Source organism: Bubalus kerabau, chromosome 4 (assembly GCF_029407905.1).
Source record: "Bubalus kerabau isolate K-KA32 ecotype Philippines breed swamp buffalo chromosome 4, PCC_UOA_SB_1v2, whole genome shotgun sequence".
In the NCBI taxonomy this organism is placed as follows: domain Eukaryota; kingdom Metazoa; phylum Chordata; class Mammalia; order Artiodactyla; family Bovidae; genus Bubalus; species Bubalus kerabau.
In genome coordinates this window covers 159,713,260-160,001,617 of record NC_073627.1, presented here as the reverse complement: position 1 = coordinate 160,001,617, position 288,358 = coordinate 159,713,260, and the positions used below count along the sequence as shown (strand labels likewise).

Sequence of the window (288,358 nt, the reverse complement as noted above, 5' to 3'; positions counted from 1 at the left end):
TTTTCCCCTGCCCTGTGGAAGTTCTATAATCAAATCCCCCTAGCCTCCAAAGTCAAATTCCCTGGGGATTTTCAGTCCCTTTGCCAGATCCCCAGGTTGGAAAATCTGTTGTGGGTCCTAGAACTTTCTTAACAATGCAAGAATTTCTTTGATATAATTGTTCTGCAATTTGTGGGTCATCTGCTTGGTGGCTCTGTGGTGGGGCCAATAGTGACCTCCTCTAAGAAGGCTTATGCCACACACTGCATGTCCCAGGTCTGCTGCAGGCAGGCCATTGCTGACCTGTACTACTGCAGGAGACACTCAAACACTCAAAGGTAGGTCTGGCTAAGTCTCTGTGGGTCTCTGGGTCCTGGTGCACACAAGATTTTGTTTGAGCCCTACAAACATCTCTGGTAGGTATGTGGTTTCATTCCAAATGCCATTTCATTCCTCCTACTGTCTTACTGGGGCTTCTCCTTTGCCCTTGCACATGAGGTTAGGAAGCAGAAAATGTAGTCAGAGATGTTAAACCTAAACACATAAAGACTAAAATAAACATTATTTAGCAAAACAATTTAATTTTTCATAGACAGAAGAAAATTATTATTGCATAAATCATAACTTTTTTTGTTTGTTTTTTATTTTTGTCTCCCTTCCCATTCTATTTAACCACGTGTTAGGATATCTTAAGACAGAAGAACCAAAAGGATATGTAGACATCCTAATGTCTTGGGTAGATTTTCATTTCTTTATTTCATTGGACTGATTCATACTATAACTATCCAGTTTTTTTTTTTCTACTTTTGAGCCTTCATCAGATCATGGCCTTTATACATTTTTTTAGAGATTTCATTTCCCATTTCCAATTTCTGCTTTAGTGCCATTATAATGTCAGCACTTTTCTCAACATTGATGATAGGTGCATGGATCCAGATGTCATTTAAGTCCATATTCCTATGATCTACTTAATAATTGCTGAACATAACAAGAGCATTGGGAAGATTTTACCAGAACAAAAGGTAAAGATGGGCTTATTAACTTCATCATATCTGATTAGTTTTTCTTTTCTACTTCCTTCTGATGCTCATCCCTCCCTACATCCATTCATCCTCTGTCCTCTCTGGTAAAGAGATGTAGATAATTTGAGGAATCATTATGAGGGAGATAAAACTGGCTTTCAAAAGTGTAGTCTGAAAAAGGTTTTATGAGTTAAAGACATAAAATACAAGTTTTGCTTAAGATACTAGTTTAAGATATTATTTGTAACCCCCAAGAAAATAGCTAATAAGATAGACTATAAAGGAAATGACAGGGAATCAAAAGTATACACTAAAAATTAGAAAAGAAGAAAACAATGGAAGTGAGTAACAAAAATAATGTAAGATATATAGAAAAACCATAAACAAAATGGCAGAAGAAAATGTAAGAGCGTATATACAGAGACTTGGAAAAGACCCTAATGCTGGGAAGGATTGGGGGCAGGAGGAGAAGGGGACGACAGAGGATGAGATGGCTGGATGGCATCACTGACTCGATGGATGTGAGTCTCAGTGAATTCCGGGAGATGGTGATGGACAGGGAGGCCTGGCGTGCTGCAATTCACGGGGCTGCAAAGATTCAGACACGACTGAGCGACTGAACTTAATTGAAGTGAACAGTGACTTGGGACAGAGAATGGAGTATAAAGATGTTTTACCTTTAAATTCCCTTTAATGTTTTATTTGTATGTTTTTATAATGAGCTAGATTCGGTTCATTTTCAGAATAGCATAGATTTATATAAATAAATAAAAATGTTGGTAGGCTAAATACTAGTCTTGGTATCATGTATAGATCTAAATGAGCAAAGTATTAAATTGTTTATTCCTTCTCCAACCATTAGAAAACAACATCCAGTAGAATTTTCTTTAATTTTTTTTTTTCCTAATTAAAGTTGACCATTGAACAACATGTGTTGAAGTTGTACAGGTCCACTTAAATGCAGAAATTGTTTTTTCCCAATAAATACTTACTATTGCTGTAGTGTTAGTCACTCAGTTATGTCTGAATCTTTGTGACCACATGAACTATATCCTGCCAGGCTCCTCAGTTTTCTCCAGGCAAGAACACTAGATTGGGTAGCCACTGCCTTCTTCAGGGTATCTTCCCAACACAGGGATCAAACCTGGTCTCCTGCATTGCAGGCAGATTTTTCACCTTCTCAGCCACAAGGGACGACCTAATACTTATTATAGTACTACTTAATATGAAATTGGTTGAATCTGTGAACTGGAACCAAAGATATGGAAGATTGTAAGTTATAGGTGGATTTTTTTTTACTACAGAGTAATAATTTTTATCCTAACCCTTATAATGTTCAAGGATTAGCTATAGTAAGTAAAAATAAATCTTGGTATAGAAATGAAATTGTATGCAAAGAAGCAAAACTAAAGCACATTAATATATCTTCTAAGAAAGGAAACTAAATCAGTTAGGTCTCAAAATACAAAGCTATTATTTTTCCAATGAAGACAGATTTAAGACGTTGATCACACTAAAACTGTATCAGTTGTTTATTGCTTTTACAAATTCTAGAACATTAGTAACATCTCTAATCATCTGCTAAGAAAATTTGTAAATAAAATTTAAATAATGCTTAGAATATAATGTACAAAACTCTTATTACAAAAGTGACTACAGTGTATTGTGTTTGTTTGTTAATAAGAAATATAATCATTTTCCAAAATTTGAATATCCATTATTAGGAAAGATTGAGATTCTGTTAAAATGAGAAAACTAACCAATATGTTTAAATATCAAAATGAATTTGCTGAGATCCAACAATACAGTGAGCTTCTCTTATCTGCTTTAGAGGTAAGCAGTACTGTGCTTATCTCATTCATAGATATGTTTTTTATTTGTGTACTTGTCAGTTCAGTTTAATTCAGTCGCTCAGTCGTGTCCGAGTCTTTGTGACCCTATGAATCGCAGCACACCAGGCCTCCTTGTCCATCACCAACTCCCAGAGTTCACTCAGACTCACGTCCATCGAGTCAGTGATACCATCCAGCCATCTCATCCTCTGTCATCCCCTTCTTCTCCTTCCCCCAATCCCTCCCAGCATCAGAGTCTTTTCCAATGAGTCAACTCTTCGCATGAGGTGGCCAAAGTACTGGAGTTTCAGCTTTAGCATCATTCCTTCCAAAGAAATCCCAGGGCAGATCTCCTTCAGAATGGACTGGTTGGATCTCCTTGCAGTCCAAGGGACTCGCAAGAGTCTTCTCCAACACCACAGTTCAAAAGCATCAGTTCTTCGGTGCTCAGCTTTCTTCACAATCCAACTCTCACATCCATACATGACCACAGGAAAAACCATAGCCTTGACTAGCCAGACCTTTGTTGGCAAAGTACTGTCTCTGCTTTTGAATATGCTATCTAGGTTGGTCATAAGTTTCCTTCCAAGGAATAAGCATAGTTCCCCATATTCAACAAATTATGCAAATGTAAGTTAGTGTATAGTTTTCTTCCCATTCCTAACTTAGACAAGTGGAAGAAAAATGTTCTCAAACTGGTTTGCATAATTCTCTCAAGCCATTCTTGTATTGTTGATAGTACTTCTAATGTTGTATTTACTTGGCCATATGTTAGTAACTGAGATGTTGTGTAATTCCTATGACTAAATATTCTGTGATTTGGAATCTAGCCCTTTACACTGGCCATCCCTTGTCTTCTCTGGGTCCCAGTCTTACATCTGACTTTATAGTATTGACTGACCCTAATAAGGTCAGTGAGATGATTATTATATAAAGACTTCGGAAACTGCATTCCTGTTTTACTATGATTTCTTAAAATTGTGGTAATAATGCCAATATGAGATCTGTACTCTTAACACATTTTTAAGGATATAATACAGTTTTGTTAACAATAGGTATAGTGTTGCACCAAAGACCTCTAGAAGTTATTTATTGTGTATAACTGAATATTTATACCTGTTGTATAACAACTTCCAATATGCTCTTCCCCCAGCCTCAAACAACTTCTACACTTCTACTTTCTGCTTCTATGAGCTTGACTATTTTAGATATTTCATACTGGTAGAATTATGCAGTATTCACCCTTCTATGACTGGCTTAATGTATTTGCCATAATGTCCTCAATGTTCATCCATATTGTCACATATGGCATAATTTCCTTATAAAGCTAGATAATAATCCATTGTAAGTATCTATAATATTTTCTTTATGCATTCAACTATCAGTGGAAATTTAGGTTGATTCTACATCTTGATTATTGCAAGTGGTGCTGCAGTGAACATGGGAGTGCACTCATTTCTTTGAGATCCTGATTTCAATTATTTTTTATAAATAAGTGAGATTGCTGGATCATATGGAAGCTTAATAGCAAACAAACAAATAGCCTGATTAAAAGTGAGCATATAATTTGAATACACATTTCTTCAAAGAATATATACAAGTGGCCAGCAGTATAAGAAAAGATGTACACCAACACTAATCACAGAAATACAAAAAAAAAAAAAAAAAAAAAAAAAACATGATGAGATGTCACCTTACCCCTTTTATTAATAGAATGACTGTTAGCAAAATGACAAAAGAGAACAAGGATGTGGAGAAAAGGGGATGCTTGTGTACAATTGGTGGGAATGTAAATTGGAATACCACTATGGAAGACAGTATGGAAAATCCTAAAAAAAACTTAAAAATAGAACTATCATATGATCCAACAGTCTCTCTTCTGGGTATATAGCCAAAGGAAGTAAAAGCAGGATCTCAAGTATCACCGCCTCATGTTCATAGCAGCATTATTCATAAGAGTCAAAATAAGGAAACAACTAAAGTGTCTATTGATGGATAAATGGATAATGAAAGTATCAAATACATATACAATGGAATATTATTCAACCATGAGAAAGAAAGAAACCCTGCCATATGCAACAACATTGGTGGACTTTAAGGACATCATACTGAATGAAAAAGATCAGAAAGAGAAAGTCTAATATTTATAATATGTTATATATGAAATCTAAAAAAAAAATAAATCATAGAAGTAAGGAGTAGAGGGATGGTTACCAATGGCTGGGGGATGGGAGAAATGGAGGAGATATTGGTCAAAGGGTACAAACTTCCAGTTATAAGATGAATAAGCATTAATTTACAGCATGATGACTATAGACAATGATACTGTATTTTGTATTTGAAAGTTATTAAGGGAGTAAACCTTAAATATTCACACCATAAAATTAAAGTTTTAATTATATGGCAAAAGAGGTCTGTATAGTCAAACCTATGTTTTTTTGTCCCAGTAGTCATGTATGGATGTGAAAGTTGGACCATAAAGAAGACTGAGTGCTCAAGAATTGATGCTTTGGAACTGTGGTATTGAAGAAGACTCTTGAAAGTCCTTTGAACTGCAAGGAAATCAAACCAGTCAATCCGAAAGGAAATCAACCCTGAATATTAATTGGAAGGACTGATGCTGTAGCTGAAGCTCCAATATTTTGGCTATCTGACGTGAAGAGCTGAATCATTAGAAAAGACCCTGATGCTGGGAAAGATTGAAGGCAAGAGGAGAAGGGGACAACAGAGGATGAGATGGTTGGATGGCATCACCAACTCAATGGACATGAGTTTGAGCAGGCTCCGGGAGATGATGAAGGACAGGGAAGCCTGGCATGCTGTAGTCCATGGGGTCACAAAGAGTTGGACACGACTGAGAGACCAAGCAACAACAGTTACATGACAGTGTGGAGGTGTTAGTCAATGCTATGATGATGATCATTTTGCAAAATATAAATGTATCAAATCTATACATTTGAGACCTTAAATGTACCCAATGTTGTATGTAAATTATATCTAAATAACCTGGGTAAAATGTGTACAATTCTAAGACCAGAGATGTTAAACTTTAAAAATTATGGTAATATTTAACTTAGATATGATTTTGTAGCTTATTTGATCGGAGTCATTGTAAGTTCTAATATGCAGAATAGAATATGATTTTAAATTGCAATATCACATTTTTTTTTAATTTAGTCAGAAGTAAGTTCAATTTGCTCTTGACAATGCATCACTTAAAATTTCTAAAATTTAATTAGTCCCAAGAAGCAATACACCACTGAAGCCCTGTAGAGGCACCTCTTTCTTTGAATTTGCCAACTTAAGAACAAGTGCAGAGGAATGTTTAAGGCCAAAGTTTTGTGTCATAATGAAGTTTTGGATAAAATATTAGATCTCATTCCTTTTACTCATCTCTATAATATATATAAAATCAGTAATTCTAGGTTGTGTTGAATGAGGTGACATATGGAAGGAATTTCATATAATCACTAAATTGTTATATGACTGGCACTGTCATTGAAATTTCTTTTAATGCTGAGGGAACCTTATAGCCAAAAGTTAAAACAATATCCATGCAAAACATTAATAGGATGATATTTTCATTCCAGTCTTGCTGTCACCTCTCCTTGTCAAATTTTTTTAGTGCCCCCTGAAAAATCTATGCTTGCTTTTCTCCTAAAAGTCTCAGTTCAAGTTGACTTGTGTAGCCTCTTTGCCCCTGAAACCAGAACAATTCACTGCCCTGTAATATAACAACTTAACTATCATCTTGATTGTCCTGTATCATGACACTAATATTACTTTATATATGTCACTCCTTTGTATTGGTGACTTCTTAAGGCAAGAACTATCCTGCTTATTTTTGCATATAGACATGAAATTCAGTGCAAATGCTAAAAAATTATATACGAGTATAATGCTTCACTACTAATATCAGTAAACATTTTAAGCACCTAGAGCTCCAGGTTGGAGAAGGCAATGGCACCCCACTCCAGTACTCTTCCCTGGAAAACCCCATGGAAGGAGGAGCCTGGAAGGCTACAGTCCATGGGGTCGCTGAGGGTCGGACATGCCTGAGCGACTTCACTTTCACTTTTCACTTTCATGCATTGGAGAAGGAAATGGCAACCCACTCCAGTGTTCTTGCCTGGAGAATCCCAGGGACGGTGGAGCCTCATGGGCTGCCGTCTATGGGGTCGCACAGAATCGGACATGACTGAAGCGACTTAGCAGCAGCAGCAGCAGCAGAGTTCCAGGTATTATTCTAGGTGCTGGGGTATAGTAATCTTCACAGGCATTCTTTCAAAGAGTTTTGCTTTCTTTAGTGGGAGGAAAATACTAAGCACAACAACACAGAAATACATTAGAATTAAATATATTTTCAAATCATATAAAAAGAAAATAAACCAGTATATATGTCCCTAAAATAGGTTGTTTAAAGAAAAATTCTCTGAGATGATATTTGAAATTAGTTCTAGATAATGAGAAAAAACCAACCAACCATTTGTAAGCTCTGGGATAACATGGTCTGAGGCAGAGACAACCACTAATGAAAAAGATTGAAATTTGAAATTATTTTTCAGATTTGGAGGAATTAATTTTTGAAAGGCTATTAAAATTATCTTTTGTTAAAAATTAATTAATTTTAATTCTCTAAATGAAATATTCATAAATGCACATCTTTAATAAGAGAGTGCATTAAGGAAGGGAAGTTCTCTTAAGGATACATTATACTTCTCATTGTCAAAAAGAATGTTAAATAGTAATTAACATACAGAGATTTGGCATTAATGATCTAAATTATGGTCGGTGGATCCAAAGACAGTAATAAAAAAATAGTGACAGTACATTTGAAGCAGTGATTCATTTAAAACTTAGAAACAAGTAGTTTAAAAAAAACCCTCAATTTGTTGTAATCTATGTAAAGTGACACAATAAAGCTGTGAAGAAGATAATGAAGAAAAGGGCATTCTTATAGATAATCAGAGATGTGCTATGGAGATAAGGTAAAATTTTAGAATAGGATACAGAATTAAAACTTCCAATTACTGCCTTAATAATGCAATAAATGTTCTGAATGTCACCCCTATTTGAATTTGAAGGATGAAGGGTGGCATTCATATTGGAAATATGCACCTGTCACAGGGGTTAGTTGCATACATAGCTTTTAAATATTTGTTTAGATTTCTGCCTCTATATGAAGTTTTATCTTTCTCTTTTAAGTTCCTGAGGTAATCAGTATCACTTTTAACACTATGCATTTCCCCCTTATGAATGCAAAGAATATATATCTGTGAACAGTTAAAATTTCCATAAAATCATGGAGATGAGGAAAAAGTTTAGTGCCTAGATGGCTCCTATAGTGAATAAACATTCCCTCAGTTATTCAAGAAATTTCATTTGATCGGAATACATGAATACTTGAGAACTGATGTAAGAATAAGAAAATATTTATCCCACAAGTTGCTGATAGGAGAAGGGAACAATGCTATAGGCTTTGTACTTTCTCTTTCCGGAATCAACTGTTTGTTTGGACACATACTTTTCAATTGGGTGTCATGTTTTTGTTAAATACACTATGACTGAATAGTCTCAATTTTTCTTAATCAGAAAGTAAATGAATTATTAACTTGACAAATGCTAACTCACTTGCACTTATAAAGTACTATCAGATTTGTAATGAGAGTGTTTTTATCACCATATCAAAATTTAAGTTCCAAACCAACTCTGTCTACATTGTGTCTACTATATATACTAGGAATACATTCTCAAGAACATGGGCCATTTGTATACTTACCCATATTCTAGTCTCTAAATGAGCTAGACTTTAGAAAGGCATTGACTCCACAATTAGTGAAAAAATTATTTGGTTAAAAAAGAAAGTTAAAGAGATGAGGTTGTTACAGATTTAAGAATCTGAAGTGGAAAGATTTTAAGCACATGAATAATAAAATATATTTAGAGATGGGATGAAGGTGACAGAAAGAAGGACATGGAGCTTACCTCCTCTCACAAATACCTCAAAAATTCATCTCCCTGTGGAACAGTTCTCACAGAATGCATACTGAGTCCTGGCAGATCTCATACTACAAAAGATGCAAGAAGCATCACCACAAACTGGGTAGGATGAAAGAAAATAAATGAATCAGGACTGGATTTGTATATCTGGGAGGGAGTTGTGACAGAGGAAACGTCCCCCCACCTTGGGAACTCCCTTCACAAGCTGGGAAATCTGCTTGGACAGATAAGGAGCTTCAGAAGTTCAGAGGAGAGTACAGAAGCCAGCTTTCAGAAGGAAAAATATAAAGACTACCACAGATAGTCCTGGCCCCCTTTCTGTACTCCCCAACCTAAGATGCTCTTTGCTGGTGTGTGAAGGGGTTGGGTGCTGAACTCAGGTTTCAACAGACAGATATGGAGAGAGGAATGGATTGGCTGCATGGAGACAGCCCAAAGGGACGAGATTTTAGTCTGGATGCATTCAAGGGTATGCACAGGAAAGAGCCTGGGTGCTCCATAGAAGCCTCATTGTTAAAGAATGTGAAGGACTGCTTTTACAGTGTCCCACAGGTTTTGGGTTGTTGTGTTTTCATTTTCATTCGTTTCTATGCAAATTTTGATTTCTTTTTTGATTTCTTCTGTGATTTGTTGGTTATTCAGCAGCGTGTTGTTCAGCCTCCATATGTTGGAATTTTTAATAGTTTTTCTCTTGTAATTGAGATCTAATCTTACTGCATTGTGGTCAGAAAGAATGCTTGGAATGATTTCTATTTTTTTGAATTTACCAAGGCTAGATTTATGGCCCAGGATGTGATCTATCCTGGAGAAGGTTCCATGTGCGCTTGAGAAAAAGGTGAAATTCATTGTTTTGGGATGAAATGTCCTATAGATATCAATTAGGTCTAACTGGTCTATTGTATCGTTTAAAGTTTGTGTTTCCTTGTTAATTTTCTGTTTAGTTGATCTATCCATAGGTGTGAGTGGGGTATTAAAGTCTCCCACTATTATTGTGTTATTGTTAATTTCTCCTTTCATACTTGTTAGCATTTGTCTTACATATTGTGGTGCTCCCGTGTTGGGTGCATATATATTTATAATTGTTATATCTTCTTCTTGGATTGATCCTTTGATCATTATGTAGTGACCATCTTTGTCTCTTTTCACTGTAAAAGCAGTCCTAAGGGGAAAGTTCATAGCAATACAGGCATACCTCAAGAAACAAGAAAAAAGTCAAATAAATAACCTAACTCTACACCTAAAGCAACTAGAAAAGGAAGAAATGAAGAACCCCAGGGTTAGTAGAAGGAAAGAAATCTTAAAACTTGGAGCAGAAATAAATGCAAAAGAAACAAAAGAGACCATAGCAAAAATCAACAAAGCCAAAAGCTGGTTCTTTGAAAGGATAAATAAAATTGACAAACCATTAGCCAGACTCATCAAGAAGCAAAGGGAGAAAAATCAAATCAATAAAATTAGAAATGAAAATGGAGAGATCACAACAGACAACACAGAAATACAAAGGATCATAAGAGACTACTATCAACAATTATATGCCAATAAGATGGACAACGTGAAAGAAATGGACAAATTCTTAGAAAAGTAGAACTTTCCAAAACTCGAACAGGAAGAAATAGAAAATTTTAACAGACCCATCACAAGCATGGAAATTGAAACTGTAATCAAAAATCTTCCAGCAAACAAAAGCCCAGGTCCAGACGGCTTCACAGCTGAATTCTACCAAAAATTTAGAGAGGAGCTAACACCTATCCTGCTCAAATTCTTCCAGAAATTGCAGAGGAAGGTAAACTTCCAAACTCATTCTATGAGGCCACCATCACCCTAATACCAAAACCTGACAAAGATGCCACAAAAAAAGAAAACTACAGGCCAATATCACTGATGAACATAGATGCAAAAATCCTTAACAAAATTCTAGCAATCAGAATCCAACAACACATTAAAAAGATCATACACCATGACCAAGTGGGCTTTATCCCAGGGATGCAAGGATTCTTCAATATCTGCAAATCAATCAATGTAATACACCACATTAACAAATGGAAAAATAAAAACCATATGATTATCTCAATAGATGGAGAGAAAGCCTTTGACAAAATTCAACATCCATTTATGATCAAAACTCTCCAGAAAGCAGGAATAGAAGGAACATACCTCAACATAATAAAAGCTATCTATGACAAACCCACAGCAAACATTATCCTCAATGGTGAAAAATTGAAAGCATTTCCTCTAAAGTCAAGGGTGCCCACTTTCACCATTACTATTCAACATAGTTTTGGAAGTTTTGGCCACAGGAATCAGAGCAGAAAAAGAAATAAAAGGAATCCAAATTGGAAAAGAAGAAGTAAAACTCTCACTGTTTGCAGATGACATGATCCTTTACATAGAAAACCCTAAAGACTCCACCATAAAATTACTAGAACTAATCAATGACTACAGTAAAGTTGCAGGATATAAAATCAACACTCAGAAATCCCTTGCATTCCTATACACTAATAATGAGAAAACAGAAAGAGAAATTAAGGAAACAATTCCATTCACCATTGCAACGGAAAGAATAAAATACTTAGGAATATATCTACCTAAAGAAACTAAAGACCTATATATAGAAAACTGTAAAACACTGGTGAAAGAAATCAAAGAGGACACTAATAGATGGAGAAATATATCATGTTCATGGATTGGGAGAATCAATATAGTGAAAATGAGTATACTACCCAAAGCAATTTATAGATTCAATGCAATCCCTATCAAGCTACCAATGGTATTCTTCACACAGCTAGAACAAATAATTTCCCAATTTGTGTGGAAATACAAAAAACCTTGAATAGCCAAAGCTATCTTGAGAAAGAAGAATGGAACTGGAGGAATCAACCTACCTGACTTCAGGCTCTACTACAAAGCCACAATTATCAAGACAGTATGGTACTGGCACAAAGACAGAAATATAGATCAATGGAACAAAATAGAAAGCCCAGAGATAAATCCACGCACATATGGACACCTTATCTTTGACAAAGGAGGCAAGAATATACAATGGATTAAAGACAATCTTTTTAACAAGTGGTGCTGGGAAATCTGGTCAACCACTTGTAAAAGAATGAAACTAGAACACTTTCTAACACCATACACAAAAATAAACTCAAAATGGATTAAAGATCTAAACGTAAGACCAGAAACTATAAAACTCCTAGAGGAGAACATAGGCAAAATACTCTCTGACATACATCACAGCAGGATCCTCTATGACCCACCTCCCAGAATATTGGAAATAAAAGCAAAAATAAACAAATGGGACCTAATTAAACTTAAAGGCTTCTGCACATCAAAGGAAACTATTAGCAAGGTGAAAAGACAGCCTTCAGAATGGAAGAAAATAATAGCAAATGAAGCAACTGACAAACAACTCATCTCAAGAATATACAAGCCACTCCTACAGCTCAACTCCAGAAAAATAAATGACCCAATCAAAAAATGGGCCAAAGAACTAAATAGACATTTCTCCAAAGAAGACATAAAGATGGCTAACAAACACATGAAAAGATGCTCAACATCACTCATTATCAGAGAAATGCAAATCAAAACCACTATGAGGTACCATTTCGCACCAGTCAGAATGGCTGTGATCCAAAAGTCTACAAGCAATAAATGCTGGAGAGGATGCGGAGAAAAAGGAACCCTCTTACACTGTTGGTGGGAATGCAAACTAGTACAGCCACTATGGAGAACAGTGTGGAGACTCCTTAAAAAACTGAAAATAGAAGTGCCTTATGATCCCGCAATCCCACTGCTGGGCATACACACTGAGGAAACCAGAAGGGAAAGAGTCACATGTACCCCAATGTTCATCACAGCACTGTTTATAATAGCCAGGACATGGAAGCAACCTAGATGCCCATCAGCAGATGAATGGATAATAAAGCCGTGGTACATATACACAATGGAGTACTACTCAGTCATTAAAAAGAATACATTTGAATCGGTTCTAATGAGGTGGATGAAACTGGAGCCTATTATACAGAGTGAAGTAAGCCAGAAAGAAAAACACCAATACAGTATACTAACGCATATATATGGAATTTAGAAAGATGGTAACAATAACCCTGTGTACGAGACAGCAAAAGAGACACTGATATATAGAACAGTCTTATGGACTCTATGGGAGTGGGAGAGGGTGGGAAGATTTGGGAGAATGGCATTGAAACATGTGTAATATCATGTATGAAACGAGTTGCCAGTCCAGGTTCAATGCACGATACTGGATGCTTGGGGTTGGTGCACTGGGAAGACCCAGAGGGATGGTGTTTGGAGGGAGGAGGGAGGAGGGTTCAGGATGGGGAACATATATACCTGTGGCGGATTCATTTTGATGTTTGGCAAAACTAATACAGTGTTTCAGGTTTAAAAATAAAATTAAAAAAAAATAAATACAAAATAAAAATATAACAAACCACAAAAAAATAAAATAAAACATTTGTAAAGTGCCAAAAAAAAAAAAAAAGAATGTGAAGGGATGGGTGGGTCTCACTATAGCAACCTCACAGCAGGTGAGTCTCCACCCCTACAAATTCTGCAAGTATTCAGGTACCAGCAGGTTGCTAACATAGAGGCAAGTTTGGAATCTGAGCCAATTGCCAAAGGGCTATGCAAGTTCAGCAGATTTACACCATTTGCATTTTGTGTGCATAGTGCCTGTGGGATATCTGAGTGGATTACTCGTGCTTCAGCGCCTGGAAGTGGGTCCAGTTTTAGCAGCAGTGGGCTTTATGTGCACAAATACATGGAGATGGGGCTGGAGTCTGGACTGATTCCTGTAGCTCCCATAGCATGTCCTGGTCCATGTCTGCAGTGAGTCTGGATGTTGGGCTTCAGCAAGATATCTTCTGTTGGCTTTGTGAGCAAGTGCCTGAGGTACCTCCAGGCCTATTGCCAGCATTTCCTAAGCTTAGGTGAGGCCAAGAACAGTGCCAATGACAGTGTAGTGTATGTACAACACAACAGGTGATTGGTAGTTAGCAATGTTACAGAGCACAGTTTCCATGTGGACAGCTTCTGCAAAAGAATATTCAGAGGCTCCTCTTCCACTGGGAGCAAGACAATCCTCCCTACCTCACCCTGCAGCTTAGAACTAAAGCCAGAGACTGCTACTCCAACAAACCAGGAGCAGACTTTGCCTCCAAACTGGACTGTAATAAACACAGAGTAACAAAGAGGCCTCACTCAACACTCACTATCTAGTGCAAGCTCTGATCACCACAACGCGATGAGATCCACTCCCTGTCAAGAATATAAAGGTCAGCACATGCAGGAAAACACACACAGTTTTCAAGTACACATGGAAGATTCTCTAGAAGAGACCACATTTTAGGACACAAAACATGCATCAACAAATTTAAGAGGATAGAAATTCTCTCAAGTATCTTTTCTGACCACAACAGCATTAAAGTAGAAATCAACCACAGAGACATAAACAAGAAAAATAAAAACAATTGCATGGAAATGAAACAATATACTACTTAAAAAAAAACAATAGGGAAAGAATGAAATCACAGAAGAAATTAAAATACTTTTAGACAAATGACAATGAAAACATAACTATACAAAATCTACGGGATGCAGCAAAAGCAGTCCTAAAAGGGAAGTTCATAGGTCTTTTTCAAAAAGCAAAAGAAAAATCTCAGATAAACAATTTTACCCATCATTTAAACAATGAGTAAAAAATAAAAATAAAAACAAAGTGTAAAGTCAGTAAAGGGCTTCCCAGATGGTGTAGTGGTAAAGAATCTAATTGCCATTGTAGGAGATGCAAGAGACTCAGGTTTGATCTCTGGGTCAGGAAGACTCCTAGAATAGGAAATGACAACCCACTTCAACATTCTAGCCCAGAAAATTCCATGGAGAAGCCTGGTGGGCTACAGTCCATGAGGTTGCAAAGAATCAGACATGCCTGAGTGCATGTGCGTACACACACACACACACACACAAGTCAGAAGAAAAAATAAAGATCTGAGAGGAAATAAACAAAAATAGAGATTAAAAAAGAATAGAAGAAATCAACAAAAACCAAGAGCTGTTTTTTTGAAAGGATAAACAGAATTGGCAGACCTCTGGCCAGACTAACCAATAAGAACAGAGAGATGATCCACATAAACAAAATAAGGGATGAAAGAGGAGAAATAATACCACAGAAATAATAACTAATAAAATAAAAATACGAAAATCCATAAGAGAATATTGCCAGCAAATTGATCAACCTAGAAGAAATGGATAAGTTTCTAGAAATGTACAGCCCACCAAAACTAAATTAAAAAAAAAAGATAATTAGAACAAGCCAATCACTAAAAGTAAAATATAATGTGTAATTAAAAAACAGCAACAGGTTCGATGCACGATACTGGATGCTTGGGGCTGGTGCACTGGGACGACTCAGAGGGATGGAATGGGGAGGGAGGAGGCAGGAGGGTTCAGGATGGGGAACACATGTATACCTGTGGTGGATTCATTTTGATATTTGGCAAAACTAATACAGTTATGTAAAGTTTAAAAATAAAATAAAATTAAAAAAAAACAAAAAAACAACAACAACAGAAATTCCCTGGACACTAAAATCAAGGACCAGATGGCTTCACTGGTGAGTTCTTCAAAACATACAAAAAGAACCTATGCCAATCCTTTTCTAATTTTTCCAAAAGATTGAAGAGAAGAGAACACGCCCAAAATTATTCTATGAAGCCACTATTGCCCTTATACCAAAGTTAGACAAAAATAAAAAATACATTGAAGTATCTTTAATGAATAATACACACAAATTCTTCAGCAAACTATTAACAAACAAAACACAAAAAGGATCATATGCAATGAACAAATTAGATTCATCACATAGTCACAAGGATGAATCAACAAACAATTAGTGGGATAAATCACATCAACAAAAGAAAAGCAAAAGCCACATAATGTTCTCAATAGATGCAGAAAAAGCATTCATGATAAAGTTCTCATCAAAGTGAGTGTAGAGGGAACATATCTAAGCATAATAAAAGCTATTTATGTCAAACCCACAGTGAACATTTTACTCAGTGGTAAAAAGTTGAAAGCCTTCCACTATAGTCTGGAATAAGATAAGGATGCTCACACTTACCACTTCTATTCAGTATAGTACTGGAAGTCCTAGCCAGAGCAATCAAAGAAAAAATAAATAAAAAGTATCCAAATCAGAAGGGAAGAGGTAAAATTGTCATTATACGCAAATGACATGGAACTATATAAAGAAAGCCCTAAGGACTCCAGAAAAATAAAACCCCCAAAAACTACCGGAACTGACAAATGAATTCAGTAAGGTAGGATTTAAGATTTACATACAGAAATCTCTTGCATTTCTTTACACTAACAATGAAATACCAGAAAGGGAAAGTAAAAACAAACAAACAAAAAAAACACTTTTAAAAGCATATCCAAATAACCCTAAAAAATTTAGAAATAAACCTGGTCAAGAAGGTAAAAAAATACATATGCCTACCAGAACTAGTAAATATTGACAAAGGAAATTGAAGATGATTTAAAAAGTGGAAAGATATCCCATGCTCTTGGATTGGAAGAATTAAATTTAAAATACTTATTTTTTATTAGCATATAGTGATTTACAATGTTGTATTAGTTTTTGTTACAAAGCAAAGTGGTTCAGATCTGAGCAAAACTGAGTGGTTCAGAAACAAGCAAAACACTGTAAATCACTATATTTTAATATAAAATAAATAAAATTAAATAAAGTATAGTTTTTTGCTCTTTTTGTCATTTTAACAAAAGATCTTTCTAAAATTGATGCAATCAAAACCTTTTGCATTTCTCTTTTGCAGTAAATATTTTGGACATTCTGTGGATGGTATTATGTTAAGCTACATTTTGCTATTATACTTAAAATTGTGTGTTTCTATGACAGTTCTGTGTCTTTAACAGCCTGTGTGTGTGTGTGTTCATGTATATGCAAGAATACAAGAAGTAAAACTTTATGAACCAAAAGACTGATGTTTTTTAAACAGGCCACCGACATTTTGATTTATGTTAAATTACGTTTTTGAGGCTAGAGCCGTTATGAAAATAAAACAAACTGAGAACCACAATAAAGACCTGTAAAGGAAACTTCAACTTTCAGAGAGACGTTTACTAGGGAGGGATAAAAACAATGTGAAATATTGAAACACATAATGTATTTTGAGTTTATGTAATTGAAATATTGTTGAAATGCATCAGTGAACTCATGCATTTATACATTACAGGATTGTTAGAAAAAGAGTTGTTTTTCTGAGTACATTTATCTTCTATTGTATGATTTGAGGAGCACAGATTCTGGAATCAACTGGCCGTGTATGAATCCCAATTCTATTACATGCCAGAATTGTTTCTTCAAAAATGTACAGAAATGTTCTGTGTCTGAATCACATCATCTCTTAAATGAAGCTGGTTAGTAAAATCTTTGTTGTTTTCAGTCACTCAGTCATGTCCGACTCTTTGAGATCCCATGGACTGCAGCACACCAGGATTCCGTGCCCTTTGCTATCTCCTGATGTTTGTTCAAACTTCTGTCCATTGAATCAGTGATGCTGTCCAACCATCTCATCCTCTTTTGCCCCTTTCTCCTCCTCCCCTCTATCTTCTCCAGCATCAAGGTCTTTCCCAAAGAGCTATCTCTTCACATCAGGTGACCAAGTGTTGGAGCTTCAGCTTTAGCATCAGTCCTTCCATTAACTACTCAGGACTGATTTCTTTAGGATTGTCTGGTTTGATCTCCTTGCTGACCAAGGGACTCTCAACAGTCTTCTTCAGCACCACAGTTTGAAAGTATCAATTTTTATATACTCAACCTTCTTTATGGTCCAACTGTCACATCCATACATGACTACTGGAAAAAATGTATATATGGCTATACAGACCTTTGTCAGCAAAGTGATGCTTGTGGTTTTTAATATGCTGTCTAAGTCCATCATAGCTTTTCTTCCAAGGGACAGGTGCCTTTTACTTTCATGGCTGCAGTCAGCATCTGCAGTGATTTTAGAACCCAAGTAAATAAAATCTATCACTATTTCTGTTTTTTTCCCCCATCTATTTGCCATGAAGTGATGGGACTGGATGCCATGATCTTTGTTTTCTGAATGTTGAGTTTTAAGATGACTTTTTCACTCTCTCCTCTCACCTTCATCATGAGGTTCTTTAATTCCTCTTTGCAAATATAGTTCATTGAATATTTTCTTGAATTCTTGGAATTCCTTAAAATAGAGCATAGCAATTGATAAGCAGTACTTTTGGTATTACTTTTTAATTATTTTCTGTATCAAGTATCTAAAATATATGTAACCTAGTAATTAAGGTAATTATAAATGTATTCCATTTAAGGACTCTATTTATGTACTCAATATTCTAAATTTGGAAGAGATGAAGCAAAGTGTCAGTCTCCTATATCTGAAGAGAATAGTTTTTAATATACTGCACATTAAGTGAGTAGTATGGCTAAAAGGGAGAATCTAATGCATAGGGTGTAAAAATTACAATTAGCTTTAAGAAATTTCTTTATGAAATAAGTGAACTAGGCAAATATGAACTACCAAATGTCACTCTCACTTTCACTCTATCAGATGCCATGAAATTTAAAGAACTATGTCAGTAATTATTTAATTCCATCTTCAAAAGGGTAGGGTTCCATTCAGTTCAGTTCAGTCTCTCAGTCGTGACCGACTCTTTGCGACCCCATGAGCCACAGGACGCCAGGCCTCCTTGTCCATCACCAACTCCCGGAGTCCACCCAAACCCATGTCCATTGAGTCGGTGATGCCATCCAACCATCTTATCTTCTGTCGTCCCCTTCTCCTCCTGCCCTCAATCTTTCCCAGCATCAGGTCTTTACCAATGAGTCAGCTCTTTGCATCAGGTGGCCAAAGTATTAGAGTTTCAGCTTCAACATCAGTCCTTCCAATGAACCCATAGTTTTTACCATATTAACATTATAATTCCATGAGCAGTAACTAAACTACAGTGATCTGATGCATATTATAAGGAACATAGACAGCAATATTTTGCTATAATTATGTAACATGCTACAATGGCCATCACATTCCAAATATAAATGTAAAGTAAAATAATAATAATAATAACAAAAAGAAAAAAAAATGTATCAAAGTAACATGTACATTTTAAATGTATATAATGTTTATTACATACAGTAAATTTAGTATATTTTAAATATATTTAGTAAAAGAGATAAAACAGGGAAAAAAGATAACATTATGATAAATATTTGAGTTCTATATTAGAGAATTTCTTTGAACCAGACAGAATTTATCAGTGGGTATATTGAACACCTATTGTTTGTATAATTTATTTTGTATAAATTATTGTGGAAAATTAATTACTGTATTCAAATATTGATTTATTAGACATCCTATTATTTCCATTGCTGTGAAAAAGATTCCTACCCTAGTTGTGGAGATGATGGGACACACGACAACCAGCACTCAACAGATGAGATTGACAGCAGTTTACTCGGCCAAATAATCAAGTTAAAGAAAGTTTCAGGCTATAGGATCAATACACAAAAATCAATTGTATTTATATAAACTTGCAATGAATAATCTGAAAGTGAAATTAAGAAAACTCCATGTACAGTAGCCTCAACATAAATAAAATATATCTGAATAAATCTATAAAATACAAAACTACTACTCTGAAAACTACAAGACATTGTTGGGATAATTTGAAGAAAATAAAGAATAACTAGAAACATACCCCATATTCATGAGTTGGAAGATTGAATATTTTTATGATGACAGTACTTCTTCAAAATGATCTGCAGATTCAGAGCAGTCCTTAGCCCAAGGTCAGCTGGCATCTCTGTAATTGATTCTTTAATCCAAATAGATTTGCAAGGAATCCAAAATAATGAAAACAATCTTGAAGAAGAAGAACAAAGTAGGAGGGCACACACTTAATTTCAAAACACACTACAAAGCAACAGTAACAAGACTAGCATGTGACTGGACATAATGAAATAGAATTGGGAGTCCAAAATAAACCCTGTGTTTGTGGCCACTAACATTAGACAAGATCAATCTTAAGCTGTAGTGTTTTCAAAAAATCATACTGGTTAAACTGGAGAGCCAGATACAAAAGAATGAAATTTGACCCTTACCTCATACCATATACAAAATTAAGGTGAGGCAAAGGTCAAAATACAGTAAGTAAAACTATAAAAAAAAATTTTAAGGGAGATTTGTGGGAATTTGCAACTAGAGCTGCTGAAGATCTTCTGAATCTTCCCAGGAGGCCAGGTGAGGATGGGGCCCAGGAGGCTTGGATAGCAATAAAATCAGCCTCTTGGCAAAAATTTAAAAAATAATAATAAAATAAAATAATTAAAGGTAAAACATAAGGTTAAAATGTCATGGCCTCAGATTTTGTACTGAAATTTTAGATATGACACCAAAAGTATGAACAACAAAAGAAAAAAAAAAACTTGGAAGATGTATGCTTATCAAAATTTAGAACTTTTCTGCTTGAAAGGATACTATCAAAAAAGATAAATATAACCCACAGAATGGGCAAAAATATTTGTAACTTATATCTGTAAAGAACTAATATCATGACTATAAAAATAATACTTATAATCCAACAAGAAAAAGACAATCCAATTAAAAATAAGTGATAGATTTGAAAAGATATCTCTTTGAAGAAGACATATGAATGGTGGTAAGCACAGTTAAAAAGCTGGTTTAAAGTGAACATTGGCAAAACTAATAGTTATGTAAAGTTTAAAAATAAAATAAAATTAAAAAAAAATAAAGTGAACATTCAGAAAACTAAAATTATGGCATCTAATCCCATCATTTCATGTCAAATAGAAGGGGGAAAACTAGAGGCAGTGACAGATTTTACTTTCTTGGGCTCCAAAATCACTGTGGACACTTACTGTACCCACAAAATTAAAAGACACTTGATCCTTGGGGAAAAAGTTATGACAAATCTAGACAGCATAATAAAAAGTAGAAACATCACTTTGCTGACAAAGATCTGTATAGTCAAATCTATGTTTTGTTTTGTTTTTCCCAGTAGTCATGTATGGATGTGAGAGTTGCCATAAAGAAGGCTGAAAGCCAAAGAATTGATGGTTTTGAACTCTGGTGCTGAAGAAGACTTTAGAGAGTCCCTTGGGCAACAAGGAGATAAAACCAGTCAATCCTAGAAAAAAATCAGTCCTGAATATTCATTGGAAGGACTGATGCTGAAGCAGAAACTCTAATACTTTGGCCACCTGATATGAAGAGTTGACTAATTGGAAAAGACCCTGATGCTGAGAAAGATTGAAGGAAAAAGGAGAAAGGGGATGACAGAGGATGAGATGGTTGGGTGGCATCACCAACTCAATGGAAATGAGTTTGAGCAAACTCTGGGGAATAGTGAAGAGCAGGTAGGACTTCCAAGAATATACAATGGATTAAAGACAATCTCTTTAACAAGAGGTGCTGGGAAATCTGCTCACCCACTTGTAAAAGAATGAAACTAGAACACTTTCTAACACCATACACAAAAATAAACTCAAAATGGATTACAGATCTAAACGTAAGACCAGAAACTATAAAACTCCTAGAGGAGAACATAGGCAAAACACTCTCCGACATACATCACAACAGGATCCTCTATGACCTACCTCCCAGAATATTGAAAATAAAAGCAAAAATAAACAAATGGGACCTAATTAACCTTAAAAGCTTCTGCATATCAAAGGAAACTATTAGCAAAGTGAAAAGACAGCCTTCAGAATGGGAGAAAATAATAGCAAATGAAGCAACTGACAAACAACTAATCTCGAGAATATACAAGCAACTCCTACAGCTCAACTCCAGAAAAATAAATGACCCAATCAAAAAATGGGCCAAAGAACTAAATAGACATTTCTCCAAAGAAGACATACAGATGGCTAACAAACACAAGAAAAGATGCTCAACATCACTCATTATCAGAGAAATGCAAATCAAAACCACTATGAGGTACCATTTCACGCCAGTCAGAATGGCTGTGATCCAAAAGTCTACAAGTAATAAATGCTGGAGAGGGTGTGGAGAAAAGGGAACCCTCTTACACTGTTGGTGGGAATGCAAACTAGTACAGCCACTATGCAGAACAGTGTGGAGATTTCTTAAAAATCTGGAAATAGAACTGCCTTATGATCCAGCAATCCCACTGCTGGGCATACACACTGAGGAAACCAGAAGGGAAAGAGACACGTGTACCCCAGTGTTCATCGCAGCACTGTTTATAATAGCCAGGACATGGAAGCAACCTAGATGTCCATCAGCAGATGAATGGATAATAAAGCCGTGGTACATATACACAATGGAGTATTACTCAGCCATTAAAAAGAATACATTTGAATCAGTTCTAATGAGATGGATGAAACTGGAGCCTATTATACAGAGTGAAGTAAGCCAGAAGGAAAAACACCAATATAGTATACTAACGCATATATATGGAATTTAGAAAGATGGTAACAATAACCCTGTGTATGAGACAGCAAAAGAGACACTGATATATAGAACAGTCTATGGACTCTGTGGGAGAGGGAGAGGGTGGGAAGATTTGGGAGAATGGCATTGAAACATGTAAAATATCATGTATGAAAGGAGTTGCCAGTCCAGGTTCGATGCACGATACTGGATGCTTGGGGCTAGTGCACTGGGACGACCCAGAGGGATGGTATGGGGAGGGAGGAGGGAGGAGGGTTCAGGATCGGGAACACATGTATACCTGTGGCGGATTCATTTTGATATTTGGCAAAACTAATGCAATTATGTAAAGTTTAAAAATAAAATAAAATTAAAAAGAATAAACAAAACAAAATAAAAAAGAAAATTGTAAGAATAAAAATAAACATAAATATTTTTTTAAAAATTTAAAAAAAATAATAAAATACAATTATACTGTGGTCAGTATTTCACATACCTGAAAGCAAACTAAAAAAAAAAAAAAAAAACAGCATTTACTCTGTTTATATGGGTGGATTGTTCATATATTGATTATACCTTCAAAAAAACTGTTAAAATGAACACGTGGAAATATGACAGGATCTAAATTCAATCTTGGAGAGATAAAAATTACAGTTTCTGAAACAAGAAGCACTATTTACAATAGCTGGAACATGGAAGAAATCTAGATATCCATCAACAGATGAATGAATAAAGAAGTTGTGGTGTTGTGGTACATACACACAATGGAATATTACTCAGTCATAAAAAGGAATGCATTCGAGTCAGTTCTCATAAGGTAGATGAACCTAGAGCTTATTTTACAGAGCAAATTAAGTCAGAAAGAGAAAGATAAATATCATATTCTAACACATATATAGGAAATATAGAAAAAATGATAATGAAGAATTTATTTACAGGGCAGCAATAGAGAAACAGACATAGAAAACAGACTTATGGACATTGGGAGAGGGGAGGCGAGGGTGAGATGTATGGAAAGAGTAAAATGGAAACTTACATACCATTTGTAAAATAGATAGCCCACTGGATTTTGCTGTATGGCTCAGTTTAGTTCAGTCGCTCAGTCGTGTCCGACTCTTTGCCACTCCACGAATCGCAGCACGCCAGGCCTCCCTGTCCATCACCAACTCCCAGAGTTCACTCAGACTCACGTCCATCGAGTCAGTGATGCCATTCAGCCATCTCATCCTCTGTCGTCCCCTTCTCCTCCTGCCCCCAATTCCTCCCAGCATCAGAGTCTTTTCCAATGAGTCAACTCTTCGCATGAGGTGGCCAAAGTACTGGAGTTTCAGCTTTCGCATCATTCCTTCCAAAGAAATCCCAGGGCTGATCTCCTTCAGAATGGACTGGTCGGATCTCCTTGCAGTCCAAGGGACTCTCAAGAGTCTTCTCCAACACCACAGTTCAAAAGCATCAATTCTTTGGTACTCAGCTTTCTTCACAGTCCAACTCTCACAACCATACATGACCACTGGGAAAACCATAGTCTTGACTAGACGGACCTTTGTTGGCAAAGTAATGTCTCTGCTTTTCAATATGCTATCTAGGTTGGTCATAACTTTTCTTCCAAGGAGTAAGTGTCTTTTAATTTCATGGCTGCAGTCACCACCTGCAGTGATTTTGGAGCCCAAAAAAATAAAGTCTGACACGTTTCCAGTTTCCCCATCTATTCCCATGAAGTGATGGGACCAGATGCCATGATCTTCATTTTCTGAATGTTCAGTTTTAAGTCAACTTTTTCATTCTTCTCTTTCAACTTCATCAAGAGGCTTTTTAGTTCCTCTTCACTTTCTGCCATAAGGGTGGTGTCATCTGAATATCTGAGGTTATTGATATTTCTCCCAGCAATCTTGATTCCAGCTTGTGCTTCTTCCAGCCCAGCATTTCTCATGATGTACTCTGCATATAAGTTAAATATGCAGGGTGACAATATACAGCCTTGACGTACTCCTTTTCCTATTTGAAACCAGTCTGTTGCTCCATGTCCAATTCTAACTGTTGCTTCCTGACCTGCATACAAATTTTTCAAGAGTCAGGTCAGGCGGTCTGGTATTCCTATCTCTTTCAGCAGGAAACTCAAATAGGGGCTCTGTATCAACTTAGAAGGGTGGGATGGGGAGGGAGGTGGAAGGGATGTTCAAAAGGGAGGGGATATATGTAAACCCATGGATGATTCTTGTTGAAGTTTTACAGAAAACAACAAAATTCTGTAAAGCAATCATCCTTCAAATAAAAAATAAATTAATTAAAGAATACTAATCAGAACATAAATAAATTTAAAAGAATAAAAAAAAAAGCAAGTAAGAAAGGAAGGAAGGAAGGACCCAATGAGGGATGGATATTAGAAATGATAAAAATGTAGTGATGCATCCATAAATAGATACATACATAATTGTATAAAAACATTTGTTGGATCAGAAAGCAAAAGGGTTCCATAACAAAAATCTACCTCTGTTTCACTGACTGTTCTAAAGCCTTTGTGTAAATCACAACAAACTTCAACAAACTGCCATGAAGAGATGTGAGAATAAAACCACCTTACCTATGTCCTGAGAAAACTGTATGTGGGTCAGGAAGGAACAGTTAGAACCAGACATGGAATAACAGACTGGTCCAAAATTGGGAAAGGAGTATTTCAAGGCTGGATATTGTCACCCTGTTTATTTAGTTTCTATGCAGATGACATCATGAGAAATGCTGGTCTAGATGAATCACAAGGTGTAATCAAGATTGCTGGGAGAAATATCAGTAACCTCAGATTTGCAGATGATACCACTCTAATATCAGAAATTGAAGAGCAACTAACGAGCCTTTGATGAGGATGAAAGAGGAGAGTGAAAAAAATGGCTTGAAACTCAACATGAAATAAACTAAGATCATGGGATCTGATCTATTGCATGGCAAATAGAAGGGGAAAAAGTGGAAACAGTGGCAGATTTTATTTTCTTGGACTTCAAAATCACTATGGATGGTGACTGGAGCCATGAAATTATGAGACACTTATTCCTTGAAAGGAAAGCTATGACAAACAAGACAGCATATTAGAAAGCAGAAACATCACTTTGCTTACAAAGGTCTGTATAGTCAAAGCTATTGTTTTTCTAGTAGTCATGTATAGATGTGAGAGTTGGGCTATAAAGAAGGCTGAAGACCAAAGAATTGATGTTTTCAAGTGGTGGTGCTGGAGAAGACTCTTGAGAGTCCCTTGGGCTGCAAGATCAAACCAGTCAAGCCTAAAGGAAATCAACTGTGAATATTCATTGGAAGGACCGATTCTGAAGCTGAAGCTCCAATACTTTGGCCGTCTGATGTAAAGAGCCAACTCATTACAAAAGACCCTGATGCTGGGAAAGATTGAAAGTAAAAGAAGGGGATGACAGAGGATGAGATGGTTAGATAGCATCACTGACTCAGTTGACATAAATTTGAGCAAACTCTGAGAAAATATGGAGGACAAAAGAGCTACAGTCCACGGGGTTGCAAAGAATCTGACACGATTTAGTGACTGAACAACAATATGAAAATAAGAGTAAATAAGTTGGCATGGGAGGAATGGAAATATAAGATTCTTATACATTTCCTGAAGTGATATAATATTACTAGCAAATAGATTAAAAAATTTTAAGGTATATACAATGTACCTTAAAAGAGTGAAAAAACTAAAGTAATAAAACAAAAAAAATATAGTGGATAAGCCAAAAAGGAAGTAAAAATTGAAACATAAATAACTATTAATTGAAAGAAGGCAGGAAATTGAAGAAAAGTGGAAGAAAAAAGTTGATAAGTAAAAAAGGAAAGCAAAATGGAAGATTTTAAATTCAATGGTACCATTGTTCAAAAGGAAAGCAGATAACCACATTTTGGATAATGTGACAGAATACACATAACATGTAACTTAATTTAAACTACTCTATTGTTTTTGTTCAGGATGTTTCATCTTGAAGTCCTGCATATTTTCAGAGCGAGTTAGAGATAAAATATGCTAACTGAAATTAGAATCTACTGTCATGTAGGAAAACGATCATTGTTGGTATGTCTCCAGAAGTGACAGTGTTTACATGTCATTGAATCAGGTATAGTCAGTTCAGTTCAGTTCAGTCGCTCAGTCATGTCCAACTCTTTGCGACCCCATGAATCGCAGAACGCCAGGCCTCCATGTCCTTGACGAACTCCCAGACTCTACTCAAACTCATGTCCATCGAGTCGGTGATGCCATCCAGTCATCTCATCCTCTGTCATCCCCTTCTGCTCCTGTCCTCAATCCTTCTCATCATCAGGGTCTTTTCCAATGAGTCAACTTTTCACGTGAGGTGGCCAAAGTATTGGAGTTTCAGATTTAGCATCAGTCCCTCCAATGAACGCCCAAGACTGATCTTTAGGATGGATTGGTTGGATCTCCTTGCAGTCCAAGGGACTCTCAAGAGTCTTCTCCAACACCACAGTTCAAAAGCATCAATTCTTCGGTGCTCAGCTTTCTTCACAGTCCAACTCTCACATCCATACATGACCACTGGAAAACCCATAGCCTTGACTAGACAGACCTTTGTTGGCAAAGTAATGTCTCTGCTTTTGAATATGCTATCTAGGTTGGTCATAACTTTCCTTCCAAGGAGTAAGCGTCTGTTAATTTCATGGCTGCAATCACCACCTGCAGTGATTTTGGAGGGCAGAAAAATAAAGTCTGCCACTCTTACCCCAACTATTTGCCATGAAGTGATGGGAACGGATGCCATGATCTTCGTTTTCTGAATGTTGAGCTTTAAGCCAACTTTTTCACTCTCCTCTTTCACTCTCATCAAGAGGCTCTTTAGTTCCTCTTCACTTTCTGCCATAAGGGTGGTGTCATTTGCATATCTGAGGTTATTGATATTTCTCCCAGCAATATTGATTCCAGCTTGTGCTTCTTCCAGCCCAGCATTTCTCATGATGTACTCTGCATATAAGTTAAATAAGCAGGGTGACAATATACAGCCTCGACGTACTCTTTTTCCTATTTGGAACCAGTCTGTTGTTCCATGTCCAATTCTAACTGTTGCTTCCTGACCTTCATATAGATTTCTCAAGAGGCAGGTCAGGTGGTCTGGTATTCCCAACTCTTTCAGAATTTTTCACAGTTTATTGTGATCCACACAGTCAAAGGCTTTGGCATAGTCAATAAAGCAGAAATAGATGTTTTTCTGGAACTTTCTTGCTTTTTCGATGATTCAGCAGATGTTGGCATTTTGATCTCCGGTTACTCTGCCTTTCCTAAAACCAGCTTGAACATCTGGAAGTTCATGGTTCACATATTGCTGAAGCCTGGCTTTGAGAATTTTGAGCATTACTTTACTAGCGTGTGAGATGAGTGCAATTGTCTGGTAGTTTGAGCATTCTTTAGCATTGCCTTTCTTTGGGATTGGAATGAAAACTGACCTTTTTCAGTCCTGTGGCCAGTGATGAGTTTTCCAAATTTGCTGGCATGTTGAGTGCAGCACTTTAACAGCATCATCTTTCAGGATTTGAAATAGCTCAACCGGAATTTCATCACGTCCACTAGCTTTGTTCATAGTGATACTTTCTAAGGCCCACTTGACTTCACATTCCAGGATGTCTGGCTCTAGGTCAGTGATCACACCATCATGATTATCTGGGTCATGAAGCTCTTTTTTGTACAGTTCTTCTGTGTATTCTTGCCACCTCTTCTAAATATCTTCTGCTTCTGTTAGGTCCATACTTTCCTTTATTGAGCCCATCTTTGCATGAAATATTCCCTTGGTATCTCTAATTTCTTGAAGAGATCTCTAGTCTTTCCCATTCTGTTGTTTTCCTCTATTTCTTTGCATTGATCCCTGAGGAAGGCTTTTTTATCTCTCCTTGTTATTCTTTGGAGCTCTGCATTCAGATGCTTATATCTTTCCTTTTCTCCTTTGCTTTCCACTTCTTTTCACAGCTATTTGTAAGGCTTCTTCAGACAGCCATTTTGTTTTTTTGCATTTCTTTTTCTTGAGGAAGGTCTTGATCCCTGTCTCCTGTACAATGTCACGAACCTCCATCCATAGTTCATCAGGTACTCTGTCTATCAGATATAGCCCCTTAAATCTATTTCTCACTTCCACTGTATAATCATAAGGGATTTGATTTAGGTCATACCTGAATGGTCTAGTGGTTTTCCCTACTTTCTTCAATTTAAGTCTGAATTTGGCAATAAGGAGTTCATGATCTGAGCCACAGTCAGCTCCCGGTCTTGTTTTTGCTGACTGTATAGAGCTTCTCCATCTTTGGCTACAAAGAATATAATCAATCTGATTTTGGTACTGACCATCTGGTGATGTCCATGTGTAGAATCTTCTCTTGTGTTGTTGGAAGAGGGTGTTTGCTATGACCAGTGCATTCTCCTGGAAAAACTCTATTAGCCTTTGGCTTGCTTCATTCTGTACTTCAAGGCCAAATTTGCCTATTACTCCAGGTGTTTCTTGACTTCCTACTTTTGCATTCCAGTCCCCTATAATGAAAAGGACATCTTTTGGGGGTATTAATTCTAAAAGGTCTTGTAGGTCTTCAAAGAACCATTCAACTTCAGCTTCTTCAGCATTACTTGTTGGGGCGTAGGCTTGGATTACTGTGATATTGAATGGTTTGCCTTGGAAACGAACAGAGATCATTCTGTCATTTTTGAGATTGCATCCAAGTACTGCATTTTGGACTCTTATTGACCAGGATGGCTACTGCATTTCTTCTAAGGGATTCTGCCCACAGTAGTAGATATAATGGTCAGCTGAGTTAAATTCATTTATTTTAACTCAGTCCATTTTAGTTAAATTTATTTAATTTAACTCAATCCATTTTAGTTAGCGGATTCCTAGAATGTCGACGTTCACTCTTGCCATCTCCTGTTTGATCACTTCCAATTTGCTTTGATTCATGGACCTAATATTCCAGGTTCCTGTGCAATATTGATCTTTACAGCATCAGACCTTGCTTCTGTCACCAGTCACATCCACAGCTGGGTATTGTTTTTGCTTTGGCTCCATCCCTTCATTCTTTCTGGAGTTATTTCTCCACTGATCTCCAGTAGCATATTGGGCACTTACCGACCTGGGGAGTGCCTCTCTCAGTATCCTATCATTTTTCCTTTTCATACTGTTCATGGGGTTCTCAAGGCAAGAATACTGAAGTGGTTTGCTATTCCCTTCTCCAGTGGACCACATTCTGTCAGACCTCTCCACCATGACCCGTCCATCTTTGGTGGCCCCACACAGCATGGCTTATTTTCATTGAGTTAGACAAGCTGTTGTCTGTGTGATCTGATTGGCTAGTTTTCTTTGATTAATTTCAGCGTGTCTGCCCTCTGATGCCCTCTTGCCACACCTACCGTCTTACTTGGGTTTCTCTTACCTTGGTCGTGGGGTATCTCTTCATGTCTGCTCCAGCAAAGCACAGCCACTGCTCTTTACCTTGGACAAGGGGTATCTCCTCAAGACTGCCCCTCCTGACCTTGAACGTGGAGTAGCTCCTCTAAGCCCTCCTGCATCCGTGCAGCAGCCCCTTTTTAGCTGTGGGGGTATGGTAGTATACCACCCCCCCCAGGTATAGTAGTGCTATGTAAATAGTTTCAGTGTGTCTTTCCTCATTGATTTTTTACTAGAAGTTGATTTTTAAAGTCTATTTATTTGATTATATGAATTAGTTGATACTCTTTAACAGTAGTGATTATTAATTGGTGAGATCAATAATTGTTATTTTAAAATCAAATGACACACATAGTTAATGCCTAGATAAAATTCTTGTTTTTTAGTTGCAAAGAGCAGAAATTTATTCTAGTTAACTTAAGCAGTAAAATTGTATAAAATACTTTGCTTTCTGAAGGTAGAACTAAATAATCATAAAAATAAACAATAATAAAAAAGACAATTCTTTCAGTTAATAGAAATAGGAGGAAAATATATGAGTAATGGAATCAAATGACTGGAAATGTTTCAGATGATGAGCTATTCAACTTCCATGTCTAGAATTTAAAAAGTAAAGGTCCAAGTAAGGGTACAACTATTAAACAGGGCTTTAAAGGAATAAAAGGTATTTTCTCTTGGCTAGAGAATAATCTGTGTAAGCCTTTAGATGATTAAAAAGTAGTTAACACAAAGGTTATAAATAAGTTTTTTCCTGACTGTAAAAAGAAACTGCATTTCTCTTCGATTCCCTGCTAGATTGTGTACTTGAACAGTTATACTGTTACTCACACCATTTGTTTATAAAAATGTCCATGTCTGCATAATACTCCAATATTAAGACTTAACTTTTTTGTTGTGGTTTTAATCTTTATCAGTCTGCTGAGTAAAAATTTTTATTTTAGCATATTTAATGCTGTCTGGATTTTTCACTTTGAGAATACTGTTTTCTTGTCCTTGACCCAGTTCCCTTTTAAAATAAGAATTTTATTTTATTGATGAGCTTGTTTATGTGTCCATAGTGAGATTAACTTCTTTTCAAAAAAAAAAATATATATATATAATATATACCTCACCCTCCAATATTTATTCACTCTCACCTGACTTTCCTCCCAAACTCCTTGGATATATAAGCATGCCTTCAAAAGTGTATTTGACATAACTGCATTAGTGTTAATCTGTCTTTGTTGAAGAGTGTCATGTCCTTCAAATATTTCCAGGATACTAATAGTTGAGTGATTTCTGTTTAACTTTAAATTTGCTTCTAAGCAAGCTGTGTACTAAAGTCAGTTATGCATTCTTTAAATTTGATAAAATTAACTCAATAGAAAGGCATCATGAAATTCTTTTTTTTTTTTTTTTTTTTTTTTTTTTTTGTTTCATTGCTTTAAGTTCATTAGTTCCACAAAAAGAATATTAAGAAGAGAAATTCTTAATATTCTTTTTGTGGAACTAATGAACTTAAAGCAATGAAACATGAAGTTCTGATAATTTAGCATTCTGTATTTCCTTTAGTCTATTTATGGATCATAATTCCATCTGGAAAGTAAAAGTTATACCATATCCATTTTTTTTTTCCTGAAAATGTAGAAATCCAGAGGATGATAATATCCTAAGATTTGGAATCTAGAAGAATTGGAGTTTCCACTAAACCTGTAAGTTTAAGTTACTTCTAAATTAGACTTTCTCAAAAAATAGCAGCAAAAGAAAAAAACCCCACTAAATTGGAATTTCAGCCCTGGCACAAGTTTAAGTAAGACTCTTCAAACATTATTATGTTTATTGCTCCTTATAGATATAGCTTCCCTGGGAACCCTTCAGGAGAAGTGATGATCAATAAAACAGCAATTGGACGTTCTTGAGTCTGTGTCTATCAAAATTCTGTCAACTTAATTTCCAAAAATATTCAATTAGGAAAGTATAGAATGATTCAAGTTCATAAATATTCCTTTATTTTAATTTAGAATAATCAGACTAGTTTAGACTTCTGGAGAAATATAAAAGTGGCAATCAGAATCTTACCTGTAGAACAGTTTCAAATGTTGGACTGGCTCTTGAATGAGGTACACAAACAATTGGAACTTATAGTACCCATATGTCTTTGTATAATTCAGACTAAGGCTGATTTAGCATCCATCTGCATAGTGCTTGGGGAAGTTCTGGAATGGGAAAAGCAGTCATATATACTGAGTGGATAAGAAACTTCTTGATCTATATTATGACTGCATAAATATCAGCCTTCAAGATAAATTCTATCAGTCCTTCCTGTTTTACTAATTTAATATCTCATTTATCTTATCTTGGAAATTCATTTCTTATTCATATTTTTCGTCAGTTTTGCACCAGTGTTCCTTTCCTAGCTGTCTAAAGTTTGGGTCTGTCATACCACACTTCTAATTCCAGCTTAAATCTGCCTATATTGGTTCTTGTTTCTCATGCCATAGTTGCCTGACTCCAAATTCTAGCTGTAGAGTTACCTTCTATGATGCTTGTCAGGAAATCTTGCATTTGAGAGACATTAATAGACTGAAATATGAATACTGGACAGAATTCACTGATACTCTTTTTTGAAAGTGATCCATTAAGACCTCATTCTGTTGGTCAGTCTTTCCCCAGCATTAAACTATGGAGATCTCTTTAATACTGTTTTATCATATATACTTTCCAACATGCCTTGGATGTATTTATTATATTGTTAGACTTATATATAAAGCATTTTTTCTGAGTTCCAGTCACAAAATTAAATGTATAGACAGCATTCTTGGGCTTCTCTGGTCGCTCAGCTGGTAAAGAATCTGCCTGCAATGCAGGAAACCTGGGTTCAATCCTTGGGTTGGGAAGATCCCCTGGAGAAGGGAACAGCTACCTACTCCAGTATTCTTGCCTGGAGAATTCCACGGACAGAAGAGCCTGGGGGGGTGGGGTGGAGTGGTTACAGTCCATGGGGTCACAAAGAGACAGGACTGAATGATTAAGATATTGTATATTAGAAATAGAAGGCTAAACTGAGTCTGAATAGTTTCTACTGGTTATAGTTGGTCACATTGTTTTTTAGTACGTTTTCCTTATTTATTCTCTAAACAACTATTTTCTTTATTAGGCTATGATTCAGTAGCATTAACTAGGATATCTGACATAATGTTAACCTCTGTTCTTATGAAATAAGTAGTACAAAATCTTAAACTTAATATATTTTATAAAATCAAGTCAGCCACATTCTTTTTTTTTTTAATAATCTACTTTTATTTACAAAGTATCTATTGTGTTATATTCCAGTAGAAAAATCTGTGGAGATTATTCTTAAGACATTGTCATGATTGACATAAAACATATCTTCTTTCTTAGAAAATTGTATGCATCACTCCATGGAAACATTCTTTACAAAAAAGTAGTCCTTACAATATTTTAACATCTATCTTGTAAAGTGTATAAAATAATAATAAATAATAAAATATTAAAGTTCCATTTAAATTAATTAAGGCTTAGCTTTTCAAATAAATATATTAGTGGCCATAAAATAATTGGCAGATTTTAAGAATATAATGATATTTTTCCTTCACCTATTGTTTTCAAAGTGGAAGACAAAGGAAAGTCATGTTCAGTATAGATGAACATTTTCTTATACTTCAGGTTTTGTCAGACCTTCCTTACCAGATTCTATCTTATCTGTCTTCATGAATGTTCTCCCCAGCTTTCTTTTCTTATTTTCCATAGCTGCCTTTTCATATATTTCAATTCAAATAAAATCTCCCTAAATCTTCATTATATTACATCATAACATCTAACTAATGTCTTTCCTAGGATTCCTCTGATGCTCTCATTATTTTATTTACCAGACTATTCATTTTTCCCTTATAGATTCAGATTCAGTGAAGTTACAAACTATGTCTTGTATATTACAAGTAATGTATAAGAGCTCATAATATATTTTGACTAAGTCCTTAGCCAAATATATGTATTAAAAGTCTCTTCTATCATCTTTTGGCTTGATTTTTTTTTTTTTTGACTCCCATGATAGTGTCTTGTAATGAATATATATGCTTAGTTTCAATGAAGGCTAATTAAATCAGTCTTTACTTTTATGGTTATTGTCTTTTATGACCATTTAATAAATTGCCCTTACCCTCAAAACATGATAATGTGTTTCTGCATTTTTTATAGAGAAAAATAAATGCTTTACCCTTAAGGTTTCAATCTGTAATCCATCTTGGATTAAGGTGTATTTATGGTACTTTGCAGATAGGTCTTCATAGAACTGTTCAACTTCAGTTTCTTCAGCATAACTGGTTGGGGCATAGACTTGGATTACTGTAATATTGAATGGTTTACTTTGGAAACAAACAGAGATCATTCTGTCATTTTGGGGATTGCATCCAAATGACTGTGTGGAACACAACAAACTACCGAAAATTCTTCAAAAGATGGGAATACCAGAACAACTTACCTGACTCCTGAGAAATCTGTATGCAGGTCAAGAAGCAACAATTAGAACTGGACATGGAAAAACAGACTGGTTCCAAATCGGAGAAGGAGTACGTCAAGGTGGTATATTGTCACCCTGCTTATTTAACTTATATGTGGAGTACATGATGAGAAATGCCAGGCTGAATGAAGCACAAGCTGGAATCAAGATTTCCAGGAGAAATATCAGTAAACTCAGATACACAGATGACACCACCTTCATCGCAGAAAGTGAAGAAAAAAGAGCATCTTGATGTAAGTGAAAGAGGAGAGTGAAAAGTTGGCTTAAAACTCAAAATTCAGAAAACTAAGATCATGGCATCCAGTCCCATCACTTCATGGCAAATAGATGGGGAAACAATGGAAACAGTGAAAGACTATTTTGGGGGGCTCCAAGATCACTGCAGATGTTGACTGCAGCTTGAAATTAAAAGATGGTTGCTCTTTGGAAGAAAAGTTATGAAGAACCTAGACAGCATATTAAAAGCAGAGACGTTGCTTTGCAACAAAGATCTGTCTAGTTAAAGCTATGGTTTTTCCAGAAATCATGTATGGATATGCGAGGTGGACTATAAAGAAAACTGAGCTCTGAAGAATTGATGCTTTTGAACTATGGTATTGGAGATGACTCTTGACAGTCCCTTGGACTGCAAGCAGACCAAACCAGTCCATCCTAAAGGAAATCAGTCCTGAATATTCATTGGAAGGACTGATGCTGAAACTCCAAATACTTTGGCCACCTGATGCAAAGAACTGACTCATTTGAAAAGACTGTGACCTTGAGAAAGAAGAATGGAACTGGAGGAATCAACCTACCTGACTTCAGGCTCTACTGCAAAGCCAGAGTCATCAAAGACAGTATGGTACTGGCACAAAGACAGAAATATAGATCAATGGAACAAAACAGAAAGCCCAGAGATAAACCCACGCACATATGGACACCTTATCTTTGACAAAGGAGGAAAGAATATACAATGGAGAAAAGACAATCTCTTTAACAAGTGGTGCTGGGAAAACTGGTCAACCACTTGTAAAAGAATGAAACTAGAACACTTTCTAACACCATTCACAAAAATAAACTCAAAATGGATTAAAGATCTAAACGTAAGACCAGAAACTGTAAAACTCTTAGAGGAGAACATAGGCAAAACACTCTCTGACATACATCACAGCAGGATCCTCTATGACCCACCTCCCAGAATATTGGAAATAAAAGCAAAAGTAAACAAATGGGATCTAATTCAAATTAAAAGCTTCTGCACAACAAAAGAAGCTATATGCAAGGTGAAAAGACAGCCTTCAGAATGGAAGAAAATAATAGCAAATGAAGCAACTGACAAACAACTAATCTCAAAAATATACAAGCAAATCCTACAGCTCAATTCCAGAAAAATAAACAACCCAATCAAAAAATGGGCCAAAGAACTAAATAGACATTTCTCCAAAGAAGACATGCAGATGGCTAACAAACACATGAAAAGATGCTCAACATCACTCATTATCAGAGAAATGCAAATCAAAACCACAATTAGGTACCATTTCACTCCAGTCAGAATGGCTGCGATCCAAAAGTCTACAAGCAATAAATGCTGGAGAGGGTGTGGAGAAAAGGGAACCGTCTTACACTGTTGGTGGGAATGCAAACTAGTACAGCCACTATGGAGAACAGTGTGGAGATTCCTTAAAAAACTGGAAATAGAACTGCCATAAGACCCAGCAATCCCACTGCTGGGCATACACACCGAGGAAACCAGAATTGAAAGAGTCACGTGCACCCCAATGTTCATTGCAGCACTGTTTATAACAGCCAGGACATGGAAGCAACCTAGATGTCCATCAGCAGATGAATGGATAAGCAAGCTGTGGTACATATACACAGTGGAATATTACTCAGCCATTAAAAAGAATACATTTGAATCAGTTCTAATGAGGTGAATGAAACTGGAGCCTATTATACAGTGAAGTAAGCCAGAAAGAAAAACATCAATACAGCATACTAAACCATATATATGGAATTTAGAAAGATGGTAATGATAACCCTGTATGCGAGACAGCAAAAGAGACGCTGATGTATAGAACAGTCTTTTGGACTCTGTGGGAGAGGGAGTTGGGGGATGATTTGGGAGAATGGCATTAAAATATGTATAATATCATATAAGAAACGAGTTGCCAGTCCAGGTTTGAAGCAGGATACAGGAAGCTTGGGGGTGGTGTACTGGGATGACCCAGAGGGAAGGTATGGGGAGAGAGGTGGGAGGGGGGTTCAGGATTGGGAACACGTGTACACCCATGGCTGATTCATGTTGATGTATGGAAAAACCAATACAATATTGTAAAGTAAAAATAAATAAAGAAAGAAAGACTGTGATGCTGGCAAAGTTTGAAGGCAGGAAGAGAAGGGGATGACAGAGGATGAGATGGTTGGATGGCATCACTGACTTGATGGATATGAGTTTGAACAAACTCCTGGAGTTGGTGAAGGTCAGGAAAGACTGGTCTGCTGCAGTCCATGGAGTCGCTGAGTCGGACATGACTAAGTGACTGAATTGAACTGATTTTCTATTTAATGATGTCCCTTTTTGAAATGCTTAGAAACGTTTATTTAGTTCTGGTATTTCTTCTTGCAATGGGAAGATTCTTCATTCTTTATTATGTTCATTTTATAAATAAGTAGTAGGTTTTATATTTCTTCTGTGTTTTGATAATGTGTAACTTCTATGGATTTTTTCAGTTTACTTAAAATGAATGTTTGACATAAAATTGTTTTAAATATCTTTTAATTGTTTATATCTCCATTATCTACTTTTTCTTTTACTTTAATCGATCTTGCTATGAATTTATCAATGTATTTGTCTTTTTAAAAAACATCTTATGGTCCTGTTGGGTTTCCTTAGTGGCTAGATAGTAAAGAATCTGCCTGCAATGCAAGAGACATGGGTTCAATCCCTGGCTGGGACAATCCCCTGCAGAAGGAAATGGCTACCCACTCCAGTATTCTTGCCTGGAGAATTCCAAAGACAGAGTAGCTTAGTGGGCTGCAGTCCATAGGGTCGCAAAGAGTCGGACATAACATGGTGACTGAACAACAGCATATACCAGAGGTGTTCTGCACACCATAACTGATACTCAAATGAAACAGTTATAGTAATTGAAAACAAGCATTTAGAAACTTTCATAACTACTATAGTTCACCCATGGACATAATGAATGTGTATGTTACCATAAACAGTATGTAGACATGTTTGTGTAGTGGTCTGCTCTCATGATAAATTGCAAGTAGGGGATTTTGTGAACCCGTCTTTATAATATGTAGTATATTGAGATTGTTTATCAGCAGTATCCCCAAAGTTTATTAAAATCTGAGAAAGTAAAAACTTGTGTCTATTTTTACAACTAAATATAGATATTTAGCTCTTTCCTTGTTGTATTACTTAAAAAATAAAATTCAGTTGCAATCAAGCCAGTTTTGTGGTTTATAATTATATATTATTACTCAAATTTGGTACATAATGATTTTAATCTTTATTCTCAGTCTTACTTTGCTAATCATGAAACAAAATTACCTGTCCTTTATGTTAAAAGCAGACTTGCACACTGGCTTTTCTGAATGCAGCTATGCTAGTTAAACAATGATGATACAAATAATTTGGAATCAATGGCATTCACTATAGTTTGTACTGGTTGTACATAGAAGTATATTCCCTCGTATACAAAATTTTGTTTTGCAGCCATATTTAATAGTGAAGTATTCAAATCACAGCATGTTATTTGTGGAGATGTATTGGTTAATTAAACAAAGCCATCAACTATTAAGCAGCAACATTTATATATAAAATCTAAAGTTACAAATTCAAATAAAAAGAATTCTTTGGAAAAAAGTATACTGCCTTAATTGCAAGAAGATGTTCAGAATTTAGCATAGAAATATGGAAGCAGTTTTGTGAGGTTCTTATATAAAGTATAACTTTTGGTTGCTAGAACCAAGAAAATTTAAAAATAAGTAAAATAAAAATAGGATTTGTAATAAATAAACAAAAATAAATAAATGTTTGATCTTTTGTTAGGCTGAAGAAAAATATGAATATAAAATATGAATAATCCCATCTAGTACCTATGGGGTCACACAGAGTAGGACACAACTGAAGCAACTTAGCAGCAGCAGCAGCAGTACTAAACAACATAAATTTTTATGTCTTGAATTCATTTGTTTATATACATTTAGAATTTAGACTTTAATATTTAGTAGGAACAAGAGGTGTTTTGGTTGTGAGGGACTGATTAAAGATAAAGTAAGAACTTCTTGCATTAAATTGTAGATTTTGAAGTATTATGTTTAAATCCTACAAACTTCGCTCAATTACTTCACCACAGTGAAAACAGAAAGTTAAAGTGCTATGAGAGTTTGAAGCAATAGGAAATCATTTGAAATTTAGAGCTCTTATAATGCTTGTGAAAGTATTTCTCTTAAGGTCAGGTACACCTACCCCACTCCCAAGGTGTTTCCTATTTTCATACACTAAATGAAATTTTCCTGCTCTGTTATACTTTGGGAAACATTTTGGACTTAGAAATCTTGGGTTGATTTCTGATCATCCTAAAAATCTATTAAGCTCTTATTTACTTATTGGGTACTCTAGTATATTGTGAATGAAAACAGATTTCATTACTTTGTTCATTAGTCAGAGTATAAAATAATATAAATAATTATGTTACTTTTGATATATATATATATATATTTTCTCTTTAGAATTTAATAATCACTGCTTTTGAAGAAATTTATGCAAATATTTTTATATTTACATTCCTAAAGACATGGATTGTGGTTACCTATAAAATGATCTATTCGCTAGTCATGAAATCTCTGTCTGGACGTTAGCTGAGACTTTTTAAAAGTAATAAGTACTTAACAATGTAACAGCAAAGCCAAGTACATATTTAATTTTAACTGTGATCAGTTATTCATAATCACAGTAAAACCATAAGTTAATTGTAAATACCTAAAAGTTGGATGGACACTATTTTTTTCAAAGTCCTCATTATTCATAGGTTATAAATTCAACTTTTGTTATATTCTGTCATCTAATTCTCAGTGCTTCATCTTATTTTCCCTGCTCCCTACATATTTTTTCTGTGATATTGTCTTAAAGAGATTCTCAGCTCTTTAAGTATTTCCATGTGGAAATGTTCACTGCCTGTGTGATTGCTTCATTATTTTGAGTATTTCTCTAGCTCTGGATTTCTCTATTTGAAAGAGGTGCATCTCTGTTTGAAAGAGGTGCATAACCTTTATGCTTATGAAGAGCTTTACCTTTCTGCACACAAGTTAATCATATAAAGTTTTATCTCATTTAGCTACTAATGGAAGTATCACTAATTCAAGATAAGGGCCATTTACAGAATCTGTTAGTATATGTTGTTTCTGAAGATATGTTCAAAATCATTTCTGGAAGTTTCAGAAACCCAAAGACCCTGCCAAATTTGCAGTTGACAGAGCATGAGAACAAGCAGTCCCATGCCCATAACCCAAATATAGGAATCAGAGCTTTCTCTGATGCTGTTAATAGCATGCAAAATTATATTGTGTATAGTATATGGGTGGGCTACCTCATGGCTGATGAAAAACTCTATTTGTAGTTGATCTTCTTATCACATAAAGTTCAAAAGTGTAAATTCTAGAACACAACTAATAAACATTAATGTGAGAAATTCTGGAATATTTAGATAGATATTTTTTGACTTTTCACTTGAAGCAGAAGCAAAGTTTTAGGCGTTGCTCTGGAGAACAGGCTAGTATAGTCACTGATCAAAATCTAACTTTTCATCATTGCTAAGGAAATTTATTCTAAAATTTCATTCAGATCAGATCAGTCTCTCAGTCGTGTCCGACTCTTGGCGCCCCCATGAATCGCAGCACGCCAGGCCTCCGTGTCCATCACCAACTCCGGAGTTCACACAGACTCACATCCATTGAGTCAGTGATGCCATCCAGCCATCTCATCCTCTGTCATCCCCTTCTCCTCCTGCCCCCAATCCCTCCCAGCATCAGAGTCTTTTCCAATGAGTCAACTCTTCACATGAGGTGGCCAAAGTACTGGAGTTTCAGCTTTAGCATCATTCCTTCCAAAGAAATCCCAGGGTAGATCTCCTTCAGAATGGACTGGTTGGATCTCCTTGCAGTCCAAGGGACTCTCAAGAGTCTTCTCCAACACCACAGTTCAAAAGTATCAATTCTTCGGCGCTCAGCCTTCTTCACAGTCCAACTCTCACATCCATACATGACCACTTACACCCATAGAAATATGTAACAAATAAAATAGAAAACCTGACACTGGTGCTGTAAACAACAGATGAGAGAAACATATATTTCAAAATATAAGCTCATAAGTTGGAAGGAATGTGAAATGGTGTAGTCACTATGAAAAACAGAAAAAAATATTAAAAATAGAGTTACCATATGATATGGTAGAGAAATGCCTCCTCTGTATATATATATAAAAAAAAAATTAAAAGCAATGTCTCCAGGGGATATTTGTATACCCATGTTTGTAGCAGCATTGATCTCAATAACCAAGAGGTGGAAGTTACTAAAGTGTTCCTTAGCAGATGACTGAATGAGTACAATGTGGCATATATATATATATATATATATATATATATATATATATATATAACATTATTCAGACTTAAAAAGAAAGGAAATTTTGATACATGCTACAACATGGATGAAACTAGCTTGAAGATATTGCACTAAAGGAAATAAGCCAGTCACAAAAAGACAATTACTATAAGATTACATTTATATGAGGTCTGTATAATAGTCAAATTCATAGAAAAAGAAGGTAGAATGATGATTTCCAAGGGCTGGGGGGGAGAAGGGAATGGAGAGTTGTTTAATGAGCATAGACTTTCAGCTCTGCAAGATGAAAAAGTTCTGGAGATTCTTTGTACAACAATCTAAATATATTTAATGGTATACTTAAAAATGGGTAAGATGATAAATATTATGTGTATTCTGCCACAACAAAGAAAGTATAGATGCACTCCTACTAATAACATTTTTGACAGTAATAGAAAAAGAAGTATATCCTTGAACTAAAAATATGTAAAAAAAAATTATCTGAACCAGTATTTGAGAAGTAGCTTCAAATAAGTGTAAAAATACAGACTTATTCTCAATTTGTAGGTATAACTATAGGATATAAATGATAAGAAAAGCAGAAGCTCATTCCTCTCAAGTATGGAAACAATTTTCTGAGACAAAATCCTGACTCTAGATCTTATTAGTTAGTCTTTTTCTCTATGGCTGTTCTGAGATTTCAAAGCCAGGAATGTAACAGAATAGGTAGCATTTGGAGGGGGGAGAAAAAGTGGATCTCTATGCAGTGTTTGGAAGAATATTTAGACATTTTATCTAAATATTTTGACATTTTATCTAAACTATTACAAAATTTACTTTGAAGGTATTTGATCTCTTATGTAGACTAACAGTCATTATTTAAATTTGGGGAAAATTGGGATAAACTTAGGTAAACTCATCATAAGTTAAAACAGTACTCTATCAGTGTGGTTTATAATTTAAATTTAAAACATGATCAAATTCCCCTCATTGAATAACTCCAGTTTTTTTCTTGATGCTTTAGATTATTTTATAATTCACATGAAATACTTTAGATGAAAATAACATGCAAATGCTGCTACCACATCATAATACTCTGGTTTTAGTTAAAATTTTAAAACATCTTATTTCATAGTATCCAGTAATAAAGTAACATAATTTTTTCCCAAATAGTTTGATAAGCTTCATTGAGCTTAAACTGCAAACTCAAATTCATAGGGCATTGTTAAAATGCCAAAGCTTACAATTTGATTCCATCCAAAAAACTACTTTCAACACTCCCCCTCCCCGCCGCCCCCCCCCCCCCCCCATAAATCAAAACCTGTGCTCTGAGGCACATTTGTAACTTTGGATCAGCCTGCACAGCTGAGCAAACACTTTATCTAATGCATGTCATTAAGAGTTCAAATCTGCATTAGAGATGAACTAAATGGAAAATGTAGCCCTCAAAGAAATAGGATTAGAGTGTTTGTTCTCTCTTAGTTTCTTCATGAAGCTTACTCTGTAGAGGATTTCCTGGGCAAAATTTCTTCTGGATTAAGGTTCAATCCAACTCTGCTCCACATTTATCCTGCAGCTCAAAATCTTAGAATGATGAAAGATTTCTAGAAAGGTATGCTAACTCAGAATTCAGAGGCCTGTGCATGGCTTCTTGCTTTCGGGACAAATGAGAGAGAGATCTAAAATCATACCTACCTCGATTATGATTTATGTTCTGATACTAGGTCTGAATATAGCCTTCCAATGACATTGAATTTATTCATTTAATAAATAACATAAACAGAATATTTTTTTGCCTTATCTTTGTTATATGTTTATATGCAGTTTGTTCACATTTTCTTTTATAATAATTTTAGATTTACAGAATTGTTTTAAATATAGCACAGAATTCCCATATAACCCACACCCAATTTCCCCTATCATTAGCACCTTACATTAGAATTTATCACAATTATGAACTAATATTCAGTTCAGTTCAGTCACTCAGTCGTGTCTGACTCTTTGCAACCCCATGAATCGCAGCACGCCAGGCCTCCCTGTCCATCAACAACTCCAGGAGTTCACTCAGACTCACATCCATCGAGTCAGTGATGCCATCCAGCCATCTCATCCTCTGTTGTCCCCTTCTCCTCTTGCCCCCAATTCCTCCCAGCATCAGAGTCTTTTCCAATGAGTCAACTCTTTGCATGAGGTGGCCAAAGTACTGGAGTTTCAGCTTTAGCATCATTCCCTCCAAAGAAATCCCAGGGCTTATCTCCTTCAGAATGGACTGGTTGGATCTCCTTGCAGTCCAAGGGACTCTCAAGAGTCTTCTCCAACACCACAGTTCAAAAGCATCAGTTCTTCGGCACTCAGCTTTCTTCACAGTCCAACTCGCACATCCATACATGACCACAGGAAAAACCATAGCCTTGACTAGACGAACCTTTGTTGACAAAGTAATGTCTCTGCTTTTGAATATGCTATCTATGTTGGTCATAACTTTCCTTCCAAAGAGTAAGTGTCTTTTAATTTCATGGCTGCAGTCACCAGCTGCAGTGATTTTGGAGCCCTCCCCCTAAAAAAGTCGGACACTGTTTCCACTGTTGCCCCATCTATTTCCCATGAAGTGATGGGACCAGATGCCATGATCTTTATTTTCTGATTGTTGAGCTTTAAGCCAACTTTTTCACTCTCCACTTCACTTTCATCAAGAGGCTCTTTAGTTCCTCTTCACTTTCTGCCATAAGGGTGGTGTCATCTGCATATCTGAGGTTATTGATATTTCTCCCAGCAATCTTGATTCCAGCTTGTGCTTCTTCCAGTCCAGCGTTTCTCATGATGTACTCTGCATAGAAGTTAAAGAAGCAGGGTGATAATATACAGCCTTGACGTACTCCTTTTCCTATTTGGAACCAGTCTGCTGTTCCATGTCCAGTTCTAACTGTTGCTTCCTGACCTGCATACAGATTTCTCAAGAGGCAGGTCAGGTGGTCTGGTATTCCCATCTCTTAAAGAATTTTCCACAGTTTATTGGGATCCAAACAGTCAAAGGCTTTGGCATAGTCAATAAAGCAGAAATAGATGGTTTTCTGGAACTCTCTTGCTTTTTCCATGATCCAGCAGATGTTTGCAATTTGATCTCTGGTTCCTCTGCCTTTTCTAAAACCAGCTTGAACATGTGGAAGTTCACGGTTCACAAATTGCTGAAGCCTGGCTTGGGGAATTTTGAGCATTACTTTACTAGCATGTGAGATGAGTGCAATTGTGTGGTAGTTTGAGCATTCTTTGGCATTGCCTTTCTTTGGGATTGGAATGAAAACTGACCTTTTCCAGTCCTGTGGCTACTGCTGAGTTTTCCAAATTTGCTGGCATATTGAGTGCAGCACTTTCAGAGCACCATCTTTCAGGATTTGAAATAGCTCAACTGGAATTCCATCACCTCCACTAGCTTTGTTCGTAGTGGTGCTTTCTAAGGCCCACTTGACTTCACATTCCAGGATGTCTCGCTCTAGGTCAGTGATCACACCATTGTGATTATCTGGGTCGTGAAGATCTTTTTTGTACAATTCTTCTGTGTATTCTTGCCACCTCTTCTTAATATCTTCTGCTTCTGTTAGGTCCATACCACTTCTGTCCTTTATCAAGCCCATCTTTGCATGAAATGTTCCCTTGGTATCTCTAATTTTCTTGAAGAATCTCTAGTCTTTCCCATTCTGTTGTTTTCCTCTATCTTTGCATTGTTTGCTGAGGATGGCTTTCTTATCTCTTCTTGCTACACTTTGGAACTCTACATTCAGATGCTTATATCTTTCCTTTTCTCCTTTGCTTTTGCTTGTCTTCTTTTCACAGCTATTTGTAGGCCTCCCCAGACAGCCATTTTGCTTTTTTGCATTTCTTTTCCATAGGGATGGTCTTGATCCCTGTCTCCTGTACAATGTCAGGAACCTCCATCCATAGTTCATCAGGCACTCTATCAGATCTAGGCCCTTAAATCTATTTCTCATTTCCACTGTATAATCATAAGGGATTTGATTTAGGTCATACCTGAATGGTCTATTGGTTTTCCCTACTTTCTTCAATTTAAGTTTGAATTTGGTAATTAAAATTCATACTTTTTCAGAGTTCTTAAATGTGTCCTTAATGTTCTTTTTTGATTTGAGGGTTGCACCCAAAATTTATCATATTTTTTTTAGTAGTCATGTCTCCTTAGAATCCTGATGGCTATGACAGTTTCTTAGACTTTTCTTGTTTTTGATAACCTTAATTTTTTAATTTAATTTAGTCAGGTATTTTGTAGACAGAACACTGTATAGATCATCCTCAATTTACAATGATTCAACTTATTTTTCAGCTTTAAGTTGATGTGAAACCATATGAATCCCAGAGAACACATACTTCCAATTTTTTTATATTTCTCTTTTCCCAGGCTAGTGATCCGTGGTGCTTCTTATACTCTCTCTCGGTGCAGGGCAGCGGCGGTCAGCTGCTGCTCCCAGTCAGGCACTTGATCACAGGGTAAACAATAGATACACTTACAAGCATACTTCCCTCATAGCTCAGTTGGTAAAGAATCTGCCTGCAACGCTGGAGACCTGGGTTTGTTTCCTGGGTCAGGAAGATCCCCTGGAGAAGGAAATGGCAACCCACTCCTGTATTCTTGCCTGGAGAATCCCGTGGACAAAGGAGCCTAGCAGGCTACAGTCCATGGATTTGCAAATCGTGCATGATTTAGCAACTAAACCATCACAAGCATTCTATACCTCTACAACCATAATATTTTTTCACTTTTACTGCAGCATTCAATAAATTACAAGACACAGTCAGTTCATTATAAAATAGACTTTGTATTAGTGGTTTTAAAGTCTTTGTTTTTAATCTTATTATACCTTTATCAGTCTGCTCTGAGCACTATCTGCTGGTGGAATATTCTGTAGTAATCTCCAGTAAACATAACAATATCATTTCCACCTTTTAATAGAATGTGATCTATCAAGTGACAGGAGATTTGGAGGCAAGGGTGGAGAGACAGAGGACTAAAGTGCTAAATTTTGTTTACATGCAAAGGGAACAATAACATCAAATGAGTTTTCTGAAAGCTTATATGAAGATGAACCTTTTGCCATAAGGAAATGAGTAAAAACAAAGAATCAAAATTTAATTAGGTAAAATAGCAGGTACTAAGAAACAAATTATTGGATATCAGAATTAAATGCAAATAAGAATCCTAATAAGATTCAAAAATTTGTCTGTGGTAGGTAATCTATGTAAACTAATATAATAATAAATGTCATACTGAAAATAAAAAGAGAATAAATAGAAAAAATTGAGTCCAAATTTAACCATCCCAAATTTAACCAAACAGCAACTTAATGCATGGAGAAGCATAGAATAAGAATGTGCGATTGTGACAATTTCTTAATTTTTCCAAAAAGAGGCAATAGAAAAAAAATACTAAATATGAAGAGTTAGAAAAGGATAGATTCAAATGTGAACATATAGCTTTATTTACATGTAATGAACAAAAGTAATGGAATACATGAATAGCAAATAAACAAAAATAATGACTTTTGTTGGCAAATATTTTATGTTTTTTAATGTAAAAAGTAACTAGGAATTAAAGAAGAAAGAGGAGGAAAAAAAAGACAAGAAAGAGGAAGGAGACAGAAGAAGCAGTAAAAAGAGAAGAATGTGGTATGAGGAAGAGAGGGAATGTGGAGGAGAAATATAAAAATATAACCAGAAAAAGTGGTTAGGACAAGTATATAACAGTTCAACTATTCCTTTGAAATTTATACTTATTTTAGAAACTAAAATTACCAAATATGCTCAGTTATATGTTTTCTTCTATTGGAAATTATAAAATAGACAGGTACTTAGCAATATTGGATATATAGACATTCCTGGATACCAAAATCAGTGGATGCTCATGTCTCATACATAAAATATTGACCTCTATATCCTCATTTCTCATCCCAAAACTCAGCCATCCATAGATTGATCCCTGGGAATCTATTCCCTGGAACTATTCCCTGGGAATCTATATTCTGGGGAACCTTTGAATATTCAGTTCAGTTCAGTCGCTCAGTCGTGTCTGACTCTTTGTGACCCTATGAACCGCAGCACGCCAGGCCTCCCTGTCCATCACCAACTCCCAGAGTCCACCCAAACCCACGTCCATTGAGTTAGTGATGCCATCCAACCATCTCATCCTCTGTTGTCCTCTTCTCCTCCTGCCCTCAATCTTTCCCAGCAGGGTCTTTTCCAATGAGTCAGCTCTTCACATCAGGTGGCCAAAGTATTGGAATTTTAGCTCCAGCATCAGTCCTTCCAGTGAATATTCAGGACTGATTTCCTTTAGGATGGACTGGTTTGATCTGCTTACAGTCCAATGGACTCTCAAGAGTCTTCTCCAACACCACAGTTCAAATCATCAATTCTTCTGCACTCAACTTTCTTTATGGTCCAACTCTCACATCCATACATGACTACTGGAAAAACCATAGCTTTGACTATACAGACTTTTGTCAGTAAAGCAGTGTCTCTGCTTTATCTAGAATGATCTTAGCAGTAGGAAATGGCAACCCACTCCAGTATTCTTACCTAGAGAATCCCATAGACAGGGAAGCCTGGCAGGCTACAATCCACGGGGTCACAAAGATTTGGACACAACTGAGTGGCTAAGCAAAGGATGATCTTTAATTAAGGTCTGCATATGTTCCAAAAGTGCTGGAGACATTATGTATATTTCATTGCAAAAGTATTAGGAAGCCTATATATTCCATTGTTTACTATTGCATTAACCTGCACAAAGTTTATGTAATTTTTCTGCATTTTTTGCTTCTTTTAAGTCAGGTGTTCTTGTGAGCTAACATTTCCTGAATGGTTTCTTGTCTCCTTCTTCTTTCCCTCCTTCCTCTTTTTCTCCTTTCTTTCTTTCATCTTTCCTTTTCTTTTCTCTTTCTAAACCTATTTTTAGGCATTTCAAATTCCTAAAGTGTGAACTATTGGGTAGTCTACCATTTGGCCCTAAAACAGCTCTGGCCTTTCATAGCCAAGTTTTATCTGTACTGTATGATTTTATTTCATTAGAACTTCATGTATTTGGATGGTAATAAGCAACACAAAGTCCATCTAGTCAAGGCTATGGTTTTTCCAGTGGTCATGTATGGATGTAAGAGTTGGACTGTGAAGAAAGCTGAGCACCAAAGAATTGATACTTTGTGTGTTTTTTTAAAATTTTTTTTTATTATTATTATTATTATTTTTTTACTTTACAATATTGTATTGGTTTTGCCATACATCAACATGCATCTGCCACGGGTGTACACATGTTCCCCATCTTGAACCCCCCTCCCACATCCCTCCCCATACCATCCCTCTGGGTCATCTCAGTGCACCACCCCCAAGCTTCCTGTATCCTGCATCGAACCTAGACTGGTGATTCATTTCTTATATGATATTATACATATTTTAATGCCATTCTCCCAAATCATCCCCCCCCCACAGAGTCTAAAAGACTGTTCAATACATCTGTGTCTCTTTTGCTGTCTCACATACAGTGTCGTCGTTACCATCTTTCTAAATTCCATATATATGTGTTAGTATACTGTATTGGTGTTTTTCTTTCTGGCTTACTTCATTCTGTATAATAGGCTCCAGTAAGCCAGAAAGAATTAATGCTTTTGAACTGTGGTGTTAGATAAGACTCTTGAGAGTCCCTTGGACTGCAAGGAGATCCAACCAGTCCATTCTGAAGGAGATCAGCCCTGGGATTTCTTTGGAAGGAATGATGCTAAAGCTGAAACTCCAGTACTTTGGCCACCTCATGCGAAGAGTTGACTCATTGGAAAAGACTCTGATGCTGGGAGGGATTGGGGGCAGGAGAAGGGGACGACAGAGGATGAGATGGCTGGATGGCATCACTACTTGATGGATGTGAGTCTGAGTGAACTCCGGGAGTTGGTGATGGACAGGGAGGCCTGGCATGCTGCAATTCATGGGGTCGCAAAGAGTCGGACATGACTGAGTGACTGAAGTTAACTGAACTGAAGCAACACAGAATCCAAAAAAAAAAAACAAAAAACAAAAAAACAAAAAAACAATAATCAAAACCAAAGCATCATATCAAGTCACATTTGTTGACTTTGCTTTGATGTGGTAAAATTAGTATTAGACCAAAATAGAGCGTGGAAAAGAAGGGTCAGACACAGAGTTGGATTTCTTTCGTAATTGAGATTCTGTATGATACTGTGTGATATCCCATTTTTCCAGGCCTAGTATCATAATAAGAAAAGAGATAAGTAGGCAAAGCAGAAACTTTTTGGTTATTGATTAAATTATAGAAATTCAAACTGTTTTTCCAGTTCATAAAATTGAACATAAGCAAAACAAATCTTATCACGTAAGCATGAATTGGCTTGAAATTATGGACCATAAAGGGGTCTGTGTTAAAGTTTATAGCAAGGCTATTCCCAGATGTCATCTGCATCAGTATTCTTTTTTATTTACTTATTTATTTTATTATTATTATTATTATTTTTTTGGCTGTGCTGGGTCTTCACTGCTATGTGGGCTTTTTCTCTGTTTTCAGAGAGTGGAGGCTACTCGCCAGTTGCCATGCATGGAGGCTTCTCATTATGGTGGCTACTTTTGCTGCAGAGGACTGGCTCTAGGGTGCAGGAGCTTCAGTAGTGGCATCATGTGGGCTCAGTAGTTGTAGCTCTGGGCTCTATAGCACAGGCTCATTAGTTGTGGTGCACAGGCTTAGTTGCTCTGTGGCATGTGGGTTCTTCCCTGATCAGGGATTAAAGCCTTGTTTCCTGAGTTGGCAAGCAGATTCTTTACCACTGAATCACCAGGGCAGGGCCTCCCTGGAAGGGCCTCCCTGGTAAAGAATCGTCCTCTAATGCAGGATACCTCAGTTCGATTCCTGGGTCTAAAAGATCCCCCTGAGGAGGGGATGACAATCTACTCCAGTATTCTTGCCTGGAGAATCCCCATGGACAGAGGAGCATGGAGGACTACAGTCCATGAAGTCTCAAAGATTGAAACACGACTGAGCGATTCAGCACAACGCAGCACAGCACTAGAACAACACTCATTATTCTTATTTATTTGTTTTACTTGAGTTTTAGTCGCTATAATTGCAAGGAAATTATATAAAGTGTAAGGATTAGAACATTTTTTTTTTCACTCTGCAGGTGATAGGACTATCTATATAAACAATCATATGATAATCTAATGAACAAATATCAAAAATATAAGTATTTCAATTAAGTGTTTTGTTATAAAATAAATATACAAATATCATAGATTTCTTTTTTTACTAGAGTGATAGTAAGGAGAACAACATGAAATAAAATATCTCATTCAGAGCAGTGAGAAAAATGTAAAAAAAATAAAATTAAAGAAAAATGTGAACTATGCAGTAGCTATGCTTTTTAAGACTCTAAACTCTACAGTAGAGATTTGCCATGAACTTGGGCTCAGGAGATTATATATTCTAGACCTACTGTTGCTGCTGCTACTCTAGAAGATCTTCCCAACCAAGGGATTGAACCCACCATGAAGATTCTTTACCACTAGTGCCACCTGGCAAGACCTTAGGCCTACTAAATCTCTCAAAATAAAATTCACTAAATATATGACTTTCCATTATAGAACCTAATTTACATAAAATTTAACAAAATGATTCTGTAGTACTTCTGAAAGAGTATACTTGCAAATACTCTGGAAGATTTCAAATGGAAGAGTAATGAAGGAATTTATCCTTTAGATGTCAAATGTATTTTAAAACCACAGGGTTCAGATTATACATCATAAAATTAAAGTAGGTTATAAACAACATGTGAAAAGGATAATTTCTTTCTGTGGTTGTTTTACTTCTAAAATATTTTTACGTGAGATTCTTTTAAATATTGACTTAAAATGTAATGGGAATTTTTGAAAAAGCTGTATGGTGAACTACAACAGAAGCATGTATTTATAGACAGGTTAAGTATTCATTTATTTACATTAAATTAATATATGAAAGTAATTTTTCTCTGTTTTTCTATTAGCTGATTAGATTTGTCATTATATCTTACTGCACAGTCAAAGTATACTAAAGGGCAATTAGTATAATCTGATTAAGATTAAAATAATCTGAATTTTTAATATTTAGCAACTTTATTAACTTATAAAAATAAAATTTATTTTATAGAATCTTCATACATGTTTACTTCTGGAATAACAATCGGTATATAGGATAGCTGCAAAGAAAATATCATGTGTTCTGATGTACCCCTTATTTAGTTTGTTTGACATTATAATAGTTTACCTTGACACTTCAACACTAATAAATCAACTTTGGTATATTGCTATTAACTCAGTTCCAGTCTGTATTCATATTCACTTTCACTAACTTTTCTATTGGTGTCCTTTTTATATTCCAGAATATCACATTGCACTTATTTGTCAAGTCTCTGGGTTAAACTCCCCTGTACTGTCTACTGTGCTTTAGTCATGTCTGACTCTACATGACCCTATGGGCCATGGCCCGCCAGGCTCCTCTGTCCGAGGAATTCTCCATGCATGAATACTAGAGTGGGTTGCCATCGCCTCCTCCAGGAGATCTTCCCAACTGAGGGATCAAACTCCTGTCTCTTATATCTCCTGCATTGGCAGGCGGGTTCTTTACCACTAGCACCACCTGGGATCTCCCTTGGTCTATGACAGTTTCCCAGTCAATTCCTTGTTTTTTATGTCTTTGAATGCTTTAAGGACTACTAGTCAATATTTTGTAGGTTTCTCAATTTGAGTTTGTCTGATGTTTTTCTAATGATTAGACTTGGTTGATTAGTTTTAGAGAAGAATATCATTGAGGTAAAGTACCTTTTTTCCCCCTTAGAGTTCGTATTATTTATATCATTTATAGGGTTGTTTGATATCCACATAACATCATTGGTAGTTTTAGCCTTGATCATTTGATCAAGGTAGTATCTGCCAGGTTTCTCCACTTTAAAATGCTTGTTTCCCCTTTTCAGTATCCTTTATTTGGAAGTAAGTCACTATGTCCTGCCCATAGTTAAGGGGCAAGTGTTTAAACTCTACTGCCTTGAGAAGAGAATATTTACATGTAATATTTGAATTTTTTTTTTCTGCTGGATGATTTGTCTCTTATTTACTTATTTATTTTATAATGTATAATAATATGACCTTGATATATATTTTATTTTTACCTTGCTAACTGAACTGAACTGAATATAATACTGTCATCTATTTTTGAATATTTTGCTCAGATTATTTCAATGGGACACTGTTTCCATTGGGAATCTTTCAGGTGGGGACACTGTTTCCATTGGGAAATCTTTCAGGTTGGTTCTTGTGCCACAATGACAATGTGGTTTTGGTTTTGAGTACTTTCTTTTCAGTACTGTAAAATGCATCTCAGTTCTCTTAGAGGCTAGAGCTGGGTAATATATGTATGATTAACTATTCATGCATATACACACATATCTATAATTGTTTATTATATATTTATCTGAATGTAGCCACACATACACACACATCAAAAAATGAGTTTATATGGATGTCTCTAACACAGGCTCTAGACTAGCTTTCCTTCTTGTCTATTTATAACTTCCATCTCTGACAGTGAAACACTTAGCTCCCAGTATTCTTGTTAATCCTTGCCACCAGGAAATATGAACGTACCAACCAGAGTGCATTGCTTATGTTGAGGAAATCCTTTTGTTTTTAACTTTAGAGTCTCCAGTCAAAACATCATTTCCCCAAATTATGTAAGATTCTGTATCCCCCCCCACCCTTTTAAGAGAGTAAAGTGATATATCTGTAATACACTTAGATTTATTTATAATAGTTGCATTCCATCCTAGTATTCTTCACCATTATTTACTTTTTTTTTTTTTTTTTGCATACATGAAAGATCACTCTTGGTAATAAGCGGTTCTATGGGTTTTGACAAATGCTTGGTCATGTATCTTCCCTCCCTAGTTCTCCACCATTCATTATACTCTGGTAACCACAGATGATCTACTTTTTTAATGCCTCTAATTTTACCTCTTTATTAAATAATAAAAAATATAACCTATTTTTATTTTCAGGTAAAGTTTAGGTTCCCTTTTTATTATGCTTCACGTCTCATCTCTCTGACTTCCCAGGAAAGAAGTAAGAGACGTTGGCATTTATTAGAAAACACAATCACCAAGGAAAAGGAGTGCATTAAGAAAAAGGAGTACTATTTGTAGGATGCAGATTGAAGCACTGAGAGTTGTCCAAGGATAGAATCTACGTGGAATGCTTTGTTTCAGTGTGTTGTTTCTCCTTGTTTAAATGTATGATAATTTAAGATCCAGTACTTTCACAAGGGTTTAGAATCACAGCAGGTCTTTTGACTGCATTGTTTTAGAATTGAAGACCTTAAGAATAGGGAAAAGAATTCTGAGCAGCGACCAGCACAGCTTACCAAAGCAGAACGTTGGGATTTCAAGCCAAAATTTTTTTATGTAAACCCTTTGCTCTGTACATCACTTACCTATTGCTGAGTAAAAAATTACACAAATCTTAACAGGTTCAGTCCACAGTGAATATTTATCTTTTCATAATTTCTGTGCAAGAATTTGATGTTGACCTAACTGATCAGATTTGATATTGGCATCAAGTGCTGAAAGCCTCAAAGTTGCACATTTATGGACCCTCAACCAGAGGTTAGTGAAATGAAGTGATGGTTTTAGCAGCCTAGTGCTAGCTTTTATTTCCTAATATGGATTAATTTGAAGAATAGACTGGCTAAAACTGGGATTTACATGATTGTTTCAATATAATGTATTTCTCTATGAAGGTGTATTGAGTTGTTTAGGACATCAGAAATTGTTTAAATCCCATGCCAAGTCTTTTACATGTAGCTGTTGAGTTTTCCCAGCACAATTTATTGAAGAGGCTGTCTTTGTCCTATTGTATATTCTTTGCTCCTTCGTAAAAAATGAGGTACCCAGAGGTACATGGGTTTATTTCTGGGCTTTCTGTCTTGTTCCATTTGTCTATATTTCCATTTTTTGTCCAGTAACATACTGCCCAGGCTTCCCTGATAGCTCAGTTGATAAAGAATCCACCTGCACTGCAGAAGACCCTCGTTCAATTCCTGGATCAGGAAAATCACCTGGAGAAGGGAAACAGTACCCACTCTAGTATTCTGGCCTGGAAAATTCCATGGACTATTCCATGGGGACACAAAGAGTCAGACATGACTGAGCGACTTTCACTTTCACCAAAAAATCTTGATGACTATAGCTTTGTAGTATAATCTGAAGTCAGAAAGGTTGATTCCTCTAGTCCCATTCTTCTTTCTCAAGACTGCTTTGGTTATTTGGGGTCTTTTGTGATACCATATGAATTGTGAAATTTTTTATTATAGTTCTGTGAAAAATGCCATTGGTAATTCGATAGGGATCACATTGAATCTGCAGATTGCATTTGATAGTATAGTCATTTTCACAATATTGATTCTTCCTACCCAGGAACATGTAATATCTCTCCTGTTTAAATCATCTTTGATTTCTTTCATCAGTGTCTTTTAATTTTCTGTGCACAGTTATTTTGTCTCCTTCAGTTCAGTTCAGTTCAGTTCAGTAGCTCAGTCGTGTCCGACTATTGGCAACCCCGTGAATCACAGCGCGCCAGGCCTCCCTGTCCATCACCAAATCCTGGAGTTCACTCAGACTCACGTCCATCGAGGCAGTGATGCCATCCAGCCACCTCATCCTCTGTCATCACCTTCTCCTCCTGCCCCCAATCCCTCCAAGCATCAGGGTCTTTTTCAGTGGGTCAAGTCTTCACATGAGGTGGCCAAAGTACTGGAGTTTCAGCTTTAGCATCATTCCCTCCAAAGAAATCCCAGGGCTGATCTCTTTCAGAATGGACTGGTTGGATCTTCTTGCAGTCAAGGGACTCTCAAGAGTCTTCTCCAACACCACAGTTCAAAAGCATTAATTCTTCGGTGCTCAGCCTTCTTCACAGTCCAACTCTCACGTCCATACATGACCACAGGAAAAACCATAGCCTTGACTAGACAGACCTTTGTTGCCAAAATAATGTCTCTGCTTTTGAATATGCTATCTAGGTTGGTCATAACTTTCCTTCCAAGGAGCAAGCGTCTGTTAATTTCATGGCTGCAGTCACCAGCTGCAGTGATTTTGGAGCCCCCCCCTAAAAAAGTCGGACACTGTTTCCCCTACTATTTCCCATGAAGTGATGGGACCGGATGCCATGATCTTCGTTTTCTGAATGTTGAGCTTTAAGCCAACTTTTTCACTCTCCTCTTTCACTCTCATCAAGAGGCTCTTTAGCTCTTCTTCACTTTCTGCCATAAGGGTGGTGTCATCTGCATATCTGAGGTTATTGATATTTCTCCCAGCAATCTTGATTCCAGCTTGTGCTTCTTCCAGTCCAGCGTTTCTCATGATGTACTCTGCATAGAAGTTAAAGAAGCAGGGCGATAATATACAGCCTTGACGTACTCCTTTTTCTATTTGGAACCAGTCTGTTGTTCCATGTCCAGTTCTAACTGTTGCTTCCTGACCTGCATACAGATTTCTCAAGAGGAGGTCAGGTGGTCTAGTATTCCCATTTCTTTCAGAATGTCCCACAGTTTATTGTGATCCACTAAGTCAAAGGCTTTGGCATAGTCAATAAAGCAGAAATAGATGTTTTTATGGAACTCTCTTGCTTTTTCCACGATCCAGCAGATGTTGGCTAGATCTCTGCTTCTTCTGACTTCTAAAACCAGCTTGAACATCAGGAAGTTCACGGTTCACGTAGTGCTGAAGTCTGGCTTGGAGAATTTTGAGCATTACTTTACTAGCGTGTGAGATGAGTGCAATTGTGTGGTAATTTGAGCATTCTTTGGCATTGCCTTTCTTTGGGATTGGAATGAAAACTTACCTTTTCCAGTCCTGTGGCCACTGCTGAGTTTTCCAAATTTGCTGGCATATTGAGTGCAGCACTTTCACAGCATCATCTTTCAGGATTTGAAATAGCTCAACCGGAATTCCATCACCTCCACTAGCTTTGTTCGTAGTGATGCTTTCTGAGGCCCACTTGACTTCACATTCCAAGATGTCTGGCTCTAGGTCAGTGATCACACCATCGTGATTATCTGGGTCGTGAAGATCATTTTGTACAGTTCTTCTGTGTATTCTTGCCACCTCTTCTTAATATCTTCTGCTTCTGTTAGTTCCATACCATTTCTGTCCTTTATTGAGCCCATCTTTGCATGAAATATTCCCTTGGTATCTCTAATTTTCTTGAAGAGATCTCTAGTCTTTCCCATTCTGTTGTTTTCCTCTATTTCTTTGCATTGTTCGCTGAGGAAGGCTTTCATATCTCTTCTTGCTATTCTTTGGAACTCTGCATTCAGATGCTTATATCTTTCCTTTTCTCCTTTGCTTTTCACTTCTCTTCTTTTCACAGATATTCTTAAGTGCCGGGAGCCGGCATATTGCATATTGAGTGAGGATCTGTAATAGCTCAACTGGAATTCTATCACTGCCTGGAGCCAGCGTGAGGAACTCCGCCCATGACAAAGGTCATGAGGAAGGAGGCTCGGCATACGCAAAGGCGGGATCGAGCCTCAGGTGTCCCCCTGGAAATTCTCGAGCATCTACCCCCAAAACCAGAGTCTGCCTACTTTCTGCTTTGTGCTTTCACCTACACCTCTGACTTTACGGGGGGCTGTCTCCCACTACCTCTCTCTGAAAAAAGAGTTAGCTTACAGCTCCAGTTAATAATTCTTGGATGTGACAGTGTTTAACCTACAAACTCCTTTGGAAATCCTCTAGCCTGCCTGAATGGGTTTTTCCGGCCACATGTGATTGTTCAGAGCCTCCCAACTGTGAGAGGCAGGAGATGTTCTAAACTGCCTAAACACAGATTCCTTTGAGTAGTTAAAAGATTGATTAGAAATTGTATTGGTGAAGGGTTTTTCACTTGTTGGGCCAATGTTTGCTGCTAAGTCTCCATACTCCTTACCTACTGTGTCCTTGGCAGTGTATTGATTGATATAATGGGTGTATAGAAATGTAAAATGCAGCTTTGTCCAGTGCTTTTTGGAAGGCTGGCGCCTGACTTTGGAATAATCACCTTTAGAGAAAGATAAGTTTCTTAAAATGTTAACAGGCCTCCGGGCCAGAAGATGATGTCTATCACCTGAACTTTTGCATATGATAAGTTTACAGGAAAAAAGCCTGGCTTGCTGCATGACTCTACCCCTTCCCCCATTATCCTCTATGCATAACTTAAGGTATAAAAACTACTTTGGAAAATAAAGTGCGGGCCTTGTTCACTGAAACTTGGTCTCCCCATGTCACTCTCTCTCCCAAATTCCAGCTGAGTGTCCATCTGGAGCGCGGATGTCCTCTGCGACCATTTATTTGCCTGGGCTTCTAAGACCCACTCGAGAAGGTGTCTAAGGTGGGGCACCTTCCGCTATTCGAGAGGGCACCTGCGGCCTCCGTGGTCAGAGCTAACCTGGTGTCACGGGTTATATTGATTTTCCGCGTAAACCAAGCCACTCAGCTTCTTTTCTCCACTGAATTTTCCTACTGAGCTATCCTTATTTCAGCCGCTTTTCTCCACTGAATTTCCTCACTGAGCTATCCTTATTCTATTACTCTTTATATCTTTGATGAATAAATAATTAAATAAGTCGCCGACGCCGTCCCCGCTTCGAATACCCTGGATCAGCCGGGGCTGGTCCCCGGCACTTAAGGCCTCCCTAGACAGCCATTTTGCCTTTTTGTGTTTCTTTTCCATGCAGGTGGTCTTGATCCCTAGCTCCTGTACAATGTCATGAACCTCATTCCATAGTTCATCAGGCACTCTATCTATCAGATCTAGGCCCTTAAATCTATTTCTCACTTCCACTGTATAATCATAAGGGATTTGATTTAGGTCATACCTGAATGGTCTAGTGGTTTTCCCTACTTTCTTCAATTTAAGTCTGAATTTGGTAATAAGGAGTTCATGATCTGAGCCACAGTCAGCCCCCAGTCTTGTTTTTGTTGACTGTATAGAGCTTCTCCATCTTTGGCTGCAAAGAATATAATCAATCTGTTTTCGGTGTTGACCATCTGGTGATGTCTATATGTAGAATCTTCTCTTGTGTTGTTGGAAGAGGGTGTTTGCTATGACCTGTGCATTTTCTTGGCAAAACTCTATTAGTCTTTTCCCTGCTTCGTTCCGTATTCCAAGGCCAAATTTGCCTGGTTCTCCAGGTGTTTCTTGACTTCCTACTTTTGCATTCCTGTCCCCTATAATGAAAAGGACATCTTTTTTGCGTGTTAGTTCTAAAAGGTCTTGTAAGTCTTCATAGAACCATTCAACATCAGCTTCTTCAGCGTTACTGGTTGGGGCATAGGCTTGGATTACTGTGCTATTGAATGGTTTGCCTTGGAAACGAACAGAGATCATTCTGTCGTTTCTGAGATTGCATCCAAGTACTGCATTTCAGACTTTTTTGTTGACCATAATGGCTACTCCATTTCTTCTAAGGGATTCCTGCCAACAGTAGTAGATATAATGATCATCTGAGTTAAATTCACCCATTCCAGTCCTTTTCAGTTCGCTGATTCCTAGAATGTCGACATTCACTCTTGCCATCTCTTGTTTGACCACTTCCAATTTGCCTTGATTCATGGACCTGACATTCCAGGTTCCTATGCAATATTGCTCTTTACAGCATCGAACCTTGCTTCTATCACCAGTCACATCCAGAGCTGGCTATTGTTTTTGCTTTGGCTCCATCCCTTCATTCTTTCTGGAGTTATTTCTCCACTGATCTCCAGTAGCGTATTGGGCACCTACTGACCTGGGGAGTTCCTCTTTCAGTATCCTATCATTTTGCCTTTTCATACTTAAGTAAGTTTATTTCCAGATATTTAACTCTCTTTGTTGTGATGGTGAAAGGTGTTGATTCCTTAATTGCTCTTCCTGATTTTTCATTGTTAGTATACAGAAATGCAAGTGATTTCTGTGTATTGATTTTGTATCCTGCAACTTTGCTAATTTCACTAATTAGCTCTAGCAATTTTCTGATACTATTTTTAGAGTTTTCTATGTATGGAATCATGTCATCTGCAAACAGTGAAAGCTTTAATTCTTTTCCAATATGGATTCCTTGTATTTCTTTTTCTTCTCTGATTCTGTAGCTAGGACTTCCAGAACTATGTTGAATAATAGTGGTGAAAGTGGACACCTTCGTCTTGTTACTGATCTTAGGGGAAATGCTTTCAGTTTTTCACCATTGAGAATAATGCTTGTTGTAGGCTTATCATATATAGCCTTTACTATATTGAGGTAGATTCCTTTTATGTTCATTTTTTGAAGAGTTTGAATCATAAATGGGTGCTGAAATTTGTCAAAGGCTTTTTCTGCATCTATTGAGATTATCATATGGTTTTTATCTTTCAATTTCTTAATGTGGTATATCACATTGTTTGGTTAGCATATATGGAAAATTCCTTGCATTCCTGAAATAAATCCAACTTGATCATGGTGTATGAGCTTTTTGATGTGTCGCTGAATTCTGTTTGCTAAAATTTTGTTAGAGATTTTTGCATCTGTGTTCATCAGTGATATTGGCCTGCCTTTTTCTTTTTTTGTGTTGTCTTTGTCTGGTTTTGGTATCAGGGTGATGGTGGCCTCATAGAATGAGTTTGGAAGTGTTTTAGAAGGATAGGCATTAGTTCTTCTCTAAATGTTTGATAGAATTCTCCTGTGAAGACATTTGGCCTTGGACTTTTGTATTTGGGAAATTTTTGATCACAGCTTCAATTTCAGTGCTTATAATTGGATTGGTCATAATTTCTATTTCTTCCAGGTTCAGTCTTGGCAGATTGAACTTTTCTAAGACTATGTTCATTTCTTCCAGGTTATCCATTTGAGTGCTAAATAGTTGTCCATGATAGTCTCTTATAATCCTTTGTATTTCTGCATTGCCTGTTGTAACCTCTTCTTTTTCATTTCTAATTTTGTTGATTTGATTCTTCTCTCTTTTTTCTTGATGAGTCTGGCTAAAAGTTTGTCAGTTTTGTTTATCTTCTCAAAGAACCAGATTTAGTTTTATTAATCTTCACTATTGTTTCTTTCATTTCTTTTTCATTTATTTCTCCTTGGATCTTTTTTTATTTCTTTCCTTCTACTAATTTTGTTTTTGTTGTTGTTGTTCTTCTTTTTCCAGTTGTTTAGGTATAAAATTAGGTTGTCTATTCAATGTTTTTTTTGTTTCTTCAGGTAAGATTGTATTGCTACAAACTACCCTCGTAGAACTGCTTTTGCGGCATCCCATAGGTTTTGAGTTATCATGTTTTCAATGTCATATTTTTATAGAAGTTTTCTGATTTCCCATTTGATTTCTTCAGTAACCTATTGGTCATTTAGAAACGTGTTGTTAGTCTCCATGTGTTTGTGTTTCTTACATTTGTTGTTGTTGTGATTAATATCTAATTTCATAGCATTGTGGTTGGAGAAGATGCTTGATATAATTTCAATTTTTTAAAATTTACTGAGACTTGATTTGTGACCCAAGATGTGATCTATCCTGGAGAATGTTCCATGTGCACTTGAAGAGGTGTATTCTTCTGCATTAACATGGAATGCCTTGAAGATGTCAATGAGATCCATGTCATCTAATGTATCATTTAAGATTCATGTTTCTTTATTAATACTCTGTTTTGATGATCTGTCCATTGGTGTAAGTGGGGGGTTAAAGTCTCCTACTATTATTGTGTTACTGTCAATTTCTCCTTTTATATCTGTTAGTGTTTGTCTTATGTATTGAGGTGTTTTTATGTTGGGTGCATAGTTATTTACAATTGTTATTTCTTCTTCTTGGATTGATCCCTTGATCATTATGTAGTGTCCTTCCTTATCTCTTTTAATCTTTATTTTAAGGTATTTTGTCTGATATGAGAATTGCTACTCCAGTTTTCATTTGCTTCCCATTTTCATGGAATATATTTTTTCTCTCACTTTCAGTCTATATGTGTTTTTAGGTCTGAAGCGGGTTTATTATAGACAGTATATATATGGGTCTTGTTTTTGTATCCATTCAGCCAGCCTGGGTCTTTTTATTGGAACATTTAATTCATTTACGTTTAAATTAATTATTGATATATATGTTCCTACTGCCATTTTCTTAATTGTTTCATGTAGATTTTGTAGATGTTTTTCTTCTCTTATATATCATGGCTATGTGAGTCCTTGTAACATTTATTATAAAGCTGGTTTGGTGGTACTGAATTCTCTTAACTTTTGCTTGTCTGAAAAGCTTTTTATTTTTCCATCAATTTTGAATGAGATCCTTGCTGGGTACTGTAATCTTGGTTGTAGATTTTTCCCTTCCAACACTCTAAATATATCCTGCCATTCCCTTCTGAGCTGCAGAGTTTCTGCTGAATGATCAGCCATTAAGTGTATGGGATTTCCCTTTTATGTTACTTGTTGCTTTTCCCTTACTGCTTTTGATACTCTTTTTTGTGTGTTTAGTCTTTGTTAGTTTGATTAGTATGTGCCTTAGCAAGTTTCTCCTTGGGTTTATCCTGTATGAGATTATTTGTGCCTCTTGGATTTCATTGACTATTTCCTTTTCCATGTTGGGGAAATTTTCAACTATAATACCTTCAAAAATTTTCTCATACCCCTTCTTTTCTCTTCTTATTCTTGGAGCTCTATAATTTGAAAGTTGGTGCATCTGATATTGTCCCAGAAGTCTCTAAGACTATCTTCAGTTCTTTTCATTCTACTTTATTCTGATCTTCAGAAGTTATTTCCATCATTTTATCTTTCAGTTTACTGATTCGTTCTTCTGCTTCATATATTCTGCTATTGATTCCTTCTAAAGTATTTTTTATTTCAGTAAGTGTGCTGTTTTTCTATGTATGTTTATTCTTCAATTCTTCTATATCACTGTTAATTGATTCATTTTCTCCATTTTGTTTTCAAGGTTTTTGATCATCTTTACTATCATTATTCTGAATTCTTTTTCCAGTAGTTTGCCTATCTCCTCTTCATCTATTTGGACTTCTGTGTTTCTAGTTTGTTCCTTCATTTGTGTATTTCTCTGCCTTTTCATTATTTTTTTTTTCAAAATATTGTGTATGAGGTTTCCTTTTCCCAGGCTTCAGGGTTGAATTCTTTTTTCCTTTTGGTTTCTTCCCTCCCAAGGTTGGTCCAGCGGTTTGTGTAGGCTTTGCATAGGGTGAAATTTATCCTGAGGTTTTGTTTATTTTTCCTCTGATGGGTAAGGCTGAGTGATGTGGTAATCTTGTCTGCTGATGATTAAGTTTGTATTTTTGTTTTTGTTGTTTAGATTAAGCATCCTGCACAACATGCTACTGGTGGTTGGGTGATGCTGGGTCTTATATTCAAGTGGTTTGCATTGTGTGAGTTCTCTCTGATACTCCCTAGGGTTAGTTCTCTGGTAGTCTAGGGTCTTGAAGTTGGCGCTCCCACTCCAAAGCCTCAGAACTTGATATCTTGAAGCCAGAGTGAATGCTGCATGCCCTGGATCCAGATAAGTTCCTTGGTACTAGGCTTCCTTCATATTTTCCTAGTTATCTGTGTTGGAGGAAAACTGTCTGAAGCAAGGTCCTGGAATGACAATCTCACTGAGTAGTGCCTTAACTTTTTAAAATTGTGAATCACTGTTTTGCACACCTGAAACTTGTATAGTAGTATAAATCAATTATACCTTAATTAAAAAATAAATCTCTAAAGAGAGATCTTGTGATGTAGAGGTTAACTGCATAGACTCTGTAATTGGAGAGTCATGATTCAATCCTGGCTGTCACACTTGTAATCAATGTGAAAGACTGCAAACCACCTTTCTGTCCCTTAATTTCCTTATCCATCTAATGATGGTATCTGCTTCAGAATAGTTTTATGGAATAAAAAATTGTCTCTTACACATTTAATGCTAAGTGTCTGAGATAATTTTTGTGCTAGTTAGTTTTTATCCTTTTCTCTCCAGCAGAAGGAGAATAGGAAATTCACATATCTGAGTTGAGTTCTTATACCTAGTGAATCAGCACAGTGGTTGGAACACCCCATTCTCATGGGTTATCCCTGGTTTGCACCATGGTGCACTTCTCCAATAGATCTCCCTTACTTAGTCACTCTTCACAAAATTATTGTTCAAGCCTGTATTTAATTTTTATTGACCATTGGGAGATATTTTATTGAAGAGTACTATATGCTATTGTTATTGTTTAGTCATTGAGTTGAGTCCAACTATTTTGCCACTCCATGGGCTGTATCCCACCAAGCTCCTCTGTTCATGAACTTTCCTAGGTAAGAATATTGGAGTGGGTTGCCATTTCCTTCCCTAAGGGATCTTCTCAACCCAGGGATAGAACCTGCTTCTCCTGTGTTGGCAGGTGGATTATTTGCCACTGAGCCACCAGGAAAGCCTTAATATATGCCATTACTATTCAACAAAAAGTTGTTCAAATGTCTCTGAGTAATTCTCACTAACCATCAATAATCATGATGTGTTAATTATATCATTTTCTGTCTTTGATTCCCCTCTCCCCCTTCTAAGGGCTCTATGTTTACTTTCCTTAGGTGGTCTTGGAAAATCTAAATTTCTCAATTAATTTTTAAAATTAAATTTTTTGTGTGTCAGTGTTTTTATTTCCAGGCCATGCCCTGTGTGATATATTTTAGGAGTTATTTAGCAACTCAATGTGCTTTACTGAGTTAATGATAGAAGATAATTGCTTTAGAGTAAAAAAGTAATTAAAATTTACTGAAAGTCTATAAATAGTTCATTTCAGATTTAAACAAATAAAAATAAGAAAAAAATGTGATATTTGGAAACCAGAATAAACATCTAAAAGGTGGTGGGTCCAAAATCAGGACACATACAGTTTATATATTGCACTATGTTGAAATCTCCCTTTATTACTTCCATACATATAACTTTTTTCTCAAATTATTCCTTTATGTTATATATATATATATATATATATATATATATATATATACACACATACATATATCTTACCTTCAGAGCTGTATTAAGTTTAACATGATAATACTGTGTATTGAAACCATTCAGGAGAAAAAAAGTATATAATCAATGGCTGTGGAGTGAATTTACCCCTCTGTGTTTCTCTTGTTTAATTTTAAATGTTGAAATGTGTGAGTGGCAGTGTGAGAAGGAGCTTCACTTACCTCAGAATAATTGGTATGGAGTGGTTCTTTGCTCATTCACTGGAGCATTCATTGTAATTCATTGGAGGCATGATTTACTATATAACGTGAGGGACCCAAGCCAAAAAAAAAAAAGCAAGGCTCTGGCTGGGGGCAAAACATAAGTTTCCTTTCCCTAGAGTCCACCACCCTGACACTTTCAGTGTCCCAAATGGATTACAATATCCATGAGGGTTGTACTAAGTGTCTAGATAGGGATTAGGTGAGAAGCCCTCATTAAGTCCCCCTGGAAAGTACCATGGAGCTGCCTGGATGAATCAAGGATGGACAGCAACTTACCTAGACCCAGATGCTGCAGGGTTCTCATTTAAATTTGACGCTTCCCACTCCCATTCTGCATTTTTTGATAGGATTCATTTATAAAACACACAAAGATAAAATTTCAAAACAATGACTACAGAATATTCAACTCCAAGCACAGCTAAACCCTAGCAAGTTCACTGGTCCATGAAGCCAAATTTGATGAGAAGAATTTATGGAGTTAAGCACTGTTCTTTTGGACCAATTATACTGCTATCCATAACTTACCCTGATTTCTGTTTATGAAAATAAAGAGAGCTCAACATTTCTCTAGTATACACCCACCTGGGGCCTTAAGCTCAGATTATAGGACTGGAAACTTGTTGTGAAGATAACTGCTTAAATAGGAACACTGGAGGATATTAAGAAAAAAAAAAAACAAAAAAAACACAGAAACAGTGAAAGAAAATGATATTCTAGGTCAAGTAAATAGCATGATATATACACTAAGAAAGGAAATATAAACCATATTTTGGGGGAAAAAAAGAACATTGACATATATTGTTGAGTTAAGGAAGAGAGGTAAAATAATAGTGGGAATCAGATTGAAAAAAATAAATTGCTTTGATTGTAAATCATTTTCACTCAATGTAAAGACTATTTGAAACTCAAAAGTGATCTACTAAAGGGAATTATATGGCCTGATATTAATTGGTTGATATAGATTTCAGTTTTATTGATAAAATTTTGTGTTTTGTTTTGTTTTCTCTCTTAGCCTATTAATAACTACCATTGTGGCTGGACTGACCTTATAGTTCTTATTATGATTTCAAGACACCGTTCAGCAATATCATCAAGAAACTTTGAAAAAATAAAGGTTGATTAATTATGATGAAAGTGAAAGTCATTCAGTTGTGTCTGACTCCTTGCAACATGAGCCCATCAGACTCCTCTGTCCATGGAATTCTCCAGGGAAGAATACTGGAGCATGTAGGCCATTTTCTTCTCCAGGGGATCTTCCCAACCTAGGGATTGAACTCAGGTTTTCCACATTTCAGGTAGATTCTTTGCCACTGAGCCACCAGGGAGCCCAAAATGTTAGTCAGTCAGTCATGTCCAACTCCTTGAAACCCCTTGGACTGTGGCCCACCAGGCTCCTCTATCCATGGAATTCTCCAGGAAAGAATAACAGAATGGGTAGCCCTTCCCTTCTCCAGGAATCTTCCCGACCCTGGAATCAAACCCAGGTCTCCCACATTGCAGGCAGACTCTTTACCATTGAGGCACCAAGGAAACCCTGATTAATTATAAGACCTAGAAATTGCACAGTGCAACTGGAGTCATACAGCAGGGAGTTGGGAATGGAAAATGTGGAGAGTGAAGGAGAATCAGAGCTAGAGTGGGTAAAAGAGTGCACTGGTCTGAGGTTCTGCTTTTATTGGGGATGAAGGTAATAGTCTAGAAGTTTTGTGGGCTCACTATTGCTGAATTTAAAACAAAAGTGGTAATTTGAAGTGTGGGGGAAAAATAAAAAGTGGCCCAAATTATCAGTTATGGAAATCAACCAGGATTTCTAAAAAAAATAAGCCTCAGTGTTGAGAGGTGGCCTGGTACTTTATCTAGTCAAGTTTCTGGGGATGTATTTATTCTAGATAGCTGACTTGGCAGTAGATAGTCCTTGAAGTGGTTGCCTCAGCAATCAAAGTTTAAGCTAGGCACTTGCATCAAAAGAAAAGAAAAGAAAATGTTCATTTTGGCAGTACGTATACTAAAATTGGAATGATACAGAGATTAGCATGGCCCCCGTTCTAGGATGAAGCACAAATTCATGAATCATTTAATATTTTTTCAAGGCAAGATCCTCTATGACCCCTCTCCTAGAGTAATGCAAATAAAAACAAAAGTAAATGAGTGGGACCTGAATTAAACTTAAACACTTTTGCACAGCAAAGGAAACTATAATGAAGTCACTCAGTCGTGTCCAGCTGTTTGTGATCCCATGGACTGTAGTCTACCAGGCTTCTCTGTCCATGGGATTTTCCAGGCAAGGGTACTGGAGTGGGTTGCCATTTCCTTCTCCAGGGGATCTTCCTGACCCAGGGATCGAACCCAGGTCTCCTGCATTGCAGGCATATGCTTTGCCCTCTGAGCCACCAGGGAAGCAAGGTGAAAAGACAGCCCTCAGAATGGGAGAAAATCATAGTAAATGAAACAACTGACAAAGGATTAATTTCCAAAATATATAAGCAGCTCATGCAACTCAATACCAGAAAAACAAACATCACTGACTTGATGGACGTGAGTCTGAGTGAACTCCGGGAGTTGGTGATGGACAGGGAGGCCTGGCATGCTGCAATTCATGGGGTCACAAAGAGTCAGACACGACTGAGCTACTGAACTGAACTGAATAATGGTTTGAGACTTCCCTGGTGGCTCAGATGATAAAGAATCTGCCTGCACTGCAGGAGACGTGGGTTTGATCCTTGGGTTGGAAAGATCCCCTAGAGAAGGAAATGGCAACCCACTCTAGTATTCTTGTCTGGGAAATCATATTGATATAGGAGCATGGTGGGCTACAGTCCATGTGATCACAAGGGATCAGACATTACTTAGGAACTAACACAACAACAAATGATAATTTTGAGTTAACTGTAAGGGTTACATGTCACAAAACTCATTAGCTAAATTTCAAACTGTAAGTTATGTGTTAGAGGGTAAACTATAAATTAAGAACCTGAGTACTAACATTTTGAGAAGGTGGGAATCCCTAAATTCCCAACTAGAAATAAGCCTTGTGGATGGGAATTTTGTGGAAGAATAAAAGTGTAAATTTTCAAATTTATGGGAACCAACACAAATTACATGAGGAAAAAAAATGAAAAATTTAGTGTTGAAATTAGAGAATGTGTTGAGAATAAAGTCAAATACATAACTGCAAAACTTGAAGGACATTTTGAAATTTCTGATACAGGAATCATATGGTGAAGAAGATCAGGATCCTTTCATATCTCAGTCTTGATGAGCAAATGCTGAAGGCAAAGTCAAGGTAGACCAGTAGGGGAAAAAAAAAAGAGAGAGAGAGAGAAATATAATTTTAAGTAAGACTGGTTTAATAGTTTGACAAAACAGAAGCCACATGCAACTGTGTGCTAGTTGTAAGTTTGGTCAGAACACACAGGAAAATAGGGAAATAGATGCACATAATACAGAGAGTAGATTTTTTTAAAATTGATATTTTCACCATTGTGGTCAGTATGTTCTTTCAAAATTTGAGCTGGCAAATCATCAAATGAGTGGGGTATTAGACTCTTCATGTGTGGTAGAACTTTCAATACATCTTCATGGCAGTCCTGAAATATAAGACCAGAATCTAGTAAGATACTAAAGTTTATCTCCAGGGACAACAATTTATACCAAAAGAATAAGTACAAATTCCTCTACTGCAGTTGTAAGTTCCAAACCTACTACCTTATGGATTTGAGTAATTAAAACTATAAAATGAGCTAGTCTTATATATGCACTTAAACTCATGTGTTGAAATCCCTGTCCCCAGTACTTCAGAATGTGGTTTGGAGATAGAGGACCTTAAATAGGTAATTATGGTTATATGAGGTCATTAAGGTGACCCCAATCCAATATGAATGATATTCCTATAAAAGGTTAGGATACACACACACACAGATGGAACACCATATGAAGAAATAGGAATAACAAGAATATCTACAAGCCAAAGAGAGATGACTCAGAAGAAATCAACTATGCACACACCTTGCTCTCAGACTTCTAGCTTCTGGAACTGTAGGAACATAAATTGATGTGACTAGGCTACCCAGTGTGTGATACTTTACTATGGAAGCCCTAGAAGACAAATATATCCTTCCTATATAAATTCTAAGAAAGATTTGTCAATTATATCTAGAAAAGCTAAAGGAGGGTCCAACTGATATTTGGTCATGCCAGTTTAGAAAAATACATGTTTTTAATATACTTCAATTCAGTTCAGTTCAGTTCAGTCGCTCAGTCATGTCCGACTCTTTGAGACCCCATGAACTGCAACATGCCAGGCCTTCCTGTCCATCACCAACTCCCAGAGTTCACCCAAACCATGTCCATCGAGTTGGTGATGCCATCCAGCCATCTCATCCTCTGTAGTCGCCTTCTCCTCCTGCCCCCACCCCCCAATCCTTCCCAGCATTAGGATTTTTTCCAATGAGTCAACTCTTCACATGAGGTGGCCAAAGTATTGGAGTTTCAGCTTCAACATCAGCCCTTCCAATAAATACCCAGGACTGATTTCCTTTAGGATGGACTGGTTGGAACTTCTTGCAGTCCATGGAACTCTCAAGACTCTTCTCCAACACCATAGTTCAAAAGCATCGATTCTTTAGCACTCAGCTTTCTTCACAGTCCAATTCTCACATATATACATGGCTACTGGAAAAACCATAGCCTTGACTAGATGGACCTTTGTTGGCAAAGTAATGTCTCTGCTTTTCAATATGCTATCTAGGTTGGTCATAACTTTCCTTCTAAGAAGTAAGTGTCTTTTAATTTCATGGCTGCAATCACCATCTGCAGTGATTTTGGAGCCCAGAAAAATGAAGTGTGACACTGTTTCCACTGTTTCCCCATCTATTTCCCATGAAGTGATGGGACCAGATGCCATGATCTTCGTTTTCTGAATGTTGAACTTTAAGCCAACTTTTTCATTCTCCTCCTTCACTTTCGTCAAGAGGCTTTGTAGTTCCTCTTCACTTTCTGCCATAATTGGAGGTGTCATCTGCATATCTGAGATTATTGATATTTCTCCCAGCACTCTTGATTCCAGCTTGTGCTTCTTCCAGCCCAGCGTTTCTCATGGTGTACTCGGCATATAAGTTAAATAAGCAGGGTGACAATATACAGCCTTCAGTTCAGTTTAGTTCAGTTCAGTTGCTTAGTCGTGTCTGACTCTTTGTGACCCCATGAATCGCAGCATGCCAGGCCTCCCTGTCCATCACCAACTCCCATAGTTCACTCAGACTCACGTCCATCGAGTCAGTGATGCCATCCAGCCATCTCATCCTCTGTCATCCCCTTCTCCTCCTGCCCCCAATCCCTCCCAACATCAGAGTCTTTTCCAGTGAGTCAACTCTTCGCATGAGGTGGCCAAAGTACTGGAGTTTCAGCTTTAGCATCATTCCTTCCAAATCCCAGGGCTGATATTCTTCAGAATGGACTGGTTGGATCTCCTTGCAGTCCAAGGAACTCTCAAGAGTCTTCTCCAACACCACAGTTCAAAAGCATCAATTATTCGGCACTTAGCTTTCTTCACAGTCCAACTCTCACATCCATACATGACCACTGGAAAAACCATAGCCTTGACGTACTCCTTTTCCTATTTGGAACCAGTCTGTTGTTCCATGTCCAGTTCTAACTGTTGCTTCCTGACCTGCATACAGGTTTCTTAAGAGACAGGTCAGATGGTCTGGTATTCCCATCTCTTTAAAAATTTTCCAGTTTATTGTGATCCACACAGTCAAAGGCTTTGGCATAGTCAATAAAGCACAAATAGATGTTTTTCTGGAACTCTCTTGCTTTTTTGAATATACTTACTTACATTCAAACATGTATAAATAGAGTAAAATGCCATGAAAGAGAAGTTTCTGAATAGATAAACAGAATATATAATTGATGACTATATTTTTTTCAGATCAATTCATTAGTTAAATTAGAGGCAACAGCTAAAGCATGCTTTCCTTGAAAATTAAACAACTCTTTATGAAATAAATATATTTCTGATGACACCAAACCTTAAGCAATCTGTCTATATCCTTTATGTCTAAATAAGAAACCTATAACTATAATCACATGAACCTTAAGATTTTCTAACTCTTTAATATTAGTTTGAATTTTGAGAGTTTTTCAGTATTAATAGGATGTATTTTAATAATTCATTTTTAAACTTGTTTCACAGCTGCTTCCCACTTTACATTTCATTTTAAATTTCTTTCTCTATTCTTATTATTTCCTAACATTTCATTTATTCTCCATAAATATCATTAAAACAAGTATAATGGTAGAAATGATTTTTATTGCAGATATGGGACAGCAGATGATGACAATAGATGTGGCAATAAAAAAAAAACATATACTAAACATGATTGTCTTAAAATTAGATCTTCATTACACATAAAGGGTAATTTAATATTTTTCCTGGTTTTCTTACGTCCTTTTTCGCTACTTTACCCTTGCCACTTAGGATAACTTTAGCACTAGCTGCCAGCTTCACTCTCTCCATCTCAATCAACAACAAGAACAATAATTTCCTTTTTATTTCTTATGTAGAGGAATTGACTTTTCTAATGTAAATATCTTTTATCTGGGCTATGCTTAGAAGACCTCATCTCTCATGCTTAATTATCTTATTATTCTATTTCAAGGTATTTTATTTAAGATAAAGAAAACTTTTCCTGTTAATTCAACTAAATCAATCAGCATGCAGCTTTTTTCACTTGATCACAAGAAAATAATTTACAATCAATAATTTAATGAGAAGCTGGGTGCATGCCAATTTGCTTCAGTCAGGTCTTTAACTGGAGATGGATAAGATAACAGAATAATCTAAACCAAAAAGAAAAGAAAGTCTTAAACTACCATGCAATGTCCTTAGAAGTAGTAAAAGCAGAAAGTATAACAATAATGGTGTTACTGGCTAGCACATACAAAAATTCTATTAAAATCGTGAAGGGAAGGATAAATGAATAGCATGAATAAGAATAATATAATTGATAAGTAAGAATGCACTGATTTAAGATTTAATGCACTTCACCCAGTTCATACAGTTCATGATAGGGCTCCTAATGGGTGGAGACTTTTCACGTAGTCATAGTATTGATTACCCTCTTTTGCTTCACTCCCAATATGTGGTTCAGGGAACCACACTCATTAAGAGCTGTTCTCCTAGCTGGCTTTTAATCCTCAAGGGATTAAAGGACAGGAGAAGAAGAATCATCCTACACCGATGCTACCAACACCTCACAGTAACTATGACATCGCTTTGCACCATTTTTCTGCTGAGAGAGAGCAGCAGCATGCAATGATCTTCCCATGGCAAAGCACTCAAGAGAAAAGCTGTCCCATTGTTTGACCTGGTTTCTACCCATGATGATGAATTTCTGCTTCCAGAGATTGCTGCTTTCCCTCAATCTTAGGCCACTCTCTTTGCCCAGTTTTGAGTTCTTTATCAGTTTTCATTTGATTTCCATTCACTCAGTCATTCACTTCTATCTCCAAAGCTGAGCTTGGACTGGGCCTGAGCAATTGAGATTTGTCTCTGTCTTTCCATTTTTTGTGGTTTAATGCATACTTAAATTTGAATGAATACAGTTATTTGGGGCAAAGCAAGAAGTGAAACTAGAAGGTTAGAATCTGCATAGGGAAAGTGTATAGCTAGATGTAGGGAGAATGTCTTCTAAAAGCCATAGATAGTCAGAGACAGAAATGCTGTATCCTGAAATCTAGTAATCCATATCACTTGACATGCTCACATAGATGCTCCAAGGAATACTTAAGAGATACATTTTAGAGATGATTCATGTTGAAAATATCTCAAGGATTATTATTCTAGATTTATCCTTAGATTTCCAAACATATTACATGGTACTTAATCTTGGTATGAATAAAATTACATCTTTACTTCTTTCTCTAAAAAATGTATTTCCATTGTTTATGTATGTTTTTGATTTAACATTCTTTATCCCAAAACTGTGTTGCACAATTCAGTGTTCTGTCACTATTACCCACTCACACACTCTGAAACTTATTTTATTTCTAACTGTAAGAACTGCAAGTGTAATTATCATGGATGCTATTTGTTTTTGCATTCAAGAACTTAGGAAATATAAAAATTATAGCATGTATTATAACTTTCTGAGAACCATAAAATGAATTCTTAAACAGATTCAGCACTACAAATAGATTTCCTGTTATTTGTCTCCCACTACCTCAATCTGGTAAGAAAACTAGAAGTCACTATCCAGATACCTTCCTCTTACATTTACTCATAGTAATATTTTTCATTCATAACATGCTATATGTGTTTCATATACTTGTTCTGTAACTGCCTATGGAAGCACTTTTTTTTTTATAGACAATTTCATTTTTATAATACACTAGGCTCCAGATTAGACTGAGTGCAGTTCTGTTTGAATCATTTAACAAGGAGAGTCTTGAAATCAGAGCTGTGTTTTCTTATAAATTATTAGATTTCTCCAGATACCATGTTCAATGATGACCAAAACCAGAATTCTTCCATCTGGTGTACTTGAAAGTGAAAGTGAGAGTGAAAGTCACTCAGTCATGTCCGACTCTTTGCAATCCCATGAACTATACAGTCCATGGAATTCTCCAGGCCAGCATACTGGAGTGGGTAGCCTTTCCCTTCTAGAGGGGGTCTTCCCAACCCAGGTATCAAATCCAGGTCTCCCACATTGTGGGTGGATTCTTTACAAGCTGAGCCACCAGGGAAGCCCAATAATTACTATCCCTTTTCCAGCAGATCTTCCTGACCCAGTAGTCAAACCAGGGTCTCCTGCATTGCAGGTGGATTCTTTACCAACTGAGCTATCAGGGAAGCCCATCTGGTATACTTACTAGTGAATTATTGTCCAATGAATAAATAAAATTGAAACAGCAAGGCATGATGCAAAAATACTAAAATAACTGAAAGCAGACCATAGAGATAGATGGCAGGTAGGTAGACAGGTAGGTGTATAAGTAGATAGGTATGCCAGTGGATGGATGGATGGGTAGATAGATAAATATATAGGTGGAAGGATATTCCTCACTAGTGACCTTTAGAGAAATTTGTTATAACAATGATTACCCCTCTCTCATTTTTGCAGAGATTGATCCAGATTTTAGCAAGTTATTCCTTTCCTACCTGAGAAAGGTATACATTGCAAAGGGATTTTGAATAATACCTTATTCAAAATTGCTTTCATACTTTCCCTGAACTATCACTTTCTTGATGAGGCCACATTTTGTGTAAAAAGAAAATTATGCATGCCCATAAAACCTTCATGTAAGTTTTGGATACTTATAGGTTTTATATTAATATCTTCTTCCTTGGAGGTAAACTTTATATGTATACTTCATGAAGAAAATTTAGAGACTTTATTGTTTTGTTCTTCTGGATGCTTGTCTTTACTCAGGGTGTGCTGGCCATTATCTCTTTGATAGAGGGTGTAGTTGGTGTTGATTTATCTGAAGCCTGTGCAGGATATGAGTCAGGGCTTCCTCTCTGTTATATATGCCAATGTCCTGTTGGGTGTGAAGTCTGCCCCCCAGTTGTTGGATAAGAAGCTCTGAGGGTCAAGTTCAACCAGGTTTTGTTGCCCATGAGTGTGCACTTTGCCCCAAAAGAGGGACTGATAATGCAGGTAAGGCCTGTGTGGTCACCCAGGACCAATGAATCATCTCTGTATGTATCCATGGTTCTGCTCAGAAGCAGTCCCCATCACAAACCTTTCTCTTTTATTTTCATCACAGATCTAGTTAGTGTAAAGCTGTTGTGTTTAGTAGTCTGGGCCTAGAGCTGGTGGTTTGGAGTTGTGGCTATGCAAGAATTGAGGCGACTGCACTGCTGCCTGAGATCTTGGCTGCCTCTGTGGCAGTCTTCTCCCAGGACCTGTCTGCCCCAGATTTAGCAAGTTTCAGTGTGGACTGAGCAGAACTGGAGTACTCTCTCTGGGAGACAAACCACTGTGTACTTCTGAGTGTGCCGACAATGACTGCCACCCTCCCACTGTAACAGCCCAGATCCTCCAGGCTGCCTCTGTGTAGCTAAATGAGTCCTATGCCAGGGGCTCTCTGCCCTAGATTCAGTGGTTAGCCTTTGCATACTGTTGGGTCACCAACTCCCTCTGCACACACTGACAAAGGCCAGTTTTGACTGTGTTGGAGCTTTTCTGCCAGTTTCCAGTTAGTTTTCCATGAGAATTATTCCACATGTGTGTGCATCATATGTGTGTGTGTATATATATATATATACATACATATATTACTATTGCTACATTGTGATGAAGCTAAATACAGGTATATTAGCAGTAGTGGTTTGGGCAGGACCTGATGGTAGTTTTTACTCTTAAGCATTACTGGAGATGAGATTTGAGGGCTACTAAAGAATAACCAGGACTTCCCCGGTGGCTCACATGGTAACGTGTCTGCCTACAATGCGGCAGACCCGGGTTCGATCCCTGGTTCAGGAAGATGCTCTGGAGAAGGAAATGGCAACCCACTCCAGTACTCTTGCCTAGAAAATCCCATAGATGGAGGAACCTGGTAGGCTACAGTCCATGGCGTTGCAGAGAGTCGGACACAACTGAGCGACTTCACTTCACTTAGGAATAACCATAGAACTTGAAATTGAGTTGTGTTGCAAAAGTAGTTGAGATATTGTACTTATTGTTGGAGTCTGAAGTTCAAATAATGTCTTAGAGTAAATGGTGATAGTTTCCTCATTAAGATATTATGACAGATGAATAATTTTTTTTTGCCCACTTGATTTAATGATTCATTTTCCTCTAAGGATTTTTTTTTCCAGTTTTATTGAGGTATAATTGACAAAAGTACACATCATGGTTATTTGATATACATATATATTGTGAAAGGATTCCTCCCATCTAACTAATTAACATATCCATATTTGTTAACACTGTATTGTTTAATGAAAATTACTAAGAGAACTGATATATTAACACCCCTCATTGTTCCAACATTGATGACTATGACCAAGCACTGACACTATTAAACACTGTCTTTCTTTAATATGTTTTGTATCTTATGGTTAATATCATGACTGATTTTGTGTATAACTGAGAAAAAAATATCATGTTTACTTGAAGCATGTAGCAGAATAACAAAGCTAATGCCCAAACTACTGTGCTTTTGAAGTTATCCCAGTTTTATTCATAACATTAATTGGAGAATTTGCCTGTTGACCAAAGATACCTCACATGCTGTGCATTTTGAAAGATCAAATCTGTGGAATAATTTATTAAAGAAATAACATTCAGTGATGGTATTAATAAAAATACTCTCTACTTTAAAGAGTATGGCACATACATGGCCCACATGCTGTCCCTCTGTTCTTCCATTTCCATCAAGATACAATATCCTACTAAGCCTTTTGAGAATCCTCCTCAACATAGCACTGTGCATCCAGTTAATCAGAGATGGTATGAGAGTTGGAATTCATTTGTCATCCCCATTTTGTGCATACCTGTCCAGTCGCTTCAGTTGGGTCTGACTCTTTGCTATCCCATGGACAGTAACCCACCAGGCTCTTCTGTCCATGGGATTGTCCTGATGAGTAGGTTGCCATTTCCTCCTCCAGGGGGATCTTCCCAACCCAGGAATTGAACCCACAGTCTCCTGTGGTTCCAGCACTGCAGGCAGATTCTTTACCACTGAGCCACCAGGGAAGCCCATTCCCATTTTAACAGTAAGTAAAGCCTTTGTTCCCCCCAAATAATCATTTTAAGTGTGTATCATCTAGGTTTTTCTCCCACCATAAGTATAGTTTTCTGGTTTTTGTCAACAAGATCTGCTGTCCCTTATCTTCTCAGCTCGTCTGAGCTCACAGACAGCTGTGGATGTTTCTAGCAAACTGACAGTCCTACCTTAAACACCAGAATCTCTTAGTCTCTGCTTCAGAACTTTCTCTGGCACTACAGGTTTCTCTTGATTAGGGACAACCCAGAATTGTGGGAAAGTGCAGTCTGCAATACTCAGTGAGGAGCAATCTATTTCCCCAAGTGGGAGAGAAGAATCAGAGGATAAATGTCCTGGCCTTGCCATTCCCTTATGGCTCAGCTGGTAAACAATCCCACTGCAATGTGGGAGACATGAGTGTAATCCCTAGGTTGGGAAGATCCCCTGGTGAAGGGAACAGCTATCCATTCCAGTAATCTGGCTTGGAGAATTCCATGGACTGCATAGTCCATGGGGTTGCAAAGAGTCTGCCACCGACTGAGTGTCTTTCACTTTCATTTTCACTTGCCATTCCACTGTAGGAAGGTCCCGGTATGTGTTCTCCATGGCTTATCAAAAGTTCCAGAGGGGGACTTAGTGATTATCTGCTCATTAGTGTTTCATTTCCCTGATTTTCTTTCTTCATTCTTCATTTGTGTTTCCTAGCATCACCCAAGTCCTCATGTCAGGGTCTGCTCTTAGAACTAAAGCTAAAATGGTGTCTTTTGTCTTCATGTTATGTAGAACATTTATTCACAAACCTCAGTCAGTGAACTTCCTGCTGATGATCCATAGACTGAGATGCAAGCTCTAACTCACCACTTCATAGAAAATCCAATAAAAACATCTTTTTTCCCTTCTATGGAAAGTCCCACAGGAGAATTATCTGATAGCACTATAGGTCAGAAATCCAACAGGGTTCTCACTGGCAAAAATCAACACGTCAGCACAGTAGCTTTCTTTTTTGGAGCCTCAGTTTCCTTGCCTTTTCTAGTTTTTGAAACTGTGCACATTTGCCATCACTGTCTCTATAGATGTATTTTTGATGTTGCATATTATGCGGAGGTGAGCTCTATGTCTTCCTACCCTGCCATCTTAATCCCCCTCCTTTTTACTATTGATTTTTATTCCTGTATTAGAATTATTGATAATAGTGATTTTAGTGAAATTGAAGGAAACTGGTAATATCTAAAATCTATTATTTCAGAAAATAAGTGGGTATTTTATATTGGGCATACTGTGATGTTTGTTTTCTCTTACATAAAACAAACAATTAAAGTCAATCAGTAATTTAATCTTAAATGATATTCACTTTTAACATTTGTATTTGCTCTCTAACATTGAAAAAATTACATAAACACAGACAGACACACATATACACACAGAGAAGAAAAAAATCTTCAAACCAGGAACACCTTGCAAATATTCATACCATTGCAAGTAATGAAGCATATTGTGGAGTATCTATAGAATTCTAAAATATCAAACATGACTAAAGAATGATTTATTGTACTACCTTAATTTTCCACACAAGGAGGCCAGAGAAATTATGTATTTTTTTCCAGACATATACATTGCTAAAGATAATATTTCCTTTTTCTTTTAAACAGTAACTGCTAATGTGATTTTAGTCATACTGAAAATCTTTAGCCATCACTGCAAGTCATCTCAATGATTTAATCATATATCCACTGATCACAAGCTTACAAAAGTAGCAATTCTTTAATATCTGGATTTCAATTTTACAGCTCTAAACTTTACTCAAGAAAAATTAACCAGTAAGAGAAGAAGACAATCTTCCCCTGCAAACTGTGTGATGAAAAGTCAAAATTGAGAATTGAATCATATGTCAAGATTATGGAGACGAATGTTGTCCTATACATGGAGTTCTCCATTTGAATTGATATCCCATCCTGTTTCACTTCCTGTTTGGCCTTAGTAGGAGACAAGGTCAATAAGGGTTACAGAAACAACCCATAGTTAAACAATCAATCATCTCTGCTGCTGCTTATTGTTAGAAATAAAGAAAAAGCAAATGACTAAAAGTTAGAAAACTGGATATATTTAGAAACAGGTATAATCTTCATTGATTGAAGAGTTTTCTTAATATATATTATATTTATTATGTTACTGGCCAAAAGCCTTTTTTGTATATGAATTACAGGTTTATTTTTTTATCATTTCCATATATTTCTAACAGAACTCATAGTCCACATTTGGCTCATAAAATATAGAATTAGGAAAAAACCAAGAGCCTCTGCTATAGATCAGAGTCTAAATTGATAAGTATAGTTGTTTTTAGGTGATACCAGTAGCCCTTGTAGAAGAATTAATTACATAGGTTAGAAATCAGAGCTACAAGTAATGACTCAAAAAATTGAACCTGTACTTTTTCTTCATACTACATTTGGAGGGGATATGATCCTTAATTGTTTCTATGTAGTGGAAACCTTTTTTTTTTTTTTTTTAATTCTAATCTATTTTGCCAGATCATAAACAGGAAGGGTGTGAAACTAGGTAACATAACTTCTAAGTTGAGCTAACCATTTGAGAGTGAATCCCATCACTTCATGGGAAATAGATGGGGAAACAGTGGAAACAGTGTCAGACTTTATTTTTCTGGGCTCCAAAATCACTACAGATGGTGACTGCAGCCATGATATTAAAAGACGCTTACTCATTGGAAGGAAAGTTATGACCAACCTAGATAGCATATTCAAAAGCAGAAACATTACTTTGCCAACAAAGGTCCGTCTAGTCAAGGCTATGGTTTTTCCTGTGGTCATGTATGGATGTGAGAGTTGGACTGTGGAGAAGGCTGAGCACCGAAGAATTAATGCTTTTGAACTATAGTGTTGGAGAAGACTCTTGCGAGTCCCTTGGACTGCAAGGAGATCCAACCAGTCCATTCTGAAGGAGATCAGCCCTGGGATTTCTTTGGAAGGAATGATGCTAAAGCTGAAACTCCAGTACTTTGGCCACCTCATGCAAAGAGTTGACTCATTGGATTGGGGTCAGGAGGAGAAGGGGATGACAGAGGATGAGATGGCTGGATGGCATCACTGACTCGATGGACATGAGTCTCGGTGAACTTCAGGAGTTGGTGATGGACAGGGAGGCCTGGCGTGCTGCGATTCATGGGGTCACAAAGAATCGGACACGACTGAGCAACTGATCTGATCTGATCTGATAGTCACATTGAGAGGAATCTTATCAAATGAGATTAGGCCATATCCTTGTGAGCTAAATAGCAATTGGAGAATTAGTTTGATTTTTCTAAGTCATAAGTTTCAGTTTAGGATCTTGGAGATGCCTACCCCAAGTAAGTAATTTCAAGTAGATACTCAAACTGACACATTCATTTACCAGACACATGGTTTGAGTGTATACTTCATGTACAGTGTAGTATACACTGTATACTACAGACAGCAGTAAATAAGTCCCATAATTTTCCTTCCCTGGTGAAGTTTTTATTCTTATCAAGAAAACAGGAAGAATGCAATAAATGATTTTGACTAGAGAGAGAAGTAGATAGATTAAAGATAAATTACATTGGAAAACAAATAAAATAGATTGATGGATATAGACAGACAACAGGTGGTTATATATGTTACACAGAAGAATATAGAATGTTAGAGGAGAGAAGTAGCTGGGTGACAGGGAAGTGAAGGACAAAAAGATCTACAGAGAAACATGTCTGGATCAAATGGATCACAGACCTAAATAGAAAATGTAAAACTCTAAAAGTCTTAGACTGTAAGAGAAAAACTAAATAATCTTGGGTTTGGTAATAACTTTTTAAATACAAAACCAAAGAAATTCATGAAAGAAAGAATTGATAAGCTAGACTTCATTAAAACAAATTTAAAAACTGTGCTTTATGTAAACATTGACTAGAGAATAGAAAGATAAGCCACAGAGTGGGAGAAAATATTTGAAAAAGATATATCTGATAAGTAATGTCTATCAAAAATATTCACAGAATTCTTGAAAATCAACAATAAGTAAACAGACAATCTGGTTAAAAAATGAGTCAAAACCTTGACCTCATCAAAGAAGATAGATTGCAAATAGCATATGAAAGGGTTCTCACCTGTGTGTCTTGGAAGACATGCAAATCAAAACAATGAGATACCACACCAATTAGAATGGCCAAAATCCAAAACACTGATGCTGCCAAATGCTAAGAAGTGTGTAGAGCAAGAGTAACTCTCATTCATTGCTGGTGGGAATGCAGAACTGTGAAGTTCACTATAAAAAGTAGTTTTCAAATTTCTTTTGTGTATGTGTGTATATGAGCATGTGTAATAAGTAAAGTACATATACATGCATGTGTGTCTGACTCAGTCGCTCAATTGTGTCCAACTCTTCACAACCTCATGGACTGTAGCTCGCCAGGTCCCTCTGTCTGTGGGATTTTACAAGCAAGAATACTGGAGTGGGTTGTCATTTCCTTCTCTGGGAGAGCTTCCCAACCCAGGGATTGAGCCTGTACATGTATATATCTGTATGTATACACATATATACATACACACATACCTTTTTGACTTACAAAAAGCTATAGATATTTAATGTAGACACCTTGATGACTTTATGAGTTTGGAGATAAATATATATCTTAGAAACCATCACACCAGTCTTCACTGTAAACATATTCATACCTCCAAAAGTTTCCTTTCACCTTCTTTATATATTGTTACCATTTTTAATATGATAAATACAGACCTAACCTTTTAGCAAATTTCTAAGTATATAATATAGTATTGTTACAAAACTAAACATTCTTATCATACAATCCATTAATTTGCTCCATGGTTTTTACCCAAAGTGGTAGAAAATTTATGCCTATAAAAATATCTACATATGCATGTTTATAGTAGCTTTATACATAATTGCTAACGTTTAGAATCAACTAATATATTTTCCAGTAGGTGGTGGTGGTGGTGGTTTAGTCGCTAAGCTGTATCCGACTCTTGCGACCTCATGGACTATAGCCTGCCAGGCTCCTCTGTTCATGGGATCCTCCAGGCAAGAATGCTAGAGTGGATTGTCATTTCTTTCTGCATTTCAGTAGGTAAATAGACAAATTGTGGTGTTTCTAGGTAATAGAATATTATTTAGCACTACAAAGAAATGAGCTATTAAGGCATTCAAAGACATGGAGGAATCTTAAATGCATATTACTAGATGAAAGAAGCCAGTCTAATAAAAGCTATTAATATTCCAACAATATGATATTCTTGAAAAGGAAAAACTCTGAAGACAGTAAAAAGATCATTGGTTGCTAGGGGTAGGGGGCAACAGTGAGATGAATCAACAGAGCACAGAAGAGTTTTAGGACAGTGAAACTATTATGTGTCATTATGCATTTTTAAAGACCCACAAAATGTACACCACCAATGGTAAACTACTGGTTTTATGTAATAATGATATATAAATATAGGTTCATCAGTAGTAACATGTGTTACTCTGGTGAGGGGTGTTGACAATGGAGAAAACTATGCATGCGTGGGTTCAGGGCATGCATGGGAAATCTCTGTACTCACAGATTAATTTTTTTGTAAACCTAAAACTGTTCTAAAAGTAAAATCTATTTTAAAACACTCAGGTAAAGTTTAAGCTGAAGACAATTAATTTGAAGATGTCAACAATGTGAAGTGTGTGGAGATTTGTGTTATAAGCAGAGGAAACAAGTGTGAAGCCTAAAAACCTTGCTGGTCTGTATAGTTAAATATAGAAAGAAATCCAGTATGAAAAGACCATTCTAGGCAATTTTGATACAAAAGGGCAGAGAAGTAGTGAGCAGTCAGATTATTAAAGACTTTATAACCTAGAGCAGAAGGAAAGTTTATGCTTAATGTGATGGTAATACACTCGGAAGTTTGAGTAATGGAGAAACATCATGACTTTTTGTTAAGAATGATTTACAGCATAGTGGTGAGACATGATAGAGGGGGCTTCCCCTACATTTAGGTGGAATTTGGGAGGTATCCAACAGAGTTATAATAGCTAATTGGACTTCTAGTATGAAAGTGATAGAAATGCAGTGAAAAGACCAATTCCATTATCTTGGAGGTAATCAGGAAGAATTTGTTAATTAATAAGTAGGATAAAAGGAAAAATTAATTATGAATGACCCATAAATTTTGGATTGAGTCAGCAGATTAGATACCACTGTCATTTACTGATTTGGTGAAATTTTGGAGAACCACAGGAGGGTTCTATTTGGGAAATGTTAATTTGAGAAAATGAAGAGCTCCTTGGAAGAATAGCTATGACAAATCACCTAGACAATGTATTAAAAAGTAGAAATACCAATTTGCCAAATATAGTCAAAGCTGTAGTTTTTCTAGTAATCATGTATGAATGTGAAAGTTGGGCCATAAAGAAGGCTGAGCGCTGAAGAACTGACATTTTCAAATGTGGTGCTGGACAAGACTCTTGAGAGTTCCTTGGACAGCAAGGAGATCAAACCAGTCAATCCTAAAGGAAATCAACCCTGAATATTCATTGGGAGGACTGATACTGAAGCTGAAACTCCAATATTTTGACCACCTGATGCAAAGAAGAGTCACATTAGGGGGAATGCTGGGGAAGATTGAGGGCAAGAGGAGAAAGGGGTGAGGATTTCATCTCAACCATTGAGGATGAGATGGTTGGGTGGCATCACTGACTCAATGGACATTTGAGCAAACTTAGGGAGATAATGAAGGACAGAGAAACCTGGCATGCTGCAGTTCACGGTGTCACAAAGAGTCAGACACAACTTAGTGACTGAACAACAAAAAAATTGAGATGCGCTTCCTGTACCATTCAGCAGTAAAGAATCTGCCTGTCAGTGGAGAATGTGCTGGTTCAGTCCCTGGGTTGGGATCCCCTGGAGAAGGAAATGGCAACCCACTCTAGTATTCTTGCCTGGGGAATCCCATGGACAGAAGAGCCTGGTGGGCTACAATCAATTGGTTGCAAAAGAGTCAGGCATGACTGAGAAACTAAGTGAAACAATTTTGAGTTGCCTGGAAGAGAGTGATGTAGATGCTTTAATTTAATATTTGGATATATTAATTTGGAGTTGAGTGGAGAAATCAATACTATGTTTAAAATGCAGGATTCAACAGTGTAAGAATGATCTATAAATCCCTTTGAATGGATAGGATAACTCAGGGAAATATACAGATAGAAAAGAGACAAGCTGTAAGGATAAAAATCTACCGCTGTTTGATTTGGCTATATGGAGGTTTCCTGATGACTTTGGTGCAGTTCAGTAGAATGGTAAAGGCAAATATTCAGATGTTCTTTCACTAGATATTAAATTTGAATCTAAAATTGACTTTTGAATATTATGTTAGAAAATTTTAAGGTATTTTTAGAGGTAAATGGGAGACTTTAAATGATTTCCTAAACTAATACAACATTGTAAATTAACTACACTTCAATAAATTTTGTTTTTAAAATGTTTTCCTAAATTTTCAGACTGATGCTAATATTTTCAGAAAGGGTTGAATATCTGAACACAGGATTTTACTATAAGCAGAGGGAGAATGAGGAGTTTCCTGGAAGGGGGAGAGGAGACCAACGGGGCAGGATTCAACTGTTTGCCATCACAATTGTTTCAGATCAGCAAGGTAAGACCACCTGGAAGACCATGAGCTACAACAGCCATTAACCCCTGAGTAGTTGATATATGGGGACAGAGGCCAATATTTTAAGAACAGGCAAAGAAACTATACTTCACTCTTAATAGAAAGTTAGCTTTTGAGTGCATATGGAATCGGAGACCCTTCCTTTAATATTAAAGGGGAAGCTTTATCTTAGATCTAGAGTTTATATTGGGAATAAGAAAGGGGAGAGAAGCAAGTTCTGCAACATTGTTGAGTTCATCTGAAAGAGTATGTTTTAAATCAAAAAAAGATTTAATTGACGCTAATTGGCAAGTCCAAGGTTTTGACTTTTGTTTTATATTGCTTCTTAATTTTTTCACATTAATAAGATTCATGGGATAGAAGAGAATTTAATATAGTTATAAAGTTAACTATTTGCACATGAAAATAATATCATGGCAGTATTTTCACTCTGCTAGTGAGTGAGTGAAGGTCACTCATTCATGTCTGATTCTTTGTGACCCCGTGGACTATACAGTCCATGGAATTCTCCAGGCCAGAATACTGGAATGGGTAGACTTTTCCTTCTCCAAGGGATCTTCCTGATCCAGGGATCGAACCCAGGTCTCCCGCGCTGCAAGAGGATTCTTTACTAGCTGAGCCACAATGGAAGCCCAAGAATACTGGGGTGGGTAGCCTATCACTTCGCCAGCAAGTCTTCCTAACCCAAGAATCAAACCAGGTCTCCTGCATTACAGGCGGATTATTTACCAACTGAGCTATCAGGGAAGCCCCTGCTAAACTCGGTTTAATTCTGGTTCATTTGTTTTTATATATGTATTTATCAGATTATCAAGAATCAATATCTCTCGTTTAAATTTACTCACATTTGTAATTTGGACAATTTTGATTTACGTCATTCCTTAAATGGAGAGAAATTGGCCACCATTTTCTGTTAAAACAATCAAATACATAAAATTTTTGGTAAGTACTTATGTTGTATATCATAAACCAGTCTCTTCTCCCTCACCTTAAATAATTCTGCTTCCCTTAACCTTTCGACTGGCACTTTAAAAACCTTCATTCATGTGGTGTCACCACTACATTCTTAAATATTTCTTATGAAAATGTTCAAACCTGATGAAAATCTAGTAAAAATCTAATCAGATTACAGAGATTTTATAAGAATTATAAATTTAAACTCAAACCTTTAAGCTAGTTCAATTGATTTTTAATCTTATTTTATTTAAAAGGAAGCAAAACTAACTTACCAAGTATGTTTATCTTGTCTTGGAAGCAGAGTATTCAATATCCATCAACTTGTTTGTGGCTGGTTATTCTTCAGAGATGGTATAGGCTCACAAAAAAGCAGTAATTTTTTTTTTCTTTTTCCTTTTTTTTTCTTTTCTTTTTTTTTTTTTTTTTTTTTAGGAATGCTGTATTTGTGCTTATTTGAAAGTAGATTTTATGAAATTTGTTTGACTTCCCCTCCGACTTCTACGATTCTTTATTTAAATCTGTGGGTATTAACTTCAAGTTGTTTAAATCTATGTATTCAACATCTGTATCCATGATTTTTTTTTACTCCTTTGTTGATTTTGTTTCTTCCTTGTATCCATAGATTCAACATCATTAACTTCTACTTTCTTATTTGAATATTCTTTTTGAATCTTTCTGGGGGTCTTTCTTTGAATCCTCATCTCCCCAAATATTTTGTAACTAACCTCCAAGCCCTTTTAATGTTTTTCCTTATTTTTTTTTAATGAAGCTTTTTTGAGTCCATCTTTTGAATTCTTCTTTCCCACATTTTACAAATTATGTCATTAATTCTTTGGATACAACTTCCACTCATAGATGCAGTTTCAGACTACTAAAATTGTTTCATCAAATATGCTTTTGAATTATCATCCAAGGCCTACTTTCCCTTTTTGGCATCCTTCTTGGCATCCTTCTTGGCATCCTTCTTGGCGTCCTTCTTGGCATCCTTCTTGGCTGAATCCTTTGGCTCACTTTCTGCCTCACCAGGCTTCTTCTCATCTTTCTTTTCTTTTTTACTGTCCTTCTTCTTTGCATCTTTTTTGTCCTTTGATTCATCACCTTTCTCACCTGCTTTCTTTGGATCTTTTTTCCCTTCCTTATCCTTTGAATCTTTCTTTTCGCCTTCTGGTTCTGTAGCAGACTCCTTGCCCTTCTTTGAACCTTTCTTATCTTTTTTGTCATCTTTCTTTGCATCTCCTTTTTCACCTTCTGATTCTGTAGCAGACTCTTTGCCCTTCTTTGAACCTTTTTTACCTTTTTTGTCATCTTTCTTTGCATCTCCTTTTTCACTTTCTGATTCTGTAGCAGACTCTTTGCCCTTCTTTGAACCTTTTTTACCTTTTTTGTCATCTTTCTTTGCATCTCCTTTTTCACCTTCTAATTCTGTAGCAGACTCCTTGCCCTTCTTTGAACCTTTCTTATCTTTTTTGTCATCTTTCTTTGCATCTCCTTTATCACCTTCTGCCTTTGAATCAGACTCCTTGACCTTCTTTGAACCTTTTTTACCTTTTTTGTCATCTTTCTTTGCATCTCCTTTTTCACCTTCTGATTCTGTAGCAGACTCTTTGCCCTTCTTTGAACCTTTTTTACCTTTTTTGTCATCTTTCTTTGCATCTCCTTTTTCACCTTCTGATTCTGTAGCAGACTCTTTGCCCTTCTTTGAACCTTTTTTACCTTTTTTGTCATCTTTCTTTGCATCTCCTTTTTCACCTTCTGATTCTGTAGCAGACTCCTTGCCCTTCTTTGAACCTTTTTTACCTTTTTTAGCACCTTTCTCTGCACCTGCTTTTTCATCTTCAGATTCTGTCGCTGATTCCTTGCCCTTCTTTGAATCTTTTCTTTCTTTTTTTAAATCTTTCTTTTCATCTGGTTTCTCTTCTTTAGCTTTTGAAAGTTTCCTGGGTTTTTCCTTTGAAACTATGGACTCTGCTTCTGAATCTGATTTGTCCTTGTCTTCTTTACTTTTCTTAACAATCGGAGATGAAGGTTTTGCTGCCTGTTTAGCATCCTCCTGGGAGGGAGGAGTTTCTTTCTGGGGATGCCGACTCCTGGCAGCTAAATAAACAGATGGTCTCTCAGAAATTCTCATTAAAGAACGGTGCATCCATAAAGGTTGTTTACGATCTCCCCTTAACTTCTCTGCATCATATTTCTGAAATATGGGTTAGAATAATGATGAACAACTTGTGTGTGAATTACACAGCCCTTTTTACCAGATATTGAATGCATTCAACTTTGACCATGAAAAGATTTTGGGAAAGGAAGAAAAGTCACTCAGTCGTGTCCAACTCTTTGCGACCCCATGGACTGTAGCCTACCAGGCTCTTCCCTCCATGGGATTCTCCAGGCAAGAGTACTGGAGTGGGTTGCCATTTCCTTCTCCAGGGGATCTTCCCAACCCAGGGATCAAACCTGGATCTGCTGCATTCCAGGCAGACACTTTAACCTCTGAGCCACCAAGGAAGCAGATAAGTGGTAGTTTGCACAGTTTATTGTGCTTTTTAAAAAATTTTGTTCCTTGTTGTACTAAAGGACAGCCATACCTCATCTTAGGGCTAATTTTAATTTAGAGGACCTTCATAATTCTCTCAAGATTTATGTTAAAATTCTCAGAGACATCCATTTTCTAATGACGTATCAGAAGCTCTCTTCACAATCATGAGAGACCTTTTTTTTTTTTTTTTTTGAACTCTGTGTTCTTAAAGCTTGTTGGAATATCTTACCCACTTTCCATTTCTATGCTAACTCAAGAACTAATTATTCTCTAATATCTAAGAGTTTCATGTTCAAGCATATCCTGGTCTCTATTGTCACATTCAAGGTCTCTGGAAGTTTGAATGCTACCTGTGGTTAAAATTAAAAGCCTGGTACTCTTCTCCTTGACAAGATATAATTTGAACATCAGCTAAGAACCTGCAATAATGAAAGCAATAACCTTTCATTGACAACTAGTTTCTGCAGAATGGTGTATTCTGTTTTCAACTCATAGTCAAATATTTTTAAAAACTTAATTGCAAAAATAACAAATTTTGGAAAGAATGTTAATGAATGATAAAACAAACAAGAAAGAAAGAAAGAAAAAGAACATGAAAAAACAGAAGAAATTGGGTTACATCAATAAGAGTTGAAGATACATCATTTTGTGAAAATTTTTCTTGAAATTTTTCATATTCCATGATGATCCCAGAAACATTGGGAAATATTAATCTTCTAATGCTCAGAATTCTGAATTATATATTTCTGGAAATGGGAAAGCATTGAAACTTTCTCAGTGTATGATGTAACTCCATGATTCTAATAAGGGGATATCTCCAGCTGATGAATATTTTCTGAATGTTCATACTAAATGTAACATTAGGATATACAGATTTCTATGTTTCTTGGATACATATTTTCTGTAATGTGGAATTGCTGAAGTAATATTTGATAGAAAATATGGGAATACTTTTTATACAGTGAAATGCAAATAAAATATATCTACTTTCTCCAAGTAGTAGAATTGAATTACCTTTAACTGTACTATTCATGAACTTCCCAGGTGGCATTAGTGGTAAACAATCTGCCTCCTAATTTAAGAGGCATAAGAGATGGAGGTTAGATCCCTGGGTTGGGAATATCCGCTGGAGAAGGGCATGGAAGTCCACTCTAGTATTCTTACCTGGAGAATCTCATGGACAGAGGAGTCCAGTGGGCTACAGTCCATAAGGTTGCAAAGAGTTAGACATGACTGAAGCAACTTAACACACATGTATGGTCCAGTATGCTATTTAAAAGCCTCATGTGAACTGAATCCAACTGAATTGTAAAATCCAATTGCACAGTTGGACTAGTCTCATTTCAAGTGTTCAGTAGCAATATTGGAATTAGAATGTAAAGATATAAAATACTTCCATCGTCACGGAAATTCCATTGGTCAACACTGATCTATAACATATTTAAAATATTCATAATTTGAAGATTGTTATGAGTAATATTATATAACTTTTTCAATACTCACAGGACTTGTATTTTCTTGTAGTAGGGAAGGTTTTGATCTCCTTTTTTTTCCTGGCCTTGGTGGTTTGGGAAATACCAGGGCAAAATGTTGCTGATTCCATGATTTTTTGCTTAATTCACTGACTGAAATAAAAAACAAAAAATAAGCATACATCTCAGAGTAAATAGAATTTTATCAGGTATAAAATGGCAGTAAGGTAATTATATGTAAATGAATAAATAAATGATTCAAATTATGGTTTCATGCATTTGGTAATATTTGAAAAATTTTATTATTAATATGAGGAAATTAAATTTGATCATTTTTAAATTTTGACCAGCTTTATGGTTAGCTATATAGTCACTGTGAAACTAATATAGTCTGTCATGTAAATAGAAAGAAGCAGTTTTACTGTTTCCTCTTAATCCTTCTATCTCTCCATTCTAGATTTTTTTTTTTTTAATACTCTTTTGGTTGGAATACAATTCTGCTGAGAACAGAAGATGTGGTAACTACTTCTGTAACTTCCAAAGCACTTAGCACATTTCTTGTTTAAAATAATCAGTAAATATATGATTGAGTCTAAGATTCTCTTAATTATTAATCATTTTCTAAGCTACAAGGATAAATGTTATATGCCCAAGAACTGCACTATTATAAGTGATATACTAATGAAGAAAATTGATAAGGAGTACCTACAGAATTATGATTATGATGGTTGAGTTACATAGAAACTATAATATAAACAGTTAAAAACATTAAGGTTACCAGTGAGACCAGTGAAAGAGATATGTTCACTCAATTTAAATATGTACAAAACATGCTATATATGAGACTTGTCATTCTAAAGACAGAATCAGGATCAATGAGAAAATATGCAAAATGAAAGATGTGTTTAAGTTCAATATATGAGTTAAAATTGATTACTTGATATAAGAGAAGAAGAAGGAAATGGCAACCCACTCCAGTATCTTTGCCTGGAAAATCTCATGGACAGAGAAGCCTGGTGGGCTGCAGTCCATGGGGTTGCAAAGAGTCAGGCACGATTAAGCAGCTAACACTTACTTACACTTCAACATCAGATTGATTGGCCTTGTCAAGTAATGAATTCTTTGTCAGTTATAAGTGTGGTACAGAGTATCAGGAATGTAGCAGAAGACATTTCTGACACAGATGAAAAGTTGTTTATCCATTCTTTACACTGCCTCTCATGTAAGATTTTCTGATTGTTTTGAGTTCTAACATGTAAATATGTCCTTTATGTTGCTAAACATATTTACTTAATTTTCTTTGAATTAAAGACAAAATATCTTTAGAAGGTATTTACTGAACCCATCATAAAAGTGCTTGAAAAATTAAAAGTTGATTTTTAATAATGCTCCTTAACAGCTGTTGTTTTATCACTTACCCCTAAAATTACTTATACATTTTTTTTTAAATGAACTCTTTCTTACCTGGAACGTAATTATCATATTCTCCAAAGTTTATTTTTTGGCTACTGAAATAAGAGGGAAAAGTTTTAATCAATTTATATAAAATCACTCTATTTAATGATCATTATTACACATAAACACTTGCCACTGCAAGCTAGAGAAATATTTTGCATTCTTAGATCTGTTTATTATGTAAGATTACTTCAACACAGAAAAATGGAGAGCAGTAGCACAAACTTCAACATAATTAAAATAAGGTGGGTAAAGATTTTTCAGAAAAAACTCAATTGACATATCTTAAATATTGACATTTATGATTTATTTTTAATGTGAAACCATGAGTGAAATTTTCCCCACTTTGTGTTCCAAAGACTCTTAAAATTGAACTGTAAGACATTGTAAGAATTATAAGATATAGTCTTAAAAAGACTATGCCTAGGTAAGGCCAGATCCTCAAAATAATCTCAGAATTTAACCAAATCCAAATTAATAAATGGCAAACATGTTTTTCCATGAGATGCATGTGTGTGTGTGTGTGTGTGTGTTGGTCAGTGGTTACCACAATTATTGATATGGATTTTGATGCTTTCAAGATAATTATATATATATATATATATATATATATATATATAACTGGTGTTATAAAGTAGTTTCTGTTTGTCTTAGCAGTATAAGCACGTTTATGCTCACAAAGAAACATTTTACATCTAATTCTTATTTTAACTAAGGCACATAATAAGATCTGTTAAAGGAATATATTTATATATTAGCCCATTATATTACAAAAATAAAGTCACTGATGATCATGAGTTTCAGTTTTACACACACACAAACACACACACACACAAACACACATATGCATACACCTAAAAACACACATGCCCACAAAGCATTTTACTTTTTTGACATTGCATAAATAATACTAATAAAATATAGTAAAAAAAAAAAAAGTATCTTGGAAGCTTCATTAAAATTTTAGTTCCCAGCAGAAAACCTGGCACACGTTTGCCACTCTACAAAAATTTGAATGAATTAATTGAATAAAATTTAAGATGTATTGACTATTAAGTTATCTGACCTAGTATTTCTTGACTGGGGATGTGTATTAAAATTACTTGTCCTACTATATCTAAATTTCTAGGCTTAGATCTTGCCAATGTACATTTATATACTGGTGAAATTTTTTTATTTTCAATCATGGTTATAAACTTTTTTTCTCTAAGTGCTCTGAAACAGAAAACACATTATTATATATGAGATTTTAAAGTGGTACATAAGCATGGTCCATGAAATTGTATGTAATCTCTGAGGAATATTCTTTGATCATAAAGCAATTGAATTAAAAGTCAATAACAAAATTACAGTTGACCCTTGAACAACAAGGATTTGAACTCATCAGTTCAGTTGCTCAGTCGTGTCCAACTCTTTGTGACCCCATTGACTCCAACATGCCAGGCTTCTCTTTCCATCACCAATTCCCAGCTTGCTCAAACTCATGTCTATTTAGTCAGTGATGCCATCTAACCATCTCATCCTCTGTTGTCCACTTATCCTCCTGCCTTCAGTCTTTCCCAGCATCAAGGTCTTTTCTAATGAGTCACATCTTCTCTCAGGTGTCCAAAGTATTGGAACTTCAGTTTCAGCATCAGTCCTTCCAATGAATATTCAGGACTGATTTCCTTTAGGATGGACTGGATTGATCTCCTTGCACTCCAAGGGACTCTGAAATCTTTTCCAACAATACAATTCAAAAGAATCAATTATTCAGCTCTCAGCCTTCTTTATGGTACAACTCTCACATCCATACATGACTACTGGCTACACGGACCTTGCTGGCAAAGTAATGTCTCTTCTTGTTAATATGCTGTCTAGGTTGGAAATAGCTTTTCTTTCAAGGAACAAGTGTCTTTTAATTTCATGGCTGCAGTCACCATCTGAAAATTTTTGGAGCACAAGAAAAAAAAGTCTGTCACTGTTTCCATTGTTTCCCCATCTACTTGCCATGAAATGATGGGACTGGATGCCATTATCTTTGTTTTTTGAATGTTGAATTTTAAGCCAGATTTTTCACACTCTTCTTTCACTTTCATCAAAAGGCTCTTTAGTTCCTCTTTGCTTTCTGCCATAAGGGTGATGTCATCTGTGTATTTGAGGTTATTGATATTTCTCCCAGCAATCTTGATACCAGCTTGGGCTTCCTCCAGCCCAGAATTTCACATGATGTACTCTGCATATAAGTTAAATAAGCAGGGTGACAATATACAGTCTTGACGTACTCCTTTCCCAATGTGGAACCAGTCCTGTTGTTCAGTGTCCAGTTCTAACTGTTGCTTCTTGACCTGCATACAGTTTTCACATGAGGCAGGTAAGGTGGTCTGGTATTCCCATCTCTTGAAGAATTTCCCACAGTTTGCTGTGATCCACACAGTTAAAAGCTTTAGTGTAGTCAATGAAGCAGAAATAGATGTTTTTCTGAAATTATCTTGCTTTTTCTATAATCCAACAGATGTTGGCAATTTAATATGTGCTTCCTCTGTCTTTCTAATCCAGCTTGAACATCTGGAAGTTCATGGTTCATGTATTGTTGAAGTCTGGCTTGGAGAATTTTGAGCATTACTTTGCTAGCATGTGAGATGGATGCAATTGTGCAGTAGTTTGAACAGTCCTTGGCATTGCCTTTATTTGGGACTGGAATGAAAACTGACATTTTCCAGTCCTCTGGCCACTGCTGAGTTTTCCAAATTTGCTGGTATATTGAGTGCAGCACTTTCACCACATCAGGATTTGAAATTAGGATTTGAAATAACTCAGCTGGAATTCCATTACTTCCACTAACTTTGTTCATAGTGATGCTTCCTAAAGCCCACTTGACTTTGCACTCCAGGATGTCTGGATCTAGGTGAGTGATCACACCATCATTGTTATCTGGGTCATTAAGATCTTTTTTGTATAGTTCTTCTTTGTATTCTTGCCACCTCTTAATATCTTCTGCTTCTGTTAGGTCCATACTGTTTCTCTCTTTTATTGAGCCCATCTTTGCATGAAATGTTCCCTTAGTGTGTCTAATTTTTGAAGAGATCTCTAGTCTTTCCCATTCTATTGTTCTCCTCTATTTCTTTGTACTGATCACTGAGGAAGGCTTTCTTATTTCTCCTTGCTATTCTTTGGAACTCTGCATGCAGATGGTGTATTTTTGCTTTTCTCCTTTGCCTTTTGCTTCCCTTCTTTTCTTAGCTATTTGCAAGGCCTCCTCAGACAACCATTTTGAATTTTTGCTTTCTTTTTCTTGGGGATGCACTTGATCACTGCCTCCTGTACTTTTAGAATTTACTTTTAGGATTTGAAAAAAGTGTTCACATAGTTACTTGATACTTACAGGGGAACTTAATTGATATTTGTAGAACATTCCATCATAAGCAGAAGAATGCATTTTTTTCCCAATGTACATGGAACATTCCTCAGGATTGATCATATTCTGGCTGTCAAAATGAGCCTTGATTAATTTAAGAAAGTTGAAATCAAGCATATTTTCTGACCACAAGTCTATGACATTAGTAATCAATTTTTTTAAAAAGCCTAAAAAACATAAACATGTAGAGACTAAAAAAAACTGCTACTAAACAATCAATTGATCATTGAAAAAATCAAAGAGAAAATTAAAAAATTCCTAGAGACAAATGACAATGAGAGCATCACAATTCAAAACCTAGGAGACAGAGCAAAAGCAGTTCTCAGAGGAAAGTTTATAGCAATACAATCTTACATGAGGCAACAAGAAAAATCTCTAATAAACAACCCAATCTTACCCTAAAGTAACTAAAGAAGTAACTAAACCCAAAATTAGTAGGACAAAAATCATAAAGATAACAGGATAAATAAATGAAATAGAGATGAAAATACAATATATAACATTAATGAAGCTAAAAGCTGGTTTTTTGAAAAGATAAACAAAATTGATAAACTGTTAGTGAGACTCATCAAGAGAAAAAGGAAGAGGGCCCAAATCAATAAAATAGCAAATGAAAAAGAAGTTAGAGCTGACATTAAAGAAATACAAAATATCATAATAGACTACTCATGGCATTATATACCAATAAAATGGACAAACTAGAAGAAATGGACAAATTCTTAGACAATTACAATCTCCCAAGACTGAACTAGGAAGAAATAGAAAATATGAACAGACCAATCACAAGTACTGAATTTGAAACTGTGATTTATAAATTCCCAACAAACAAAAGTCTGGGACCAGATGGTTTCACAGGCCAAGTCTCTCAAATGTTTAGAGAAGAGTTGGTGGGTTGTCATTTCCTTCTTCAGGAGATCTTTCTGACCCAGGGATTGAACCCCTATCACCTGCATTGGCAGGTGGATTCTTTGCCACTGAGTCACCAGAGAAACCATCCTTCTGAAACTATTCAAAAAAAAAAAAAAACACACAGAGGAAGGAACATTCCAAAATTCATTCAATGAGGCCACCATCACCATGATGCCAAAACCAAAGACACCACAAAAAATAGAAAATTACAGGCCAATAAACTGATGAATATAGATGCAAAAATTCTCAACAAAATACTAGCAAATGAAATCCCTTCAGTACATTAAAGGATCATCAGTTCAGTTCAGTTCAGTCACTCAGTCATGTCCAACTCTTTGCGACCCCATAAATTGCAGCACCCCAGGCCTCCCTGTCCATCTTCAACTTCCGGAGTTCACTCAAACTCACTTCCATCGAGTTGGTGATGCCATCCAGCCATCTCATCCTCTGTCGTCCCCTTCTCTTCCTGCCCCCAATCCCTCCCAGCATCAGAGTCTTTTCCAATGAGTCAACTCTTCGCATGAGGTGGCCAAAGTACTGGAGTTTCAGCTTTAGCATCATTCCTTCCAAAGAACACCCAGGGCTGATGTCCTTTAGAATGGATTGGTTGGATCTCCTTGCAATCCAAGGGACTCTCAAGAGTCTTCTCCAACACTGCAGTTCAAAAGCATCAATTTTTTGGTGTTCAGCTTTCTTCACAGTCCAACTCTCACATCCATACATGACCACTGGATCAACCATAGACTTGACTAGATGGACCTTTGTTGGCGAAGTAATGTCTCTGCTTAAAGGACATACACCACTTATTAAGTAGGATTTATCCCAAGAATACAAGCAGTTTTCTATATCCACAAATCAATTAGTGTGTTACATCACAATAACACATTGAAGACTAAAAACCATATGATTATCTCAATAGATGATAAAAAGCTTTTGATCAAATTCAACAAGCATTTATGATAAAAACTCTCCAGAAAGTGGGCAATGAGGGCACATGCCTCAACATAATAAAGGCTATTTGGAAGCAACCTAGATGTCCATCAACAGATGAATGGATAAGAAAGCTGTGGTACATATACACAATGGAGTATTACTCAGCCATTAAAAAGAATACATTTGAATCAGTTCTAATGAGGTGGATGAAACTGGAGCTTATTATACAGAGTGAATTAAACCAGAAAGAAAAACACCAATACAGTATACTAACACATATATATGGAATTTAGAAAGTAACAATATGGTAACAATAACCCTGTGTATGAGACAGCAAAAGAGACACTGATGTATAGAACAGTCTTATGGACTCTGTTGGAGAGGGAGAGGGTGGGAAGATTTGGGAGAATGGCATTGAAACATGTAGAATATCTTGTATGAAACGAGTTGCCAGACCGGGTTCGATGCACGATACTGGGTGCTTGGGGCTAGTGCACTGGGATGACCCAGAGGGATGGTATGGGGAGGGAGGAGGGAGGAGGGTTCAGGATGGGGAACACATGTATACCTGTGGCAGATTAATTTTGATATTTGGCAAAACTAATACAATTTTGAAAAGTTTAAAAATAAAATAAAATTTAAAATTAAAAAAAAAACATAATAAAGTCTACATATTTCAGAACTCCAATTAACATCATACTCAATGTTGAAAAGTTGAAAGCATTTCCTCTAATCTGTGATGAAGAACCAAGAATATGCAATGGAGAAGACACAGTCTTTTCAATAAATGATTCTGGGAGAACTGGACTGCTACATGTAAAAAAATGAAATTAAAACATCTGATCACACCATACACATGAACAAACTCAGAATGGATTAAAGACCTAAATCTGAGACTGGATATTATAAAACTCTTAGAAGAAAACATAAGTCCACAGTATATTACAATGCTTTTTGACATAAATTGCAGCAATATATTTTTGGTCCATCTCCTAGAATAATGGAAATAAAAATAAACAAATGTGACCTAATTATGCTCAAATATTTTTCACAGCAAAAGAAACCATAAACAAAAAGAAAAGAAAATCTACAGAATAGGAGAAAATATTTGCGAACAATGCATCCAAGAAGCCATTAATCTCCAAAATTTACAAACAGCTCACTCAGCTCAATGCCAAAAGAATGAATAACCCAATCTAAAAGTGAGCAGAAGACCTAAATAGACATTTATCTAAAGAAGACATAGAAATGTCCAAAAGACACGTGGAAAGATACTCACCTTCACTAATTATTAGATAAATGCAAGTGATAACTACAAATGAGATCACCTCATAGCAGTCAGAATGGCCATCATCAAAAAGTCTACAAACAATAAATGCTGGAGAGAATGTGGCAAAAAAGGAACCCACCTACACTGTTGGTGGAAATGTTAATTGGTATAGCCAGTATGGAGAACAGTATAAAGGTTCCTGAAACAAACTAAAAATAAAGCTATCATATGATTCCACAATCCCACTCCAGGGCATATATCTGAAGGAAAACATGGTTTCGAAGTGTACATGCACCCCATTGTTTATTGCAGCATTGTTTACAATAAGCAAGACATGGAAGCAGCCTAAATGTCAATTGATGAAGGAATGGATAAAAAAGATATGGTACACATATACAATGGAATATTAGTCATTAAAAAGAATGAAATAATGCCATTTGTTAACAACATGGATGGACCTGGATATTATCATATTAAGTATGTTAGATAATGATAAACATAATTACTTATATGTGGAATCTTAATAAAAAGATACAAATGAACTTATTTACAAAGCAGAAAGGAACTCACAGACTTAAAAACACACTTTAGTAGGGGGATGAATAAATTGGGTTCCTGGGTTGCCATATACATACTACTGTATTTAAAAGTAGATAACAAACAGGGACCTACACTATAGCACGAGAAACCTTGATCAATATTCTGAAATAACCTCAATGGGAAAAGTATTTGAAAAAGAGTTGGTTCATGTATATGTATAACTGAGTTACTTTGTTGTACGCCTGAAACCTGCAAATCAGCTATATTCCAATATAAAATGATAATTTTAAAAAATTAGAGCAAATATAAAAATCCAATGTTTGCTTTTTGAAAAGGTTATTAAAATATATTGACTTTTAAGAAGATTGATTAGAAAAAGAGAGAGAATACACAGATTACCAGTATCAGGACAGATGAAGGTTTTATAATTATATATATTTTTAAGGATAATGAGCTATATCAGTAATAATTTTATTACAGTAAATTGAACAACTTATGTGAAATAGATGAGCTCCTTGTAAAATTTGTTTATTTACCAATAAGTATGTTAGTCTCTCAGCCATGTCCAACACTTTGCGACCCCATGGACTATAGCCCACCAGGCTCCTCTATCCATAAAATTTTCCAGGCAAGGATACTGGAGTGAGTTCCCTTCTCCAGGATTGTTTACCAGTACTGACACTCAATGAAAAAATAAAATGGTGAATAGTCCAATAACTATTAAATAAATTTCATCTATTATCTTAAAGCTTCCCAGAAAGCAAAGCCCAGGCTCATAGCATTTTATTGATAAATCAAATTTAAAACTTAAGGCAAAAATACTAACTCTACACAATTTTTTCAGAAACAAGAAGGAGCAAAGGTTTATACCCATTCTTGAGACTGATATAAAGAACAGTCATCAAAATGTCTCAAGAACATTACTAGAAATGTATATTATAGACTAATACTATGCATTATTACAGACAAAATTCCTTAACGATTTCTTATTCTTGCTGAACAATATGTAATATACATAAAGTCTAATACATCATGATCATTGAGGTATACTCTCTCGAATGTAAATATGTTAGTTTAAGGTATATGAATTAATCAATGTAATTACCTCAAAAAATATAAGAAAATCCTCTTGATCATCTCAAAATATTTAGAAGTTTTGAAAAAAAGTAACATTCATTCATGATTAAAGAGTCTGAGAAAACAAAAAACAGAACACATCTTCCTCAAATTGATAAATGAGTCTAGACCATACTTACTATTAAAATTAAATTAATGGTGGAATATTGACTGTCTTTCCTCTAAAATCTGTAAACAAGTTATGGATATTCACTTCATTCCTGCATTGTAACCTAGACCCTGTTTTGTTCTATAAGGCACTAAAAACATAAGACTGGACAGGAAGCAAAATGGTCTTTATTCACAGAGCGCAAGATTGAGTAAATACTATATTGAATGACAGCTAAAATATAATTATTTAGAGATATTTAGTGAATGTAATAAGATCATATAAGCTCTAATTATATAAATTAATTATATATTTATAATTATAAAAGAATTTACATTTAAAGAAACAATAGAATATAACTTGTAATAAATTATTTTAAAACAATTTTATTGAAATATATGGACCTATGTAAAGAAACCAAAAAATAAATAAATAAATCCTCTGGGAAATGAAAGATGAAAAGGAAAAAATTATACATGTAAAAATATATATTTCTCTGATTAGAAATAAAAGAACCTTTTTCTCTGATTAAAAATAAAAGAACCATTTCAACCCACTAGAATAACTAAAGTTTTAAGGATTAATGACACCAGTCATCAGCTACAATATAGAGCATCTGACATGTTCATCATCAATGATGGATATACAAATAGTACTATCAATTTTGAATGTAATTTGATATTTTAAAATAAAGTTAAGCATACACATGTTTTATGGTTCAGTATTTTCACTAGTAGCTTACCCAAGAGAATTCTACCAAAAACTTGGGGAAAATATTTATAGCAGCTTTATTCATAAGAACCCAAAACTGAAGTACCCCATAATAATCAAAAACTAAAGCAATCAATTGGGGAATGGGTAAACTAAATACAGTATATCCATGTAATGGAATACTACTCAGCAATGTAGAGGAATGAATTACTAGTGTATGCAACATGGCAACATGGATGATTCAAAAAAATGCTATACTGAAAGAAAAAAAAATTCCAGAAGCCAAAAATTAAAGTGTATATATGTTATGATTTAATTTGTATGATTTTCAGGAATAGGAAAGATTTTCAATGATAACTTAGCAGCCATTTATGAAGAGGGGAGGAATGGACTGAGTATAAACTGGCAAAATGTAACTTAATGATATGGTTGAAATTCCTGTTTCTTAAGGTTGGCTAGGTTAGGGTTAATGACAATTCAATGCATTTAATTTTGTTTTTACTGAAGAGAATTTATAGGACCTGAAAATAGCAATGATCCAAATATCATAGTTCTCACTCACTATGTAAATGTACACACATCATAAGCAGTTAAATCAATTAACTATTTTAGGACTCAGTAGTTACCCTAAGTCTGGTTCTGCTAGTAATCGAATCTCTCTCCTTGCCTCTCTGTAACAGTCAAGAAATTTGTTTAGACCAGGATGTATTCATATTTAATTTTTGAAGTTTCTTATGAAAAAAAAAAAAAACAACCACAAACTGCCAGTATATGTTTTAATAGGTTTTATTTAAAAACCATTTTTATGTGACTATAAATTTATTTCTATCCTTCTTTAAAGAGGTCCCTCAAAAGTTTGGAAATGGTCTAATTTAATTACTTTACAAAGATGAAACATGATATTTAAGTCAAAAGGCTGTTATTTTGTGAAACGATTAGTGTTTGAATTAAGGTCTTTGAATATATATATATTAAGGTCTTTGGGCTTCCCTGGTTGCTCGGACAGTAAACAATCCACCTATAATGCGGGAGGTGCAAGTTCCATCTCAGGGTAGGGAAGATCTCCTGGAGGAGAGTATGGCAACCCACTCCAGTATTCTTGCCTGGAGAATCCCCATGGACAGAGAAGCCTGGTAGAGTCCTCCATAGGGTCACAAAGAGTTGGATACAACTGAAGCAACTTAGTGCACGTGTATGCACACTCACTCACTCACACACACACACACGATGTATTATACATACATACAGAGTAACTAATACTTCATCTTAACTAAGATTAAATGGAACACAGAAGCCACAAATTGATCTTTACTTCCAATCCACATATCTAATTGTTAGAAAAAAGTTTGAGTATCTGTGAAGCTTTTTTATGTGAAGAAGATAGACATTGTCAGCATTAGGGAATATAATATGTTCAGGACTTAACAAAGGGAAGCTAGCTTTAGATTTTCCTGAATAAAAGGTTGAGATCCCAAACTAGGAGATATGAAGAGATCATATGTTAAGAGAAAACTCTGTTTTTATATTACCACTGGAAATTGTACTTTATTAAAGGGTTACACATTCAACCAAGTTTGTAGGATTTAGTTTTGGTCTGGAAACTTAATATAAGAACAAAATACACCTGCTTTTACTTTTTCCTTTAATAGTATCTCTGTTTGGAAATAATTATAAAAATGAATAATAAATTCATAGGGTAAGGACTCTCAATAATGGGATATTGCCTCCAATTTCATTTTATTGAAGTCTTTTTATGTTATAGTAGATGTACAATTTTAAAGGTTATATTCCATTTCCATTTACACTTATTATAAAATATTGGCTATATTCACTATATTTTACAGTATATCATTGTAGCTTATTTATACTAGTTCGTGCAACTCTTATTGCCTCCCTCTTTATTGCCCCTCCTCACTTCCCTGTCCCCACTGGTAGCCACAGGTTTATCTTCTGTATTTCTGTTTCTTGTTTGTTATATTCACTAGTTTGTTTTATTTTTTTTAGGTTCTATGTGTGATATCATGCAGTATTTTTCTTTCTTTAACTTATTTTACTTAATAAAACATTCTTCAAGTCCATCTATTTTGTTAGAGTAGCACAATTTCATTCCTTTTTTATGGCTGAGCCATATTCTATTTCATATATATATATATGAAATACATATATGTGTGTATATACATAAATATATAAATGAGCACGAGTCAGACATGTGCTCAGTTGTGTCTGATTCTTTGCAGCCCATGGACTATAGTCCACCAGGCTCCCCTGTCTGTGGGATTCTCCAGGCAAGAACACTGGAGTTCTTCACCATTTCCTTCTCCTTATGTATAATAATATGTACATATATATATAGTGGCTTACCAAGTACCACGACAGTGGTAAAGAATCTGCCTGCCAATTGAGGAGACACAAGCGACACAGGTTTGATCTCTGGATCAGGAAGATCCCTTGGAGTAGGAAATAGCAACCCACTCCAGTATTCTTGCCTAGAAAATTTCAGGGACAGAGGAGCCTGGCAGGCTATAGTCCACTGGGTCACAAAAAATCATATGTGACAGAAATGTGGCATATATATCATCTTTATCCATTCATCTGTTGATGGATATTTACATTGCTTCCATATCTTGGTGCCTGCAGTTCCATTTGAAATGCCCATAGACAGCCTTTATGTGTGAATATCCCAATATATCCAGTCAACAGGTTTTGGATTTTGGGGTTCTGTATCAATTGCATAGTAAATAAGGGCACAGAAGACTTAGCAAAAAGTTTTCCCGGGACTGGCAGGGGCCTGAGTCAATCTTGTATTTGCAGAGGTGTCTCTAAATAAGGGCAAATGTCAAGAGCCACATGGGATTTTCTTGGTGAGGGATGGCTCTTAGTGCGCGCGCACACGCGCGCACACGCGCGCACACACACACACTTGCTGATACTGACATCTAGTGGGTAAGAATACTGCTACACATCTTACAATACACAGGACTTCCAGTCCTCCCTGCACCCCCCTACCCCATCTGCAACTCCAAAAAAAGAGTTATCCCTCCTAAAATGTCAACTGTACCAAGGTTGGTAAACCCTGTTCTATATATCAAGGTGAATCTCTAGGCCAAGAGAGTAAGAAAGAACTTATTAATGCAATGTATAGAAGAGAAAGATAAAATGCACAATGGATATGAGATGTGGAAGCTAACGCTGGAAGTTTTTGAAGTTCAGATTTTTAGATACCATATGTAATGCCAAATTTTGGGGAAAACCTCTCCACTTCCTTCATATGTCCTATATAGACTTAAAATTAGTAATGGAAGGGTAGAGTTGACTGACAAAACCTGCATTAGAGGCGAAAGCAAGATGAGGTAAAACTCTTCAGGTTCGGATGAATAAAGATACTAAAGAAGAATAAATGGGAGGAAGGCATAGTGAGCTCAATGAGGAGAATTTTATTTATCAGGGACAAAGCTGGTAGTCATGGAACAGAAATGTAAGCCTAATATTAAGTTCCTATCATTGCCAGACAAATTCAAAGGAACGACAAAGTAGAAATTTATTTTCTGCATTTCAAAATGAGAATGAGAACTTGCCACTTGAGACAGAAGGTATATGATAATTTTATTAAGGATTTTTGTATGTCATTGGCCAAAAATGAAGCTATTTGATTATGAATTGAACCATACTTTTATTCTATAATAGCACAAGTGTTTGGGGATTACAGTAGAAACCAACATTATAAAAATATTACTAAAACCAAAAATAAAGTTTTTAACCATTATGGTGAAATTCTTTGAAAGCTACACAATGCTCATGATAATAATAACATAAGTATTTTATTGCACTGAAACATTTTAAAGAAATTACAATATAATGTTATTCTGTCATGCTGTATACCTGAGCAGAGATTACTGTGAAATAGTCAGCAAGTCACCCAACATCTAAAAAGCAGTCATTACAATTATAAACATTTTGCCAAAGATTTTCCTTTAAAGTAGTGATTGTATTATAAAGAGGTAGGCACAGAGAAGCCTGTTTTATTTTCAAGATTTGTGTTTTATCTTTCCTTTAACAGTAGTGTCCAAAGAAAACCCAATTGCACTTTCCTTTATATTTCAGAGTTACATGCCTTTGCCTGTGTTCCATGTCTTCACAGTAAAAAAGAAAAAGCTTTAAATAATTGAAAAGTTTTATTTTTCTAGCTCATTTTAACACAAGATAATTTAAGGATAAGCATGCTATTATCATCCTAGGTCTGGATAATCTGCTTCTAATTGCAAAGTACTTTTGCACACTCAATATTTCTCAAGGAAATACATTTAGTGTTTAATTGTTCTTTATGTTGGGCTGTGCCACTTACTGCCAAAGTTTTCGCACCCTTGACCTATGTCCCCTAAATTTCAGTAACATTCCTTAGTCACTGTGACAAAGAATATGTTCCCATAAATTTCCAAATGGCCTCTAAGGAGATGATAGTTCTCTGAATATCAATCATGTATTCTTTCATTTTATATGATCCAAAATACAATATAATAAAAAATGAAGAATCACATTGAAAAAGAATTATCCATTGTCATATATATATATTACTTGAGTGAATGAACTAGTTAAGTCTTGGATCAAAACAATTTATGATGCTGCTTGAGAACATAAGTGTCTACTAAACACATGCTCTCTGTCACTGGAATAAAATAATATAGCAAACATCTCTTTACACTGAAGAGAATAAATGTAAAGTTAACTAGAGCATTTCAGTTACTTTAAAAGATAAAATTTGACAAGAGGACTTACAATCTTGGTACAGACATTTCCCCCACCTATGATTTTCCAGGACTTAAGCATTGTGAGTTCAAATTAGTGATGATGAGTGGTGACATCATAAAGAGCCAAGAACCCTGAGAGTTAAAGGAAAAAAAAAAAAAAAAAAAAAGGTGCTGGGAGCCGGCATATTGCATATTGAGTGAGGATCTGTAATAGCTCAACTGGAATTCTATCACTGCCGGGAGCCAGCGTGAGGCACTCCGCCCATGACAAAGGTCATGAGGAAGGAGGCTCGGCATACGCAAAGGCGGGATCGAGCCTCAGGAGTCCCCCTGGAAATTCTCGAGCATCTACCCCCAAAACCAGAGTCTGCCTACTTTCTGCTTTGTGCTTTCACCTACACCTCTGACTTTACGGGGGGCTGTCTCCCACTACCTCTCTCTGAAAAAAGAGTTAGCTTACAGCTCCAGTTAATAATTCTTGGATGTGACAGTGTTTCAACCTACAAACTCCTTTGGAAATCCTCTAGCCTGCCTGAATGGGTTTTTCCGGCCACATGTGATTGTTCAGAGCCTCCCAACTGTGAGAGGCAGGAGATGTTCTAAACTGCCTAAACACAGATTCCTTTGAGTAGTTAAAAGATTGATTAGAAATTGTATTGGTGAAGGGTTTTTCACTTGTTGGGCCAATGTTTGCTGCTAAGTCTCCATACTCCTTACCTACTGTGTCCTTGGCAGTGTATTGATTGATATAATGGGTGTATAGAAATGTAAAATGCAGCTTTGTCCAATGCTTTTTGGAGGGCTGGCGCCTGACTTTGGAATAATCACCTTTAGAGAAAAATAAGTTTCTTAAAATGTTAACAGGCCTCCGGGCCAGAAGATGATGTCAATCACCTGAACTTTTGCATATGATAAGTTTGCAGGAAGAAAGCCTGGCTTGCTGCATGACTCTACCCCTTCCCCCATTATCCTCTATGCATACCTTAAGGTATAAAAACTACTTTGGAAAATAAAGTGCGGGCCTTGTTCACTGAAACTTGGTCTCCCCATGTCATTCTTCTCTTTAACTTCTGGCTGAGCGTCCATCTGGAGCGTGGATGTCCTCTGCGACCATTTATTTGCCTGGGCTTCTAAGACCCACTCGAGAAGGTGTCTAAGGTGGGGCACCTTCCGCTATTCGAGAGGGCGCCTGCGGCCTCCGTGGTCAGAGCTAACCTGGTGTCACGGGTTATATTGATTTTCCGCATAAACCAAGCCACTCAGCTTCTTTTCTCCACTGAATTTTCCTACTGAGCTATCCTTATTTCAGCCGCTTTTCTCCACTGAATTTCCTCACTGAGCTATCCTCATTCTATTACTCTTTAAATCTTTGATGAATAAATAAATAGGTCGCCGACGCCGTCCCCGCTTCGAATACCCTGGATCAGCCGGGGCTGGACCCCGGCAAAAAGGAGCCACTTTTACTTGTGTTTTATGTTTTCTACTACTCAGTCTATTATTGGTGTTTACTTTCATAAACATTTACTGACTAAATGGTTTTAAAATAACCAATTGATTTACATCTTAATAAAAATTGTTGCAGTTTTTCATAAGGGTTAATTTATTGGGTGACATGACAGAAGTATGAATCTAAACATCTGTTAAGCTTGGTTGTAATCCTAACTTCCCTGACATTCATGTGTCTTTTGTTAAATCCTTTGCATAACCTTACATTGCCTTTTACTTTTGTAACCTTATTGGTTGCTCACGGATACAAGTTTTTAAAGAAGACTTGGGCTTATGCTTAGCTGCTCAGTCATGTCAGACTCTTTACGACCCTATGGACTACAGTCCATAAGGCTCCTCTGTCCATGCAGATTCCCCAGGCAAGAATACTGGAGTGGGTTGCTGTGCCCTCCTCTAAGGGATCTTCCCAACCCAGGGATCGAACCCAGGTCTTCCACCTCTCAGGCAGCTTCTTTACTGTCTGAGCCACCAGGGAAGACTTAAAGAAGTCTAGGTGCTTATTAACATTATCAACTTATTGATAGAGCTGAGTTAGAAAATTTTAGTTCTACCTACCAGTCCATCCAACTAATATATATGAATAAAAATACTACATAGAATATTATTTGCATATGTTGCCATTATTTAGCTCCTCAGGGAATTTCAGCTGACTTTCTTTCCCCCAAAATTATATACATATATATAATTTTTGAATCAATATTAAAATTATTTTGATTTCTGCTCTACAAGAAAGTAATTCACATTCTTTTACATTATGGATTATCACAGGATATTGGATAGTTTCCTAGTGCTATACAGTTGGGACCTTACTGTTTTATTCTCCATATACATAATAATTTGCATCTGCTAATCCCAAACTCCCAATCCTTCCCTACCCAACTCCCCACTCCCTTGGTGATGACAAGTCTGTTCTCCATGTCTGTGATTCTGTTTATGTTTCATAGATATGTTCATTTCTGGTATATTTTAGATTCCTTATATAAGTGATATCATATAGTATTTGTCTTTCTCTTTCTGACTCACTTTGATAAGTATGATAAGCTCTAGATTCATCCATGTTACTGCAAATGGCATTATTTTATTCTTTTATGGCTGAGTTATGTTCCATTATGTGTGTGTGTGTGTGTGTGTGTGTCACTTCTTTATCCATTATCTGTTGATGGACATTTAGGTTGCTTCTATGCCCTGGCTATGACTATGGTAAATAGTGTTGCTATGAACATAAAGATGCGTGTATGTTTTTGAATTATAGTTTTTTCTGGATATAAGCTCAAGAATGGAATTGCTAGGTCATATGGTAACTCCATTTTTAATTTTTTGAAGAAACTCCATATTTTTTTCCATAGTGACTGTACCAGTTTAAATACCCCCACCAGTATAGGAGGGTCCCCCTTAACTCCTCATTACCTTCAGCATCAGACCCTCAAGCCATACACAAAAATAAACTCAAATGTCTTAAAGACTTAAACACGAGACATGAAAACTCCTATAAGAGAACATAGGCAAAACATTCTCTGGCGTAAATTGTACCAATGTTTTCTTAGATTAGTCTTCCAAAGTAATAGAAATAAAACCAAAAATAAACAAATTAAACCTGATTAAATTTAGAAGATTTTTCATAGTAAAGCAAACCATAAACAAAACAAAATGACAGCCTATGAACTGGGAGAATATATTGTAAATGATGTGACTGCTAAGTGCTTAATTTTCAAAATATAGCACAGCTCCTACAATTCAATAACAACAACAACAAAAATAAATGACTCTGTTGAAAAATGGAAAGAAGACCTAAATAGACTTTTATCCAAAGAAGACACACAGCTAGCTAATAGCCACATGAGAAAAAAAAAAAAAAATCATCATTGCTAATAACTACAGAAATGCAAATCAAAACTACAGTGAGGTGCCACCACACACCAGCTGGAATGTTGTTGTTGAGTCACAAAGTCATGTCTGACTTTGATATATTGCTTTGCTGCTGCTGCTACTGCTGCTAAGTCGCTTCAGTTGTGTCTGACTCTGTGCGACCCCATAGATGGCAGCCCACTAGGCTCCCCCATCCCTGGGATTCTACAGGCAAGAACACTGGAGTGGGTTGCCATTTCCTTCTCCAATGCATGAAAGTGAAAAGTGAAAGTGAAGTCGCTCAGTCGTGTCCGACTCTTCGCGACCCCATGGACTGCAGCCTACCAGGCTCCTCCATCCATGGGATTTTCCAGGCAAGAGTACTGGAGTGGGGTGCCATTGCCTTCCCCGGATATATTGCTTTACTATCCACTAATTCAACACTATTAATGCTGATGTTTTCCTGCAAAGTGCTTATTTAGTAAGAAAAGTATGAATTTCTAAGCCCACAGTAAGTATTTTGTAGGCTAAAATTTTTATATTAGTTAATTCTTAAATAACACAGTAAAAAGGTAAGGCTAACTGGTCCTGGATATTAACAGTTATTTTCTAAGATTTTGCAAAATGTTGCTAATTGAAAATGTGGCACATAATTTTTCCCATAAAATATGTATATATAGATATATAGATATTAATACATAAAAGTGGTTCTGAAATAAAACAGGTTCTTCAAACTTGTGATGGTTTCAGTGATTCACCTATTTATGTGTATATGCCTGTAAAGATCTATATATGTATGATTTGTATATCTATCTATCCATCCATAGATGGACTATCAATTTGGTCATTTCCCTCTGTGTTGCAAAAAAGATTTCAGACACTAAACAATGGCACACAAAAGTAAAAATAAAATTACTAAGTGAATTCAAAGTGATTTTGTATAATAGCATGTATGTTTGTTATAAAAAGTGACCCTGTAATTGTGCAAGTATCTCAAGTTTTCATTCAGTTCAGTTCAGTTCAGTCGCTCAGTCATGTCCGACTCTTTGTGACCCCATGAATTGCAGCACGCCAGGCCTCCCTGTTGGCTTAAAGCTCAACATTCATAAAACTAAGACCATGGCATCTGGTCCAATCACTTCTTTGCAAATAGATGGGAAAAAATGGAAACAGTAAGAGACTTTATTTTTAGGGGCTCCAAAATGACTGCAGATGGTGACTGCAGCCATGAAATTAAAGGATGGTTTCTCCTTGGAAGAAAAGCTATGACCAACCTCAGTTCAGTTCAGTCACTCAGTCGTCTCCGACTGTTTGCAACCCCATGAATCACAGCACGCAAGGCCTCCCTGTCCATCACCAACTCCCAGAGTTCACTCAGACTCACGTCCATCCAGTCAGTGATGCCATCCAGCCATCTCATCCTCTGTCGTCCCCTTCTCCTCCTGCCCCCAATTCCTCCCAGCATCAGAGTCTTTTCCAATGAGTCAACTCTTTGCATGAGGTGGCCAAAGTACTGGAGTTTCAGCTTTAGCATCATTCCTTCCAAAGAAGTCCCAGGGCTGATCTCCTTCAGAATGGACTGGTTGGATCTCCTTGCAGTCCAAGGGACTCGCAAGAGTCTTCTCCAACACCACAGTTCAAAAGCATCAGTTCTTCGGTGCTCAGCTTTCTTCACAATCCAACTCTCACATCCATACATGACCACAGGAAAAACCATAGCCTTGACTAGACAGACCTTTGTTGGCAAAGGTGCCACCACACCTTTGCCAGAGAAGGCAAAGTAATGTCTCTATTGGCAAAGTAATGTCTCTGCTTTTTAATATGCTGTCTTGGTTGTTCATAGCTTTTCTTCCAAGGAGTAAGCGTCTTTTAATTTCATGGCTGCAATCACCATCTGCAGTGATTCTGGAGCCCAAGGAAATAAAGTTTGTCACTGTTTCCACTGTTTACCCATCTATTTGCCATGAAATGATGGGACCAGATGCCATGATTTTAGTTTTCTGAATGTTGAGTTTTAAGCCAACTTTTTCAGTCTCCTCTTTCACTTTCATCAAGAGGCTCTGGAGTTCTTCTTCACTTTCTGCCATAAGGGTGGTGTCATCTGTATATCGGAGGTTATTGATATTTCTCTTGGCAATCCTAATTCCAGTTTGTTCTTCATCCAGCCTGGCATTTCATATGATGTACTCTGCATATAAGTTAAATAAACAGGGTGACAATATACAGCCTTGACATACTCTTTTCCCAATTTGGATTCCAGTCTGTTCTTCCATTCCCAGTTCTAACTGTTGCTTCTTGACCTGCATACAGATTTCTCAGGAGGCAAGTCATGTGATCTGGTACTCCTATAACTTTAAGAATTTTCCACAGTTTGTTGTAATCAACACAATCAAAGGCTTTGGCATAGTCAATAAAGCAGACTTTCTTTTTTTCCGGAACTCTGACTTTTTCAATGACCCAAAGGATGTTGGCACTTTGATCTCTGGTTCCTCTGCCTTTTCTAAATCCAGCTTGAACATCTGGAAGTTCATGGTCCACATACTGTTGAAGCCTGGCTCAGAGAATTTTGAGTATTACTTTGCTAGCATGTGGGATGAGTGCAATTGTACAGTGATTTGAACACTCTTTGGCAATGCTCTTCTTGGGATGTGAATGAAAATTGCCTTTTTCCAGTCCTATGGCCACTGCTGAGTCTTCCAAATTTGCTGGCATATTGAGTATGGCACTTTCACAGGATCTTCTTCTAGGATTTGAAATAGCTCAACTAGAATTCCACCACCTCCACTAGCCTTACTCACAGTGATGCTTCCAAAGGCCCACTTGACTTCACATTCCAGGATGTCTGGTTCTAGGTGAGTGACCACACCATTGTGGTTATCTGGGTAATGAAGATCTTTTCTTTCTTTTTTTTTTAATGGGTCACAGTACAGACCACCCAACTCCTGGGCACCAGCAACTGGTGAGGATGCCTTGACTGCAGTCAGTCGGGAAACTTTATCATCAGTTATTTGCACAGTTGTACTCATCTCAGATGCTAGTAAAGTAATGCTCAAAATTCTCCAAGCCAGGCTTCAGCAATACGTGAACTGTGAACTTCCACATGTTCAAGCTGGTTTTAGAAAAGGCAGAGGAACCAGAGATCAAATTGCCAACATCTGCTGGATCATTGAAAAAGCAAGAGAGTTCCAGAAAAACATCTATTTCTGCTTTATTGACTATGCCAAAGCCTTTGACTGTGTGGGTCACAATAAACTTGGGAAAATTCTTCAATAGACGGGAATCCCAGACCACCTGACCTGCCTCTTGAGAAACTTATATGCAGGTCAGGAAGAAACAGTTAGAACTGGACATGGAACAAGTGACTGATTCCAAATAGGAAAAGGAGTACATCAAAGCTGTATATTGTCACCCTGCTTATTTAACTTATATGCAGAGTACATCATGAGAAAGGCTGGGCTGGAAGAAGCACAAACTGGAATCAAGATTTCTGGGAGAAATATCAATAACCTCAGATATGCAGATGACACCACCTTTATGACAGAAAGTGAGGAAGAACTAAAGAGCATCTTAATGAAAGTGAAAGAGGAGAGTGAAAAGGTTGGCTTAAAGCTGAACATTCAGAAAACGAAGATCATGGCATCTGGTCCCATCACTTCTTGGGAAATAGATTGGGAAACAGTGGAAACAATGTCAGACTTTATTTTGGGGGGCTCCAAAATCACTGCAGATTTGACTGCAGCCATGAAATTAAAAGACGCTTACTCCTTGGAAGAAAAGCTATTAACAACCAAGACAGCATATTAAAAAGCAGAGACATTACTTTGCCAACAAATTTTCATCTAGTCAAAGCTATGGTTTGTCCAGTAGTCATGTATGGATGTGAGAGTTGAACTATAAAGAAAGCTAAGCTCTGAATAACTGATGCTATTTTGAGATGATTGGATGGCATCACCGACTTAATGGAGATGAGTGAATAAGCTCCAGAAGTTGAAGATGGACAGGGAAACCTGGCATGCTGCAATCCATGGGGTTGCAAAGAGTTGGACATGTCTGAATGACTGAACTGAACTGATATATTTGCAGTTTTTTCATAATTTCTCTACATATAATTATTTGTATAATACAGGGTTTCCAGATGGCACTAGTGGTGAGTATCCACCTGTGAATGTAAGAGACCCAGGAGACTTGGGTTCGGCCCCTGGATTAGGAAAACCCCTGGAAGAGGACACAGCAACCTACTCCAGTACTCTTGCCAGAATAATCCCATGGACAGGGAAGCCTGCTGTGCTACAGCCCATTAGGTTGCAAAGAGCTGGACATGACTGAAGTGATTGAGTATACATACACACACACACACACACACACACCAACTCTACATTTAAGAAGCAAGGATATCCAACGCCCTTTGAGAAAATACGTTCTCATCGACTGTATGGATCATAGAAATTCAAGAAGTGGCCCTCACTGTAGCTCTCAAGAATTTCCTTTTTAAAGCTGAAGTCATCTCTTTATGAAGCATGAGGAGAGATCTGCCCCTTACCTAGTGCCTGGGCACAATGGAGTATTACTCAGCCATTAAAAAGAATACATTTGAATCAGTTCTAATAAGGTGGATGAAACTGGAACCTATTATACAGAGTGAAGTGGGCCAGAAAGAAAAACACCAATACAGTATACTAACACATATATATGGAATTTAGAAAGATGGTAACAATAACCCTGTGTATGAGACAGCAAAAGAGACACTGATGTATAGATCAGTCTTATGGACTCTGTGGGAGAGGGAGAGGGTGGGGAGATTTGGGAAAATGGCATTGAAACATGTATAATACCATGTATGAAACGAGTCGCCAGTCCAGGTTCGATGCACGATACTGGATGCTTGGGTCTGGTGCACTGGGCCGACCCAGAGGGAGGGTATGGGGAGGGAGGAGGGAGGAGGGCTCAGGATGGGGAGCACGGGTATACCTGTGGTGGATTCATTTCTATGTTGGGCAAAACTAATACAATATTGTAAAGTTTAAAAATAAAATAAAATTAATTTAAAAAATAAATAAATAAATAAATAAAAATTAAATATTCAGTAAACGTTTGTTGAGTAAGTTAATAAACTTGAAATTGGCTACACAATTGAATAAGAAATCAAATCAGTAAGTGTCAGAGTTTCCACCCACTGTCTTCCTGGAAACACAACATAGAATTTGAAAGAGGCAGTCAGTTCGGGCTTTACCACCCCCTTGTCCAAAGGTTTACAAAGTTGAATGTTAAACTAGTCTCATAAAGCTGATGTTTTAATAGCATCATTAGATTGTTTTCAGGCATTGAAAAATTTGACATATTGAAGAAATAAAAATGTTGCTGCATAACAAGCTATTTCCAAAATGTCGATTAACTTAAATCAGTATATAATAGATCTAACCATTACTGCCCTTGAATGCACCACCAAACAAGCTCTCCAACAAATACTAAAGGATATTCTCTAGACAGGAAACACAAAAACGGTGTATAAATTCGAACCCAAAAAAATAAAGTAAATGGCAATGGGATCATACTTATCAGTAATTACCTTAAACGTAAATGGGTTGAATGCTCCAACCAAAAGACAAAGACTGGCTGAATGGATACAAAAACAAGACCTCTACATATGTTGTCTACAAGAGACCCACCTCAAAACAGGGGACACATACAGACTGAAAGTGAAGGGCTGGAAAAAGGTTTTCCATGCAAATAGGGGCCAAAAGAAAGCAGGAGTAGCAATACTTATATCAGATAAAATAGACTTTAAAACAAAGGCTGTGAAAAGAGACAAAGATGGTCACTACATAATGATCAAAGGATCAATCCAAGAAGAAGATATAACAATTATAAATATATATGCACCCAACACGGGAGCACCGCAGTATGTAAGACAAATGCTAACAAGTATGAAAGAAGAAATTAACAATAACACAATAATAGTGGGAGACTTTAATACCCCACTCACACCTATGGATAGATCAACTAAACAGAAAATTAACAAGGAAACACAAACTTTAAATGATACAATAGACCAGTTAGACCTAATTGATATCTATAGGACATTTCATCCCAAAACAATGAATTTCACCTTTTTTCTCAAGCGCACATGGAACCTTCTCCAGGATAGATCACATCCTGGGCCATAAAGCTAGCCTTGGTAAATTCAAAAAAATAGAAATCATTCCAAGCATCTTTTCTGACCACAATGCAGTAAGATTAGATCTCAATTACAACAGAAAAACTATTAAAAATTCCAACATATGGAGGCTGAACAACACGCTGCTGAATAACCAACAAATCACAGAAGAAATAAAAAAAGAATCAAAATGTGCATAGAAACGAATGAAAATGAAAACACAACAACCCAAAACCTGTGGGACACGGTAAAAGCAGTCCTAAGGGGAAATTTCATAGCAATACAGGCACACCTCAAGAAACAAGAAAAAAGTCAAATAAATAACCTAACTCTACACCTAAAGCAAATAGAAAAGGAAGAAATGAAGAACCCCAGGGTTAGTAGAAGGAAAGAAATCTTAAAACTTAGAGCAGAAATAAATGCAAAAGAAACAAAAGAGATCATAGCAAAAATCAACAAAACCAAAAGCTGGTTTTTTGAAAGGATAAATAAAATTGACAAACCATTAGCCAGACTCATCAAGAAACAAAGGGAGAAAAATCAAATCAATAAAATTAGAAATGAAAATGGAGAGATCACAACAGACAACACAGAAATACAAAGGATCATAAGAGACTACTATCAACAATGATATGCCAATAAAATGGACAACGTGGACGAAATGGACAAATTCTTAGAAAAGTACAACTTTCCAAAACTTGACCAGGAAGAAATAGAAAATTTCAACAGACCCATCACAAGCATGGAAATTGAAACTGTAATCAAAAATCTTCCAGCAAACAAAAGCCCAGGTCCAGACGGCTTCACAGATGAATTCTACCAAAAATTTAGAGAAGAGCTAACACCTATCCTGCTCAAACTCTTCCAGAAAATTGCAGAGGATGGTAAACTTCCAAACTCATTCTATGAGGCCACCATCACCCTAATACCAAAACCTGACAAAGATCCCACAAAAAAAGAAAACTACAGGCCAATATCACTGATGAACATAGGTGCAAAAATCCTTAACAAAATTCTAGCAATTAGAGTCCAACAACACATTTAAAAGATCATACACCATGACCAAGTGGGCTTTATCCCAGGGATGCAAGGATTCTTCAATATCCGCAAATCAATCAATGTAATACACCACATTAACAAATGGAAAAATAAAAACCATATGATTATCTCAATAGATGCAGAGAAAGCCTTTGACAAAATTCAACATCCATTTATGATCAAAACTCTCCAGAAAGCAGGAATAGAAGGAACATACCTCAACATAATAAAAGCTATCTATGACAAACCCACAGCAAACATTATCCTCAATGGTGAAAAACTGAAAGCATGTCCTCTAAAGTCAGGAACAAGACAAGGGTGCCCACTTTCACCATTACTATTCAACATAGTTTTGGAAGTTTTGGCCACAGCAATCAGAACAGAAAAAGAAATAAAAGGAATCCAAATTGGAAAAGAAGAAGTAAAGCTCTCACTCTTTGCAGATGACATGATCCTCTACATAGAAAACCCTAAAGACTCCACCCGAAAATTACTAGAACTAATCAATGACTATAGTAAAGTTGCAGGATATAAAATCAACACACAGAAATCCCTTGCATTCCTATACACTAATAATGAGAAAACAGAAAGAGAAATTAAGGAAACAATTCCATTCACCATTGCAACGGAAAGAATAAAATACTTAGGAATGTATCTACCTAAAGAAACTAAAGACCTATATATAGAAAACTGTAAAACACTGGTGAAAGAAATCAAAGAGGACACTAACAGATGGAGAAATATACCATGTTCATGGATTGGAAGAATCAATATAGTGAAAATGAGTATACTACCCAAAGCAATCTATAGATTCAATGCAATCCCCATCAAGCTACCAACAGCATTCTTCACAGAGCTAGAACAAATAATTTCACAATTTGTATGGAAAAACAAAAAAGCTCGAATAGCCAAAGCGATCTTGAGAAAGAAGAATGGAACTGGAGGAATCAACCTACCTGACTTCAGGCTCTATTACAAAGCCACAGTTATCAAGACAGTATGGTACTGGCACAAAGAAAGAAATATACATCAATGGAACAAAATAGAAAGCCCAGAGATAAATCCACGCACATATGGACACCTTATCTTTGACAAAGGAGGCAAGAATTTACAATGGATTAAAGACAATCTCTTTAACAAGTGGTGCTGGGAAATCTGGTCAACCACTTGTAAAAGAATGAAACTAGAACACTTTCTAACACCATACACAAAAATAAACTCAAAATGGATTAAAGATCTAAACGTAAGACCAGAAACTATAAAACTCCTAGAGGAGAACATAGGCAAAACACTCTCTGACATACATCACAGCAGGATCCTCTATGACCCACCTCCCAGAATATTGGAAATAAAAGCAAAAATAAACAAATGGGACCTAATTAACCTTAAAAGCTTCTGCACATCAAAGGAAACTATTAGCAAGGTGAAAAGACAGCCTTCAGAATGGGAGAAGATAATAGCAAATGAAGCAACTGACAAACAACTAATCTCGAGAATATACAAGCAACTCCTACAGCTCAACTCCAGAAAAATAAATGACCCAATCAAAAAATGGGCCAAAGAACTAGATAGACATTTCTCCAAAGAAGACATCCAGATGGCTAACAAACACATGAAGATGCTCAACATCACTCATTATCAGAGAAATGCAAATCAAAACCACTATGAGGTACCATTTCACATCAGTCAGAATGGCTGCGATCCAAAAGTCTACAAGTAATAAATGCTGGAGAGGGTGTGGAGAAAAGGGAACCCTCTTACACTGTTGGTGGGAATGCAAACTAGTACAGCCACCATGGAGAACAGTGTGGAGATTCCTTAAAAAACTGGAAATAGAACTGCCTTATGATCCAGCAATCCCACTGCTGGGCATACACACTGAGGAAACCAGAAGGGAAAGAGACACGTGTACCCCAATGTTCATCGCAGCACTGTTTATAATAGCCAGGACCTGGAAGCAACCTAGATGTCCATCAGCAGATGAATGGATAAGCAAGCTGTGGTACATATACACAATGGAGTATTACTCAGCCATTAAAAAGAATACATCTGAATCAGTTCTAATGAGGTGGATGAAACTGGAGCCTATTATACAGAGTGAAGTAAGCCAGAAAGAAAAACACCAATACAGTATACTATCGCATATATATGGAATTTAGAAAGATGGTAACAATAACCCTGTGTACGAGACAGCAAAAGAGACACTGATGTATAGAACAGTCTTATGGACTCTGTTGGAGAGGGAGAGGGTGGGAAGATTGGGGAGAATGGCATTGAAACATGTAAAATATCATGTATGAAACGAGTTGCCAGTCCAGGTTCGATGCAGGATACTGGATGCTTGGGGGTGGGGCACTGGGACGACCCAGAGGGATGGAATGGGGAGGGAGGAGGGAGGAGGGTTCAGGGTGGGAAACACATGTATACCTGTGGTGGATTCATTTTGGTATTTGGCAAAACTAATACTAATACAATTATGTAAAGTTTAAAAATAAAATTAAATTAAAAAAAATAAACATAGACAAAATTAGTTATCTCTAAGAACTTTAGATGTTTAAAACAGTGATTTAGTGGGCCTCATTATACTCCAGTTTTTCCATATGTCAAATATATATCTACTCCCTTCCATTCAATTCTAGTATCAATATGCATCTTTTTATTAGAGAATGTGTCTTTTCTGTGTGTCAAAATCACTTGGAGGACTCATTAAATATTGACTGTTGGGACCCAGTGCTAAGAGTCTCTGATTTAATATTTCTCTGGAAGGGCTTGTGAATTTCCATATCTAACAAGGTCCCAGGTGAACTAATAAGTTCGCTGGTCAAGGGACCACACATTGAAAATTATTGCTTTAGACCTGTTGCTATAATTTGATAAATTTTAAAATAATTATTTAATCTTATAAGAGATAGATGGAGGAAACAGAGTCCTTTCAGTCCTCCCAACTATAAGAGATAGATGGAGGAAAGGAAAAAAATACATATTTTTTAATTTATGTAAAGATATATCAGTAATGACAAGTAACAATGTCTTTTTTAATTAAAAAAAAAGTTATACAGTTTTTCAAGGAGAAATTCCATGGACAGTTACTACAAAATATTGGCTACTTTCCCATGCTATATTATATATCCCTTTAGCTTATACATTTCAGAGTTTGAACCTCCCACTCCTGCAACCCTGTGGATCCCCTCTTATACTCCCCACTGGTAACCACTAGTTTTTTTCTATATTTGTTTTATTTGTTTGAGGATTATTCTCCAAGTGTAAATACATATCAAATCCAAGTATCTTTTGTACTAATAAATGTCAAAACATTGTACTCTGAACACGGTATTCTAAAAAATCCCAGCTGCTCAGTTTCCCAGATGTGTCTCAAGTGCACTGTTGTGCCGTGTGTCTCCTCTGGGGAGCTGATCTCAGCCTGTGACCCTCCTGGCAGATGTCAACCGTCCAGGATCACAGGAAAATGTGGTTAGCAATTGGGAGTCTGCTAACAGTTTGGTGGAAGATGCAGTCTCTGGGGCCAGGATCGCAGCCAGCCTCTTGCCTTCCAGCTCTGGCTATTGCAAGCCTGCCTCTCTACCTCCGGTGGAGGGGAGGGGCCTGTAGCAGCCAGCCAGCTCTCCTTTGGTATTTGCTCAATCCTGTGTTCTGTGCATGGGCCAGGCTGTGCATTAGAGCCTTTCATGGGAGCATTTTCTCTCTCTCTTTTTCTTTTTCCCTCTGGTGATCCCACAGTTTGTGTTGTTGTCTCATGTTAGCTCCCTCAGATTGCCCTCATGGCATTCAGGCCCAGTCCTTTCCCTAAACAATGATTATGCAGCCTGTGCCTCCCTGTTCAGCCCCTTCTTGCTGGTAGCAGACATGAGCATCTGGGCTTCTTCTCTGCTGGCAGTTGCAGTTAGGCAAGCTTATTCTGTATGTGTGTTTTGTTTTGTTTTGTTTCCGTTATGTTGTCCTCTGAGAGTCCAAAACTCCCCACAGACGCACCTGTGAGAGGGTTTCCTACTGTTTGGAAACTTCTCTTTCACAACTCCCTCCCCAGGATGGGTTTCCATCCCTAACTCTTTTGTCTCTCTTTTGTCTTGTATATTTTGTCCTACCTCCTTTTGGAGAGAATGGACTGCCTTTCTGGGTGTCTGGTGTCCTCCGCCAGCATTCAGAAGTTGTTTTGTGGAAGTTGCTCAGCATTCAAATGACCTTTTGATGAAGTGTGGGGGAGAAACTGGTCTCCTCTTCCTATTTCTCTGCTATCTTGGGACTGCCTTCCAATGATTAGGTTTTAAAAACTATAAGGAGGTTAGGAGATAGGCCATACTAAGTGACAGAAAATAAATATCTGCATGAAGACAGAAAACTCAAATGGATGAATCATAAGTGTAAGAATTTTATGGGAGGAGGGAAGAAACCTGCTTTAACAGGAAGGAATAGAGCATATCTATTGACAAAATTATTTGTTCTAACTTGTATGGAAGTTATCTAAAGGACTTACACACAACACTTGACTTTGACCCACACACAGTCGAAAACTGTGGACAAGTTTACTGTCAGCCTTCCATAGCTGCACTTCTGGCATTCACAGATTCAATCAATAACAGATCATGTAGCACTACAGTATTTATTGAAAAAAAAATCCATGTATAAGTCGACCTGTGCATCTCAAACTCTTGTTGTTTAAGGATCAACTGGACATCCTATTGGTTCTGTTTCTCTGAAGATCACTAATACGCCTGTGCTGTGCTGTGCTTCATTGCTCAGTCGTGTCTGACTCTGTGACCCCATGGACTGTAGCTTGCCAGGTTCCTCTGTCCACGGATTCTCCAGGCAAGAATACTGGAGTGGGATGCCTGTGCCCTCCTCAACTAATAAACCTACAGCCTATTAAACAAAGCAATAGCCTGACAAGCCAGAAATAGAAGACTCTAGCTAGCCCCACTTCCTCCTAGTTGAGCTTAACCCTTCCACTGAGGGGTAGTTGAGCCATGTTTAAGGTTGTGAGGTTTGGTGCCAGAATGTCTGGGTTCACAGCCTGGCTCTACTAATAACTAATCATAAAACCTTAGGTAAGTTATAAAACAACTCTGCTTTAGTTTTTTCATCTGTAAAATAGGAATAATGTGATATTAGTACCTGTATCACAGGGTCGATATGAGACAAATTATTTAATTCATATAGAACACTTAGAGTAGTGTTAAACTGACTAAAAGCTCTCAATAGTTATTAGCTATTATTATCTCCTGGTTACAGATTGAATTTCATAGGGATATTTTAATGGAAATTTGAAACTCTGAAGACAGCCTTATCTGAAAATAGGGTCTTTGTAAATGTAATTTAAGTAAAACTTAACATGAGATCATACTGGACTACAATGAGTCCTAAATCAAATGATAAAGTGTCCTTATAAGAGACAAAATAGAACATACAGAAACACAGGGGAGAAGATGATGTGAAAATGGTGCCAGAGACTGGCACCAAGAAAAGGCATGCTGGGAAGCCAGGAGAGCTACAAGAAAGGTATGAAACTCACTCTCTCAGCCTCCAGAAGGAACACTCTTTTGACACCTTGATTTTAAGCATCTGACTGTCAGAAATAAGATAGAATGCAGTTCTGTTGTTATGAACCACCAAATCTGTACTATTTTTTTTTATGGCAACCATTGGAAACCAGCATAGAATCCATTCCATAAACATTTACAGTATTGTTACCTTCCAAACACTGGTGTGTTATCTGAGCATGTTATATTCAATAAGACCCAGGCCTAGACATCAATTTGTTGTTTAATTACAATAAATTTGAGGAATAACAGCAATATAAATAGATACAAGTTGCTAAGTGATGGAGTTCAAGAAGTAGAGTAGTAAACAAGTTGCATTTTTTTTCTCTTTACAATTTACTACTTATTGCTTTGTTACGTTTACATTTTTTTTGCATTTCAGTGACACATCAGACCATTAAAATAGTGTCAGCTTCTTCTACAAATAACTGAAACCCCACTGTTCTCTCTATTGAAGGGTGAATGTAATACCTTGTGAGAATAGGTCTGTAGCTTTAAATAAAACAAGATTATATTCTCTCTTTCATTAGACAATATAATGGTAAGTGAGCAGTTATGAATAGAATAGAATAATGTAATCTGGTTGTGAAGGAAAATATATGTTTTTCCCTGTTAATTCAGTGTCAGCCAAGTAGAAAAAAATACATATTAAAAATGCAAACAAACTGCTGGACCTCAAAGATTTAACAGTGCTTCACAGCTTTGTAAGCTCAAGTAACATATGAAACATAAAACAAGTTTTTAATTTCTGGGAATATCAGACATAAAATTGATCATCTCGCATTTCATATATATCTATGCTAAGTCACTTCAGTCATGTCCAACTCTATGTGGCCCCACAGACGGCAGACCACCAGGCTCCCCCGTCCCTGGGATTCTCCAGGAAAGAACACTGGAGTAGGTTGCCATTTCCTTCTCCAATGCATGAAAGTGAAAAGTGAAAGGGAAGTTGCTCAGCTGTGTCGGACTCTTAGCGACCCCATGGACTGCAGCCTATCAGGCTCCTCTGCCCATGGGATTTTCCAGGCAAGACTACTGGAGTTGGGTGCCATTGCCTTCTCCCATATATATCTATATCTACCTATACACACACACACACATATGTACATATCTCAACTTTTTAAAAAATATAACATTTTCAAAAATTGTATTAAGTGTCAGTAGCATATGATTTATTTGTGTTTATACTTTCAGAAAAAATGCAAATTTTTTAACACAGTCTATTTGAGTTTTCCAGGTTGGAATTCAAATTTAGTTCTCTGTAAATCCCTTGTGCTCTAAGCGTGAAATCAAGTAAGTCAATATATTGCCCCTATAGTGTCCTCTCACTATTTTTTTCAGTATCTATAAATTTCTATTAAAAAAATAACATAAACTTTGGAACTACTCTAATCTGATGTAAGAAGAATAAAAATGTTCCTTATTATTGGAATAAAAAAGGTGGGATTGAAAAGAAATGTGCTTAAAAGCTAAAGGGAGGTCTTGCAATAAAATGCATTTTGGATTGTAGATACCCTGGAGAAGGGCATGGCAACCCACTCCAGTATTCTTGCCTGGAAAATCCCATGGACAAAGGAGTCTGACAGGATACAATCCATAGGGTCACAAAGAGTGGAACACAACTGAAGCGACTTAGAACAGCACAGCACAGCTTTCTCTAAAGAGAGATATTGGTCATTTTTCAATGAACAATTTGAATATTCACAATTAGGACAAAAATCTAGGAGAGAGGTACTGCGGCATGGACAAAGGGATTGATGGTGAGGATGGACTGGATGTAATCCTTTGAAAAAGAGACAAGGAAAACCTAGCTGGACTCAAAGTCACCAATGAATGGCAAATGGGGAAAGCCTCATTTGTTCTTTTCTTATCATTGAATTGTTATGGAGGGGCATTTGTTTTGATGAAAGTGACCTCAGGATAGTCATAGAAGTAACATCAATGAGGTTTGCTAAATATTTGGGCAATGAGAAAAGCAATTCAGTCATCACTGAATTATTCAGGAGATGATTATCTGAGTAACGGACTTTTTCAGAATTTTTTCCCTGTTTTCCATCTGTTGCTTACAATTGGCCATTTCACTGCTCATTAGTCTCCTTATCAGAGGAAAGGGAATTATTGTGAAATTCCAATGTCTTTTACTGCTGCATCTTGTTTGCATCATGATTAAGATTGTCTTTGCTTTTGGGTCTGTGGTTCCAGTAATCCATTTCATAGCATCAAGGAGCATTTTAGAGCAAGAATAGCTCTTTAAAATAATTTATTCAAATACTATCAGAGATGCTACATGAGTTGTCCCAAGTCACATAGCTGGAAGAGAAGTACAGAAATGGATCAAACCTTATTCCTTTCACTGAGGTCACTATCTGCTTTTGCTACATTATGATAATATTGAAAGTTAGCTTTAAAAAATAGGGACATTAGGGATTCTGTAGATATATCTATTGATATTTACTGCTTGGATCAATGTAACCCTGTCACAAAAGTTATTTCACATATCTTTATGTTATAATGCTGGCGTTAGGTGTCTCTTACGAGATTTTAATGGCAACCTACTCCAGTATTCTTGCCTGGAGAATCGCATGGACGGAGGAGCCTGGTGGGCTACAGTCCACGGGGTCGCAAAGAGTCGGACACAACTGAGCAACTTCACTTTCACTTTCACTTCACTACCAGATTTTATGTACCTTTTAAACTTGGCTTTGGATTTCCAAGCAAATTTCCACATTTCTTTCTCTTCTTTAGCTCCATCAAAATAAGCATACAAGTCCTTTACTTTGAAGATTATTTTTTAATTGTTTATGAATCATTATTACAGGAAAATAAGAAATTAGGGCAAATAATGTATTTAAAGATAAGATCTTTCTTGAGATGGTGGCTGGAGGTTTCTAAACTGGAGGTTTCACTGAAGTTTTACGCTCTCCATTTAGTTCTACACTTGAGACTCTCCTCTGGTTCTCTTCTTTCTAACCACACCATTTTCATTACTCCAGGATTCACTTGGGAAGAATGACAGGTGTCCTTTGCTTCTAGCACAACTGTCACATTGGGTGGCATATACTTATTTGGGAAAGTAAAGACTTAAATTTTAAAAAGCGGCAGAAAAGGGCAAGAAGATAACAGTAGCACTGTCATAAGTATTACATTTTCTTTGAAGGACAGTGCTGCATGGTGTGTGTATGTCTGTGGTTGTGGGTCTGTGTGTTTATAACCCAGTTTCTATTTTGCAATTGAAATGAAATTAGTCACGCCAGGAAAGTAGAGTACCCTATGTAGCATTTTACTAGACTGACATTCAGTAATTTGCCTACCTCATTGCACTAACATAAACATTTTGCAAAGAATAGAACCTGTTGCCATCTCATGAGTAATAACTGACACAATGAACTGGGGTAGAAATATATGTATCAAAATTCATTCATCAAACATTTATTGAAGTGTAACCATATTCCATTAATTTTTCTAATCACAATAATGTGATATTTCATTACACTTTCCTTTCAATTAACCCATACCTTTGCACAAAACTTTTTTTTTTTTTTTTTTATTAAGCCACTCAGTCATGTCTGACTGTTTGCGACCCCATGGACTGTACAGTCCACGGAATTCTCTAGGGTAGAATACTGGCGTGGTTAGCCTTTCCCTTCTCCAGGGGATCTTCCCAACCCAGGGATCAAACTCAGGTCTCCCGCATTGCAGGTGGATTCTTTACCAGCTGAGCCACAAGGGAAGTCCTTCACAAAACTAGCCAGTCTTCACTATTTCACAAACATATCCAGATCGAAAAGCCTGCCTTGTATTCTCAAAAGCCTTACCTTCACACTTTTGGGCTTCCAGGAATGAACTGTTTCTGCCTGTAAAAGCTGTATCTATTTAAAAATTTGATTTTTATTAACATTTTCTTCCTTGGAAACACTCTTTCTTCCATGCCGCTATATACATTCAAAGTAGAAAAGTGAACCCATATTAATCAAAGGCCAACCAAATGCCAAACTTCTAACATGTGCCATCATTATTAATCTTAACTGAAATGGGTACTTATAAATAATAAGTTAAATTTTCTTCCTTAAGCACAATTCATTTTTTCCATACTCTTTTTTTAAGTAATTTTTATTGGAGTATGTTTCACTTACAAAACTGTGTTAGTCTCTGCTGTTTAGCAATGTGAGTCAGTTATATATATATGTATATATATATATATATATATATATAAAGAGTGTGATATATATATATATATATATATCACACTCTTTTTTAGATTCTATTCCTATATTGATCATTACAGAGTATTGACTAGAGTTCCCATCGGTCATCCATTTTTTATATAGTAGTGTGCACATTCAATCCCAATCTCCTAATTTGTCCTTCCCCCTTCCTCCTTGATAACCATAAGTTTGTGCTCAAAATCTGTGACTCAATTTCTGTTTGTTAAATAGGTTAATTTAGACAATTATTTTTAGATTTAGCATATAAGAAATACCATATGATATTTGTCTTTGTCTGACTTAATTTGTCAGTATAACAAACTCTAGGTCTGCCCATGTCACTGCAAATGGCATTATTTTATTCTTTTTAGGACTAATATTCCATTGCATATATGCACCACATCCTCTTTATCCATTCCTCCCTCAATGGACATTTAGGTTGCATCCATGTTTTGGCTTGGAGAAGGCAATGGCAACCCACTCCAGTACTCTTGCCTGGAACATCCCATGGATGGAGGAGCCTGGTAGGCTTCAGTCCATGGGGTCGCACAGAGGTGGACACAACTGAAGCGACTTAGCAGCAGCAGCAGCAGCATGTCCTGGCTATTGTAAATAGTGCTACAATGAACACTGGAGTGTCTGTATGCTTTCAAATAATGCTGTCTACCCCCTACCCCAACCCCCGCCAGATATATGGCCAGTATGGGATTGCTTGATTATATGATAGCTGTAATTTTTATTTTTTTTAGGACTCTCCATATTGTTTTCCATAGTGGCTATACTATTTTACGTTCCCACCAGTGTAGGAAGGTTCCCTTTTCTCCACACCATCTCCAGAGTTTATTGTTTGTAGATTTTTTGATGACGACTAGTCTAAGTGGCAGAGAAGGCAATGGCACCCCACTCCAGTACTCTTGCCTGGAAAATCCATGAACGGAGGAGCCTGGTAGGCTGCAGTCCATGGGGTCGCGAAGAGTTGGACACGACTGAGCGACTTCACTTTTACTTTTTACTTTCATGCATTGGAGAAGGAAATGGAAACCCACTCCAGCGTTCTTGCCTGGAGAATCCCAGGGATGGGGAAGCCTGGTGGGCTGTCATCTCTGGGGTCGCACAGAGTCAAATACGACTGAAGCGACTTAGGAGCAGCAGCAGTCTAAGTGGTGTGATGTGATACCTCTTATAGTTCTGATTTGCATTCTTCTAATAATTAGTGATGCTGAGCATCTTTTTATGTGCTTTTTGGCCATTTATAGTCTTCTTTGGAGAAATGTCTGTTTGGATGCTTCATTTTTTTTTTTTTTTTTGGATTGGCTTGCTCATTTATGTGATATTGAGTTGCATGAGCTGTTGTATATTTTCGAGATCCATCCCTTGTGGATCTCTTTATTTGCAAATATGCTCTCCCATTTTGAGTTTTCTTTATATTTTGTTTACGGTCTCCATTCCTTGGAGGCTTAAATGGTAAAGTGTCTGCCTGCGATGTGGGAGACCCGGGTTTGATCCCTGGGTTGGGAAGATCCTCTGGAGAAGGAAATGGGAACCCATTCCAGTACCCTTGCCTGGAGTACCCCATGGATGAAGGAGACTGGTAGACTGCAGTCCATGGGTTGCAAAGAGTCAGACACAACTGAGTGACTTCACTTTCCTTTCCTTGCTGTGCAATATCTTTTAAGTTTAATTAAGTCTCATTTGTTTATTTTTGTTTATATTTTCACTACTTTCAGAGTTATTTCAAAAAAGTCTTCTTGTGATTTATGTCAGAGAGCATTCTGCCTATATATTTTTCTGAGCATTTTACAGTATCCAATCTCATGCTTAGGCCTTTAATCCCTTTTGAGTTTAATAAGTAAGTGTAAGTGTTAGTCACTCAGTCATGTCTGACTGTTTGTGATCTCATAGACTATAGCCTACAAGGCTCCTCTGTCATGAAATTCTTTAGGCAAGAACACTGGAGTGGGTTGCCGTTTCCTTCTCAGGAATGAATGGGAAGTGAAATATTTCCCATTTTTATTAGCTATATAACACCAAAACAAAAGAAACAGACAAATTCTGACAAGAACAGCACAGATTCCAACACTGATGCATACAAAGGAACCGATTCCTTGATAGAGTAAATAAATTTACCCTATAAAACAAATGAACTAGTTCCAACTACATTAACCACCCCCACAAGAACTGGCTCCCAAATGAACTCGTTCCAGTTGCTGACCAGTTGCTAAGTCAGATAAATACATTTACCTTACAAATGAGCTAATTCCAACTAGGGTGGGCTTGCCCCACAAGGACTAGTTCCCAATGAACTGGTTCAGGGTAGAGACCAACAATACTTCCTCTCTGCAAATGGATACCCAACCAAATTGGCTTATCCCATAAAGGAAAAGCCCAGATTGAGATGAAAAAATGTTCCCCATGTGCACATTGGAGTGACTTATCTACCAAAATTGAGCCCTTCAGCTAGTTTATTTTTGTTTATAGTGTTAAAGAATGTTCTAGTTTCATTCTTTTACATATAGCTGTCATGCTTTTCCAGCACCACTTATTGAAGTAATGGTACCAGATGCCGTGACCTTAGTTATTTGTTTGTTTGTTTTAATGTTAAATTTTAAGCCAGCTTTTCCACTCCCTTCTTTCACTTTCAACAAGAGGTCCTATCACTTCATGGCAAATAGATGGGGAAAAAGTGGAAGCAGTGACAAATTTTATTTTCTTCCAAAATCACTGCAGACAGTGACTGCAGCTGTGATAGTAACATATGCTTGCTTCTTGGATGGAAAGCTAAGAAAAAACCTAGAGAGCAGAGACATCACTTTGCCAACAAAAGTCCATCTAGTCAAAGCTATGCTTTTTGCAGTAGTTATATACAGATGTGACAGCTGGACAATTAAAAAGGTTGAGCACTGAAGAATTGATGTTTTCAAATTGTCATGCTGGAGAAGACTCTTGAGAGTCCCTTGGACTACAATGAGATCAAACCAGTCAATCCTAAAGGGAATAAACCCTGAATATTCTTTGGAAGGACTGTTGCTGAGGCTGAAGCTTCAGTATTTTGGCCAGCTGATCTGAAGAGCCAACTTACTGTAAAGACCCTATTGCTGGGAAAGATTGAAGGCAAAAGGAGAAGAGGGCAGCAGAGGATGTGATGGTTAGATAGCATCACCAACTCAATGGACATGAATTTGAGCAAAATCCAAATGATGGTGAAGGACAGGGAAACTTGGTGTGCTGAAGTTCATGGAGTTGCAAAGAGCTGGACATAATATAGCGACTGAACAACAACAACATATGTACAAGGGTGTTTTAAGTTGCTTGTCTCTTTCCCCCCTCAGGAGCTTCCTTTAGCATTTATTATAAAGCTGATTTGGTGGTGCTGAATTCTTTTAGCTATTGTTTCTCTGTAAAGCTTTTGATTTTTCTGTCAAATTTGAATGAGAGCCTTGCTAGGTAGAGTATTCTTGGTTGTAGCTTTTTCCCTTTCATTACTTAAAATATATTGTGCTATTCCCTTCAGGCACATTGAGAAATCAGCTGATAACCATGTGGGGATTCCTTTATATGCTATTTGTTGCTCTACCTTGTTGCTTTAAATATTTTTTCCTTTAATTTTTGTCAGTTTGATTAATATGTATCTTAGCATGTTCCTCCCTGGGTACATCGTGCATGGGATTCTCTACATTTTTGGACATGATTTAGTGTTTCTTATGTTATGGAAGTTTTCAACTGTAATATCTTCAAATATTTTCTCAGTTCTTATCTCTCTCTCTCTCTCTTTTTTTTTTTATGTATTTGTGAGATGCCTATAATGTGAATGTTGGTGCACATAATATTTACCCAGTGGTTTCAAAGACCATATTCATTTATTTACATTCTTCTCTCTCTTTTTCTCTCTCTTTTTTTTCTTTACTCTGTTCAGTGGTAGTGGTTTCCACCACTCTGTCTTAAAGATCACTTACTCATTCTTCTGCCTCATTTTACTCTACTATTGATTCCTTCTAATGTATGAAAAGTAGGAAGTCAAGAGATACCTGGAATAATAGGAAATTTAGGCTTGGAATTCAAAATGAAGCAAGGCAAAGGCTAACAGTTTTGCCAAGAGAATACACTGGTCATAGCAAACACCCTCTTCCAACAACACATGTATAGAGAATACTCTACACATGGACCTCACCAGATGGTCAATATCAACATGAGATTGATGCAACCAAAGATAGAGAAGCTCTATAAAGTCGGCAAAAACAAGACCAAGAGCTGCCTGTGGCTCAGACTTGGATTGAAGAAAGTAGGGAAAACTACTAGATCATTAAGATACAGCCTAAGTCAAATCAAAGGGGATGACAGAGGATGATATAGGTGGATGGCATCACTGACTCAAAGGACATGAGTTTGAGTAAACATTGGGAGTTGGTGATGGACAGGGAAGCTTGGCATGCTGCAGTCCATGGGGTCACAAACAGTTGGACATGATTGAGCGACTGAACTAAACTGAACTATGATCATACAGTGGAAGTGACAAATAGATTCAAAGGACTAGAACTGATAGACTGAGAGCCTGAAGAACTATGGATGGAGGTTTGTGACATTGTACAGGAGACAGTGATTAAGACTGTTCCCAAGAAAAAGAAATGGAAAAAGGCAAAATGGTTGTTTGAGGATGCCTCACAAATAGCTGAAAAAAGAAGACAAATGAAAGGAAAAGGAAAAAAGGAAAGATATACCCATATGAATGTCAAGTTCCAAAGAATAGCAGGAGAGATAAGAAAGCATTCCTCAGTGATCAACAAAAAGAAATAAAGGAAAACAATAGAATGGGAAAGACTAGAGATCTCTTCAAGAAAATTAGAGACACCAAGGGAATATTTCAGGCAAAGATGGGTACGATAAGGGGCAGAAATGGTATGGATCTAACAGAGGCAGAAGATACTAAGAAGATGTGGCAAGAATACACAGAAGAACTATACAGAAAAGATATTCATGACCCAGATAATCATGATGGTATGATCACTGGACTACAGCCAGATATCCTGGAATGTGAAGTAAAGTGGGTCTTAGGATGCATCACTATGAACAAAACTAGGGGAGGTGATGGAATTCCAGTTGAGCTATTTCAAATCCTAAAAGATGATGCTCTGAAGTATTGCACTCAATATATCAGCAAATTTGGAAAACTCAACAGAGGGCACAGGGCTGGAAAGGCCAGTTTTCATTCCAGTCCTAAAGAAAGCAATGCCAAAGAATGCCCTACTACCATACAATTGAATTCATCTCACATGCTAGCAAAGTAATGCTCAAAATTCTCCAAGACAGGCTTCATCAGTTCATGAATTGAGAACTTCCAGATGTTCAAGCTGGATTTAGAAATGGCAGAGGAACCAGAGAGCAAATTGTCAACATGTGTTGGATCATCAAAAAAGCAAGTGAGTTCCAGAAAAACACCTAATTCTGCTTTAGTGACTACACCAAAGACTTTGACTGTGTGAATCACAACAAACTGTGGAAAATAAAGAGATGGGTATGCCAGAACACCTTGCCTGCCTCTTGAGAAATTTGCATGCAGGTCAAAAAGCAACAGTTTGAACTGGACATGGAACAATGGAATGGATCCAAATTGGGAAAGTAGTACATCACCCTGCTTATTTAACTCATATGCAGTGTACATCATGCAAAATGCTGGGCTGGAAGAAGCACAAGCTCGACTCAAGATTGGTGGGAGAAATATCAATAACCTCAGTTTAGTAGATGACACCTCCCTTATGGCAGAAAGCAAAGAGCCTCTTGATGAAATTGAAAGAGGAGAGGGAAAATGTTGGCTTACATCTCAACAGTCAAAAATATAAGATCATGGCATTTGATCCCATCACTTCAAGGCAAATAAATTGGGAAACCATGGAAACAGTGACAGACTTTCTTTCTTTGGGCCCCAAAATCACTGTAGATGGTGACTACAGACATGAAATTAAAAGACACTTGCTCCTTGGAAGAAAAGATATTTCCAACATAGACAGCATATTAAAAAGCAGCCACACTACTTTGCTGACAAAGGCCCATCTTGTTTAAGCTATGGTTTTTCAAGTAGTCAAGTATGTATGTGAGAGTTGGACCATATGGAAAGCTGAGCACCAAAGAACTGTGGTGCTGAACACTCTTGAGAGTCCTTTGGACCGCAAGGAGAATAAACCAGTCAATCCTAAAGGAAATAAGCCCTGAATATTCATTAGAAGGACTGATGCTGACGGTAATGCTCCAATACTTTGGCCACCTGATGCAGAGAAGTGATTTATTGTAAGAGACCCTGATGTTAGGAAAGATTTAAAGCAGGAGAAGAAGGGGATGACAGAGAATGAGATTGTTAGATGGTATCACCAGCTCAATGGACATGACTTTGAGCAAGCTCTTGGAGTTGGTTATGGACAGGGAAGCCTGCCATGCTGTAGTCCAAGGGGTCAAAAAGAGTTGGACACCACTGAGCAACTGAACTGAATGTATTTTTCATTTCAGTTTACTTATGCTTGTTCTTCAAATTTTCTGTGTGCTCTGCTTAGTTTCTCAGTCATGTCTAACTCTTTGCCATCCCATGGACTGTATCCTGTCAAGCTCCTCTGTCCATGAGGATTCTCCAGGCTGGAATACTGGAATGGGTTGCCCTTCCCTCTTTTAACTATATATATATATATATATATATATACACACACACACACCACTGGATTTTTATCTATATGAGAGGAGAAACTATGAGTAATTTAAACATATATCTGAAAGTGACAGAATATTTTAACATATGTGGAATAAAATAAATGCTTATTGAATCAAGTTAAATTGAACTTCGGTTTGATCCTTCAGTCAGGAAGGCCCCCTAGAGAAGGGAAGGACAACCCACTCCAATATTCCTTCCTGGAGAATTCTATAGACAGAGGAGCCTGGCAGGCTACAGTCCAGGGGGTTGCAAAGAGTTGGACACAACTGAGGAACTAACACTCAGTCTTGCAAAAAAAAAAAAAAAAAAAAAGAGTTATACAGAAAAGCACACTGAAAAGCCTATTACAATAATGCATTAACAATTCTAAATCCTTAAGGGAGGGGAATGTGATTAATTTAAACATCTAATAAGTACCTTGAATTTAGGAGGGGGCAGAAATTCATTAAAGAGCAAAGCCTCAACGTAAGTGCTTACATAGTTTAATGAGAAATGCCATAGTGTCTGGAAATATTTCTTGGGGTACAAAGTCTGATTTTAGTTTAAAAGTACTATTGTAATGACTGATAGACTCACTTTAATCAACCTGGAAATTTTGCAATCAAAATCAGAGCATGGCAATAGGAACATATACAGTAATAATTACTTTAAATGTCAATGGATTAAATGCTCCAAGCAAAAGACAAAGATTGACTGAGTGGATACAAAAATAAGACCCATATATATGCTGTCTACAAGAAACCCATTTCAGACCTCAAGACACATATAGACTGAAAGTGAGAGAATGGAAAAATATATTCCATGCAAATGGGAAGCAAAAGAAAGCTGAAGTAGCAATCTTCATACCAGAAAAATATACCTTAAAATAAAGATTACAAGAGATAAGGAAGGACACTACATAATGATCAAGGGATCAATCCAAGAGGAAGAAATAACAATTGTGAATATCTATGTACCCAACATAGGAGCACCTCAATACATAAGACAAACAAATACAAATGGAGAAATTGACAGTAACACAATAATGGAGATTTTAACACCCCACTCACACCAATGGACAGATCATCAAAACAGAAAATTGATAAGGAAACACAAGCCTTAAAAAATACATTAGATGAGATAGATCTCATTGATATCTTCAGGACACTCCATCCAAATGCAGAAGAATACACTTTCTTCTCAAGGGATCATGGAACGTTCTCCAGGATAGACCACCCCTTTGGTCACAAATCAAGCCTCAGTAAATTTAAGAAAATTGAAATTGTATCAAGCATCTTCTCTGACTACAATGCTATGAGACTAGATATCAATTACAAGGAGAAAAAAAAAAAAAAACTGTAAGAAACACAAACACATGGAGATTAAACAACACGGTTCCCAATGATCAGTAGGTTACTGAAGGAATCAAAAGGGAAATTAAAAAAAAAAATCTGGAAACAAATGACAATGAAAACACAATAATTCAGAATTTATGTGATGCAGGGAAAGCAGTTGTAAGAGGGAAATTTATAGCAATACAATCCTACCTCAAGAAACAAGAAAAAACATCTAATAGGCAGCCTAACTTTACATATAAAAGCAACTGGAAAAAAAAAAGAAGAAGAAAAAAAAATACTAGAGGGAAAGAAATCTTAAAGATCTGAGCAGAAATAATTGAAAAAGGAATGAAAGAAACAATAGTAAAGACTAATAAAACTAAAAGCTGTTTCTTTGAGAAGATAAACAAAATTGACAAACCCTTAACCAGACTCATCAAGAAAAAAAAAAAAAAAAAAAAACGAAACAGAGAAGAATCAAATCAACAGAGTTAGAAATGAAAAAGGAGAGGTTACAATGGACAATGCAGAAATACAAAGGATTATAACATACTATTATGAAGAACTCTATAGCAATAAAATGGATAACCTGGAAGAAATGGACAGATTCTTAGAAAAGTTCAATTTTCCAAGACTGAACCAGGAAAAAATAGAAATTATGAACAACCCAATTACGAGCACTGAAATTGAAGCTGTGATAAAAAAAAATCTCCCCAAAAGCGAAAGCCCAGGACCAGATGGCTTCACAGGAGAATTCCATCAAACATTTAGAGAAGCACTAATGCCTAGCCTTCTAAAACTCTTTCAAAAATTGCAGAGGAAGGAACACTTCCAAACTCATTCTACGAGGCCACCATCACCATGATACCAAAACCAGACAAAGACAACACAAAAACAGAAAACTACACGCCAGTATCACTGTTGAACATAGGTGCAAAAATCCTCAACAAAGTTTTAGCAAACAAAATTCAGCAACACATCAAAAAGCTCATACACGGTGATCAAGTTGGGTTTATTCCAGGGATGCAAGGAGTCTTCAATGCACACAAATCAATCTATGTGATACACCAAATTAACAACTTGAAAGATAAAAACCATATGATCTTAATAGATGCAGAAAAAGACTTTGACAAAATTCATCACCGATTTATGACTAAAAGTCTTCAAAAAATGGGCATAGAAGCAACCTACTTCAACATAGTAAAGGCCATATATGATAAGCCTACAGCAAACATTATTCTCAATGGTGAAAAACTGAAAACATTCCCCCTAAGATCAGGAAAAAGACAAGGGTGTCCATGTTCACCACTGTTATTCAACATAGTTCTGGAAGTCCAAGCTACAGCCATCAGAGAAGAAAAAGAAAAGGTATCCAGATTGGAAAAGAAGTAAAGCTCTCACTGTTTGCAGATGACATGATACTCTACATAGAAAACCCTAAGAATAGTATCAGAAAATTACTATAGCTAATCAGTGAATTTAGCAAAGTTGCAGGATACAAAATCAATATACAGAAATCATTTACATTTCTATATACTAACAATGAAAAATCAGAAAGAGCAATTAAGGAATCAATCCCATTCACCATTGCAACAAAAAGAATTAAATATCTAGGAATAAACTTACCTAAGGGGATGAAAGCATTGTACACAGAAAAGTATAAGATACTAATGAAATAAATCAAAGATGATATAAACAGATGGAGAGATATTCCATGTTTCTGGGTAGGAAGAATCAATATTGTGAAAATGACTATACTATCAAATGCAACCTACAGATTTAATGCAATCCTTATCAAATTACAATGGCATTTTTCACAGAACTAGAACAAAAATGTTCACAATTCGTATGTAAACACAAAAGACCCTGAATAGCCAAAGCAGTCTTAAGAAAGAAGAATGGAGGTAGAGGAATCAAGCCTCCTGACTTCAGGTTATACTACAAAGCTACAGATATCAAGACAGTAAGGTACTGGCACAAAAACAGAAATATAGACCAATGGAACAAGACATAAAGCCCAGAAATAAACCCATGCGCCTATGGGTACCTTATTTTTGACAAAGGAGGCAAGAATATATAATGGGGCAAAGACAGCCTCTTCAATATATGGTGCTGAGAAAACTGTATAGCTGCAAATTAGAACACTTCCTGACACAATACAGAAGGATAAACTCGAAATGGATTAAAGACCTAAATGTAAGACCAGAAACTATAGAACTCTTAGAAGAAAACATAGGCAGAACATATGATGACATAAATCAAACTAAGATTCTTTATGACCCACCTCCTAGAATAATGCAGATAAAAACAAATGTAAATAAGTGGGACCTGATTAAACTTATAAGCTTTTGCACAGCAAAGAAACCTATAAGCAAGGTGAAAAGACAACCCTAGAATGGGAGAAAATAATAACAAATGAAACACCTGACAAAGGATTAATTTCCAAAATATACAAGCAGCTCATACAACTCAATACCAGAAAAACAAACAACCCAATCAAAAAGTGGGAAAAAGACCTAAACAGACATTTCTCTAAAGAAGATATACAGATATCTAACAAACAGATGAAAAGATGTTCAACATCGCTCATTATTAGAGAAATGCAAATCAAAGCTACAGTGAGACACCACCTCACACTGGTCAGAATGGCCATCATCAAAAGTCTACAAACAATAAATGCTGGAGAGGGTGTGGAGAAAAGGGAACACTCTTGCACTGTTGGTGGGAATGTAAATTGATGTGACCACTATGGAAAATGGTATGGAGATTCCTTAAAAAAAACTAGGGATAAAACCACCATATGACCCAGTAATCCTGCTCCTAGGCATATACTCTGAAGAAACCAAAATTGAAAAAGACACATGTATCCCATTGTTCACTGCAGCACTATTCACAATAGCTAGAACATAGAAGCATCCTAGATGTCCATTGATATGGATGGATAAAGTGGTGTCAAATATACATAATGAAATATTACTCAGCCATAAAAGGAGCACATTTGAGTTAGTTCTAATGAGGTGGATGAACATAGAACCTATTATACAGAGTGAAGTGAGTCAGAAAGAGGAAGATAAATAGCGTATTCTAGAACATATATACAAAATCTAGAAAAATGGTACTGAAGAACTTATTTACAAGGCAACAATTGAGAAACAGACATAGAGGATAGACTTATGGACCTGGGGAGAGGGGAAGACAGGGTGAGATGTATGGAAAGAGTTACACGGAAACTTACATTACCATATGTAAAATAGATAGCCAATGGGAATTTGCTGTATGGCTCAGAAAACTCAAACAGGGGCTCTGTATCAACCTAGAGAGGTAGGATAGGAGGGAGATGGGAGGGAGTTTCAAAAGGGAGGGTATATATGTATACCTATGGGTGATTCATGTTGAGGTTTGACAGAAAACAGCAAAATTCTGTAAAGCAATTATCCTTCCATAAAAAATAATTTAATTTTTAAAAATCAGAGCATGATACAGGGGAAACACTGTAGTGATTTCTAATAAAGGCAAATAGAAAGTGAAGTCACTCAGTCATGTCTGACTCTTTGTGACCCCCATGGACTGTAGCCCACCAGGCTCCTCTGTCCATGGTATTCTCCAGGCAAGAATACTGGAGTGGGTTGCCATTTCCTTCTCCAGGGGGATCTTCCCGACCCAGGGATTGAACCCAAGTTTCCTGCGTTGTAGGCAGATGCTTTAACCTCTGAGCCACCAGGGAAGCCCTTAAGGCAAATAGGATTCATTCAAATCCACTGATGCATTAGTTGTTTAAGAAGGATCTGGATTTTTTAACATTTCCACAAGTTATTTTTGTATGATACTTCTTTCATTTGAATCATTGATTTTTAGTGCCTGAGGTATATCAGTTCAGTTGAGTTTAAAGCAATTGATTACTCCTGGCAGCCTTCTAATATGTAAGTGTTAGTGTATTGCATGCCATAAGGAGAAGAATTTTACATTGGTTGGGAAAGGACTTATATGCAGGCTGGCTTTCTAACCCATAATAGCAATTGATGAATCAAGGGTTTCATACAGTATTGACCAATCTGTGATTCTCTGTTCTGATGCTATAGACTAAAAGTAGCATTCAGTAGATAGATGCCATAGGCCTCAAAGGTCAATAAGCACTGTTGAATTAGTAAAATCTTATATCTATCACTCAACAGCCACAGCTAAGCATATGTGTAATTGAGTGTTGATTGGTGATATATTCATTTTCCAGGAAAGATGATATCTTACTATAAATATTTCATAGAGAAAAATGTATAATCAAATGATCAGTTTTTGTGTCCTCAATTAGGGGTATATAAGTTTTTTCTGTAAAGGGCCAAATAATAAATACTTTAGGCTCTGTGGGCCATAAAGTATTTGCTGCAGCCATTCTAGCATGAAAGTAATGAAACCAATACATACACAAATGATGTGGTTGTGTTTGAACAAAAATTTACTCACAGAAACAAACAGGGTGCAGGACATGACCTACAGGCCACGTATGGACTTTGGGCCTTAATTTTCTGACTCCTATTCTAGACTCTGCATGTGATTTATCTCATTTAATTCTTACATTTACATGGGGTATACCTTATTATTTTTATTACTATTATCATTATTATTATTATTGCTTTAAAAGTGTAAGTTGAGGCACATAATGCTTAAATATATTGTCATTCAACTTAAAAGTTGAGCTATGATTTGGAACTATATTTTCTTGACCCATTTACTCTATTACTTGTTCTTTTATGTGTTATTATTTTAGTTAAGTGTTTGTAATAGTTAAGACTAATATCAGCTCTGAATAATCAAAAATATAAAATATTAATAGCTTAGTGAGGTGAAGTCAGTCGTGTCTGACTCTTTGTGACCCCATGGACTGTAGCCTACCAGGTTCCTCCGTGCATGAGATTTTCCAGGCAAGAATACTGGAGTGGATTGCCATATCCTTCTCCAGGAGATCTTCCCAACTCAGGGACTGAACCTGGGTTTCCCACATTGTAGGCAGACGCTCTACCATCTGAGCCACCAGGGAATTCATTAACAGCTTTATCAAGATAAAAGTTGATTTGTAATTTAAAATCAGATGCCTGGCCCAGGGTTGATATGAAAGCCACTTATGTCTAGAAATCCAGTTCTTTTAATCTTTTTTTTCTGTTATTTTCATTATGAACTTTACAACTTATGATTCAAGATGCCTGTTGTAGGCTCACTTAATATATCCATACTCCAAATAGCAAGTAAGAAAAAAAAATGAGGAGCAATGTCATTTGTCTTTAGGAAACTGCTATCCTTGTATATATAGTGCTTCTACTTTTTCTACATGATCACATTCAAGAAAGCTTGGAAACAGTCTTTAGTCTAGGCAACTACATATTCACATAGGATCACAGATTCCACTATTCTGGAAGAAGGAAGAATTGGAATAGAGCAATTGACAGGCTCCTATAAGAGTTATACTTTTCTCCACTTAATGGAAAGCAAGTAGAAATGTGGGGTGTCAGCTGAAATTTACCAGGTTAATATAAGGAAAGCACAGCATATAAGATTTAAATAGTCTCTACCATCTAGTCTTCATTACAGTCCAATGAAGAGTTCTTGGCATTAAATAACTCTCCCAGATCCTCAGAGATAGTGAATAGCAGGTTCAATAAGCGAGTTCAACTAAGTATAATCTCCAAGGCATACCTTTTCAATAAAATAGTTTTTGAAGACTTTAGGGAATTTCAAGCCAACTTAAGGATATGTCAAAAGCTAAAGTCAATAGAAAAAAATACCTGTACTACTAAAATATCTCTTAAATCTTCTAAAGGCAAAGAGCCAGTGAAACTAAAAAATAGAATATTGACAGCAATGATTCTCAGTGAAGGCATGAAACAAAGGATCACTTGATATTATTTGAGTTTAGATGAAAGGGAGAGAATTTTTTAATACTTATTTTTATTAGAGATAGATATGATTGTAAAAAACCCAATAAAAATAAAGGTGAGAAAAGTTGTCCCAGAAGAGTGTATAAAAAATCACCTTAGGAATCTTCATGAAAGTGTACATTTTAATGAAGGCCTACTCTGACTCAGAAGGCCTGGAGTGGAATCTGTGACTCTAGATTTCCATCTTTTCCTATGCTTTCATGTGATGGCAGGGAACTCAGGAGCTCTTGTGTGGTCTCTTTTATAAGAATATTAATCCTACCAGGAAAGTTATGATTTAAATATGACTTAAATTCATATTTAATTTGAGTTAAATGACTTAACTTATGACTTAAATAACTCCCAAAGGCCTCACCTGTTAATACCATCACATTGAGCATTAAGTATCGATGTATGAATTTGAGAGTACACAAATCTCAGTCCACAGAAGTCCCGAGAAAAGTCAAAACAACATTGAAAATGAAGAGCATATTGGAGGTCTCACAAATCCTGACTTCAAACTTAGTACAAAGTTATAGTAATCAAAATTCTATGTGATAGCAGCCTAAAGACAGATATACAAACCAGTGGAGTAGAATAGAAAACTGGATGAATATCCACATGCATTTATTGTAAAGCTGGTTTGGTGATGTTGAATTCTCTTAGCTGTTGCTTGCCTGTAAAGCTTTTGATTTCTCCATCAAATCTAAATGTGTGTGTATGTATATAATTACTTTAATTATACTGTATTTGATATTTATTTATCACATATAATGTATACAGACATGCCTCAGAGATATTGCAAGTTTAGTTCTAGGCCACAGCAATGAAGAATATATTGCAATGAAATGAGTCAAACAAATATTTTGGTTTCTCAGTGCCTATAAAATTTACTTTTACACTATAAAGCATAGTCTATTATCTGTGCAATAATACTGTCTAAAAAACAATGCTTATACCTTAATTAAAAAAATACTTCATTGCTATAATTTGCTAACCATCATCTGAGTCTTCAGTGAGTTATAATCTTTTTGTGATACTAACCTCAAAGATCACAGATCACCATAACAAATTTGATAATAATGAAAACATTTGACATATTGAGAGAATTACCAAACTGTAGCAAAAATACATAAAATAAGCAAATCCTGTTTGAAAAATGGTGCCACTAGTCTTACTCCATGCAAGGTTGCCACAAACCTTGGATTTGTTAAAAAAAAAAAAAGAAAACAAACAAACAAAATCAGCGTCAAGAAAGTACAATAAAGCAAAGTGCTATAAAATGAGATATGCTTGTACAATGGAGTATTATTCGGCCTTAAAAGTGAAAGGCACGTGCAATGTGGATGAACTTTGAGGACATAATGCTTTGTGAAATAAGCCTGTCACAAAAGGGCAAATACTGTGATTCCACTTAGTACTGAAATTCATTAAGATAGGAAAAGGAATGGTGGCTGCCAGAGAAGAGGAGAGGGGAGAATGAAGAGTTATTGCTTAATGGATACATAGTTTCAGTTTTGCAAAATGAAAGCAATTCTAGAATTAGAGAGTGGTGATGATTGTAGTAGGGGAAGTCAGGTGGGACTTAGGAGGCATCACTACGAACAAAGCTAGTGGAGGTGATGGAATTCCAGTTGAGCTATTTCAAATCCTGAAAGATGATGCTGGGAAAGTGCTGCACTCAATATGCTGGCAAATTTGGAAAACTCAGCAGTGGCCACAGGACTGGAAAAGGTCAGTTTTCATTCCAATCCCAAAGAAAGGCAATGCCAAAGAATGCTCAAACTACCACACACTTGCACTCATCTCACAGGCTAGTAAAGTAATGTTCAAAGTTCTCCAAGCCAGGCTTCAGCAATACGTGAACCGTGAACTTCCAGATGTTCAAGCTGGTTTTAGAAAAGGCAGAGGAACCAGAGATCAAATTGCCCACATCTGCTGGATCATCAAAAAAGCAAAAGAGTTCCAGAAAAACATCTATTTCTGCTTTATTGAATATGCCAAAGTCTTTGACTGTGTGGGTCACAATAAACTGTGGAAAATTCTGAAAGAGATGGAAATATCAGACCACCTTGCCTCTTTAGAAACCTGTATACAGGTCAGGAAGCAACAGTTAGAACTGGACATGGAACAACAGATTGGTTCCAAATAGGAAAAGGAGTACATCAAGGCTGTATATTGTCACCTTGCTTATTTAACTTCTATGCAGAGTACATCATGAGAAACGCTGGGCTGGAAGAAGCACAAGCTGGAATCAAGAGTGCTGGAGAAATATCAATAACCTCAGGTATGCAGATTACACCACCCTTATGGCAGAAAGTGAAGAAGAACTAAAGAGCCTCTTGATGAAAGTGAAAGAGGAGAATGAAAAAGTTGGCTTAAAGCTCAACATTCAGAAAACTAAATCATGACATCCAGTCCCATCACTTCATGGCAAATAGATGGGGAAACAGTGGAAACAGTGTCAGACTTTATTTTTCTGTGCTCCAAAATCACTGTGGATAGTGATTGCAGCCATGAAATTAACAGATGCTTGTTCCTTGGAAAGTTATGACCAAACTAGAGAGCATATTAAAAAGCAGAGACATTACTTTGCCAATGAAGGTCCATCTAGTCAAGTCTGGTTTTTCCAGTGGTCATGTATGGATGTGAGAGTTGGACTGTGAAGAAACCTGAGCGCCGAAAAATTGATGCTTTTGAACTGTGATGTTGGAGACGTCTCTTGAGAGTCCCTTGGACTGCAAGGAGATCCACCAGTCATCCTAAAGGAGATCAGTCCTGGGTGTTCATTGGAGGGTCTGATGTTGAAGCTGAAACTCCAATATTTTTGCCATCTGATGCAAAGAGCTGACTCATTTGAAAAGATGGTGATGCTGGGAAAGATTGAGGGCAGGAGGAGAAGGGGACGACAGAGGATAAGATGATTGGATGGCATCACTGACACAATGAACATGGGTTTTGGTGAACTCCAGGTGTTGGTGATGGACAGGGAGGCCTGGCGTGCTGAGGTTCATGGGATCACAAAGAGTGGGACACAACTGAGCAACTGAACTGAACTGAACTGATGGTTGTACAACATCATAATGTACCTAAAGTTCTGAATGTACTTAAAGCCATTGAACTGAATAGTTAGAATGGTTAAAATGGTAAATTTCATGTTAGATGTATTTTTCTACATTTTTTAAAAGCTTCTAGACCTCTGATCTCTAGTGGCAGTGCCTTGAGGATATATGGACTGCTTACTGATCTCTTGAACTGAACTGTGCTCCCGAAAATTCTCACAAATGTACATAATTTAAGAATATTACTTCAGAATTTATTACATCTTATTCCCTTGATGTTTTCTAGAAACTTCTACAATGGTCCAAAAATTACATTTTAGAGATGTATGCGTATCTGTGTGTGTGTGGCTATTTGGAGTGGGAGAGAATACCCTTCTTTCTACACTTCATATCCTTCTGATTATTCTTTAAAAAATTTTTAAGCAATTGAAGTTGACATGGGTGGGAAGAAACAGTTTCCCTCAAATCTCATAAGCTTCTGAATCAATTCTAACTCTGTTTTTTCTCAGTAATGTCCTTGAATAAAAAGCAGGTTAAATCCAAAATTGTTACACTTTCCCTAAGTAACAAGTTATTTAAATGGCATTCAGGGAAATGTGTGTGTAATTAATATTAGTCTATCTTTAAGAATATACATGCTAATAAGTTATTTGGCTTAAAATCTGAGTGTAATTATCTTGGTAACATTCTACTATATCCACTTTAAAGCTGGGTCACAACTTTTCATTGATACATGAAAACACTAGACCACTTCCTTTTCCTTCTTCTAAGATACAAATTAGTTAAGTCATTATTTTTTGACACTGGATAGAGAAAATTATGGAGATTTAAAGGTGAAAGCTCCCCCTGTACACAAGGGTTCCTCTTTTTCAGAAAAAGTTACAGTAGAATTATACAATATTGGAATTTCAAGGAGTCTTGAAGACTACCCAGTTTAACCATTCTCCTGAAGCATGAATTGGATATTTAATTATAGATTTACAATTGTGATTATTGTTATTTCAGAAAAAAATAGTTAAAGTTTTAGGATATATCCTCTGTATCATAAATGTTGAAGAAACTTATCAGAGAAGACTTTAAACTGTCAAGGCCAAGACAAGATCACAGCATTCCTTTTGCCTTTCAAATAATAGGGAAATATTACTCCACAAATAGAGACAATGCTAAAATGAGGAAGCCAAACATCTTAAAATGCAACTGCCACCCGAGTAAGAAGAAATGCTTTTGAAAATCTCAAAGTAAATATGTATTTTAAATAGCTTGGCTCTCAGTGACATTTGTTTATGATTTATTTATAAAATTGGTGGTGGCAATAGTAGAGGACAGGCTACAAAGACGTGGAAAACCAGGACACTTAAAAAATGGAGGCCAAAAAGGAATAAACAGGCTCTTTGCTCCTGATACATCATATGTGAGCAACTTTTCCTTTCTTCTTAGGAAATGAAATCTTGTAATAACTCAAAAAATATTGTGTCTATGGCCATGGGACATCTGAAAGAGAAATAAATGTATTTGGAAGGTGTTGAAAATATATCTGTTAAAATCCTGGTGGAGGAGGCAGGGAAGGGGGAGGTTTGAGTTGTACTCTGACTCCCTGTCCTCACATATCTGCTTCCTGCCTAGAGTACAGCTGCACATCTTAAATATAGGTCATATTCACCTTGAAGAATTTTTGGACAGTTCTTGTCATCTCTAGGATAGAATTCATAGGATAGAATTCATATTTTTTTCTGTTACTCTAAATGGTTGAAATATCTAGTACAAAACGTATTGTTATGTATGGTAGCTATTTATATATGAGTTGGGCCCCCTTAATGGATTGGTGAGTGTAGGAACCATTGCATGTTTTAAAGTATTTTAAAGTGAATACCTCCTTCACAGTTCAAGTATAATATCATATATGAAACGAGTCGCCAGTCCAGGTTTGATGCACAATACTGGATACTTGGGGCTGGTGCACTGGGATGACCCAGAGGAATGGTATGGGGAGGGAGGAGGGACGAGGGTTCAGGATGGGGAACACGTATATACCTGTGGCAGATTCATGTTGATATATGGCAAAACCAATACAATATTGTAAAGTTAAAAAATAAAAAAAAAGGAAAAAAAATGTAGCAAAACCACAGACCCGGTGTAAGCACTGAAAACTTCTTTTAAAAATCCCCGAAATTTGATTTTCAGATCTTTTCCAAAACATCTAAAGCAGTTGTGGATAAGGGAATTAGTGAGATTTAATTACACAGTATTCTGGTATCAAACTTTTACCTTAGCCATGCCTGCCATCAGAAGTTCCATTTAACGTACCAAGGAATTCCATTTGACACCTAGAGACTTATTCTGATGAAGCAGGTAATGTATTTGAGTTCAAGGGTGGAACTCACTTTATTTTCAGGGAAAATTGAAAACTAATGTTGAATTAAGTCTAGGTAAGGGATTTGCTTCATAAGTCACTATTATGAAAAACTTAAAGTGAGGACCTAAACAAAAGAGTGAAGTAATAAGCCTCATTTAAAGAACAGTAACAACAAATTACATAATAATTTTGGAAGGTGGAAGAGAGAAATGCTTCAAATCAGTTTATATCAAGAGAACGCAATACCAGGGTATTGAACGTTAAGCAATTTAAAACACAACTATACATTTTTGGAAGGGAATTGAGATTGCTGAGTCTGTTTAGGTATGACCCAATTCATACTTAGCTTGAATTATAAAAATTGCAGAACTAGTGAAAGAGGATCTTAAGCCAAGGTTTAGGTTTTGTGTTAAAGAAAAACAAAGGGAAATAAGGCAGGATTGACAAGTGTCTGACTCCTGACTGCTTCTTACACTCTCTTGAAATGATTGCGCAATTCATACCATTTCTGCTTGATAAATATCTTAACATTTCTCCACTTTGTAAAAAATATATTGTTATCAGGAATAGTAAATGAATGGTGATCCCTATTTAGCAGTAAGTAAAACATACATAGATAGCATATTCAAAAGCAGAGACATTACTTTGCCAACAAAGGTCCATCTAGTCAAGGCTATGGTTTTTCCAGTATTCATGTATGGGTGTGAGAGTTGGACTGTGAAGAAAGCTGAGCCCTGAAGAATTGATGCTTTTGAACTGTGGTGTTGGAGAAGACTCTTGAGAGTCCCTTGGACTGCAAGAAGATCCAACCAGTCCATTCTAAAGATCAGTCCTGGGTGTTCTTTGGAAGGAATGATGCTAAAGCTGAAAACTCCAGTACTTTGGCCACCTCATGCAACGAGCTGACTCATTGGAAAAGACTCTGATGCTGGGAGGGATTGGGGGCAGGAGGAGAAGGGGATGACAGAGGATGAGATGGCTGGATGGCATCACCGACTCGATGGATGTGAGTTTGAGTGAACTCCAGGAGTTGGTGATGGACAGGGAGGCCTGGCATACTGGGATTCATGGGGTCGCAAACAGTCAGACACAACTGAGCGACTGAACTGAACTGAAAGATACATTATTTTTGTGCAGAAATTATGTAATCATGCAATTTAGCTGCATTTAGAAAAGTGACATTTATGTATTAAAAGAAAAGCATACCCTGAGTGGGTATGGTGGGCTCTGGAAATTTCCCAGCTGTCGGATGCCAATAGAGAAGCCAGAGGGAAGAGTTTGTGATAGCAAGAATGGCCCAAGATTCAGGCTGCAAGAAAGAGCCCAAAGAAGTCAGCAGTCCATATGGCTGAAAGAGTATACTATGCTGTGCTGTGCTCAGTTTCTTCAGTCAAGTCCAACTTTTTGTGACCCTATGGACTGTAGCCCACCAAGCTCCTCTGTCCATGGGGTTCTCTAGGAAAGAATACCTGAGTGGGTTGCCATACCCTTCTCCAGGGGACCTTCCTGATTCAGAGATTGAACCTGCATCTCTTGTATCTCCTGCATTGCAGGCAGATTCTTTACCCACTGAGCCACTTGGGAAGTTCATTGAGAGAGGATACTATGTGCCCCAAATTGAGAGAGTGGGTGAGTTGGCAGAAAAAACAAATGGTGGTATAACCAAATCAGAGGAAAACCCATCCTCCTGAGGCCAGTATCTAAGGCCCACCAGAAAGGACTCTGCTGTGGGACATGCAGGTTCCTTCTAAAAGGAAAGTGAAGTGGGGGAGAGCATGGAGCTCTTTTTGATGACTCAGTCCCAGCAATAAAAGAAAGGAGCAAGAATAGCCTTGTTAGTAACAGATCCTGTCTTAATTCCAATCCCAGATGAAATTAGAACTAGCATAATGAATTCTAGAAGCTCAAGGGCTCATGTAACTTTGGGACCTGATTCTAGAAATACTTCTTCAATTTTAAGGATGGATAAAGTTCAGGACCTTCATATTTTATAAAATTTGAAAGTGAATTTTGAAAGTGATTAGATTTTGCATTCACAGAAAGGGAGAAAACCAATTCCATGTTTTAAAAAATCATCACCACTGCCCCCCACCCCCCCAACCAGGATTTCTTTTTTATCCTGCTAGAGGCTGTAGACTCCTCAACTGTTTCTCACCTCTCAGTATAGCCTTAATAAAATTTTATCAGAGTCCTGTAGGTTCCCCTTCCTCTATTATCACATGTTTTAATACAGTAGGAAATAAAATATGTCCAGCTCTGCTGTGTAGAGTCAGGGAGCAGGTAGAGAAGCTACTGAGGCTCCTCTCCACAGAGATACACAGGTTAATAGAAACATACCAAAGATGAAATAGTGCTGTAAACCAGTGTGATAATTTGAAGTCCATCTATAGGATGAGATACAGACAGTATGAGGATAATTGATTCCATGAATAGTGTCTTCCTTCTTTTAATATTCTAAGTTTTTGTGTCATGCTAGAATCAACATTAAGCAAGGGGAAAGAATGACCTGCCTTCATATCAGATTCGATAGCAGGGCTAAGACCTCTTATAAATGTGAAACAGGACATCTAGAGGGTACTAGGGTGTATGAGCCTACTTATGGAATACTTTCTGCCATTGTTCTCCTCAGCACAAACCCTGCGACCATATTGTGTCGTAAGGCAAGGACTAGTAAACTACTACTAAAAGAAGGTAATGTGAAAGGTTTAAGTCCCTGTAGTAGAGGAAAATAAGTCTTCCAGGAAATCTAGCCAGAGATGGGTCTGAGAAATGTAATCAATGTTCCCTTAAGTAATCATTAGATTATACGAATAATTATATCCTAAAAGAAAACATTATAACTTAAGAACTGACTTAGGTCACATTCTATATTTCCATATATGATCTCTCTATCCCCAAAAGTTATTCAACCAAGTATTCTGACTATCTGGTTTGAAGCAGGCAGAAGGTAAGGCATCTGACTAATTCTAAGTGAAACAGAATCATTTGCCATCATGGATTCAAAATAAAGGAATAGAAAAATTAGGATAACTCCTATTTACCAAAGAGCAAATCACTTATTATTATTAAAGAAACCAAATGTATAGACTGCATATTAAAAATTGTTCTATCAGATGTGTTAATTAACTAGATGGGGGAATCCTTTCAAAATATATGCATATAACATCATTATGTGCACTTTAAATATCTTACAATGTGTCAATAATTTAATAAACCTGAAGTTTAAAAAAAGAATGTTGTATCAGAAAATGATACATTTTTACTGAATCCTTACACCTACTGTTATTAATAATTCCATTTAATACTTGAAGTAACTGAACTTTGATTCTAAAAACCTTTGCACTAATTGTTATTCTTTACCATTAATGAGCTGAGCCTAAAATCTCAGAAGTAGCAATAGAGAAAGGTAGTATCTGGGAAATGTAGGTTTTAGTGAGATTTGGGTTTTTCTTAAAGGAAACAGTAAGCTATTAAAAAGTTCCAACCATAGAACTTTCAAAATCCAAATGACATTTTGAAAGGATCCCCTGGAAACTTAGAGGAGAATGGATTCTAAATTGGTAAGAATGATTCAAGAACATAGGTTAAGGAACTTATCTTTTGAAAAAGTCAGTGCAAACTGAAAATTGAATTCATGGGCCTGGTAGTGAGAAAGATGCAATAAAATGACACCAGATCTCTGAATGAGCAAATGGATGGATATTAGTAAGCTTTACTGAATTATAAAAGCATGGCAAAAAAAAGCACATGTTGTTTGTGTGTGGATATATTATACTTTTTGGGAGGAGTGGATTTCCTCTTCTATTCATATAATTAAGGGATTAGTGAGGGTTCACTGTGTTTATAATTTGCTTTCATAATATATGGATTACAAAGGATTCTAAGTTTCCAAATAGTTGTCTTCTCAACCCAGAACTTTATTATCTTCTTACAGGCAAAATTTGGTTCAATATAGACATTTAGGAAATATTGCTTTCTGCATGTTCTTCAGTAGGAATAGGAGTAATGTGATATTTGTTGGGATATATCTATGACTTTGATATTAGAATTATGCTCTTTCAATTTCTTTTTTCTTCAATAATATCATCTTCTGATCCACAGAACAAGATAATTTGAGCAAATAAATTCAAGTTATGATGACTAAGGTTATTTTCATGGACTCATCTCTTTTCAACTAAGCCTTTACCTCTTTTTTTACGTGTTTAAGATGTATATATTAACTGAGCAACCGTGACATAAAAGGAAGGATATCCTGATTGATTTTAGTGTATCCTGATTTTTTTTTTTTTATGTAGTACATTTGCTATGCAAGATTTTTTTCTAAGCTCATGTTTTAGGTAGAAATCATAGAAAACCATTCTTATTCCTTTGATCAGCTTTCTCAAATGAACAGAAATGATAAACAAATTTAAGAATTCTATTATTATTCCCATGGAAAACACATAAGTTATGAGAAAGGTTAGGAAGACTCACTGCTTATATTATCCAAAGCACAAATAATATAAGAAAGTGTATTTTTATCTCTAGTTTTATCTGTCTGTCATGTTTAATCTGTTTATGACAGGCAGATTTTAGTAAAATCTACTAAACTTAACATTCTCCACCTGGACATGCCATGCTTTTTCACACTCTAGCACTTAAGACATGTTGCTTGTTCTGCTAAAAACATCCTCTTAGATTTGGAAATCATCTCTCTGTAGAGCATATCTTTCTATCCAGGTTGTTGCTCAGTCGCTAAGTTGTGTCCAACTCTTTGCAACCCCATAGACTGCAGCACACCAGTCTTCCCTGTAGATGACCAAATCCTGGAGCTTACTCAAACTCATGTCCATCGAGTCAGTGATGCCATCCAACCATCTCATCCTCTCTCATCCCCTTCTCCTCCTGCCTTCAATATTTCCTAGAATCAGGGTCTTTTCAATTGAGTCAGTTCTTCCTATCAGGTGGCCAAAGGATTGGAGTTTCAGCTTCAGCATCAGTCCTTCCAATGAATATTCAGGACTGATCTCCTTTAGGATGACTGGCTGGATCTCCTTGCAGTCCAAGGGACTCTCAAGGGTCTTCTCCAACAACACATTTCAAAAGCATCAATTTTTCAGCACTCAGTTTTCTTTACAGTCCAACTCTCACATCCATACATGACCACTGTAAAAACCATAGCTTTGGCTAGATGGACTTTTGTTGGCAAAGTAATGTCTCTGCATTTTAATATGTTGTCTAGGTTGGTCATAGCTTTTCTTTCAAGGAGAAACCATCCTTTAATTTCATGGCTGCAGTCACCATCTGCAGTGATTTTGGATCCCCCAAAAATAAAGTCTCTCACTGTTTCCATTATTTCCCATCTATTTGCAAAGAAGTGATGGGACCAGATGCCATGATCTTAGTTTTCTGAATGTTGAGCTTTAAGCCAACTTTCTCACTCTCCTCTTTCACTTTCATCAAGAGGCTTTTTAGTTTCTCTCCACTTTCTGCATAAGGGTGGTGTCATCTGCATATCTGAGGTTATTGATATTTCTCCTGGCAATCTTGATTCCAGCTTGCGCTTCTTTCAGCCCAGCATTTCTCATGATGTACTCTGCATAGAAGTTAAATAAGCCGGGTGACAGTATACAGCCTTGACGTACTCCTTTTCCTATTTGGAACCAGTCTGTTGTTCCATGTCCAGTTCTAACTGTTGCTTCCTGACCTGCATACAAATTTCTCAAGAGGCAGATCAGGTGGTCTGGTATTCCCATCTCTTTAAGAATTTTCCACAGTTTGTGGTGATCCACACAGTCAAAGGCTTTGGCATAGACAATAAAGCAGAAGTAGATGTTTTTCTGGAACTCTCCTGTTTTTTTGATGTTCCAACAGATGTTGGTAATTTGATCTCTGGTTCCTCTGTCTCTTCTAAATCCAATTTGAACATCTGGAAGTTCACGGTTCACGTATTACTGAAGCCTGGCTTGGAGAATTTTGAGCATTACTTTGCTATCGTGTGAGATGATTGCAAGGTTATAGAAAGACTGTAGCATTGAATATATGGACCTTTGTTGGAAGAGTAGTGTCTCTGCTTTTCAACACTCTGTCAAGTTTTTTTCTTAGCTTTCCTGCCAAGAAGCAATCACCTTCTGATTTCATGGTTGCAGTACCGTCCGCAGTGATTTTAGAGCCCAAGAAGAGGAAATCTATTCCTATTTTCACATTTGTTCCTTCTATTTGCCATGAAGTAGGGCCCAGATGCTATGGTGTTAAGTGTTTTGTTTATTTGTTTGTTTGTTTGTTTGTTTTTTGATATTTAGTTTTAAGCTGACTCTTTCACTCTCCTCCTTCACCTTCATCAAGAGTCTCTTTAGTTCCTTTGACTTTCTGCCATTAAAATGGTATAATGTGCATTTCCTGCCTGTCTTAATTCCAACTTGTAACTCTAATCATTTTACACACACATATATTGCTTCTCTGTAAATTGTAGAGGACCATAACACCTGAATAATTAAAAATAAAATCATGGGCAGTCAGCTATAGACAGAAATTTAGCTTGCATTGCTATGCTAATAAACAAAGAAACAAAAAAGATTACAAGAATGATAAATTTCCCAGTGCTATTCCTTCATGTCCCTTTAAATACAGTCTTGTCCAATTAACTTCTTCTTGCATTATGTGTATTCTATCTCTCCCAGTTCTTTGGTAAGTTTTCAAGGGGCTATAGACGTCCTCAAATCATATCCTTAATGTGCTAATTTTGCATGAAACTTGAAGGTCCTCAAGTAAATGGCTTTATTTTATTCTTCTCTATACTTTCATAGATGGGCTTCCCAGGTGGTGCTAGTGGTGGAAAAAAAAAAAGCCCACCCGCCAATGCAAGAGACATAAAAGACATGGGTTTGATCCTTAGGTTGGGAAGATCCCATGGATGAGGGCAGGGCAATCCACTTCAGTATTCTTGCCTAGAGAATTCCCATGGACAGAGGAGCCTGGCAGGCTAAAGTTCATGAGGTCACAAAGAGCTGGATACAACTGAAGAGACTGAGCACTTACTGCAGCAGAGGCTTCCCTGGTGGCTCACTGGTAAAGAATCCACCTGCCAATGCAGGAGTCATGAGTTCAATCCCTGGTTTGGGAAGATCCCTCGGAGAAGGAGATGGCAACCCACTCCAGTATTCTTGCCTGGGAAATCACATGGACAGAGGAGCCTGGCAGGTTACAGTCATGGGGTTGTAAATGAGTCAGACACAACTTAGTGACTAAACAACAACAAATACTACCATATTTCTTGAAAGTGCTATATGCTAACTCACCATTGAGTTCAAGGAGTGCTATAATTTGAGTTCCTTTCCCACTGTCTGATAAATATATCTGCAATAGTCATTTTATCAGACAGTGGGAAAGGAAAGATGGGGAAACAGTGGAAACAGTGTCAGACTTTATTTTTCTGGGCTCCAAAATCACTGCAGATAGTGACTGCAGCCATGAAATTAAAAGACGCTTACTCCTTGGAAGGAAAGTTATGACCAACCTAGATAGCATATTCAAAAGCAAAGACATTACTTTGCCAACAAAGGTTCGTCTAGTCAAGGCTATGGTTTTTCCTGTGGTCATGTATGGATGTGAGAGTTGGACTGTGAAGAAGGCTGAGCACTGAAGAATTGATGCTTTTGAAGTGTGGTGTTGGAGAAGACTCCTGAGAGTCCCTTGGACTGCAAGGAGATCCAACCAGTCCATTCTGAAGGAGATCAGCCCTGGGATTTCTTTGGAAGGAATGATGCTAAAGCTGAAACTCCAGTACTTTGGCCACCTCATGCGAAGAGTTGACTCATTGGAAAAGACTCTGATGCTGGGAGGGATTGGGGGCAAGAGGAGAAGGGGATGACAGAGGATGAGATGGCTGGATGGCATCACTGACTCGATGGACGTGAGTCTCAGTGAACTCTGCAAGTTGGTGATGGACAGGGAGGCCTGGCGTGCTGCGATTCATGGGGTCACAAAGAGTCGGACACAACTGAGCGACTGATCTGATATGATCTGAGATATATATATATATGTATATATAATGTCTTGATCCAAATACATATTTTACATCCACAGCTTATTGAACTTTTCTATAGTGTTCAACTTTGTTATAGATTGTTTATTTTATTTCTATTTTAATTTACTTCATTTGGCAGTTGTTTATATTATCTCCAGTGGAAATTACAGTGATATTCCTGCTTTTACTAAAAGGTGAGCTAAATGCTTAGACCCAAAAGACAAATAGAACTGTAAACAAATAATTTGCTGAATAGATATTTTTAAATATCTGGCAAAAAGCTAAAGAATCCACAAACCCCCAAAATATAGTGAAACATAATCTTCAAGAAGTGAAATCTAAACCTTAATTATAGTTTTAGTCTTGTTAGCAAATTCTGAAGAACTTGAGTTTCTGTTTTTACACTTTTGAGAAATATGCAAGACAGGATATAAACACTCAAATTCACCAAAAGTGGTAATTTAACAGTGTACCTCTGCATAAACCCTCAAATTCTTGACTCTGATTTTAAGAGTGAATGCAAAAATAAACTCAGTAGGCTCACAGGAATAGGAAAGCATTCTCTCATGAATTTTTATTGTCTCTTCAATGGAAATAAAGTCACAAATAATATTTGATAACTACAAGTCAAATCTTGTGTAGATTTCAAATATTTCACCAAAATTCTAACTATATGCGTACTCTGAAAAAAACAAACAAACAAACAAAAACCTCAAAATTGAATTTAATGTGCTTTTTGTGTTCGATGTGCCAAAGAGCAAAAGTAAATGAGCACAAAAATATTAGAAGAAACACAAAGAAGATGAGTTTATACTCCACAGCGAAGTAAGAAGAGACACACTGTGAGCAGTATCCAGCAGATACAAGCATAAAGAAACTTCAGACAATAAGTTTGTTAAGGGCTCATTAAACATCTGATAACAGAATGATTTTTGGAATGTGACTTTTGCATATAATCTGTCTCATACTTGCATAGGGGAATCAAGTCTACATAATAGTTCTGACAGGCACTTTTCACTGTGGTATAACAAAATCTATAAGGTTACACCATTTAAAATACTGTGTCTGATTCAACCATGCAATGTGTTTGACCATAGGCACGTTCCTTTTCCCAACCAGACTCAATTCATCTATCTGTTAAAAAAGAACTTTGGATTAGAAGATGCATGCCTTTTCAGGTGTAACTTTCTGTTCCTTATGACTCTGAAAATCAGTAATTTGCTTATTCACTTCATCCTATTCACACATGTAAATGCTTGGTTCTGGTTAAGATGAGATAAGCAACAGGAAAATATGCTTATGGAAAAATAAAATCAATAACCCCAAACTGGATGCTTCAGAGATTGTGTCCTTTGTGTCTCCTCTGGAGGGCAAGGGCTTGCATGCGCTTATTTTTTCTCTTTCTTCCACATACATGGTTAACCTAAATTATATTCTATGCACAAAATGTACCCAGCTTTTCTCTCTCTCTCTCTTTTTTTTTTTTTTAGTGCATTCTCATGATACTCCCTCTCTATAGAATACCCTCTCTCTCTGGTTCCTCATCTTTGTTTCTAACTCATCAAACGCCTTCTTGTGTAAATAGCTTCCTTGACTCAACACTCTTAAAGGCTCGAATTCCCATCTCCAAATATCCATGATACATACTTTTATAGTGACAAGTCTGAAGCATTGCTCTTACTGTCTGTGCTATTTTATAGTACTAAAACTTAGATTCCTTTGGGGCATGGGATTTTTCTTTGCAAATCTTTATTTTCAGTGACTCATATATGCCAGGCACAGAGTAGGTGCTTGATAATTGAACAAAAACAGAGTATCATAGGCACAAACAGCCTTCCATTCATCTTAAATTATCTTTTTTTATCAGTGTGTTTTCTGTGGTCTCTTGCAATATTATGCAAATTAGTTTCTGAGTGTGCAGTTATAAGCACAATAGCTATCCCTGAAAGAGTTCCTTTTTATTGAAACATTAAAGATGACTGCTTTACAGAATAGAATTTTGGGTAATTTGGCAGTCTATAGAGATTGCCAGTTGTGGATGATTCTCTTTCTTGCTGAAATAGGCACTCCTTTGATAACCCTGCTTTCTAAAGTTATTACTAGGCACATAGGATTTCATAGATAGACCTAAACTGATATAATAGTACCATGAAAATCTGCCATGTGTAGGTTCCCAAGCTGATTGTCATTTGTATTATCTTACAGAAGAGGGAAATAAACCGCTCAAATAAAGCATTGTTCATGTATAGCATTCTTTTATAATGATGCAGAATTGCAAGAGGTCCAATTAGGTTTACATTATCTGTGGGAAAGAAAAGGAGAAAAAGCAAAACTACATGGTGCAATGAAGGTGGGACAATACCCTCTCAAATAATCTTAGCAACGCATATTCAAACTGTCCTATGCTGAAACAGATATAAACACATGAAAGATAATATCACTGCTAAAGCTATGGCTCATTGGGGTACATGTGTGCTAAGAAAAGAACCTCTCTATCATGTTTCCGTTACAGGGTCAAACTAGCTCTGGAGTAATGCTAACATCTTTCCATACAAGCTGATTTTTTTTTTTTTTTTTCAAAATGAAGAACAAACTAATCAGAAAGGTTTCCAGACTTACTCTGATACTAATATTCTTACACTGTTTCACAGATACTTCTTGTTCTGCAAGGGCAAATGCATTGAGATTGCCAGTTAAACAACAGTCTATCTAATATGGCCTATGTAACTTGAATTTTATGCATTTTTTGTCATATAGGAATTTAAGAGTCTTGAAAAATATTTATATTTTTGATTTTCTATTTTTGCTTATCGGCAACCGACTTAGAATAGACACACTATTCTTTTGAAGGATGGGTAGACACACAATAAAATATTCAACACACCTTTTCACACGTTTTTTGAAACTCTTGCTGTCAAGATAATGCCAATTCATAGCACTATTTTTGTATATTCTTTTTACGGAAAACTCTGCATGTTTGAGAGTGAGAAATTACAAAGACTGTTTAGGAAGGAACTGTTTAGGAAGCATTTCTAGACCACATGTCTTACTTCTGCTGCTGGAATGTGGCATCTTTTCATACTTCTGCTTATCCTCACTCTGAATCTAGTCAGTTGTTTATTTCTTTTTACGGCACAGACCACTCTGAATTGCATGATGGCTGTGCATATATGAAAGTATACTTGTCAGTAGGACACATGCCCCCACAGGCCCAGGGGGGCAATCCAGGAGACATGTTTCCATTTGGTTTATCCAGTATTTGACCCTGGTGACTGCATCCTTCCATTCTTCTCTTCTCAATATGTTTTGTGTATCTCTCAATCTTTCTGTCTCTGAGAGTGATACCATATTATTTCTGTTTTTACTCACTCCTTGCTAGCAGCCTCTTCTCACACTGTCTAGCTGGTGCTTTCTTCACACTTGCCTTTATTATAATATTCTAGAGTCCACTAGAACATGAATTCCATAAAAGTGAATAGTTTGACTAGTATTTTTCACTGCTTTATCACTGGTAAATAAAGAAATAATTCTATGTAGCAATGATGGTTGTGGTGGTGCTTTAGTCGCTAAATCACGTTCGACTCTTTGCGACCCCATGAACTGCAATGAAGCCTGCCTGACTCCTCTATCCTGGGATTTCCTGGGTAAGAAAACTTTAGTGGACTGCCGATTCCTTTTCCAGGGGCTCTTCACAACCCAGGGATCAAACCTGTGTCTCCTGCATGGCAGGTGAATTCTTTACTGACTGAGCCACCAGGGAATCCTATGTGCAATAGATGTTGCATAAATGATTATTGAATAATAAATGAATTAATGTCCAAGGTGGATCCTAGGCTTTTTCATCTGTGGAGCACTTCTCCCTGCCTATCACATTCAGTGACTGAGATACCATCTATAGGCTAGTGATTGTTTTTTCCACTTTGGGCCTTTATTTTCTTACACATCTTAGCTGTTCTAATAAATCTTATAAACACTAAAAAGTAATCTAAACCTTGAATCATGGATATCCTTAGCACAGCCTGTATATTCCAAAATTGTTTGCCCTTAACCTTTTGTGATAAAGATTTCATGTCACGCACCTCAAAGTATTTGCTGTGAACTATTTCCCCCTCCCTCTTTTTTTTTTTTTTTAGCAAAAATTCAGACTCAACTTTAAACTCTGAGGTCCTAGGCATCTCTTACTGAATTTGTCTTTACTTACCCCTTGGGTTCAATATAATATATTGACTTGGATTAGAATCTCAAATTAGCTCTTATGGAACATTATCTATTCATTAACAATCCAGCTGCTCATTTTCCTTGCTGCAAAGACTCATCCACCCCAGACTTAAAATAAAAATTAAAATAAAACAAAAAATATTCAATTTATTTTTTTCAGTTAAAGTATCTTTCTCTACCTATATGTACAAGAGGCTTAGGGCTTCCATGGTGACTCAGTGCTAAAGAATCTGCCTACCAATGCAGGAGACACAGATTCAATCCCTGGGTCTGAAAGGTCCCCCTGGAGAAAGAAATGGCAGCCCATTTTAGTATTCTTGCCTGAAATATCCCATGAACAGAGGAGCTTGGCTGCCTATAGTCCATGGGGTTTCAAAAGAGTTGGACACGACTTAGCTACCAAACAGCGATACTGTCATAAAATCTGATTGTGCATTGTACAATTCTGTACCATTACAGGTGAAACATTTAATTAAGTAGATGACAGAAAAAGCAGATTGAAGGAAAAATAAGATCTGCTACAGATAAATTAATTTTTTTTCCTGTGGATGTCTAGGGCTGCACCCTGTAGAGCTGCAAACCCTATAACTGCCCATCCTCAACACTGAAGGACTTGAAGACAGTGACAAAGACATCAATGATTTATTTTGATAATTGATCTTAAATGTCTGAGCCAAGTGGGTTCTGGAGAGACACCCAAATGTGGATGACAGACAGCAGGCCGGACAGGGCTTGCAGCAATCTTCACTAAGGTGGCAGAATGGGTTGGGAGTGTTGTCAGTTATAGGGGAAATTGACTCCTTCTTTGACTTATTGGTTATCAGGGAAACTATCACAAAGTATCTAAGTCTTGGTTAGTGTTAGTCGCTCAGTTTGTCTGACTCTTTGCGACACCAACCCAGTGGACTCTAGCTGGGGCTGGGGAGCAAGCCCCTAGGCAGTTACTGATTAGGCTTTAAGATTAAGTGCTGTGCTTAGTCGCTCAGTCATGTCTGACTCTTCGCAACCCCATAGACTATAGCCCGCCTGGCTCCACTGTCCTTGAGGATTCTCCTGGCAATAATACTGGAGTGCGTTGCCATGCCCTCCTCCAGGGGATCTCCCCAACCCAGGGATCGAATCCAGGTTTCCCACAATGCAGGCAGATTCTTTACCATCTGAGCCACCAGGGAAGCTCAAGAGTATTGAAGTGGGTAGCCTATCCCTTATCCAGCAGATCTTCATGAACCAGGAATCAAACCAGGGTCTCCTGCATTGCAGGCAAATTATTTACCAGCTGAGCTACCAGGGAAGCCATTTAAGATTAAAAAGGCAGGTCAATCATTGAGTAGGTTGTAGATTGAGACTGGTAGGCAGGGGCTGTACTGAGAACAAGAGAGCAACCTATCTTGTTCTGACCATACAATCAGGTATGTATTGTATGACCATACAATCAGACCATACAATCAGGTAAAAGTATAGAACATGGAATGCCTTGGAAAACAAAATACAGTTTTCATATATGAAGGACTATAAAATCATTCAACCAATAAATACCCATACACACACAATATGTATATGGTATAATTTTTGTTTTTTTCTAAATTGAAACATTGTTTTGAGATACTTTTTTTTTTCATTTAACAAGACATCTATCTTCTGTTTAATCTGTTTGCATATCTATATTTTTCATAGGATTTCATATTATGAGTGTAGCATAATTTAGCTCTTTATTAATCATATTTAAGAGCTTCTGTCAGAGTTTGAAATATTATGTTTAAGCAACATAATGACCTTGGTTTAGTCCCAACATTTATTTTTTTCTCGTATATTATTCTCACATGGGGTTTCCTTTGTCTGGAAATTTCTTTTCTTCCCCACATACCCCACTCTTTCTTTTCACATCTCAGATGAAATGTCACTTCCTTAAAGGATATTTCTATGACCTTACAGACTAAGATTCATCCTTTTTTTATTCCACCCTCAGTCTTAACCCCTACCATACTGCTAGCTATCCTTGAAATGTCAGCCTGAATGTAACTAATTCAGCAGTAGTCACCATAGTATACCTTAATATAAAAATTGTACTATCAAGCTTTCATGAAGAAGGGACGTGAAGTCGCTCAGTCGTGTCCGATTCTTTGCGACCCCATGGACTGTAGCCTATCAGGCTCCTCTGTCCATGGGATTTTCCAGGCAAGAATACTGGAGTGGGTTGCCATTTCCTTCTCCAGGGACCTTCTCCACCCAGGGATTGAACCTGGGTCTCCCACATTGTAAGCAGACGCTTTTACCACCTGAGCCACCAAGGAAGCCTCTATCAAGCTCTCATAGCATCTTGTATTTATTTCCATTCTACTTTCACAGTTTATATCTAACCATCTGTGTAAATGTTAATTATTTTTCTCTTGCTCACTAATCTCTAATCTTCAGGAAGGCATGTGTTAGAACTATTTTGCTTATTGCTTCATTCCAAGTGCATAGTGTAGTTCCTGACATATTGTAGGTGAAACTAACATTCAATGAATGAATGAATGATTCTAAGAATATTATTGAAAATATACATCTGCTTCCATTTGAAGGATTACTACAAAATATATTCTGTTTCCATTTGGGGGATTCCTACAGAATATAGTCCTAGACAAAGAATTGTTAACTGAAAGATTCTGCACATTTAAGTTTTGACAGAAAATACTAAATTTCCTAAAGAATTATGTGTTATGCACAGTAATTGTAGACCAGGAATTTAACCTGGACCCACTGCATTGGGATCCTGGAGTCTTTAGCCACTGGACCATGAAGGAAATCCCTATTGTTCTGTTTTCTAGTATGTCATTTCCTCATATTCTTTTTTCCACTTGTCAAACTTCTAGTTACTATTCCTCAACACTCAGTTTAGATATCACCTTACTTTGATATAGATTGTCCTTCTTTGTGAAAGTGAAATCGCTGAGTCGTGTCCAACTCTTTGCGACCCCATGGACTGTAGCCTATCAGGCTCCTCCATCTATGAGATTTTCCAGGCAGGCAAGAGTGCTGGAGTGGATTGCCATTTCCTTCTCCAGGGGATCTTCCCGACCCAGGAATCTAACCCAGGTCTCCCGCATTGCAGGCAGATGCTTTATTGTCTGAGCCACCATGGAAGCTTAGTCCCTAATAATATGTGACTATATTCCTAGTCACAGTTTCTAAATCATATAAAAGATTGCTATTTATATCATTATCTTCCTCAAATGTTGTTATAACGAGCCTGATAGCTAGTGTGAATGTTGGCAAGCACCTTTTTATGAAACTGGAAAGTAAAAGTGAAGTCGCTCATTCGTGTCCGACTCTTTGTGACCCCATGGACTGTGTAGCCTAGCAGGCTCCTCTGTCCATGGGATTTTCCAGGCAATAGTACTGGAGTGGATTGCCAAATAGCATGAATTACAAAGGAAATGTACATGTGAACATAAGTTAGAATCAGTGAGGAACTCTCCCTCTTCATTTTTTATACTGATCGTTTGAAAATTAAAGGGTTGGGCCCAGTTCAAAGTTCCCGATTCCGCTCTGACTGGCTTGGGCTCTGGTTTCACGAAGACGTCAATAATTGGGATACATTTCCGGGAGGAAAGGATGAAGGACTTGCCAGAGCAGAATTGGCCAGTTTCCCACACCTCCACCCCACCACACACCAACCTGAACTGATCATCTCAGGAAAACCAAGGACACAGCTTCATCCTAATATGGATACATTCCACTTGAAGCTCCTCCAGGCTTTGTGCAGCAGAAGTCCTTTCAGTGTGTGTAACCATAAACAGAGGGATTCTTGAAGTGGAGACTCTGAGGAATAAGGATGAGCATGTACAGAGAGAAAACATGGGCCTGAGAGTCAGTGGACTGGAATCCCTGACCTTACTCTGCCCCTCTCCAGCTGTGAGATCAGGGCAAGACCCTCTTCACTTCTCTCAGTCTTGGTCATCTCCTCTGCAACAGGACGACAGTGGATTTGATGATCTTAAACTTCCCCCCAGCTCTAAATACCCCATGGATTCTATCTTGAAATAGCACATGAGAAGTCTTTTGGAACTCTGCGAACCAACCACTCCTAAGAAACTAAATTCTCCCCCAAGCACTGCTTACACACGTGTTCAGATGATGTGCTAAAATGAGCACTGGATGGGGAACAGAGGATAAGGTCAGGGCCCAGCTCTGCCTTGCTGTTGTTTGGTCACTCACTTGAGTCTGACTCTATGCAATCCCATGGACTGCAGCATACCGGGCTTCCCTGTCCTTCACTATCTCCCGGAGCTTGCTCAAACTTGAACTGGTGTCATGTTCTTGAGAAAAACATGCTCCCTCTCTGCGCCTTCGTCTTCTCAGCTGTAATCTGAGGTTATATCCTCTCTTGATGGTACCTTTCAGGTTGGTCATACCAGGGATATTGGGTGTGCTGGTGGCTGAGAATTCACTTTGCAGTGACTGTGAAATTTATTTAAAAAAATTTTCATTGGGATATAGTTGCTTTACAATGCTGTGTTAATTTCTGCTGTACAGTAAAGTAAGTCAGCTATATGTATACATATATCCCCTCTTTTTTGGATTCCCTTCCCATTTAGGTCACCACAGAGCACTGAGTAGGGTTCTCTAAGCAATACTATAGGTTCTCATTCAATTCAGTTCAGTTCAGTTGCTCAGTAGTGTCTGACTCTTTGCGACCCCATGAATCACAGCACGCCAGCCCTCCCTGTCCATTACCAACTCCTGGATTTCACTCAAACTCATGTCCATCAAGTCGGTGATGCCACCCAGCCATCTCATCCTCTGTCATCCCCTTCTCCTCCTGCCCCCAATCCCTCCCAGCATCAGGGTCTTTTCCAGTGAGTCAACTCTTCCCATGAGGTGGCCAAAGCATTGGAGTTTCAGCTTCAGCATCAGTCTTTCCAATGAACACTCAGGACTGATCTCCTTTAGTTATGTATTTCATACATATCTATTTCATCCCCCTTTCCCCTCTTGGTATCCAAACATTTGTTCTATACGTCTGTGTCTCTGCTACTGTTTTGCAAATAAGTTCATCTATATCATTTTCTAGATTCCACATGTAAGTGATATTATACGATATTTGTTTTCCTCTTTCTGCCTTCATTCTGTATGACAGTCTCTAGGTTCATCCACATTTCTACAAATGATCCAATTTCATTATTTTTTATGTCTGAGTAATATTCCATTGTATATATGTATCACATTTTCTTTATCCACTCCTCTGTTGATGGACATTTAGGTTGCTTCCATGTCATAGCATGAAATTTAAACATAATACAACATTGAAAATGTGAAGGAGAGAGCATAATTAAAGTTGGAGAAGTCACCAGTTGTCCAGGACAAAGGGGTAAGCCAAGTTCAAATGTAAGCAAAAGGAAGGGACGGAGAGAAGGAGGCTAAGAGGAAGGCAAAGAATTCACAAATAAAGTGTAAGTTCTAGGTGTATTTTATCCAGCCTAGGAAAAAAAATAAAATAAAATAAAGTGCAAATGTAATGAAAATGTTAATCACTCAGTTTGTTTGACTCTTTGCGACTCTGTGGACTGTAGTCCAACAGGCTCCTCTGTCCATGGAATTCTCCAGTCAAGAATACTGGAGTGGGTTGTCATTCTTCTTCCAGGGGATCTTCCTGACCCAGGGATTGAACCCAGTCTCCCACATTGCAGACAGATTCTTTAACATCTGAGCCATCAAATCATACAAAAGATTGCTATTTATATCATTGTCTCCTTCAAATGTTCTTGTATTTAGCCTGATATCTAGCATGAATATTGACATATGCATTTTTGTAGAACTGAACTGGTATGAATTACAAAGGAAATGTACAGGTGAACATGACTTGGAATCAATAAAAATCTCTTATCTGTTCATTATTTGTATTGACAATTTAAGGCAACTTAATAGCTATAACTCATTCTAGACAGTAAAATTTTATTTTCTCACAGTTCTGGAGACTTGAAGTCCAAGAAAATTGCAGACAGAGTTGGTTTCTGGTGAGCCTTCTCTCCTTGACTTACAGGTGGCTTGTTTATCTTTCTGTCCTTATCTTGCCTTTTCTCTATGAACAGATACTTCTCATTTCCCATACTTTTCTTGTAATAATACTAGTTCTGTTGGATTAGGGCCCCACCCATACTACTTCATTTCAACTTAATTATCTCTTTAAAGACAGTCCCCCATTATAGCCACATTTTGAGATGTCTCATGTTAGAGCTTTAACGTACAAATTATAAAGAGGACACAATTCAGCCCAGAAGAACTGGTTTATAGCTGAAGTTGTTAACGTGAGCCTAGGATACTTGTTAGAAAGGTGGCGAATGACAGAGACAAGGAAAGGGAGATGAGGCAGGCCTGTTGAAGACAGTTACTTACTTCAAATTGATGGCAGACAAAACTCTCCTTGGATTCCCTGGAGTATTTATGAGTTATAAAGAGAGAAGTTAATAAGTTACATAAACCCTAAAACTAAACTATGTAAGACTTCTGGAAATGTATATGTGTATATATATATGTATATATATGCATCCTTATAAATACTAAATTAAAAATAAATATCCACACTATGAAACAAGTTAATAAGGAAAGTAAATTGACTATGTAAACTCAGTATCTCCACAAAATCAATGTAATAAAATAAGACATAAAGTTATTTTTTCCAAGGTTAATACTTAGAAAACAATCTAAGCTGTAATCTTGGGGAAAATGTTTCCAACTTTAATTCCAAAAGCATGTGTAAATGTAAAAGTATGACAAATTCACTTATATAAAAAATACGAAGACCTCATATTTTGCTCTTATTTACACAAATTAATAGACTAAAGAAGTTTGTGTACTTTTAAAATAAAGATTCTAGGCAATGGGTGATGGATTTTTAACAGTCCTCTCCAAGTAGTGACAGAGTTTGACATATGAAGCCTATTTGTCTTCATTATCTGAAAGCTGGAAGAATAGAAATTGAATTTAGACAAATATGTAGAAGTTGCCAACAGACATATGTAGAGAGGCACTGTGTGCCTTCATGAATTTAAAATGAAAATAAGTGATTTATTAATAAAGTAAGCCTTTCCTGAGGAACTCGAAGTCAGTATAACCTATTCTCTGACCATCCTCCCACTTCTGAACTGAAGTTTGCTAACCCCTTCCTTTACTTCATATATGAGGAAATCTATTTATTCTCCTTTATGATAGTCTTAGGTGACACTAATAGGCATATTATTTTATGTAAACATATCTATAATATTTATTAATGGACTTTCCTAACTAACTGACCGTTATTATCTTTCAATATTTTCATTGTCCAAATGTCATAGGTGTATAAAGGTGAAAATTATGTAGCAAAAACAAGAACAGAGGCAAGCTAATAGAAAATAAATGTGGGAATTTTGTATTCAAAATTACAAAAATTTTACTTTGTGGATCCAAGTTAGTGATGGAATCATAATACAAGAGAAATGTAGGAAAAAAATATATGTAGTTTAGTATGAATCTGTGCATAATACAAAAAGCCCCCAATAGAATTAAGAACAATGGAAACTCAAATGAGGTAGGTCAAGATGTCTTTATGTTTTCTCTTCCATGACTATTCCAAAGAAGTGGAAGATTAAAAATGAAAAGTGAAGGAGCAGGGTGTGTGAAACAGAAATGGGAAAGCAAGGGAGTAGAGAGGAGGAAAAAGGGAAAGACCAAGGACGAAGAAATATATGGTGCGTTCATTGCAGAAGAGATGATATAAAGTGAAAAAAAAAAAAAAAGAAGGAAGAAAGAAAAAGGAAGAGAAGTGGCAATAAAAAGAAGATCAAGATTTTAATGGAAAGAATAAGTATGATAGGAAGAGAAATAAAGAACGAAAAGAGATGAAAAGAAAGAAAATAGTAGAAAAAGGAAAAACAGAAGAAATAAAGAGGAAAAAATTATGAAAAGGAAGCAGAAAGAAAAGTATAAAAAAGTTGTAAAACAGTGATGATAATTTATAAGCTATTTCTTATTTTTAGTCTATGTTCAAAATATGAACCCATACAAAACCGTTATAAAATGAGATTCTTTAATCTTACTATTGTGATGAAATAAAAAATTTAAGAAAGATATTAGTATGTGGCATAGCCACTATTCAGATATATTGAAACACAGTCCTTGATTTATTTAGGATGGCAGTTTTGTTTTGCTTTTGGTATACCAAAATCTCAATACTGAAAATAACTTCTGCATAGCTTGCTCTGAGTATAAGCTTGTAACAAATAATTCCTATTTTGTAAAAACTCTAATAAGTGCTAAAGGAGAAATTTAAAACACACTATTAAAATTCTGCTAAGGGATCAATAGGTTTTTTCATTAGAAATAAGAATAATTTAAGCTGAACAAAAAAAAAAGCAATGTATTTTTAAAAATTAGTATTTGAAAATTATGGAGCTCCTCTGATATAAGGAACTGTTAATGAACATTAGAGAATTTGAGATTTTTGAAAACTTCCTGAGAGACAGACAAAAGAAAAAATATATGCTTTATGTTGTTGGTAAATAAGAAATACAAATTTTTCAATTGTGGAAAACATCTATAACTCCCATAATTTTGAACTCTGAAAACAAAATGGAAAAGAATGTGTTAAGTTTTATTTGTTATTCTTACTGACTGCTGATTGTCTTCTTCTTGATAACTACTTCTAAAATGATCTAATGGTCCTCTAGTAAGATATTTCTTCAGGATGAACCTACACAACCCACGTGGAAGCCAAAACTTGTCTCAACATGAATAATACTTTTCAATGTTACTGTCATAACATTTGACATGTTACATGTCATACAAGAAAAATTTAAGATTAAATAAAAACAAAACTAAAAAATATGCTTTGCAATCAAACAAAAGAATTAGATGATACCAAGTGTCAGATAGAAGGAAGAAGAGCATTTTGGCTATTCCATGGTTAGAGAATTCAACATCCAGGTATTTGGATCATATTGTATTGATCAACAATAGGTACAGAAAGCACAGGTTTGTTTTTTGAAAATTTCCATGTTTTTATGAAGCAGATGAACTGACAGGAGGGTGACATACATTTTGGTTGTTCGTTCATGATAAATAATTTACTGTAATGTTTTAAAAAATGAACAATTTAAATTTGAAGTATACATACTGATTTAAAGTTCCCCAACATCCCAATTAATCATATACCAGCATCACTATACCTGACTTAACTGTGATAATCTGCTACAGGCTAAGTTGTTTCAGTCATGTCCAACTTTTTCTAACCCTATGGACTGTAGCCCAGAAAAGTAATAATATACTTTTACTTTCAAGTTGTCCAGGTCAGATTTGTCTTTATCATCATGAAATTTTTCTTTAATTTGCTTTAAAAGGAATATATTTTCTTCTTTGATACAAATTCAGATTTTGAAAAATATATAATTATCATGGAAACATATTAAATGTTTATTGATATGACATTACCAATAACTAAATTGTAAAGAAACATAGTTTTATATGAAATAAGTAAAAGCACTACTTAAGTGAAAAAAATGAAAGAATATATATCATTTTTCAGTAGTCTCAGTTCAGTTCAGTTCAGTCGCTCAGTTGTGTCTGACTCTTTGCGACTTCATGAATCGCAGCATGCCAGGCCTCCCTGTCCATGACCAACTCCTGGAGTTCACCCAAATTCATGTGCATCGAGTCAGTGATGCCATCCAGCCATCTCATCCTCTGTCATCCCCTTCTCCTCCTGCCCCCAATCCCTCTCAGCATCAGGGTTTCAGTAGTCTAGACATTAATTAATAATGACTCAGTGACATAGCAAATGTCTTACTGGCTCTCAAACTTTTAAAATTATGTATATAACAAGATGCCCTGAGTTTAAACTAATTTCCATAAATATTTTTACCGTGGCAGATTTGATGCTGCTAACTTGACATCCTTAAAAACTGAATTGGAAAGAGTTGTGCATAATTGGCTCCAGTGAGCTAGTACAAGCTGGCTCCACTGCATCACTACTTACATCTCAGTAATCTTTGGAAGGCACACAAAAAATTGCAAATAATAAAAGTTAAATAAATGCTTATTAAGTCAAGCAAAATACTGTGGTTTCAAAATTATGTTACTTAATTACAATTATAGGTTTCAAAGTTGATCAATTAAGTTAATAACTCATTCTAATCTAATAGGTCCTCTAATATAATCACTTTATGTTTTGGTTAGTAAAACGCAATGCTTGCCAGTCTCCTTGAAGGAGTCTCTATTGTACCTAAATGAACTATTTTCAGTTTTGCAGTTTATTTTTTCTTTCTCAACTTTATATCAATCTATCTAAATAATCTGAATAGGTACACTTTTATTGTGGTTTTTTTATTGTCAATGTTTACAGATATTCCTAGTGTATATTAAATCTGTTTTTAATATATACTTAATATACGCCTATAGGAATTCTATATTAATGTCTGTATAGCTATATATACAGATGTATGCTGTATTGTGCTCATTCATACCCAACTCTTTATGACCCCATGGATTGCAGCCTTACAGGCTCCTCTGTCCATGGAATTTTCCAAGCAAGAGTACTGAACTGGGTTGCCATTTCCTACTCCAATACAGATGTTTATATCTGTGTTTATTTATTCCCATATCAGTATCCATAAAATCTGTTACTTCTTCCACTTTTCCCCCCATCTATTTACCATGAGATGATGAGACCAAAAGCCTTGATCTTAGATGTTTTTGATGTTGAGTTCAAGCCATTTTTCACTCTCCTCTTTCACCCTCATCAAGAGGCTCTTTAGATCCTCTTCACTTCCTGCCATTAGAGTGATATCATCTGCATATCTCAGGTTGTTGATATTTCTCCCAACACTCTTGATTCCAGCTTGTTATTTTTCTAGCCTGGCATTTTGTATGATGTATTCTGCATATGAGTTTAATAAGCAGGGTGACAATATACAGCCTTGTTGTACTCCTTTCCCAATTTTGAACCAGTCAGTTATTCTGGTACTAATTGTTGGTTCTTGTCCCACATACAGGTTTCTCAGGAGACAGGCAAGGGGGTCCAGTACTCCCATCTCATTAGGAATTTTTCGCACTTTGTTGTGATCTACAGAGTCAAAGGCTTTAACAAAGTCAATGAAGTAGAAGTAGATGTTTTGGGAGGAAATTATCTTACTGTTTCTATGATCTAAAGAATGTTGGCAATTTGATCTCTGGTTCCTCTGCCTCTTGAAAACCCACTTTGTACATCTGGAAGTTCTCAGTTCATGTACTGCTGAATCCTCATTTGAAGGATTTTGAGCATAACCTTGCTAACACATGAAATGAGCACAATTGTATGGTACTTTGAACATTATTTGGCAAAGCCACTTCATGGATCACAGCCTTGTCATGGTGAAGGGGTTTGCCTAATCCAGTGAAGCTATGAACCATGCCATGAAGGGCCACCCGAGATGGATGGGTCATAGTAAAGAATTCTGACAAAATGTGGTTCACCAGAAAAGGAAATGACAATGTACTCCAGTATTCCTACCTTGAGAGCTTCATGAGCACTATGAAAATGCAAAACGATATTACACCAGAAGATGAACCCCTTAGATTATAAGGTGTCTACTATACTACTGGGGGAGAGGGGAGGACAATTACTAGGTACAATTAATAGCTCCAGAATGTATGAATGGCTGGGCCAAAGCAGAAACAATACTCAGCTGTGGATGTGTTGGTGCTTAAAGTAAAGTTCAATGCTATAAAGAACAATATTGCATAGGAACTTGGAATGTTAGGTCCATCAGTAAAAGTAAATAGGATGTTATCAAGCAGGAAATGGCAAGATTGAACACTGACATCTTTAGGAATTAGTGAACTAAAGTGGACAGGAGTGGGCAAATGTAATTCAGATGACCATAATACCTAATACTGTGGGCAAGAATCCCTTAGAAAACATGGAGTAGCCTTCATAGTCGACAGAAGAGTCTGAAATGCAGTACTTGGATGTAGCCTCAAAAATGACAGAATGATCTTGGTTCTCTTCCAAGGCAAAAAATCAGTATCACAGTAATCGAAGGCTAGGTCCCAATTATTAATGTCAAAGAAGCTGAGGTTGACCAGTTCTATGAAGACCTACAACACATTATAGAACTAATATCAAAAAAAGATGTCCTTTCATCATAGAAGTTTGGAATGAAAACATAAGAAGTTAAGAGATACTTGGAATAACAGACAAGTTTTGCCTTGTAGTACAAAATGAAGCATGGCAAAAGCTAACAGAGTTTTATCAAGAGAACATACTGGTCATAGCAAATACCCCTTCCATCAACCCAAGAGACAACACTACACATGGACATTACCAGATGGTCAATACCAAAATCAGTTCTTTGCAACAGAAGATGGAGCTGTATATAGTCAGTGAAAACAAGACCTGGAGCTGAATGTGGCTTAGATCATGAGCTCCTTATTTAAAATTAAGGCTTAAATAAAGAAAATAGGGAAAATCACTAGTTTATTCAGGTATGACCTAAGTCAAATCCCTTATGATTATATAGTGGAGGTGAAAAATAGACTCAAGGGATTAGATCTGATAGAGTTCCTGAAGAACTATGGACAGAGATTCATAACATTGTACAGGAGGCTGTGACCAAAAACATCCCAAAGAAAAAGAAATGCACGAGTGCAAATTAGTTGCCTGAGGAAGCTTTACAAATAGCTGAAGAAAGAAAAGAAGTGAACGGCAAAGGAGAAAGGGAAAGAAAGAACTGAATCTAGTTTCAGAGTATATCAAGGGGAGCTAAGAAAGCCTTCTTAAATTAACAATTCAAAAAAAAAATAGAGTAAAACAATAGAATGGGAAAGACTAGAGATCTCTTTAAGAAAATCGGAGGAAGAGGAGCTAAAATGGCAGAGGAGTAGGACAGGGAGAACACTTTCTCCCCCACAAATTCATCAAAAGAACATTTAAACACCGAGTAAATTCCACAAAACAACTTCTGAATACCGGCAGAGGACATCAGGCACCCAGAAAAGCAACCCAAGTCTTCTAAAGGAGGTAGGAAAAAATATAAAAGACAAAAAAAGAGACAAAAGAGGGAGGGATGGAGTTCCATCCCGGGAAGGGAGACTTAAAAAGAGAGACGTTTCCAAATACCAGGAAACCTTCTCACTGCTGAATCTGCTGAGCCTTGGAAGCACAGAGGACAACATAACAGGAATGAAAAATAAATAAACAATTAAAACCCGCACATTGCGAGCCCTACGGTAACTCCCCCAGCGGAGAAGCAGTGCAGACACCTGCATCCGCCATTAGCAAGTGGGGGCTGGGCAGGGAGGCGCAGCGCGGGCTGCATCGCAAGGATCTGGCCTGAATACCCCCAGCGCTATCTGAGCGAAATAATTTGGGCTAACAAACCAGACTGTGGGATATCTACCACGCAAAAAGCCAACCCTAATCTAAGACACCGCCAGGCCCGCTCACGGAACAAAGGACTGAACAGAGATAGCTGGCAGCAGACCATCCCCCTCCGGAGATAGGCAGCCAGAGCTGGAAGGGGACAATCGCAGCCCCAGAGAGACATTATCTATAAAACTGTAAGCAGGCTTCTTTGCTAGCTAAAACTTCTTGGGGGTCTGGACGGTCAACATCTGCCTGAGAAGGTGCGCCGGCGCACACCTAGATAACCGAGCGGCGGGGAGGCGATAAGTTGCAGCAATCACGCGCGCCAAACACCTCATCACCTGAGCTGCTCGGATCTGGGAAGAGCACAAAACGCAGGCCCAACCGAGAGTCTGCGCCTCTGAGGACTACCCGAGTGCCTGAACCTGAGTGGCTTGGACCTGGGAAGTGCAGGCAGCCCAGGGCTGACCATGGATGATTCCCGGCAGAGCAACCTAGAGCCTGAGCAGCATGGGCAGGGAGGCTACACGGGCCGTGAACGGGGGGCAGACCCAGAGTGGCTGAGGCATTGCGAGTACACTCCAGTGTTATTTGTTTGCAGCATCCCTCCCTACCTCCCCTCAGTGCGACTGAACAAGTGAGCCTAAAAAAAAAAAAAAAAAAAAAGTGTCCTCCACCGTCCCCTTTGTGTCAGAGTGGAAACCAGACACTGAAGAGACCAGCAAACAGAAGAAGCTATAACAGAGGGAACCACTTGGAAGCTACAGGCAATAGATTAAAACCCTGTGGTTAGTACCAACTACATAGGAAGGGGCCTATAGATCTTGAGAAATATAAGTCGGACCAAGGAACTAGCCAAAAATGAACTGAACCCACAATACTCACAACAAAACCGGAGAAAGTCCTAGATATATTTTTACTATTTTTACAATCATTCTTTCTTTCCTTTTTTTATTATTTTTTAATTAAAAAAAATTTTAAGTCCTCTATTATTCCTTTAATTTTCACTTTTATAACCAATTACTTTGCAAAAAAAAAAAAGAAGAAGACCCTATTTTTTTAAAAGCAAACTTCATATACATATTTTTTATAATTTTTTTGACCTTGTTTTTTTTTTTTTTTCTTTTTTTCCCCTTCTTTTCTTTAACATTGTTTTTTTTGAATTCCAAACTCTACTCTAGATTTTTAATTTTAGCTTTTTGGTATTTGTTATCAATTTTGTACCTATAGTTTTGTTTTTGTTTTTTTTTTAATAATTTCTGTGACCCTTTTTTCTTTTTTCTTTTTCTTTTTCTCTGTTTCTTTCTCTTCTTCTTTTAAATAACATTGTATATCTGAAATTCCAAACTCTACTCTAGATTTTTAATTTATGCTTTTTGGTATTTGTTATCAATTTTGTACCTGTATTTTCTTTATAATTTATGCGACTTTGTTTGTTCTTTTTTTTTCCCTCTCTCTTTCTTTTTCTTCTTCTTTTTTTAACATTGTATTTTTGAAATTCCAAACTCTACTCTAGATTTTTAACTTTTGCTTTTTGGTATTAGTTATCAATTTTGTACCTATATTTTCTTTATAATTTTCGTGACCTTGTTTGTTTTTGTTGTTCATTTTTTCTCTCTTTCTTTTCCTTCTTCTTTTCTTTAACATCATATTTTTGAAATTCCAAACTCTACTCTAGATTTTTAATTTTTGCTTTTATGTATTTGTTACCAATTTTGTACCTTTAAGAACCCAATCTTCAGGAACCATTTTTCACTAGGGAGCGAGATTACTGGCTTGACTGCTCTCTCTCCCTTTGGACTCTCCTTTTTCTCCACCAGGTCGCCTGTGTCTCCTCCCTAACCCCTCTCTACTCTACCCAACTCTGTGAATTTCTGTGTGTTCCAAATGATGGAGAACACTTAGGGAACTGATTACTGGCTGGATCTGTCTCCCTCCTTTTCATTCCCCCCTTTTATCCTCCTGGCCACCTCTGTCACCTTCCTCCTTCTTCTGTTCTCTGTATAACTCCGTGAACAACTCTGAGCAGTCCAGTTGTGGAGTGCACATAAGGAAGAGATTACTGGATAGCCCACTCTCTCCTCTATTGATTACACCTCATCTCATTCGGGTCACCTCTAACACCCTCCTCCCTCTTCTCTTCTCCATATAACGCTGTGAACCTCTCTGGGTGACACTCACAGTAGAGAAACTTTTCATCTTTAATGTAGATGTTTTATCAATGGTGCTGTATAGAAGGAGAAACTTTGAAACTACTGTAAAAATAAGACCGATAACTGGAAGCCGGAGGCTTAAGTACAAACCCTGACTCCAGGGAGCTCCTAACTCCAAGGAACATTAATTGGCAGGAGCTCATCAAATGCCTCCATACCTGCACTGAAACCAAGCACTACACAAGGGCCAACAAGTTTCAGGGCAAGACATACCAAGCAAATTCTCCAGCAGCAAGGAACACAGCCCTGAGCTCCAAGATACAGTAAGCCCAAAGTCACCCCAAAACCATAGACATCCCATAACTCATTACTGGACATTTCATTGCACTCCAAAGAGAATAAATACAGTTCCACCCACCAGAACATCGAAACAAGCTTCCCTAACCAAGAAACCTTGACAAGCCACCTGTACAAACCCACACAGAGTGAGGAAACACCACAATAAAGAGAACTCCACAAACTGCCAGAATACAGAAAGGACACCCCAAACTCAGCAATTTAAACAAGATGAAGAGACAGAGGAATACCCAGCAGATAAAGGAACAGGATAAATGCCCATCAAACCAAACAAAAGAGGAAGAGATAGGGAATCTACCTGATAAAGAATTCCGAATGATGATAGTGAAATTGATCCAAAATCTTGAAATCAAAATGGAATCACAGATAAATAGCCTGGAGACAAAGATTGAGAAGATGCAAGAAAGGTTTAACAAGGACCTAGAAGAAATAAAAAAGAGTCAATATATAATGAATAATGCAATAAATGAAATTAAAAACACTCTGGAGGCAACAAATAGTAGAATAACAGAGGCAGAAGATAGGATTAGTGAATTAGAAGATAGAATGGTAGAAATAAATGAATCAGAGAGGATAAAAGAAAAACAAAAGAAATGAGGACAATCTCAGAGACCTCCAGGACAATATTAAACACTACAACATTTGAATCATAGGGGTCCCAGAAGAAGAAGACAAAAAGAAAGACCATGAGAAAATACTTGAAGAGATAATAGTTGAAAACTTCCCTAAAATGGGGAAGGAAATAATCACCCAAGTCCAAGAAACCCAGAGAGTCCCAAACAGGATAAACCCAAAGCGAAACACCCCAAGACACATATTAATCAAATTAACAAAGATCAAACACAAAGAACAAATATTAAAAGCAGCAAGGGAAAAACAACAAATAACACACAAGGGAACACCCATAAGGATAACAGCTGATCTTTCAATAGAAACTCTTCAAGCCAGGAGGGAATGGCAAGACATACTTAAAGTGATGAAAGAAAATAACCTACAGCCCAGATTATTGTACCCAGCAAGGATCTCATTCAAATATGAAGGAGAAATCGAAAGCTTTTCAGACAAGCAAAAGCTGAGAGAATTCTGCACCACCAAACCAGCTCTCCAACAAATACTAAAGGATATTCTCTAGACAGGAAACACAAAAACGGTGTATAAATTTGAACCCAAAACAATAAAGTAAATGGCAACGGGATCATACTTATCAGTAATTACCTTAAATGTAAATGGGTTGAATGCCCCAACCAAAAGACAAAGACTGGCTGAATGGATACAAAAACAAGACCCTACATATGTTGTCTACAAGAGACCCACCTCAAAACAGGGGACACATACAGACTGAAAGTGAAGGGCTGGAAAAAGATTTTCCATGCAAATAGGGACCAAAAGAAAGCAGGAGTAGCAATACTTATATCAGATAAAATAGACTTTAAAACAAAGGCTGTGAAAAGAGACAAAGATGGTCACTACATAATGATCAAAGGATCAATCCAAGAAGAAGATATAACAATTATAAATATATATGCACCCAACATGGGAGTGCTGCAATATGTAAGACAAATGCTAACAAGTATGAAAGGAGAAATTAACAATAACACAATAATAGTGGGAGACATTAATACCCCACTCACACCTATGGATAGATCAACTAAACAGAAAGTTAACAAGGAAACACAAACTTTAAATGACACAATAGACCAGTTAGACCTAATTGATATCTATAGGACATTTCATCCCAAAACAATGAATTTCACCTTTTTCTCAAGCACACATGGAACCTTCTCCAGGATAGATCACATCCTGGGCCATAAAACTAGCCTTGGTAAATTCAAAAAAATAGAAATCATTCCAAGCATCTTTTCTGACCACAATGCAGTAAGATTAGATCTCAATTACAGGAGAAAAACTATTAAAAATTCCAACATATGGAGGCTGAACAACACGCTGTTGAATAACCAACAAATCACAGAAGAAATCAAAAAAGAAATCAACATTTGCATAGAAACTAATGAAAATGAAAAAACACAACAACCCAAAACCTATGGGACACTTGAAAAGCAATCCTAAGGGGAAAGTTCATAGCAATACAGGCACACCTCAAGAAACAAGAAAAAAATCAAATAAATAACCTAACCCTACACCTAAAGCAACTAGAAAAGGAAGAAATGAAGAACCCCAGGGTTAGTAGAAGGAAAGAAATCTTAAAAATTAGGAAAGAAATAAATGCAAAAGGAACAAAAGAGACCATAGCAAAAATCAACAAAGCCAAAAGCTGGTTCTTTGAAAGGATAAATAAAATTGACAAACCATTAGCCAGACTCATCAAGAAACAGAGGGAGAAAAATCAAATCAATAAAATTAGAAATGAAAATGGAGAGATCACAACAGACAACACAGAAATACAAAGGATCATAAGAGACTACTATCAACAATTACATGCCAATAAAATGGACAACGTGGACGAAATGGACAAATTCTTAGAAAAGTACAACTTTCCAAAACTGGACCAGGAAGAAATAGAAAATCTTAACAGACCCATCACATCACAAGCACGGAAATTAAAACTGTAATAAAAAATCTTCCAGCAAACAAAAGCCCAGGTCCAGACGGCTTCACAGCTGAATTCTACCAAAAATTTAGAGAAGAGCTTACACCTATCTTGCTCAAACTCTTCCAGAAAATTGCAGAGGAAGGTAAATTTCCAAACTCATTCTATGAGGCCACCATCACCCTAATACCAAAACCTGACAAAGATCCCACAAAAAAAGAAAACTACAGGCCAATATCACTGATGAACATAGATGCAAAAATCCTTAACAAAATTCTAGCAATCAGAATCCAACAACACATTAAACAGATCATACACCATGACCAAGTGGGCTTTATCCCAGGGATGCAAGGATTCTTCAATATCCGCAAATCAATTAATGTAATACACCACATTAACAAATTGAAAAAATAAAAACCATATGACTATCTCAATAGATGCAGAGAAAGCCTTTGACAAAATTCAACATCCATTTATGATCAAAACTCTCCAGAAAGCAGGAATAGTAAGGAACATACCTCAACATAATAAAAGCTATCTATGACAAACCCACAGCAAACATTATCCTCAATGGTGAAAAATTGAAAGCATGTCCTCTAAAGTCAGGAACAAGACAAGGGTGTCCACTTTCACCATTACTATTCAACATAGTTTTGGAAGTTTTGGCCACAGCAATCAGAGCAGAAAAGGAAATAAAAGGAATCCAAATTGGAAAAGAAGAAGTAAAACTCTCACTGTTTGCAGATGACATGATCCTCTACATAGAAAACCCTAAAGACTCCACCCGAAAATTACTAGAACTAATCAATGACTATAGTAAAGTTGCAGGATATAAAATCAACACACAGAAATCCCTTGCATTCCTATACACTAATAATGAGAAAACAGAAAGAGAAATTAAGGAAACAATTCCATTCACCATTGCAATGGAAAGAATAAAATACTTAGGAATATATCTACCTAAAGAAACTAAAGACCTATATATAGAAAACTATAAAACACTGGTGAAAGAAATCAAAGAGGACACTAATAGATGGAGAAATATACCATGTTCATGGATTGGAAGAATCAATATAGTGAAAATGAGTATACTACCCAAAGCAATCTATAGATTCAATGCAATCCCTATCAAGCTACCAACGGTATTCTTCACAGAGCTGGAACAAATAATTTCACAATTTGTATGGAAATACAAAAAACCTCAAATAGCCAAAGCGATCTTGAGAAAGAAGAATGGAACTGGAGGAATCAACCTACCTGACTTCAGGCTCTATTACAAAGCCACAGTTATCAAGACAGTATGGTACTGGCACAAAGACAGAAATATTGATCAACGGGACAAAATAGAAAGCCCAGAGATAAATCCACACCTATGGACACCTTATCTTTGACAAAGGAGGCAAGAATATACAATAGATTAAAGACAATCTCTTTAACAAGTGGTGCTGGGAAAACTGGTCAACCACTTGTAAAAGAATGAAACTAGAACACTTTCTAACACCATACACAAAAATAAACTCAAAATGGATTAAAGATCTAAACGTAAGACCAGAAACTATAAAACTCCTATAGGAGAACATAGGCAAAACACTGTCTGACATACATCACAGCAGGATCCTCTATGACCCACCTCCCAGAATATTGGAAATAAAAGCAAAAATAAACAAATGGGACCTAATTAAACTTAAAAGCTTCTGCACAACAAAGGAAACTATTAGCAAGGTGAAAAGGCAGCCTTCAGAATGGGAGAAAATAATAGCAAATGAAGCAACTGACAAACAACTCATCTCAAAAATATACAAGCAACTCCTACAGCTCAATTCCAGAAAAATAAATGACCCAATCAAAAAATGGGCCAAAGAACTAAATAGACATTTCTCCAAAGAAGACATACAGATGGCTAACAAACACATGAAAAGATGCTCAACATCACTCATTATCAGAGAAATGCAAATCAAAACCACTATGAGGTACCATTTCACGCGAGTCAGAATGGCTGCAACCCACGAGCCTACAAGCAATAAATGCTGGAGAGGGTGTGGAGAAAAGGGAACCCTCTTACACTGTTGGTGGGAATGCAAACTAGTACAGCCACTATGGAGAACAGTGTAGAGATACCTTAAAAAACTGGAAATAGAACTGCCTTATGATCCAGCAATCCCACTGCTGGGCATACACACTGAGGAAACCAGAAGGGAAAGAGACACGGGTACCCCAATGTTCATCGCAGCACTGTTTATAATAGCCAGGACATGGAAGCAACCTAGATGTCCATCAGCAGATGAATGGATAAGCAAGCTGTGGTACATATACACAATGGAGTATTACTCAGCCATTAAAAAGAAATACATTTGAATCAGTTCTAATGAGGTGGATGAAACTGGAACCTATTATACAGAGTGAAGTAAGCCAGAAAGAAAAACACCAATACAGTATACTAAAGCATATATATGGAATTTAGAAAGATGGTAACAATAACCCTGTGTACGAGACAGCAAAAGAGACACTGATGTATAGATCAGTCTTATGGACTCTGTGGGAGAGGGAGAGGGTGGGGAGATTTGGGAGAATGGCATTGAAACATGTATAATATTATGTATGAAATGAGTCGCCAGTCCAGGTTCGATGCACGATACTGGATGCTTGGGGCTGGTGCACTGGGACAACCCAGAGGGATGATATGGGGAGGGAGGAGGAAGGAGGGTTCAGGATGGGGAACACAGGTATACCTGTGGCAGATTCATTTCGATATTTGGCAAAACTAATACAATATTGTAAATTTTAAAAATAAAATAAAATTAAAAAAAAGAAAAGAAAGAATTACAAAAAAAAATATGAAAGAAAATCGGAGATATTAAGGGAATATTTCATGGTAGAATGGGCATGCTAAGGGATGGAAACAGTAAGGACCCAACAGAAGCAGAAGATTAAGAAGAGGTGGCAAGAATATACAGAACTGTACAAAAAAAAAATCCTAGTAACCAGGATAACCACGATGTGGTCATGGTATGGTCACTCACCTACAGCCGGACATCCTGGAGTATGAAGTCAAGTGGGCCTTAGGAAGCATTACTATGAACAAACTTAGTGGAGGTGAAGAAATTCCAACTGAGCTCTTTAAAATCCTAAAAGATGATGCGTTAAAGCACTGCTCTCAATATGTCAGCAAATTTGGAAAACTCAGCAGTAGCCCAGGGATGGCAAAGTTCAGTTTTCATTCCTATCCCAAACAAGGGCAATGCCAAATAAAGTTAAAGCTATTTTGCAAATAGCTTGTACCAATTAATAAAACGTAGGAGGATTTTGAGAAATATGTGAGGTCCAGACAGAATTGACTCCACAAAGCATGATGAAATGCTGTCATCAATTTTAATCTTCAGGCATCTAACTTTATTTCTTCATGCTTCTTTGACTCTCTTCTTCCCACATAATTTAAATTTTTCTTCCTCTCCTACACCACTGAAATATTGCCTGAGCATTCTGTTCTTCAGTTGGATCAGTTTTCCTACTTTAAATATTGACCGTTGAGGAATCTGAACATGGTGGAAAGAGCACCGAACCTAGAGATCATTCTATACACTTTGTCCAATTAAAAAACATAATACATAGGAAGAATTTTAGTGAAAGAAAATCTCAGTTCATTTAGAAATTTATTGAAAAAAAAAACAACGCTGTAATGCTGGGTATGAGGGAAGGAAGAGAGAATACTCATTTTTTGGGCCGAGTGCATACCAAAAATATGCACATACTGCAAACCATTAACCAGAACACAGTATCATAGCTCTGCAGCGGACACCAGTGGATTCAACATTAAACAATTGTATAGTATTAGAATATGGGAACACTGAACCCAGGAACAGGTGGTACTGTGCAATACAAGTTAGCAGAAAGTCAGTGGCTCTAAGGAATTCTATCAGTATATATCAGACCTCTAGCCAACTCAATGAGTTCAAAGGAAGAACTTTGATTACTTACAAGAACAGTCAAATAATTGGCAAAGCTGTTCTAAAGTCAACAGAATGCCTGAAAGGTTCTCTAGATATGATGAGATCCAATAACTAATTAGGAAATGAGTTAATTAATTCATCCAGTTCAGTTCAGTCACTCAGTCGTGTCCGACTCTTTGCGACCCCATGAACCGCAGCACGCCAAGCCTTCCTGTCCATCACCAACTCCCGGAGTTTACCCAAACTCATGTCCATTATGTCGGTGATGTCATCCAACCATCTCATCCTTTGCCATCTTCTTCTCCTCCTGCCCTCAATATTTTGCAGCATCAAGGTCTTTTCAAATGATTCAGCTCTTTGCATCAGGTAGCCAAAGTATTGCGGTTTCAGCTTCAGCATCAGTCCCTCCAATGAACACCCAGGACTGATCTCTTTTAGGATGGACTGGTTGGATGTCCTGGCAGTCCAAGGGACTCTCAAGAGTCTTCTCCAACACCACAGTTCAAAAGCATCAATTCTTCAGCGCTCAGCTTTATAGTCCAACTCTCAAATCCATACATGACTACTGGAAAAACCATAGCCTTGACTAGACGGACCTTTGTTTGCAAAGTAATGTCTCTGCTTTTGAATATGCTATCTAGGTTGCTCATAAGTTTCCTTCAAGGAGTGATCGTCTTTTAATTTCATGGCTGCAATCACCATCTGCAGTGATTTTGGAGCCCCCCAAAATAAACTCAGCCACTATATCCACTGTTTCCCCATCTATTTGTCATGAAGTGGTGGGATTGAATGCCATGATCTTAGTTTTCTTTATGTTGAGCTTTAAGCCAACTTTTCACTCTCCTCTTTCACTTTCATCAAGAAGCTCTTTAGTTCCTCTTCACTTTCTGCCATAAGGGTGGTGTCATCTGCATATCTGAGGTTATTGATATTTCTCCCGGCAATCTTGATTCCAGCTTGTGCTTCTTCCAGCCCAGTGTTTCTCATGATGTACTCTGAATATAAGTTAAACAATCAGGGTGACGATATACAGCCTTGATGTATTCCTTTTTCTATTTGGAACCAGTCTGTTGTTCCATGTCCAGTTCTAACTATTGTTTCCTGACCTACATACAGGTTTCTCAAGAGGCAGGTCAGGTGGTCTGGTATTCCCAGCTCTTTCAGAATTTTCCATAGTTTATTGTGATTAAAAAATTTAAAAACCAACTTCAGGGATGAAGAGTCAGTTTGAGTCAGCAGTAAAAGCTTTTTAGTGCATGTCTTTAAAGTATAGAATAAAAGCTATTAAGTAGAAATCAAAAATAAAATACAAGACACTCTTTTAAATATGTTGTTTTTCAGGTGCTAAGTCATGTCCAACATTTAATGGCAGTAAAATATGAATTTGTGATAAATAATTAATAGTTGCAACATTGAGACATATTTATGCTTTAAAATTTATTGTTTATCTGACTCAATTTTAGATATCTTGTTTTTTTTTTTCCAAAATGTAATAATCCTAATTTCATCACAACTGCATGTGAAAAACTAGGCTTGTGTAACATACCACAATGAACCTGCAAGAGAGGATAACTTTAGAACCAATTTGAGGGAGAATAATGTAGATAGAGTTTGGGAATCAAGCAGTGCCAAGCATCTCTTTGACAAAACTCATGGGGGTGAAGCCAGTTTCCATAAACTATTGATTTTTTCCATCACTACTGGACAAACTAACCCCTTGATTTATGCACACCATTGCCATGTATAGAGCCTGCAATGGATTGCAACTGCTAGGCTGTATCACTAAGTGAAGGTTAATAACTTTTGAAATTTTTGAATCAGAAAGCAGGTAGATATTTTTAAAATGAATTTAGTTTGAACTTAAGTCCTACCTACAGCAATACATAATCATTTTGTGATGTCTATACTTTATTGTGAGCTTTTAATTCCTTGATTTACCTCAAAAGTATATTATGTTTACCCTGTGATCCAGAAATTAAGTTCCTAGATATATATTGAACTGATTTGAAAACTTAACTCCACTCAAAGAATTTGTATATGATTGTTTATAGCATTATCCTTAAAAATTTATGAAAACTGCAAAGTATCAATGTGTTCTTCAGTTTGTAAATAGAAAAAACAAAATTGTGGTACATCCATAAAGTAGAATATTCTTCATCAGTAAATATAAAAGAAACATGAAAATATATAAATTAATCATAAATGCAAATTTATAAACCAAAGAAACTAATCTGGAAGGGTTACATACTGTATAATTCCATTAATATGACATCCCAAAAAAGCAAAACTATGAAGATAGTTAAAAGCACAGTAGTTGCCATGTGCTGGAGGGGTATTTAAGTAGGTGAAGAATAGGGATTTTCTTAGATCGTTGAAAGTATTCAGTACAATACTGTAATAGTGGATATATAACACTATGCATTGGTCAAAACCAGTGGAACTTAATGACACAAAGAATACCTGTTTATATTCAAATAAAGAAAACCATTTAAGAAGCTGTTGGATCACAAATTGGAATGACGACTGTGACAAAAGAAACTGACTGCATTAAAAATGTGAAAAATAACCTCAATGAAAGTGGTGGTGGGACAGTATACTTATGTAAGTGCTTTGGAAATGAGTTGTTCAGTCGCTAAGTTGTGTCCAGCTCTTTGTGACACCACAGACTGCACCATACCAGGCTTCCCTGTCCTTCACTATATCTCTGTTGTTCAAACTCATGTCCATTGAGTCAGTGAAGCCATCCAAGCATCTCATTCCCTGCCACCCCCTTCTTCTCTTGCCCTCAATTTTTCCCAGCATCAAGGCCTTTACCAATGAGTCAGCTCTTCACCTCAGGTGGCAAAAATATTGGAGCCTCAGCTTCAGCATCAGTCCTTCCAATGAATATTCAGGATTGATTTCCTTTAGGGATTGACTTGTTTGATCTCCTTGCAGTCCAAGGGATTCTCAAGAGTCTTCTCCAGCATCACAGTTCAAAAGCATCAGTTCTTCAGTGCTCAACGTTCTTTATGATCCAACTCTCATGTCTGTTTATGACTACTGGATACGTCACAGCTTTGACTATATGGGCCTTTGTTGGCAAGGTGATGTCTCCACTTTCTAACACTGTCTCAGTTTTCCATGGCTTTTCTTCCAAGGAGCAAGTGTGTTTTAATTTCGTGGTTGCAGTCACTGCCCACAGTGATTTTGAAAACCAAGAAAATAGTATGTCACTGTTTTTACTTTCCCCCCATCGATTTGCCATGAAAGAATGGGGCCAGATGCTATGATCTTAGTATTTTTAATGTGGAGTTTTAGGCCAGCTTTTTCACTCTCCTCTTTCACCTTCATCAAGAGGGTCTTTGGTTCCTCTTTGCTTTCTTGTCATTAAAGTAGTATCATCTGCTTATCTGAAGTGTTGATATTTCTCCCAACAATCTTATTTCCAGCTTCTGATTCACAGAGCTCAGCATTTCTCATGACATACTCTGCATATAAGTTAAATGATCAGGCTGGCAATACAGCTTTAACATACTCCTTTCCCAATTTGGAACCAGTCCATTGTTCCATGTCCAGTTCTAACTGTTGCTTCTTGTCCATATGGAAGTTCTCAGTTCACATACTGTTGAAGCCTAACTTGAAGGATTTTGAGTATTACCTTGTAAGCATGTGAAATGGGTGCAATTGTGAGGTAGTTTGAACATTCTTTGACATTGCCCTTCTTTGGGATTGGAAGGAAAACTGACCTTTTCCAGTCCTGTGGCCAGTGCCTGTTAACTCCAGGTATTTCTTGACCTCCTACTTTTGCATTCCAGTCCCCTATGATGAAAAGGTCATCTTTTTTTTTTTTTTTCTTTTGGTGCTAGAAGGTCTTGTAGATCTTCATGGAAATGTTCATCTTCTTCAACATAAACAGTTGGGACATAGATTTGTATTACTCTAATGTTGAATGGTTTGCCTTGGAAATGAACTGAAACCATTCTGTCATTTTTGAGATTGCACCCAAGTACTGAATTTTGGACTCTTTTCTAAATTATGAGGGCTACTCCATTTCTTCCAATTGATTCTTGCCCACTGTAGTAGATATAATGATCATGTGAATTAAATTTGCCTGTTCCTATCCATTTTAGTTTACTGATTCCTAAGATGTCGATGTTTCCTCTTGCCATCTCCTGCTTGACCACTTCCAATTTAACTTGATTCATAGACCTAACATTCCAGGTTCCTATGCGATATTGTTCTTTATAGCACTGGACCTTACTTTCAGCACCAGGCACATCCACAACTGAGCAACGTTTCCGCTTTAGCTCATCCTCTTCATTATTTGTAAAGTTGTTCCTCTGCTCTTCCCTACCAGCATATTGGACTCCTACTGACCTGGGGGTCTCATCTTCTGGTGTCATATATTTTTGCCTTTTCATTGTGCTCATGGGGTTCTCAAGGCAAGAATACTGATGTGGTTTGCTATTCCCTTCTCTAGCAGACCAAATTTTGTCAGGCCCTGACTAACAAAGACATGCCCTTCAGCCTCACCACATAGCTGACAACATGTGCAGCTCCCTGGTTTTCCCAGTGCATATCCTCATTGAGAGTGTAAACCTTCACCAGCTGCTGGGTTTCGGTCAATGTGCTGCCTGGGGTCAGGGGCAAAGACCCTGCTGAAGTCCCAGAAAGGCATTCTGGGGAAGGCTCAAGCTGAGGTTAGAGGACACTCAGAAGCAGAGGGCTCCCCCACCTCTCTGCTGCTGCTCGCTACCCTGGGACCAATCTGCCACCTCAAATATATCAAATAACTCAATGAAGGTGTAGTGGGATAGTGTTCTTATGTAGGTGATTTTGGAAATGAGTAGACACATAAAAGTAAAGCTAAAAGGAACCATGCATATCACAGTCCTCTTTTGGGTAGAGTGTTTCTCATGGAGAACTGATTAATAGTTCTGAAACCACTCACTTCATGTATTTATTATGATAAACAATCATGTAAAAGAGCAGCAGATGGTGGGATCCATACTTCTCACTGTTGAAGTGATACAGTAGATAGAAATAAGAAGGGAAGGCTAGAAGTATCCATGTATTAACAGATTAGAGCTGGAGACATCAGTATAAATTCATGAACACCTAAATATAAAAGCAGATGCCTCAGTGGTAAAGAATACACTTGCCAATTCAGGAGCTAATGGAGATGCAGGTTCGATCCCTGGGTGGGGAAATTCCTCTAGAGGAAATGGCAACCCATTCTGGTATTCTTGTCAACGTAATCCCATGGACAGAGGAGTTTGACAGGCTACGGTCTGTAAGGTCACAAAGAGCTAGACACGAATGAGCATGTATGCATGACAACATATAAAAATAGGTAGTCAAATATAGAAATATGAGAATAGGCACAGGTTAGTATATACACATATATTACCCTATGCTGTCACCTGAAATGGATAAGAAGCAAGAAGATATTAGTAGTACAAGCATGCTTAGCATCCATAGTTTTAATATTATCTTCAATTAAAGGAACCATGGTCTTTGAAGTAATGGTTATTTCTAGGACAAGAGCATAAATAACAAAACAAGCCTGACCATCTTATAATACCAGAAATTAAGAAAATGATTTTAAAAAAGAATAAATAATGGAGTCTATAAAAAGGACACAGAAACCAACTGAAAAAGCTCCCAATGTCAAAGTGGAATTATGCTATATTCAAACATATGCAATATATAACATTTTGTATGAAAAGTTGAGATAAAATAAATTTATTGTGGAAAAGTAAGACAAAACTGATGCAGCCAATACATATAATGAAGTTCTATATACTTGGAAAAAAGGACATTAAAGTGAAGGCAATCTGAATAAAGCATGTATTTCGTTCATAACTATGTATCATATTGTCTCATTATTTGTGAAGAAAGTACAATACTAATATAAGATTTAAATAGTAAATGCAACAAAGTATGGGATATCTGTAAACTCCGTGCTACCTTCACAATTTGTGTGTAAAGCTAAAAGTTTCCTAAGATAAACCATTTATTTAAAGCATCTATATGTGATGAACAATGGCACCCCAAGCAGTACTCTTGCTTGGAAAATCCCATGGACGGAGGAGCCTGGTGGGCTGCAGTCCATGGGGTCGCAAACAGTTGGACACAACTGAAAGACTTCACTTTCACTTTTCACTTTCATGCATTGGAGAAGGAAATGGCAACCCACTCCAGTATTCTTGCCTGGAGAATCCCAGGGACGGGGGAGCCTGGTGGGCTGCCGGCTATGGGGTCGCACAGAGTTGGACATGACTGAAGCGACTTAGCAGCAGCAGCATATGTGACTAGTACACACACACATACAGAATCAGTATAGAATATGGATTTGAATATAGATCTTCCTTAACTTATGATAAAGTTACATCCCCTAAACCCATCATAAGTTTAAAAATGTCATAAGTCAGTTCAGTGCAGTCGCTCAGTCACATCCAACTCTTTGCAAACGCACGAATCACAGCAGGCCAGGCCTCCCTGTCCGTCACAAACTCCCGGAGTTCACTCAAACTCATGTCCATCAAGTTGGTGATGCCATCTCATCCTCTGTCATCGTCTTCTCCTCCTGCCCCCAAATCCTCCCAGCATCAGGGTTTTTCAAATGAGTCAAAACTTCACATGAGGTGGCCAAAGTATTGGAGTTTCAGCTTTAGCATCAGTCCTTCCAAAGAACACCAGGACTGATCTCCTTTAGAATGGACCAGTTGGATCTCCTTGCAGCTCAAGGGATTCTCAAGAGCCTTCTCCAACACCGCAGTTCAAAAGCATCAATTATTCGGTGTTCAGCTTTCTTCACAGTCCAAATCTCACATCCATACATGACCACAGGAAAAACCATAGCCTTGACTAGAGGGACCTTTGTTGGCAAAGTAATGTCTCTGCTTTTCAATATGCTATCTAGGTTGGTCATAACTTTCCTTCTAAGAAGTAAGTGTCTTTTAATTTCATGGCTGCAATCACCATCTGCAGTGACTTTTGAGCCCAAAAAAATAAAGTCTGACACTGTTTCCACTGTTTCCCCATCTATTTACCATGAAGTGATGGGATCAGATGCCATGATCTTCATTTTCTGAATGTTGAGCTTTAAGCCAACTTTTTCACTCTCCTCTTTTACTTTCTTCAAGAGGCTTTTTAGTTCCTCTTCACTTTCTGCCATATGGGTGGTGTCATCTGCATATCTGAGGTTATTGATATTTCTCCCAGAAATCTTGATTCCACCTTGTGCTTCTTCCTGCCCAGTGTTTCTCATGATGTACTTTGCATAGAAGTTAAATAAGCAGGGTGACAATATACAGCCCTGATGTACTCCTTTTCATATGTGGAACCAGTCTGTGGTTCCATGTCCAGTTCTAACTGTTGCTTCCTGACCTGCATATAAGTTTCTCAAGAGGCAGGTCAGGTGGTCTGGTATGCCCATCTCTTTCAGAATTTTCCACAGTTTATTGTGATCCACACAGTCAAAGACTTTGGCATAGTCAATAAAGCAGAAATAGATGCTTTTCTGGAACTCTCTTGCTTTATCCATGATCCAGTGGATGTTGGCAATATGGTCTCTGGTTCCTCTGCCTTTTCTAAAACCAGCTTGAACATCTGGAAGTTCAAGGTTCACGTATTGCTGAAGCCTGGCTTGGAGAATTTTGAGCATTACTTTACTAGCGTGTGAGATGAGTGCAATTGTGCAGTAGTTTGAGCATTCTTTGGCATTGCCTTTCTTTGGGATTGGAATGAAAACTGACCTGTTCCAGTCCTGTGGCCACTGCTGAGTTTTCCAAATTTGCTGGCATATTGAGTGCTGCACTTTCACAACATCATCATTCAGGATTTGGAATAACTCAACTGGAACTCCATTACCTCCACAAGCTTTGTTCATAGTGATGCTTTCTAAGGCCCACTTGACTTCCCATTCCAGGATGTCTGGCTCTAGGTGAGTGATCACACCATCGTGATTATCTTGGTCATGACTTCTGTTATGTTCATAACATTTCTGTCCTTTATGGAGCCCATCTTTGCATAAAATGTTCCCTTGGTATCTCTAATTTTCTAGAAGAGATCTCTAGTCTTTCCCATTCTGTTGTTTTCCTCTATTTCTTTGCATTGATCACTGAGGAAGGCTTTCTTATCTCTCCTTGGTATTCTTTGGAACTCTGCATTCAGATGCTAATATCTTTCCTTTTCTCATTTGCTTTTCCCTTCTCTTCTTTTCACAGAATTTCCTATTTGTCAGGCCTCCTCAGACAGCCATTTTGCTTTTTTGCATTTCTTTTCCATGGGGATGGTCTGGATCCCTGTCTCCTGTATAATGTCACCAACCTCTGTCCATAGTTAATCAGGCACTCTATCTATCATATCTAGTCCCTTAAATCTATCTCTCACTTCCACTGTATACTCAAAAGGGATTTGATTTAGGTCATACCTGAATGGTCTAGTGGTTTCCCCTCCTTTCTTCAATTTAAGTCTGAATTTGGCAATAAGGAGTTCATGATATGAGCCACAATCAGCTCCTGGTCTTGTTTTTGTTAACTGTAAACCTAGATAGCATATTGAAAAGCAGAGACATTACTTTGCCAATAAAGGTCCGTCTAGTCAAGGCTATGGTTTTTCCTGTGGTCATGTATGGGTGTGAAGTTGGACTGTGAAGAAAGCTGAGTACCGAAGAATTGATGCTTTTGAACTGTGGTGTTGGAGAAGACTCTTGAGAGTCCCTTGGACTGCAAGGAGATCCAACCGGTCCATTCTAAAGGAGATCAGCCCTGGGTTTTCTTTGGAAGGACTGATGCTAAAGCTGAAACTCCAGTACTTTGGCCACCTCATGTGAAGAGTTGACTCATTGGAAAAGACTCTGATATTGGGAGGGATCGGGGACAGGAGGAGAAGGTGATGGCAGAGGATGAGATGGCTGGATGGCATCACCAATTCTATGGACATGAGTTTGGGTGAACTCCAGGTGTTGGTGATGGAAAGGGAGGCCTGGCGTGCTGCGATTCACGGGGTTGCAAAGAGTCCGACACGACTGAGCGACTGAACTGAACTGAACTGATATAGCTTCTCCATTTTTGGCTGCAAAGAATAGAATCAATCTGATTTTGGTGTTGACCATCTGGTGATGTCCATGTGTAGAGTCTTCTCTTGTTTTGTTGGAAGAGGGTTTTTGCTATGACCAGTACATTCTCTTGGCAAACTCTATTAGCATTTGCCTGTTACCCCAGGTGTTTCTTGACTTCCTACTTTTGCATTCCAGTCCCCTATAATGAAAAGGACATCCTTTTGGGATGTTAGGTCTAAAAGGTCTTGTAGGTCTTCATAGAATCGTTCAACATCAGCTTCTTCAGCATTACTGGTTGGGGCATAGGCTTGGATTACTGCTATTGAATGGTTTGCCTTGGAAACGAACAGAGATCATTCTGTAGTTTTTGAGATTGTATCCAAGTACTGCATTTCAGAGTTTTTTGTTGACCATGATGGGTACTCCATTTCTTCTAAGGGATTCCTGCCCACAGTAGTAGATATAATGGTCATCTGATTTAAATTCACCCATTCCAGTCCATTTTAGTTCTCTGATTCCTAGAATGTTGATGTTCACTCTTGCCATCTCTTGTTTGACCACCTCCAATTTGCCTTGATTCATGGATCTGACATTCCAGGTCCCTATGCAATTTTGCTCTTTACAGCATTGGACTTGCTTCTATCACCAGTCACATCCAGAACTGGGTATTCTTTTTGCTTTGGCTCCATCCCTTCACTCTTCCTGGAGTTATTTCTCCACTGATCTCCAGTAGTATATTGGGCACCTACTGACCTGGGGAGTTCCTCTTTCAGTATCCTATCATTTTGCCTTTTCATACTGTTCATGGGGTTCTCAAGGCAAGAATACTGAAGTGGTTTGCTATCCCTTTCTCATAAGTCTAGACAGCTATAATCTTGAATGATTTCCCAAAAACATATCTAAGCAGCTCAGGTTTCTGGCTGTAGCATTTGTACTTTTGAACTCTGTTTCTGGTATATTCACAGTGATGACACACTGTGAAATGTCTTTTCTGTGAAGGATGAAGCATGCAATACATTCAGGAGTCATGTTTTAAGGTTTGACACAAACAACATACACCTCTGTCTGTTGTGATTCTTACATTCTATGTTTCATATATTCTTTGACTTCCAACAGGGTTATATCCTGATAAACCCATTTCAATATTGAAAATATTGTAAGCCAAAAGTACCTTTAATATACTTAAAATGCCAAACATCATAACTTAGCCTAGTCTACCTGAACTGTTCTCATAACACTTACATTGGCCTACATTTGGGCAAAATCCTGTAACACAAAGCCAACTTTTTAGTAGTCTCAAACATCTTTATGTAATTTATTGAATACTGCATTGAACGTGAAGACCAGAATGGTTTCCTTTTTGGGTACAGAATGGTTGCAAGTGTATCAGTTGTTTACTCTCATGATCCTGTGGCTGACTAGGAGCTGTGGCAAACTGCTGCTTATAATCAAAATTTGTTCAGTCGTGTTCAACTCTTTGTGACCCCATGGACTATATAGTCCATGGAATTCCCTAGGCCAGAATATTGGAGTGGGTAGCCTTTCCCTTCTCCAGGGAATCTTCCCAACCCAGGGATTGAACTCAGGTTTCCCACATTGCAGTTGGATTCTTTACCAGCTGAGTCACAAGGGAAGTTCAAGAATACTGGAGTGGGTAGCCTATCCCTTCTCCAGGGGATCTTCCTGACCCAGGAATTGAACCGGGGTCTCTTGCATTGCAGACAGATGTTTTACCATCTGAGCTATCAGGGAAGCTTGCTGCTTATCATTAGCCTTGGAAAAGATTGAAATTCAAAATGTGAAGCACAGCTTCTTCTGAATGAATATCACACCATCATAAAGTTTGAAGTATCACATAAGTTGAACCATCATAATCTGGGACTCTCTGTGCTTTCAAAAATTAAGTAAAGACATTATTTAGCACATATTATGATTCTTTTTTTTTTCAAGTTATTTTTGTTTGTTTAATTTATTTGTTTATTTTTACTTTACAATATTGTATTGGTTTTGCCATACATTGACATGAATTCTCCATGGGTGAACATGTGTTTCCCATCCTGAGCTCCCCTCCCACCAACCTCCCTATCCCATCCCTCTGAGTCATCCCAGTACACTAGCCGCGAGCACCCTGTATCATGCATTGAACCTGGACTGGCGATTTGTTTCACATATGATAATTTACATGTTTCAATGTCATTCTCCCATATCATCCTGCTCTTGCCCTCTCCCACAGAGTCCAAAAGATTGTTCTATACATCTGTGTCTCTTTTGCTGTCTCACATACAGGGTTATCATTACCATCTTTCTTGAAAATTTTGGCAAAAAAGAATTGTTTGACTCTACATGAATATATGTGGCTCTATTTCATTCATTTTAAATGAATGTAATTATAATTTATTTTTACCTATCAATTTATTTTTCCAAATGGCACCCCACTCCAGCATTCTTGCCTGGAAAATTCCATGGGCAGAGGAGCCTGGCAGGCTACAGTCAGTGGAGTTGCAAAGTCAGACACAACTGAATGACTGAGTGTTCAATATTGCTTTTAAATTTTTGCTATGCCTAATGGTGAAGCTATGAACAGTGAGAGAAGATTATTTCTAACATGCATAGCTACACATGACATTACTGTGTAATAGAGAATATCCCTAACTGCTGCTGCTGCTAAGTCGCTTCAGTCGTGTCCAACTCTGTGCGACCAAGAGACGGCAGTCCACCAGGCTCCCCTGTCCCTGGGATTCTCCAGGCAAGAACACTAGAGTGGGTTGCCATTTCCATCTCCAATGCATGAAAGTGAAAAGTGGAAGTGAAGTTGCTCAGCCGTGTCCGACTCCTAGCGACCCTATGGACTGCAGCCTACCAGGCTCCTCTGTCCATGGGATTTTCCAGGCAAGAGTACTGGAGTGGGGTGCCATTGCCTTCTCCATATCCCTAACTAGATATTACTAAATTGCCCTTCACTGTATGCTTTCACTAGAAGTATATGACTGGTAATATTTCTTAAAATAAGAATAATTAGAATAAGCTGAAGTTAAAATTGTCAGATTTTTTAAAATAATCATTTTAATGCATATATCATAGAATGTCATTTCTTATTAGTGAGATGGATTGCTAATTCATATATGCTGTATTTTGTCATATTTTAATATTTAACATTTATGTATTCTGGATTCTAATATTTATCAGTTACATATGCTGTGAATATACCTGTTGATTTTATTTTTATATTATTTACTCTGTTTCTATATTACTTTCGGGCTGGTGAGAAAAATTTCCTTAGAACAAAATCATTATGTTTGAAGAATTCAATCTACCTAGGATTTTGGCTGATATGATTAGTAATCAATCCCTCTTTTAATTAATAAAGGCCATTGTTTGCATATCTTTATTCTTATTGACTAGTATTTCCTCACTGGTTTATAGCTTGTCATAAATTAATTTCTCATAAATATATGGATTTCATTCTGAATCTTCTTCAATGTTTTATTGGCATCCTTGCCTATTTTGAGGTAAAATACCTACATTAGAGGTAAGTGACACCAAACTTGGAACTGTGGCTCTATAAACTGAATGTTTCAAATGGTCTTTGGAACATTCATTATCTGCTAAATGGTGAAGGTAGTAGTGTATTTATATTATAATTTAAAAGCAATTAAGTGAATATATATTAATAGAAAAACCTAATTTAGTGTCTACATCACTAGCTATTCAGTGTGATGTTTCCTCTTAACCCATTAGCCTTAGTACTCATGATTTGACTCTTCTTATTTCCTTCTCTTTTATATACATATTGAGAAATGGTATGAACCTAACAGAAGCAGAGGATATTAAGAAGAGGTGGCAAGAATACACAAAAGAACTGTACAAAAAAGATCTTCATGACCAAGATAATCACAATGGTGTGATCACTGACCTAGAGCCAGACATTCTGGAATGTGAAGCCCAGTGGGCCTTAGAAAGCATCACTATGAACGAAGCTAGTGGAGGTGATGGAATTCCAGTGGAGCTATTTCAAATCCTGAAAGATAATGCTGTAAAAGTGCTGCACTCAATATGCCAGCAAATTTGGAAAACTCAGCAGTGGCCACAGGACTGGAAAAGGTCAGTTTTCATTCCAATCCCAATTAGGCAATGCCAAAGAATGCTCAAACTACTGCACAATTGCACTCATCTCACACACTAGTAAAGTAATGCTCAAAATTCTCCTAGCCAGGCTTCGGCAGTACTTGAACCATGAACTTCCAGATGTTCAAGCTGGTTTTAGAAAAGGCAGAGGAACCAGAGATCAAATTGCCAACATTTGCTGGATCATGGGAAAAGCAAAAGAGTTCCAGAAAAGCATCTATTTCTGCTTTATTGACTATGCCAAAGCCTTTGACTGTGTGGATCACGATAAATTGTGGAAAATTCTGAAAGAGATGGGCATACCAGTCCACCTGACCTGCCTCTTGAGAAACCTATATGCAGGTCAGGAAGCAACAGTTAGAACTGGACATGGAACAACAGACTGGTTCCACATAGGAAAAGGAGTACATCAAGGCATTGTCACCCTGCTTATTTAACTTCTATGCAGAGTACATCATGAGAAACACTGGGCTGGAAGAAGCACAACCTGGAATCAAAATTGCCAGGAGAAATATCAATAACCTCAGATATGCAGATAACACCACCCTTATGGCAGAAAGTGAAGAGGAACTCAAAAGCCTCTTGATGAAAGTGAAAGTGGAGAGTGAAAAAGTTGGCTTAAAGCTCAACATTCAGAAAACAAAGATCATGGCATCCGGTCCCATCACTTCATGGGAAATAGATGGGGAAACAGTGTCAGACTTTATATTTTTGAGTTCTGAAATCACTGCAGATGGTGATTGCAGCCATGAAATTAAAAGACACTTACTCCTTGGAAGGAAAGTTATGATCAACCTAGATATCATATTGAAAAGCAGAGACATTACTTTGCCAACAAAGGTCCGTCTAGTCAAGCCTGTAGTTTTTCCTGTGGTCATGTATGGATGTGAGAGTTGGACTGTGAAGAAAGCTGAGCGCTGAAGAATTGATGCTTTTGAACTGTGGTGTTGGAGAAGACTCTTGAGAGTCCCTTGGGCTGCAAGGAGCTCCAACCAGTCCATTCTAAAGGAGATCAGTCCTGGGTGTTCTTTGGAAGGACTGATGCTAAAGCTGAAACTCCAATACTTTGGCCACCTCATGTGAAGAGTTGACTCATTGGAAAAGACTCTGATGCTGGGAGGGATTGTGGGCAAGAGGAGAAGGGGGCGACAGAGGATGAGATGACTGGATGGCATCACCGACTCGATGGACATGAGTTTGGCTAAACTCAGGGAGTTGGTGATGGACAGTAAGGCCTGGCGTGCTGCGATTCATGGGGTCGCAAAGAGTCGGAAACGACTCAGCAACTGAACTGAACTGAACTGATGACCTTCTTCAACTCTACATTTAACACTAAACTGTTGTGTCTTTTTAAAAAAATCTATATTGTCTGATGTTTGTATAGTAACACCAGTTTAGACAACATTGATACTGTTGACAGTACAGGCAAGAACAATTATCCCCACCCTTTTCCTGACCACCCCACACATATCATGCCTCATTAGCAGTTATGCAGTGTATTAAAAATGTTCTTGAATTATTTCCACTCTACTCTGCATTTCTAGAGAATTATTGTGTATTATTATTAATAATAATAATTTCAGAAGCCTAGATGCCTCTAACAGCCAGGAAACATGATTTTTCCTGTTAAGCTACCCATTTACAGACAGCTATTTATTTTCCATGGTACCTTGCACTCTAGTATGGCAATACTGTTGTTTTATGTCTGAAATTTTGTTATGTAATAATGTTGAAATGGCTGAAGGGAATTTTTTGTAGCAGTTTAATTCCCTCATATGGGAGGAAATAACAAAATAAATCAACAAAGCAAATGTGTACTAAAGCAAGTGCAAACAGCACTTATGAATGATGAAAATAATGACATTGGATTTAAAGCTACTAATCTTTATAATGACCTTTCTTATAGGAATTCTAACACCTCCCATTGAGCTTGAATGGTAGCAAAGTCATCCTTGAACAAAATTTCTTTTATTGGCATTTATGCCTATGATTTAGTCAGGTTCTTAGTTTTTGTGTGTATTTTTATATGTAAATTTTTTCTGAAAAATTTCCCTGTTTGTTTTATATTAAAAACATGAAATTATTTTATATTTCTAAAGGAATCAGAATCACATGTATCATAAAAAGATTTATTGAAGCTGTATTTTTCATTCCCAATATTGTTTGCACTATTACAATTGTGACTTATTTAAACAAAAGCTAGAGTATATCCATGTTTATTTTTACACTTATCAGTTATAATTGTTGGAGTGCACTTTATTTTTTAATTTTTATTCGCATGGAATTGATTTATAATTTTGTGTTAGTCTCATGTGTATAGCAAATTGAATCAGGTATGCATATATACAGGTCCATTCTTTTCCAGATTCTTTTCCCATATGTGTTATTGTAGAATATTGAGTAGAGTTCTCTATACTTTACAGTGTCTTCTCTGGTGGCTTAGTCAGTAAACAGTCTGCCTCCAATGCAGGAGACATGGGTTCAATTCCTGTGTTGGGAAGATCCCCTGGAGAAGGAAATGGCAACCCCCACCAGTATTCTTGCCTGGAGAATTGATCCTTATTATTATCTATTTTATATATAGTTGTGTGTGTGTGTGTATGTGTGTGTGTTAAGTTGCTTCAGATGTGTTTGACTCTTTGTGACCCTATGGACTGTAGCCCACTGGGCTCCTCTGTCCATGGGATTCTCCAGGCAAGAATCCTGGAATGGATTGCCATGCCTTCCTCCAGGAGATCTTCCTGACCCAGGGATTGAACCCACATCTCTTATGTCTCCTGCATTGGCAGGTGAGTTCTTTACCACTAGCACCACCTGGGAAGCTGTATATAGTAATGTGTATATGTTAATCTGAATTTCCTAATTTATAAATCCCCCCCATGTTTCCCCTTTGATAACCATAAGTTTGACTTCCACAAAGATCAGGTTATGTACATGCTTATTTTTACACTCCTCAGTCATAATTTGTTGAAATGCACATGCTACTTTAAATAAATATGTTTCATCTCCCAGAAGTGACTAAAAATTTTGCATGTAAATCAGAACACCATGTGCTAATTGAGTCCTTGGGTCCACATATGAAAACTAGAAGCAAGTTTTCCATGTAGATGTTTTTCAAAATATGTATGCATATATTATGTTCCTCAAATATACATGTGGCTTTCTTCCTCACTCATATATCATCTTAAGACTAACTCACTCACTGTCAAATAATTCACAACTTAAAGTTTCATGGACATCCCTAAACTTACTTCAGTTAATTTACCACTTGATCAACATTTCTTAGATTTTTAGCAAAGGCCTCATTTCATTATTTGACTGTATATTCTATAATATGTGAGAGGGGGTGAATTGTGGGAAGTTAAGATGATATTTTCAATTCTCAGTCCTATTCTGTAAAAATAGTATTCCTTAATATATGTTATAGACTTTATATTATTTTCCATATTTGAACTAATTTCTACACCTTCTCATTTAAATATTTCTGATCTTCTTCAGGTCAGTAGTCTGAGACAGTGGATATGGTAAAATAGTGAAATCCATACTATATTCTAAATAAATGTAATTATATTTTCTAGGTATCTACCATAACTAGCTTGGATGTTAGTTAGAACCACAATTTGCCCATGTATGTCACAGAAATAGTTATTTTGGAAGTTTCTGCTACTGAAAACATAAGTTCTTTACATAGGATGCTCTACATTTCTCACAGATACTGAAACCAGTTATGATATGCTTGTTATTTCCTCTCTTTATGCATCCATTGAATAACATATGTGTCCCTAGAAGTCAGATTTCTCTTTATAATAGTCTTTTGCCAACAAAGTAATGTTGTACTTCATTTTTAGTCAATCTATGACATCCATTTAGACATTCAGCAATTCTTTTAATAAACACATATCAAGTGTAAACTGTGTGCACAAAATGTTCACATATATATTACAGAGAAAATTAGTATTTCTACCTAATATTTACTAATACATGCCAAGTGGAATGAAAAATTATACAACTAATTGCAATATAGAGGTAAAATTTTTCAAATGCCTTCACCTTTGTGTAAGAACATTGATGATTTGGAGGTAAAGGTTGTACTAAATAATGGGATTCATAAAACATAGTTAGACTATATAGAATTAATACACAAATGCAAAAAGGATTTCCCATGTTACACAGTGGTAAAGAATCTGCCAGCCAATGCAGGAGACTCAAGAGACAAAGATTCAACCCCTGGGTCGGTTAAGAGCCCCTGGAGAAGAAAATGGCCACTTGCTCCAGTATTCTTGCCTGAAAAATTCCATGGGCAGAAGAGCCTGGTAGGCGGCTGTTCACAGAGTAACAAAGAGTTGGACATGACTGAGTGACTGAGCATGCACAAATAAATGCACCTTGCAAACAATTGAAGACAAGTGTAAATATTAAATTATGAGTGTTAATACATATTTAAGGGTCTGCATTGAAGGCAGATTCTTTACCAGTTAAGCCACCAGGGATGCCCAAGACTACTGGAGTGGGTAGCCTATCCCTTCTTCAACGGATCTTCCTGACCCAGGAATGGACCAGGGTTTCCTGCATTGCAGGCAGCTTCTTTACCATCTGAGATGCCAGGGAAGCCAAAGAACTACTTCTTATGCCCTAAGTAATCATATTTCTGTTGCAAGAGTCTCTTGATGTAGACCGTTACCAAAGAAACTGTGGTCCAAGACTTAGCTTGCAAGTAGAGTAAAATCCAAAACTCTTCAGAGTTCTTGATAGATCATTTGACTTTACTTTATGTATATGGAGAAGGAAATGGCAACCCTTTCCAGTATTCTTGCCTGGAGAATCCCATGGACGGAGGAGCCTGGTGGGCTACAGTCCATGGGGTCACAAAGAGTTGGACGTGACTGAGTGACTTCACTTCATTTCACTTCACTTTTTATGTATATGATCAGACAGATGGAAACTCAGACTTGAGGTTTACCAACTACACCTGTAAGTGCCATTTGTTCTAAATTTCCCATTTTGATATGTCTTTTTCAGTGTATGATGATAATTAGGATAACAGTTTATGCTTTTTAATGCTTAATATTCTTTGTAAGTGTATCCCATTTAGCAACACATTTATATGGCAAGATAACTCTATAGATTAGGAATTATATCTGCTTTACAAATGAAAAACTGAACTATTGAATGAGTTCTTCAAGGTCTCATAGTCAAATTAGAGCAAGGTTTGGAATCCAAGGGATTGACTAATATTTCTTCAATACATACAATCACCAACATTCTTCTTAGAGTGGTTCTCTTTCAATAGATTGACCTTTTCAACATTTGCCTTTGTCTCTAGGACATCACCATAAATTGAATTGGGGAATATGAATACCTAGAGCACTGATTAACTAGGAGTTAATGTTGGGTAATTAACATCTGACTTGTTAAATTCTGGAGGACAGAGACAGTGTTTTATTTTTTAAATTAGTAATTGCAACATAACAATAACAACTTGACTTACACTTGTTTTCGATTTATGCCTAAGTTTAAAGGAAGACTAAAAATGGAAGAATAGAAGGAAGGGAGGAAAGACAGAAAGAAGGGCAGAAAAGAAGAAAGGAAGGAAGAGAGGCTGGGAAAGAGGAAGGTGGAGACAAGGAAGGAGGAAAGTCAATGTTATTTATTAGTAACAGTTGTACAGAATAAATTCTAAGTGTAAAATACAATTGTTATCATTTTGAAAGTGTTCATAGCTTTGCAAAGAAATTGTGACTATTTATCTATTTGGGTGCATAAGTTTATGCATTGATTCTTAAGAATGAATGAATGAGTAATAGAAATCTAACTACTGAATAATGATTTTTTGTGAAACTTAACCAGTTGTATTTTTAAAAATGATTTTTAAGAAACCAATACACAATTACTAAATATATCAAACACTGTACAATGATGAATAAAAGAAGTAATGCAGTGAAAGACTGCACATAATTCTTCTAGAGAAGTCAGTCTTCCACTGAGGTACCTGGTGAACTTCGTTCTTCAATGATATATTTGGGATAAAGGTATTTTAAAAATAGAATACATATATATGTGTACCATAATTTAATAGAACTGTTATGTAGATTTTTTTCCTCTGAGTGGTGGTGTATAATGTTAAGACATTATCTTAAAGATCAAGAAATTTGGGGAGTTTATCACTAATTTACCATTCAGAGACAATGAATTTCCAGACTAGAAGAAGCATAAAGGAATATGGTGGTAGCAAACTTTTAGGTTATCTAAAACAAAGCCCCAGGATATAAAGACTAAATCTGTTTCTCATGAATGTACTCACCTCACCTGCCCATGCCTTTTAGCTTTTCCTTCACCCCACATCAAGCAGATGTTGGAAGAACTGTGGAAATTTTCTCCTTTTATTAAGCAGTGATTTTTTTGTCAATATTTCACTGGGATAAAAATAAATTTTGTCATAATAATATAGAAAGAGATGCAAGTTTATTTAGTATTAACATGTAATGATTTATATATGCACTCTGTAGGATAAAGAGATGCAGACTCAGGATACTGAAATTTTAGAACACAGTTGATCAATATGAATTCAAAGAGGGCTCAGCTCAGCTGTTGACAGAAGTACAGTGAGGAACATGTGATTCACTATATCAGAACGAGTTATGGCAACTTAAATTGGAGGCTGATCTGAATTGAAAAGAGTACTTCAGACCAAGAGATAGAAATGTAGGTTGAAAAAATGATATTGAGCAATTACTGACCCCTGGATCCTATCAAAACTTCTGAGTTTACAGGAAAAATTTTCTGACAAGAAGTTAGGATCTGGATTTGTGTTTTGCTTACCATTAATAACTGAACTGGGATTTTCTTCTAAAAAAAATATTAGCAGCCAATTTAAAATAGAGCATATTATGAATATTGGACATCATTTAAGAATTTTCTCTACTAGATATTTAACTTAATTTTGTGTATTTGAGAATGCTTGATGTTATTTTTTCATAACTTTTAGTGAATGAAATTTGTTTTTCATGACAAATTTTTCTGTGATCAAGCAAATACTACAAAATATAAGCTACACAAACATCACTCATTTTTTAAAAAATAAAATATTGTCTAAAATTAGACAGAATTCCCTCAAAAACAAAAAAAAGCTGTAGAGGCAGTTCCATTTACCAGAGTATACATATACAAAGAGTAGGGACAAATTTGGAAATGTAGAGTGAATTAAATAAAGATGCAATATATAAAACTGGATTCTAGTGAGCCTAGGCAATAAATATTGAAATAATTTTTTATGAAATGCTTACTTTTACTTTAAGTAATGAGAAATGCAAACTTTCTTAAAGTATTTTAATGCATATTGTGTGTGTATATATACATGTACGTGCATATATATGTAATACCTGTATATAATTAATTTTAAATGTATACAATTCCATTTCCTCCTAGAATGTAGAAAGATGAAAATAACATTTCAATAACTCTAGAAATAAGGGGGAGATAAGACAGATAATTAACTAAAAGAATATTTTTTTCTTTATCTCTTCAGAAAACAGGTTGGAAGGTAAGAGTAGCATAAAGTCCAAGAAAGGACAACATCCCTCCCCCACCAAAAACAGCTAGGTTACTTAGACTGTCTTGGCTGTCACAAAACATGGGAAGGAATTGAAACTGCAATACAAACAGGTTGGAAGACATCAGCTTAAAGTTCAGTCAACTGCTAAAGACAGATTTTGGGCTAGAGTAGTAGTATATACAACCCGTGAGAGGCACTGATGTAAGAGGGCTCAGCTACTCATATGGAATACCATGAATTTCTAATCAGGTGCTTTTTAAAAAGCATGTGGGTTATATGTGTCTCTTTCAATTCTGGTTTCCTCGGTGTGTATGCCCAGTAGTGGGATTGCTGGATCGTATGGCAGTTCCACTGCCAGTTTTTTAAGGAATCTTCACACAGTTCTCCATAGTGGCTGTACTAGTTTGCATTTCCACCAGTGTAAGAGGGTTCCATTTTCTCTGCACCCTCTCCAGCATTTATTGTTTATAGACACTTTGATAGCAGCCATTCTGACCAGCATGAAATGGTACCTCGTTGGGGTTTTGATTTGCATTTCTCTGATAATGAGTGATGTTGAGCATCTTTTCATGTGTTTGTTAGCCTTCTGTATGTCTTCTTTGGAGAAATGTCTGTTAAGTTCTTTGGCCCATTTTTTTGATTGGGTCGTTTATTTTTCTGGTATTGAGCTGCATGAGCTGCTTGTATATTTTTGAGATTAATTCTTTGTTAGTTGCTTCATTTGCTATTATTTTCTCCCATTCTGAAGGCTGTCTTTCCACCCTGCTTATAGTTTCCTAGATGGTAACGATGACCCTATATGCGAGACAGCAAAAGAGACACAGGTGTAAAGAACAGATTTTTGGACTCTGTGGGAGAAGGCAAGGGTGGGATGATTTAAGATAATAGCATTGAAACATGTATATTACTATATGTGAAATAGATTGCCAGTCCAGGTTTGATGCATGAGACAGGGCACTCAGGGCTGGTGCACTGGGATGACCCTGAGGGATGGGATGGGGAGGAAGGTGGGAGGGGGGTTCAGGATTAGGGACACGTGTACACCCATGGCTTATTCATGTGAATGTATGACAAAAACCACTACAAGATTGTAAAGTAATTAGCATCCAATTAAAATAAATAAATAAATTTACAAAAAAAAAAAAAAAAACACATGGGAGGTGCAAGAGACCGGAGACAGGCCCTTTTCCTAGTGCAGGTATTGCAGAAGGTAAGATGCATCCTGCAAAATAAAAGGCAAAAACCTTGCAACCCTTCCCAAATCTTTCTCAAAGCCTGAAGCCTCTTGGGGAGGGATAGAAAGGTGAGGTTTTCCTGGAAACAAAGACATGTGACTGCTAAAGGATGATTTTTTTTAAAAAGCCATATTACATCTAAGGAAAGGATGGGAAGCAGATTTGACTTTAGGCAGCTATTATTACAAGTCTCTTACCACTGGAAGAAGGTGGTGGTGGGGACTTTCTCCATCGCAAGACTCACTAGAGATTTAAGGCAGAGCCTCACTGACTTGGAACAGAGGGACAAGAATTCTGAGAAAGCTGCAGCCGTAAGATGCAATTACCCAGAACTCCTTAACTACAGGGACAGCAGGGAACATGCTAAAATAAGACACACATATGACAACTGTGCCTAGCAAGCACCAAGTAACAAGCAGGAATAGTCTACCATGAGGTGAGGGAGAAGACCATGGAGAGAGACATCCCTCATTAGGTGCAAGCTTAAAGAATCAGCTGAAACTTAAGGGGGAAGCTCTACTTTCAAGGATTATCCACCTCTGGTCCATTGTTGCTCAGTCACTCAGTCGTGTCTGACTCTTTGCGACCCCAAGGACTGCAGCACATCAGGTCTCCATGTTCTTCACCATCTCCCAGAGCCTTTTCAAACCCATGTTCATTGAGTTGGTGATGCCATCCAACCATCTCATCCTTTGTCATCCCCTTCTCCTCCTGCCTTCATTCTTTCCCAGCATCAGGGTCTTTTCTAATGAGTCAGCTCTTTTCATTGGCGGCCAAAGTATTGGAATTTCAGTCTCAGCATCAGTCTTTCCAAATGAATATTCTGGATTGATTTCCTTTAGGATTGACTGGTTTGATGTTTGGCATTTAGTTAAATGTTAGAGGCATTATAAAAGATCTATATCTAGCAATCTAGAGAATCAATTTGAGAGATGATGGACATTGGATACAAGGTCTTTAAAAAAAAAAAAACACTATAATTAAGATGTTAAAGCATTTGAGGGGAACAGCTAACAACATGTATGAACATAAAGGGAATTTCAGAAAAGAGATGGAAAATAGAAGGAAGTATGAAAATGAAATGCTGCCACTAAAAGCAGTCAGTCAGTCAGTTCAGTCACTCAGTCATGTCCGACTCTTTGCGACCCCTTGAATTGCAGCACACCAGGCCTCCCTGTCCATCACCAACGCCTGGAGTTCACTCAAACTCACGTCCATCTAGTTGGTGGTGCCATCCAGCCATCTCATCCTCTGTCGTCCCCTTCTCAGCCTGCCCCCAATCCTTCCCAGCAACTTTTCCAATGAGTCAACTCTTCGCATGAGGTTGCCAAAGTATTGGAGTTTCAGCTTCAGCATCATTCCTTCCAAAGAAATCCCAGGGCTGATCTCCTTCAGAATGGACTGGTTGGATCTCCTTGCAGTCCAAGGGACTCGCAACAGTCTTCTCCAACACCACAGCTCAAAAGCATCAATTCTTCAGCGCTCAGCCTTCTTCACAGTCCAACTCTCACATCCATATATTACCACTGGAAAAACCATAGCCTTGACTAGACAGACCTTTGTTGTCAAAGTAATGCCTCTGCTTTTGAATATGCTATCTAGGTTGGTCATAACTTTCCTTCCAAGGAGTAAGCGTCTTTTAATTTCATGGCTGCAGTCACCATCTGCAGTGATTTCGGAACCCAAAAAAATAAAGTCTGCCACTGCTTCCACTGTTTCCCCATCTATTTCCCATGAAGTGATGGGACCGGATGCCATGATCTTCGTTTTCTGAATGTTGAGCTTTAAGCCAACTTTTTCACTCTCCACTTTCACTTTCATCAAGAGGCTTTTGAGTTCCTCTTCACTTTCTGCCATAAGGGTGGTGTCATCTGCATATCTGAGGTTATTGATATTTCTCCCACAATCTTGATTCCAGGTTGTGCTTCTTCCAGCCCAGAGTTTCTCATGATGTACTCTGCATATAAGTTAAATAAGCAGGGTGACAATATACAGCCTTGACATACTTCTTTTCCAATTTGGAACCAGTCTGTTGTTCCATGTCCAGTTCTAACTGTTGCTTCCTGATCAAAAGCAGTCATGGTGGTATTTCCTTTGAAATTTTTATTCAATAGAGTTAACAGTGCTGAAGCAAAAGTTAAATAGATTGAATAGAGTTCAATCACTAACCTGAAACATAAAGAAAAAACAAAACAAAGGTGGAAAGAGAACAGATAAACTGGTCAAATAGTGCAGAATATATCAGTTTGGAATTTCAGAAGCAGAAGGAAAGAAGAGAAAATGTTTGAATTTATCACTGGCAAGCAAATTTAAAATATGATGAAATAAATCAAGTAATGAATCCAAAATGTGAAGGAAAGTAAAATAAAAATAAATATCTAAGACAGACACACTCATACACATATACACACATGCACTCACCAATAAACACAAATATGCCAAGACAAATAATATTCAGAAAGCTGAAAATCAGATGAAAGGAAGATCTTGAGGTCAGCCATATATCAAGAATCAGCAAATATAAGAAAAAACGACAATAACAGAGGAATTCTAATATGAAAACCTGAAAACCAGTACCCCAAAGTTCATTGGAACACTGTTTACAATAGCTAGGACATGGAAGCAACCTAGATGTCTATCAGCAGAAGAATGGATAAGAAAGTTGTGTTACATATGCACAATGGACTATTACCCAGCTATAAAAAAGAACACATTTGAGTCAGTTCTAATGAGGTGGATGAAACTGGAGCCTATTATACAGAGTGAAGTAAGTCAGAAAGAGAAATACCAATACAGTATATTAATGTATATATATGAAATTTAGAAAGATGATAACAATGACTCTATATGCAAGACAGCAAAAGAAACACAGGTGTAAAAACAGACTTTGGATTTTGTGGCAGAAGGTGAGAGTGGGATGATTTGAGAGAATAGCATTGAAACATGAATATTGCTGTATATGAAATAGATGACCAGTCCAAGTTCAATGCATGAAACAGGGCATTCAAAGCCAGGGCACTGAGATTACCCAGAGGGATGGGATGGGGAGGGAAGGGGGGAGCGGGGGGCACTCGGGATGGGGGGAAACATGTACACCCATGGCTGATTCATGTCAGTGTATGGCAAAAACCATTACAATATTGTAAATTAAAATAAATAAATTTTAAAAAGTAGGCAATGGTTTTATCTTGAAGTATTGGGAGGTTTGGTTCTTAAAAGTTATACTTTTGTATTGAATATAATTAACTTTACAGCCACAAGCAATATAAAGGCTTTCAGATAAGCAATAATTGAAAAAATAAATTGTTGCCAACATGAACTGTAACAAATGGTAAAGAAAATTTATACAGAAATTGTTGACAGAGAAAAACTTGTATTTACACAAATAAGTAGTTTCGGAAATGGGAAAAAGAAAAGTGGATACAAAAATTATTTATTATCTTAAACAAGATATAATATAGAGCATTGATTTATTATTATTTACAATTATCTACTTGTAAAGATAATTGACTGCCTAAAGCAAGAATGACAATGATTAATTATAGGTTTCTGCCATGTAAGTGAAAAATATAACAAAGGACACAAAGGAGGGGAAATAAATTAGAACTCCATTGTTGTAATAGTCACATAATATGTGCAAAAATATATATTTGTGGATCCTTTGTGATAAGTTAAAGATACATGCTGTAAATCTGAGAGCAGTTAATAAAACAGACAATGAAACATAACTAATAAATTTATAAAGAAGATAAAACTAAGTAATAAAAATCCACATTTAATTTAAAATTAGGCAGAAAAAAGTTGACTAAAAGGTAAAATGAAAAGAAACTAGCACAGTTATATATTTATACATCAGCCAGTCAGTTTAGTCGCTCGGTCATAAACACATCAATAATTGTATTAAGTGTAAATGATCTAAGCATCCTCATAAAAAGACTGATTCTAAGGTTGATAATGAAAACAAGACACTCTTATATACTTTCTCCAAGAATTTCATTTTAAATGTAACAGTAGATAAGCTAAAAGTAAAAGAGGAGCGGAAATGCAATAAAAACATTAATCAAAAGGAAACTGGAGAGGCTTCAGATCAAGGACTGTTACCAGAAAGAGGAGGGATATTTCAGAACTATTAAGGACTATATTCAGAAAAGAGACATAATATGCTTAATTGTTTAATGCATGTAAGAATAGAACTTCAAATTCCATGAAGAAAAACCTGAGAAATTTCTAGTAAATATCCTCCTATTTTGTGTTAGGTAACAATGAAAGAAGGAAAAATCAAAATCAAAACCATGCCCTTTTAGACAGAATCAGCAAAATGAACAGATGCATAGCCACAATAATTCCTTCTTTGTAGATACTAGAGTTGTACTTAAAATGTACTAGGATGAACCTGATACAGAGTTGTGATTTAATATTTCCATATTTTTATGAAATATAGAGTTGTACATTTTATTTTTTAAGTTGATTATTAAATCTATCATTAGATACTCTATGTGGAAGTTCTGAGCACCTTTCTTTTTAATAATTGTTTTGCAAATTTCTGTTGATGTTCTTCTAGTTGATCTGCTGTTAAACATTTCTTTCTATCTATTCAAGATCTCATATTTATATTTATGTCTATATTGGTAAAGTATCAGTTATGACAAAAATAATAATTTTCATTTGCAATTTATGGAGTGGTAATCATTACTTGGGCTTCCCTGATGACTCAGTGGTAAAGAATCTGCCTGCAACTCAGGAGATACAGGTTTAATCCCTGGATTTAGAAGATCCCATGAAGGAGGAAATGGCAATCCACTACAATAGTCTTGTCTGAAAAATTCCATGGGCAGAGAAGCCTGGCAGGTTACAGTCTAAACAGTTGCAAAGAATCCAACATGACTAAGCAACTGAACATGCATGCATGCAGTCATTACTTAAAATAATAGATTATATGAAGGTGAAAGTGGAAGTCCCTCAGTCATGTCTCACTCTTTGTAATCCCATGGACTGTAGCCCACAGGGCTCCTTTGTCCATGGGATTCTCCATGCAAGAATACTGGAGTGGTTTGTTATTTCCTATTACTTCATTATAATTGTTTCTCCATATAGACTGGTTGTAGTTTTCAAAAATTTTTATAGCAATGTCTAACCTAGTGGAAAAGGTCAGTTTTCATTCCAATCCCAAAGTAAGGCAATGCCAAAGAATGCCCAGACTACCACACAATTGCACTCATCTCACATGCTATTAAAGTAATGCTCAAAATTCTCCAAGCCAGGCTTCAGCAATATGTGAACTGTGAACTTCCTGATGTTCAAGCTGGTTTTAGAAAAGGCAGAGGAACCAGAGATCAAATTGCCAACATCCGCTGGATCATGGAAAAATCAAGAGAGTTCCAGAAAAATATCTATTTCTGCTTTATTGACTATGCCAAAGCCTTTGACTGCGTGTATCACAATAAACTGTGGAAAATTCTAAAAGAGATGGGAATACAAGACCACCTGACCTGCCTCTTGAGAAATTTGTATGCAGGTCAGGAAGCAACAGTTAGAACTGAACATGGAACAACAGACTGGTTCCAAATAGGAAAAGGAGTTCGTCAAGGCTGTATATTGTCACCCTGCTTATTTACCTTATATTCAGAGTACATCATGAGAAACGCTGGACGGGAAGAAATACAAGCTGGAATCAAGATTGCTGGGAGAAATATCAATAACCTCAGATATGCAGATGACACCACCCTTATGGCAGAAAGTGAAGAGGAACTAAAAAGCCTCTTGATGAAAGTGAAAGTGGAGAGTGAAAAAGTTGGCTTCAAGCTCAACATTCAGAAAACGAAGATCATGGCATCCGGTCCCATCACTTCATGGAAATAGATGGGGAAACAGTGGAAACAGTGGCAGACTTTATTTTTCTGGGCTCCAAAATCACTGCAGATGGTGACTGCAGCCATGAAATTAAAAGACGCTTACTCCTTGGAAGGAAAGTTATGACCAACCTAGATAGCATATTCAAAAGCAGAGACATTACTTTGCCAACAAAGGTTTGTGTAGTCAAGGCTATGGTTTTTCCTGTGGTCATGTATGAATGTGAGAGTTGGACTGTGAAGAAGGCTGAGCACTGAAGAATTGATGCTTTTGAACTGTGGTGTTGGAGAAGACACTTGAGAGTCCCTTGGCCTGCAAGGAGATCCAACCAGTCCATTCTGAAGGAGAGCAGCCCTGGGATTTCTTTGGAAGGAATGATGCTAAAGCTGAAACTCTAGTACTTTGGCCTCCTCATGTGAAGAGTTGACTCATTGGAAAAGACTCTGATGCTGGGAGGGATTGGGGGCAAGAGGAGAAGGGGACAACAGAGAATGAGATGGCTGGATGGCATCACTGACTCAATGGACGTGAGTCTGGATGAACTCTGGGAGTTGGTGATGGACAGGGAGGCCTGGCGTGCTGCGATTCAGGGGGTCGCAAAGAGTTGGACATGACTGAGCGACTGATCTGATATGAATGATGTATGGTATTGAGTATTCTTGCATAACTGTTTGAATTCTGTACGTCTTCTTTGCTGAAGTATCTTTTTAAGATCTTTTGCGCATTTGTTAATTGTATTGTTTATTTTTGTTGATGAACTTTAAAGACTCTGTGTGGATTTTGGATAACAGTTCTTTGTCACACAGGTTTTGAAAATTCCCTCAGTATGTGAATTGTATTTTCAGTCTCTTTAAAGTAGTTTCATCAGGAAAGATTTTTAAATTTTAATGAGGTCCAACTTATCAATGTTTTTGCTTCATATGACTTACTTTTGGTACTTTAACAGTCAAGATTATCTCTTATTAGCTTTTTGTCCTCAGTTATTGTGTTCATATTTTCTTAGTAAGAAAGATGTATTTTAGTTAAAAAATAAGATTATATCTCTGTTTTTAAAAAATCAGGAAAACCAAGATGTGGAAAGAGGAAAAAAATGCCTGGCAAATTCCAAGATCCAGATTAGTCTCAAAATTGCATTTTGACAAGATGAATCCTCTCCATACTTCCATTACTAACCTCAAGTTTCAAAATTCTTAGAGTGAAAGCATTTGTCTTGTCAAGCTTAGATTATAATTCTCTCTCTCCACTAATAAAGAAGATTATATCCGGATAGCTAATTTCAGAATGACAGTGAAAAATGATGAAGAATCCATTCCCTAACAACTAGTCAGAAAAAGTATGGAAAACTGCAGAGTATTCAGTACACAAAAAAGATCAAAACCCTGTAAAAATAGTAGTATTTTACCTCAAATAACATAACTGAGAATTCTTCAGAGACATTTTTTATTCTAGATTCCCATTCACTCTCTTGGATGATCTAAAATACACACTCTATTTTTTCTTCACATATCCCATTTGGAAAAATTGGACAAGCAATTCTAAAATTTATGGTCAGTGATTTTTATAAAACAGTCAAGGACTCGTTAAGAAGTGCTATTACGTTTAAATTTTTTAATTCTTAGGATAAATAAGAACAGGAAAAGAAAATATTAAAGGCAGATGCCATTTGTCTAAAGTATTTTTTATTCTACTCCAAGGCAAGTCTCTAATGACTAGCTATTAAAAATGGACTTTCTAGCTATTAGGTAGGTAATTGATAAAAGGGTGTTTGATTCATTGATTTGATTTTGTATTTATGCTCAATGGGGTTCATGAATTACTATCTTTTATCCATTGAGAATTCTAAAGCTAAATACTCTCCTCATCTCAGTCATGGGTGAATATGGCACTGGCCTTTTTAATTGACTGGAAAACTCTCATGCACCAAGATGAACAGAAACAGAACTTGGATTCTAAATCCTATTTCTCAATAATAATGCAGTTTCTACTGTTCTGATGAAAAATATTTACTAGCCTTAGAAAAAAGTATAGATCATCCTTTAAAAATAACCAACACATAATAGAAAATTCATTTTAACACCAGATGTTATATCTCAATTATTGTATATACTTTATCTTTTTGTAAGTGAAAAGCCATATGAAATACTATATTCTGTTGTCAAATATTATATGTCTTTGGGAATTTTTTTCACACTCGTCATTTGATAATGAACAAATTGGTAACATTCATTCCTTTAATACATTTTTATTTTATGCTTACAGTGCACCTAGTTTTTTTACATGTGAAAGTTACAAAAATAAACATAGTTCCACCTATCAAAAAGCCCACTTTTAGAAAAGAGAGGGAATCTAAGATTATGGAAACACGAAATGTCTACATAAAATTCTAAAGATGTGACCAAATCAAACAAAAATGGTGTGAAACTTCATCCTTATTCAAAGTGGGGAGTGGCCTCAAATGAACAAGCATACTAAGGTAATTTTCATAGATAAACCAGATGATTAAATAAAAGCTTGAAATAAATCGTGGAGGGATGATTCACAAGAAGAGGTATCTCCTTCCTTGCGTCTTTCTAGTTTCTTGTGATTTGCCAGGGGATCTTTGGCATTTCTTAGCTTTCAGCTGTAGCACCTGAATCTCTGTCCCCACTGTCACATGTCATTTTCCCTGTGTGTCTGTATTCAAACAGTGTTTTCCTTTTCTTATAAGAATCCAGTCATATTGAATTAAGACTCATCCTAATGACTTCATCTTAATTTGATTACATTTGCACATATTTTTCCAAATAAGGTCTCATTCATAACTACAGATATTAGGACAGCAAAATATCTTTCTGGGGTCACAATTTAACTATAAATAGAGAGTCTCCATCTTTATTGTAGACCTGTTCTGTTATATGAAAATATATTTCATTAAAAAGTAATCTCAACCTAATAATAGATAAGAGTGAATCTGTCACATGAAGTTGACGTTAGTGTGTATAATATTACATGGCTAGGGAAGCCTGGCATGCTACAGTCCATGGGGTCTCAGAGTCAGACACAACTGAGCAATTGAACTGAACTGACTGATCAATAAGAATTTTAATACTTACTTTAAGAGAGCATGCAGCATTTTTTAAATAAAAAAGTAGAAATTAATAATGATAAAAGCAGACATAGAAATATAATGATATAGAAAACCAAGAGAATACTGGAAAGGATAAATTAATGAAGAGCTGGTTCATGTGCTTGATGAAAAAAATAGAGACAAAGTAAAGCACCAAGGATTAGAAATGAAAACAGAGATTTACTCACAAATGCAGCTGCTGCTGGGGCTGCTAAGTCCCTTCAGTCGTGTCCAACTCTGTGTGACCCCATAGACGGCAGCCCACCAGGCTCCCCCGTCCCTGGGATTCTCTAGGAAAGAACACTGGAGTGGGTTGCCATTTCCTTCTCCAATGCATGAAAGTGAAAAGTGAAAGGGAAGTCGCTCAGTCATGTCTGACTCTTAGCGACCCCATGGACTGCAGCCTACCAGGCTTCTCCATCCATGGGATTTTCCAGGCAAGAGTACTGGAGTGGGGTGCCATTGCCTTCTCCGACAAATGCAGCAGAGTTAATATATTTTTTAGAGAGTATTACCTGTAAACTCTAGGGCAAGAAATTTCAAAATCTGAAGGAAATAGACAATTTCTTAGTGATAAACTTCCACTATTTATAAAATAAGGACAAAGACTTGATAAACCATTTATCATAGAATACATTATGAAGATAGTTGAAAATCTATTCTTTAAAAATATTTTTAGTTGAAGGCTAATTGCTTTACAATATTCTTTGATTTCTACATACATCAACATGAATCAGCCATAGAAATACATATGTCCTCTCCCTTTTAGACCTCTCTCCCACCTCCCACCTCTTCCCACCCCTCTAGGTTGTTACAGAGCCCTAGTTTAAGTTCCCTGAGTAATATATCAAATTGAAAATATACTCTTAAAAGTCACCATGACTAGATAATTTACAGATGGGTTCCACATATGATTTTAAAATAGTAATTAAATCCAGTATAATTGAAAACATTCAACTATAAAAAACATGAAATCTCCCTAGCTGGCTTCATTAACCAGAATATGTTTGATAACAAAGTAACAAATTTAAATTAGTAAAACTACTAGCTAGTATGATTATGAATGGGGGAAAAAAAGGAAAATCAAATGGAATTGACTTATCAATAGATTATTTCAATAGAAATAAGATTTCTTCTGAGTCTTCAAGGGTGAATCAACATTAGGAAATTTAACACTATATTAGATCAATATATTATAGAAGACACTATGTGGTGGTCTCCTTAAAGATACTAAATAAGAGTTCATAATATTCAACCAAGGTCAATCATTAAAAATCCAAGCTAAGTTTCATGATTGACTGCCTCACAATAACTTCCCCACACTGACAGCCGCTAGAAGTCTACTGCAGGCACTAGACTTTGCATTTTGCCACACTAAGTAGATGTTCATTTCCCACTGAGGCACGGTTAGAATCAAGATATATTTTTCACTATCATGGCTAGTATAGAGTTAGATTGATAGGAGCATTATGGATTTGTAAAATTTCCTGAATGCCTGGTATAAATCAACTAATATAAAAACATCCTCTGGGTCACCTCTAGAATTTAATAAGAGATTTGGTCAGTAGTGATAATGGAATTTTCACAGATGTGTGTGTGTGTATCCTGTGCCTTTACAATGCTATCTGATATAGATGAAGAACTACTGATGAGGACCTCACCTACTAATGTAAGAGACATAAGACGAACATTCAATCCCTGGGTCAGGAGGATCCCCTGGAGGAGGGCATGGCAACCCACTGCAGTATTCTTGCCTGGAGAATCCCATGGACAGAGGAGCATGGCGGGCTACGGTCCATGAGATCGCACAGAGTTGAACACAATTGAAGCGACTTAGCATGGCAGGGCATATATAAATGAAGTGGAAAAGACACATTCACTCCTGTGATAAACACTCATACCTGATTTTCAAATAAAAGCTCATTTCCATCAAAAGATAAGCTTTACCTCCCATGAAGACTCCTCTCATTCTTCAGGAAATTAATCCACCTGACTAATGGTTTAGTAGAAATGTTTTTATTATATTTATATTTTAAAATTATTATTATTATTATTTAGTAGAACTAATAATCATTTAGTAGAACTAATTATTTAGTATTCCAGTAGAACTATTCAAAACACTAAAGGATGATGCCATCAACATGTTGCATTCAATATGTCAGCAAATCTGGAAGATCCAGCAGTGGCCACAGGACTGGAAAAGGTCAATCTTCATCCCAATTCCCAAGAAGGGTAGTACCAAAGAATGTGCTAACTATCAAACAATTGCACTTATATCTCATACTAGTAAAGTCATGCTTAAAATCTTTCTTAAAATCTTGCACACTAGGCTTCAGCATTATGCAAACCAAAAACTTCCAGATGTCCAAACTGGGTTTAGAAAAAGAAGAGGAACCCGAGATCAAATTGCCAACATTCGCTGGATCATAGAGAAAGCTAGGGAATTCCAGAAAAACATCTACTTCTGTTTCATCGACCATGTCAAAGCCTTTGTGTGGATCATAATAAACTGTATAAAGCTCTTAAAGAGATGGGAATACCAGACCAGCTTACCTGTCTCTTGCAGGTCAAGAAGTAGCAATTAGAACCCTGTATGGAACAACTAATTGTTTCAAGATTGAGAAAGGAGTATGACAGAGCTGTCTGCTGTCATCTGGTTTGTTTAACCTATATGCTGAGCACATCATGAGAAATGCTGGTCTGGATGAGTTACAAACTGAAATCAACATAGGCAGGAGAAATGTCAACAACCTCAGATATGCAGATGATACCACTCTAATGGCAGAAAGCCAAGAGGAACTAAAGAGCCTTTTGATGAGGGTGAAAGAGAAAGTGAGAGTCGACTGAAAACGAAATATTATAAAAAAACTAAGATCATGGCATCTGGTCCCATTACTTCATAGCAAATAGAGAGGGGGAAAGGTGGAAGTCGTGACAGATTTCCTCTTCTTGGACTCTAAAATCACTGCAGATGGTGACTACAGCCATGAAATCAGAAGACATTTGCTTCCTGGCAGGAAAACTATGACAAAACTAGACAGTGTGTTTAAAAGCATAAACATTACTCTGCCAACAAAGGTCCATATAGTCAAGGCTATGATCTTCCCAGTGGTCATGTATGGCTGTAATAGCTGAACTGTAAAGAAGGCGGAGTGCAGAAGAATTGATGTCTTTGAACTGTGGTGCTAAAGAAGACTCCTGAGAGTCCCTTGGACTTCAAGGAGATCAAACCAGTCAATCTTAAGGGAAATCAACTCTGAACACTCATTGGAAGGATTGATGCTGAAGCTGGAACTCCAGTATTTTGGTCATCTCATGCAAACAGCTCTTAATGGAAAAGTCCCTGATGCTGGGAAAATTTGAGGGAAAAAGTAGATGAGTGTGTCAGAGGATGAAATGACTGAATGGCATCACCAATGCAACAGACATGAATTTGGGCAAACTTCAGGAGATGGTGAGGGACAGGGAGGCCTGGAACTGCAGAACCTGGGGTAGCAAAGAGTCAGACACGACTGCGAACTGAACCACAACAACTATTTAATGTTGTATCCATAAGTTCATTTTTACATGTGATACTCTAAACAGTAATACTTTGTTTATACATTTATCTTTCTTATCAGACAGTGAGCTCATTAAGATAAAATTAATGCATTGTGGAAGTTCAATACCTTATTATCGATGAAACTATTAACTGAGGAAATTAAATTGAGGAATTCACCTTCCTAGCACTGAATCAAACAGGCATTAACCTGTGTTATACAGAGACATTTCAAAGGACGGATGGATTTCTTTAGGAGAAATAAAGCAAAATATACCATAAGATTTGTAAATATATACTAACACATATATGGAATTTAGAAAGATGGTAACGACAACCCTGTATGCGAGACAGCAAAAGAGACACAGATGTATAGATCAGTCTTTTGGACTCTGTGGGAGAGGGAGAGGGGGATGATCAGGGAGAATGGCATTAAAACACGTATAATATCGTATAAGAAACAAATCACCAGTCCAGGTTTGATGCAGGATACAGGAAGCTTGGGGCTGGTGCACTGGGATGACCCAGAGGGATGGTATGGGGAGGGAGGTGGGAGGGGGGTTCAGGATGGGGAACATGTGTACACCCGTGGCAGATGCATGTTGATGTATGGCAAAACCAATACAATATCATAAAGTAAAATAATAATAATAATAAATTAAAGAAAAAAAAAGATCTGTAAATAAAATGTGAAAATTCCCCAACATAGCAGAACAATGGATAAGGGCACAAATTTTCACTCTGTAACTTTTAGGAACCAAAATGCTTAAACACTTGTCATAGACAAAATGAATCCTTAATCGACCTTTCAGTTTTCTGACAGAAAGAGTGCTGGCCATCATGTCATCTAGGAATTTCCCCATGTACTTTAGTCTATCAGCTGAAAAATATTCAATTGATTATGACAGATGGGAATGAAGTCTGTTCTGACGAACTGAGGAGGGAAAAGATTGATAAATGCTAAGAGACAGATTATATCTTGATGATTGTTTTTGCAAAGTTAATCATCTGTGTAGTGGGTGCTTATTATAATGTATCCTAGGAAAATTATCATTGCCTACTAATTGGTATACATTTAACTTCATTTTTTTAATTTAAAATGCCAAGGATAATTTTCTGCTGGAAATTATTATATATAGCAATAGAGAAACACACCTAACAAAATCAGCAACTTTATAATCTTCATTTTTAAAAAATGATGAATATTACAAATTTTATCTATGTCTTATTAAATCAATATTAGATGTATCTTAAATGGGGAAATAGTAAAACTATATGACCACATTATAACTATATCTAGTACTCTTGCCTGGAAAATCCCATAGATGGAGGAGCCTGGTAGGCTGCAGTCCATGGGGTCGCTAAGGGCACGACTGAGCGACTTCCCTTTCACTTTTCACTTTCATGCATTGGAGAAGGAAATGGCAACCCACTCCAGTATTCTTGCCTGGAGAATCTCAGGGACAGAGGAGCCTAGTGGTCTGCCGTCTATGGGGTCACACAGAGTCGGACACGACCGAAGTGACTTAGCAGCAGCAGCAGCAGCAGCAGCAGTCAACATTCTCTTAATATTTTATGTTAATCTAATAGCATACCTAACAATTATTTCCACAAAGCACCCATTTGAAAAACTTGGAAATTGCACCTATTTAATCTTATGTAATTCATAAATTGACTTTTTGAGCTAGAATGGTTAGATTGTACATGGTCAAGTCAAATATGAGGGCATGCAATTTTTATTTCATATCTTTTCCAATGCATGTAGCATACTAGGCTGGTTTTCTTCAAACAAGTGAAATAGGAAGGAGTATTATGTGGGAGCAATTCTGTCTTATATACTTCAATTTTTGTCATCATTACATCCTAGAAAATGCATCCCTTTTTACAGAATCCTTATTTTTCAAAATATGGTTTCTTTAGGTTTCTGGATACATCAAAGAGTTTGTTTGTTTGTTTTAATAGGGAATGCCCTTTTAAAATTTTTTGTCTTAAATTTATATGCTATGATGATCCAGAGTCAATTGCTCTCAGATCCCTTCCTCATCCTTCTTGCTCTTTTTGGTACGGTAGAGGACCTGATATTTGCCTCTTATGTTTCCTTGGTTCAGTTTCACTTGGCTTCCAACTTGTTTGGAGTTAATGAGAGGTACTAGTGGGAGATGGTAGACTAGTGGTTCTTCAAAAATTAAGAAATAGAACTCCCATATGATCCACTCAGTTTCACTCTGAGTATTTATCCAGAGGAAACAAAACACTAACTTGAAAAAATGTCCTCAGCCCCATGTTTCTTGTAGGATTGTTTATAATAGTCAAAATAGGGGAACAAACTAAGAGTCCCCTGATGGCTGAATGGATAAAGAGAAAGTGAGGTATGTATACATACCCACATACACAAAAGATATATATTTCAACCTTCATTTTCCTCATAAAACTTTCCAGCACTAGCTATAACTTCTAAGTAACAGGACACAGAACTCCTGCAGAGGGTCGTAGTGTTTTCCTGCCATTGTTAATCTCTAAGTATCCTCAGTTTTCCCTTTTATCTTCTTAGATTTCAATCACCTTTGTAATTAGCTCTCTATTAAATTGCCCATATTTTAACTACTTTGAGTACTTACGACCCTTACTCCACTCAGAACGGATTTTGAATGACGTACACTCCAACTAAAAATTAGTAGTAGCGCCCTTGAGTGTTGTGTTGCAGTGTATTTTAAGCTTACACTGTGGCTCTGATTCAGTGCTGGAATTAATTACAAATGCATGGCATGGAGAGGAAATTATATTTAACTTCTCACATGCCATATAACTGCTCTACTAACTACTTCTGAATTATACTTCGGTATTATGCTTGGTGACCACAAGATTACTTACTTTATTGTGTATATTCATAGAATAGTCTCTTCTCCAAAGACCATATATTTTCTTTAACAAGTCTTTATTAGAAAAATTTTTGAGACTTACATGCCTCGGTGCATTAAAGCTATTCTAAAACCCATACATTCTGGTTTCCACATACTGGCAAGTGTGGAAATGCGATGAACCTATGTCAGTGTCTTCTTGCTGCTGTAACACATTATCACAAACTTAATAGGTAAAAACAGCTCAAGTTTATCATGCTATAGTTCTGTCCATCTCAAGATCCTTCATCTTAATCATACTTCCAAAGTTCTTTTACCATATAAAGCAAGAAATTCACAGGTTGCAGGATTAAAATAATAGACTTAATTAATTAATTAATTAATTTTGGCAGCACAATGCAGCATGTGGGATCTTAGTTCCCCAATAAGAGACTGAATTCATGCTCCCTGGAGTAGAAGTGTGGAGTATTAATCACTGGACTGCCAGGGGAAGTCCCAGGATACAGGAATTTTTAGGCAGTGATTATCCTGCTTACCACAACTTTCATAAAGCAATGGTCAGAGCAGAGACTAGACTAGAAGTTTCACAATTCTTAGTCACATGTTGGTCCTATCACATTACAAATTATTTGAATCATCTAAAGAAGAGATCACTTTTAAAAATATGACTACATTTTAAAACTAGACATTACATTAAAGGAGAAAAAGTATTGTCCTTCTTACGAGCAAATAGCCACACAGTACCCTGTATTTATTTTAGTTAAAAAAATTTTAACATTATAGGTCCGCAGCTAAGATTGCTAGGGAAGGAATGAAAAATGAGAACACATTTGGAAGATCCATACAGGAAATGTGCAATAAGAGTGGAGTTCAGTGTAAGAGGGTTCCCTTTTCTCCACACCCTCTCCAGCATTTATTGCTTGTAGGCTCTTAGGTTGCAGCCATTCTGACTGGCGTGAAATGGTACCTCATAGTGATTTTGATTTGCATTTCTCTGATAATGAGTGATGTTGAGCATCTTTTCATGTGTTTGTTAGCCAACTGTATGTCTTCTTTGGAGAAATGTCTATTTAGTTCTTTGGCCCATTTTTTGATTGGGTCATTTATTTTTCTGGAATTGAGCTGTAGGAGTTGCTTGTATATTTTTGAGATGAGTTGTTTGTCAGTTGCTTCATTTGCTATTATTTTCTCCCATTCTGAAGGCTGTCTTTTCACCTTGCTAATAGTTTCCTTTGTTGTGCAGAAGCCTTTAAGTTTAATTAGGTCCCATTTGTTTATTTTTGCTTTTATTTCCAATATTCTGGGAGATGGGTCATAGAGGATCCTGCTGTGATGTGAGAGGGAGAGGGTGGGAAAATTTGGGAGAATGGCATTGAAACATGTATAATATCATGTATGAAATGAGTCACCAGTCCAGGTTCGATGCACGATACTGGATGCTTGCGGCTGGTGCAATGGGACGACCCAGAGGGATGATATGGGGAGGGAGGAAGGAGGAGGGTTCAGGATGGGGAACACATGTGTACCTTTGGCGGATTCATTTTGATATTTGGCAAAATAAATACAATATTGTAAAGTTTAAAAATAAAATAAAATTTAAAAAAATAATAAAATAATAAAATTTAAAAAAAAAAAGAGTGGAGTTCAGGAAACAGGAACCATAAACATAAGGATGCATCATATGGACAGTTGTCAACAGGACTCTCAGACTTTTTTAAGAAATATGATACCTGATAAATAATATTCAAAAGTTCAGCAACCTAATTACTCTTTCATCACTGATAGGAATTCATTAAAATTGTGCATAAAAACATTTTTAAATTATTATTTGCTTGATTTAGTTGAAGGATGGGGAAATTTCAAGATAAAGGGCATGCTTGAAACTGTTACCAAAGTGAAAGAACATAAACAGAGAAAGATAATTTAATAAAGGAAAGTAATGGAGCCACAGGTGGCTGCCTGATTATTTGTGTAAGAAGACACTATTCCTTACACAAGATATAAAATGAATATTCAAGCTAATCGTGTGTGTGTGTGTGTGTGTGTACATGTTAGTCACTCAGTCATGTTTGACTCTTTGCACCCCCATGGACTGTAGCCTACCAGGCTCCTCTGTCCATGGGATTCTCCAGGTAAAAATACAAAAATAGAGTGGGTTGCCATTTCCATCTCCAGGGGATCTACGAGACCCAAGGATTGAACTACGGTATCTTAGCATTGCAGGCAGGTTCATTACCATTTAAGTCACAAGGGAAGTCCCTCAAGTTGCTTTTGTCTGGATATTAAGGGAAAGAGTGATCCTAGCTGATAAGCTGAGTTACAAATTTTGTCCTTTTTCAACTTTGTGGCTAATACTAAATTTATATTCAAAAAATCTTAGTTGATATGTGAAAGAAAATATATTTCTCATCAACCTAATAACATCCATCGAAGAATTACTCCTCTCAAATTTAAAATTTACCTTAAAAATAATGTGATTATTTATTATAATTACAAATAAGCATAAATTTATCACAGCCTTGCCAGTTCTGTGCTTTACCAGTGTTTGTATGCTTTGACAATCTATATGATGATGAATGATATCTTGTGAATATTTTAATTTGTATTTCATTTTTATTGTGAGTAATTTTACAATGTATGGAATTAGATACTCTTAATCAGCTCAAACTACTGCACAATTGCATTCATCTCATACGCTAGTAAAGTAATGCTCAAAATTCTCCAAGCCAGGCTTCAGCAATACACAAACCGTAAACATCCAGATGTTCAAGCTGGTTTTAGAAAAGGCAGAGGAACCAGAGATCAAATTGCCAACGTCTGCTGGATCATGGAAAAAAGCAAGAGAGTTCCAGAAAAACATCTATTTCTGCTTTATTGACTATGCAAAAGCCTTTGACTGTGTGGATCACAATAAACTGTGGAAAATTCTGAAAGAGATGGGAATACCAGACCACCTGACCTGCCTCTTGAGAAACCTATATGCAGGTCAGAAAGCAACAGTTAGAACTGGACATGGAACAATAGACTGGTTCCAAATAGGAAAATGAGTACGTCAAGGCTGTATATTGTCACCCTGCTTATTTAATTTTTATGCAGAGTACATCATGAGAAACACTGGCCTGGAAGAAGCACAAGCTGGAATCAAGATTGCCGGGAGAAATACCAATAACCTCAGATATGCAGATGACACCACCCTTATGGCGGAAAGTGAAGGGGAACTAAAAAGCCTCTTGAAGAAAGTGAAAGAGGAGAGTGAAAACGTTGGCTTAAAGCTCAACATTCAGAAAACGAAGATCATGGCATTCGGTCCCATCACTTCATGGGAAATAGATGAGGAAACAGTGGAAACAGCGTCAAACTATTTTTGGGGGCTCCAAAATCACTGCAGATGGTGACTGCAGCCATGAAATTAAAAGATGCTTACTCCTTGGAAGAAAAGTTATGACCAACCTAGATAGAATATTGAAAAGCAGAGAGATTACTTTACCAACAAAGGTCCATCTAGTCAAGGCTATGGTTTTTCCTGTGGTCATGTATGGATGTGAGAGTTGGACTGTGAAGAAAGCTAAGCGCCAAAGAATTGATGCTTTTAAACTGTGGTGTTGGAGAAGACTCTTGAGAGTCCCTTGGACTGCAAGGAGATCCAACCAGTCCATTCTAAAGGAGATCAGCCCTGGGTGTTCTTTGGAAGGACTGATGCTCAAGCTGAAACTCCAGTACTTTGGCCACCTCATGCAAAGAGTTGATTCATTGGAAAAGACTCTGATGCTGGGAGGGATTGGGGGCAGGAGGAAAAGGGGACAACAGAGGATGAGATGGCTGGATGGCATCACTGACTCGATGGACGTGAGTTTGAGTGATCTCCGGGAGATGGTGATGAACAGGGAGGCCTGCTACTGCTCCTGCTAAGTCACTTCAGTCGTGTCCGACTCTGTGCGACCCCAGAGATGGCAGCCCACCAGGCTCCCCCATCCCTGGGATTCTCCAGGCAAGAACACTGGAATGGGTTGCCATTTCCTTCTCCAATGCATGAAAGTGAAAAGTGAGAGTGAAGTCGCTCAGTCGTGTCCAACTCCTAGCGACCGCATGGACCGTAGCCTACCAGGCTCCTCCATCCATGGGATTTTCCAGGCAACAGTACTGGAGTAGGTTGCCATTGCCTTCTCCGACAGGGAGGCCTGGCGTGCTGCAGTTCATGATGTCTCAAAGAGTCGGACACGACTGAGTGACTGAACTGAACTGAATCAGATTACTTTTCCTTTCACTAATCCACCTTTTTTCAATTCTGTTTTGTTCTGGGTATATAAAGATGAACTAAAAAGATATGTTCACCAGTGTCACAGAGCTTATGGTCTAATGAGCAAGACACAAAATAATCAAGTAAGAAAACCATGGTGTAAGTCTATAAAGGAAAACAGAGTGTAATTTGACAAAGGGATGTGAGGAGAGATTAGTAGAAGAATTACTTAAGAAACTTAAGAAAGTTTGCAAGGTCAGGTTTTAAAATTCCCTTCACATATTTGAAGCTGCAATATGACCCCTGGATATGTATGCTCCCTGGTGGCTCAGCAGTAAAAATCTGCCTGCAAAGCAGGAGAGTGGGTTCAATCCTTTGACCAGATGGGAGATGTAAGTTCAATCCCTGGGCCAGTGAAGATTCCCCAGAAAAGGAAATGGTAAGTCACGTCTCTATTCTTGCCTAGTAAATCCGATGGACAGAGGAGCTTGGTGGGCTACAGTTTGTGGGCTACAGTTTGTGGGGTCGCAAAGAGTTGAACACGACTTGGTGACTAAACAACAACACAAAAAAGGAGACATTTCTTGAAAGAAAAAAGGCAGAATTAGTTTTATTTCATTACCAGAATACTCTATGGCTGGCTCTATTTCTTATTTTGTTCTAAAGGCACTGTCTACTCAATACCATAATATGATAGTTATATAGACAACATGGATAAGAATATCCTCATTTAATACTACATATAAATGAAGCAAAGAATGTTTAACTGGTTTGTTAAGGTCAAATCCCAGCTTTGTTTTAAACCTTAGCCTCTATTCATTACAGGACCTTTGAGAGCACATGGTAATCTTTTTTCACTTGGTGGTTTATGATTGTCACTTGGCAAGCTATGAATACCAAGTACCTAAAAACTAATTTGATAAAAAAAATGGAAATACATTGTAACATAAAATTTATTATATTAAAATATGCAGCTCAGTTTACTATTGCTTATCTGCATATTTAAAGTTTGCATAATACATTCTCAAAAGTAAGAAAAAACATATCCTTTGAGACTTCTGCCTCAATTTGACAGAATTAAGGAGTGGGTTTTCCTATATCAAATCACCACTTTTGATTATTTCAAAGAAGAAAAGCAGAAAAGTGAAAAGGAGAATTGAAGAGAGAAGATGTGGAAAGGATGAGGAGAGAAACAGAACTATGAGAATAAAGATGGCAGGATAGAAGATAATGAACTGTACTCTCTTAGATGGGGAGCAAGGAGAAATTATTTTTAGAAAGATAAAAACGAGCTAGAACATAAGAACGATATTTCTTTATCTATAAACTACTCAATACTCAACTGTAGTAAGATGTGGCAGGGTAAGATGGGATCATAATATTTAATATATCTGTCTGGACCCCTTTTCCCTTATACTGCATGTCACTTCCCAAAGATTTAATTTATTTCATCAGATTGGTTGTCACATACTCCATTTACCTTATCCTCTAAACTGCTAATTTTTGTTCCTGAATATTCAGTAACAGATGTAATCACTAAGCATATAATCACATTCTGTAATTCCCTCATTTTAAGTTTTTATTCACATGATAATTTAGAGTTTTCTGAAAATAAAATAAGATTTAAAGATAACGCTTTTCTTGGAAGAGCATAGTCAAATAAAGTTATACCTAAAGAAACTAAAATTACATTTTCTAAGTTCATGCTTTTATTTCCGTTTTATTGGAACATATACAGTATCTCATAGAAACTGTATTCTTTTAGATTCCAAAGCAAAAAAGTCCACATGATTTTGTAATATAATTTATACAGTACTTATTTTTTTGTTTGGTTCTAAGACCATATTTAGTATCAAGTGTGAAAGGACTAATATACTAATTTATGTTTTATTTATTTTGCCACAAAAGAAAAACTAACTTGATTTTAATGTGGTATTTATTAGTTTTGTTACATATCATCAAGACTACATATCCATATGAATAACAAATTTAAAAGTGTACCTTTTAACTTTGAAATAAGTATGGTGTTAGGAACTCTATATGGGAATTCATGTTGGAAAAAAAGCACTTTAAAAGGATTACATTTGCATGGTGTTCAGAAAATGTGTCCTCTAGAGAAACCTTTCATTGTTATTTTAATAACTGTGTCAAGACATTCTCTATGGCAAAATTACATCTTCGAGACTGACAACTGACTTCAGCTGATGGCAGATGAAAACAAAGCACATACAAGAAAAACTGAACACTATTACACCTTCTGTTTACTGACGCAGCTGAAAGAAAGACAATCCCTAGGAATAAAATGCTCAAAAGATATCTTGGAAGTGATGTCTAATGATAGATGAAATTGCATGGTCTCCCCATGGCTCATAAAATTGGATATTATTTTATTCTAATTGGTTTTTTATTTAAAACTCCTCAGTTCAGTTCAGTTCAGTCATTCAGTCATGTCTGACTCTTTGCGACCCCATGGACTTCAGCACAACAGGCCTCGATGTTCATCACCAAATCTCAGAGCCTACTCAAACTCATGTCCATTCAGTTGGAGATGCCATCCAACCATCTCATCCTCTGTGGTCCCATTCTTCTCTGGCCTTCAATCATTCCCAGAATCAGGGTCTTTTCAAATGAATCAGGTCTTTGCATCAGATGGCCAAAGTATTGGAGTTTCAGCTTCAGCATCAGTCTTTCCAATGAATATTCAAGACTGATTTCCTTTAGGACAGACTGGTTGGATCTCCTTGCTGTCCAAGGGACTCTCAAGAGTCTTCTCCAACACCACAGTTCAGAAGCCTCAATTCTTTGGGACTCAGCTTTTTTATGGTCCAAATCTTACATCCATACATGACCACTGGAAAAACCAAAGCTTTGACTATATGGACATTTGTTGGCAAAGTAATGTATCTGATTTTTAATATGTTGTCTTTGTTGGTCATAGCTTTTCATCCAAGGAGCATGTGTCTTTTAATTTCATGGCTGCAGTCACCATCTGCACTGATTTTGGAGCCTAAAAAATTAAAGTCTGTCACTGCTTTCATTGTTTCCCCATGTATTTGCCATGAACAATGGGACCAAATGCCATGATTTTAGTTTTCTGAATGTTGAGCTTTAAGCCAACTTTTTCACTCTCCTCTTTCACTTTCATCAAGAGGCTCGTTCTTCTTTGCTTTCTGCCATAAGGGTGGTGTCATCTGCATATCTGAGGTTATTGATATCTCTCCCAGCAATCTTGATTCCAGCTTGTGCTTCATCCAGTCAAAAATTTCTCATGATGTACTCGACATATAAGTTAAATAAGCAAGGTGACGATATACAGCCTTGACATACTCCTTTCTGATTTGGAACCAGTCTTTTGTTCCATGTCCAGTTCTAAATGTTGCTTCTACCCCTGCACACAGATATCTCAAGAGGCATGTCAGGTGGTCTGGTATTCCCATCTATTTCATAATCTTCCACAGATTATTGTGATCCACACAGTCAAAGGCTTTGGCATAGTCAATAGAGCAGAAGTAGAAGTATTACTTTTTCAATGATCAAATGGATGTTGGCATTTTTAATCTGTGTTTCCTCTGCCTTTTCTAAATCGAGCTTGAACATCTGAAAGTTCATGGTTCATGTACTGCTGAAGCCTGACTTGGAGAATTTTGGGCATTACTTTACTAGCGTGTGAGATGAGTGCAATTGTGTGGTAGTTTGAGCATTGTTTGGCATTGCCTTTCTTTGGGATTGGAAAGAAAACTGACCTTTTCCAGTCCTGCAGCCACTGCTGAGTTTTCCAAATTTGCTGGCATATTGAGTGCAGCACTTTCACAGCATCATCTTTCAGGATTTGAAATAGCTCAACTGGAATTCCATCACCTCCACTATCCTTGCTCATAGTGGTGATTCCTAAGGCCCACTTGACTTCACATTCCAGGATGTCTGGCTCTAGGTGAGGGATCACACCATTGTGATTATCTGTGTCATGAAGATTTTTTATATAGTTCTACTGTATATCTTGCCTCCTCTTCTTAATATCTCCTGCTTCTGTTAGATCCATACCATTTCTGTCCTTTATTATGCCCATCCTTGCATGAAATGTTCCCTTTTCTTGAAGAGATCTCTATTCTTTCCCAGTCTATTGATTTCCTCTATTTCTTTGCATTGATCACTGAGGAAGTGTTTCTTATTTCTCCTTGCTTTTCCTTGGAACTCTGTAGTCAAATGGGTATATCTTTCCTTTACTCCTTTGCCTTTCTCTTCTCTTTTCACAGCTGTTTGTAAGGCTTCCTCAGAGAGCTATTTTTGCCTTTTACATTTTTGTTTTTTGGGGGGATCGTCTTGATCACTGCCTCCTGTACAATGTCATGAAATCCTGTCCATAGCTCTTCAGGCACTCTTTCTATCAGATATAATGCCTTGAATATATTTGTCACTCCCACTGTTAATCATAAGGTATTTGATTTAGGTCATACCTGAATGGTCTAGTGATTTTCCCTACTTTCTTCAATTTAAGTCTGAATTTGGCAATCAGGAGTTCATGATCTGATCCACAGACAGCTCCCAGTCTTGTTTTCACTGACTGTATAGAGCTTCTCCATCTTTGGCTGCAAATAATGTAGTCAATCTGATTTCGGTATTGACCATCTGGTGATGTCCATGTGTAGAGTCTTCTCTTGTGTTGTTGGAAGAGGGTGTTTGCTATGACCGGTGCGTTCTCTGGGCAAAACTTTATTAGCCTTTGACCTGCTTCATTCTGTACTCCAAGGCCAAATTCGCCTGTCACTCCAGGTGTTTCTTAATTTTGCATTCCAGTCCCCTATGATGAAAAGGACATCTTTTTTGCGTGTTAGTTTTAGAAGGTCTTGTAGCTCTTCATAGAACCACTTAACCTCACCTTTTTCAGCATTACTGGTCAGGGCATAAATTTGGATTACTGTGACATTGAATGGTTTGCCTTGGAAAGGAACAGAGACAATTATGTCTTTTTCTGACATTGCATCCAAGTACTGCATTTCAGATTTTTGTTGACCATGATGGCTACTCCATTTCTTCTAAGCGATTCTTGCCCACATTAGTATATTTAGCGGTCATCTGAGTTAAATTTACCCATTCCAGTTCATTTTCGTTCACTGATTACTAAAATGTCTATGTTCACTCTTGCTATCTCCTGGTTGACCACTTCCATTTTGCCTTAATTCATGAATCTGACTTTAAAGGTCCCTATGCAATATTGCTCTTTACAGCATCAGACTTCACTTCCATCACCAGTCACATCCACAGCTAGGTGTTGTTTTTGCTTTGGATTCGTCTCTTCAATCTTTCTGGAGTTATTGCTCCACTCTTCTCCAGTAGCATATTGGGCACCTGCCGACCTGGTGAGTTCATATTTCAGTGTCCTATTTTTTTTCATTTTCATACTGTTCATGGGGTTCTCAAGGCAAGAATACTGAAGTGGTTTGCCTTTCTTTTCTCCAGTGGACCACATTTTTTCAGAACTCTCCACCATGACCCATCCGTCTTGGGTGGCCCTATACAGCATGACTCATAGTTTCATTCAGTTAAACAAGGCTGTGGTCCTTATTATCAGATTGGTTAGTTTTCTGTTGTTTTCATTCTGCCTACCCGCTGATGGAGAAGCATAAGAGGCATATGGAAGTTTCCTGATGAGAGAGACTGACTGAAGGGGAATTGGGGCCTGTTCTGAATTGTGGGGCCATGCTTCAGTTCAGTTCAGTCGCTCAATCATGTCCGACTCTTCCCAACCCCATGAATCGCAGCACACCAGGCCTCCCTGTCCATCACCATCTCCCAGAGTTCACTCAGACTCACATCAATCGAGTCAGTGATGCCATCCAGCCATCTCATCCTCTGTCGTCCACTACTCCTCCTGCCCCCAATCCCTCCCAGCATTAGAGTCTTTTCCAATGAATCAACTCTTTGCATGAGGTGGCCAAAGTACTGGAGTTTCAGCTTTAGCATCATTCCTTCCAAAGAAATCTCAGGGCTGATCTCCTTTAGAATGGACTGGTTGGATCTCCTCACAGTCCAAGGGACTCTCAAGAGTATTCTCCAACACCACAGTTCAAAAGCATCAATTCTTCAGTGCTCAGCTTTCTTCACAGTCCAACTCTCACATCCATACATGACCACTGGAAAAACCATAGCCTTGACTAGACGGACCTTTGTTGGCAAAGTAATGTCTCTGCTTTTCGATATGCTATCTAGGTTGGTCCTAACTTTTTTTCCAAGGAGTAAGCATCTTTTAATTTCATGGCTTCAGTCACCATCTGCAGTGATTTTGGAGCCCAAAAAAATAAAGTCTGACACTGTTTCTCCATCTATTTCCCATGAAGTGATGGGACCAGATGCCATGATCTTAGTTTTCTGAATGTTGAGATTTAGGCCAACTTTTTCACTCTCCACTTTCACTTTCATCAAGAGGCTTTTTAGTTCCTCTTCACTTTCTGCCATAAGGATGGTGTCATCTGCATATCTGAGGTTATTGATATTTCTCCCAGCAATCTTCATTCCAGCTTGTGCTTCTTCCAGCCCAGTGTTTCTCATGATGTACTCTGCATAAAAATTAAATAAGCAGGGTGACAATATGCAGCCTTGACATACTACTTTTCCAATTTGGAACCAGTCTGTTGTTCCATGTCCAGTTCTAACTGTTGCTTCCCAACCTACATATAGGTTTCTCAAGAGGCAGGTCAGGTGGTCTGGTATTCCCATCTCTTTCAGAATTTTCTACAGTTTATTGTGATCCACACAGTCAAAGGCTTTGGCATAGTCAATAAAGCAGAACTAGATGTTTTTCTGGAACTCTCTTGCTTTTTTCCATGATCCAGCGGATGTTGGCAATTTGATCTCTGGTTCCTCTGCCTTTTCTAAAACCAGCTTGAACATCTGGAAGTTCACAGTTCACGTATTGCTGAAGCCTGCCTTGGAGAATTTTGAGCCTTACTTTACTAGCATGTCAGATGAGTGCAATTGGGCATTAGTTTCAGCATTCTTTGGCATTGCCTTTCTTTGGGATTGGAATGAAAACTGACCTTTTCTTGTCCTGTGGCCATGCTTAGTAAATCTTTAATCTAATTTAGTCTAATTTTCTGTGTATGGGCGGGGCTGTGTTCCCTCCCTGTTATTTGACCTGACCCCAAACTATGGTGGAGGTAATGAAGATAATGTTGACCTCCTTCAAAAGTACCCCTTGCATGCACTGCTGCACTCAGTGGCCCCAATCCTGCATCAGGCCACCACCAGCCCATGCCTGCACTGGAAACTCATGGACACTCATGGGCAAGTTGAGTCAGTTTCTTGTGGGGTCAATGCTCCTTTCTCCTGGGTCCTGGTGAAAACACAAGATTTTGTTTGTGGTCTCCAAGAGTCTGTTTCCCCTGTGCTGTGTAAGTTCTGGCAGCTCCATGGTGGGGTTAATGGTGACCTCTTCCAAGAGGGCTTATTCCATACCCAGGTCTACTGCACCCAAAGGCCCTGTTCCTGGAGCAGTCCACTGCTGACCCATACCTCTGCAGGAGACACTCAAACACATTTATGTCTCAGTCTCTGTAGGTCTTTGGGTACTGGTGTTTGTCCAAGGTTTGTTTGAACCCTCTGAGTGTCTCTGGCATGTATGGGGTTTGATTCTAAGAATGATTTTCCCCCTCATTCCATCTTTCTGGTGCTTTTCCTTTGCCACTGGATGCAAATAAAAATCTTAAAAGGAGAAGAAGCTTAAAAGGAAATTTGAGTATTATTTTTTTAATGAAGTTTGAGTTTAGTAGTTGTCTTTTGAACTATTTAATCATTTTATCATTATTGGAGAATTTTATACTGAATCTCTGAACTGAACATATTATAGGAAAATCATACAAATTACTTGCTCACCTAAGTCAATGTCAAAATAATATCTACATAAACTGACAGTCATTATGGCTGATAGTAACTGTCAGAGAGCAAAACTTGTTAACCATTCATCTATGTCTTCTAAATTTTCACTTTCTGATATTAGACTGTAAATGAAACACAGTAATATTTGTAGATGTACAATCTTACAATTACCCTTTTTAAAAAGACACTATTCACTTTGCTAGATTCCGTGCATTATAAGTCTTTTCAGTCATGTCTGACTCTGTGCAATACTATAGACTGCAGCCTGCCAGGCTACTTTGTCTATGATATTCTCCAGGCAAAAATACTGGAGTGGGTTGCCATGCCCTCTTCCAGGGTATCTTCCTGACCCAGGGATCAAACCTGCATCTCTTATGTCTCCTGCATTGGCAGTCAGGTCCTTTACCACTAGCGCCACCTGGGAGATTTCTGTAGATACTACAAAATGACAAGATCCTCAAAGGATGTATAACTGTGTATGACAAGTTTCGTGATTTGCCAGTCAAGGGAACTAAGGGTATGACATTTCTTCAGATGTTTTGTTCAATGTCAGGTATATAAAAATGGAATTAATTCAGATAAAAATGAAGAAGTAAAGAAGAATCTAAGGGAGTCTAAATTGACATATGATGGAAGGCAGCATGGCATTTTAAAATAGCAAACAGTGAGCTCACAAGGGAATTAGGTATATCTCTTCAGTATTTGAAAGCCTGTCATGAGCAAGGGGATTAATGTCTGTTTTAGATAAGTATTTCAAAAATAGATTTGTGTTTAAGTGAAGGCAGAGTTTTGTGCCAGAGGGATTCAACTATGTCTGCTACCTGAGATAATGAATACCCAGTTCCTATAGGTGTAAAAGCATTGATTCGACATACATTAAAGATGAATGGTTTGGAAGAAATTTAAGAGTCATGTAGGGAATATCTATTCAGTGCTTGGAATTAATTTGAGTTTTCTACTCAATTTGAGCAACTTGATGGCCCAAACATATAACATTGTCATATCTTGGTTGTGTGTATATTTATAATCCAGCCACTGCATCAACTGTGTTGATCAGATCAATGAGTTACAATGGAACTGGAAGAGTCAGTCTTAACAGATACACCATATAAGTTCAAATTTCCAAAGGAAATAAGCTGAACAGAGTATGAATCCTGTTAAAATCCAAATATTTTTGACAGAAATATTTGATGTCCTTAACACTCAATAGAAAATAAATATCAGGAATGTTAAACATAACAGAAAAATAATGGTGTTTTTTTTTTTAATTCAGCCATATCCAGGTTGTAGCTTCAGCTCTGACATTTTCCAGCTGTTGCCTATACCACTTAGATGGATTCTGAAGATGATATAAGTATGAAAATAAAGTTATGTGCAAAGGTTCTATTTCAATACATGAAACTATTATGGGCCCATATGTTAATTGTGTTTTATTTAATTTAAAGTGAAATTACTTTAAGTCCTAGAATTGAAAAAAAAATTATTAATAAGCTCCAACATGTAAGAATAAAATTTAAGTATGATTCATAAAATAATAACCACAAAACATCCATTTATTTACCCTAGACTCCAAACCCACCTCACATTCATCCATCCCATGGAGACAAGGTTAAACTTGTGGAAGTAAAAGTTGTTTATGACTTTTTACTACCCACTGTACAAATGAACTACCACACAATTGCACTCATCTCACACACTAGTAAAGTAATGCTCAAAATTCTCCAAGCCTGGTTTCAGCAATATGTGAACCGTGAACTTCCTGATGTTCAAGCTGGTTTTAGAAAAGGCAGAGGAACCAGAAATCAAGTTGCCAACATCCGTTGGATCATGGAAAAAGCAAGAGAGTTCCAGAAAAGCATCTATTTCTGCTTCACTGACTATGCCAAAGCCTTTGACTGTGCGTATCACAATAAACTGTGGAAAATTCTAAAAGAGATGGGAATACCAGACCACCTGATCTGCCTCTTGAGAAATTTGTATGCAGATCAGGAAGCAACAGTTAGAACTGGACATGGAACAACAGACTGTTTCCAAACAGGAAAAGGAGTTTGTCAAGGCTGTATACTGTCGCCCTGTTTATTTAACTTCTATGCAGAGTACATCATGAGAAACGCTGGACTGGAAGAAACACAAACTGGAATCAAGATTGCGGGGAGAAATACCAATAACCTAAGATATGCAGATGACACCACCCTTATGGCAGAAAGTGAAGAGGAACTTAAAAGCCTCTTGATGAAAGTGAAAGTGGAGAGTGGAAAAGTTGGCTTAAAGCTCAACATTCAGATCATGGCATCTGGTCCCACCACTTCATGGGAAATAGATGGTGAAACAGTGGAAACAGTGTCAGACTTTCTTTTTCTGGGCTCCAAAATCACTGCAGATGGTGACTGCAGCCATGAAATTAAAAGAAGCTTACGCCTTCGAAGGAAAGTTATGACCAACCTAGATAGCATATTCAAAAGCAGAGACATTACTTTGCCAACAAAGGTCCGTCTAGTCAAGGTTATCGTTTTTCCAGTGGTCATGTATGGATGTGAGAGTTGGACTGTGAAGAAGGCTGAGCACCGAAGAATTAATGCTTTTGAACTGTGGTGTTGGAGAAGACTGTTGCGAGTCCCTTGGACTGCAAGGAGTTCCAACCAGCCCATTCCGAAGGAGATCAGCCCTGGGATTTCTTTGGAAGGAATGATGCTAAAGCTGAAACTCCAGTATCTTGGCCACCTCATGCGAAGAGTTGACTCATTGGAAAAGACTCTGATAATGGGAGGGATTGGGGGCAGGAGGAGAAGGGGACGACAGAGGATGACATGGCTGGATGGCATCACTGACTCGATGGACATGAGTCTCAGTGAACTCCGGGAGTTGGTGATGGACAGGGAGGCCTGGCGTGCTGCGATTCATGGGGTCGCAAAGAGTCGGACAGGACTGAGCGACTGATCTGATCTGATCTGGTCTGTACAAAGTGATTCAGTTATACATATACATATATCACTGCTGGTTCAAATGATAAAGAGTCTGCCTTGGGAGACTCAGGTTCAATCCCTGGGTTAGGAAAATCTCCTGAAGAAGGAAATAGTAACTCACTCTAGTATTCTTGCCTGGAAAATTCCATGAATGAAAGAGCCTGGAGGGTTACTGTCCATGAAGTCACAAAGAATTGGACACGACTGAGCAACTAAAACACATATATGCACACACACACACACATTTTTCTTTTTCAAATTATTTTTCCATTTAGATTTTTACATAATATTAAGCAGAGTTCCCTGTGCTATACCACTATACTGTAGGTCTTTGTTGATTATCCATTTTAAATATGTGTGCACCTGCCAATCCCAAATTTCCTAACTATACCTTTTCCTCTACCTTTCCTGCTGGTAACCATAAGTTTGTTCACTAAGTCTGTAAGTCTGTTTATATTTTGTAAACAAGTTCGTTTGTATCATTTATTTTAAGGTTGCATATAAAAGGGATATCATATGATATTTCTGATGATATTTAATTTATACTATATAAATTATATATTTATATACTACATAAATCCTATGTTTATATAATATTATATGTATATATATAATTTATATAATATATTTCTTATGATTGACTTCACTCTGTAAGACCTTCTCTAGGTATATTGATGTCATTGCCAAGGCATTATTTTATTTTTTTTAATGGCTAAGCAATAGTCCATTGTATATATGTACCACATTTTCTTTACCCGTTGCTCTGTTGACGGACATGCTTACTATCACCAAAACAGACAAACAAGTTAAAAAATGGTCAGGAAATCTAAATAATAATTTCTTCAAGGTATACATACAGATGGCCAAGATGCCTGTGAAAACATGTTCAACGTTGCTAATTATTAGAGAAATGCAAACCAAAGCTACAGTGAGATAGCACCTCCGTTCGCTTCAATCACTCAGTTGTGTCTGACTCTTTGTGACCCCATGGCCTGCAGCACACCAGACCTCTCTGTCCATAACCAACTTCAGGAATCTACTCCTGGACTCCAGGACTCTCAAGAGTCTTCTCCAATGCCACAGTTCAGAAGCACCGACTCATGTCCATTGAGGCGGTGATGCCATCCAACCATCTCATCCTCTGTGATCCCCTTCTCCTCCTCAAACTTTCCCAGCATCAGGGTCTTTTCAAATGAGTCAGCTTTTCTCATCAGGTGGCCAAAGTATTGGACTCTTAGCTTCAACATCAGACCTCCCAGTGAACAATAAGGACAGATCTCCTTTAGGATGGACCGGTTGGACCTCCATGCAGTCCAAGGGACGCTCAAGAGTCTTCTCCAACACCACAGCTCAAAAACATCAATTCATCAGCGCTCAGCTTTCTTCACAGTCCAACTCTCACATCCATACATGACTACTGGAAAAACCATAGCCTTGATTAGATGGACTTTTGTTGTCAAAGTAATGCCTCTGCTCTTTAATATGCTTTCTAGATTGATCATAGTTTTCCTTCCAAGAAGTAAGCATCTTTTAATTTCATGGCTGCAGTCACCATCTGCAGTGATTTCGGAGCCCACAAATATAACATCAGCCACTGTTTCCCCATCTATTTGCCATGAAGTGATAGGATCAGAGGTCATGATCTTAGTTTTCTGAATGCTGAGCTTTAAGCCAACTTCTTCACTCTCCTCGTTCACTTTCATCAAGAGGCTCTTTAGTTCTTCATCACTTTCTGCCGTAAGTGTGGTATCATCTGCATATTTGAGATTATTGATATTTCTCCAAATAATCTTGATTCCAGCTAGGGCTTCATGCAGCCTAGGATTTCTCATGATGTATTCTTCATATAAGTTAAATAAGCCTGGTGACAATATACAGCCTTGAAGTACTCCATTTCCTATTTGGAACCAGTCTGTTGTTCCATGTCCAGTTCCAAATGTTGCTTCCTAACTTGCATACAGATTTCTAAAGAGACAGGTCAGGTGGTCTGGTATTCCCATCTCTTTCAGAATTATCCACAGTTTATTGTGATCCACACACTCAAAAGCATTCAGTTCAGTTCATTCGCTCAGTTGAGTCCGACTCTTTGCAACCCCATGAACCACAGCACTCCAGGCCTCCCTGTCCATCACCAACTCCCAGAGTTCACCCAAATTCACGTCCATTGATTCAGTGATGCCATCCAACCATCTCACCCTGCCCTCAACCTTTCCCAGCATCAGGGTCTTTTCAAATGAGTCGGCTCTTCATATCAGGTGGCCAAAGTATTGGAGTCTCAGCTTCAACATCAGTCCTTCCAATGAACACCCAGGACTGATCTCCTTTAGGATGGACTGGTTGGATCTCCTTGAAGTCCAAGGGACTCCCAAGAGTCTTCTCCAATGCCACAGTTCAAAAGCATCAATTCATCGGCATTCAGCTTTCTTTATAGTGCAACTCTCATATCCATACATGACTACTGGAAAAAACATAGCTTTGACTAGATGGAACTTTGTTGGCAAAGTAATGTCTCTGTTTTTTAATATGCTGTCTAATTTGGTCATAACTTTCCTTTCAAGGAGTAAGCATCTTTCAATTTCATGGCTGCAATCACCATCTGCAGTGATTTTGGAGCCCCCCAAAAAAGGTCAGCCACTGTTTCCCCATCTATTTTCCAAGATGTGTCAGGACCAGATGCCATGATCTTAGTTTTCTGAATGTTGAGCTTTAAGTCAACTTTTTCACTCTCCTCTTTCACTTCATCATTTCTTCTTCACTTTCTGCCATAAGGGTGGTATAATCAGCATATCTGAGGTTACTGATATTTCTCCTGGCAATCTTGATTCCAGCTTGTGCTTCTTCCAGCCCAGCGTTTCTCATGATGTACTCTGCATATGAGTTAAATAAGCAGAGTGACAGTATACAGCCTTGATGTACTCCTTTTCCTATTTGGAACCAATCTGTTGTTCCATGTCCAGTTCTAAATGTTGTTTCCTGACCTGCATGCAAATTTCTCAAGAGGCAGGTCAGGTGGTCTGATATTCCCATCTCTTGAAGAATCTTCCAGAGTTTATTAGTCTGTAAAGCAGATATAGATGTTTTTCTGGAACTCTCTTGCTTTTTCCATGATCCAGCAGATGTTGGCAATTTGATCTCTGGTTCCTCTGCCTTTTCTAAAACCAGCTTGAACATCAGGAAGTTCACAGTTCACATATTGCTGAAGCCTGGCTTGGAGAATTTTGAGCATTACTTTACTAGTGTGTGAGATGAGTGCAATTGTGAGGTCGTTTGAGCATTCTTTGGCATTGCCTTTTTTTGGGATTGGAATGAAAACTGATCTTTTCCAGTCCTGTGGCCACTGCTGAGTTTTCCAAATTTGCTGGCATATTGAGTGCAGCACTTTCACATAATCATCCTGCAATCCCACCCCTTGGGCATATATCTGGAGAAAAACATTTTCTGAAAGGATGTATGCACCCCAGAGTTCACTGCAGCACTGTTTACAATAGCTGAGAGGTGAAAAGTCCATTTCTTTTTAAACTTGAAAAATAAAGGAAACTGAGACTCATTCTTGCCAATCACAATGTAAAGGAGAGCAGCAAATGAAAAGAAAAACGTTTTTGGCATAGATAAATCTGAGTGCATGACTTCATTAATTAAGCTGTAGGGAGCATCTAACACATGAAGAAAGTTTCTTACCATTTTTTCAAGCATTCTCTTTTTGCAAACAGTTTCTCTGCTCTCGCACTTTCTTCTAGGGAGTTATTTATCTGTGATAGCACAGATGACATCCTCCTGGGGTGAATAATTCAAACTGGCTAATGGGGCCATTTGGAGCATAACTCTGAACTCAAATCAGTTAATAGAATAGATCTTTGACTTGCCAATTTGGCAAGAGAGTCAAGTTTTAGTTGGAGAAAATAGATGCTGATGGATCACTTTAAATTTTAAAAAATACGCACTACTGTTTAAAAAGGATTGTCAAACAACATCTTCAATAACCCTTCAGTATGGTAATCTAGAGCTTCCCTGGTGGCTCAGATGGCAAAGCATCTGCCTACAATGCCAGACACCCGGGTTTGCTCCCTGGGTTGGGAACATCCCCTGGAGAAAGAAATGGCAACCCTTCTCCAGTACACTTGCCTGGAAAATTCCATGCACAGAGGAGCCTGGTGGGCTACAGTCCATGGGGTCGCAAAGAGTTGGACACAACTGAGCGACTTCACTTTCACTGTAATCTATAAAATGGGAAGGTCTATCTTTACTAGAAAGCTGTTAGGATTTTTTTAAATGTTTCTTTTGTTTATCTTTTTAAAGTTTTACAGAATTTCAGTCGGTGTACAATAAACTGCATTTATATACATTCCAGTTGGTTTTGACATATGTATATGCCTATAAAACCATCACCACAATCAAGATAATAATCATACTCACATGCTTGGGAAGTCTTCTTGTGAAATGCAATTCTTTTCACTCATCCCTCATGTTCTCAGGAACTTCTGGTCAAGTTTCTGTTACTAGAGATCAGTTTGTATCTGTCTGGAATTTTATATTAATAGTATTATTTACTGTTTACTCTCTTTTAACTTAGCATAATTATTTTGAGATTCATCCACATTATAGCATGTATCAGCAATTTGTTCCCATCTATTGTTGACTTGTACCCCACTGTATAGATATAACATTGTTTGTTTATTATTTCACCTGTTGGTGGATATTTTTATTGTTTCTAGTTTTATGGCTACTACAGGCATGTTCGGAGAAGGCAATGGCACCCTATTCCAGTACTCTTGCCTGGAAACTCCCATGGACGAGGAGCCTGGTAGGCTGCAGTCCATGGGGTCGCTAAGAGTCGGTCACAACTGAGCGACTTCACTTTCACTTTTCACTTTCATGCATTGGAGAAGGAAATGGCAACCCACTCCAGTGTTCTTGCCTGGAGAATCCCAGGGACGGGGGAGCCTGGTGGGCTGCCGTCTCTGGGGTCGCACAGAGTCAGGCACGACTGAGGCGACTTAGCAACCACAGCATAGGCATGTTAGGGATTTTTAAGTGTGAACTATTATGTTGCCTATTTATTTCCTATGATCTACACCACAAATTGATATAGTTATGGTTGTCACTCTAATGTTTAATGATCTCATATATTAACTGCATAGCCATTCATAACTTTTTAACATAATATGACGAAACTAAGTCAATGTTGTGGGTCAATCTTGATTTCATATTTTGAAACCTTTCAAAATTATTGAAAATTTTTTTAAAAAGGCAAAGGTAATAAGTTATTGGGCATTTCCTCTTTTTTTTTTTTTTTTTTTTCCAATTTTACCTTTGCATCTGTTAACACATTAAAGGAAATGTTGCACCCTATGGCTGCATGAGTGCACAGTCGTGTCCGACTCTTTGTGCCCCCAAGGACTATAGCCCTTCAATCTCCTACATCTATGAGATTTTCCAGGCAAGAATACTACAGTGGGTTACCATTTCCTACTCCAGGGGATCTTCCTAACCTAGGGAATGAACTCATGTCTCTTACATCTCCTACATTGACAGGCAGATTCTTTACCACTGCACCACATGAGAAGCCCTATACATAACTGGAAAACCAAAGATATTATTTATATACTAGGGCAGTTATTCTGTTCAAGCTGGTTTTAGAAAAGGCAGAGGAACCAGAGATCAAATTGCCAACATTTGCTGGATCATGGAAAAAGCAAGAAAGTTCCAGAAAAACATCTAGTTCTGCTTTATTGACTATACCAAAGCCTTTGACTGTGTGGATCCCAATAAACTGTGGAAGATTCTTCAAGAGATGGGAATACCAGACCACCTGACTTGCCTCTTGAGAAACCTATATGCAGGTCAGGAAGCAACAGTTAGAAATGGACATGGAATAATAGACTGGTTCCAAATAGGAAAAGGAGTACATCAAGGCTGTATACTGTCACCCTGCTTATTTAACTTATATGCAGAGTACATCATGAGAAACACTGGCCTGGAAGAAGCACAAGCTGGAATCAAGATTTCCGGGAGAAATATCAATAACCTCAGATATGCAGATGACACCACCCTTATGGCAGAAAGTGAAGAGGAACTCAAAAGCCTCTTGATGAAAGTGAAAGTGGAGAGTAAAAAAGTTGACTTAAAGCTCAACATTCAGAAAACGAAGATCATGGCATCTAGTCCCATCACTTCATGGGAAATAGATGGGGAAACAGGGGAAACAGTGTCAGACTTTATTTTCTTGGGCTCCAAAATCACTGCAGATGGTGACTGCAGCCATGAAATTAAAAGATGCTTACTCCTTGGAAGGAAAGTTATGACCAACCTAGATAGCATATTCAAAAGCAGAGACATTACTTTGCCAACAAAGATCTGTCTAGTCAAGGCTATGGTTTTTCCAGTTGTCATGTATGGATGTGAGAATTGGACTGTGAAGAAAGCTGAGCACCAAAGAATTGATGCTCTTGAACTGTGGTGTTGGAGAAGACTGTTGAGAGTCCCTTGGACTGCAAGGAGATCCAACCAGTCCATTCTGAGGGAGATCAACCCTGGCTGTTCTTTGGAAGGAATGATGCTAAAGCTGAAACTCCAATACTTTGACTACCTCATGCGAAGAGTTGACTCATTGGAAAAGACTCTGATAATGGGAGGGATTGGGGGCAGGAGGAGAAGGGGACGACAGAGGATGACATGGCTGGATGGCATCACTGACTCGATGGACATGAGTCTCAGTGAACTCCGGGAGTTGGTGATGGACAGGGAGGCCTGGCGTGCTGCAATTCATGGGGTCGCAAAGAGTCCAACATGACTGAGTGACTGAACTGAACTGAACTAAACCTAGGAAAAATGAAGGTTTTTGTTTTTTTTTTTCCTAATATTTGCACGGCATGCAAATTTCGAGTTGATGATGATCACAGTAGATGCAATAGATGACTTCATTATTATTTGTTATTGTGACTACTGTAAAAATTATTTAAACATATTTTTATATAAGTAAGTATATAGCTTGTAATTTAATTTAGCAATATTAAGTTCACAGTAACCTTGACAAAAACGTATTATTTATATGTGTGTATTTATTCAGTTCAGTTAAGTTCAGTCACTAATTCATATCTGACTCTTTGTGACTCTATGGACTGCAGAATGCCATGCTTCCCTGTCGATCACCAACTCTTGGAGCCTACAACCTCATGTCCATTGCCTTGATCAGTCAGTCAGTTCAGTCGCTTAATCGTGTCCAACTCTTTGCAACCCCATGAACTGTAGCATGCCAGGCCTGCATGCCATCACCAACTCCCGGAGTTTACCCAGATTCATGTCCATTGAGTTGGTGATGCCATCCAACCATCTCATCCTCTGTTGTCCCCTTCTCCTCCTGCCTTCAATATTTTCTAGCATCAGGGTCTTTTCAAATGAGTCAGCTCTTCGCCTTAGGTGACCAAAATATTGGAGTTTCAGCTTCCACATCAGTCCTTCCAATGAACACCCAGGACTGATCTCTTTTTGGATGGACTGGTTGTATCTCCATGCAGTCCAAGGGACTCTCAAGAGTCTTCTCCAACACCATAGTTCAAAAGCATCAATTCTTCTCCCATACATTACTACTGGAAAAACCATAGTTTTGACTAGACAGACCTTCATTGGCAAAGTAATGCCTCTGCTTTTTAATATGCTATCTAGGTTGGTCATAGCTTTTCTTCCAAGGAGCAAGTGTTTTTTAATGTCATGGCTTCAGTCACCATCTGCAGTGATTTTTTAGCCCCCCCCAAAATAAAGTCTGTCATTGTTCCCTTTGTTCCCCAATCTATTTGCCATGAAATGATGAAACTAGATGCCATGATCTTAATTTTCTGAATGGTGAGTTTTAAGCCAACTTCTTCACTCTCTTCTTTGGCTTTCATCAAGAAGCTCTTTAGTTCTTCTTTACTTTCTGCTATAAGGTTGATGTCATCTGCGTATCTGAGGTTACTGATATTTCTCCCAGCAATCTTGATTTCAGCTTGAGTTTCATCCCAACCCAGCATTTCTCACAATGTACTCTACATGTAAGTTAAATAAGCATGGTGAAATATACAGCCTTGACGTACTCCTTTCCTGATTTGGAACCAGTTTGTTTTCCATGTATTTATTAATTTACTAATTTATTTATTTAACTTCACTGGGTCTAGTTACAACACATGGGATCTTCAGTCATGGTTGTGGGATGTGGGATCTATAGTTGCAGCATGTGGAATCTAGTTCCCAAGCTAGGAATTGAAATCAGGTCCCCTGCATTGGGCACACAGAGTCTCAGCCACTGAACCACCAGGGAAGTCCTGGCAAAAGAAATATTTTTGGTGTATAGATAGAAAAATGACTAAAACCCTAACTGGAGTGAAAGAGAGACTCCATATAAGCTGCTGTATAGTTTAAGATTATAAGCAATTTAGGGACATAGGGAATATATGTATGTATATGTGTATGGACGGATATATATATATATATATACATATATATATGCCATGCTTTGTTGTTCAGTGTATCTGACTCTTTTTGACCCTGTGAGCTGTAGCTCTCCAAGCTCCTCTGTCCATGGGGATTCTCCAGGCAAGAATACTTGAGTGGGTTGCCATGCTCTCCTCCAGGGGATCTTCCCAACCCAGGGCTCGAACTCAGGTCTCCACATTACAAGCAGATTCTTTACTGTCTGAGCACCAAGGAAGCCCAAGAATACTGGAGTGGGTAGCTTATCCCTTCTCCAGGGGAACTTCCTGACCCAGGAATCAAACTAGGGTCTCCTGAATTGTAGGCAGATTCTCTACCACCTGAGCTACCAGGGAAGCCATATTTGGCTTTCTAAATCCATTTCTCCATTCTTTCTATGACTCAAGTCACATTGGATCATCCACCATTTCCCGAAGTATTGCCATTCACTTCTCTCTGCTTCAGCATTTGTGTTCCTCCTGATTACTCAGCCCTGAGTCATTTTATTTATCATTATGGGAAAACAATTTATTGTCACATATAGGAATCTGCTACTTTAATAGCTGTGATTTTGAAATCCTATGTAGTAGGTGCAGAGTTTCTACCACCTTGAATATGATTAATAAATGCTATTTTTCATCTTTGTTTATTTATTTTTAAACAGTTTTTATGGTTTTCAATCTGTATGGCTGTTCACTAGAATAACTTTCTGTTATTAATATTTCTATGCTCATAGCTAAACCACATCTGCCTTTTTCTTTTATTGTTAAGTATGGCATGCGGTTGAATTCTAGCAAAAAAAAAATATATATTTATTCATGTTATAGACCTGGTCCCTAAATAACCTTCATGGGCTTTTTCACCATTTTGATTCCATTTTCCCCTTTGTACTGGTGACATACGATATCCCAAGTGACCTTGGAAACCATATATTCACAATAGCAGGGCTTCAATCAGCCTGCATCATTGAATGACCACAGAATTTCCTCTCCCTCCACATCAATGATCAGTATCATCCTTCTGAAACTTTAATTGTAAGGATCTGGGATATGTGTGAAATCTATACTATATCATGTATCACCAAACCTATTTATTCATTCAGCAGCTGTTTGCTGATTGCCAGGTATCGGCCAGCTATTGTGTTTTGCAGTGACATATAATGCTTACTGTATAGCAGAGATTAATATAGCACTTATGCATAAATTCTTTTAATCATACTTCAGCCCTGGAAAATGACTGCCATCATCCTTATCTTACAAAAGAAGAGTCTAGGATCACAGAGAATTTATATCACCTGCCATAGTTTACACAGCTGATGGATGGCAAGACCAAGCCAGCCCTCTAGAGCCCATGATTATAATCTTAGTGCTATGTTGCCTCACATGTTCTGATTAATGTGATTAGCAGTAAACAACAACACAAAACAGCCTGTCCATAGACTCTCAAACACTTGAGACATAAAAATTAAATGGATGATACAGAATTAGACCCTGAAAAGGCAAAGAAAAATATAATGGACAATATTATGACAATTTCAAAGATTTAAATATGGATGATTGATTAAATAAAAATCAATGCTAAATTTCCTTATTTTGTATTTTTTTAATAATTTTGGTGGGAAGTATAAGTACTATACTGACTTCTGGAGATAGATATAGGTATATAGAGAGAATAATAAAGAAAAAGCAAACAGACAAAATGCAAACAACTGTTGAATCATAATAAAGGATATATAGGAATTCTTGAATTCCTTCAACTTCTCTTTGGTTTATTTAAAATTATAATAAAAAGAAAAAAATACCACAAAAGGTTTTTTTTAAAAAAAATCAATATGTACTTTGAAAAAAAAAAAGTAGAGAGAATGTTGGGAAATCTATTTCAGGAAGAATAGAGCTATGTGAAGCTGTGTGAAGGAACATGTGATGGGAAGATGTGCAGTGAGAAACAGAAGCATAAAGGTGCTAAGTAATGCCTTTGAGGAATTGCAAAAACTTTTTTACTACTAAAGCAGAGAGAGTATCAAGGAGTGACACATTAGGCAGGAGTCAGGGTTTTATAAATAATGTTAAGATACTTGAATTACTTTATAAGAGTAAAATGGAATAAAACTGTTTGGGACAAGTGCGTGATATGATCTGATTTACATTTAAAAATATAATTTGTGTATAGGGAAGGTTGTAATGGAGATAGAATAGGAAGTAAGGAGAAGGCAATGGCAACCCACTCCAGTACTCTTGCCTGGAGAATCCCATGGACGCAGGAGCCTGGTGGGCTGCCGTCTACGGGGTCGCACAGAGTCGGACACGACTGAAGCAACTTAGCAGCAGCAGCAGCAGCAAGGAGAACTCATAGAAAACACTACAGTAACTCAAGTGTAGATGGTGGCTTGGCCTGGACTGGTTGTGGTGAAGGTGATGATAAACAGAAACAAATGGCATATGCTTAAAGTCCAGTGTATAGGCATTTTCCATGTATTGCATGATGCATGGATAAGTGCATAGCGGAATGGAATGCCATCAAGAGTCAGCACCTGCACTGTAGCCCAATGATCTCAGTGAGCCATCTGTGGGTGTCTTTTCCATTAATATCTAAATTGCATTCTTAGACTACATTTTTCTCTTAAGATTACAAAAATCCAGCACCTCCTCAGTACTACTGAAGGACCATTAAAAAGCCTATTTTTTAACTAGTTACTACTTTTTGAATGTCATTTTAAATTGCCATGCAGTGCTTTTCATTCTGGAGAAGGAAATGGCAACCCAACCCAGTACTCTTGCCTGGAAAATCCCTTCAAACTTCACATCAGATGGCCAAAGTATTGGAGTCTCAGCTTCAACATCAGGCCCTCCAATGAACACCCAGGACTTATCTCCCTTAGGATGGCCTGGTTGGATCTCCTTGCAGCCCAAGGGACTCTCAAGAGTCTTCTCCAACACCACAGTTCAAAAGCATCAATTCCTTGGCGCTCAGCTTTCTTAATAGTCCAACTGTCATATCCACACATGACTACTGGAAAAACCATAGCCTTGACTAGACAGATCTTTGTTGGCAAAGTAATATCTCTGCTTTTTAATATGATGTCTAAATTGGTCATAACTTTTCTGTCAAGGAGCAAGCATCTTTTAATTTTATGGCTGCAGTCACCATCTGCAGTGATTTTTGAGCCCAAAAAAATAAAGTCTGCCACTGTTTCCACTGTTTCTTCATATATTTGCCATGAAATGATGGGACTGGATGCCATAAGCTTTAAGCCAACTTTTTCACTCTCCTCTTTCACTTTCATCAAGATGCTCTTTAGTTCTTCTTCACTTTCTGCAATAGGGTGGTGTTATCTGCAAGTTTTTAATATTTCTGAGGTTATTGATATTTCTCCCAGCAATCTTGATTCCAGCTTGTGCTTCATCCTGCCCAACATTTCTCATGATGTACTCTGCATATAAGTTAAATAAGCAGGGTGACAGTATACAGCCTTGATGTACTCCTTTTCCTATTTGGAACAAGTCTGTTTTTTCATGTCCAGTTCCAACTGTTGCTTCCTGACCTGCATACAGGTTTCTCAAGAGGCAGGTCAGGTGGTCTGGTTTTCCCATCTCTTTCAGAATTTCCACAGTTCATTATAATCTACACAGTCAAAGGCTTTGGCATAGTCAATAAAGTAGAAATAGATATATTTCTGGAACTCTCTTGCTTTTTCGATGACCCAGCAGATGTTGGCAATTTGATGTCTGATTCCTAAGAACCTCTCAATGGAAGCCCAAATCCACTGTCCGCATAAAAACTTTAGCATCCAGAAATGGAACTTTTATACCACTGAATGCAAGTTTGCTGCCCAATGTCTACAAATCCACCACTCCAGAATAGAATTTTGCTTTGTTTTGTATATTGAAAAAGCAGGCAGTGCCACAGTCCCACTTCCCCTTTCTCACACACACGCATACATGCACGCCCCTGCACAGTCATGTAGTCCTACGCTCCAAAGTTAGTGTCAAAGATTTACCTCTGGTAGCACAAAGAATTTTTAGCATTTGTGATTGTTTTGTCTTCTGAATGCTTCAAAGATAGCAGATAAAAATTTTACATATGGCTTAAAATCCCTTTTAAAAGTCTACAGTGAAAAAGATTCTCAGTAACACTTGCACTATTTTTAATTCTAGAACAAATCCTAGTGATAGTTTTCAACATATTAGATAAAGAAAATGTTGAATAAATGTGTGGAATATTTGTAATTTGATAGCATGAATACTCCATTTCTATTTAGTCATGAAAATCATTGAAACTATGTAGAAGACAAGAAGATAAAAGAACAGCAGGCCCCGGCAAGGACCACAAAAGAAAATTATAATTATTGATAAACTGGTTTCTATAAGGCATGAGACTCTTGGAAAAAGTCCAGAGGGCACAGTTCACAGTCTTGAAAACAAGGTATGATCCTAGAGTCAGAAAACCGACCCCAGACTTTTTCTTAACTGGCATCTCATAGTCACATGTTTTACGTATCTGGTGGAAAATCTATAGATAAAAATATTAGTCTAGTTACTGATTTTTTATTGATTACTGTTTCTTAGTTACTCAGTGGTTAATGATCAGTTTGTTCTTTGGCCCTGAAGGCCACATGAGTTATAGCTTAACTCCCTGCATATTCTTTCCTTCATGGCTGAAAGTATAATAAAGCTGACTTGGATTCAGTTTCAGCACCTTCACCTTGGAGCGGTGTTGGTCCCCTGATCCTCCCTTTTCACTGAATTCTTGTGTCTTGTTTCTCATCCTCTTACAGTGTTGTGCTTTCAGAAACCCTGCTTGTCGAGCCGATCTCGACAAAACTGATAGGAATTTGAACTGCTACTCCCAAGCAGCAGATAATATACACTCAACAATTTTGCAACTATGTGATCCTGTGTTGTCTGTCATCCCAAATATTCATAGGTTTTTGTACCTTTGGTAAGTATGAACATGATAGAAAGGTATAAATATATTTTACCAGTTTCAATTACAGAATTTAAAAGACTGATGATGATAGTGTTCATATTACTGTATGAACTGTGACTATAATAGGCTCCTGATCAGAGTCCCATTGAATTAGCTTTCTATAGCTCTTCAACTCTGGACTCATGGATGCTACAGTGCTACATGTTAGTCATATCCTGGTGCATTGGGTATGGTATTCCTCATTGGAAAGGACAAGAGAAAATTAGGGAACACAATCAATGCTACTTCTATATATATTGGTCTTGTCAGAATAGGATATAATCAGTGAGCCAGCACTTTGCTGATTTGTCACTGCCATCTTCATTCAATTGTAGCAGCAATGTCATTTCCTAAAAAGAAATCTGAGGATCAATATAACTACTAATAATTTTGACTCACCTACAGCTAACCTGCACTGTGAGTTGGATCTGCTTTATTATAGTCACTGACAGATTAGAAAACTTGGAATTGAATCTGCACTATGCCAGAGCAACTAGAAAATGTAAGGAAAAAAATCTAGAAAAATGTCTTGCCATGATCCATAGCAAAGAGCCTGAATGTTCACAACAAATAAGTTGTTGTTTTAATCATACAATATGTTATTTTAGGTAAAAACAGTTGTATTCAAAAATAATGGTCTTCATTACTGTATATAACTTTGCTCAGTTGTGTGACAGCCTAAATGGAAGGGGGGTTTGAAAGGGAGTGTCTACATATATATGTTGGCTGAGTCACTTTGCTGTATCCTGAGACTATTACAATATTGTTAACCAACTATATTCCAATATAAAATAAAAATTTATATTACAGTTCTTTAAAACTAAAAAAAAATAAGCTCTTCAACACAATAATAATGGGTAAATGGAATCTTTGGGAGAAAACATTCATTTATTGTCTTGGTGGTAATGATTTCATGAATGTATCCTTATCCCCAAAGTCTTTGAGTTGTGTATATTAAATATGTACAGCTTTCACAAGTCAATCATCAATAAAATGGTTTTAAATAATCTATGTTTTAGCAGAAATTTCAAAGATCCTCATTTCCTCCCTTATTTTTACCCAACTAGGTGTCTTACAATATGTATAAACTATTTTCTATCTTACCAGGTGTCCTAAGTTTTCCAAGAGTATATTATTTATATGAAAGTGGCTAAAACACTTCATTTAAGTAGAGCTGCTCACTCAATAAAGTTAACTTTATCAAAAGTATTATTTATGAAAGAATGGCATATTTACATGACATAAATTAACTTATATGGAATTTATTTCTGTTCAAGCATAAAAACTCCAGCAATTTCCTGTATGGTATCTAATTATAGTTTTTATTTAAATATTAGAATTCTGTAGTGTCTTTCTACTGTAGAGTTATGCATGCTTATGATGATAAATAAAAAGTGTTGCTTTAAAAAAGAATGGTCTTAAAGAGATAATAGCTCAGTTAATTTTTATAGATTGTCATCAGTATGGCACTAAATATGTATATTTTTGTTTCATAATTTAAAGTGAATATTTGCCATTTCTCATGAAGATTTAATTTTATCCAATGTATGTATTACTGATCCTTTCCATTAGGGCCCCTATAAGGGTCCTCCTGCCCTGAGTTGTTCAGAACTTTAGGAGACCGAGCTCAGTTCAGAAGAAAAGGAAAGTTGTATTCTTTTGATATTTTAGTTTTATTGAACTATATGTGACTTAAAATGTTGTGTTAGTTTCAAGTGTACAGCAAAGTGATTCAGTTATGCATATACATATATTCATTCTTTTTAAGATTTTCTCATATAGGTTATCACAGAATAAATGGGAAGATATGTCTACCATATAGAGTATGCGCTTTCCCCAGCTGCCAGGCGAATTTATAGGGATCTTATAATTGGGAAAGGGGCAGAGTTCTCCTAGATAGGGTACAGCTGTGGTGTCATGCACTCACGCTCCAGATAACAGCGCAGGCGCATCATCTCAGGGCACAACCTCTGGCATCCTGCAGCCATTTTGGATTGAGTGCTGAGGACAGCTTCTGCATGCGGCTCCAGAGCTGAGGTGTAGGCAGCCGTTTCACTCTATGAACTGTGTCTCAAGTCCTGGGTGAGAGGCTCGTGGAAGTAGCACCCTATGAACAAGTGCAACTGGACTAATGGCAAAGGAGAAAAGGTTCTATCTATAGTATGAAAACTTTTGGCATATTTTGGGAGGGAGGCAAAATTTACTTTCAAAACTTCACCTGCAGTATTTGAAAGGTTAGAATTGTTTTCTTCTTTTAAAATTATTCCTGGTGTTTCCCAGTCTTTACAAGCCTATTAAATCCCATTTTCATGAACACTACAAAACATATTTAGCTAGGGACCCATCTACTTTTAATAAAAAGTTTAACATTTCATCAGGATCTCATATGTAATCATTTTCAACAATCTTTGGGGAATTATTTTCTTTACATATCCATGCTAGATATTACATATTATAGTCACTACATGTCTATTGCCAGATTCCTCTTATACCTTTACATATCATCACATCTCTGTAATAGTAATGTCCTGGAGAAATGCCTTTCCTAGGCTTGGTACTACTTTCACATCAGATCAGATCAGATCAGTCACTCAGTCGTGTCCGACTCTTTGCAACCCTATGAATCGCAGCATGCCAGGCCTCCCTGTCCATCACCAACTCCTGGAGTTCATCCAGACTCATGTCCATCGTGTCAGTGATGCCATCCAGCCATCTCATCCTCTGTCGTCCCCTTCTCCTCTTGCCCCCAATCCCTCCCAGAATCAGTCTTTTCCAATGAGTCAACTCTTCACATGAGGTGGCCAAAGTACTGGAGTTTCAGCTTTAGCATCATTCCTTCCAAAGAAATCCCAGGGCTGCTCTCCTTCAGAATGGACTGGTTGAATCTCCTTGCAGGCCAAGGGACTCTCAAGAGTCTTCTCCAACACCACAGTTCAAAAGCATCAATTCTTCGGCGCTCAGCCTTCTTCACAGTCCAGCTCTCACATCCATACATGACCACTGGAAAAACCATAGCCTTGACTAGACGAACCTTTGTTGGCAAAGTAATGTCTCTGCTTTTGAATATGCTATCTAGGTTGGTCATAACTTTCCTTCCAAGGAGTAAGTGTCTTTTAATTTCATGGCTGCAGTCACTATCTGCAGTGATTTTGCAGCCCAGAAAAAATAAAGTCTGACACTGTTTCCCCATCTATTTCCCATGAAGTGATGGGACCAGATGCCATGATCTTCGTTTTCTGAAATGTTGAGTTTTAAGCCAGCTTTTTCACTCCCCACTTTCACTTTCATCAAGAGGCTTTTTAGTTCCTCTTCACTTTCTGCCATAAGGGTGGTGTCATCTGCATATCTGAGGTTATTGATATTTCTCCCGGCAATCTTGATTCCAGCTTGTGCTTCTTCCAGTCCAGCATTTCTCATGATATACTCTGCATATAAGTTAAATAAGCAGGGTGTCAATATACAGCCTTGACGTACTCCTTTTCCTATTTGGAACCAGTCTGTTGTTCCATGTCCAGTTCTAACTGTTGCTTCCTGACCTGCATACAAATTTCTCAAGAGGCAGATCAGGTGGTCTGGTATTCCCATCTCTTTCAGAATTTTCCATAGTTTATAGCGGTTTCATTTCAACTACAGTCTTACCTTTATTACTGGAGGTAATTGCTGAGATTAGATTATCACTTGAAATAGTATGTTATTAAGTTTCTGAGATAAGGTAAGGGAAGTACAATGTCTACCTATGGCCAGGCCTGCAGCTAGGAAGCCCTGACTCATCATCGCAGAACCCTGACAGGTGTGGCACTGCCTAATCAGAGAGGCTCCATGGGGCTGAGCCTGTCTCCCAAAACATGTGGTACCAATAAGCCTATCCCTGTTAATGGATTCAGTCTTCTCTGCATGAGGCCTACAGACAACAAATGTTTTCCCTCAAGTTTGAATCGGATACCTTTCTCCTCAGTCCTCATTTTCCTGTCCAAATACTGAACTCCCATTGAGATAACTGATGCTATTTGTGGCCCGCATTTTCAAAGGGACCTTTATCTCTAGAGGAAAGGACATTGGCAGACAAGTGGTAAACTATGCTATGAGCAGAAAGCACACACATGAAATTCATTTATGTTCTTAAAAAGAGGTTAAGACAAAACGGCGGAGACTGGTTGTCAAGGTACTCACAACTTTTAATCAAAATCTATTCTCCCTCTAAATTAGTGCACAAATCATTGAAAAATACTAATCCTTAACATTTTCCTGACATATCGGTTCATTATAATTGAGTTTTTAGAAGTTCCCTAATGAGCAGACACACTGTTATATACTGAAGAAAATAATTATATTCAATATAATAATAGATTTTGAAATTATTTTTCTTGCCTGGAACACCTTTAATCCATCAGTATTGTTTTCTATGAGATAGAATTCACTGTGAATATTAAGTCCATCACATGCATTAATTTATGATTGTAAAGGTATTTGCTTAACCAAATTAAGCATCATGGATTCATTGAGGAGAAATTAATAAGGATTATCCAGGATATATGAGAGGAACTCATTGACTATGTAATTAATTTAAACACATATAAACAGATTGTAATGTGAGCTATTTAGGCATATAATTATAAATCATTGGATTGCAGATGAATTAATTTAGGTAACTAAAAAATGGTAATGATGTTGTTTAATGTTTACATTTGCTTAAAAATTATTCAAAATGTTAATTTTAACTATTCTCTTTGTTTTCATATTGCATCATAGCAATAGTATTTCCATTTGTCTTCACTTAAATATTACCTTTTTATTTAAAAACATAAAATAGTCACAAGCCTGTAGAAAAATTAGAATTACAATATAAAGAATAATTTTTCTTCAACTATTTAGGAGTAAATTATTGATCTGATGCCTCATCATCTCTACATACTATAGTGTATTTTTCTTATAAACATGTACATTCTTCTGTACAGAAAAAGAGAGAAACAGGAAGACTAGATAATTCAACAATTAAAAATTAGCACTGATAATTACTAATATCTAATTTTTCAGATCAATCAAATTTTACAATCTCCCAATAATATCCTATAAAGTAAGATGATCCATTTCAGAACCATTTATTGCATTTATTTGTTTCTGCTTTATTAGAGTTTCACAAATATGAGTTGTATTTATCAATTAAACTCCAAGGGCTTCCCTGGTGGCTCAGCGGTGAAGACCTTGCCTGCCAATGCGGGAGATGTGGTTCAATCCCTGGTCTGGAAAATTCCCTGGAGGAGGAATGGCAACCCACTCCAGTATTCTTGCCTGGGAAATCCCATGGACAGAGGAGTCTGGCAGGCTACAGTCTGCTGCTAAGTCGCTTCAGTCATGTCCGATTCTGTGCAACCCCATAGATGGCAGCCCATCAGGCTCCACCGTCCCTGGGATTCTCCAGGCAAGAACACTGGAGTGGGTTGCCATATCCTTCTCCAGTGCATAAAAGTGAAAAGTGAAAGTGAAGTTGCTCAGTTGTGTCCAACTCTTAGCGACCCCATAGACTGCAGCCTACCAGGGTCCTCCATCCATGGGATTTTCCAGGCAAGAGTACTGGAGTGGGGTGCCATTGCCTTCTCCATGGGGCCTCAAAGAGTCAGACATGACTTAGGGACTCAACAACATCAAAGACATTGAAAGTACATATAGTGGTGATTTGATATAATTTTGCAATATACTGTGAAAGGAATTCCACAATTTAGTTAATTAACAAATCCATCACCTCACATCTCACATATGTATCTTATTTTCCTACTCCTCTCACAAATTTAAATTATATGCTATGGTGTTATAAACTGTAGTCACCATGTTTTACATTAGAACCTCAGACATTAGCTTATAGCTGAAAATTTGTACTCTGTTACCAACCTCATTTTTTCTTACCTCATCTCTGAGCCACTGCAAACACTTCTCTACTCTGTTACTAAGAGTATAACTTCTTTTTTAGATCCCACATATAAATTAAATGCAGTATTTGTTTTTTTTTTTCTCTCTTATTTATTATACTTAGCATAATTCCTTCAAGATCTATCCATGGTGTTGCAAGTGGAAGGATTTCCTGTTCTTATGACTGAATAATAGTCATATATACACACATATATTTGTATTGTATATGTATATATACACTGTTGTTGTTGTTTAGCCACTAAGTCATGTCTGAATTTTTGCAACCCCAGGGACTGTAGCCTGCCAGGCTCCTCTGTCCATGGGATTTCCCAGGCAAGAATATTGGAGTGGATTACCATTTCCTCCTCAAGGGGATCTTCTCAGCCCAAGGATTGAACCAGCCTCTCCTGTATTGGCAATGGGTTCTTTATCACTGAGCCACCAGGGAAACCCTTCTATTAAATAGCTATTGTTAATAATCAGTAAATACATTTAGATGTCATGCCTTTTTAGTCTCCTCTCTAGAGTTATTCTTATTCTAGAGTTATTTTTCTTTGGCTTTGAGGATTGAAGGTCAGTTGTTTAGGGTTGTCCCTTAATTTATATTTTTCTAGTATCTTCTTGTGATTATACTCATGTCATGTATTTTCAGCAAGAATATCACTGAAGTGATATGTTCTTTCACCGTATCTTTTCAGGTGGTATACAGCTCTAGTATATCCCTTTACTGGTTTTTTATGTTGATCACTTGATAGTTGGAATCTTTCGTTTCTCTATTATAAAGATTTTCTTTTTCTTCATTTTTAGGATTTGGGGAAAGATGTAATTTGAAGAATTTGAAGCTCTGTAAAAATCCCACTGTTCATAAAATTACACACACCACATGCTCATGAAATTTTGTTTTCTTTGTATTCATTGGATCATAATCATCTTTTGAGTATTCAGAGTATCCCCAGTTTGGCCATTCAATCTGGCTTTGTGATCTTTGTCACTTTTATGTTACTCCTTTGGCATTTTTTTGCACAATAAGGAGTGCCAGGCTTTCTTGTGCTTTTCCTACTCAATCCTAGAATTAACTTTTTGCCCAAGCAGTTCTAATTTATTTTAGTAGAAAATTTACAAACTAAAATATAATTGTTAGAGGTCCACTTATTGATATCAAATTCTTTCTATTCCCTGGCTACATAGACACACACACACACCTCTGTACATTTTTGCTTTCAGTTTATCAGTCATCTTATTTAAATTGAAAACTGTGAACTCAAACCAATACTCAAAATTCCTATTAATATCATAGTTTTTGTATTGTAATTCCATTGCTTAACATTGAGAAAACTGTGTTTCTCTGTATTTAATAAAAGGTATTACTTGATCATTTGTCCAATTTAATAGCAGTTTCCCATCTCAACTTCCACTCCCTCCTCTGTGTGAACGTTGTCCTTGTCCTGCTTGGGCTCTACCACCACATTCCAGCAGCCTCTTAGTTACGATGACCAGTCCCCACACTCAGACTCTCAATCTCCACAATAAGCCAAGAGTAGATTTCTTCTTTGCTCTACTTGGCTCCCATCCACTAAACAAGGGAGGATGCCAGCATTTCCACGTGAACGTCCTTCTCACCCCACTTGGAATCCTAAACCACTCTGAGTGTGTTGTAGGAGTCAGAATTGATGGACAACCTGTACTACTTTTGCTCAGCTTCTGTTATTAGCTTTAGAGTTGAATTATTTTGAGATTTCAAGGTGAGGAAAAGGGAAAGATGAAAAAAGGAAGAGGATGTAAAATAGGAAAAGGAATATTTTAAATGTTTAATATAAAAAAAAGTAATACAGTGTGTCACATATGAAAAACTAAAAAACTTGAAAAATTGACCTCTCTATTTTGAATATATCTATTATATGTAATAACCATTTTCTGTCACATTTCCTACAAATACATCTTCTAGTCTGTGTTTTGCTTTTTTATTTGACTTTGCTATTTATTAACATGTTATATTTTAAATAATTTAAATCTATATTTTGGGATTCCCTGATAGCTCAGTTGGTGAAGAATCCACCTGCAATGCAGGATTCCCCAGTTCAATTCCTGAGTCAGGAAGATACCCTGGAGAAGGGTAAGGCTACCCACTCTAGCATTCTGGCCTGGAGAATTCCATGGACTGTATAGTCCATGGAATCGCAAGAGCCAGACACGACTGAGTGACTTTCACTTTTCACTAAACCTATATTTTATTACTAAAATATCTAAAACAACAAAAAAGACAAAATATTAGGCTTATTAATTATTGATTGTAGAAATATAGGTGCTTTTTATTGCCTTTTTTCTTTTTTGTGCACTGTAAAACATTTAAATTATAATAGAGAATGAACTTATATGGGGGAGCAAATGAGTCATTACAGGAAAAAAATAGTCTGCAAATCCATTTTGAGTTCCTGCTAATTCTATAGACTATTTCAACTAGGCAGTTGGCAAGTGAGACTCAAAGCTTTGAGCTAAAGATAAACTTATAGTTTACACAAAGCACACAAAGCACTGAGCCCTGGTGGCTGCTGCTGCTCTCCCACCTGTGCTGGGGCAAGGGGTGGATGACCCTTGAGTGCAGACGTGGGTTTGGTAGTGGGGTGGGGGTGCGGCAGAGAAAGCCTTGTAGTGTGAGGTCTGTCTTGACGGGGATGTCCTGGGGGTCCGGGAGCCAGAAAGCTGTAGGGGACAAGTGGGAGGCTGGGAGCAGACACTCTGGGAATGGCCTTGGGCCCTGCAGCCTTTCTTGGTCCAAAGCTGGAGGGGTGGGTGGGAGACTCTGCCCTCCACCTCACTCAGGGTGGAAACAGACTCCTTCAGGGACCCTCCTTGGCACCAGGAGACCCTACTCAACCATGAATGGCCCTGAGCATCCTTCAGGCCCTCTCTCCACAGTCACAGGACCGTGGAGCTGGACAAACATGACCCTCTGCTAGAGGGCAGGCAAGTAGGGACCCAGGCCAGGCTCTGGTTGTGCCCACATTCTGCCTGGTGAGGGGCATGGGGAATGCATTTATAGATAAACTTATAGTGCAACCGTACTTGCCATGGTTTTGCATGACAAAGATAATTCAAAATGAATAAAATTGAAAACAGCCCAAATATGCATCAACAAGTGAAATAGTAAACCAATTGTGATGTAGTCATACAATAGAATTTAGCAGTAAAATGAAAGAAATGATTGGTACAGCAACATGGATAAATCTCGAAATAACTATGCTGAGTGAAAGAATCCAGATGGATTCTGTATAATTCCATTTATACAAAAGTCTAGAAAATAGAAAATAATCAGTGACAGAAAGCAATTTTAAAAAGGAAAGGAAGGATTAATTATAAGGGAGTATAAAAAAGCTTTTTGAGCTAATGGATACCTTCATTATCGTGACTGTGGTGAGGATTTCATATGTAAGTCAAAACTGAGCAAATTTTAGACTTTAAATATTTGTAGTTTATGCATATCAGTTCTGTTATACTCTAACAAAACTGTGAATTTTTTTTTTTTGGTCAGTTGAGCTATATTTCCTTTATTGGCTCCTGGATTATTTTTATCCTTACTGGTTTTTTTTTTGTCATATTCTATACATCCAAGTGTCAATATATATATGCATATATATAAACATAAATATAAAACAATAAATTATATTCATTTTTTTGCAAATTAATATAGGTAAAATATAATTAATAATTCAATTCTCTTTTAATTGAAATAAAATCTTTGTAATAGATTAATTTCCTCAACATATTTAGCACAATCCCTATATTTTATATTGTAATAGTTAATTTATCATGTGCCAATATTATACGAGTTTGAGTGAAGTAGACTTTTGGTAAATTTTATGATCTCTTAGTTGGTGGGTTTAGTTGCCAAGTCGTGTCCAACTGTTGAGACCCCATGGACTGTAGCCCCCCAAGCTCCTCTGTCCATGGGATTCTACAGGCAAGAATACTAGAGGGGGTTGCCCCTTCCTTCTCCAGGTTGTCTTCCTGACCCAGGAATCGAGCCTGGGTCTTCTACATTGCAGGCAGACGATTTATGATCTCATCAGATCAGATCAGATTAATCGCTCAGTCGTGTCCGACTCTTTGCGACCCCATGAATCGCAGGACTCCAGGCCTCCCTGTCCATCACCAACTCCCGGAGTTCACCCAGACTCATGTCCATCGAGTCAGTGATGCCATCCAGCCATCTCATCCTCTGTTGTCCCCTTCTCCTACTGCCCCCAATCCCTCCCAGCATCAGAGTCTTTTCCAATGAGTCAACTCTTCGCATGAGGTGGCCAAAGTACTGGAGTTTCAGCTTTAGCATCATTCCTTCCAAAGAAATCCCAGGGCTGATCTCCTTCAGGATGGACTGGTTGGATCTCCTTGCAGTCCAAGGGACTCTTAACAGTCTTCTCCAACACCACAGTTCAAAAGCATCAATTCTTCGGTGCTCAGCCTTCTTCACAGTCCAACTCTCACATCCATACATGACCACTGGAAAAACCATAGCCTTGACTAGACGGACCTTTGTTGGCAAAGTAATGTTTCTGCTTTTGAATATGCTATCTAGGTTGGTCATAACTTTCCTTCCAAGGAGTAAGCGTCTTTTAATTTCATGGCTGCAGTCACCCTAAAATTTCGCTTTTTCAAAATGGATTTGGCTTTTATTTAACTGTTTTTCTTATTTTGGAATTTAAAAACATTTTTTCTCCTTAAACTCTGAAACCTGATTAGAGTTCCATTAATTACATTAATAGACTTTTACAATAGTAAATCTGATATTCTAAAAGCATTTACTCTTGATATCTCATTTGATGTCTTTCAATAACACCTCCTAGTTTGAACTATGTAAGTATTATCCTTTCCTATGAAATATTTTTATGTACCATATATAAATACTTTTTTACTAATTTAACAAACTATTCTCTATTTTTAACATATAATTCATATTATATAAATCTACTTTTCTATGTAAGCAGCTGTTTACTTTGCAAGTCAGATTTAAAATTTTTCTGATTATATGTTCTTTTCTTATTATACTAGCCATAACCTAAAATATGGGCTTCCCAGGTAGCACTAGTGTTAAAGAACCTGGCTGCTAATGCAGGAGACATAAGAGATGTGTGTTTGACGCTTCGATTGGAAAGATCTCTTGGAGGAGACCATGGCAACCCACTCCAGTATTCTTGCCTGGAGAATCTGCATAGGGATGACTTGATGGGCAATGGCCCATAGGGTATCAAAGAGTCGGACATGAATGAAGCAATGTAGCATGCACACAACCTAAAATATATAATTAATAGTAACGTAGAATGATGTGCAGGTATTTAATTTTAAAACAATTATATAAAGTAGATTAAATATGTATCATACAAATGTTAATATAGTATAGCATATTAGGGAAGAAGTTGCAGAATTAGACACTGCCAGACATCATTTACTAGCTCTTTGACATTTAAAACTTATTTAACCTCTCTAAACTTCAAGGTCTTTACCTGCTAAATTGATAATGACCATACCTACTTCCTGATGTATTTAAAGAATGTAGTAACTTATCAATTAGTAACCATTAAATAGAATTAATCATTTTTATTGTTTGCAAGAATTAAAGAATTTTATATACAAAGCAGATTGCTCTTTAAGTTAGTAATGCATATTTAAATAACATAAGGCATGGTATGCATACTAAACAAATCTTGTTTAATAAACATAATGAAATTTAACTATTTTGGGCTGACTTTCTGGCATGTAAATTAGTGATAATAAATGATTTTACTAATTAAGTTACTGAATCGGAAAAAGGTGAATGAATTTCATGTCCCTTTGTAAAATTCTAATTGAGGAACCAGTTGGAACTTAAGGCATTTTATGGATGTTAGTTAATAGGTATAATGTTTTCCAATCTAGGAAATGGTAAACTGAAAATAGAAAGAAAAATACTTGTTCGTTTTCTCTTTCTGTTGCAAAGAGAACAACAATAACAAAACATTGTTTAACTTTTGTAGCCCCAAAGTGTATTTGCTAAAGGTCTTTGAGTATAACAGTCTCCAGTATATTTTAAGGGTTACTCTTATTGACCTACAAATAATCAATTTTTTTAAAAAATATGATTCCATGTAAGAAATCTGTTTTTCTTTGTAGTTCTTCCATAGAATTACTGTCATAAGAGTATTCATTTCAAGTATCTAAGTATTGTGCAAGCATTAAGAGTTTGGAGTCACCAAAATCACTTATTGGGTATTTATCTAATAATTATTGATAGCTTCCTATATTACTAATATTCTCTTTTGCTCTTTCACCTTTTTAGTCTCATTTAATTTGGCCAAATTATTAGAAAGAAAGAAAGTTACCTCAGAGGAAACTTGTACATATCACATAAGATCACAACTAGATAAGGCAGAAATAAAATTTGGAATTAAAACCAAATTTCCATGATTCTAATACCAAGACCAGATTTCTTTCCTCCCGTAATGACAACTCTAAAGACAATTTGTTCACCACCAGAAATACCGTTTGCTTTAATTCACTGAAACTTCAGCTAGTTTGTTATAATATCCATATGTCAAAATCAATTAAGGGACTAGTCTAAATTCTGCAGAAAGATCAAATCAAATGAAAATACTAAGAATTGAGAACAAGAAACAGACAGAACTCTCAAAATATTCTTGATGTTAGTCTGTTTTCTCGTGTAAAGTGAACCTTGGAAGGAAAGCTAGGGCAATCTCTGGAATGATTGCAGTGGAGAATGAATGGAATAGCTAGAAAGTTGTATGTGGCCTTTTACCCAAGCGTTTATTTCTTCATTCTATCCAATGGATCTTTAAGTAATTTTAGACTTTGTGATAGACATCTTTAATTTATCCAAGCAAGAGCAGATTCAGATTTTTTTTTAATATTATCCTGATTAATCAACAGAATTATTTCTGCCAACTGTGTCTGGGATATGAGGAGGCAGTAAATCTATTTAAATAGTAAAACTGAAAAATATTGAAAATACAACGTAGGAAACAAAAGGAACTTCAACTTTTTCTGCAATATCTTTTGTAACTAAAGTTTCTAAAACAAAATGCCAAAATCTTACGCTTGTTAATTATTGCTTGTGGGAACACAGGTGTTTTTTATTATTGTCTTTTCTTTTCATTTTAAAACATGTTAAGCCATAAAAATGATCTATGTACTACAGTATAAATGTATGTATGAAGAAAAATGCTTCCCTGTGAAACTGTAAACAAACTAAGAGTCCATAAATCCACTTTGAGTTTGTGATGACTCTTAGATTATTCCAACATGGAATAATGTTTGCAAGTAAGACCCAAAGCTCAGTGCTAAAAAGACCATTTACATATCATATATTAAGCTCTTAGTTGAAAACACTCATGAAAACCTGGCTCTGCTATTCAAGATAGTGCTTTGGGGTATGTTTAATTTTAACTCATTTCTAAAATATCAAGTCTTTTAAATTTTGTGGGTTTTTTTCCTCTTAAAAAAAAAAAAAAAACGCTACTTATTATGACTATTTCACATTAGATATGTTTAGCCTAAAGAGCACTAAGTAGAAGCCAATATGCCTGAGTCTATAACTCACACTAGTACTCAGTAGTCATGTGACCTTGTCCAATCCTTACTTTGCTTATGTGAAAAGAGTGGGGACTGTTGAGCTATACAAAATGAGAATAGTTGTTTTCAAATGTTTCCTTGTTCTTAAATTTTCTCTTAATATGTGAAAGGTTTTGTTCATAGGAACTCTCATTTCAGAGAGTAAGGAGATAAAAAATGTTCACCCCTTTTATGGTAAAATATCCTAATTTACTGACACTTTGAAAACAATAACTCATCCAAAATTTGTATGTTACAAGGAATAGAATTTGTATATTGTAAATAATTGGTCAAAATTTTAGACTCCAATGTGCCTTGATGTATTGGGTATATTTTTTAGGTTATGGTGTTGAAAATTGAGTTTACTCTCTCAAAATATACTGCCCATATTATAAAACCTCTAACTATTTACATTTAAATTATAGATTTTAAAACTGGGTCACACCAGTCACATTTCCTGTCTTTAATAGCCACATGTGGTTAATAGTCACCACTGGACAATTTCGTCACTGCAGAAAGTTCTATTGCTGCTGCGGCTGGCACTGCTCTAAAAAGTTAGATCCCAGTGTTAAGCTTGAGCTGTATATATGGATGATTATCTGCGTGTTAGCAACACAGAAAGGAATCATTGTCATGTGGTAAAAAGAATATCATACAAATTTGTTCTTAGCAAGATTAGGAAACTAAGGACAACGTAAGTAGGATGACTGAACCTAGAAAGAGTTCAGTTCAGTTCAGTTCAGTCGCTCAGTCGTGTCCGACTCTTTGTGACCCCATGAATCGCACCATGCCAGGCCTCCCTGTCCGTCAGCAACTCCCAGAGTTCAACCAAACTCACGTCCATCGAGTCAGTGATGCCATCCAGCCATCTCATCCTCTGTCGTCCCCTTCTCCTCCTGCCCCCAATCCCTCCCAGCATCAGAGTCTTTTCCAATGAGTCAACTCTTCGCATGAGGTGGCCAAAGTACTAGAGTTTCAGCTTTAGCATCATTCCTTCCAAAGAAATCCCAGGGCTGATCTCCAGTTAATCATAAATGTTGAACTGTTGAAAACTATAAATGTTCTCTCATCCGTATTGTTTATAGTTGTCTATAGAGTACGGAGAAGGACAGGGAAGCCTGGTAGGCTGCTGTCTGTGGGGTCGCACAGAGTCGGACACGACTGAAGCGACTTAGCAGTAGCAGTAGCAGCATAGAGTATGGATACAAATTTCTGTTATACTGAAAAAAAATCTCTGACTTTATAAATAGTGAGTATAGGAAATTGGTGATAATTATGAGGGTTACTGTAGAGAGGCTTAAGAGCATGGCTTGTCTGACACAGAACGTATTTTCAAAGCTGATGCATTTACCACCGAGAGCAGGCTGTGCAGGTTCTCCTATCTGTCTTACAAATGAACCTATGGATGCTCTACTGAATGTAATGGAATGTCAGAATATAATGAGGGGCTGGTAACTGGTCTTGGCTGATATACAACTAAAAAAAAGTATTTGGGAGGCTTTGGTGGAAAAGAGGAGAATATAGAAAAAAGGAGGGGATTATTGCTTTACAGTGGATCAGTTGTGTCATTGAAGTATTGAATGACCTTGCTCTGAAAAGGCAGTTGTCCTCAAATAGGAATAAAAATTCAAGTTTCCTTTTTCCTTTTTAAATTTGTTTTTGTTTTTCCTCTGTTAGTCTGTTTTTCTCCTTATCTTTACTGAGAGATAATAGACAAATAAGAATTGGATATAAAGATATGCAACTTGATGTTTTGATATATGTATACATTGTGAAATAATCACCACAATCAAGTGAATTAATACATCCATCACTGAAAAAAATTATTTTTGTATTTTTCTTCTTTTATTACTTTATTTTCATGATAGCAATACTTATGATTTACCCTTTTAGCAAATTTTAGGTATCTAATGCAGTATTGTTAACTATAGTCATATATGCTGTATATTAGACCTCCACAACTTGTTCTTATTGCATAAAAGAAACTTTATTCCCTTTGACCAACATCTCCCCATTTCTCCCTCCCCTGTCCCTTAGCAATGACCATTCTGTTCTCTGCTTCTGTGAGTTTGACTGCTATTTTGACTATCTTGTTACTGAGTAAATCTACTGACTCTATCTGATAACCAAGAAGCAGTCCTTCTGTAGTATTTGACTTGGTGATCATGGCTTGAGACTCAGGATGCACTACTCAACTTAAAATTACTAACAAAGTGATGGTATTTAAAAGTTAATTTTGAATTTTTTGAAAGCAGATGGCCATTTCTACTGAAGATATTGGTAATTACTTGAATGTTAAATTTTGACTGCAGGAAGAAACAGTTTGACACGTAAAATACCTGACTTCTTTCTCTTCCTCACACAGATAAACACATATATTCATAAATTTCCATTCCTTATATATTCTAAGTACAAATTCTTGCATTAGAAGCAGAAGTATATTTACTGTGTTCTGGGCTACATATATTCCCAGCTGTGATGAGAAAACCTATAAATACATACACCACACTGATAAAACTTGGTTAAAAAAATGCCACATCAAATGACATGGATCATCAAACAGTTCATTTCGATATTGTAACAGTTCTTGGTAAAAAGGTGTCATAGCAACAGCCTATTAAGTAAAGATGTTAAAGGAAAGAAAGTGAAGTCACTCGGTTGTGTACAACTCTTTGCAACCCCATGGACTGTAGCCTGTCGGGCTCCTCCACCCATGGGATTTTCCGGGCAAGAATACTGGAGTGGGTTGCCATTTCCTTCCCCAAGGGATCTTCTGACACAGGGATTGAACCCTGTGTTGGAGGTCTCTCACGTTGCAGACAGACTTTTTACCATCTGAGCCACCAGGGAAGTCCTAAAGATGTTAAGAGTGTATAAAATATTACTAGTTCATGCAAATATAATTCTGACCAGTTTATCAAACCATGTTTGTCATATCTTGAGGGAAAAAAAAATGAACTACAGACATTTCCTCCCAGTATTTAATAGTGGCCTAATAGCCCCCTCTCTCACCAGAATTTAATAATAGCAGGCAATAGATATCCCCTAAAATAATTAATATTGCCTAGAAAAAGGAAACAAATTATTTCATATATAATTTCCTTTCCTAAGAAAGATATTTCCTTATTCTACTTCCCTGATGTAGTGGGAAATATCATTTCAGGAAACTTTTAAGTGACTTCAGTAGATGGAAAAAGTAATGATTCATTTAGAGCAGTAATTTAAGTGATAAAAGGAACTTCAAATGAATGTTGACTTATATATAGCCCTTTATAGTGTTCATTACCCCTTATTTATGTTTATAGCTCATAAAAGAAATAAGATAAGAATAGTAATGGAATATGCATCAGATGCCCCTAATGTGCTGCCTCAGATCTCTCAGTCTCACTTGGTTTCTTTCTTCTTAGTCACTTCTGTAGAGACTGAGAGTTGTTATTGTTTGTAGTTTATCAGCATCAAGGTGGACGTGGCTGGCTCCTCCTCTCACTTTCAGAGATGTGTGAAGCATCTGGTCACAGGTCATGGGATATGACTTCCCCAGGAAGAACATAAGTAAACAGATGATATAACTTAGAATTTGAGAGGGGTGAAGTTTAACCAGTGAAGGAAAGAAGATTGGGAGGGTGGTCCAGGTAAATCACTCCCACCCCTTTTTCTATTGGTGTGTATAAGGCACAGTCATATCTCACATGGATAAGTGAATGGTTATGTCTTTGCTGAAGCAATAACCAATTTGGTAATATTCTGTCATCTGTGCTTTTCACTCTCACTCTACTGTGACTGACCTGCTAAAAATGAGCACTTAAAATCTCCTTGAGTAAAGAGCATCTTTGGTTGAAGCTTGTCTTCCTTTGCCAGGGGATCCAATCCACAAAATCTTCAATTACAGGGATTTTAACTTAAAAGAGTTATTAGAATTGTAGGCTTAAAACATAGAAAGTATGCCACAGCTTGTCTGCCAGCTTCCAGCATTGCCAGTTGGTTTGACTCCCACTCAAAATCTCTGATTACCGGGTTATCCAATACAAATGACTGAGTAGAAAGTTCATGTAAGTCACATACTATCTTTAATACACAGAGACTAGTATGAGCTGGATGTTCTTTTTAGTGGTGGGAAAAAAACACATGGCATTTTTTTCTTTGAATACTGAAGAGATTGAACATTAAGTATATGTACACATAATCCCAAGATATTTTACTTACCTGACAGTCTTCTGAATTTTCCTGGGGTGTATCAACCATCCTTGTTGGTACAGGTATGATAACATTACAGCCAGCTCCAATGAGACTGAGGTTTCTGACTTTCCAAAAAAAAAAAAAAAAAAAAAGCATTGATTCACACAGTGAACATCTTGCTTGTCAGAGAGTAAAATATATTCTTATGCTAAATCCTGGCAGACTCTCTGATGGCAAATCACATGGAGTTTAGTTACTCTATCCCACTAGCACTTTCCTTTATTACTCTTTCCAATTAATCAAATTCTGGAATTTATACGACAAGGATGCATATGTATAAAACATGTCAATCCCTACTACCTGTGCAGATGTGAAAATGACTATAATACCTTGAATTAACTGAAAGGGCCCATCCGTAAGATCATTTCAACTTCTGTGAATGTTCAGTTCAGTTCAGTCACTCAGTCATGTCCGACTCTTTGAGACCCCATGAACCGCAGCACTCCAGGCCTCCCTGTCCATTACCAACTCCCCAAGTCCACCAAAACGCATGTAAATTGAGTCGGTGATGCCATCCAACCATCTCATCCTCTGTCGTCACCTTCTCCTCCTGACCTCAATCTTTCCCATCATCAGGGTCTTTTCAAATGAGTCAGCTCTTCACACAAGGTGGCCAAAGTATTGGAGTTTCAGCTTCAGCATCAGTCCTTCTAATGAACACCCAGGACTGATCTCCTTTAGGATGGACTGGTTGGATCTCCTTGCAGTCCAAGGGACTCTCAAGAGTCTTCTCCAACACCACAGTTCAAAAGCGTCAATTCTCCAATATTCAGCTTTCTTTATAGTCCAACACTCACAGTCATACATGACCACTGGAAAAACCATAGCCTTGACTAGATGGACCTTTGTTGATGAAGTTATGTCTCTGCTTTTCAATATGCTGTCTAGGTTGGTCATAACTTTCCTTCCAGGGAGTAATCGTATTTTAATTTCATGGCTGCAGTCACCATCTGCAGTGATTTTGGAGCCCCCCAAAATAAAGTCAGCCACTGTTTCCACTGTTTCCCCATCTATTTCCCATGAAGTGATGGGACCAGATGCCATGGTCTTCATTTTCTGAATGTTGAGCTTTAAGCCAACTTTTTCGCTCTCCTCTTTCACTTTCATCAAGAGGCTTTTTAGTTCCTCTTCACCTTCTGCCATAAGGGTGGTATCATCTGCATATCTGAGATTATTGATGTTTCTCCTGGCAATCTTGATTCCAGCTTGTGCTTCTTCCAGCCCAGCGTTTCTCATGATGTACTCTGCATAGAAGTTAAATAATCAGGGTGACAATATACAGCTTTGACATACTCCTTTTCCTATTTGGAACCAGTTTGTTGTTCCATGTCCAGTTCTAACTGTTGCTTCCTGACCTGCATACAGATTTCTCAAGAGGCAGGTCAGGTGGTCTGGTATTCCCAGCTCTTTCAGAATTTCCCACAGTTTATTGTGATCCACACAGTCAAAGGCTTTAGGATAATAAAGCAGAAATAGATGGTTATCTGGAACTCTCTTGCTTTTTCAATTATCCAGCAGATGTTGGCAATTTGATCTCTGGTTCCTCTGCCTTTTCTAAAACCAGCTTGAACATCTGGAAGTTCAGGGCTCACATATTGCTGAAGTCTGGCTTGGAGAATTTTAAGCATCACTGTACTAGCATGTGAGATGAGTGCAATTGTGTGGTAGTTTGAGCATTCTTTGGCATTGCCTTTCTTTGGGAATGGAATGAAATCTGACCTTTTCCAGTCCTGTGGCCACTGCTGAGTTTTCCAAATTTGCTGGCATATTGAGTGCAACACTTTCGCAAGATCATCTTTCAGGATTTGAAATAGCTCAACTGGAATTCCATCACCTCCACTAGCTTTGTTTTTTAGTGATGCCTCCTAAGGCCCACTTGACTTCACATTCCAGGATGTCTGGCTCTAGGTGAGTGATCACACCATCGTGATTATCTGGGTCGTGAAGTTGTTTTTTGTACAGTTCTTATCTGTATTCTTGCCACCTCTTCTTAATATCTTCTTCTTCTGTGAATGTTGCCAAACTCTAATAGCTCAATCCAAGTATCCTATTCCCCCTGGAACTTAGTAGGAGGGTGACTTGCAGGTTTGTAGCCAAAGAATGATCACCAAGTCAAATACTACAAAAATGACTATTAGTGATCAGACATAGAATCTGCCGATTTCCTCCATAACAACACACAGATACAGAAATGAGTTCTGGTAAAGGTGTTCAACATTATTAGTCATTAGGGAAATGCAATCTAAGCCCACAATAAAATAGTACTACACACAAATTAGAGTTGCTGAACAAAGATATTACCATCTTATCATTATAAAACTAACAATTCTAAATTCTAGAAAGCTCATAAATTGGTAGAGAATGCAAAATGACACAGGCAATTTAGCCAACCAATCATCGGTTTTTAAATTTAACATATACTCTTCATGTGTCCCAGCAACACAAAGCCTAAGCTTTGCCCTCAAAATGAAAATGTATCTTAATGCAAATAGCTATTTACAAATATTTATGATGGCTTTTTATGTGAATGCCAAAATCTGCAAATAACCACAAAATGCTTCATCTAGTAAATAGATAAATTATAGAACATATTCACATAACAGAATACTATTAATTAATAAAACATTAAAAAATTTAAAAAAAAATCACTACTGATTCACATGACACAGATGAATTTCTTTCTTTTTCCACAACACAAATGAATTTTAAATGGAATGTGCTAAGTTAAAGAAGTCAGACTCAAATAGCTATGCACTGTATGATTCAATTTCTGTGAGGGAAAGGAGGTAAACAAGTAACTAATGTATGCCTGATAAAAATAGAGAATAAACGATAGGAAGGTTTAAAAAAAGCAAAGAATAAGGATAAGGAATGTTGGTTGATAGCTATAGCAATTGCTAATGCATTGAAATTTAAAATGCATTAGCAATAAGTGTTGGAGAAGGCAATGGCACCCTACTCCAGTACTCTTGCCTGGAAAATCCCATGGATGGAGGAACCTGGTAGGCTGCAGTCCATGGGGTCCCTAAGAGTTGGACACGACTGAGTGACTTCACTTTCACTTTTTCACTTTCATACATTGGAGAAGGAAATGGCAACCCACTCCTGTGTTCTTGCCTGGAGAATCCCAGGGGCAGGAAAGCCTGGTGGGCTGACGTCTGTGGGGTTACACAGAGTCGGACACGACTGAAGTGACTTAGCAGCAGAGCAGCAATAAGTGTTTACTAAAATGTTGCTTTGAGTAAAGAACTGTAGAAGATGAGAGGACAAGGGACAAGTTATAAGTTTATCATCAAAAAATAACAACGTCACATACAAAGGGCCAATCTAGGATTATATTCAATGTTTTCTGGTAGCACTGAGCAGGTCACTTTGTCTCTGACTTGAGTATTGAAACATGTATACATTATTAATTCTATTTAAGAGGCATTATAACTATATATAAAATAGTTTCCATGTTAATAAGAGGGGTTCTATGATATACATAGACCTACTACTGCATAGCACAGGGAAGTATTCTCAACAACTTATCATAACTTATAGTGGAAAATAATTTTTAAAAGAATATATATATATGTATATGTGTGTGTGTGTATTCAGTTCAGATCAGTTCAGTCACTCAGTCATGTCCAACTCTGCAACCCCATGAACTACAGCACTCCAGGCCTCCTTGTCCATCACCAACTCCCAGAGTTCACTCAAATTCACGTCCATCAAGTCGGTGATGCCATCCAACCATCTCATCCTCTGTCGTCCCCTTCGCCTCCTGCCCCCAATCCCTCCCAGCATCAGAGTCTTTTCCAATGAGCCAACTCTTCGCGTGACGTGGCCAAAGTACTGGAGTTTCAGCTTTAGCATCAGTCCTTCCAAAGAACACCCAGGGCTGATCTCCTTTAGAATGGACTGGTTGGGTCTCCTTGCAGTCCAAGGGACTCTCAAGAGTCTTCTCCAACACCACAGTTCAAAAGCATCAATTCTTCGGTGCTCAGCTTTCTTCACAGTCCAGCTCTCACATCCATACATGACCACTGGAAAAACCATAGCCTTGACTAGACGGACCTTTGTTGGCAAAGTAATGTCTCTGCTTTTCAATATGCTATCTAGGTTGGTGATAACTTTCTTTCCAAGGAGTAAGCATAGTTTAATTTCATGGCTGCAGTCACCATCTGCAGTGATTTTGGAGCCCCCCAAAATAAAGTCTGACACTGTTTCCACTGTTTCCCCATCTATTTCCCATGAAGTGATGGGACCAGATGCCATGATCTTCGTTTTCTGAATGTTGAGCTTTAAGCCAACTTTTTCACTCTCCTCTTTCACTTTCATCAAGAGGCTTTTTACTTCCTCTTCACTTTCTGCCATAAGGGGCATAAACTGAGTCACTTTGCTACACTTAAAACTAACATAACATTGTAAATTAACTTCACTAAAAATGTAAAAAAATAAATGAAGGGACTCAGATATTTCAACATTTATGAGGACACAAATATGAGAATTCTGCTGTATATGTGGCACTGCATTTATTTTCATTTGGGGAGGAGGATGAAGGCATAACATGTAAATGAAGAAGATATTGAGACCGAAGTAATGAAAGTCACCTTTCTAAAATTCAGTATTATTCTGTCGAAAGATACGAAGTTTACCAGAAGATAAGGCATAATTACATTTATAATACTTTTATTGCACCTTTATTAACACTGTCATCTGAGGTCCTCTGACAGTGAAGTCCTCTGACAAGCAGGAAATCACAAAAATTAAATGGAGTAAACAGACAGTGAAAACATTAAGAAGCTCTAGAAGCACATGACAAATTGGTGTCAACTCAAGATGATTTTTGATGGTACACTATGAAACCTTGTTATTACCTATGTTCTCACCTTCAGGATTTTGTGAAAGTGAGAATATACTTTTCAATATGTGGTATAATGAAAGCTTTATTCCACTTTTACTTTTTTCCTAGTTTTGCCAAAAACCATTATACAGAAACATTTTAATGTACATTTTTATGATTTTATTTGATACAGGTTTATTGTAAAAAATTAACAAATGCACATGAAAGAAAAATGAAACCAGTATATCACTGCTATTAGTACTTTGTTTTAGTTTCAGGTTGTTTTTCTTATTTGTGTGGCTTTTCTGTGAATACAAGTAAAGCCATCTTTAATGGACAGTTTGGTAACTTGCCTTGTATTCATTGAATTTTTTATCAGTGATATTCTACTTTACCATTCGAAACTGAGACTTGTGGTTTCAGCTTTCACATGTAAAGAATTTGGAAGTAATTGTACCCATTTTCATAACAAGAAAACATGCTCAGGAGAACTGAGTTGAATTAGCCACAGTTATAGAAATTGGACAGAAAAATAGCTTGAGATTAAACCAAAACATTAAGTTACCTAATATTATTGAAATAAGTGACAGATTAAAAAATGACTTTTCTTTTTAATGTAAGTTTCAGAATTCACCTACTGTTTTTGAAGAAGAATTTGACATGACATATGTGTCTTTTTAGAAAAAAAGTACATGTTTCTGGAAACTAGGAATTCATTGTAGAGTCTTCATTGTATATTAGATACTTAAATATTTTTTAATGCTATAGAAGAATGAAAGTCAGAGGTGCTAAGGTTATCTTATGTTGCTATGCCTCTTATCCTTTTTGCAAATTATTTTATGAGAATTTTGATGATACTTGATAGATAGTAAATGTCTTTGACCTGGAGATGAAATAACTTTATCTCATTTATTCAAAGGTGAACATTTATTCTCACATTTTATTATCCCAACTGGAGATTTGCCCTATAATCGATACCAACTTAAACTTGTAGTTTTTCAATCAGCAAAATGATGTACTTTTCATTTCTGTGCATATGGCCAAGAGTTGTTATCATTTAAACCATGAATATGTTGAGATATATATGTCTAACATAAAAGTCATATCTCTTTTCTCCATCTCTTTATATGTGTGTGTATATATGTATGTATATATATGTGTGTGTGTGTGTGTATAATACATATGGGAGAGGAAGAGAGAGATTTCTTGCTTAAATACCTTCAAAAACATTATAAGCATTCAGCATTTAAACAAAGTAATTTGCATGTATAAAATATAAAGTTAGAGCAGCACAGTATATGATAAAAATCAGTGTGTAAAATAATACACAGAGTGTTTTTACAACAGAAATAAAATAGAAAGTTGAAGTAATATGGGTACTTTCTTTGACAGGTTAATTTACAATGCTTTTAATTTTGACATATAAAGTATAGGTAAATATTTTAATTTATGGCATATTAAATTCAATGGGATAGAGAAATTAGATATAAATCTATGTGTAGAGTATAATAATTTCCTCATGTGGTTATAACCTCTCTGACCTTCAGTTTTTCATCTGCTAAAAAAGAAAAAAATAGCATTTCATTGACAGTATTTTTGTAAGAGTTTGTGAAATGGTGTACAGGGATATGTATTGTAAATGTCAAGTTACTGGATGGGTATAATGAATTATTTCCTGTAATTAAAGCATAAGATAAGATTATCAGAATTAGAAATAAAAATTTAATGAATATGGGAACATGACATTTTACCAGCTAGAAACCTCTTGAAAGTGTCATTCAAGGAATTAATGAAAGCAGTGTAAAGCTGAGGCTGTATAATAGGCAATTCAGTGGAATACAGAATACTCCCCAGAAGGAGAACATAAAATATGTAAATATGATCAAAGAGGCATCATTAAATAATGATGGAAGAAATATCTGGAAGTACTGAGATAAGCTGTTTATCCATTTTTAAAGAATAAATTTAAATGAATTTAAAACTATTTATTTAAATAAACTTAAATAAAGAATAAATTTCAATATACTAAACCTCCAAATAAAATTTCTAAATCATTTACAATATATTTATTACATTAAAAATGCAGGAACATTAGAATAAATCACTGAATATAAAATTTGGGGAAGTAGGAATAACATGTTTTACAAAATTAAATGTTTTCCTCTATTTTCTAACATTTTATTCTCTTGTTTAAAAGTTAGATACGAAAGTATAAAAATGTAGAATTGTATGAGAATGCCACCACCACCGATAGACATTGCTGTTTTATTACTGGTAAATATGTTTTCTGGAGTTCTTGCAATACATATGTACTTATTTAAACATAAATAATATCAAACCTAGTTGTTTTTAATCCTGCTTTTTTGCATACATCATGATTTCATGTCCAAAAATGTTCTTGACAATTGTGGCTTCTCTGGTGTGTCAGCTGGTAAAGACTCTGCCTCCAGTGCAGGTGGCTTGGGTTCGATCCCTGGGTTAGGAAGATCTCCTGGAGAAGGGAAAGGCTATCCACTCCAGTCTTCTGGCCTGGGGAATTCCATGGACTCTATAGTTTATGGCTTCGCAAAGAATGGGATATGACTGAGCCATTTCGCTTTCACTTTACAGTATTCAATTATATTAATGGAGCATAAATTATATAAACATTATCAAGTTCATGAACACTTAACTTATTTCTAACTTTAGCACATTATGAAATGATTCAATATATGTTCTGTTGCATAATATTTGGATAATAGGATTAAAACACTACAAATTAAGTCTTGATTTATTGCCCCTAATTGTTGTCATCATTTACATGTCTAACTACTTTATGTAAGGATAACTCTGTCCCACACTCAACCAAAATGAAAAAAAAATCATTTTTAATTTGAAAAGATTATGAATAAATTGAAGATAGGTTATTCTTATTTTAATTTGCATTTTCATTATTAATAGGCCTAGGTGTTTTGTTTTATTGAACATTTCTATGTTCTATGAATGTACACTTGCCATCTAAAAACTATTGTGCTATACCTAGAAAATTCAAAATTCGAACTATATTTCTAAGATGGTATGTAATTAGAGATACCAAGGGAACATTTCATGAAAAGATGGGCTCGATAAAGGACAGAAATGGTATGGACCTAACAGAAGCAGAAGATATTAAGAAGAGGTGGCAAGAATACACAGAAGAACTGTACAAAAAATATCTTCACGACCAAGATAATCATGATGGTGTGATCACTCACCTAGAGCCAGACATCCTAGGATGTGAAGTCAAGTATGCCTTAGAAAGCATCACTACAAACAAAGCTAGGGCAGTTGACGGAATTCCAGTTGAGCTATTTCAAATCCTGAAAGATGATCCTGTGAAAGTGCTGCACTCAATATGCCAGCAAATTTGGAAAACTCAGCAGTGGCCACAGGACTGGAAAAGGTCAGATTTCATTCCAATCCCAAAGAAAGAATGTTCAAACTAACCCGCAATTTCAGTCATCTCACACACTAGCAAAGTAATGCTTAAAATTCTCCAAGCCAGGCTTCAGCAATTTGTGAACCTTGAACTTCCAGATATTCAAGCTTGTTTTAGAAAAGGCAGAGGAACCAGAGATCAAATTGCCAACATCTGCTGGATCATCAAAAAAGCAAGAGAGTTCCAGAAAAACATCTATTTCTGCTTTATTGACTATGCCAAAGCCTTTGACTGGGTGGATCCCAATAAACTGTGGAAAATTCTTGAAAGAGATGGTAATACCAGACCACCTGACCTGCCTCTTGAGAAACCTATATGCAGGTCAGGAAGCAACAGTTAGAACTGGACATGGAAAAACAGACTGGTTCCAAATAGGAAAAAGAGTACGTCAAGGCTGTATATTGTCACCCTGCTTATTTAACTTCTATGCAGAGTACATCATGAGAAACACTGGGCTGAAAGAAATACAAGCTGGAATCAAGATTGCAGGGAGAAATATCAATAACCTCAGATATGAAATGACACCACCCCTATGGCAGAAAGTGAAGAGGAACTAAAAAGCCTCTTGATGAAAGTGAAAGAGGAGAGTGAAAAAGTTGGCTTAAAGCTCAACATTCAGAAAACGAAGATCATGGCATCTGGTCCTATCACTTCATGGGAAATAGATGGGGAAACAGTGGAAACAGTGTCAGACTTTATTTTTGGGGGCTCCAAAATCACTGCAGATGGTGACTGCAGCCATGAAATTAAAAGAAGCTTACTCCTTGGAAGGAAAGTTATCACCAACCTAGATAGCATATTGAAAAGCAGAGACATTACTTTGCCAACAAAGGTCCGTCTAGTCAAGGCTATGGTTTTTCCAGTGGTCATGTATGGATGTGAGAGTTGGACTGTGAAGAAGGCTGAGCACTGAAGAATTAATGCTTTTAAACTGTGGTGTTGGAGAAGACTCTTGAGAGTCCCTTGAACTGCAAGGACATCCAACCAGTCCATCCTAAAGGAAATCAGTCCTGGGTGTTCATTGGAAGGACTGATGCTGAAGCGAAACTCCAATGCTTTGGCCACCTCATGTGAAGAGTTGACTCATTGGAAAAGACTGTGATGCTGGGAGGGATTAGGGGCAGGAGGTGAAGGGGACGACAGAGGATGAGATGGCTGAATGGCATCATCGACTCGATGGACATGAGTTTGAGTGAACTCCCGAAGTTGGTGATGGCAGAGAGGCCTGGTGTGCTGCGATTCATGGGGTCACAAAAAGCTGGACATGACTGTCTGAACTGAACTCGACTGAACTGAACTGAATAGTGTATGACTCATAAGAAAGTTGAGGCAAATGAATGAGTTTTGTATAGAAAGTAGATGACATAGTCTGTCATATAATAAATGTATATCAAATATAAACTATGATTATTTTTGTAGCTATTTTATTGAGTATTATTGCTAATATTGACAGAATGATATTAATATAGAATAGCTGTTGTGTTATAATAATTTAAAAGTATAGCACAATTTATATGATTCATATATTAATTTACTTGCAACACTATGTATATAATACATAGTTGCATGCCTTGTTATAAATAGTTTATTTTCCTGCAGCAACTATTAATTATCTAATATCGGATCAGATCAGTCGCTCAATTGTGTCCGACTCTTTGCGACCCCATGAATCGCAGCACACCAGGCCTCCGTGTCCATCACCAACTCCCGGTGTTCACTCAGACTCATGTCCATCGAGTCAGTGATGCCATCCAGCCATCTCATCCTCTGTCCCCTTCTCCTCCTGCCCCCAATCCCTCCCAGCATCAGAGTCTTTTCCAATGAGTCAACTCTTCGCATGAGGTGGCCAAAGTACTGGAGTTTCAGCTTTAGCATCATTCCTTCCAAAGAACACCCAGGGCTGATCTCCTTCAGGATGGACTGGTTGGCTCTCCTTGCAGTCCAAGGGACTCTCAAGAGTCTTCTCCAACACTACAGTTCAAAAGCATCAATTCTTCGGCGCTCAGCCTTCTTCACAGTCCAACTCTCACATCCATACATGACCACAGGAAAAACCATAGCCTTGACTAGATGAAAATTTGTTGGCAAAGTAATGTCTCTGCTTTTGAATATGCTATTTAGGTTTGTCATAACTTTCCTTCCAAGGAGTAAGCGTCTTTTAATTTCATGGCTGCATATAAAGAAATATTATTTTAAATAGATTAGTCCCAATAGAAGAAGTCTCAATTTCCATGTAAATCCTGTCAGATATACCCAGGTACATTTAAGTAGCTGACGCAGAGATCCCTGTAATGGTTCATTTCCATATGGGCTCACCAGTTTATCCTTGGAGAGGACTAAAAAAGATGCCTTGACACTGGTAAGCATGGTTTCATAGCAAAGCCTCAGTCCTCTACAGATAGAGGTAATTCTGACAAAGCTGTGTACCTAATAAGATTTGGCACCTGAGAAACTCATGTACCCTGGGGGAATAAAAAGGATTGGAAGAAGAGAATGAAGGAGATATGTGATACAAGTGAGTCTGCAGCTGTGCTTGTGTGTGTTACTGAGTACTAGAGGTAGCAGTCATTCAGGAGGAAAGTTAATCTATCACACTAATCTATCACCCTAATAACTTAGATGTCAGTTTGGGGAAGATAGTTCAGTCCTCAAGTGTGACTATCTGGAGATACCTGCATAGGCATTCAACAGAGAGAGTGGCAAAGTACCCCTCACAGACACTGTGAGATATTTAGAAAATAATTCAAAGAAAAGGCAAAATAGAAAAAGAAATTTGTATAGTGAACATATCTGCAATAACTTAAGGACTCCAAGGAACAATTACAGCATTAACTTCAATGGATTTGATGGAGCCACAGGATAATTTCCTTGAGACAGGAGTCAACTAGATGAGTCTATTTTTGTAATCAGTAGATTTCATTGCAAGCAAGCAAATTCTAGAAGATCTTTGAAAAACAAATTGAGTCTGGTGATAAGAATCAAACTTCAAGTGTCAATGTGTGGATAAAGTGAGAATAAAAACACTGTCCTCCCACTTTGAATAAAGCAATAAATCTATTATCAGACTCAACAATCAGTCAAGACCAGAAATGGAGCCACAGGATAATGCCTAAGAAGTAAAAATGATAGACGCAGGATATCACTCATCACCTGACAATCAATGAAGAATAAATTGCCATCTGTGTCAAAAGACTGCTTTTATTGATCAGCCAACCCTTGTCATCAAGTTGAATTATGGATAATGTCAGTCATTGCTGTTCTGTTGCCAGACCGCCTGTCCACGTAATTCTAAAGGATGTCGGAGAAAACAACTTACTTCCCTTGATGGACAGGGTACAGAAACTGCAAAACCGAATTGGAGTTGGTGACCCCACGGGACTGGGAATAGCATGCTATGTAGTCCCATCTAGCCATGCATCAGTTCAGTTCTAGTCCATCTAGTCCATCTAGTCAAGGCTATGGTTTTTCCAGTGGTCATGTATGGATGTGAGAGTTGGACTGTGAAGAAGGCTGAGCGCCGAAGAATTGATGCTTTTGAACTGTAGTGTTGGAGAAGACTCTTGAGAGTCCCTTGGACTGCAAGGAGATCCAACCAGTCCATTCCGAAGGAGATCAGCCCTGGGATTTCTTTGGAAGGAAAGATGCTAAAGCTGAAACTCCAGTACTTTGGCCACCTCATGAGAAGAGTTGACTCATTGGAAAAGACTCTGATGCTGGGAGGGATTGGGGGCAGGAGGAGAAGGGGACGCCAGAGGATTTGATGGCTGGATGGCATCACCAACTCGATGGATATGAGTCTGGGTGAACTCCAGGAGTTGGTGATGGACAGGGAGGCTTGGCGTGCTGCAATTCATGGGGTCGCAAAGAGTTGGACATGACTGAGCGACTGAACTGAACTGAACTGATACTTTAGATATTTTATTGAAGTGCTCTTATTTCCTTTGTGTATTGCTTTTTCTTGAATTGTACTGTTACCTATTCCTATTTGAAATATTACATTGAATTTAATTATCTCTAGCAACCCCTTCATTGTAAAACCTTCTTAGTTGTTGAGTTAAGGCTTGTTTTTTACAGAATTTGTCTATAGGTTTTTACTTATGACTTAAATATCTTAACTATTTAATATGGAAATTGGTTACCATGTCAGATACAGAGGTTCTACAGTTAGTCTTTTAAGTTCCCCCAGGGCGATTTAATAGATACATTTCTAGCATTGAATTCAGAAATGGAGTTTCTCTTTACTTTCTCTTACTTTTTTCTTCCTGGTTTATCTGTCTTGTTTTCTTAGCTCTTGATACCTGTTACAGAGTTTATTTATTTATTTGAGAATATAAAACTGACTAAGCATTTGAATTGTATGATAAATTTTTTAACCATCAGACTATGCTTTTTGCATAAGGGACGTTTGTTACAGCATTGTTTGCAAAAGCAAATTACTTTAAGCAGTGAGTAAGGTCTTCAATAGGGATGGTATAAATAAATTATGAGGACTCAATTTAGAGGACTGTTATGCATATGATGGAAGAATGAGCTATGTGCTAATGTAAAAAAGTACTTAAGATATTGTTAAAGAGGAAATGTGATGTTCATAAGAATGCATAGATTATTCTGATATATGTAATAAATTGATACTTGTGTCAATTAAAAATGGGAAGATGTACATAATAAATATTAATAATGATTGTTTAACAGAAAGGAATACATACATTTGTATGTATTCAAATGATACATACATTTCATTTACTTGGTTAGTGATAGCTTATGGTGAACAATGTTGGATTCATGATCTCTGAATAAGAAGATTTAACTTCAGGAACTGGGACCAGGATTGATCACTCAAGAGCTTCTGTGTAGCAGAGTTTCATTAAAGTGTGAGAAAGAGAAAGCTTCTGACAAAGACATCAGAAGGGGGACAGAGAGTGCCCTCCCTGCTAGTCTAAGTAAGGGAGTTATATACTTTTTAAATTAGCTATTATAATAAATCAAAAGAATGTCTCATAGTTGTAAAAATTTTACCAGACCCACTCCCACAATTTACATTTTAAGGTAACAGGATCAAAACTTAACAATGGAAAGGTCTTACCAGACCCACTCCCATAATATACATTCTAAGATACCAGGATTAGTCAGAAGGTTTTCAAGAAAGAGAAACTGTCTTCAAGCAGGATACATTCTTGTTATGTAATCCTTAGTACAGAGTTTTAACTAAATTGTTTGTTGTGTAATCATCCGTTCCAGGCTTAAGGGAGAAAAAGAAAAAAAAAAAAAAAAAGTTTTATGTGACTAAGACTAAGGAATGTAGACAGAGGAAAAAAATAAAAAGTTTGTCCTTTCCTCCACCTTGAGAATTCTAGACCCCTATCTCCTCCTTGAAAACCCTATATCCCTCTCTCCTCCTCAGAAACCCTGGACTTCTTATCAACCTGCCTAGGAATTGACTCTCATTAGGGAGACACTATTATGAGCATATATATTGAAAAATAAATACTTATATTTTAATAATAGAATCATAAATTATAAATTATATATATATATAATATCATGTATTGTAAAAATATATGATGACATTTCTTGTTTTCTTTAATCTGTGCATAAACAATTTTTGTTTTCAAATTATAACTTTAAATATTGTGCAATAAATGATGAAAATGTAATGTATTCAATCTTTAAAGTCCACTGAACTCGTTACAGTGCTACTAAATGCATGCTACTGTCAGGGGAGTGTAATCTCCTTGGTTCTGCCTCATCTCAACAAAAATTTGAAGCGACGGACGTTAAAGCTCCTGACGTGTCACAGCTCTTAGACAGACCGTGTTATAGCTCTCAGGTCTTGGACAGACCATGTTATAGCTCTCAGGTCTTGGACAGACCGTGTTATAGCTCTCAGGTCTTGGACAAACCATGTTATAGCTCTTGGGTCTCAAACAGACCGTGTTATAACTCTTAGACAGATCAGTGTTACAGCTCCATGTTACAGCTCCATTTTATTTAGAAAATAGCAGGAAAATAACATCCTCGAGGCATGAGGGCATGCTGACCCAAAGACGTGAAGAGCGCTCTGGCCCTTTGGCTCCTCTTTTTATATGTTCCCCCCACCCCCACCCCCACCCCCACCCCCAGGCCTGCCCTATGTAAATTGGGCTAGCCAGAAGTGCTGTTTGTTCTACCTGAGGCCCTCACTCTGGCCCTCAGACCTTCCTTTGTTCTAATTTTGGAGGCTTTTCCCTTCCTTGTCTTTTAGCCAACCCCATTCTGGACTCCTATTTCCTATTCTAACTACCTAACACTACTAAAAACTCTCTCTCTACTAATAACTGTTAACTTTTAGAATTTTACACTATCAGTTCATCTGCCCACAAACCCAACTTGTATTCAGTTGGGAGCATTGTAACGATGCACAATCCCAGAGCTATAATCTCTTTAGATTGTTTTATGTATATATTTTTAGGTATTCAGTGTTCACCTTCGTTTATTTCCATGCTTCTCACATTAATATAATGCCATTATTAAACTTTGAAACTTATGAAATTAAGGATTTGCTGCTGAGATACGATCTTGTCCATGATTTAGTATCTAGTTCAGCCCAGTTCAGTTCAATCGCGTTCGACTCTTTGCGACCCTATGGACTGTAGCACACCAGGCCTCCCTGTCCAGAACAACTCCCAGAGCCTACTCAAACTCATGTCCATTGAGTCAGTGATGCCATCCAACGATCTCATCCTCTGTTCCCTTCTTTTCCCACTTTTAATCTTTCCCAGCATCAGGTCTTTTCCAATGAGTCAGTTTTTTAAATCAGGTGGTCAAAGTATTGGAGTTTCAGTTTCAACATCAGTCCTTCCAATGAATATTCAGGACTGATTTCTTTTAGGATTGACTGGATGGATCTCCTTGCAGTCCAAGGGACTCTCAAGAGTCTTCTCCAACACCACAGTTCAAAAGCATCAATTCTTTGGCACTTAGCCTTCTTTATAGTCCAACTCTCACATCCATACATGAATACTGGAAAAATCATAGCTTTGACTATGGACCTTTGTTGGCAAAGTAATATCTCTGCTTTTTAATATGCTGCCTAGGTTGGTCATAGTTTTTCTTCCAAGGAACAAGGGTCTTTTAATTTCTTTGCTGCAATCATCATCTGCAGTGATTTTGGAGCCCCCAAAAATAAAGTCTGTTACTGTTTCCCCATCTATTTGCCATGAAGTGATGGGACCAGATACCACGATTTATTTTTCTGAATGTTGAGTTTTAAGCCAACATTTTCACTCTCCTCTTTCACTTTCATCAAGAGGCTTTTTAGTTCTTCTTCACTTTCTGCCATAAGGGTGGTGTCATCTGCATATCTGAGGTTATTGATATTTCTCCCGGCAGTCTTGATTCTAGCTTGTGCTTCATCCAGCCCAACATTTTGCATGATGTACTCTGCATATAAGTTAAATAAGTAGGGTGACAATATACAGCTTTGACATACTCATTTCCCAATATGGAACCAGTCTGTTGTTCCATGTCCAGTTCTAACTATTGCTTATTGACCTGCATACAGATTTCTTAGGAGGCAGGTGATGTGGTCTGGTATTTCCATCTATTGAAGAATTTTTCACAGTTTGTTGTAATCCACACAGTCAAAGGCTTTGGCATAGTCAATAAAGCAGAAGTAGATGCTTTTTTATGGAACTCTCATGCTTTTTTGATTATCCAACAGGTGCTGGCAATTTGACCTCTTGTTCCTCTGCTTTTTCTAAATACATCTTGAATATCTAGAAGCTCAACGTTCATGTACTGTTGAAGCCTGGCAGAATAGAAGCTGGTAAAGCAAAAATAACAGAATAAATACAGTGATTTCTAGTAAACTTGAGAATACAGTATCAAGAATATTCACTTCGTACAGAATCTGCAACGCTTTTAGTACTGACTGTGCTGGAATAGTGAAAGGAGGAAAGAAGACATAACTAGAAATAAGTATTTCCCTGGAAGGAGAATGAAAACCTCTATTAGGAGGCAAAGGAAGCCTATGAGACTTGTAGAGGGCTAAGAAGCTCCAATTTGTCTCTGACATCAAAATGACCAGTGGGAACCACTATATTAGAGAGTTATGAGACAACACAACCTAAAGCCATCAGAATGTGAGAAATAAAAATAACCTTTAAGAGAGATTTTTCTTCCAGAATTTGAAGATGGATCTAAATGATGAAACTGAAGAGATTAGAATTCAAATTAAGCAGGGCTGCCTAGTAAAAATTAAAGGTTGAAACAGAGTTTAAGGAGCAGAATCTTGTATTGTTTTGGTGGCATCTTTAGGGTTTTCTATCTATAGTATCACGTCATCTGCAAACAGTAAGAGTTTTGCTTCTTTTCCAATCTTAATTCCTTTTATTTCTTTTTCTTTTATTGCCATGTCTGTTATTGTTTAGTCTCTCTTTCAGGTCCAACTGTTTCTGATTCCATGAACTATAGTCTGCCAGACCCCTCTGTTTATGGGATTTTTCATGCAGGAATTCTGGAGTGGGTTGCCATTTCCTTCTCCAGAGGGTCTTCCCAACCCAGGGATCAAACCTGTGTTTCCTACAAGTCTTCTGCATTGCACATAGGATTCTTTACCACTGAACCACCAGGGAAGTCTGATTGCTGTGGCTAGGACTTTCAAAACTGCATTAAATAATAGTGGTGTGAGTGAGCACCCATGTCTTGTTCCTGATCATAGAAGAAATGCTTTTAGTTTTTCACCAGTGAGAATAATGCTTGCTATGGGTTTGTTGTATATGGCTTTTATTATGGTTGAGTTATTTTCCTTTTATGCTCATTTTCAGGAAAGTTTTTATCATAAATAAGTGCTGAATTCTGTTGAAATCTGTTTTGGCATCTATTGAGATTATCATATGGTTTTTATCTTTTGATTTCTTAATGTAGTGTACCACATTGATTTGCATATATTGAAGAATCCTTGCATCCCTGGGATAAACCACACTTGATCATGTTGTATGATCCTTTTAATGTGTTGTTGGATTGCATTTGCTAGTATATTATGATGATTTTTTTTCATCTTTATTCATCAGTGATATTGGCCTGTAATTTTCTGATCTTTTGTATAATCATTGTCTGGTTTTGGTATCAGGGTTATGGTGGCCTCATAGAATAAGTTTGGGAGTGTTCCTGCCTCTGCATTTTTTTAAGAGTTTGAATAGGATAGGTGTTCAGTGTTCAGTTCAGTTAAGTCACTCAGTCTTGTCCAACTTTTTGCTGTGCCTCGACTCTAGTCAAAACGATGGATTTTCTAGTAGTCATGTATGGATGTGAGAGTTAGACTATAAAGAAAGCTGAGCACTGAAGAATTGATGCTTTTGAACTGTGGTGTTGGAGGAGACCCTTGAGAGTCCTGTGGACTGCAAGGAGAACAAATAAGTCAATCCTCAAGGAAATCAGTCCTGAATATTCATTGGAAGGACTGATACTGAAGCTGAAGTTCCAATACTAAATTTATTTTTTGAGCATAATATTTTTATTTATTTTTAATATAGATTTATTTATTTTAATTAGAGGCTAATTACTTTACAATATTGAAGTCATTTTGCCATACATTGACATGAATCCTCCATGGGTGTACATGTGTTCCCCATCCTGAACCCTTCTCTCACCTCCCTCCCCTCCCATCCCTTTGGGTCATTCCAGTGCACCAGCCTCGAGCACCTTGTCTCATGCATTGAACCTGGACTGGCAATCCATTTCACATATGATAATATACATGTTTCAGTGTCATTCTCCCAGATCATCCCACCCTCACCCTTTCACACAGAGTCCAAAGACTGTTCTGTGTATCTGTGTCTCTTTTGCTGTCTCACATATAGGGTTATCATTATCATCTTTCTAAATTCCATAGATATGCATTAGCATACTGTATTGGTATTTTTCTTTCTGGCTTACTTCACTCTGTATAATAGGCTCCTGTTTCATCCACCTCATTAGAACGGATTCAAATGTATTCTTTTTAATGGTTGAGTAATACTCCATTGTGTATATGTTCCACAGCTTTCTTATCAATTCATCTGCTGATGGACATCTAGGTTGCTTCCATGTCCTGGCTATTATAAACAGTGCTTGGATGAACATTACGGTACACGTGTTTCTTTCAATTCTGGTTTCCTTGGTGTTTATGCCCAGCAGTGGGATTGCTGGGTCATATGGCAGTTCTATTTCCAGTTCTTTAAGGAATCTCCACACTGTACTCCATAGTGGCTGTACTAGTTTGCATTCCCACAAACCGTGTAAGAGGGTTCCCTTTTCTCCACACCCTCTCCAGCATTTATTGCTTGTAGACTTTTGGATAGCAGTCATTCTGACTGGCATGAAATGGTACCTCATTGTGGTTTTGATTTGCATTTCTCTGATAATGAGTGATGTTGAGCATCTTTTCATGTGTTTGTTAGCCATCTGTATGTCTTCTCCGGAGAAATGTCTGTTTAGTTCTTTGGCCCATTTTTTGTGTGGATGTTTATTTTTCTGAAATTGAGCTACAGGAGTTGCTTGTATATTTTTGAGATTAATTATTTGTCAGTTGCTTCATTTGCTATTATTTTTTTCCATTCTGAAGGCTGTCTTTTCACCTTGCTTATAGTTTCCTTTGTTGTACAAAATCTTTTAAGTTTAATTAAGTCCCATTTGTTTATTTTTGCTTTTATTTCCAATACTCTGGGAGGTGGGTCATAGAGGATCCTGCTGTGATTTATGTCAGAGAGTGTTTTGCCTATATTTTCCTATGTTTTCTAGCTTCCTATGTTTTATAATTTCTGGTCTCATGTTTAGATCTTTAATCCATTTTGAGTTTATTTTTGTGTATGGTGTTAGAAAGTGTTCTACTTTCATACTTTTGCAAGTGAATGACCAGTTTTCCCATCACCACTTGGTAAAGAGATTTTATTTTCTCCATTGTATATGCTTGCCTTCTTTTTCAAAGATAAGGTGTCCATAGGTGCATGGATTTATCTCTGGGCTTTCTATTTTGTTCCATTGACCTACATTTCTGTCTTTGTTTTAGTACCATACTTTCTTGATGATTGTAGCTTTGTAGTAGATCCTGAAGTCAGGAAGGCAGTTTGTGTTTTCTCTTTATTGTGGAGGTTCCTCACTGTGGGTGGGATTGGATGGGTGGCTTGTCAAGGTTTCCTGGTTAGGGAAGCTTGTGTCGGTGTTCTGGTGGGTGGAGCTGGATTTCTTCTCTGTGGAGTGCAATGAAGTTGTCCAGTAGTGAGTTTTGAGATGTCAATGGGTTTGGTGTGACTTTTGTCAGCCTGTATATTGAAGCTGGAAAAACAGACTGGTTCCAAATAGGAAAAGAAGTCCGTCAAGTCTGTATATTGTCACCCAGCTTATTTAACTTCTATGCAGAGTACATCATGAGAAAGGCTAGGCTGGAAGAAGCACAAGCTGGAATCAAGAATGCTGGGAGAAATATGAATAACCTCAGATATGAAATGATACCACCCTTATGGCAGAAAGTGAGGAGGAACTAAAAAGCTTCTTGATGAAAGTGAAAGAGGAGAGTGAAAAAGTTGGCTTAAAGCTCAACATTCAGAAAACAAAGATCATGACATCTGGTCCCATCACTTCATGAGAAATAGAGGGGGAAACAGTGGCAGACTTTATTTTTTTGGGCTCCAAAATCACTGCAGATGATGAAATTAAAAGACGCTTACTCCTTGGAAGGAAAGTTTTGACCAACCTAGATAGCATATTCAAAAGCAGAGACATTACTTTGCCAACAAAGGTCCGTCTAGTCAAGGCTATGGTTTTTCCAGTGGTCATGTATGGATGTGAGAGTGGGACTGTGAAGAAGGCTGAGCACCGAAGAATTAATGCTTTTGAACTGTGGTGTTGGAGAAGACTCTTGAGAGTCCCTTGGACTGCAAGGAGATCCGACCAGTCCATCCTAAAGGAGATCAGTCCTGGGTGTTGATATTGAAGTCCTGATATTGAAGCTGAAACTGCAATACTTTGGCCACCTCATGCAAAGAGTTGACTCATTGAAAAAGACCCTGAGGGTGGGAGGGATTGGGGGCAGGAGGAGAAAGGGACGACAGAGGTTGAGATGGCTGGATGGCATCACCAACTCGATGGACATGAGTTTGGGTAATTTCGGAGAGTTGGTGATGGACAGGGAGGCCTGGCCTGCTGCGATTCATGGAGTTGCAGAGAGTAGAACACGACTGAGTGACTGAACCGAACTGAATTGATATTGAAGCTCAGGGTTATGTTCCTTTGTTGCTGGAGAATTTGCGTGGTATTGTCTTGCTCTGGAACTTCTTGGCTCTTGGGTGGTGCTTGGTTTCAGTGTAGATAGGGAGGCTTTTGATGAGCTCTTATCAATTAATGTTCCCTGGAGTCAAGAGTTCTCTGGTGTTCTCCACTTTTGGACTTAAGCCTCCTGCCTCTGGTTTTTAGTCTTATTGTTACAGTGGCCTCAACTTCTCCATCTATACAGCACCGATGGAAAAACATCTAGGTTAATGATAAAAAGTTTCTCCACTGTGAGGGACACCCGGAGAGTTTCACAGAGTTACATGGAGAAGAGAATGGGGAGGAGGGATATAGAGGTGACCAGGAGCAGAAGAGGGAAAATCAAAACAGGAGAGAGCAAGCTAGCCAGTAATCACTTCACTATGTGCTCTCCAGAGTCTGGATCCCTCAGAGATGTTCATGGAATTACACAGAGAATAGAAGAGGGAGGAAGGAGACAGTGGTGGCCGGGAGAAGAAAAGGGGGAATCAAAATGAGAGAGACAGATCCAGCCAGTAATCAGTTCCCTAAGTGTTCTCCACAGCCTGGAACACATGAAGAGATTCACAGGTTGGGTGGAGAAGAGAAGGGGGAGGGAGGAGATAGAGGTGACCTGGTGGAGAAAAAGGAAAGTCAAAAAGGGGAGAGAGCAATCAAACCAGTATTCTCACTCCCAAGTAAAAATGGGTACTGAAAATTGGGTTCTTAAATGTACAAAATTGATAACAAATACCAAAAGACAAAGATTAAAAATCTAGAGTAGAGGTTAGATTCTCAAAAATACAATATTAAAAAACAAAACAAAATCACAAAAATTATAAAATATATATAAGAAGTTTGCTTTAAAAATAGGGTCTTTTTTATCAAGGTAATAGTAGGTTATAAAAATGAAAATTAAAGGAGTAATAGAGGACTTAAATTTTTTTTTAATTTAAATTTAAAAAATGATAATAGTAAAAATATATCTAGGAATTTCCTTGGAGCTGTTGCAGACATTTTCAGATAGTTACTTGATCTGGCTTATACTTCTCAAGATCTATAGGCTCCTTCCTATGTAGTCAGTGCTAACTACAAGGTTTTAATCGGTTACACCTGTCACTTCCAAAGCGGTTTCCTCTGTTTATTTTAGCTTCTTCTCTGCTGGTCTCTTCAGTGTCTAATTTCCACCCTGACATGAGGGGGCTATGGTGGTCACTTTTTTAGACTCACTTGTTCAGTCGTGCTGTGGGGAGGGAGGAACACTGCAAACAAATATCACTGGCGTGTGTGAGGCGCGCTCGCAGTGTTTCAGCTGCACTGCGTTTGCGCCCTGCTCACTGTGTGCTTTCACGGTCTACACTTCTCAGGCTCTAGGTTGCTTTGCTGGGAATTGTCTGAGGCGGGTCCTGGGTTGCATGTACTTCCCAGGTCTAAGTCACTCAGTTTCAGGTTCTCGGGTACTCCACAAAGGTGCAGACTCAGTTGGGTCTGCATTTTGTGCCCTTCCCAGGTTCGAGCAGCTCAGATGACCAGGTGCTTGGCTAGCACAGTCAACCCCAGGTGTGGGGTGCATCTTATCATCTCCCCCGTCCCAGCCTCTGGGTTTTCTGGGTGTACAATGGGTGTGCCTTCTCAGGTGTGCTGTGTGTCTCTTCTGGGGAGCTGATCTCTGGCTGTGACCCTCCCAGCAGATGTCAACCATCCAGAATCCCAAGAAGTCTTGGTTAGCAGCAAAGCCTGCTTGCAGTTTGGTAGAGGATGCCTCTCTGGGGTCGTGATTGCCCCCTTTTGGCTCTGGCTGCCCCTGCCTGCCTGTCTCCAGCAGGGGATGGGCCGATCCACAGCCAGCTAGCTCTCCTCAGTCCTTTGTTCTGTGAGCGGGCCTGGCAGTGTCTTAGGTTAGGCCTTTTCACGGAATAGTTCTCTCTCTCTCGTTTGTTTTTTTTTTTTTTTTTTTTTTCCTCTCTCTCTCTCTCTCTGGCTATCCCCAGTCTGGGTTGCTATCTCACCTTAATTCCCTCAAATTGCCCTTGGGGCATTCAGGCCTGGTCCTTAACTAAGCAATGCAGCCTGTGCCTCCCTGTCTGGCACCTGCTTGTTAGTGGCGGATGCGAGCTTCTGGGCTGCTTCTCTGCTGGGAGTTGCCATTAGGCACGTAACCTGTGGGTTTTAATTATTTATTTATTTATTTTTCCTCCCAGTTATGTTGCCCTCTGAGATTCCAAGACTCACCACAGACCTCCAGTGAGATTGTTTCCTGGTGTTTAGAAACTTCTCTCTTTTTTTAAGACTCCCTTCCTGGGATGGATCTCCGTCCCTACCTCTTTTGCATCTCTTCTTATCTTTTATATTTTGTCCTACCTCCTTTTGAAGACAATGGGCTGCCTTTCTGGATGCCTGATGTCCTCTGCCAGCATTCAGAAGTTGTTTTGTGGAATTTGCTCAGCATTCAAATTTTCTTTTGATGAATTTGTGGGGAAGAAAGTTGTCTCTCCATCCTATTCCTCCATCATTTTAGCTAGTGTCCCCAGTACTAAAATTTTTATGGTAACTTAGTGTGCATGCTGATTCTACCATTATTTGTATAGCTATAATGTCATTTCCATTTTGTCATGCTTTTATTCCCACCTTGTAACTTATGATACAGAGGCCAAAATTTAAGGGCAGCAATTCATTATATCAATATCAGTTCCATTCAGTTCAGTCACTCAGTCATGTCCGACGCTTTGTGACCACATGGACTGTAGCATGCCAGGCTTCACTGTCCATCACCAACTCCTGCAGCTTGCTCAAACTCATGTCCATCGAGTCAGTGATGCCATCCAATCTTCTCATCCTCTGTCGTTCCCTTCTCCTCCTGCCTTTAATCTTTCCCAGAATTAGTCTTTTCCAAAGATTCTGTTCTTTGCATCAAGTGGCCAAAGTATTGGAGTTTCAGCATCTGTCCTTCCAATGAATATTCAGGATTTATTTCCTTTAGGATGGACTGGTTTGATCTCCTTGCAGTCCAAGGGACTCTCAAGAGTCTTCTCCAACACCATAGTCAAAAAGCATCAGTCCTTCAGTGCTCAGCTTTCTTTATGGTCTAACTCTCACATCCATACATGGCTACTGGAAAAACCATAGCTTTGACTAGATGGACCTTGTTGGCAAAGTAATGTCTCTGCTTTTTAATATGCTGTCTAAATTAGAATGAGCTTTTTTTTTTTTTTCCCCAAGGAACACATTTTTTTTTTTTTTTAATTTCATAGCTGTAGTCACCATCTTCAGTGATTTTGGAGACCAAGAAAAGAAAGCCTGTCACTGTTTTCATTGTTTCCCCATCTATTTGCATGAAGTGATGGGACTGGATGCCATTATCTTAGTTTTTTGAATGTTGAGTTTTAAGCCAACTTTTTCAGGTGTTAACTCTTCTCTAAATGTTTGATAGAGTTCTCCTATGAAGCTGTCTGGCTCTGGGCTTTTGTTTGATGGAAGATTTTTTTTTTTTAATCGCAGTTTCAATTGTGACCAATCGTATATTAAAGCATATGTATGGAATCTATAAAACTGGTATTGATGAACATATTTGCAGGGAAGGAATAGAGATGCAGATGTAAAGTTCAGATTTGTGGACACAGTGGGGGAAGGAGAGGGTGGGACGAATTGAGAGAACTGTATGGACATATATACACTACCATGTGTAAAATATTCATAGATAGCTACTAGTAAGCTGCTATATAACACAGTGAGCCCAGTCCAGCACTCTATGATGATCTAGAGGGATGGGATGGATGGTAGGGGTTAGAGGGATGTTCAAGATTGAGGGGATATATGTACACTTTTGGCTGATTCACATTGTCAAACAGCAGAAACCAATACAACATTGTAAAGCAATTATCTTTCTTTTTTTTTTAAGGGGTAGAGTCAGAGAGCAGATGAGAGAACTCTTATTTGAAACATATTTTTTGTGTGTGCATATATTTATCCAAATAGTATATATACAAATCAATTTATTTCACAAGATGAAAATACCTGTTTTTGAGGGCCAAAGTATGTCCCTCACAAATTCATATGATGAAGTCCTAATGCCAGTACCTCAGAATGTGAGTATATTTGCAGATATTATCTTTAAAATAGTAACTGTTAAAATGTAATTAGGGTGGAAAAGTGAAAGTGAAGTCACTCAGTTTTGTCTGACCCATTGCGGCCCCATGGACTGTAGTTTTCCAGGCTCCTCTGTCCATGGGATTTTCCAGGCAAGAATACTGGAGTGGGTTGCTATTTCTTTCTCTAGGGGATCTTCCTGACCCAGGAATCGAACCTGGCTCTCCAGCTTGCAGGCAGACTCTTTACTATCTGAGTCACTGGGGAATCAAATGAAAGTGAAAGTTGCTCAGTCCTATCTGACTCTTTGTAACTCCATGGCCTATACATTCCAGGGAGTTTTCCAGGCCAGAATACTGGAGTGGGTAGCTTTTTCCCTTCTCCAGAAGATCTTCCCAACCCAGCAATAGAATTGGGGTCTCCTGCATTGCAGGCAGATTCTCCACCAACTGAGCTATCAGGGAAGCCCCTAATCATATAATACCGCGTTTCTCATAAGATGAGGTCACAACTATATACAAAATGAAAGCCATATAAAGACATAGGGAGGAGACGATGGTCATCTGCAAGCCAAAGAAAGAGGCCTCAGACAAAACCAACACTGCTGACACCTTGATCTTGAACTTCTAGCTGCTTCACTTTGTCGAAGTTGCTATTTGTACTTTTATGTATGTGGTAGGTTGGTTACATCTCTCAACCTTGGAGAAATGACGCTCTGCAGGAGACTTCCTATGCATCCCAACAGTGTACCACCCTCTTATCACTCAAGCTGTATGCTCTAGTGGTTGCCCTTAAGAGGGCTATGCAGATCCTTCTTTTGTGGCAAGCTGATTATGTGGGTGGTGTAGTAGGCTTGTTTGACTCCTATTCTGATTGTTTGCCAGGCCTTGCTTTGTGTATGCTACTTGCTGCTTTTTAGTATGGGCCTGTTTAGGAGATGGATGGTTGCTGAACCCTACGTGGTCCTGGGGGTGAGTGCTGGATCACTGGTGGGCAGAATCAAGATATAGAGACTCCAGGGCTATTGCCACCACTGGCAGGTGAACCCAGGTCCTGGGGTTAATGCCTGACTATTGACAGGCAGAATTGATTCCTGGAATCTGGCTTCCACGTGCAGGGATCACAGAGCTCATTTCAGATTGTTGATGTGGGAGCCTATTTCCTGACACAATTGGTTATTTTGTCCAATGTGTTCTGATGGTTGTGCTTCCCAGCCAGTGGCCAGAACAAAGGCCTAGCTCATCCCAGCATAGGGTCTGGCCTGTTGGTGGACTTGTTCCATAGGCTATGGGATCATAGTTATTTTATTTCTTATGTCTGCCCCTGGTAAGTGAGACTTGTCTGGAGGCTTACTTGCAGGAAGAGCCAATGCTTGCCCACTGGTGGGAGGACCTAATTCTTGGTCCTCTAGTGAGCAGGTTGAATGCTGGCCCTCTAGTCAAAGTTGAGTCTAGTGATGGCTATGGGTCCAAGAAGACTTTAGGCAACCTGTCTGCTGATGACTGGGGCTGTGTGTCCCCTCCCAGTGAGTTGTTTGGCCAGAGGCATCCCAGCACGAGTGCCTACAGGCTGTTAGGTGGGGCCAGGTCTTGGTGGTAGTGAGCCAAGATGTCAGCTGCCAGCAGCAGCAATGTTCATGCAGTTGACTGTTCCCAAATATGTCTGAAAGCAGTATCCATGTCACCAGGGTTAGCTGCAGCCACCCCCTGCCTCTGCAGGAGCCTCTACAAGACCAACAGTTATGTCTGGCCCAGGCTTTTATCAAATTCCTGCTTTTGCCCTGGATCCTGGTGCACATGAGATTTTGTGCGTGCCCTTTAAGAGTAGAGTATTTCCCCCAGTCCTGTGGGACTCCTGCAATTAAGCCCCACTGGTTTTCAAAGCCAAATATTCTGGGGGCTCTTCTTACCTATGCTGGATCCCTCAGCTAGGGAATCTGTTTTAGGGCTCTGAACTCTCACTTTCATGGGAGAACCTCTGTTATATAATTTTTCTCTAGTTTGTGGGTTGCATACCCCAGGGGTAATGAGATTTGATTATATTTTCAATCTGCCCTTTCAACACATCTTATTGTGAACCCTCATGTATGTAGTTGTAGATATTTTCTGATAGGTTTCAGTTTTTTCACTGGTGGTTATTCTTAAGATAGTTGTGATTTTGGAGTGCTCATGAGAAGGGGTGAACTCATCTTTCTACTCCACCATATTGGCTGCTTTAGGCAATTGATTTTTGACTTGCCAACATGACTTGCTTTTGCCAACAGAATGTGAGGGAAAATGATGCTGTGCCAATTCTGGGCAAAAAGGCTTAAGGCATTGTAAGATTCCTTCTTGCTCATTT

The 288,358-nt window shown here is 37.2% G+C and overlaps 1 protein-coding gene and 1 non-coding gene across 2 annotated transcripts; one reads left to right on the top strand and one right to left on the bottom strand.

Moving 5' to 3' along the window:
• The first annotated feature begins 66,099 nt into the window (after nt 1-66,099).
• Nucleotides 66,100-66,201, top strand: LOC129651880 (U6 spliceosomal RNA). Its single transcript, XR_008714383.1, has one exon. It is a non-coding gene; the product is annotated as a U6 spliceosomal RNA (small nuclear RNA).
• Nucleotides 66,202-85,383: 19,182 nt separating this feature from the next.
• On the bottom strand, nt 85,384-245,653 carry CYLC2 (cylicin 2). The gene is made up of 5 exons (XM_055579748.1): nt 245,593-245,653; nt 93,281-93,491; nt 89,937-89,980; nt 88,504-88,625; nt 85,384-86,658 (listed from the first exon to the last, which is right to left on the bottom strand). The coding sequence occupies exons 1-5, from the start codon at nt 245,651-245,653 to the stop codon at nt 85,384-85,386; spliced, it is 1,713 nt and encodes a 570-aa protein (XP_055435723.1).
• Nucleotides 245,654-288,358: the final 42,705 nt, after the last annotated feature.

Excerpts from the sequence above, each read along its gene's own strand:
- CYLC2 (XM_055579748.1), bottom strand. The coding sequence starts at position 245,653 with ATGGCTGCAGGATGCCAGAGGTTGTGCCCTGAGATGATGCGCCTGCGC. Across the intron at positions 93,492-245,592 it reads CCTGCGCTGTTATCTGGAGC|GCTTTTTAAAAAAATTGATT; the intron begins GTGAGTGCATGA and ends TATGTTTTTTAG. Across the intron at positions 86,659-88,503 it reads TACAAGAAAATACAAGTCCT|AAATATGATGCAGAGAAGTT; the intron begins GTGAGTATTGAA and ends CCCATATTTCAG.